This window comes from Schistocerca serialis, chromosome 5 (assembly GCF_023864345.2).
Source record: "Schistocerca serialis cubense isolate TAMUIC-IGC-003099 chromosome 5, iqSchSeri2.2, whole genome shotgun sequence".
NCBI lineage: Eukaryota > Metazoa > Arthropoda > Insecta > Orthoptera > Acrididae > Schistocerca > Schistocerca serialis.
The window spans coordinates 453,381,144-453,669,501 of NC_064642.1; the positions used below are offsets into that span (position 1 = coordinate 453,381,144).

Here is a 288,358-nt window from a genome sequence, read left to right on the forward strand (position 1 = left end):
TCTAGGTGGCAATAGTTAGTGACTCACCCTGTAGGTAAGGAACAGCAAAGGCCTTTAACACAACCTTGGGAAACGCCAGAAATCACATCTGTTTTACTTGATGACTTTCTGTCAGTTACTACGAGCTGTGACCTCTCTGACAGGAAATTACGAATCCAGTCACACAACAGACTATATTCCATAACAATGCAATTTCACTTCAAGCCGCTTGTGTGGTACAGTGTCAAAAGCCCTAGAAATACGGAATCAATTTGAAATCCATTGTCAATAGCACTCAAGACTTCGTGTGAATAAAGAACTAGTTGCGTTTCACAATAACGATGTTTCCTAAACCCGTGCTGACAGTGTGTCAGTAGACCGTTCTCTTAAAGCAATGCATAATGTTCGAATACAATATGTGTTCTAAAATACTGCTTCATATCGACGCTAATGATACGGGCGTGTAATTTAGCGTATTATTCCTACTACCTTTGTTGAATACTGGTGTGACCTGTGCAACTTTCCATTCTTTGGTTACGGATCTTTCGTCGAGCGAACGGCTGTATATGATTGTTAAGTACGGAGCTATTGTATCAGCATACTCTGAAATGAACCTAACCGTTACACAGTTTGGACCGGAAGACTAGATTTTGTTAAGTGATTTAAGTTGCTTCGCTACTCCGAGGATATCTGTTTCTACGTTACTCATGTTGGCAGGTGTTCTTGAATATTTACTTCGTCTTCTTCGGTGAAGGAATTTCGGAAGGCTGTGTTTAGTAACTCTGCTTTGGCAGCGCTGTCGTCGATAGTATTTCCATTGTTGTGGCACAGAGAAGCGTCAACTAACATTAAGAGCTTCTGAAGAGTGTAGTTTAGCTTTCCTGCTCAGTAAGAAACAAAAATATGTGCTGAAACAGTAATACTTCAAGCAGCAGGCAATCCCTGCAATCTGTTTTATAGGCCCAAGGCAGTGGTCGTCAAAACTTCTTGCTCAGGAGCCAATATTGACAGTGTGGGGTGGCGGTTGAATCCACTGGGTGCATCATAAACTAAAACTCTCCCTCTCACCCCATAGGGTGGGGTTTGAGAGAGAGGAATTAGAGTTTTACAAATGTTGACCCAAATACTAATTTTTTCGGATAAGTTTTTTTTGTTTCGTGGTCATGAGGCCACACAACTTTTAATTATCAAGCAAATCATCTGACTAGCTAACCAACTAGTTTTAGTTTATCAAAATTTACGAAGTAAATAAGTATTTTTTATTTATCCGTAACCATTTTCCACTCAATGAGAACATAGGTTTTCTTGAATTACATCGCCAACTACCAAGAATCAAAACAAATGTTTAAGGCAAAAATGTACATAGATTCTACATAAAAAACTGATTCTGCAACAAAAAATTGGGGTTCCCATTTGAAATTTCAAAGATGCCTCCCGCCCCACCTTCAGGGGGGGCTGGGGTGGAGGGCTAATTTTAGCACCAACAGATGTCCCCTCGATAATAATCAACTTTGGATTCTACATATTTTTCGTGTGATGCTTATTTTTCGAGTTATTCTGGTTTGTCAACTTAAAATTTATACCCTGTATATTAAATATTTAATGAAGCAATTAAAATGCGTTGCACGAACTGTTTATCCAGTTTCGTCCTGTTTCAAACTATTTGCGTTCGAACAACTTCATTTATGAAGTAACTGTTACTTTTCGCTAGAATGAATGAAAGTGCGCTCAAAAGCGCTTGTTTCGAGCCATAAGTCATGGTCGTGGCATGTCGGAAAAGTCTTCTCGATATTCAACCATAGCCGTTGGTCTGTTATGTACTACAGACACATTACCGGTAAATAGGTACTGCCGATTTATACAGTTATTTTTCAATGAATAGAGCATTTATATGTAGGTCACTCGCTGTTCTGTGATCTTCAACTTGGTACAGCAGAAGCGACGACGAAGCGCCGACAACGTTGTACTCAGCTGTGCTGATTGCTACAGGCCTCGCACTGCACGCTCTGCTCTGGTTAGGGAACGAGAAAAAGAAAACAGATTTTAGTTACATACACTGCCAGTGACATCTTTATTTTGCTTGCATAATTAACTTCGGAGTTGTAACTCAAAATGTGTTACCGGTACACTATAAACGTTTCACTTTTATTTCACTGACCGTTGGCTCATACCTGGCTCCTGCCCTTAAACTCGTACTCACGTCAAAAATGTGTATGAGTAACTGCGATGTGTGAGAGTAATACTTCATGAATAAATGAAAAAGGCTGTTTTGAAAATTCAGGGAGAGTGAAGCGGGGAGGGTGGGGTGAGGGGGAGGCACAGCACTTCAAATTCGACACGGGCCGGCCATATTCCTGGAGCCAGCACTGATTCTGCTCCATCACTTACATGCAAAACACACGGCAGTTGAATTTCTGAAACTTTTTACGTTTATAGTTCGTGAAATTCAGAACTCAAATATCAATTTGCAAAGCAGTTCGATGCAGCTGTCAAAAATTCTAGAGATAATCGACTCTGAAATTTTCCGACCCTCTTTAATATTCTAAACCAACGTCAATTTTTTCGACATATAATATGTCTGTGCTATGCTGCTCAAGAGCCACGTAGGTGTTTGTGTTCGATTCCTGATCGATGCAAATATTTAAATAAAGATGCATATTCTACGAACATTTCAGTGAAGCATAAACTACATAAAGATGGAAAAAGTCAGTAGCGCTCGGGGCTGTATTGCTGTTCCCAGTTACGTTTCGGTCATTATTTCTTTTTTTTTTTATTTTCGTTCAGTTTGGATAGCGACATCATTTAAATGCAAATTCATTAAATATATCCTAATTAACACATATGTAATTTTGGAAAAAACAACATTCCGCTAGCAGAGACGGTGATTGACTTACGGTAAGTTAATATTTTTTATTTTTTACTCAGTCACTTTATTTTCCAATCACATTCGGTTTCGGCCTTCAGAGTCCATCTTCAGATGCTACGCCGCCCATAGCATTTAAAGAGGGCCTTTTGTGGCCGAAGACGATTGAGATTGTGACCTAAAGAAGTGATTGAGTCAAAAATAATAAAAAGAATACCTTACAAATAAAACTCGTTTTTGTGAAAAAATGCTCATCTTATTTCTAATTACAAATTGCACAAAAAAATCCGTTTTCATCGGGAATATCAATTTTTAGTTACCGATCTTTTATAAAAAAAAATAGATAAGATGTTTAAACTTGAAAAAACATTAAAAATTAATTTTTTAGCCTTACATATTTCCCCACTTCACGAAATACATATGGAATATGCACCTCCGTTTAAAAGTTCACTGTAACTGGGAATCGAATCTGGGCCACACCAGTGGCAGAATCATGCCACCTGACGGAAAAATGAATTCGCTTTAGGGTATTCAAGACGCTCGGAAAAATCTCAAAGTCGATTTTGTCGAGAATTTTTGAGAGCTTGTCGTAGATCGTTGGATACACAAAGGGTACCAAGCGGTTGTAAGAAACCGAAGACCATTCTCGTTTTCAAGAAGGTCGCCGTATAATGTACCTAATTTAGGTCATCACTGTTGTCAATCTACTGTAGTTTTAAAGGACATATTTTATGGCCACTGCGTATGAAATTTTTTTGGAGAAGAAATGGCACCCACGTTGATGCAATGTTTCTTCACTTGAGGAAGGCAGTCGATACAGTTTAGTGAACAAAATAGAAGCTCGCTTATCACCAGACCACATTTGTGACTCGATTCAGGATTTGTAGCAGGTAGAACTAAACATGTTGTTCTCAGTGGAATGGAATCGACAAATGTAAAATGCTGTGTACCAAGCAAGAGGCTCGCAACAATTACAGCGACAGGCCGCCACAACACAGGTCCAACCACTCACCTCGCGTCTTTCAGGTCCGTGCAGCAGCCTCCAGATGGTGGTCACAAACCCGGACCTCATCCTGGTTCCGTGCCACTTCCTCCAGCGCATCGTGTACCGGGTGGGGAGGGCGGACGTAGAGCTGAACAACGAGCTGGTCGGTGTACAAGGTGAACCGACGACCATATATGAAATCGTGGAACTTCTTGAAGCCAAATATGATCGCCAACGCTTCCTCCTCGACCTGGCTGTAGTTCCGCTGAACCAGAGAGCGCCTTCGATATGAAAGCCACTAAGCGCTCCAGCCCGTAGATGATGTAAGAAAGCACCGTAGTCAGACGCATCAGCAGCCAATGTGAGAGGCAATGCGAGATCGTACGGAATCAGGCAAGCCGGCGTCAGAAGAGCCTCCTTCAGACGGAGAAACGCCATATCACAAGCCGGAGACCAGTCTCAGACAACGTTCTTCCGAAGGAGACGGTGGAGAGGTTCCGCCAAGGCCGCGGCGTGCGGAATAAAATGGCGGTAGTATTTAAGCTGGCCCAAGACGGACTTGAGCTGGGAGACGTCCCGCGGCGGCAGCTTTTGGATGGCCTCGATATATTTTAGTGTGGGGCGAATGCCGGAGGTGCTGATCGATTCCCGGAATATCCTCTGCCATGGAGAAGAGCAAGCAACTAAACTACGAACCAACTCGTCGCCACTGATATGTCTGCGTAAGCAGAAGAAACTAACGATCAAAGTCCGAAAACAATTTATTGGACTGTTCAATTAAAAAAAAAAAATTTCCTAGTATAACACCAACACAAAACAGTGATCTGTCTTCGAATCACAACTACATACAAGAATAATATAGAAAACAACTGAAATAATTTCCTACTAGTCTCCGCCAGAGACTTCTCCGATATACCAAGCCTAATCCAGAGATCAGCGAGAAGATCCAAGCCGGGCTGCCGGGGCGGCAGCTATCCACGTCTTCTAGCGGTCGATGAACTGCCGATGTACGATTTTTTTTTTCCTTTATTGTAATTTTAAACACCTATACAGGCGGGCTGTCAGCAGCATAGTACGCTGCTCTTCAGCCTTAAGTGGAACAATAAACATGACAGAGAGGTGATATATACAATACAAAAAACGGCGGGCAAAAAATGGAGATACAAAAAAAAAAACAAGAAGCCGTTCACTTTGGAAAAAAAAAAAACACTAACACTTGGATACACGGCGCACAAAACACGGAGAACGGCGACGGCACATGTGAACAGTTGAGTTGTAACTGCACGAAACACAAAACGATGCACACACACTAAACACTGATGGCGATGATCTCCAGCGCGCGAATGTTCACTGAGCGTGTACGAGTCCGGGGACCTGCCAAGAGAGGAGGTGGAGGAGGAGGAAGGGGAAATGGGAGAGGGGAGAGCAGAGATGCCATGGGCAAAGGAGGGAGGGGGAGGGAGGAAGGGGGAGGGGAAGCCCGGGGGAGAGGGGAGGAGGGAGGGGGGAAAGGAAAGAGAAGGGAAGGGAAAGGGGGGGAGGGAGGGTGCCTAAAGGAAAGGACACAGGAGGTGGGGGGGAGGATCAAAGTTGATAGGAGGGGTAGATGCAGGGGAGGAGGACATCATCAGGGAGGGGGAGCTGGCGGAAGCCACCTTGGGATAGGGTAAGGAGGGTGGAGAGATGGAGACCGGGTGGGACATGGGAATACAGGTGCAGCAGCGGGCAGGGGTGGGTGAGGATTGGGGAGACGAGCGGGTGAGGAGGATCAAGTTTACGGGAGGTGTACAGGATCCGTATCCTTTCAAGAAAAAGGAGGAGGTGGGGAAAGGGGATGAGATCATACAGGATCCGCGTGGGGGAGGGGAGACGGATGCAATAGGTGAGGCGGAGAGCATGGCGTTCAAGGATTTGGAGGGATTTATAAAAGGGAGGGGGGGGGGCGGAGATCCAAGCCGGATGGGCATAACAAAGGATAGGGCGGATGAGGGATTTATAGGTGTGGAGGATGGTGGAGGGGTCCAGACCCCACGTACGGCCAGAGAGGAGCTTGAGGAGACTGAGTCGGGAGCGTGCCTTGGCTTGGATTGTCCGGAGGTGGGGAGTCCAGGAGAGGCGACGGTCGAGGGTGACGCCAAGGTACTTAAGGGTGGGAGTGAGGGCGATAGGACGGCCATAGATGGTGATGTAGAAATCAAGGAGGCGGAAGGAAGGGGTGGTTTTGCCTACAATGATCGCCTGGGTTTTGGAGGGATTGACCTTGAGCAACCACTGGTTACACCAAGCGGTGAACCGGTCAAGATGGGATTGGAGAAGGTGTTGGGAGCGCTGTAGGGTGGGGGCAAGGGCAAGGAAGGCGGTGTCATCGGCAAACTGGAGAAGGTGGACGGGGGCTGACGGCGGCGGCATGTCCGCCGTGTACAAAAGGTACAGAAGGGGGGAGAAGACGGAGCCTTGGGGCACACCGGCAGAGGGGAAAAAGGTGTAGGAATCTGTGTTATGGATGGTGACATAGGAAGGACGGCGGGAGAGAAAGGAGCCAATCAGACGGACGTAGTTAATGGGAAGGGCGAAGGTTTGGAGCTTGAAGAGGAGACCGGAATGCCATACACGGTCATATGCACGTTCGAGGTCCAGGGAGAGGAAGATTGCGGAGCGATGGGAATTAAGCTGTTCGGAAAGGAGATGAGTGAGGTGAAGGAGAAGGTCGTCGGAAGAGAAGGACGGCCGAAAGTCACACTGGGTAACGGGAAGGAGGCGGTGCTGGCGGAGATGCTGGTGGATGCGGCGGGTGAGGAGAGATTCCAGGACCTTGCTGAAGACCGAGGTAAGGCTTATGGGACGGTAGGAGGAGACGGCGGACGGCGGTTTGCCAGGTTTAAGGAACATGAGGATACGGGAGGTTTTCCACAGGTCGGGGTAGTAACCGGTGGACAGGACTACATTGTAGAGCCCGGCCAGGGTGGAGAGGAAAGAGACAGGAGCTTCATGAAGGTGACGGTAGGTGACACGATCGAGACCAGGAGCGGTGTTGCGTTTGGTGCGGAGTGTAGCAATGAGATCCTGTGTAGTGATAGGGGCATTGAGTTCCGTGTGTGCAATGTTGCCCAAGTACTGGAAATCAGGAGCGAGGGGAGGGACGGAGGTGTCAGTTCGATCGCGGATGTCCGGGAAGAGGGAGTAATCGAACTGGGGATCATCGGGGATGGAAAATACATCGGAGAGGTAGGAGGCAAAGTGATTGGCCTTACTAAGGGTGTCAGGGAAAGGGTGATCATCATGGAGAAGAGGATAATAGGGGGAAGGTTTAGTTCCGGTAAGGCGATGGAAGGCTGACCAGAACTTGGACGAGTTGATTGGTAGGGTAGCATTTAAACGGGTGCATGTCTGTCGCCAGTCCCGGCGTTTCTTAGCCGCGAGCAAATTACGAATGTGTCGCTGGAGTTGCCGGTGGCGTCGTAGTGTGTCCGGGTCACGCGTGTGGAGGAAGGCACGGTAGAGACGACGGGATTTACGGAGGAGGAGAACGGCCTGCGGGGGTAAGGTAGGACGGTGGGGGTGGATGGCGACAGTAGGGACGTGGGCCTCCACGGCCTCAAACAAGGTCTGCTGGAGAAAGGAGGCGGCATGGGTGACATCGTCAGGGTGGCGGTAGGTGAAGGGGTGGCTATCGACCTGGGTGGAGAGGGTATCCCGGTAGGCATTCCAGTCGGCACGGGAATAGTCATGGACATACTTAGGGGGAGGGTCAGTACGAGGGTCGGGTCGGGGGCGACGTCCGTCTGAAACGGTGATGAGGACAGGGAGATGGTCACTACCAATAGGCTCCAGGACATCCACCGTTATGCGACCAAGGAGGTTGGGGGAGAAGAGAATAACATCGGGGCCGATGTACGACCGAGCGCCGGCCTTTATAGCGCTTCGGCGGATCAGTACCTCGGAACTATTTTCCAGCACGTGGTTTGACATGTGAAAATAGTTCGGGATCCGCAGCGACCTCTTCCCTATGTTTATGTGGGCCGGTAGTGGCCCCTGGTGGCCGCTGGTGTCTTGCTGTGGTGTTGTTGTTGTGGTTGTTGCTGTTGCTGTGGCCGTTCATCAATATTGCCTGTCGGTTGTGTAGTGCTTCAGTGTGCCTGCGAGGTGGGCAACCCGCGGCTGCAGGCCGTCAGTTTGGTTTCTGATACTCTAGGCGGCGAGATGTCTGGTGGAGAAGGCCAGAGCACTTCCGCTGATAGTTTGGACAGCCAGTAAGGAAAGTGACAACCACGGACTACTTTGCTTGCTCATACTGGGGAAGAGGAACATTCTTCCGTCGCCATGCATCAAAACACGACACCCCTTGGACACAGTTCTGTTCTGACAATCATACAGTACCGTTCAGCGCCTGTGTACAGCTCAGTGCGGTACTTTGAAGACTTCCTTCCGACCTAGCAGTCGCTGTTTGCGAAGAATTTGAACCAGCCCAGAGAGTCTGTACAATTACAGTTATAGTGACAATATATGTTTAGGGCATCGAGTGCCACATATCAAACTGTACCAAAGTTAAGTATCATTTTGTAACATATTCTTAACAAAGGGCGTTTGTTATTTCTGATTATGGTTCTACATCTCTGTTATAGTGTCATCCTAGCACACTAATATTTATTTTCAAGCATACAAATCAGCCTCCATTTATGACTGTTAGCAGGAAAACAGTTTTCTGCTAGTGTGGATGTTTGGGATGCATTAATAGTACAATCCAGTTACTGAATTCACAACATAAAGGCAGTGTTATAGGACATTATTGCTTAAAATACACAAGGTGTCGTCGGCTGGGGTGGCCGACCGGTTCTAGGCGCTACAGTCTGGAACCGCGCGACCGCTACGGTCGTAGGTTCGAATCCTGGTTCGGGGATGGATGTGTGTGATGTCCTTAGGTTAGTTAGGTTTAAGTAGTTCTAAGTTCTAGGGGACTGATGACCTCAGAAGTTAACTCCCATAGTGCTCAGAGCCATTTGAACCATTTGAACACAAGGTGTTGTTTTTAACTTGAGATAGCTAAGATCTTGATAATGTCATATCATACGGGAAAAAAAATGTTCTAAGTGAAAAGTTAGTATTAGTAAAGGGGACATCTGTCTGTGTTACAACTGCTAGCACCCAACTAACCCTTCTGTTGGGTGGGGTCAACTTTGCGTTTTCAAATGGGAATTCCCTATTTTTATTGCATATTTAGAGTCTACACCAAAAAAATAGTACTGTTTACCAAAAGTCTTATTTTCCATTCGTTGTAGATGGCACTGTAATCAATAAAATCCTGGTTAAATTCACAAAGCGTACATTCCAAAGCGAGTCCAAGAATATATTACTAATTCTTGCTTATGTCTCACGCAAATGACCACAATTAGGAATTCAGAGAAGTTAGGCCTCATACGGATGTTCACGGCCTTCCCACCCACTATTCACGACTGGAAATGATTATGGTACCAGAAGTGCCCTTTCACCACATGATTTTAGGAGCAGAGATGTCAGTGTGTAGCGGAAAACGAAGTGAGCAGTATAAAGGCGTAAGCTTCCGCGGCCATTGTCAGTCTTATTACAACCGTTCTGGGTTTATTGCCACATCATGTTATAAAATGGGGCAACGGCCTTGCCGCAGGGATCACCGAAGTTAAGCGCTGTCGGGCGTGGCCGGCACTTGGATGGGTGACCATCCAGCCGCCATGCGCTATTGCCATTTTTCGGGGTGCACTCAGTCTCGTGATGCCAACTGAGGAGCTACTCGACCGAATAGTAGCGGCTCCGGTCAAAGAAAACCATCGTAACGACCGGGAGAGCGGTGTGCTGACCACACGCCCCTCCTATCCGAATCCTCAACTGAGGCTGCCACGGTGGTCGGATGGTCCCGATGGGCCACTTGTGGCCTGAAGACGGAGTGCTGTGTTATAAAATACTTCAAATACTAAAACGTATAGACGTTTCGTACGACCTGCAACGACCTTCCTCTCTCTGCCCTATGGAAGGCCGTTGCGATACAGCTGATACGTCAGCACTACTACTACTACCTGATCAGGCCCAGTGGACTGCACGCACCTACACGTTTCCTCCTCCACTGTATTCTGTTCATTGCTGCTATCCGCCATCCGTTCACATCTATTGACACTTGGTTTAAATCTTCATGGAGTCCGTCCCTCCAAACGCTTCTTGGGTCTCCCTGGCGGTCTCTTTCCTGTAGGTGTGAAATCCAGGAGCTTCCGAGGCCATCTGTGATCCTCCATCCGGGCCATATGGCCGGCCCACTGCATTCGTTTGGCTTTGACAATTCCTGCTACAATGGGCTGCTGGTATAGTTTCTCAAGCTCTTGGTTGTATCTGATACTCCATTCCCCTGTATATGCATCCAGAACTGGACCGAAGATCCTCCGAAGCACTTTTCTCTCAAAAACAAGGGGCTTATGGAAGTCCTGTTTCCGGATACTCCATGTCTCACAGCCCTATAGAACAACAGGCTGGATCAGGGTTTTGTACAGTCGAATCTTGAACTGTCTGGAGAGATATCTGGACCGAAGCAGTTGTGCTAGGCTGTGGTATGATCGGTTTCCTGCATGTATTCTGGTATACTGATCTCTGCTTCACACGACGAGTTCTCAGTGAAAAGTGTCCCTAGGTATTTGATTTCTTGCACTCTCTTGTAGGACTGGTCCCCAACCTGCAGTGATTGTAGATGATCAGAAGTCTGACAACGACCACGCGTCATAACGAGGTACTCTGCCTTGGCTTCATTTATGTTTAGCCCAAATTTGCTGGCAGCCTCCTTCAATGCTTTGGTCATTTGCTCCAGCTCCTCTTCCGACCTAGAGAGTAAACAGATGTCGTCTGCATAGGCTAAGTATGCCAGTCTCTTTCCTTTGATTTCAATCCCTTCGTTCTCTTGCAAGGTCTGGCGTACGATCTTCTCGAGGCCAAAGTTGAACAGGATAGGGGACAACCCATCTCCTTACCTGAGTCCTGTCACAATTTCAAACTCCTCAGTTACGCGATTTCCCATCTTCACCTTTGCACATGTTTCGTACGCGATTTCCCATCTTCACCTTTGCACGTGTTTCGTTCAGACAGATCTTTATCAGATGGATGAGTTTCTCTGCTATGCCAAACTATCTTAAACAGTTGAGCAGGCTCTTGCGATGTATGCAATTATAGGCCTTCTTAAAATCAACGTATAAAATAGGAATGCGGGTAAGCTACTACAAACAGCATAGTGAACGCATTATTGTGACCAAGATAGATACGAAGCCCACACCTACTACAGTAGTACAAGTTTATATGCCAACTAGCTCTGCAGATGACGAAGAAATTGAAGAAATGTATGATGAAATAAAAGAAATTATTCAGATAGTGAAGGGAGACGAAAATTTAATAGTCATGGGTGACTGGAATTCGAGTGTAGGAAAAGGGAGAGAAGGAAACGTAGTAGGTGAATATGGATTGGAGCTAAGAAATGAAAGAGGAAGCCGCCTGGTAGAATTTTGCACAGAGCACAACTTAATCATAGCTAACACTTGGTTTAAGAATCATGATAGAAGGTTGTATACGTGGAAGAACCCTGGAGATACTGAAAGGTACCACATAGATTATATAATGGTAAGACAGAGATTTAGGAACCAGGTTTTAAATTGTAAGACATTTCCAGGGGCAGATGTGGACTCTGACCACAATCTATTGGTTATGACCTGTAGATTGAAACTGAAGAAACTGCAAAAAGGTGGGAATTTAAGGAGATGGGACCTGGATAAACTGAAAGAACCAGAGGTTGTACAGAGTTTCAGGGAGAGCATAAGGGAACAATTGAGAGGAATGGGGGAAAGAAATACGGTAGAAGAAGAATGGGTAGCTTTGAGGGATGAAGTAGTGAAGGCAGCAGACGATCAAGTAGGTAAAAAGACGAGGGCTAGTAGAAATCTTTGGGTAACAGAAGAAATATTGAACTTAATTGATGAAAGGAGAAAATATAAAAATGCAGTAAATGAAGCAGGCAAAAAGGAATACAAACGTCTCAAAAATGAGATCGACAGGAAGTGTAAAATGGCTAAGCAGGGATGGCTAGAGGACAAATGTAAGGATGTAGAGGCTTATCTCACTAGGGGTAAGATAGATACTGCCTACAGGAAAATTAAAGAGACCTTTGGAGATAAGAGAACCACTTGTATGAACATCAAGAGCTCAGATGGAAACCCAGTTCTAAGCAAAGAAGGGAAAGCAGAAAGGTGGAAGGAGTATATAGAGGGTCTATACAAGGGCGATGTACTTGAGGACAATATTATGGAAATGGAAGAGGATGTAGATGAAGATGAAATGGGAGATACGATACTGCGTGAAGAGTTTGACAGAGCACTGAAAGACCTGAGTCGAAACAAGGCCCCGGGAGTAGACAACATTCCATTAGAACTACTGACGGCCTTGGGAGAGCCAGTCCTGACAAAACTCTATCATCTGGTGAGCAAGATGTATGAAACAGGCGAAATACCCTCAGACTTCAAGAAGAATATAATAATTCCAATCCCAAAGAAAGCAGGTGTTGACAGATGTGAAAATTACCGAACAATCAGTTTAATAAGCCACAGCTGCAAAATACTAACACGAATTCTTTACAGACGAATGGAAAAACTAGTAGAAGCCGACCTCGGGGAAGATCAGTTTGGATTCCGTAGAAATACTGGAACACGTGAGGCAATACTGGCCTTACGACTTATCTTAGAAGAAAGATTAAGGAAAGGCAAACCTATGTTTCTAGCATTTGTAGACTTAGAGAAAGCTTTTGACAATGTTGACTGGAATACTCTCTTTCAAATTCTAAAGGTGACAGGGGTAAAATACAGGGAGCAAAAGGCTATTTACAATTTGACAGAAACCAGATGGCAGTTATAAGAGTCGAGGGACATGAAAGGGAAGCAGTGGTTGGGAAGGGAGTAAGACAGGGCTGTAGCCTCTCCCCAATGTTATTCAATCTGTATATTGAGCAAGCAGTAAAGGAAACAAAAGAAAAATTCGGAGTAGGTATTAAAATCCATGGAGAAGAAATAAAAACTTTGAGGTTCACCGATGACATTGTAATTCTGTCAGAGACAGCAAAGGACTTGGATGAGCAGTTGAACGGAATGGATGGTGTCTTGAAGGGAGGATATAAGATGAACATCAACAAAAGCAAAACGAGGATAATGGAATGTAGTCGAATTAAGTCGGGTGATGTTGAGGGTATTAGATTAGGAAATAGGATTGGGCAGAAGAGAAGTTTGTGGGACAACTTGACCAGAAGAAGGGATCGGTTGGTAGGACATGTTCTGAGGCATCAAGGGATCACCAATTTAGTATTGGAGGGCAGCGTGGAGGGTAAAAATCGTAGGGGGATACCAAGAGATGAATACACTAAGCAGATTCAGAAGCATGTAGGTTGCAGTAGGTACTGGGAGATGAAGAAGCTTGCACAGGATAGAGTAGCATGGAGGGCTGCATCAAACCAGTCTCAAGACTGAAGACCACAACAACAACATACCATATTCACCCAGTTTCTCAGTGAGCTGTCAGAGGCTGAAGATGTGATCTACTGTTGACCATCCTGGCCGGAAACCTCCCTAGTACTCTCCAGTCACCGATTCTGCCACTATCTGAATTCTATGTATGAGGCAATTGGACAGGATCTTATAGCAGACGTTAAGCAGGGCGATTCCTCGATAGTTGCCACATTTCAGTTTGTCGCCCTTCTTATGTATTGGACAAATCAGAGGTATTTTCCATTCTCCTGGTAGTTCTTCTTTGGTCCATATTGCCTGTGTCAGCCGGTGTATTTTTTCTGAAAGTTTCTCTCCTCCTGCCAGGATCATTTCAGCCTGTATTCCATCTTCACCTGGACTCTTATTCTGTTTAAGGTGTCTGATTCTGGTTTTTATCTCATCCAGGGTAGGTGGAGGATAGTCTGCATCGGCTGTAATTGGGTACTGGAAATCAAACTGCAGTTCGGGTTCATCACAATTTAGCAGCTGTCGAAAGTACTCTTTCCATCTCTCAGCTATGTCCACATCGTTCGTCAGGATCTTATCATGGGAATCTCTGACAAATTTCTGCTTGGCCTGGTAACCTTTGCAGAGGTACTTCATCCTCAGAAACATTTCCCTAGTCTTTTGTCCTCTGAAGTCTGTTTCTGCTTCAATGATGATATCCCTGATATATTTCCTCTTTGCTCTTCTCAGGATTGCTTGTGTAGTCTTTCGGACCTCCTCAATTTGTGCTTTGCCCTGTGCCAGATTTGTCCCCTTCAGCCACTTGCTCCTGGCTTCCTTTCTCCTTTCCAGGGCATCTGCACATTCCTTTCCAAACCAGATCTTCTTGCCCACTGGGTTTCCCATGATAAGTCAGTACATTTTATTATTTAAAGGCTTTTATAAGCAAACCAACACCGACAACGATACTTCAGGTAGACATGCCGACATCGTAAGCTGAAGATGAAGAAATACAGAAAATGTTTGGGTATTGAAAGGATAATACAATCTAATAGTCATGGGAGACTGGAATGCAGTTGTAGGGGAAGGACTAGAAGAAAAGGTTAAGGAGAATATGGGCTTGGGACAAGGAATGAGAGAGGAGAAAGACTAATTGAGTTCTGTAATAAGTTTCGGACAAGGAATGAGAGAGGAGAAAGACTAATTGAGTTCTGTAACAAGTTTCAGCTAATAATAGCTAATACTCTTTTCAAGAATCACAAGAGGAGGAGGTATACTTGGTAAAGGCCGAGTGATACGGGAAGATTTCAGTTAGATTACATCATGGTCAGACAGAGATTCCGAAATCAGATACCAGACCGTAAGGCGTGCCCAGGAGCAGAAATAGACTCAGATCACAATACAGTAGTTATGAAGAGTAGGCTGAAGTTTAAGACATTAGCTGGGAAGAATCAAAACGCCAAGAAGTGGGATACGGAAGTACTAAGAAACGACGAGATACGGTTGAAATTCTCTGAGGCTATAGATACAGCAATAAGAAATAGCTCAGTAGGCAGTACAGTTGAAGAGGAATGGACATCTCTAAAAAGGGCCATCACTGAAGTTAGGGAGGAAAACATAGGTACAAAGAAGGTAACTGCGAAGAAACCATGGGTAACGGAAGAAATACTTCAATTGATCGATGAAAGGAGGAAGTACAAAAATGTTCCGGTAAACTCAGGAATAGAGAAATACAAGTCGCTGAGGAATTAAATAAAATTGAAGTTAAGGGAAGATAAGACGAAATGGCAGCAGAAAAATGTGAGGACATTGAAAAAGAAATGATTGTAGGAAGGACAGACTCGGCATACAGGAAAGTCAGTGACATTAAAAGCAAGAGTGATAACATTAAGAGTGCAACGGGAATTCCACTGTTAAATGCAGAGGAGAGAGCGGATGGGTGGAAAGAATACATTGAAAGCCTCTATGAGGGGGAAGATTTGTTTGATGGGGCAGAAGAAGAAACACGAGTCGATTTAGAAGAGATAGGGGATCCAGTATTAGAATCAGAATTTAAAAGAACTATGGAGGATTAAAGATCAAATAAGGCAGAAGGGATAGATAACCTTCCATCAGAATTTCTAAAACCAGTGGGGGAAGTGGCAACAAAACGACTGTTCACGTTGGTGTGTAGAATGTTTGAATCTGGTGACATACTATCCGACTTTCGGAAAAGCGTCACCTACACAATTCCGGAGACGGCATGAGCTAATAAGTGCGAGAATTACCGCACCATCAGCTTCAAAGCTCATGCATCCAAGTTGCTTACAAGAATAAAATACAGACGATCAGTTTGGCTTTAGGAAAGTTAAAGGCACGAGAGAGGCAATTCTCAAGTTGAGGCGAATAATGGAAGCAAGACTAAAGAAAACTTAAGACACGTACATAGGATATATCGACCTGGAAAAAGCGTTCGACAGTGTAAAATGCTGCAAGATGTTCTAAATTCTGAAAAAAGTAGGGGTAAGCTATTGGGAGAGACGGGTCACATACAATATGTACAAGAGCCAAGAGGGAATAATAAGAGTGGAAGACCAAGAACGAAGTGTTCGTGTTAAAAAAGGTGTGAGGCAAAGATGTAGCCTTTCGCTCCTACTGTTCAATCTTTGTATCGAGGGGGCAATGATGGAAATAAAAGAAAGGTTCAGGAGTGGAATTAAAATTCAAGGTGAAAGGATATCAATGATACGATTCGCTGATGACATTACTATCCTGAGTGAAAGTGAAGAGGAATTAAATGATCTGCTGAACGGAATGAACAGTCTACTGAGATGGATTGAGAGTAAATAGAAGAAAGACGAAGGTAATGAGAAGTAGCAGAAACGAGAACAGCGAGAAACTCAACATCAGGGTTGGTGGTAACGAAGTAGATGAAGTTAAGGAATTCTGCTTCATAGGCAGTAAAATAACCAATGACGGACGGAGCAAGGAGGACATCAAAAGCAGACTAGCACTGGAGAAAAGGGCATTCCTGGCCAAGAGAAGTCTTCTAATACCAAATATCGGCTTTAATTTGAGGAAGAAATTTTTGAGAATGTACGTCTGGAGTACAGCATTTATGACAGTGAAACATGGACTGTAGGAAAACCGGAACAGAAGAGAATCGAAGCATTTGAGATGTGGTGCTACAAACGAATGTTGAATATTAGGTGGCAAGGTAAGGAATGAGGATGTTCTGCGCAGAATCGGAGAGGAAAGGAATAGGCGGAAAACACTGATAAGGAGAAGTGACAGGATGATAGGACATACGTTAAGACTTGAGGGAATGACTTCCACGGTACTAGAGGGAGCTGTAGAGGGCAAAAACGGTAGAGGGAGACAGAGATTGGAATACATCCAGCAAGTAATTGAGGACGTAGGTTTCAAGTGCTACTCTGAGATGAAGAGGTTAGCAAAGGAGAGGAATTCGTAGCGGGCCGCATCAAACCTGTCAGAAGACTGACGACCAAAGGAAAAAAAAAAAGGTGACGCCGAACGCTTGTAATGAGGTGATCGACGTTCAATACATTTTCCTAGCCAATGTAGTTTGCTTCAAAATAGCATCTGAAGAAATATGACAGCCTCTTGTCACAGAATGCAACGGTGTTGCAGATTTTAAAACCACCTCCAGAGATACCAACAAAGTTTCAGTTTCCCGAGAGGATCTAGCGTAGCGTTATGTGCGTGTACATAATTTCCCATTTGAGATAAATAACGGTTTTATTCGAGCATTATTGTCGCATATAGCAAACACAGATACTTTAACGTAGACAATGGTGTGTGCGTAATTCGTATGGATATATACAAGCACATTACTTCATATATTTGGCCATCCGGGGCGCGATTGATACACTCTAAGACAAAAAGGAAAAAGAAATTAAGCGGCGCACCACGAAGGAGTTATGCAAACTGGTCACAAATTGATGTTCATACAACTGTTGACAGAACATGTGAAACTGTAAACTTTGGCGGCCGATGGATGAACATGTTACGCTGCAGCGCAACTTCACCGCGCGGCTGCCAAGTATAGTGAACAGGTGACATGTCAATACCAGCGCATAAAATCTTTGCGAATTTTATTCCGTGTACTCAGTTGGACAGTAACCATGCCTCGCAGACAGACGCATGAACAATATACGCATACGTCAGCATTTGAGACAGGAGGTGTAGGTGGACTGTAAGGAGCCGGCTGGAGTAATCGGGGAATAGCTTGACATTTGTATAGGAGCGGTGCCCCCATTCGACGAGGTTAGCAGGAATGAGTGAACCATGGTCGAACACAGCATCAAGAAGGAAGCGATCGACCTAAGGAAAGACAGAATGTCAGGACCGAGCTATAGTAAGAGAGGCACTCATTGCCCCAGACTCATCATCATTGACCCGATGTAACTGGCGCTTCAGTGACAACAAGGACCGTTGGTAGGAGGTTCACAGAAAAGGGACTGAGTTCACGACGCCCCTTTCGCCGATAACCATTGACTTCTACACAACAACAAGCCCGTTTGCAGGGCTATCGGGCACATTCAGAATGGAATCTCATTGTCTGGAGTAGATCTGTCTTCAGTGATGAGTCCCGCTTCGAATTGAGCCCAAATGAGCAGCGAAGACATGTCTGGAGACGCCCCAGACAGTGGCCGGATACGAGCCCGACTGTCGCCCGCCATACGGCCTAAAAATCTGGAGTAATGGTCTGGGGTGCAATTTCATTACGTACCAGGTTGTCATTCGCGACACCCTTACGGCACAGCGGTAAGTCAACGGTATTCTATGCCTCTTTTGTTTCCCTTCGTGGTCAGCCATTCTGGGCCTACACTTCAGCAAGATAACGCCCACCAGCACAGTGCTAGAGTTTCGGCGGGTTGTCTTCGTGCTTGCCAAACCCTATCTTGGCCAGCGACGCAGCGGCATTTCTCCCCAATTGAGAACGTTTGGAGCATTGCGGGCAGGGCCCTTCAACCAGCTCGGTATTTTGGCTATCTAATGCTCCAGTTGGACAGAATTTGACACCATATCCCTTAGGTGGAGACCCAACAACTCTATCAATCGGTTCCAAGCCGAATAACTGCTTGCATATGTGGCAGAGACGGACCAACGCGTTATTGACTTGCCCAATTTGTGAAGCTGTTTTTTTTTTAATAAATCATCCAATTTTTCTGAAACCGTAATAATTTAATAATTTGCTTGTCTGTAGGTGTGCATAATATCTACCGATAACCGGTCCGTTCAGAAATTTCCTTCATAGCGTGTCATTCTTTTTTTTCCCTCGGAGTCTATACGATGCTAATACGCGCGATTAGTGGACAAACGGCACACCTGCAAGTCCAGTGTCCACAGATAGCGTTGATTGGTTCCAATGGCTCTGAGCACTATGGGACTTAACATCTGAGGTCATTAGTCCTCTAGAACTTAGAACTACTTAAACCTAATTAACCTAAGGACATCACACACATCTATGCCCGAGGCAGGATTCGAACCTGTGTTGGTAGCGGTCGCGCGGTTCCAGACTGAAGCACCTAGAACCGCTCGGCCACACCGGCCGACAGGTAGCGTTGATGCACCAGGTACATACTGGTCAGACAGAATATAATACGCAAACGCTAGTTGGCTCTCCAAATTCTGTACAGATAATATCGGAACAAAGTAACCACCTTCATATGACATCTCCTCGCTATACGGTCATGCAGGAGCACCCTTGCGAATGAAAGCGATAATCCACTGAGCGGAAAATCGCGACTGGTGGATGAAACAAAAAATGCGCTCCAGATTTCCATGCGGTCTGTTCCCGCAATGGTACAGAAAATGCGAACCACCGGCGGAAGAAACTTCAGAAGAGGAAGGAAAAATTACATTTTCTGAGCCAATCAGGGAATTCCGATAGCAATAAAATCACCTTGTTTGTCTATCGAGAGGATACCGCTCCTCCGTGAACAAAACATCCCACGCACACAGTCCTTACAAGATCTCAATCGAGAGCAGGCAGCGAGAAGACACTGAGGATAAAAAACTTGTTTGTAAATTAGTGTGTACCAGAAAATCCCAAGGGGTTAACAGTAAATAAGATAGTGCGACAGAGAACATAGAAACTAAATAACTAAACGTTCGCCACAGCACGTTTCAAATGAAGATACTCGTGGATAAAGCGACCTGATACGTATTTTCCAAGCATTTTCGGCATGCAAGAAAGGAGTTATCTTTTTCGGATGAGCCCATGAATGAAGTTGCCCGATTTGTTGGAGTATCAGCACGAACTGTCCAATATATCTACAAAGAATTGTGTCCCTCTCTCACCCATGTAACACTGTATAAGAACAGTAGTCGTAAAAAAATGCTATCCGACAGGGCCCGCAGACGACTATGGGGAAAGTGAACATCAGAGTTGACCACATGTCTGTCCCCTTAAGCCTCAAAAACAGGTAAGAGGTATTACCCACTGCTGTAAGTACATCTAAGCCAGCGCAATATCTTTCTAAAAGGTCTGGGCAACTTCAGAGTGTGGAAATGCTTGTCATCAGAGGTTCCACTGGGCAATGGATCCCTTTACGGAAATAAGAGGTATGTCAAAAAGGAAGGTCAGAGTCTATTCATATATGTGTGTAGGCCGGCTGTGTTGCAGCATCCTTCGTAAGGGTAGAGACGTGGGAGCTGTGGTCTCAGTGCATCTGTACATTTTTTCCTTGACGATGTCAACAGACCATCGATATCACATTTATTAGATTTTATTGGCCCTAAAACAACATTTGTGCCGGATTCACTAGAATAATTCAATCTTAGAAAGATGTAAAAGGTATTCTGCAGACCAATCGAAAGCCACATAAACTTTATATAAGCAGCGGAGACGCTTGAAGATATGTTGGGCTACATACTTAGAATACAGGAAAGCTACGAAAAACCCTGATATCGGCATTTGCTTCATTCGTGTGAAATGGTATCTCTCCTTTGGGGAGAAGCAACATTCAGTGAACATTTCTCCTGGGCATTCTACGTATGATTAACATAGGCAACAAAGAAGTTAACTTCTTTTATTTCTTTATCTTAGTTCAGTGAAATCCACAATTGTTGTTCTGTTAAACTTTGTCATATTTATTACTCCGTTGTTTCCAGCAGTACTAAAGATTTTCGTGTCTACATTTCTTTCGTCATCAAAGTAGATAGCACTATGATTTCCTTAACTTTAGAGAAGACTTTATTTTTACAGAGGCGTTTCTGTTCCTCAAAAACAAATTAGTTTTTCAAGCATTTAATCTTCAAGAAAATCCTTAACGCGAGGGGATTTCATCAGCAGGAAGCGTTCGTAGAGAAGAATATTCCTTTAGTTTAGACTAACGCCGAAGAAGGCGGTTGCAACGAGTGAAAGGCAGTGTTGATAGGTGGAAAAGGAGGCTCCATACGAAAAAGAATGACTAAGACTACTATCCACGAAAAGTGGGACACATGCACTCGACTACTGGATTGGCAAAAAATTTCATTAGTCACGATATATTCTTTACAGCAGAATTCAGCATTTTATCCTCCCCCACCCACCCAAAGTGACGGACCGTCGTCTTATGGACAGTGCGAGCACAGCGGGGGAAGGATGACGGGGGGGAGGGTGGGGGGGCAGGAGTGTGGGCGCATCGTTGGTCCGGAAGCTGTGGTTGCAGGGGACGTCAAGCTTCCGGCCGTACCCCGCCATCCAGCCTTCGCCGTGGCGGAAACGTCCCCCGGAAAACGACCAGAAGGGCACGCATCCACCTCCTGCTGACAAAACCACATGAAGAAGGCGGCGACTGCTGCGGTGTGGGCGGGTCCAGCTCCATCGGTAGGACGAGAGGACGCGGAGGAGACGAAGGCTCCATCTCCATGGGGTCGTCCCGCGGTGACGTGAGGACACCCTCCGGCTGCTGCTGTGGCCGCGCTGTCCTCTGGATCCGTGAATCTGGGGGAAGAGACACAGAAAGATCATCGTGTACATGACAGAGATGAAGTTGATTTTGATGGCGGCGCTGTAAGCCATCTGGACCCGAAAGAAGATGCATGCAAGCGCCAAGTTGACGGGCGATCCCATCCTCGTCACCAAAATTTGGGGTCTTGTCCACTCGTGTCGTATAGGGTGCCTAAGGGATGCTGCGTTCACGGAATGCTAAACAACAATTCAAGCAAATAACATAGTAGTTTCATTTCAATAAAGCAGATTGGTGATACTTAACTTTGAAATAACAATGGTGTCGCAAGCGATGGGCGACACGCAACATAAATCCGAGCCCTTTGCTATATACAATGTTCATGCAAGTTTGACACACCGTTTGTGGATCACTAACTTCTATCGCAGCACTCTCTGGTAGGCCGTGCTGATACTCTGCGAATACTGTTCACAAACGTCCGGCCGAGGCTGGCAGGAATGGCTCCTATTTTCACTTCGGTTGTATGACGCTCCTATCGTGGTGATGCCCTGGCCAGCGCGCTATTGGCTGACCTCGTCTCACTGCCTTCTCTGGTCTTGCGTTCTTCATCTTCGGCACTTGTGGTTACGCCAGAATATTTTCTAAGCGTATTTCTTTTCACTTCATAATCAGTGATTCATTATAATGAATTCATTACAATTGGTAAATATCCCATGTGGGTGGGTGATTCACTGCCCATCACCATATTCGCTCTTCTGACGATCTCAATCCTAAATGGTAATACACCGCTCTTAGCAGGCCTGATTCAAACTTCCATTTAACAGGAGTAAACATCAGTGGCAATGAAAGAAAGTTCGAATCGGGCCCAGAAGCTCACTCAGGCACCGCAATGATTAGTGTGGCTGCTAGAAAAGAAGCAGGGGGTGTGGGTTCCAGTCCTGATCCGGCACAAACTTTCAGTTGTTACAGCATATTCCTAATCAATTAACTTCAATAACAATGTGAGTAGAGATTCAGTAGGAAGCCACGACACTGGAACCATTAACGAATCTGCACACTCTTACATCAGATCTCTTGGTATCCCAGACAAAAATAAAAATTTTGAATAGCTCAAAGGAAAACGTGAAAACTTACATCATTTGGAGAGTGTGACCATCGTGCCCGTTGTGTCTACCACTCTCTGCAGGTGTCCAGACGGCGGTATCCGTAACTCACTTGAATAAAAGGTTCCCTCAACTTGGTCACAAATAGAGCGCCTGTATCGGCAGAGTATAGTCAGTGACGACATCGCCTCTGGTTGCCTTGTTTTCACTGATCCTGCGTTTCCATTTCTACTTTCGTAGCGTGTGCGGTACTGTTTCAAGTTGTTTTTCAAAGCATTGCATTATTTTATACTTTAAACTGTGACTTCATTAGGGAGTATAACCACCGTTCCTAATGCCCTGAAATATTACCCCTTAATGAAGAACCTGACTCGTATGTGTTCTTAAATTTCATGGAGTAAACGGTATAATTAAATAGGGATTTAATAGGAGTAAACTAAGAAAAAACTGAAACAGTAATCCTTAGAACAAATCTCATGTAGCTACTCGCTATATGCGTGTATAAATTACACCTTAATAGATATAAATTGTGTGACGCAAATGTATTTGTACTCTGTATCATATATCATCTAGTAAATGAAAAAGATGTGAGCTAGTTTGATAGTAGAATATTATCTCGACGTCTCCTTCTCCACAAGCACATGTCTTGAAGTTCCACAGAAACACGAACTTACCTACAGAGCTGAAAATATCGTTTAGAATAAAAATATCATCACTGCTGAAGGCAGTTTCTTCCCTTGCGCCTTTAATTATAGTTGAAGCGAACGTAGAAAGTTTGAGAACTTTTCGGACTCGAATTTTTTTTATGAAAAAAAATTTTATTTTTATGTTAATGATTTTAAATGCAAGATTTATTCAAAAATATGTACCCGTTTCCAAAACATACTTTGCTCACTTGGCTTCATTTTATGGGCTAAAATAACTAATTACGGAGTATTCTCTATCGTAATAAACAGTAAAATGATCATTGAATAATTATCATGCAAAATAGTAATAACAATCGTCAATTATACGGTGGAATGTAGCGAACCAACCACATTCGCGAATTCTGGTGGTCACGTTCTGCTGCGCACCGCTCATTGACTTGCTGATATTTTCATAGCGATGCCAGACGATGGCAGCACTTGTATATAATGAAAAGGTAGAACCTTCACAAATGTATACCTCAGGTTTCCATTGGGAAAAAATATTCTGTGCAGCGAAGACACAATAAACGTTAATAATATACGCAATTGTAGCCAGAGGTTCTGAAAGGCTTAAGTGAACACATGCAGAGACATGGAATACGTGAAACGTTAACCTCAATAAAGATGAGAGAAGTGAAAAATAAGTTTGTAAGAATACACGATCATCCACATACAATACACAAAGAATATCGTCAAATATTAGCATTAACCCCTTAAAGAGCCTGAAGAGAAACAAGAAAAACAGCTTGAAATCTAGCATGACTGAATAAAAATTGGTTGTTGATTCCGACATGTTCTAACGCAGTTGTCAAATGAAACGAAGACTTAAAATTGCCCACACTGAACATGACTGCAAAGTATCTCTCGCAAAGAAATTAAAGTGTTTTATAATCTGCAAAAGATCGAAATGTAAAATCACGTAAATGCAGTGCAGCGTGTGAGGCAGCAACCACGCCATAGATACAAGACGAACTTGAGGATAATGACCTGACACTTTTTTCGTGTGCTGAATAAAAAAAACATTTTTATATGATCGTTTATGTGAATATGTATGTATACTGTTGGGAAATTGTACAGTTACGATTTAATAAAGTAAGCTTTAAAAAATCTGACCATAATTCAGTATACTCACTTCATTATTACACTACAAAGCGTTTATACAAAACAGATCAGCCCGTTGAAATTTGCCTTCAAGTTATTGTAAACTGCATCAAAGGAAAAATCCTCCAGTTAGGCAACATTTAACAATGCGAGTATTTCGAAAGTTTCGCATGCACGTTTTGCCGTTTCACGAAAGCTCATTCCAACAGCCATGGGATTGATTCTCTTTATAATTATTGAGGTCTTAAATAACTGCATTCTTTTTCTTTAATCGCTGGGTGTCCAGGCCAACGTTTTGTGGATGGCTTCCGTCGTTGTTCATTGACTTTTTGACCGTGAGATTTTGATAAAATTCCCACGCCGCGAAAATCTATGAAAAGAAAGAAAATTAAATTATGGACCTTAGTTTCTACAAAATGGGCTCTTTCTTTAATGCAAAATGTTTAAGGAAGAGCCAATGTGAAGTTCCTATCGTTTCGTTATTGGACAATGACGACTGCAATCCTGTTGAAACCGGCCTTCTGTGAAATAATAGCCTACGGGTTTGATTAGTTGAGGATATATAAAAATGTATGCTTCAAATATGTCTACTAAATAGAACACCTCTACGCAATGAATTAATTATTCAAAAAATGTTTTTACCTAAGCGACCCTTACAAATACTACCATTCAGAATAGAGAATCAAGTAACACCGATCTTGTCGGTGATAGAAGACGCACAGTAGTGTTTTTCTTTTGTTCTAAATGATAAGTGGCAAAGGTATGAAACAACATCATAGAACGTGGAACCTAATCTCTGCAGTAAAATCTCTTGACATTACGAAACGGAGTAGTACATGGTGAGTACTCCACACATGTTTATATTTTTTAAACAAAGAAAAATGTCGTGTTATAAGGTCCACTCAGCGGTAAGTAGGAGAACAGAGTGTCCAGACAAGAGTGACCATTTGTCTGCTGGCCACACGACCTTCGCTAATTGATTCTGTCCGCCAAGCTTATCTACTCGGACACTTGGAAAAAGTCATTGGGAAACAGTAAAGTAATCATCCCTGGAAACCCTATTTATCGAATTGTGAGAAAAGCCATAAAACAGTTTTACTGTTGAATGAATGGCCTTACACCAATAGACAACGTTTTCTCCAGTAACTACTGTTACTTGTGTGAAGCAGTAAAAGTATCTCGCTGCAGGTTTTATTACTGACGCTCATAACTTCGCGTCGTGTGAACGCTTCGATAATGTTACTTCTCATTTCGTTGTATGTACATGGGGAGACGATGTGTCCTACAATGCAGCCGAGATGCTAATCAGTTGGAAGGATGCAGACTTCGCATAACGGCATGTGGATGTTGTCAAGCACAGGTGATCTTACGAGGGGCGTTTGAAAAGTCCGAGAGATGGCACCACTAGCGCGTATCGAGGTCATGTTTAGTTAACTTTGAGAAAGGCAAAACGCCTCGGGAGACTAAAGAGAAGCTTGATAAGCACTACAGTGACTCTGCACCTTCGATTAGAACAGTTTATAAGTGGTTTAAAAATTTTTGGAGTGGCTATATGGGCACAAGTGATGCTGAACGTTCTGGACGCCCTGTGGAGGTTACGACTCCAGAAATAATTGATAAAATCCATCATATGGTGATGGATGACAGAAGAGTTAAGGTGCGTGAGATTGCTAGTGCTGTGGGCATCTCGGATGAACGGGTACATAATATTTTGGATAAACATTTGGACATGAGAAAGCTATCCGCAAGACGGGTTCCGTGACTGCACACGCTTGACGGGAAACGGAATCGTGTGAAGTGTTGCAAGGATGGTTTGCAGCTGTTCATGAATAATCGGCGTCGTTTCGTCGCTGTGGATGAAACATGGATACATTACTATACTCCTGAGACCAATCAACAATCCAAACAATCGGTTACCAAGGAAGAATCTGCACCAAAAAGGCGAGAACCATTCCTTCGGCCAGATAGGTCATGGCGATTGTCTTTTAGGATTCGCAAGGGACAATCCTCATCGTCTACCTGGAAAAGGGTAAAACTATTACAGGTGAATATTATTCATCGTTACTGGACCGTTTGGAAACAGAGCCGCAAGAAAAACGCCAGCTATTGGACAGCAAAAAAGTCCTTTTCCATCACGACAATGCACCAGCACACATCTCAGCAGTTGTGGTAGCAAAATTAATGGAAATAGGATTCCAACTCGTTTCACGTCCCCCCTATTCTCCAGACTTGGCTCCCTCAGACTACTATTTGTTCCTCAATTTGAAGAAGTGGCTGGCTGGACAAAGATTTTATTCAAACGAGGAGGCGATTGCAGCAACTAATAGCTATTTTGCAGACTTGGACAGTTCCTATTATTCGGAAGGGATCAACAAATTAGAACAGCATTGGACGAAGTGTATAAGTCTAAAAGGAGACTACGTCGGAAAATAAAAAAGGTTTACCCCAAACACGTAAGTAGTTCTTATTTTTGCACGGACTTTTCAAACGCTCCAAGTAAAATAAAAATGTTGGTATACTTTGCTTACTTTCATTTAGTAGTGCCATAGCGAATCGTTTATAGGATGTAACTCATGAAACAAAGCAATAGTTTCCCAAATCTGAAAGCGTTTCATACGAGTTATTTGTGGTATGAACTCAGGAATGTCCTATAAAGGCTTGCTCAAGGAACTACGATATTAACTACTTCTTTCGAATATATTTATTCCTTAACGAAATTTCTCGTAACTAATATAGCTCTTTTTCAAACCGATACCTCTTTTCGTGTAATCAATACTAGGAATTAGAATAACCTACATAAAAATTTAAAGTCAGTAACTTTGGTCCAGAAAGGAACCCATTACACTTTTTGAATAACTTTCGGGCACCGACAAGAAGGCTAGCTGCCAATAAGGTTCAGTTTAAACTGAGCCTAAGGAATTCCATCTCTGGTCAATATCTCCTACTCTGCTGACGACGAATTTCATAGTAGAACTACACTGTCAAGACACATTAATGTAACCACTGGTCAGAAGCATGAGTGACCACCTTTTGCAGCGCGGGACGCGGAGGAGAGAGTCAATGAGGATCTGGATGGTACCGACATTAATGTGGAACCTTGCTGACCCCACTGTCGTGGCCAGCTGCGCTAGGTTGCTCAGTTCATGCTCCATGGAGCGAACAGACCGACTGAATGTAAATACAGGGAGTACAGTAACCGCATCCTGGTGCTCTGTAAACCACGTTCATAAACTGTGACCTAAGTGACACGTCGCATTGTCCTGCCAGTAAATGCCACCATGCCGAGAAAAAACAGACTGCATGCAAGGGTGGACATGGTTCCCAATGATAGATACATACTTGTGTTGATCCACTGAGCCTTCCAGAATGACAAGATCACACAAGGAATGCCACGAAATTCCCCTGACCGTAACGATCCCTCCTTTTTTGTGTTATTTTACACTTCTAGTTCCTTAGGACCAAACGGAGCAGCAAATCTTCAAGGTCATGGAACGTGTCAGTAGATGAAATTACAACATAGAAGTAATAACACCTTTCTGCACAAGAGTTAAGGAAGTGCAATCTAAATGCAGATTGAATTTCATGCCGAGTATTAACTGAGTGAAAGCTGCTTGTTCTTGGGAATAAGCTGATGTTGTTAACAAGAAACAACAGTACACCTCGTTGTTTTTCAACGTTTCATGCCATACAAGCGAATGGCCTTCTGTCCGATGGAGCGTAATACGTGATTCACCTGAAAAGGTCACTGTCCCCATTCAGTAGAAATCCAGTTGCGATACTGGCATGAAAATTTCAGCCTTCATCGCCAATGCACTGTGGTCAACATGGGTGCATGAACCAGGCGCCTACTGCGGAAGCCCATATTCAGCAACATTCACTGTACAGTCGTTGAGACACTTGGTTCCATCTGGGCGGTCAGTTTCTCAACAAATTCACATCTATTCCCCTGTACACATTTCCACAGCTTCCGTTCACCCATGTACAGCTAAACTGTTGCATCGGCGCCGATTGTGAATAGCGCCATTTTTCCATGCACAGTATACTTTAACGATGCTGGGGCGCGTACAACTTACAGACTTAACCATCACAGAAATGCTTCCACCCCAACCCGAGAGCCAATGTTCGTGCCACGATTCGGATTCTGATTTAGTTGGGATGGGTGTCATAAAGCTGTTGTGTCCTCTCCTAAGATATGCTGGTCGACAGCTATTGGAACTGGTCCTTGACATGTTGGGTACTGGCACTGCCACAGAGTTGACGTCCAAGTTGGTGCCACATTTGATTAGATTAGATTAATACTTGTTCCATAGATCATGAATACGACACTTCGTAATGATGTGGAACGTGTCAGGTTAATAAAAGATGTCTGTACAAGATATTACATTACACAAAATATTGCATGACGCTAATGTTTAAGTTGTTTTTTTTTTTTTCCTTAATTTATATCTAAAAATTCAGCCAATGAGTAGAAGGAGTTGTGATCTAGAAATTCTTTTAATTTATTTTTAGATGTTAGTTGGCTATCTGTCAGGCTTTTGATGCTGTTTGGTAGGTGACCAAAGACTTTTGTGGCAGCATAATTTACCCCTTTCTGTGCCAAAGTCAGATTTAACCCTGCATAGTGAAGATCATCCTTTCTCCTGGTGTTATAGCTATGCACACTGCTATTACTTTTGAACTGGGTTGGATTATTAACAACAAATTTCATAAGTGAATATATATACTGTGAGGTTACTGTGAGGATCCCTAGATCCTTAAATAGATGTCTGCAGGATGACCGTGGGTGGGCTCCAGCAATTATTCTGATTACACGTTTTTGAGCAATGAATACTTTTCTACTCAACGATGAATTGCCCCAGAATATGATGCCATACGAAAGCGCTGAATGAAAGTAGGCATAGTAAGCTAATTTACTGAGATTCTTATCACCAAAATTTGCAATAACCCTAATAGCATACGTAGCTGAACTCAGACATTTCAGCCGACCATTAATGTGTTGCTTCCAGTTTAACCTCTCATCAATAGACACACCTAAAAATTTTGAAAATTCTACCTTAGCTACAGACTTCTGTTCAAAGTCTATATTTATTACTAGAGTTGTGCCATTTACTGTACGGAACTATATATGCAGTGTTTTATCAAAATTTAAAGAGAGTCCGTTTGCTGAGAACCACTTAATAATTTTGTGAAAAACATCATTTACAATTACATCACTTAGTTCATGGTTTTTGGATGTTATTACTATACTTGTATCATCAGCAAAAAGAACTAACTTTGCATCTTCATCAATGTGGAATGGTAAGTCATTAATGTATATCAAGAACAGTAAAGGACCTAAGACCAAACCCTGTGGGACCCTGTACCCTGTACTTGATAGCCCCCCAGTTTGAGGAATCAGCTGTTGTTTTAACATTACGTGAACCACTTATTTCAACTTTCTGCATTCTTCCAGTTAAGTATGAATTAAACTATTTGTGCACTGCCCCACTCAAACCATAATGATTTAGCTTTTCTAAAAGAATTCCATGATTTACACAATCAAAGGCCTTTGAGAGATCACAAAAAAAAATACCAATGGGTGATGTCCAGTTATTCAGAGCATTTAATATTTGATCAGTGAAAGTATATATAGCATTTTCTGTCGAAAAACCTTTCTGAAAACCAAACTGACATTTTGTTAGTACTTTATTTTTACAAATATGGGAGGCTACTCTTGAATACATTACTTTCTCAAAAATTTTTGATAGAACTGTCATAAGAGAGATTGGGCGGTAGTTATTGACATCTGGCGTATCCCCCTTTTTATGCAATGTGGACGCAGTTGGAGATACAGCTGGCCACAGCAGTTCCTCAACACCATGCAGACAGTTTATAGACACTTGCCACGCGAGGACAAGCATTGTCCTGTTGAAAAACGACTCCACAATATTGTCATATGAGATGTAACACACGAGGACACCGGATATCGATGGTGTAGTGTTGCGCCGCCAGAGTTACCTCAATCACTTCCTGAAGTCATACTCGATGGCTCCCCCCACCGTGATGCCGGGAGTAACAACGATGTGCCTCTCTAAAACTTTAGGAGAATGTGACCTCACTCCAGGGTCGCCACCATACTCGCCGATGATGATCATTTGGGGTAATGCAGAATCACGACTTAGCGCTGAACAAACTGCGACGTCATATATCAGCAGTCCATGCTTCTTGGTCACGGCACCAGTCCAAATGCAACCTAAGCATGGGATGGTGCTTCCTTAGCCGAGGTGCTGCTTGTCTCGAACCTATGTTACAGGATGACACAAAATGTTGTTCACAGATGGCAGGTGCAAAAAAAAAAAAAAAAAAAAAAAAAAAAAAAAAAAAAAAAAAAAAAAAAAAAAAAAAAAAAAAAAAGGCTCTGAGCACTATGGGACTTAACATCTAAGGTCATCAGTCCCCTAGAACTTAGAACTACTTAAACCTAACTAACCTAAGGACATCACACACATCCATGCCCGAGGCAGGATTCGAACCTGCGACTGTAGCGGTCGCGCGGTTCCAGACTGAAGCGCCTAGAACCGCTCGGCCACTCCGGCCGGCATGGCAGGTGCAGATGTGAAGGAATTACACTACGCTTGGTACCATATGGCAATCCTTTCTTGTGGTGGCCAGACGTGGTCTGCTGGAACACTGATGAAGAGTACGCCTATCCTTAGGTAACAACATAGCCCAACGTCGGTCCTCTGTACATCTGAATGTCCCACAAATACGTATATTTCACAATTCGACCAGCTGACCAAATGGAGGCCCACAATGAGGCCTCTTACTACTTCTTTCAGTTGTTGATAACACCGTGTCACATGAGTATGTGAGGTCTCCATGTCCTTCACGGTGATCACTCAACATCTGAGGCTGTTGATGATTCTTCTAGACCTTACCAGACCTACAATACTAAACACATAAACCACTAATAAACTCTGGTGGCCACTCTATTTCTCACAGAGAATTTCAGTTCTAAACATTTACACACCGACCAGTAGTACCTGTGTATACAAAGTTACATTGTCATCCAATCATGTCATCTAGGTTCTTCACTATTTTTCCCAGATATTGTGCTTCGGATAGTCTCCAATCTGCTTGTGATGTCGCCCATATGTTGCACGGTCATGATGGTGCTTGTTCTTATTTCTTACTGGTTGCAGACTTTGACTTTCTCAATGACCAGTACCTAATTGGCCAGAATCATGAACTGCTCTCAACATGACTGAACTTGTGTTTTTGCTGCGAACTGTATCTTTGCTTCTGAATTAATAAACATGGTGTACCACCAACAGAAAAGTTGTCTCATTCATTGTCTGTCCATTGGCTCAGATAAGGAATTTAGAGTAAAACTACCCCTCTCAAGAGGTTAGTATGAACATCATAGTGCCTTATCTACCCATACGTCTATTAGAGGTGCTATTCTCTAGCCTTACTTCTACTATCAAGCTGAATTACCCAACCAGTTATAGAATGACCATAGTTTAACCTGATCTGCAAACCATGGTGTGTGATATCTCAATGGACATAAAGATGTGGCTAGTTGTAACAACCTCAAAGGTCACATGAGAGCTGCAGCTGGATATGTACACATGACGCACACGTCACCACAGCTCTTATCCCTCACCTGGCGTTTTCTGAAGTTGAGTCCCTCTCGCAGAAGATCACGCAGCCTCACGGTTCCGTTAATTTGGCTCTGTGAATCTGTTGTAAGAATGTGCAGGTCATCTCCCAGTAATGACTACGTAATTTATAAAGGATTAAGGGATGCCAGGAATTTATTCCATGGTTGCAACACTCGAAGCAGTACTTATCACAGTTTCTGTTACAATCACAATTATATTCCGCTACACTCTTCCAGCATAAAATTCCAGCAACGCATTTACAGTTGAATGACACTGTATCAAAATTACACTTCTGCTTCGGCCGTGAACTTCCTCACTCCATGACTTACGTCTAACGACCGCTCTCAGCAGCAGACGCCACCGAACTTGTCAAGCTGCAGTGGAGCCTCTGTCTCTTAATTCTGACCAATCAGAGGCCAGAAAAGGCAACACAACCATGTAAGACCATGCTACTGTCACCCAATACAAGGCGAGCAACAGTAATTGTGTGGACAGCCACGGCTTAATTCCTGATCACAATGCAACAGGCTAAACCATACTGCACAACATTATAGTTTGCACTAGGCTATTTATCCGTAAGTCTGCAACCTGGAATTTTTTATATACACAAATTATTGCTTGAGGTGAAAGGAAAGTGCAAGATGAAAGTCCTAGAACTAATTGAGGATGAAACTCTAGAACTTTAAATTTGTAATGTAACACTTGCCCATTCAGGTACTGCACCACATGTGGGGCTCTTTGTCCATAAATATGTGCTCAGACAGCTATTTGTGCTAAGTCATCGATGGTGTTTACTCTTCATTTGCCCACTCGTGTAGCATAATGCTCAGCTTGCTAGCTTGTGACACATGAAGGTGAAACGAACCAGCGTCGAATCTGTGCAGCAGATTAAAGCCAGTGGCTATGTTATGGGAAATATTTTGCAAAAACTACTCCATATTCTTATTAATAAATCGTCATTTACATGAGGATACCTGATCCATTTAAACTATTAATGCTGCTTGAAACTATGCATACAATTAAATCTAATGCAAAACGTTGCAAATCTAAGTAGAACTGTTTTCTTTAATTCTGTATGGTGGCAGGTCCATCTAGTGTTTTTCTGCAACTTGGAATGGCTAGGAAGTTATGAAAATGAACAAGAGATATGAGGGGAAGGACAGTGCGTAGACCATAAAAATGTTTCTGTTGAAAGCCCTCAATCATGTAAGCATTGGGAACCGAACATAGTTTTTCGACAGATGCAAAAGCCTCAGATGTTCACCATGAGGACAGCAGAGCAAGACTGCCCATCATATTGCAAACTTTCAGTGACTGAAGAACGTAAAGAATCCCCTGTAGAAAAGATAGGACCTGCAAAGGGAGAAGAAAAACACGGTGCACTCAGTGTCAAACACAGCCATTTGAGTCCGAAGGAAGCTGCACGTGTAGTTGTTTAAATTCAGTAAGGACAATTAATTTCGTAGTGGTGGAGAGACTTGGGAGTGCAGACGCGAAGCCATTTCTATGAACGAAACTCAAAAACGCACATACAGTTGGAGAAGGTGAATGGATTGAGGGAGGGGCGAGGGGATGGCTGAGGGGACGTAAGAGGGCGTCGATTTTCGGCAGTTTGTGGACACCTCTTGAGGAGAAGGCACGTTCAACTACTGCCCCCTCTGCAGTGTTTTCGGACGACGATTTTCGCCAGTATATGTGTTGCATTACGACCTGTACATTGTGAGTGCTGGTTTTTTCACGATAATTTTGAAGTGGACTTAGAACTGTGATCCTTTTTTTCCATCGGTTGTGGTAGCGTATATTGGCTTCAGTCACCTGAGCTGCAGGGTGTTTGCTGAGCAGGTGCCTGTAGCAAATTCTGATGTCAAACAACAATAGATACTGTCCTCAGCTGTATGCTTCCAGGCAATACACTTTTCAAGCTCCACTCTGTCCAACACCAGCATCTCGACAGTTGAACGTATTTCCAGCCTAAAAGAATAAAGATAGTACTTTACACCCCTGCCTTTTTCCCGTCCACTTGTAGGTGGAGGGTAAAGTTTGAATGTGTCTGTCGCTAATTTCGAATGGTATTGCAATATTTTTTCCCAGCAGGATAGAATCAGTTGAATGGTATCGTCAGTTTTTGAGTTGTATAGCGACTTTAAGCCAACCTTGTGTAGCACTATGCATATAGTTGTGAATTAGGCTCAATCTTTGTGATTAATTACGTAATTAGGACATATCTTTACTTCATCCAATTTTAATTTCCCATTAATTCCTGTTCAGGGGGGGAGGGTGTGATGGGATGTCAGCACAGCCCTCAGACAAAGAAATTCTCGCCAAAATTCGAAATTCCAGGCAAAATTCTAAATTCCAGCCAATAGGGTATGCAGGGGAGAGGAGGGTGAGTGGGAGTGTGGGGTCCACATGCAGGCTGAGAAAATTACATGACGTCATCCGGAGGTGGGGAGTGGGCGTTGTTGGGTGTGGAGGTGGGCATCGTCAGGTGGGAGGGTGGAACTAATTGATCAATTTAATTAATTTGCGTACCAATTTGATATCGAAAGTGTCCTCATGCCTCCCCACCTCCCTACTGCTGATGCATCTAGCAATAAATCGGACCAGAATAGTGACCTGTCATTTCATTCAGTAGTTTGATGGTAATCTTTATCAGTATACCTATGCAAGTTATGGTACCCATATTTGATGTTCAACTGGGTCACCACAATTCATTTCAGATATTTAATTAGTTATCCATTGTGCGAGTTCGCTTTTTCATTCCAGGTGATCTTGTGGGGAGCGATATGTTCACTGTGTAGGTCACCAGGTTCTGTTCTCGCGGCATCTCAGGGGTATGCTAAATACTCGACTGACACCTCACAGCTGCAGCACCAGCCAGCCTGAGAGTGATTTTTAAGAGCTCGTTTAGGCAAATGCGTGGCTGTCTTCATTTTCTAGGTCAAAAATACGATACACAATAGTTAAAACAGGGTCACACAGGGAGAAAAGTTTACACAATTGACAGACAGGTGGCATACACGGCTTCTGTCTCTTAGGTGACTGATGACTGTGGCAACAAAAAAAATTGGCAGAACTTAATACAGCGGAGCCTCTATACAGACGGGGCAAATGCTAACGAAAGTAGGAGGATGTTGAAACAGCAAATTTATTTTGCTGTTCAGACATAAGGATCTCAGCTACATCTAAAAGGCAACTTGTAAACTTTATAAATTTGCAGTCTCATTAATTAAAAATATGAGCATACCACAACAGTACACCTAAAAATCAGCATATAACATAGAGAACTATCCGAGCATGTAGAACCTGATCACTACACTGATGTTCTCATTTCTTGCGTGTTTGGGCTTCCCATAAGTTTATATCACATTCTGCGAAGCTTATCGACAAAAAAGTTTAAAGTTACGGAAACATATATGAAGCCGTAGAGTTTCGTGTTAATTTTATGTACGTTCAGAACATACCCTTAATTTCTTTTCCATATCACCACCAATAAACATATTCTTTATCCAAAAGTTTCGCCTACTCTCGCAGTCATTTCATCGCACATCGCAAACGCTGCCTCTTTCGTCGTGTAGTGCATCATTTGAGGAACTCCTTAATTCTCTGTAGGTTCATTTGCCAAACAGCTAAATCACCATCCCTGGTGACCTGTTTTATCGAATAACAAGAAAATCTTTTAGATTAATGGCTGCAAACATTATAGCCCGTAGTTCCTGCATTATCCTCAAGTAACTGCGGGTAGCTGTAGTTTATCTTCTAAGGAAGCCTCTTTCGTGTCGCGTATGATGTCTTTTGTGAAGCGTAAGTAAGCTGGTTGGTTCACGCTAAAAGCTTTCCGTCGACAACGAGACAGAGAAGTGATCCAAGGGAAGCACTAACTTCAAGGCTGAACTTTGAGCCACCGGTCTCGATCGTGTTGATACTACAGTAGAGACACAGATCTGAAGAAAGACTACACTTTACGCATCAGACTGTTGCATTGTCGTTGACAGGCCATAGCTCACGTACGAACAATCCCAGAACAGAATATATGGACTTTTCATATACGAAATATTATTATTGAAATTAACATGTAGCTGCTACTCTTACTTTCTATCTGCTGCATTGATGTCTTCATGACATCGAGAACCTATCATCCAAGTCAAAAATTTTAACATACAGTTACAGATTTCAAGAATTCCATCATTGATACAGTTCACTCATTGAAGTGCACATTTTATTTCATTTTAACCACACATAACGAGATTTTATTGAACTGATGATCCTCTTCATAGAACAGTATGGAAAATAATTGCAAGCAAACCGCTGATATGTATTCAGTTCACGTCCAACATTTTTCCAAAAGCGTTCGAAATAATAACTTTATTTTCGTCCAGGTGAATTGCAAAAAGGCCCTCACTAAATGTCGAATATTCCTTTGAAAATGCTATATTGGTCAGAGAAATATCGGTATCAGCTTTTCTTTTTTTAAGTTGAACAACAGTAATTTCTGCCGCTAGTGTCGTAGATTCAATCCGGATTCAGCCGCATTTTACACTCCGAAATCCTACGAGCTAATTGTTAGAAATATCAAACCAATTGCTGCCTCGTGCAAATTTTCGAGTTATCGTGTGAAACAGTGGCGTCCGATGTAGGGACGATGCAACCTGACACATTTGAGAGAGTCTAATTAAAATTAAATTCTGAATATCTGAGAACAGTAAAATTTATAACTCATTCTATTCACAGATATGGTTGGTTAGGTGCACGAACTGGGATTTAACTACGGTAACAGTTCTGCACTTACTTCTGACAGAACTGAAGGAAAGATGAATGTTACAGAGTGAAGCGATTTGTACAACAGAAAATAAGAGGTATAACGATTGTTAAAAAAAGTCCTCATATGAATAATGAAAACACGAGTTTCATTTCAAGACACGTACTGCTTGACAATTGCTAAGGAACAGAGACATATTTGGACAAAAATAATTACAGGCAATGATGGACGACCCAAAACACAGTACATACATAATACAGATGAAGTGGTATATTTAGAACGAAAAATGGACAGATTTCTAGACATGAGACAACAGGATAACAGACATCATTTTTGACACAGGTCGAGCACCCAACATAAAGGTCGATATCGGGCTCTCAGTTAGGAATACGCACTCCTCGGGCACTAACGCTCATTTTGCACCTGTCATTCAAGCTGGCTACCAAACTGTTGAGGATTTGTTGAGGGATATTGTCCCACTCCCCTCGTAAGGCGATTTTCAGTTCTTGCACGGTTCGGGGAGGGCGTCTTCGTTGAGAAACACGGCTGCCAAGAGCATCCCAGGCGTGCTCTATGCGATTTAGAGCCGGGGAGTACGTAGGCCATGCCGTACGTGCAACAGTGACTTTCCAGTGCGTTCGACACCTCAGCGATCTTCTGCGGGTGGACACTGGGCCCGCTGTGCTGTAACGGTACCTCGCGCAAAGATACGCAGCGGTGTTGGGCATTTGTGCATAATGCAATGTCCACGCCATAACGCCTACACTATATCGATGACGTTCATTAACAGTGTGCAACGCGTTCCCCTCCATCTCCACGCTAACTGGTGGCCAGAATCATTTGCCACAGGGAAGCGGGATTCTCGGAGAACTTCACTAAGGACCACTGTTGTCGAGCCCAACCAACGTGCTCCCTACACCAACAAATTCTTTCCTGTCGATGAAAGGATTAAAGTGAACAGGCTTCCGTGTACGTCAACCATCCTGATTTAATCCCCACGAAATGGTTCTTCTGGCATACCGGTAGCCGTTGCAAGGTCTGCAGCGATCTGCCTAGAAGTGAGTTGTCAGCTCCTTTTCGCCTATAGGGCTACGTATGGGTCCTCTTGGAGTGTGGTGGTCCGACTACAATTACAGGTGTGCTTTCGTAAAGCGAATCCACCTTCAGCGGCCTTTTCAAATCGCGTGATGACCTTTTTGGACACACCCATTACTGTGGCCACTTTCTGAGTGGTTTAGAACCGTCCAACTGCCCATCCAAGATCGTAAGCACTCAAATTATGTCTTGCAGAGATACTGCGGTACCACTCGGAATGTCTCACTAATCGGTTGCACAACAATGTTCGATAGAGACCGTAAAGTATGAACTGTCGAATGCATACAGGACGTTCGTGCACAGGCTTCGCTGGAGTTAATATACTCCGCCCTCTAAGTTTCCTTTTACTACTACTGGTCGGTTGTTCCGTAGCAATTGGCAGTTGTTTCTTAGCAAACGTCAGTTGTTCGTAGCAATTGTCAAGCAGTGTGTATTTTAAGATCGCAACATCAGCAACAGAAACGAAAATCAAATTATAAAATAAAATGATTAGAAACACTTCCATAAAATTCAATTTTTGCAATAAAGTGTTCGAAATGCTCAACGTCAACTGCAGTACACGTTTGCAGTTATGGTGCAACGTCTTCTGGACATACTGGAGAGATTCCTTCGATATCATCTGCAGACACACCAACAGCAAGGTGTTTTAAATCCTTTCGGATCGTCGGAACTTGAGCATGGATTTCGTCTTTGAGCATACATCACAGAAAAAATTCCTGTGGCGAAAAAATAGGAGACCGCACAAGGCCAGATGGTAAGGCTCTTAGAGCCTATCAAACGAATATGAAAGAGCTGGTTGGGCGCTTTCCTAGCCATGAACGTGAACTGAGCCAGGTACCCATCCTACTCGACTATATATTTCCTCTAGAAGAACCGGCAACCGGTAAGAAATTTTGTTAATCGCCCGTCCGTTAAGGTTTATTCAATGAAGTAAGGATCAGTTCAAAAGTCTCCGATAATCAATATTTCTTACATTCAGCTTTCCACAAAATGTAAAAATTACTCCATTGCTAAATAGAATACTTAGAACAACGAACCTATTTTCCTGATGCACATGCGTCCGAAATGAGGGAGGGGGGAGGCAAGAGGAGGCACTGACTGGCTTCCTCCTGGTGTCTGGATACCGCTGCAGGAATTTTTAAATGCAGAATTCACGCAAATGTCTACCAATGATTGTCTACGACTCTGTCAAACGAATATTTATAATTGCCGATCGCCAGGTGAAATAATTTTAGTAGCAGTCACTATACAGGATGAACCGGAGCCCCACCAAAAAACTGTGGACGAAAACAAAAACAAAAAAAGTGTAGTAAACATGGGTTCTAAAAAGCATACATTAAGAGTTGTGAGCACTTGTTCATCTTCGCTACAATGAGTCGCACCTTCCACTAAAAGCTTTTTGCCTTCCATACTTTAAGTGCGTATCTTAAGAGCTAAGAGAACTTCTTTTGGTCCATACTATTACCTCCCAAAATATGGAAAGCAAATTACACGCAGTAGAGGAGATGTGTTTCACAATATCGAAGGTGTTCAAGTGCTCATGTCTGTTAAGGTATGGGTTTTCTTCAGTTTTTTCTTCTTGTGGCACATACTACCATCTCCGAAAATTTGTCGGTGGAGTTCTGGTTCACCCCGTATATCTTGTTAGTAGGAGAAAACGGTCTAGGTTGCAGACAGCAGAAGCTTCATTGACACATTTCGTCTTTTTGAGGCAACCTAGGCCTTTTTTCCCAGTGAAAATGTAGCACGGTTGTTGCATCATGGCCACAGAGTGAAAGGATCTGTAGAACTGTGTGTCTTGGATTTTTTTCTAGTTGTCATGCAGTTCACAGGAAATCAGACGATTCCTTCTTGCATTCTCAGTTTTGGCACTGTTCTGCAGTCAAGATGTATCCTAACCTTTACAGAAAAACACCGAAATGGCGTCCTCAGCCTTTTCTCTGGCATTTGTGACGCTCATATCGAGTTGCAGAAAGGTACCGATCCGACACCCTGACGCGCATTGCCAGCATAACACAAACATGGCAATAGTGTACGTCCCGGTCATCATCCGCAATTCCCTTACGGAACAAAATTAGAGAGAATGAAAATAATGCAATAAATCCAGCAACGCCATTCAATGTGAAGATGTGTAAGACAACAAAGTGTTGAAAGTGACACCTAAGTTAAATAAGTTCTCATTAAGGGTATACGGAATGAGTTTTTCGATGAAAAAATCGCTTTTTGGGTAAATGCATTTTCGAAAAATTTAGACTCTCTCGTTTAATACCATGCATAAAATATTTGGATGACATGAATAGAACTATTTTAAATAATTTTTTAAAATAATTTCGACACACGATGTTCCGCACCTTGTATATGAGACGCGAAATATACCTGATATAGACAGCCTTGCCAGAGATATAACTGAGCACAAGAGAGTTAGCTTTTCTGTTGGCTACACTGCTAGACAGTTGACAATAGATTCTGCACCATTTGTATTGTTTCCTTTGTGAGTACATCCATGTCATTGTTGTGAAAGTCGTATGTGGAGAAGTCATTGAGTTTTCTTTCCTTCAACATGCCAAGACCTAGTCTGAAGGTATTTAGAAAGCGTGTAAATTGGCGCAAGAAAGTAAAGTGTACTAAAAATTCGTCTGATTCATCTTCATCAGTATCTGATGTCCCAGTAGCGACTAACCTCAACACTGGTAGTGATAGATTGAGTGATGCTGCTACCACTACACCGGAAAGTGCTTCAAGAAGAAAACTAGCTGGAAATGAAGAAGAATACAACAAAATAAATGCTGGGACTACAAAATATGAGGTAATTAACGTCTCTTTATTATCAGACGTTTTGGAGAACAATGTGTGCTGCAAACAATGTGGAAAATGTGGTGTTTCATTGAAAACAAACTTACATGTAGGACTTGCTTGTGAATTAGAGTTGATGTGCAGTTATTGCAAACACAGTGTTACTTTCTTCAATTCCTCACATGTTACTGCAGATACAGGTAAACTATACAATATAAACATTAGACTGGTTTATGGATTACGGTGTATAGGAAAGGGCAGGGCTGCAGGTGCCATGTTGTGTGGTGTGATGAACCTCCCTCCTCCACCTTCAAAATTTAACAAACACATACTTGCAATAGGCTCTGCTGTAGAAGATGTGGCACAGGAAAACATGAAAGATGCTGTTGAGGAAGCAGTTGTTGAAAATAATAATAGCAGAGACTTGTCCATAGCTTTTGATGGAAGCTGGCAGAAGAGAGGCCACACATCTCTGAATGGTGTAGTAACAGCTACAAGTGTGGACTCTGGTAAGGTAGTTGATGTGGCAATACTTTCCAAGCATTGCAGATGCAAGGAGAAAATGAAAAATAAACATGAAGAAGAGTGCATGGCAAATTACTATGAGTCAAGTGGTGGTATGGAAGTTGCTGGTGTAAGAAGTATTTATCAACGCTCAGTAAAATGGTACAACGTTAGATACATAAATTATCTTGGAGATGGTGACTCAAAGGCTTTCAAAGAAATTGAGGAACTGAGACCCTATGGTAACGATTTGAAAATTTCCAAACTGGAGTGTGTTGGCCATGTTCAGAAAAGGATGGGGTCAAGACTTCGACGGCTCAAGGCTAGCATGAAAGGCAAGAAATTGAGCGATGGAAAAACTTTAGATGGGAAAAATAGACTAACAGATGCTACAATAGATCATATTCAGAAGTGCTATGGTCTTGCAATAAGACAGAATACAGCAGATGCAGAATTAATGAGAAGAGCAGTCTGGGCTCTGTTTTTTCATACAGCTTCAAACAATTGAGAATCCCCAACATGGGCTATGTCCAAAAGGAGACGATAGTTGGTGCAGTACAACAGAGACAAGGTAACTAAGAAACAATACAATCACCCTCATCACCTGCCACCTGCCATAATGGATGAAATAAAACCAATATTCCGAGACCTCGCAGATATTAGTCTACTAAAGAAATGTCTTCATGGCCGGACTCAAAATCCAAATGAGTGTGTGAACCATGTGATATGAAATAGACTACCTAAAACTGTGTTTGTGGGTACAAACGCACTTTACTGTGGCATTTATGATGCTGTTTCATCATTCAATCAGGGCAATATAACAAAGTGCAAAGTTCTGAAGAAGTTGGGGCTCTGTGTAGGACTACGAACTGCCGCAGCTATGCTTTGTGAGGACAAGGAACGGCTCAGGTCTTCAGATAATGCCATAAAAGTATATTCAAAGATGGCTAGACAGCATAGCACAGCCATCAAGAGGAAGCTGTTGGACGATTCTGATGATACAAGCTATGGAGCAGGCTTGTACTGAAATAAAAACTTTGAAGCTAATTTCCCGTAACTTTAGTTTTTTTGTGTATAAGGTACATTTTCTCAGGGCCTATTTATAGTAGAAAGATGAAACTTTCTGTAGTTGTTCCTTAAGACCTTCTAATATATCTGAATTAAAAGATATGTGGAATTATTTTGTATTAATGGATGTAAATTTTAAAATACTTGTTAAAATGTATAACTTTTTTAACATTTACAAAAAATAAAATATCTGAAAAACTATACATTATTTTTTCAAAATTAATAATTCAGCATAAAAGCAGAACATATCTCTGCGTTCTGTGAAAAAATCAAGAGTATCGTCCAAATAACAAATGAGAAAATGTTCGTAACTTTTAGCTCAATTTAACATTGTAAGCATAGGGCATTCTGTATACCCTTAAGGTTCATCCCCTGTTTCTCCACTTTGTTGGTTACTTCTTTCGATACCCAACAGGATTTTCTCAGTCATTCTGATTTTTTTTCTATTTCAGATTTTTAATGTACAAGACCAATCTAACACCATAGTAATATGAATAAATGTTTTCGTGAATCATTAGATTCACTTCAAAAGTCGGTAAATACTGTGGGTTGTAATTCAAGATTGTTGAGTCAAAAGGATGTCATTCACATTCGTATTACAAAAAAACTTACTTTTTAAGTAATGTTAATTATGGTCTATGGACATTGTTTAGATATCAAAGTAATCTACCTTGACAATACTAAATGGGTTTCAATTGTTATAGAGACAACAAGTTTTCTGTTCTTTTTACTGAAGTTAGTTCTTCACCGAACCAGTTGTATCAGAAGTGATAATTTCACAATATTGCCCCCTCTTGGCAAAATTTCTGTGGACAATCAAGCCCTGATTTGAACCGGGCAATATAATATTTCATGTGTCTTCTGCAAGGCCACTGGTTAATTTACTGGTGAAGTGACACATGAGATGGATCGAAGCTCTTTGTGCAGAAAATGCGAACACATGGCTTTGATTTATTCCAGAGGTACTACGAATATTTCACACATTCGTAGACTTGTTATTCTTATTAGACAGTATCAGAAGACTTTTCTGCATACATCTCAATAATCCTCTTGTTGACCTCGCTGTCGGCAATCTGTACGTGCTACAGGTGAATTACTCAGACAAAATGCAAAGTTATGGTGTATCTTTTTTGTACGGGCCTGGCAGGGTTTGCAACATTCTGTTTCCTAACTATCTGAATGGACATATTTCTTTATTTGAGAATGAAATAATGAACTTTCATACAAGAAAGAGGTCACTTTAGTGTTCAAAAGAGATAAATCCTATGTTCTAAATATTGATTTATGCATACTGACAAGACTAACCTTTCCCCACAGCTTTGCCCCCACATGCATTTGACACATGTATTGAACACACCTCCTCCTCCCCCTCTCTGAGCCCACTTCTTCCTCCTTCTGTTTGTCCACCTCATTCTCGCACTTCTATCTATCTCCTCCTCCCCACTCTGTCTCTTCATCTCCTCCTCATCCTCTCTTTGTCTATTTCCTTCATCCCCCTCTCTCTTCCTGTATCTTCCTCCTCTCTTCCTCTGACATTATCGTCTTCCCCCTCTTTCTTTCGATCACTGTCTACCCATCTTCCTTTTTCACCTGCCCACTACTCCTCTACACCTTCCACCTGTTTCATGCAGCTCCCTCTACTTACCTTTCTCTGTCGATTTCCTCCTCCCCCTAATCTTGTCCATCCCATCCTAACATGTCAGGGGCTTGAAAGTCATTTACTTGTCCCTGTAGTACAGGCCATCATGTAGATCAGGTCGATAAAACACACCAATAATGCTCGAACACAACACACCTGTCACATAGGTCAGTCTACATGTTTGGACTCAGAAAACCATTTCTTTCCCCTTATGTGTTGGCTGCCCTGCAAAGCAGGTTGATTTAGCGGACTAATACTGTTCCCATATAACATGCCTGTTGCTCAGAGTTGCCTACACACCAGGGGCAAAAAAACATATTGTTGCCTGTATCTCTACTCCTATTGGAGCTAGGAGGTTATGAACCCCACAGTGCAGATACTCATTATATCTGCTGTTTCTATGCCAAATTTGGTTGAAATCGATCCAGGGGTTTGGGAGGAGATCTCAGACATACACACGTATAATCTGCTTTATGTATTCCATCAGGTCTTCTCTTCCATCTAACCATCCACATATTTAACACCATGTTCCATTATGAAACCACTGTTACAGATGATCTAAATTTAATAAGGGATACAGCACTTAGACATCTACATCCGTGTCTATACTCTGCATGGAAAGGCAGAAGGTACTTTGTGTAACACTGTCACATTGCCCCTGTTCCAGTTGCTGTGCCATACATTTCACTTTTGAGAGGACCACAGACATAAAAATTCAGAGCCTTCAGGTCTTATGATCTCTGAGATGAAGGTATAGATCCTACTCGGTATATCCATATTGGACCATATTGAAGTGTTATACTGACAGCAGCAAATCTTACTGGTACCCTGTCATTAATGTACTACTTTCTTGAACCATGGTCCATGGATTAAATTTTTGCGTAGATAGATGGGAACTTGATCGAAAAGTTTATGTTTCAAATACATTTTTGTTAACTACGGCAATATTTCATACTGAAGTCAGTGGCGACTCGTAAGCACACATTTGGAGTTATTTCACAAGTGGCTCATTTGTGGGTACATGTTTATTGGAAAGTTTTTGCTTCTGTCGTCATATACCTCCATTTGTGTCAGGTTTCATTACCAATTATGATACACACTGTAGATTATCAACGACGAAACATTTGGTATCATACAGGAGCATGCCTCATTCAGCTGCACTCACTTATAGGAATTACTAGGACATTCATGACGCAATTTTAATATGCGAATTTTTGTATCATCGTTACACAATTTATTACGTTTATTGGTATCTATAAAGGGGGGACACAGGAGTACGGCAAGGGGATGGACTGTCCCCAGTGCTCTTCAATTTTGCTCTTGAAAAAGTTGTTCGAGAATGGAGAAAAGCAGGTGTACCAGCAAACAGACTGGGACTAAAAGGTAAGGGCATAGAATTACTCTGTTTAGCGTTTGCTTACGACATGGCATTGATCGCCCAAGACATTACCGATACACAGAAACTGCTATAATTATTACAAGAGCAGGCAGCAAAAATAGGATTACAAATTTCATTTGAAAAAAAAATTATGACTGACATCAAAGATGCACCTTATGATCTCAAAATTGGTAATAACTACATCTCTCGAGTAAAAGAATTTAAATATTTAGGTGAACTGATTGCGGAAAATTGCAATGAAAAGAAATCTGTCAGATCAAGAGTCCAGAAAATGGAGATGGCGTTTCAGTTAACAAAAAACGTTTACAACAAAAAGAGTCTCTCGTGGAACTGCAAAATACGACACTACACAACAGTAATTAAACCCGAAGCCCTCTACGCATCTGAGACACTAAACCTTCAACACAGAACACTAAAAGGGGAATTAGAAGTCAAAGCACGTAAAATACTGAGGAAAATCCTAGGACCAAGAACTAAAGATGGTGTGCATTATCCAAAACCCAATGCAGAAATATATAAAAATATCTCCAAAATAACAGACACAATGCGTATGAGAAGAATGCAATTCATGGGGCATTTAGAAAGAATGGACTCAAACAGGTTAACGCACAAAATCCATACATTTTTAAAGAACAAATATACAAGACCGAACTGGTACAAACAGACGGAAAAAGACCTGAGAGAATTAGGGTCTCCAAATCTACATGACAGAAATGAAATCAGAAAAATCACAAACACACGGGGTTTTGAGGAAGAAGAGAGAAAAACTAACCGATATACGTGGTCTGCGCAACGAAAGCTAGCCCATTCGTTGCTTATGAAGGAGTACTGGGCAAAAAGGAAGGCCAACAAATGTTGATTACGCGTGGTCCTAAGTGTTCCATCCGCGAAGAAGAAATAGAAAGGAGGGTAAGTCGTAGAAAGCAATTTGGGTGCTCCACACAGAGCAGCTGTTCACCTCTGTTTGAACAGCCTCTACATGGCTTACTTTGAGCAAAGTAAAAATGAAACAAATGAGGGAGTAAAAATACATATTATTTCCCTATGACTTGTCATTAACACACATACCAAGAGCACAAAATCATAGAAGAACGCCACATTTCTTAAAAAATGATAGATATACGCCATAATGCACTCTGGATACTTGCTTGTAAACATTGTAACGTAAGAAAGTAGGTATGAACAGTTTCACGTTACATGTTACACCGTTTATAATTTAGCTTCTAGATCTGGTGTGCATTACGAAGAGGCTGCAATGTCCCCAGGGCCAGCACTGCTTTTATGGCTTTTGTGCCTCCAACCTGTTGGAATCTATAGCATTCGAGCACTCTGTTCAAAGAAGCGAAGGAAAGTCAAAGCTAATATATTTGAAACGAAACGGTGTAAGAGAGAACTTTGGCGTGGTTACGGTACTCTTTGCTTTCTCCTAGAAGGAGTAATTTTCTGTTAGTGACGTTAGCTTGCTCATTCATACGCAGTGAAGTGGCGCACTGTGTTATTTATGCCTTGTAAAGATCTCACTCAACATAAGCGTCGCAGCCTGGGCCATCGCCATAGTGATTCTACGTTGGGTACTGTGGACTTACAGAATTTTACCATTACGTATGCATCTTTTCCGTTCCACAACCTGTCACACGTTTCCTATCACGATTCATCTGTTGCAAGCATTATCCACGACGTTTAACATCTTCCCTCCCTCCCCCCCCCCTCTCTCTCACTGTCTCTGTGTGTGTGTGTGTGTGTGTGTGTGTGTGTGTGTGAGTGAGAGAGAGAGAGAGAGAGAGAGAGAGAGAGAGAGAGACTGAGTAGTTTCCATAAATTACAGACAAACCACAAAAACTGCAAATAACGCGAAAAAACATGAACCGATCGACACGAAAGAAATTGTTTATTGTTACTGAAATAGCGATGCACGAAACTACCACACGCAAATTAGTGGCGCTGCATCTCGCTTGCGTCAAGTGTAGGCCTACGTAGCAGACAACAGCAATTCCTGCAGTAGGATGGCGATAGCTGTGAGTGCGAGAGAAAACTCTGGACAAACCAACTTGTGCGACTGACGCCGAGGCAACATTTTGTGGAAGAAATGCAAGTGCGACTTACGGACTTTGGCAGATAGGACGCAAGTAACGGTCAGAATGAGACCGCCAGATGTTCGCTCTTCTACTGTTCACCTACGTCTGTATCCCATGAGCCGCCTTACGGTATGTGGCAAAGGACACTTCCGCTACCATTATCACTGGATCGACAATTCAATGAACATAAGCTCGCGGAATTTCAGCTGTTCCTGCCACTGATACCTCGGTATCTGCGACAAATTAGGTTTCAAGATAACAATTTGAAAGTAAAAGAGTCGAAATACCCACGCAGTATCAAACGCTTTAATTTCCGTGGAAGCAATAAGGTTTAATTCCACTTTAACAAACCTCATCAAGTCCGATTTATCGACACCCACTCCTCCATCCAACTACTAGCTTTGTCACATAACCTAAAATTGCCGCTAAGAAGTCACACGTGCATCATTCAAATCACGACACACTCTTCGAAAACCATAACAGCTAATAAAGCTGCGCGCTCTTGAAATGGAACGTCATTGCAGTTTCCCGGACTTATTGCTGATTAATGTCAATGGAAGCCGTCGAGTTGGGGAACTGTTAAGCTTCCGAAAATGTTTACTTCCTTTCTGCATGCCTCTGGACATCAAGAACACGCCATCTGTCCTCCGAAATGTCCAAGAACCACTCCCTGATTTTCGAGCTCAGAGCAACTCCAGAGCTTTAACGCATTAATCCACAATTATTCACGTCAGTGTACTCGAAAACTAGCAGATGTGATGAATTGTCACTATTCCACCATCATGTGGCATTTGCATGCATTGGGGAAGGCTTAAATATCGGCTGTATGGGCACCACATGCTCTAAGCCAAAATCTTTTGTGATTTTGGCCATATATGCACTGCCGTTATACACTGACTGACAATGGTCTCAGTAATGGGGACTCTTATCGGTTCTGACGTCTCTACTGCTACTAATAAACCTCCGTTAGGCGCCACCTCTCATACGTTTTAAGCTCCACTGGCATAATCGAAAACAGTCTGGCTATTTGGACAATCCCGAAATTCTTATCTGGATAGTCTCTAAGTCAGCTGGGAAAACCAATCCATCCACTAATGATTCTCGACAAAGGAAGCACCTCATTGTTATAAGTGACTTGAAGCATTCTTCATGTCCACAGCCAGCTGTGGTCTAAAAGACAAATTTCTGCATCAGTGTTGTGGCACTTCCAAGCGCCACAGTTGCTCTGGGTGAAGCCATTTCTCTAATTAATATCCTGGTAGAACAATCGCCAGTTAGAAAGCCCATCCGCAAGCCGGAAGGCCGAGCGGTTCTAGATGCTTTAGTCCGGAACCGCGCGACCGCTACGGTCGCAGGTTCGAATCCTGCCTTGGGCATGGATGTGTGTGATGTCCTTAGGTTGGTTAGGTTTAAGTAGTTCTAAGTTCTAGGGGACTGATGACCTCAGAAGTTAAGTCCCATAGTGCTCAGAGCCATTTGAACCATTTTGAAAGCCCATCCCTTACAGATTAAAAACTGAATTATCACAGATGGTGATGGCTTTTGAGAACAGTACGCAGGGTGTCTGGCTCGTAATGATAATTCCTTTTTGTTCTAGAAACTACATCTACATACATACTTCGCAAGCCACCGTATGGTGGATGGCGGAGGATAGCTTGTACTAGTTATTTTCTTTCCTGGTCCACTCGCAAACAGAGCAACGGAAAATATTCATGTCTTCGTACCAGCCTTAATTTCTCTTATCTTATCTTCATGGTCCTTGCGGCAGTAGAAACGTTCTGCAATCACTTTCAAATGCCGACTTTCGAAATTTTCTCAGTCGTGTTTTACGAAAAGAACGTCGTTTCCGCTCCAGCAATTCCCATTTGAGATCACGAAGCATGACCATATTACTCGTGTGTTGATCGAACTTACCGGTAACAAATCTAGCGGCTCGCCTGTGAATTGCTTCGGTGTCTTCCTTTGATCCGATCTGAGTCCTAAGTGGAGAAATCGGAATATTTCCGACAAATGCTTGTGTTGCAGTTCAATAGAGGGGTGTCACCCGGGTAGGCAGCCAGAAACATTTTCTCCCTGTTTGGAGATAATGCCACTGAACAGCGCACGGCAAGAAAATGGTTTCTCGTATTAAGGAGGATCGTTTTGACATTACTGACTCTCCACGTTCAGGAAGACCTTCATGTTTTGATGAAGAGTATTTAAATGTATATCCATAATGATCCAGGTCAATGTACTGGACAATTGGCGAATGTGATGAACTGTGATCGTTCCACAATCGTGCGACGTTTGCATGCAAAGGGGGACGATCAAAAATCAGATGTATTGGTGCCGCATGCTCTAAGCTATAATCACAAAAATCAGCGGGTGATCGTTTGCGCATCTCTCCTTGCTCGTCATCGACTGGCTCATGAACAATACCAACCATTCCTGTCCTGTATCGTTACTGGTGACGAGAAATAGATTCTTTGTGTTAACTTAAGGAAAAGAAAGAAAGGAATGGCTGAACTCAAACAAAGCAGCAACTCTCAGTGCAAAGACCTGCGCACATCCATAAAAGATAATGTTACGCATCTCGTGGAAATGTGGAACAGCGACGGTGTGGTGTGCTACGAATTGCTTCCCCGAGGTGTAACTATCACCACTGACATTTATTGTCAACAACTGAGACGTCTTACAGAAGCAATCCAAGAACAACGAGCAGGAAAACTGCACATGAAGTGATGCTGCTCCGCGATAACGCCCGCTGGCATTCGGGGTGGCATTCCGCTAGACTGACAAAAAACGCTATAGAGGAGTTGGATTTGCGAGGTCATTCTGCACCCGCCTTATTCATCTGATCTTGCGCCCTCATATTTTCACCTTTTCCGATCTCTACATCTACATCTACATTTATACTCCGCAAGCCACCCAACGATGTGTGGCGGAGGGCACTTTACGTGCCACTGTCATTACCTCACTTTTCTGTTCCAGTCGCGTATGGTTCGCGGGTAGAACGACTGCCGGAAAGCCTCCGTGCGCGCTCGAATCTCTGTAATTTTACATTCGTGATCTCCTCGGGAGGTGTAAGTAGGGGGAAGCAATATATTCGATACCTCATCCAGAAACGCATCCTCTCGAAACCTGGACAGCAAGCTACACCGCGACGCAGAGCGCCTCTCTTGCAGAGTCTGCCAGTTGAGTTTGCCAAACATCTCCGTAACGCTATCACGCTTGCCAAATAACCCTGTAACGAAGCACGCCGCTCTTCTTTGGATCTTCGCTATCTCCTTTGTCAACCCGACCTGGTACGAATCCCACACTGATGAGCAATACTCAAGTATAGGTCGAACGAGTGTTTTGTAAGCCACCTCCTTTGTTGATGGACTACATTTTCTAAGGACTCTCCCAATGAATCTCAATCTGGCATCCGCCTTATCAACAATTAATTTTATATGATCATTCCACTGCAAATCGTTCCGTACGCATGCTCCCAGATATTTTACAGAAGTAACTGCTACCAGTGTTTGTTCCGCTATCATATAATCATACAATAAAGGATCCTTCTTTCTAAGTATTCGCAATACATTACATTTGTCTATGTTAAGAGTCAGTTGCCACTCCCTGCACCAGGTGCCTATCCGCTGCAGATCTTCCTGCATTTCGCTACAATTTTCTAATGCTGCAACTTCTCTGTATACTACAGCATCATCCGCGAAAAGCCGCATGGGACTTCCGACACTATCTACTAGGTCATTTATATATATTGTGAAAAGCAATGGTCCCATAACACTCCCCTGTGGCACGCCAGAGGTTACTTTAACGTCTGTAGACGTCTCTCCATTGAGAACAACATGCTGTGTTCTGTTTGCTAACAACTCTTCAATCCAGCCACACAGCTGGTCTGATATTCCGTAGGCTCTTACTTTGTTTATCAGGCGACAGTGCGGAACTGTATCGAACGCCTTCCGGAAATCAAGGAAAATAGTATCTACCTGGGAGCCTGTATCTAATATTTTCTGGTTCTCATGAACAAATAAAGCGAGTTGGGTCTCACACGATCGCTGTTTCCGGAATCCATGTTGATTCCTACAGAGTAGATTCTGGGTTTCCAGAACCGACATGAAACGCGAGCAAAAAACATGTTCTAAAATTCTACAACAGATCGACGTCAGAGATATAGGTCTATAGTTTTGTGCATCTGCTCGACAACCCTGTGGGACTACCTGTGCTCTTTTCCAATCATTTGGAACCTTCCGTTCCTCTAGAGACTTGCGGTACACGGCTGTTAGAAGGGGGGCACGTTCTTTCGCGTACTCTGTGTAGAATCGAATTGGTATCCCGTCAGGTCCAGTAGACTTTCCTCTGTTGAGTGATTTCAGTTGCTTTTCTATTCCTTGGACACTTATTGCGATGTCAGCCATTTTTTCGTTTGTGCGAGGATCTAGAGAATGAACAGCTTTCAAGCAATTTCCTTCCCGGATGAAAATGCGCTCGAAATATGGCTCGACAAGTTCTTTGCCTCAAAACAACGTGCTTTCTACAATTGCAGAACCAAAAGTTACCCAAGCGTTGGCAGACTGTTGCAAACAGTGAAGGAGAATGTGTAGAGTGTCCAAAAACGTGTTCCCTAATAACGAAGCAATGTAACTCTTTTGGATACAGTAAATAAAACGTGCGTTATACTACATATGCCTCTACTCATTAAGTTTTGAACTTTGCATAAACATTTAATACAGCTAATACACTTCAACATTTAAATCACTTCAGCATGTGCAGCCCTGGTAAAACTCAAAATATCAAGGCGGTATCAATCTCTTGCCACACAATCTGCAACATGTCTAGTGTGATCGCGCAAGTGGCATCTCTGATACGTCGTTGCAACGTCGCAGTATCAGGAACTGCTGTTTTGTACACAGTATCTTTCACATACCCTCAAAGAAAGAAGTCTAAGGCTATAATGTCAGGTGATCTCGGCGACCATGGAAATGTTTCGTCTCTGCTAGTCCGCCTGTTGGGGAACGTTTCTCTAATAAAGTCGTGGACTTCTAGAGCCCAATGAGGTTGATGCCATATTTCTGAAAGATGATACTGTCTTGCATATCCTATAGCTGGGGAATAGCATAATTCACAAACATGTATGGTAAACATAACCACTTATTTTACTTTCAAGGACGAAAAATGGCACAATCACTCTATCACACATTAATCCACACCACCTGGAGAATAGCATAATTCACCAACATGTATGGTAAACATATCCACTTATTTTGCTTACAGGACGAAAAATGGCACAATCACTCCATCACACATTAATCCACACCACACATTAACTTTTGGACTGTACCGAAAGTGTTCTCGTACGACACGAGGATTTTCTGATCCCCAGATCCGGACATTATGGCGCTTAACAGAGCCACAAACATGAAATGTAGCCTCGCCAGAAAAGCACACGCGCTTCAAGAAATCATTGTCCCCTTCAATCTGTTCATAATGTCCATTGTAAATTGTTCACGTTTTGGGGGATCATCTGATTGTATTGCCCGAATAATTTGGACGTTGTAAGCATACAATTTAAGACGTTTGCTAACCACTTTATACGCACTGTACACTTTGGCACTTGCAGCTCCCTCGAAACTTCTGTAACCTATTTCCGTGGTGACAAGAAAGCAGTCTAAACTGCCTGCGCAGTGTCTTCGGAAACAGATGGTCTGCCTCTACTTGTCCGTTTCTGAGTCGACCCTCTTACTAAAAAAGGTTCCATCCATGTTCTGTTTAACTTGAGGTCAGATGTTTTCTTCCCAGTACGGGACACAAACTTTCGTTGCACAGTAATCGATGATTTGGTTTCTAATATCCACGCAACACATTGAGCTTTCTACTGGAAGGAAGCCATTTTTACGATAGAGCTCACACAGCGCTCCTTGTGGCAGAGACAGATATACAGAAACTCCTTGGGTTCCCTAGCAGACCTATAACAAAAAACAAACGTTACAACATAAATATAATTAATAATTAATCTTGAAAATGGGGTAAACTTTTATTGACACACTGTATTATTGACGAATAACGTCTCTATTGTGTGCATCTGTTTTGTTTACGAAATTTATGGAAAAAACTACAACTTATGTACCAACCTAATATAATCTTGTTAGTAGATGACTAACGATCCTGATTCAAGGCTGTTCCTTCGTTTCTGGAATGTCATTAAGTACTTATCATTCTTGTGCTCTAGTGGCCTCCGAATCGAATCACTACAGAAGTCAAAAAATTAAAAGTGGAAATCAATGTTTAAAGTCCCAACGACGACGAGGTCATTAGAGATGAAACATAAGTACTGATAACAGATACAGTGTGCGTCTCCCTGTGGGATCATTGCATCAAATTATTAATTCTTCGTTTTCGCCTAGAATACAAGTTTTAGTCTGGTTTGCTTAGCGTAATCATTCTCATGTGAAGTCGCTGGAAACTACTAACACGAGGGGCGTTCAATAAATAATGCAACAATTTTTTTTTATTTTTGAAAGCAAGTTGGTTTTATTCAGGATTTCGGTACACCGTTTTATTCTCCACTCTTTTGGCTACAATACCCTATTTTTAAATCTAACCCTCGTTCAATTCGACGGCCTTATGCCACGTTACAGGGAGGGCTGTATGCCCGCATGGTACCACTCTACTGGGCGACGTCGGAGCCAGTGTGTTGTTGCATCAGTAGCCTCCCTCGTAACGTGCAAGCAATTCTGCACAGGTAGTCCTTCATTGCTCTTTACGGTCTTCTTTTAGGAGGCGAGGAAGACAGCGGGCACACACCTTTGTGTACTCCAACTGGTGGACGATTGTGTCAGCACTACCAACAGAGACGTCCAGTTGTGCAGCGAGTTGTTTGATGGTGATTCGTCGATCACATCAGCGAGTGTGTCCGCACACTCCAACACAGGAGTCACAGCTGTGTGCGACCGACCGGCACGCGTGAGATCGAACAGGATTGCGCGACCTTGTTGCGCTGATGATGGGTACGAAACTCATCGAAACGCGACAAGACGACGCCACCAATCGGCTGATAACCCGAGAAGAATTCATTATTAATAAAATCGCCAAGCATAAGGAACAGATTTCTGACTAGAAATGGAGGAAAAAAGGTCCTAAGAACATGTGTCCGGAAATGGACAGTGTACGTGGAACGACAACAAATCGTCCCGGAAGACAGTACGTCCATGGGGCTACAGGTGATACGGACAGCAGCGTCTCTCATGCAGGACACACACATAATCGTACTTTGGGTCACACCATGTTGGCGAGTCATTTACCTGGAGCTTGTGATGGTGTTCGTCTCAATATCCTGTAGAACCTGGTTCTCCAAATATGGTGTACTCACAGTCCGCGCCTCCATGCACATTCATCTATCTGAAAGAATCCATCATCACACAAAAGTCCAAAATGGGTTTGAAATGTTGTGTGATGTGGTTGATGTTTGTGAGGGTACGTGTTTTGGTGTAGCCATGCTGCCTCTCGGCCGTTTCCATCTGCTTGGCCGTAGACAAACACCATTTCGGCTTATTCCCGACATGAATATCGGGCCATTCTGCTGCTTACAGTACGCTGCGCCTGAGACGCACAAAGAACACACGGCGCCGGCCGCTATGGGAGAGCGGTTCTAGGCGCTTCAGTCCGGAACCGCGCTGCTGCTACGGTCGCAGGTTCGAATCCTGCCCCGGGCATGGATGTGTGTGATGTCCTTAGGTTAGTTAGGTTTAAGTAGTTCTAAGTCTAGGGGACTGATGACCTTAGATGTTAAGACCCATAGTGCTTGGAGCCACTTGATTTGAACACACGGCACAAAGTCAGAGGAACTGCCATCTGTCAGCGCCATCTACTGTGGCGGTGATGCATTTCCGGACACTTGTTCATAGTACCTTTTTTCCTCCGTTTCCAGTCGGTTTTATTAATGTTCACCCTATATTGGTGCTAAGTTCCTATGCTGATAAGATTTATACATGTTAGTCTGATTAATTTCCTCCAATTTATGCAGTTTCCCAAACCCTTGTGTACGAGTATTTCTGCAGGAAGCATTTTCCTATACAGTGTCATTGTAAATTAATTAATTAGACTGGTTTCGACAATATGAATCAATGCCTCAGAAAACCAAAAAAGTATATATTATCGGCTTTATCTTCTTTTATTTCTCCAAAATTCGAGATTGATTTTGTATTTTTTATTTTTTTGTGCATAGTTTATGTGTTTACTTTTCTGATGAGATGCCGACAAAGTGCTATAGATACTTTACTTTTCTATAAAAAGTAGAAGGGTAAATAAAGAAAAAGTGAGCATAATAATGGATAAGCAAGTGGTGCAAATAGCTTACCGTATTTACTGTAACAGTTGCTTTGGTCTGTCATTACACTTCAGTACTGTCTACAGTGTCATTTTAACATGATTAATTAGTGCAGAGATTCGAAAATACAGATAAGTGTAACAGAAAGCGTAAAAGATATTGTTGGCTGTCGCTTCTTATCCCGTTACCGAAAAAAATGTAAATGAAGTGGAATCTGAGCTATGACAAGTGGCGAAGAAGCACAATACGATTGCTCGTGAAATATTCAAGCCAACTTCAGTTCCTGGTATCAAATTGTTAAGATGTGTGTACGAAGTTTCTATCTGTAGCAACGAAGTAATAAAAAGCAAAATAACGCTAAGCGCTATACGGGCTAAAATTTGCCGTCCCAAAATCACGTGACTTGAGCTGCAGGAGATGTTGCGCATCCGAATGCTCACTCCACAGATATTTATACTCTATGTGCAAGCGACTATCAGTATCTGCTAAGCTCTGGTTTTCCGCCAAAAGAAAAACAATGACATTTCTCTGCTTGGAACGCAACTGCGTTACAGATGCCATTTCGAAGGCTAAATATAGCCCCGCCACTTATCGGAGCTCCATGAAACTACAGGTACTGAAGCGGGAAATTACACTACGCCCCACATCAAATTCCGCTATTTTTCAACCTAAGTTGTCCCGGAAAACAATATGTTGCATTACTTATTGAACCGTACTCATAATAAAAACAATAATAATAATGTGCGAAATTACTGCATCTAGTGCCGAACGAAAATACCTTCCTGTAAATCATCTTCAGCAGTCAGTGGACATTTTTACATCAGTAGGAAGTTATACAGAGGCCACTGAGGTAGCAAATTCGATGAGCATTTTTTGCAACAATTTTACGGTAGCCCACAAGAAAATATCTTTGATCCATCGGAAAGGTAGATGGCACTGTGTTCCTGAATAGGTGCAAAACTACAGTAGAACCCCTCTAATCCGACCTTGGATGGTCCGTCACTCCGATTAGTCCGACCATGCTCAGGCTCGCGAGCCTGTGCCGACTTGTCACTGACTGGACGCCTGTCGGGCCATTGTTGCGTGTCTATCGCTGTGCATATTGTTATACTGTACGTTATTGTGCAAAAAATGGCTCTGAGCACAATGGGACTTAACTTCTGAGGTCATCAGTCCGTCATTGTGCAGTTTTATCCTTTGTTGGGATTTAAAAAAAGTCTTTGTTTGCTTTATTCCGTGTTCTTTACAGCACTTATTACTGAAGATTCATTGTGTGTACAGTTGTCTGTTTTTCAGCATGTCTGGATTCAAACGTAACACGTAACTCTTTCAGTAAATGAAAAATTAGCAGTTCTACAAAGACTGGACGAAGAAGAATCGATCCAAAAAATTGGAAAGGAACTGAATGTAGGTGTTACGACAATTAAGAATTGGAGGAAGAATCGGAAAAAAAAACATTGAATCCTATACAGTTACGATTGATGGTGAAAACACTCTGAAGAATCGCAAAACATTAGAAAAGCCTAAACTTAAACTGGTTGGTAACGCATTGTGGGTGTGATTTTGTCAAGAAAGAAGGAATGTAACTCCAATATCCGGGCTAATTCTCAAAGAAAAAGCGATAGTTTTGCACAAAAAACTGGAAGCAGAAATTAAATTTGCTGCCAGTGAAGGCTGGATTGAACGTTGGGAAACTCGTCATGGTGTCCGATTTGTTTCTTTTTCCGGTGAAAACTATCTGCCGATGCCGCAGCTGCTAAGGAGTTTTCTGTTAAGTTTCAAGAAATTGTGGAAGAAAATGAACTGTTACCCTGCAAGTGTATAACATCGATGAGACAGGGCTGAACTTTAAAATGTTGCCAACAAAAACGCTCGCAGCTTCAAATGAATCTGTAGTAGGAACGAAACGTATAAAAAGATAGAATAACAGTCATTTCTTGTAGCAACGCAGATGGTACCCACAAGCTCCCCTTGTTCGTCATTGGCAAATCTAAGAAGCCAGTGGCATTCAAAAATATAAACTTACCTTCCTTGCCGGTTTGTTACCGCAATCAAAAATCTGCTTGGATGGACTGCAACCTTTTTAAACCATGGTTTTTTTACGAGTTTGTGCCACCGGTCGAAAAAGACTTGAAGCAAAAAAAATCTGCCTGTTCGTGCTCTACTGCTGTTGGATAACGCACCATCACATCCCTCTAAGGAAGATTTAGTGAAAGGGGACATAAAAGCTCTCTTTCTGCCTCCTAATGTGACCTTACTCATCCAAGCAATGGATCAGGGCGTTATCGAATGGTTGAAATGGCGATATCTCAGAAAGTGTATCAGCTCAATCTTGGAAAACTCTGAAGGAGGTCATAACTTATTTGAGGCAATGAAATCCCTGAACATCAAAGATGCTGCAGCATGGGATGAACTGAAACCTGACACGCTGCAGAAATCGTGACGTAAGCTTTGGCCACAAGTTATGACTGAAAATGAGCATACTGAAGATGAGCAAAACAACGACGCACTGGAAATCGTTAAAGATCTACTACCTCTGGAGCCGAACGTCCCTGCCAATGAAGCTGAAGAGTGGATCAACAAATGTAACAAAGACTGTGACACTTTTGAAGAGCTCAATGACGATCAGATAGTTGCCGCTGTTGGCCAGGAAACTGTGAATGAGGTCTCGGACGGCGAAGACGAACCCCCAACCCGGATTTCACACGTCGATGCAAAAAACGCTTTCGACATCGCCCTTCAATACATCGAGCAGAATCCAACTTCAACTGACGTTTTGTGGATAAAGAAATGGAGGTATACTGCAGCTAAATCTCGAATAACATCTGCTAAACAAAAATGTATTACTGACTTTTTTTCCAAGTAATTTCGTTTTTACTGTAAAAACAATGCATACAGTATAATCGTTCCTTAGTTTATACATACAGTAGTTTATTTCTTTGTAAAAAAATTCTTTTTTATAAACAGTGCTATAAACATTTTTAGTTCACAGTATATATCGTTTATACGTTATTAACTGCAGTACAGCACTGTAACTTGTTTGTCGTTTTTCCTTTTAAAACCAATACATATTATAGTGTGTGTAGACGCTTTTTAGTTAATATATTGTTTAACACTGTGTAAAAAACATCTTTTATATTACTGTAGACGTCTTTTAGTTCTTAAATCGTTTAATTTTTTGTACTAAAGGTCTTTTTATTTTTTTGCAATAAATATTAGATTTTTCGGATAATCTGACCTTTTTTTCGTTCCGACCATGGTCCCTGTCCCGAAGGTGACGGATTAGAGGGGTTCTACTGTACTGTCATTGTACAAATCGAGGACGACGACCACCTTTACGCTCTCCTTGACTACGATAAGGCTATCGTACGTTAGTAAAAAATTTCAAATATGATCTGTTGGCTAGTTATTGGACTCTGCATATGCAGGAATGACAACCATTGCATTGGACACGCTTAGCAGCTTGGTATGATCTCTAAAGTAATCATGTGTACCAAAAGTGACTATTTGACAAAAGAATTTCAGTGATTTACTACGAAATTATATCATGCACAATCCTGTAAGTTATCTAGATGAATTTCTGTAACTTTTCAACTTGTTAGGTTACTGTTGAAAGAATCTCGTCAGCATAGAAATACTAACACAGAACCTAAGAAAATGAGTTAAGTACTGGCGTCGCTATAATCGAGTAACGCGCTTGCAGCTCGAGGTTCCTCTCCTCAATCGAGTGTATATTATGCTTTGTACACTGTGCAACACAATTAAAGGGTCACTAATTCGAAACGCTGTAATTGCCTGTCATTGTAACGTAGAAGTTTGAAATTTGGCTCAAAGGTGCTTACAACCTTCCCCTGCAATGGTGCAAAAGCGAGGCTCCCTGTTACGTCACACTCGGGCTTGACCAAGCTTTAAACAGCAAGGTGTCTACGCTTGCGCAACAATGGCCACAGCTCTGAAGTCCATGTCAGCTTTAAAATGGGCTAATGACGTCACATTGGCACCAAATTTCACTACAATTCTGCCCAACACCGCCATCGACGTGTCACAGGACAGGAAGGTCCTCGCACCCATTTTTATCCACATTTTACCCTTTCTTTTGACGTCTCTGCGATGGAGGTCAGAACCACGACGCTCAACATAGAAATAACGCAGTTTTCTTATGGATGGCCCAGGAAAACGTTTCAGACACACTGCCACAGTGGACTGTGCGGCTGGTCCCGGCGGAGTTTCGAGTCCTCCCTCGGGCGTGGGTGTGTGTGTTTGTTTGTCCTTAGGATAATTTAGGTTAAATAGTGTGTAAGCTTAGGGACAGATGACCTTAGCCGGCCTCGGTGGCCGAGCGGTTCTAGGCGCTAGAGTCTGGAACCGCGCGACCGATACAGTCGCAGATTCGAATCCTGCCTCGGGCATGGATGTGTGTGATGTCCTTAGGTTAGTTAGGTTTAAGTAGTTCTGAGTTCTAGGGGACTGATGACCTCAGAAGTTAAGTCCCATAGTGCTCAGAGCCATTTGAACCATTTGATGACCTTAGCAGTTAAGTCCCATAAGATTTCGCACACATCTGAACAACACTGCCACACGCCACACGAAAAGCCCGCAGGCAGTGGTATAAAGGCCTTCAATAACACCACCTCTTTCCTTAGGGCGTTGATTCCCACTCATTTTGCGGTGGAAAACGGCAGATCGCACTGCGTTCTTGACACCTTTTGACACCGATGACACCCTCTGAACGATTCAGCAATTATCTACGGACATTGTAGGCGGCAACCCTATTCAACATGATCGCACCTGTTTGTTTAAATCTTACCGTAATTTACAGCAGAACCCCTAGAGACGGCTTAAAATCATTCGACGAAATTTGAAAGCGGTCCGAAGCAGCAAAGGGTGCTTATGCTTCTTCAGTCTCCCTGTTTCACAGCCTCATGTGGCGTGATCACTAGTGAGTGCAACATCGATACATGCATGAATAAAACAGCAAAGGATATCTCTAAGGCTACCCAGTTCAGCAACGCCCTCGGTGCCACACGCCCACCTTTGTGGAGCTCTTAATAAATGTACCTCCACAGAGACAACCTGTGACGGACTCCTAAGTGCCTGCAGGCAGGTTACGCTGCTGGCATACGGAATCAGAGGTGTGACAAAGGTTTGACATCCTGCATTCGCCCAGGACTAGGTCATGGGTTGTATCTGTAGAGGTGTGTTTTTAAAGTGGTCAACAAACATGCACGAGTGAAACCGAGGGTGTTGCGAAACTAGGGGATCTAAGAGGGACCCAATCCAATTTTATTCATGCATGTGTCAAAGTCTAACACTCCATGATGACGCCATAGGACGGCGCGAAACAGGAGGGATGAGAAAGCATAAGCAGCGTATGTTGATTCGGATCACGTTCAAATTACGTCGAATTGTTTTGAATGCTTCCTACAGTTTCCACCATACACACCAGAGCAAAAAATAGCGATCGCATCCCAGTCCAAAGGGGTACGATCACATTCAATAGGTTTGCAGCCCATAATGTCCTTACAGAATCTTTTAATTAAATTTTTCCTCAAGACATTTGAGTCTCATCATTATCTAAGATAATGACGGAACCTGATAAAAAAATGAATTAAAATTTCTGCTGCAGCCAGGACTCGAACCCATGGCTCCTTGCGTACTGGGAAGGAGTACTAGCCATTACACCGCCGCAGCATAGCTCCACGGACTACCCAAGTCTGACGCCCTCCCCACCACAAACTTCAATTAACATCTTCAGTTTACTTTCCCCTTCTTAGATAGTCACTATTGCCGAGGCTCCACAGCATTAGACGCATTGGGGGAAATCCTATGCCTCAGGTGTCAAGAACGTCGTCCTGTTTCTTTTCGCACTGTGAACTTTCGTTTCCGACCGCGAACTGTGTAGCAATCGATGCCCCAAGGAAACCGATGGTTTCATTGACGGCCTTAATGCCGCCCCTAGGAGATTTTCCTGTCAGTTCTACGTGGTGGTGTGTTTTCCTTGGTCACTTCTGAGGAAAGGGTTTGGCGTCGTGGTTCCGATCTTCACCACAGGGTCGTCTCAAGAACGGGTGAAATGTGGATCAGAAGGCGTGTGACGACCTTCCAGTCGCGTGAGACATCGACGGTGGCGTTGGGCAGAATTGTGGTGAAATTTGGTTCCAATATTAAATCTTTTACCCACATTACGGCTCACGTGAACTTCCGAGCTATGGTCGTTTTTTCGCAAGCGACTGTTAACTGCGATCGTGGTATCGAGACAGGTGTCGCACTGTTTATGACGGCGCACTAACAAAGCCCTGTTGTTTATCTATAATTCCTCTAAATCACTCCACGTTAATACAAGGGTGCTGCCTCCACATGGGTCACAGCAGATTTATTCTTCCACTGACTGTACTCTTTCTCTAATGATTACGATACAAAATGAGACTCCAAACTTTAATCTTTCTTACATAAGTAATTTCGTTATTCTATTTTACGAAGTGTGTTGACTAATCATTAATTCTTCAATTCTTAAGTTAACATTAGTTTCAGAATGGTTCTATTGCGCAGGAGAATTCCGCAATCGCTTAGGGTGCAGAACTTTAGGAGACACCAAATTCCGTACCAATTTCCAGAGTATTTCCGTCATTGCATCTTCAATACATAAATTACCTCCTTTGTTGTTGTGGTCTTCAGTACGAAGGTTGGTTTGATGTAAACCTCCATGTTACTCTCTATCCTAAGGAAGCCTCATCATCTTCGAATAACTACTGCAACCTACATCTGTTGAGTGTGTCCCTCTAAAATTTTAATCACCCAACTTGTGAGTCTTTGAGGTCTCAGGATGTTTCCTATTAACTGATCCTTTGCCTCCTTATCAAGACAATAGACTAGCATTAGCTGCACCCCGCATTTAGTTACTTATAAAAAAAAGTCCGAGTGTGCATTTATTCCAAGCTTCTATTAGTCCATTTCCTCCTTCTACTTCTCTTTGTCGATCTCCTCCACCCCCCTCCCCCTCTCTGTCCATCACCTCCACTCACCACTCTCTGCCATCTTCTTCTCCCCCACTCGTCCCATTTCCTCTTCCCTCCTTTCTACATCTACATCTATATCCTTACTCCGCAAGCCACCTGACGGTGTGTGGCGGAGGGTACTTTGAGTACCTCTATCGGTTCTCCCTTCTATTCCAGTCTAGTATTGTTCGTGGAAAGAAAGATTGTCGGTATGCCTCTGTGTGGTCTCTAATCTCTCTGATTTCATCCTCATGGTCTCTTCGCGAGATATACGTAGGAGGGAGCAATATACTGCTTGACTCCTCGGTGAAGGTATATCGTCGAAACTTCAACAAAAACCCGTACCGAGATACTGAGCGTCTCTCCTGCAGAGTCTTCCACTGGAGTTTATCTATCATCTCCGTAACGCTTTCGCGATTACTAAATGATCCTGTAACTAAGCGCGCTGCTCTCCGTTGCATCTTCTCTATCTCTTCTATAAACCCTATCTGGTACGGATCCCACACTGGCGAGCAATATTCAAGCAGTGGGCGAACAAGTGTACTGTAACCTTCTTCCTTTGTTTTCGGATTGCATTTCCTTAGGATTATTCCAATGAATCTCAGTCTGGCATCTGCTTTACCGACGACCAACATTATATGATCATTCCATTTTAAATCACTCCTAATGTCTACTTCCAGATAATTTATGGAATTAACTGCTTCCAGTTGCTGATCTGCTATATTGTAGTTAAATGATAAAGGATCTTTCTTTCTGTGTATTCGCAGCACATTACACTTGTCTACATTGAGATTCAATTGCCATTCCCTGTACCATGCCTCAATTCGTTGCACATCCTCCTGCATTTCAGTACAATTTTCCATTATTACAACCTCTCGATATACTACAGCATCATCCGCAAAAAGCCTCAGTGAACTTCCGATGTTATCCACAAGGTCATTTATATATATTGTGAATAGCCACGGTCCTACGACACTCCCCTGCGGCACACCTGAAATCACTCTTACTTCGGAAGACTTCTCTCCATTGAGAATGACATTTAGTATTTCGGCCTTTAGTCTGTCATCCTCTGTTTCAGTACCATTTTGGTCACAGAGTGTCTGGACATTTTGTTTTGATCCACCTACCGCTTTGACATAAGACCAAAATTTCTTAGGATTCTCTGTCGATCTCCTCCACTCCCTATCCATCTTCTCCTCTTCCCTTTATTACCCCCTACCCCTCTCTCTGTACATCTCCTCCTTCTCTCTCTCTGTCTGTCCATCTCCTCCTCCTCCCTTTCTCTCTCCACACTCTCACCCCCACTCCAACAGAAGACTGGTGGTTCTTACTCCCCACATTACACTGAGGTGACAAAAGTCGTGGGATAGCGATGTGCACGTATACAGATGACGGTAGTATCGAGTACACAAAGTATAAAAAGACGGTGGATTGGCGGAGTTGTCGTTTATACTCAGGTGATTCATGTGAAAAAGCTTCCGACTTGATTATGGCCGCCAACAGGGATTAACAGACATGGGACATTCCATTTCGGAAATCGCGACGGAATTCAATATTCTGAGATCTACTGTGTCAAGAGTGAGACGAGAATACCGAATTCCAGGCTTTACCTCTTACCACGGACAAAAGAGTGATCTACGGCCTTCACGTAACGATCGAAAGTAGCGTGATTTGCGTAGAGGTGTCAGTGTTAACAGACAAGTAACGCTGTGTGAAATAACTGCAGAAAACAATATGGGACATACGACGAACGTATCCGTTCGCACAGTGCGGCGAAATTTGTCGTTAATGGGATATGGCAGCAGACAACCGACGCGAATACCATTGCTAGCAGCACGACATCGCCTGAAGCGCCTCTCTTGGGCTCAAGACCATATCGGTTGAACCCTAAACGACTGAAAAACCGTGGCCTGGTCAGATGAGTCCCGATTTCGACTGATGGTAGGGTTCGAGTACGGCGCAGACGCCACGAAGCCATGGACCCAAGTTGTCAACAAGGCCCTGTGCAATCTGATGGTGGTTCCATAATGTGGGCTGTGTTTACATGTAATTGATTGTGACCTCTGGTCCTAGAACCGATCATTGACTGTAAATGACTGTGTTCGGCTAGTTGTAGACCGCTCGCAGCCATTCATGGAATTTTTATCATCAAGCCACAATTGTTCGCAGTTGGTTTGAAGAACGTTCTGGACCATTCGAGCGAATGATTTGGCCACACAGACCGCTTGACATGAATCTCATCGAGCATTTATGGAATATAATCGAGAATTCAGTTTGCACACAAAATTCTGCACCGGCAACACTTTCGCAATTATGGACGGATACAGAGGCAGCATGGCTCAATATTCCAACGACTTGTTTAGTACATGCCACGTCGAACTGCTGCACTACGGCAGGAAAAAGGATGTCCGACACGATATTAGCAGGTATCCCGTGACTTTTGTCTACTCAATGTTACCCTCGTGAAAGACACGCTACAAACGCAATGCCACGATGTTATTAATAACATTGCGCGATTGAAATACAATGAAACTACTGGATTGAATCGCCGTCATTCAAATACCTATGCTATCCTGCATTGTGATCTCTTGATGTATCAGGCCCTGGCGGCTACTGAACATCATCATTGCTCATAGGCTCATAGACTAAAAATACTATATTGACTCCCACATAAAACGTAGTAACGTAAAGGCGCCAAATTTCGTTCCCCAGTCTGTTTTTGGCCTCTGAATTCCATATCTTTAACCAATTATTCCCAAAAATTTATGTAACACCACCAACTAAGCCTACACATGGTATTTAGCTCAAAATATATCAGAAACGATTTGTTATCTTTACAGGAAAAACTTCAGAAACAATGTACTTTTACCAAACTGGTCCTATTTTCGTTCCCTACTTATACATCTTGTAAAAGAGGTGTTAACAGTTTAAAAACAAGGTAATAATAATAAAGACATATTGCAATATTTATTTATATTACATACAGGTTACAAACATTCATTTTTGGTACAAAAAATATTGATTATTTTTTACCCTTCCAAACAAGAGCCGCATTTTTTTTTTATTTTTTTTTTTTTATTTTTTATTTTTTTTTTTTTTTTTTTTCCTCCTGAGCACATTTCATGTTTCCACACGGGATATTGAGTGCAATGCACCCATGTTCCCCCATGATTGTCTTGAGAAAAACGTTTTAGGCAAATGGGACACTCCACATCATCTTCATTATCAACACTTCCACTAGAATCTTGGTTTGGGACATCACAGCCATCATCAGAGTTTTCTTGTTTCAAGGTTTTTTTACCTTTCCTGGCAATGTCTTCGGAATTAGATCTAACCGTTTTCTCACAATACAAATGGTTCAAATGGCTCTGAGCACTATGGGACTTAACTTCTGAGGTCATCAATCCCCTAGAACTTAGAACTACTTAAGCCTAACTAACCTAAGGACATCACACACATCCATGCCCGAGGCAGGATTCGAAGCTGCGACCGTAGCGGTCGCGCGGTTCCAGACTGTAGCGCCTAGATCCGCTCGGTCACAGCGGCCGGCTTTCTCACATTACGATTGGCTTTCTGTAGAGGCTGTTGTAGTTTCATCTTGTAAGGTTAGCCTGTAATAAGAGAAGCACTGCCTCGTCGCTTAGATGAAGACGAATGGAAAACAGGCACCCCTACGATATTTCTTGGTCTAACTGCTGTTAACTGTGGCATCTGTGTACTGCTTTAAGGTTGAGTGGCTGGAAAGGCAGGCTGTATAGTTGTGCTTGTTGAGGGTTGACGTTTTGCATGTGGGTCAGCAGCTGGGGAGGCGTCAGCAATCGCCGAAAAGTTTTCTGAGCTAAACATATTTGGATTGTAAGGCAGAGTCCCAGTTTTCTTAAAACCATTTACGGCAGTTTGTACAACTGCTGCCTTTTCATAGGCTTCATTGAATAGCTGTGCAATCTGAAGGTTACCAACAATTCTGCCAGGGTGGTTAGACAGACAATGTTCTATTGCCTGTCCATAAAATGTTTTAAAAGCAAACATGAACAACACATCGAGAGGCTGCAGTTTTGAAGTGGAGTGAGGAGGCAAGCAGACTATGGCACCACCATTACCACGAGCAATGTTAATAACATTCACATTGCGAGAATGTGAATAGTGTCTGTCCAATATCAACACAATGGGATCTTCCATTGATGGATTTACAATTGAAATGAAATGTCGAAACCATTTTTCAAAAAAATCACGTGTAATCCAACCAGACTCATTAGCTGCTCCTATTGACCCAGGTAGAGCTCCATCCATGAGTTCATTCTTCATCATGGGAAAAATCATAAGAGGAGGCACAAATGTACCTGATGCTGACACGCACAAAACAACCGTCACTAGTGCACCTCTCTCTCTCTCTGCAGACGACAGTTTGTGCACAGACTTCTTCCCTTTCATAGCAACAATCTTTCTTACTTTGTGTTGTACCACTGTGATGACGGTTTCATCTATGTTGGACACTTTAAGTGGATTAAATTGTATTTTCTCATACTCGGGCTTCAAAATAGAGAAAAAGAACTTAACATTTTCTTCGTTGAAACCTTGTACCCTAGCTACTGACAAGGATTGCGGCGTTCGTGTAGAAAATGTCGGATGTCTCTGAAGAAACAGACGCAACCACTTCAGTCCAGTTGTTTTTTGCCTGACTGAAAATGGGTGAGCAACATTATTGCGTAAAGCAAGCTGAAAGGCTATTCGCTCAAGATTATTCGGTGTAAGACCATAGAAATTTTTATCCATGTCCTTCCAACTCATGTGAAAAAACTGGTTTGCTACCAGAAGCTTTTTCAATTAACTCGTCAGCACTTTTACCTTCTCCTTTCTTTATATAATCCTTGAGAGTTGCCCTAGGCATACTAAATGTTTTACTCACAGCTTTATGTATTTCCTTGTTTCTCACCGCAGTTATTGCCGATTTCATCGCCTCTCCGTCCCACTTCTTCCTAAGTGGCATCTGGAACAAAATGAAAAAAAATGTTCTAAATTTCGTCCCCTGGACGAATTTAGTAACTGATGGGGGGACGAAAATAGGAACATCCTACTTGCCAATATGGCGGCTTCCTACACAAAGTGAAGTAAACCAAACACTGCGAAATGCAGAGATAACTCACTTTATAGCTTACCCTAAACAGATATGTCAAGCACAACTAAACAAACACCATATAATAATTAGAAAAGAGCATTTACAAATAGTATTTCGACAACTCACCTTTTGACAAATTAGAATACATTTTCTCAAACAGCCACGCACAGGACTGAATGCATGAAACTTTCACATCTAACTCGTGACGATGAGCACAACTAATGAAAAATATTACTGATGGCGCCCATACCGGCAGAACTGAGAATCTTAGGGGGACGAAATTGGACACGGACACGAAATTTGGCACCTTTACCTTAATAGATATTAACACAGACTTCATAAAAATAGATCTACAGGTCGACTTGTGGAGAATATAAAGCTTAAACGACACTACGTGATAATCAATCAGTCTTTGTGCCTCAAACAATGTGGACACAATTTCCTGTTAAGTCTACCTGAAACATATGAGATCTTTAAATAAAATTAATGTGGTAATCACAAAGATTTCTACAATTACTGCACACACCAGTAATTATGGATAAAATGATTATTACTCAATAAATCAGATATGTACAGAGATAACAGCGCGTAACTCCTAATACTTGGAGATCTGAAGCCATAAGAGGAAGTCTTCGATTCCTAAATCGCCATTCTTTAAAAAACGCCTTATGCATACTGTCTGAGTCATAACCAACATTGGTTCTTCAATCCTTGATATTACAAGTACATTTTGTGACATAAGAGTTCATTACAGGTTAATGCTTTCTACATAAAAGTAATAAAAAATAAAACTTTTTTTATATGATACACTTCAAAGGGCCATCTATCCGATGGAGCATAAAACGTGATTCATCTGAAGAGGCCACTCAATGGACATCCTGTTGCGGTATTGGTATGGAAATTCCAGCCTTTGTCGCTGATAATGGGAGTCAGCATGGGTGCATGAACCAGGCGGCTGCTGCAGAGGCCCACAAGCAGAAATGTTTGGTAAACGGTCACTAAAGATACATTATTGGAAGCCCCTACGTTCATCTGGGCAGTAAGCTGCTCAACATTTGCTCATCTATTTGCCTGTACACATTTCCACAGCCGTCGTTCACCACTGTCATCTATGGCCTGTGGTGCACCACAGTTGGCTCTGCGCCAGTTTCGGATAATGTCATTTTGCTGTGCACAGCATACTTTAATCAAGGCAGCATACAGACAGTACACAATCTTAGCTCTTTCTGAAATGCTTCCACCCTTGGTCTGAAAGCCACTGGTCATGTTCTTTTGGACATCAGATAAATCGTTCTGTTTCCGCATTTCTGCACGGTATGCTTTATATACCCTCCACTGCTTGTGCTGTCACTGCCACCTGTCAGTGGTTATTACACATTGATGTCGAACATAGGTGGTGGTCACATTAAGGTGACTGGACATTGGAGCAAGCAATAAACTTTTTCCTTTCATCATTTTGTGGGGGTTGACAGCGAGAAAAAGTTTGGTACCATACGTGTTTGATATTTAGTATAAAGTTTGTCACAACTCACTAAGTGGTGTCATTCTGAAATACTGGATGAATAAAGTATGGGTGCTCACACATCATAGGCTACATTTCGTTTTCGGTTCCACCCCTTTGATATGGGACATACCCGCTGCCATGCGCCTCACGGTGGTTTGTATAGTATAGATATAGATGTAGGTACAGCAGTGGAAATCAGTGTAAAGGCATGGATATTTGTAGGAAAATTAACATTGTTGATTCGAATAGTTGTGCACCGAGATACGCAACAGCATGAGATCCAGTACATCGACAAATGTAGTCAAATGGTATCGGATTTGATGGCAGTTCTACAGTGTGTTACAAGACACTGACCATTCAGTTGGTAGAGGGTGGAACTTGGTATAAAAGCTGTGACTGTGTGTATGTGCCTTTCCTGCAGATAGGAAACATGTACAATTAGTGAGAGTACGTGTTGTGTACATAAACCACGATTGTGACAGTGCCACACGGAGAACAGTCATTATATGAAGAAAAAGTAAAAATTGGTGAGTACAAGGAAAATGAACACTCTAACCGTCAAATCGCCAAGAAGCGAACCGTTCAAGTACAGTGATTGAAATTTTGTTAGACTGGACACACAATGTGGCCAGGATGGAAAATATTGGAAAATTAGAAAATTATCTGAGGCATCGAAACGGTTCTTTTGCACAAAGGAAGATACAAACGATATGGACAGAATGGAAAATATTGGAAAACTAGAAAATTATATGAAACATCGAAACAGTTCTTTTGCATAAAGGAAGGGACACAAACCGTTATTCTTCACAACTTCTAGTTGGTTTACAGTTGCCAGTAACTGCCAGACATATATGACGAATTTTGTCAAATGACAAACATCTAGTATTCAAGAAACGACTGCAGAAACCTGCTCTAAAAATCAAACATAAACACTGGAGTTTACTGAAAAATGTATGTCATGGATTTCATAATGGGACAAAGTGATCTTCAGTGATGAGAAGCTTAATTTAGAAGATCTGAATAGATTTCAATATTATTGGCATAATCTGAGAACAGAACAGCAGGTAGGAATGATCAGAAATTTTGGTGGTGGAAGTGTTACGATTTGGGCAGCCTTCCGCGCTAAGGGTAAATCATGCATTGCTTGTCTAAACACTAGAATGAACTCTAAAATGTACAGTGAGATGCTAGAGATGGAACTGATTAGAATGCATATGGATCTTGGGCATGAAGGTGTAAAGTTTCAAAAAGACAATGCATCTGTCCATGTTTCTGTTGCAACCACAAAGTAATTTGAAGATAAAGATATCGATGTGTTGCCCTGGCATGCGCGTAGCACAGGTTTGAACCCCAAGGAAAATCTTTGGGTCATACTTGCAATGCATGTTTATCGCACTGGAAGGTAATTTGAGGCCATATGTGAGCTGAAAAGACTGATATGAGAAGAATGAGTGACAACTGCACTGCAGGAATTACAACTCAAAACAAAATCAATGGCCATGAGAATTTTTGACGTAATTAGGAAGAATGGAGGTTGAACAAAACACTAACAATGCAGTAACACAACAGAACAATGAGTACCATTATACCATTTTCCACCCAGGAAATGCCAACACCTTATTTTGTTACTCATCTTGTGAAAGAAACTCTGTACATCCATCATGATTGTTTATGTCTTATATACGTTCTACTACTTACATAATAAATTTGATACATATATGCTTTTGACATTGTAGTTCTATTATTTTGGAAGAATCCTATTTTGATACTGATGTCCACTACTGTATACACAAGGGTGATTCAAATGAAAACCTTAAAAGAATTACAATACTTGTAATTGTAACAATGAACAATAAACTTACATGTCATTTTTCAATGCAGTCTCTCTGAAGTTGAATGCCTGTATTCCGCCACTTTGGAAGTGCATAGATGCCAAAATGAAAAATTCTTTGGTCACATGTGTAGCCAGTAACAGACCGCAAGTTTTCACCTCTTAACTGCCTGCCTGCCTCCCACTGATTCTCTGAGTGTACCAAATAAATGAGTCACTAGGAGTGAGGTCTGGTGAATAAAGTGGATGTAATATACATTCAAATTGAATTTCCTAAATACTCTCAACTGTCTTATGGGCTCTATACAGTCAGGCATTGTCATGTTGTAACAATACTCTGGAAGTCTGAAGACCTCGTCATTTATTCCTGATTGCATGGAAAAGATGATTTTTTTAGCATGTCTAAATGAGAAGTACTCGTTACTGTATTTCCCCTATCCATGTAATGCTCCAGTATTACTTATTTGCATCCCACAAGAGAATGAGCGTAACTTTCCCAGCAGACAGCTGAGTGCAGAATTTTTTTGGTTTCAGTGATGAGCTGTGGCGCCATTCCTCGGTTGGCCTTTTTGTTTCTGGTTGATGATAACAGAACCCAGTCTCATAGCCTTAACAGTTTTTCCCGGAAATGCATCACCTTCAATGTGGAAATGATATAAAAGTTCTTCACAGGCATCAACCTGACAGTCTTTCAATTCAGCAGTCAACTAATGTGGCACCCTTTTGTAGACACCTTAGTGAAGTGAAGTATACTGTGATCAATATTCTGCATTGAACCAATACTAACCTTCAAACACGTGGCTATTTCATTCAGAGTTACACAACTGTTCTCCTTTACAAGCGCCTCCACTAAAGCAATGTTCTCATCAGTCACTAAACGGTGAGCCAGCCATGGTCTTTGGGCATCCTCCAGACTTCCTACACCATTCGAACACTTGCTGAGATGGCAGATACGAATCACCATACTATACCATCTTTCTGCAATAAATTTCGATTGGTCCGACACCTTCATTACACAAAAATTGCATCACAGATCGCTGCTCAATCATGGTGCATGTTGACAGTGGGGAGGCCATCTTGTTATGGACACTGCTGCATTGTGGCACAATATTGTCACCTGTCAGTCACATTCTGGACCTCAAGGAACACTACTGTCACTTACCAACTCTATCACACAAATTTTTGAACTTTTTTCCATCCTTGTATTAGGTAGCCTTTGTGTCTGTTCAGAATATAAGCGATTTCCACTCCAAATTTCATCCAAATTCATACGGTCATTTCAGTGTGATGCAACCACAAACAAACAACACACACACACACACACACACACACACACACACACACACACACACACACACATATTCACAATTGTGTATTAGATATTCTTGTGGCCTCACAAGCACCCAACAACGTGTGAATGAAATTTCTTAGTGTTTTTTGATTATTCAATAGCAAGGTTGCTTTGTTACAGTTCTACATACCAGTTGTTTTCTTCAACATTCCTCTCATTTTCTAGCTATGCTCTTTATTTAAGCTTAAATGGGGCATTCTTTATCATCAACATTGTTTAATACTGTTTTTAAGGTCTGCTCCTGATTCTTTCTTCCCACCATTTCTTCAACTACAGTTTTCAGCAACAACTTGTCGTAACATGTGCTCTACCATTCTCTCTCTTGCATCATGTTCTTTATTAGGCATTCTTCCTCATCACAGGCCATTCTCATTACTGTCTGACCTTAAACAATCTCTTGTAACGACACAGTTCAAATTGCTTCTTTCTAATCGTTCATCCTCCTCCTCCTCCCCCCCCCCCCCCCTCCAATTCCCAGATCATGTGTTGTCTATGTTTCACATCAATATAGAGCACTGTCTCAATTATTTCGTGAATCTATTTCTGAACCTCTTCTTTCTTTACATATTACTTCCTCAATAGCAGCATTTGTCCAGCTCATCGAGAGTCTCTTGCCCAACATTTAGCCATTCGAAATGTTCATGTGCTGCACATACAGTCACCTTAGTTTCATTCTGTAAGCACACTGCAGCAATCGGTTAACAGATTACTATTAGAGGGGAAACAGAGCAATTTGGTTTTAGAGCTTTTCTGATTTTGGCCTCTCGTACCATTCCATTGGTGTTGACTACTTCAGTTCTGCTTCCCACAAAGAGAATGGAAATGTTCATTTTTCAAATATATGAATGCAATGTATGATTTGTTGTTTCTCCATCTTCCCGCCACTGTTAAGTGCAGCATTGAAACTGCTTTTCTACTACTCTGCTCCTGCTCCTCCTAAATCCAAAGTGGCTCTCCCTAAATCTACTTTCAGATTTTTCCTTCCATTCTTCTCCATAGCACTCTCATAATATTTTTAAGCATGCCAAATATTAGACTGATTGTGGAGTAATTTTCACTTATATCCAGTATTGCTTTCTTTGGAAAATTATAATTATATTCCCTTCACAACAAATTTCATTTACGACATTGTATAGTTCTTGCTATGCCTGTAAGCACTCCAACTCCAGTGGTTTTTCAATAATACCTGAGTATCTGACCCTTTCCAGTTTATGCATAACTTCCTGAAATTCAGAAATGAATATTGAATCTCCTCTATCCACTTCTCGCATTGTGTCCCCATTTTCAATTAGGCTAATCTCTCTTGAGCAACTAGGCTCACCAGATGTTATTCACTCTGTTATAAGAGCAAATAGGTCACTTTGGAGTGCTGTTGATGGTGCAGAACTGGTATTAGGCACTCATGCAACCCTTTGCTCTGACAGTGAAATGATGATTTCTGTCTGTCGGTTGTTTGGTATCAGCATAGTCAAACGGGGCGACTTGACAGAAAGGAGCTATTTTGTTTGGACATGAATGAAGTTGCATGATGTGTTTTTTTTTTTTTCACTCAGTGTGGACTGTTGAACATGTCTACAAGGAATGGCTACCATCTGTAGCCATGTAACGCGGAGTAAGAACAGTGATCATAGACAGATCCTAACGCGACAGGAACTGGAAATTAGTGTTGCACTTTGTCAATGATAACTGGTTTGAAACCCTACAGGAATCACTGGTCTCTGTGAATGTAGGTTCATCTCTATCAGTTTACAAAAGCTAATTGGAGGGAGATGTATAGTACACTCCAATTTGCGATTTTTGCCTCTTTTCAAATTATGCTAGGTGTAGCACGCACTAGTTTCGTTGAGTGCAGTATTTAACCCGTATTGTGTGGAGGGCGTAGTTCAGGCCACAGGTGATTTGCAGTATTTTGGGGATGTTTCTCATATCTTGACTTATGCTCACATTTTCAGGTTACTGTGAACATGAACCAGGATTTTTTCCGCCCAAATTTCTCAGTTTCTCTTTGTTCTGCATCTTCGCAAGTATTCTGTGTACCCTATCCCGTTCAAAGACAACAGCAATCATACTAAAACAATAATAATATGTCCATCTAAGTAAATGACTGTGATAACATGAATAATACTGACAGACTTCCTGGATATCATTGGACAGAGGCCACTGTCAATGAAGTCTCTGTTTTCACCAAGCTTGCTACTGTTTTGTCAAAATAACTGTGCTAGATAAATACTTTCACTTATCCTACATATGGCTAATCTTGCACCTACTCTCGCCTACAACAGGTGACTTAATATCTATCTACCCACACTCATGGAAAAAAATATTGGACCACCAAGGAGTAGTTGTGCAACATAAAGTTGGTAGATGCATTTCTACATCTGAAATGTTATGTCTATTAAAATTTTGTGCCAGTCTCATAACAGGAGGATGCAAATCAGGTTTGTTTTAAACACATGCGCTAATGTTTGTGAGTGAGACTTAGTTTTGAGATCGGGTGAAGTAACTTGGTGTTAGTCTAAAATGCCTTTAAGGTGACAAAGACACCATTATCGACACCTCAATGAATTTGAATGAGGTTGTGTAATAGGACTTTGAGAAGCTGAATGTTCCTAGTGTGGTACTCCAGAGAGACTTGGCAGGAATGTAGCCACTGTACATGACTGCTGGCTGCAGTGGTCACAAGAATGTACGGACACAAGAAGACCGGAGGTCAAACAGCCATGTGGCACTGCCAAGAGGGAACTCCATTGTGTTTGGCTTATGGCTCTGGCACATCATGCTGCATCTGCAGCAGCAATTTGAGCAGCAGTTGGAACCACAGTGACAACAAACTGTTACAAATTGTTACTTCAAGAACAGCTCAACGTCAGATACCCTGTACACTACACTCCATTGACCCCAAGCAATCACCATTGCGACTTCAGTGGTGTAAAGTGAGAGCTCGTTGGAGAGCAAGATGTTTTTTCTGGTGAAAGCTAGTTCTGCCTCTGTGACAGTCAAGGCCGTTTATTGGTTAGGAGGCCACTTGAGGACCTGCATCCAAACTGTCTGCATGCTAGACACACTGGACCTATGCATGGAGATAGAGTCCAGGTGCAGTTTCATATGACAGCAGGAACACTCTCATGGTTATCTCATGCACCCTGACTGCAAACTTGTACATCAGTCCAGAGATTCGACCTACTCTGCTACCAAAAATGAACAGCATGTGTTTTCCAACAGGATAACACTAGACCACAAACCGCTGCTGCAACCTAAGATGGTCTACAGTGTGTCGAAATGTTGCCTTCGCCTGTTCGATCAGCAGACCTGTCACCAATTTAGCACATATGGGACATCATCAAATGACAACTCCAGCGTGATCCACAAACAGCATGAGTTGTCCCTTTATTGACTGACCAAGTGCAACACGCATGGAACTCCATCCGACAAACTGACATCCGGCATCTGTACAACATAAGCCATGCACATTTGCATGCTTGCAGTCAACATTCTCATAGTTACACTAATTATTAATGTACCAGCATTTCACATTTCCAATGGATTAGCTTGCACTTACGTTAACCTGTGATCTACCAATGCTCATCACTTAAATCTATTATTGATACAAAAGTATTCCAAAAATTTCATTACTCCACAACATTATTTTTTTGGTGTTGCATTTTTTCCCATCAGTTGCATGTGCGCGCGCCCGCGCGCGCGCACACACACACACACACACACACACACACACACACACACATTAACACCATAAGATGATAATATTTGCGTAACTATTTAAATAGCTGTTACATCTTTGTTTTGAATGAATGGTTGTACACCAATGTCAGTATAATGGATTTTCTTGTATAAAATTAATGCTATTTGAACTTTTTTGAACGTATTATATCTATTGAGTTAACTATACCTAAGAGAGGAGGTTGGACAGAAAGTGTACCAGTAGATGACTATCAGACAATTACAACCACAGTGCATGAAATTGTACCAATCAAGTTCAGTTCCATTAATATAATTTGACTTGATGTAATACACAACTTTTTATAAAACAAATTTAAGTTACAATGTAAATAATGGAATTTGAAGTAAATAACAACAGTCTAGTTCATATTTTGCTGTCAAGTAATTAGGGTTTCACTGTTCAAATTAAACAGTGGGACATAACAGTTGACTTCGAGGAAGTTCTGCATTACAGTGTAAACTAGGTTACATTGGGTTTTTGTAATTGCTCTAAGATAACTGATTTCAGTTTCCACATTCTTTACCCTCATCAATCTTTACATGAAGTCTGCTATGTAATGTTTGTTTCCAGTGTAAATACACTAATGTGTCAGAAATAATGGCTACCACCAGAGAAGTGTAACAACTAATATGTATCTCAGCAGCTAACTATTGCAGGAGCTGTTGTATGTCAAATGTTCCACAGTCCATAGGGAGCTGTCTTATTGTGTAAACATCACTGATAAAACCTTTTAAAAACTCTTCAGAAGGGAAATTGGAGTGGGATCCATATGGTTGATACATGGACTCAGTTTCAAGCACAGCAGTGGACACCCATGTGACAATGGATATAGCAATGAGGCATCTATTTATTAATATTTTACTGTCAGCTTTAACACGTGCACTGGTCCTCACAGTAAATTTTACAGTAGTTATCCTGTTCACAGACAACATCCTCAAACATGGAAATAAAATAGTCACTTTTTGTGAACAGAGCTTGAACTTTGGCTGTAATTCACAGTCTCTCGTCTTTTCCTAATCAAAATAACCCCTTTACCTATTTCATACATGGACTCACAGTGTAGGTCTATACTCGGTTTTTTTATGAACTTTCGATGTCTCGATAATCTTCTGTATCCATCTTCTGCTAAATGTTTAGTTTGTGAATCTTGTCTCATTCATTTCCTTTCTCTTACGTCTTCTCTGCTTCATCTACAATTTTGAAAAAAATTGTGGTCTTCTCCTAAATTTTGGTATTTTACTGCAACAAAGCTGCTATGATAATCTGGTGGCTACTGCTTCATCTCATCCCTCTGTGGGCATACTAACTGCTTCCACTGTCTCCACACTATAAGTCTTTTAAATTCCCTATTAGTACAAAAAATGCTTCCTTACCACTGATAAAATGCCACATCCCTGCTTCAACACTTTTTTTTTTTATCACGTTCCTCTCAATAAAAGTTTGCACATATTACATACCTGCTATTGGACCAAAGCATTCTTTTTCATATATAAACTACACACAAAGTTACATAGAACTTTACATATGTACAGAATAAATGGAATTCATTTACATTTATATAAAAAACCTAATGATGCACAAATTATGTTAAATCATTGTTACACATAGCATTTATCATTGAAAATATTCAGGTGAAACACAGCAATCAACATGACTGCAATTTGTTAGCTTTAGGGGATCTAATCAGTGATGGCCCCCCCTGAACCATTGACCTTGCCGTTGGTGGGGAGGCTTGCGTGCCTCAACGATACAGATAGCCGTACCATAGGTGCAACCACAACAAAGGGGTATCTGTTGAGAGGCCAGACAAACATGTGGTTCCTGAAGAGGGGCAGCAGCCTTTTCAGTAGTTGCAGGGCAACAGTCTGGATGATTGACTGATCTGGCCTTGTAACACTAACCAAAATGGCCTTGCTGTTGTGGTACTGCGAGCGGCTGAAAGCAAGGGGAAACTACAGTTGTAATTTTTCCCAAGGGCATGCAGCTTTACTGTACGATTAAATGATGATGGCGTCCTCTTGGGAAAAATAGTCCCCCATTCAGATCTCCGGACGGGGACTAATCAAGAGGACATCGTTATCAGGAGAAAGAAAACTGGCGTTCTACGGGTTGGAGCATGGAATGTCAGATCGATTAATCGGGCAGGTAGGTTAGAAAATTTAAAAAGGGAAATGGATAGGTTAAAGTTAGATATAGTGGGAATTAGTGAAGTTCGGTGGCAGGAGGAACAAGGTTTTTGGTCAGGTGAATACAGGGTTATAAATACAAAATCAAATAGGGGTAACGCAGGAGTAGCTTTAATAATGAATAGGAAAATAGGAGTGCAGGTAAGCTACTACAAACAACATAATGAACACATTATTGTGGCCAAGATAGACATGAAGCCCACACCTACTACAGTAGTACAAGTTTATACGCCAACTAGCTCTGCAGATGATGAAGAAATGGATGAAATGTATGATGAAATAAAAGAAATTATTCAGGTAGTGAAGGGAGACGAAAATTTAATAGTCATGGGTAACTGGAATTCGACAGTAGGAAAACGAAGAGAAGGAAACGTAGCAGGTGAATATCGATTGGGGGTAAGAAATGAGAGAGGAAGCCGCCTGGTAGAATTTTGCACAGAGTACAACTTAATCATAGCTGACACTTCGTTCTAGAATCATAAAAGGAGACTGTATACATGGAAGAAGCCTGGAGATACTGGAAGGTGTCAGATAGATTATATAATGGTAAGACAGAGATTTAGGAACCAGGTTTTAAATTGTAAGACATTTCCAGGGGCAGATGTGGACCCTGACCACAATCTATTGGTTATGAATTGTAGATTTAAACTGAAGAAACTGCAAAAAGGTGGGAATTTAAGGAGATGGGACCTGGATAAACTGAAAGAACCAGAGGTTATACAGAGTTTTAGGGCGAGCATAAGGAAACAATTGACAGGAATGGGGGAAAGAAATACAGTAGATGAAGAATGGGTAGCTTTGATGGATGAAATAGTGAAGGCAGCAGAGGATCAAGTAGGTAAAAAGACAAGGGCTAGTAGAAATCCTTGGGTAACAGAAGAGATAAGGAATTTAACTGATGAAAGGAGACAAAACAAAAATGTAGTAAGTGAAGCAGGCAAAAAGGAATACAAACGTCTCAAAAATGAGATTGACAGGAAGTGCAAAATGGCTAAGCAGGGATGGCTAGAGGACAAATGTAAGGATGTAGAGGCTTATCTCACGAGGGGTAAGATAAATACTGCCTACAGGAAAATTAAAGAGATCTTTGGAGAAAAGAGAACCACTTGCATGAATATCAAAAGCTCAGATGGAAACGCAGTTTTAAGCAAAGAAGGGAAAGCAGAAAGATGGAAGGAGTATATAGAGGGTCTATACAGGGGTGATATTCTTGAGGACAATATTACGGAAATGGAAGAGGATGTAGATGAAGATGAAATGGGAGATATGATACTGCGTGAAGAGTTTGACAGGGCACTGAAAGACCTAAGTCGAAACGAGGCCCCGGGAGTGGACAACATTCCATTAGAACTACAGACGGCCTTGGGAGAGTCAGTCCCGACGAAACTCTACCATCTGGTGAGCAAAACGTATGAGACAGACGAAATTCCCTCAGACTTCAAGAAGAATATAATAATTCCAATCCCAAAGAAAGCAGGTCTAGACAGATGTGAAAATTACCGAACTATCAGTCTAATAAGTCACAGCTGCAAAATACTAATGCGAATTCTTTACAGACGAATGGAAACACTGGTAGAAGCCGACCTCGGGGAAGATCAGTTTGGATTCCATGGAAATGTTGGAACACGTGAGGTAATACTGACCCTATGACTTATCTTAGAAGAAAGGTTAAGGAAAGGGAAACCTACATTTCTAGCATTTGTAGACTTAGAGAAAGCTTTTGACCATGTTGACTGGAATACTCTCTTTCAAATTCTGAAGGTGGCAGGGGTAAAATACAGGGAGCAAAAGGCTATTTACAATTTGTACAGAAAGCAGATGGCAGTTATAAGAGTTGAGGGAAATGAAAGGGAAGCAGAGGTTGGGAAGGGAGTGAGACAGCGTTATAGCCTATTCCTGTTGTTATTCAATCTGTATATTGAGCAAGCAGTAATGGAAACAAAAGAAAAGTTTGGAGTAGCTATTAAATCCATGGGGAAGAAATAAAAACTTTGAGGTTTGCCAATCACATTGTAATTCTGTCAGAGACAGCAAAGGACTTGGAAGAGCAGTTGAACAGAATGGACAGTGTCTTGAAAGGAGGGTATAAGATGAACATCAACAAAAGCAAAACGAGGATAATGGAATGTAGTCAAATTAAGTCGGGTGATGCTGAGGGAATTAGATTAGGAAATGAGACACTTAAAGTAATAAAGGAGTATTGCTATTTGGGGAGCAAAATAACTGATGATGGTCGAAGTAGAGGGGATATAAAAGGTAGACTGGCAATGGTGAGGAAAGCATTTCTGAAGAAGAGAAATTTGTTAACATCGAGTATTGATTTAAGTGTCAGGAAGTCATATCTGAAAGTATTTGTATGCAGTGTAGCCATGTATGGAAGTGAAACCTGGACGATAAATAGTTTGGACAAGAAGAGAATAGAAGCTTTCGAAATGTGGTGCTACAGAAGAATGCTGAAGATTAGATGGGTAGATCACATAACTAATGAGGAGGTATTGAATAGAATTGGGGAGAAGAGGAGTTTGTGGTACAACTTGACTAGAAGAAGGGATCGGTTGGTAGGACATGTTCTGAGAAATCAAGGGATCACCAATTTAGTACTGGAGGGCAGCGTGGAGGGTAAAACTCGTAGAGGGAGACCAAGAGATGAATACACTAAGCAGATTCAAAAGGATGTAGGCTGCAGTAGGTACTGGGAGATGAAGAAGCTTGCACAGGATAGAGTAGCATGGAGAGCTGCATCAAACCAGTCTCTGGACTGAAGACAATAACAACAACAACAACAACAACAATCAATGATGAGTGGCTTCTTCTGAATATTGATCTGAAGCAAGCTGTGGGGACCCTTCCTTGTCAAATTTATGTCAATAATTATCAAGGGTAGAGGTGGTGTTACATGATATTAATTTGACATCCCTGGATGTCTCGTTTATGAAGTTTCTCCAACTAATGTCTCCATCTCCTCACCTTAATCTCTGCTTCCATTGACCAATTCTGCAGTTGTATCTTCATTCATACTCTGCAAACATTGTGAATGTTCTTCCCATTCCATATGTGTATGGAGTCCAGGGGGAATGCGTCTGTGCACTTTGTAATTAATCTTATCTTAGCCAACATTATCTTTGTGGTCCCTATGGGAATCACACATGGAGGACTGCAGTATATTCCTGGATTCCTTACTTAGTACTGCTTCTTGACTTCCCAGTGATATTTGGCATCAATCTTCAAGTGTCTCCCCAATTCAGGTTTTTCAGCATTTCTATGACCCACTTAAAAAAAAAAAAAAAACATTCGACCACTCGTGCTGCATTTCTTTAAATATAAACAGTAAATCATATCTGGTACGGGCTGTCACACATTTCAGAAATGTTCTCAGATGAGACACAAAAGTGTTTTGTAAGCAGTGTCATTTGTAGGCTGCACTTTTCCAGCATGCTACTGATGAACTGCATCACCACCTTGTGTTCCTTGCTGGAAAATATTTCCCAGCTGCATGTAAGTACACCTCACCTGTACATAACAGTGTGTATCTGCAGTAAAATGCCAAGATAATAAGACAGTTACAGTTTAGTCAACTGCTCACCACCCGACAGAAATGATTTGTCACAAGAGAAAAATAAATACGGGACAACCTCAGCTACCTCCCTGCCTGCATCCACAGCAGAGCACACAGATGCAATGGGGGCTGTACACTGATTTGACAGGCAGAGAGAAAGAATTGCAGCAGGTCACTCAAATGGTAGAATCATCTTTTTTAGTTTCTTTTGGCTGTTGCAACAATAAACAGAAATAATGGAAGAAAATGTTCTTTGCACCTTGTTCTTGTAACACAGCTTCCAACTGGGTGGAACATAACGAGAAGGGAAAGGCAAGCATTCATCACAAAAAACAAACTAGGAGTTTGCGGAGATTTCTGTTTGACATTAAATGAAGGGAAATAACATAAGATAAGATTACAGCTCTGAATAAAATATATAAATGTAAAAATTAAGCCACAAATATGAACAAAAGGTACGAACACAAATTCTCTACACACACTGGACACAAGGCAAATCTATCAAATTAATTTAAAAGTGTGATATCTGTAAATAAGTGCGCATATCTACATATTCCTCGCTAACAACATAAAGAAGAAAGTAATTATCTTTACTGAGCTTAACTGTTACAACCAGGAAAAAAATCCATAAAATCGCCAAAAAACAAGGTACACAGTGCACAACTGAAATTATCACGCGATATCTCAAGCATTAGGTGCTAAACAATGAGCCTGTTGGCTCAAAACAGTTGATACATTCAACACAAGATCTCAGCACCACACAAATATGGAACTTTCATTTCCCCACAAATTGCTACACCCAGATTTTGTATTAGTTGACTGACCCTAATTGTGATATTATAGTCATGAGATACTCTGATTTTGTGTTTTATGAAGTACTTAATTCCTGAACATTTAAAACAAGTCACCAATCTTTGCACCACTTTCAGATCTGAACTTACAATTAAATCAATACCATTAGCTGCTGACAGGCTTTGAAACATAAATGGGAACAGTTGAAAATCTGTGCCACGACCGGGATTCGAACCCGAGATCTCCTGCTTACATGGCAGACACTCTATCCATCTGAGCCACCGAAGACACAGAGGATAGTGCGACTGCAGGGACTTATCACCGGCACACTCCCTGTGAGACCCACATTCTCGACTGAATAGTCTACACACTATGTTCGTAGTGCCCCTACCATTACACCCATTACTCAAGGCAGACAATCCACCAGGTCCCGTAAGAGTTCAGGCAATTCGTGTGCATCCGCACTGGAGGTCATCAGATGGTTAGCCTTAATGATATGAAGATGGCATCTGTTCTTTCGGACATGTCTTCATACTTTTAGATCTGGTTAAAATTTCACTTGATGTTTATGTCGTCTTTTTGAGAATAGTTGGCCACTTTATTGCAAGCAACTTTATCATCTGGGGAAAAACAAGACTCAGAGTTTACTATTAATATTGTCTGCCATGTCATTAAAAAACAAGAGGAGAAGTAATGATCTCAGTACCTTTCCATGGCGATCATTTGAAGTTAGTTACACCTCTGTCAAGGACCCTAGATTCAGGAGAGTCTACTGTGTCCTCCACACAAAGAAATCCTCAGTCCAGTCACAAATGATATCCCATATGATCATATTTTCATTATTCAACATTGAGGTGGTACTGAGTCTACTGTTTGTCGGAAGACAGTAAACACTGCATCCACCAGACTGCCTAGAAGAACAGCTTCCAGTAGGTTATACAACAAAAGCGCAACTTGGTTTGCACAGAGCTGATGGTTTCAGAACCCATGCTGGTTGGCATGGAAGGTATTTTAAAGTTTGAGATGCTTCATTATGAGAATGAATTTTTACTTTACAGAAAGAATGCGCACGAATTTGAAACTTTGCGGCAGACTAAAACTGTTTCCTGAACTGGTACTCCAATCTGGAACCTTTGCCTTTTGTGAGAAAATAGTACTGACTTAGCTGCTCAGACACAACTCACAGTTTTACTTGGACCAGTACTTCTGCCCACTTTCCATACTTCACAGTTCTCCTGCATACCTTGCAGGCCCAGGAGAAGTAAAGCTGTAACAGCAATTGAGAGTTGCGCCTAGATACATATCAGTGGAGCACTTGCCAATGACGGCAGACGTTCCCAGTTCGAGTCCCAGTCCTGTACACAATTTTAATTTGCCAGGACGCTTCTCGCCTCATTACGTTTGAGATCGAAATACATCCTAAGATTCTACAACAGACTGATGTCAATGGTATTCGTTGCTAGTTTTGTAAATCACTTCTGTGATCTTTCTTGCAGAACAGTGTGACTCATGCTTTCTTCCAGCTACTAGGTACAGTATTTTGTTCGAGGCATGTACAATACATTATTGTTGATTACACTGGGCCCTTGTTTGATCTGAATAAGCACAGCTGTTTCTCAGTGACAATAATATCTATATCACTTATGTTGTCTAAATAGAGGAAAAATACTGATATTGTTTGACAGCATAATTGGTGACAGTATTCAAATTAGGCAGTTATCAAGTATGGCTTGTCCACAATAACTTGATGATTTTATTGGAGCTGCGAAAATCAGATAAGTACTTCCTTACACATTGTTACGAGTAATGGTGCCAGCACTGCAGCATCTCATTGCCCTCATCACTCCTCTCCCTTCCAACAGTCCTAATGAAGGGGCAAGGGACACCTTCTGCCATTCACTACAACTGTGCCGTGAATCGCCAACTTATCATGGACAAGCTGCATCTAAAATTATCTCTCCTGAGCAACTAAAGGTGAAATGACCATATAGCTGTGAACAAGGTACATGCTGGGTAGACATTCCTAAGCAAATGTAATTATGTAATTCACCTACAAAGAAGAGCAATAATAAAAACACCATTAACCACCTACACAGTATTTTTGAGCAGTCTGGGATATTAGTGTGTGTGTGTGTGTGTGTGTGTGTGTGTGTGTGTGTAAGGGGAGGGGGCATTGTCCTCTTCTGCCTCCATAACTGCGTGGTCAGTGTGACAGACCCCACGAGAGCGCAGGTGGGGGAGGGGGGGGGACCGGATTTGATTCCCAGTACTGCCAGGGATTTTTCTTTGTGAGAGGACTGGACTGGGATGCACTTGTAATGCCAAGCCAACTGATGAGCTACCTAACTGAGAGGGTCCAAACATCAACATCCTGAGCCCATGCTCTTCCATACAGCATCCGATGGTGAATGGCTGATGATGATACGGCAGTCAGTTGACTATTGTATGGTCTTCAGGGCCTGATCGTGAGGTTTGCTTTCTTTTTAAACATACCCTTCAAATAATAAGGGAACATTACAGTTGACTGTCCTATCAATGTCAATTACTCGTATTGGGAAACAAGTGGGAAGGCAACTGGTCATGTCCAAATTCAAATAAACATTCTGACTTTTATGTTAAGCAATTTAAGGAAAGATCTGAAGTCTGGATAGAGAATTAAAACACCAGTCCACCTGAACTTTAGTCCAGATTCTTAACCAGTGTACAACCTCCTTAAGTCTCATTCAATGGTCACAGGGGTAAATTTAAGAGAAGTATGGGTTTATACAGATGGGACTATCAATCTTTCTTCCCACATACCACTTGCAAATAGAACCAGCTAGGGAGAAAATTATTCTGGTCATCACATACCCTCTGTCACAAATCAATGGCTGCTTGGTGGAGTACAGCTGCAAATACAATTTCCAGAAGCAATTACCAACTTGCTAGGAACACTAGTCCATAAGGCTGCATCATATGACAATCAGAAGCCTCTGGGTGTAAATATTCAGTGTGTGACAAAAATATACGGAAAAACCTTTTGAAGGTTGTAGAGAATGCCTTGAGAAACACAATGAGGATAGGAATCCATGTCTGAAAATAACGTCCATTGACAATAAAGACTGCCAAAGTTACAGAGGAAAATGCTTGCTACTTGGCTGCCCAAGCTACTTACAATGGACTTGACAGAAATCAGGGCATAAAATGGTAAATGACACATCCATACCCATCAAAATATTATTACAAGGCAGTATGCATAGGCATCAGCATTACACCTCACATTCGCCTAGCAGCAAGTGCTTTAACCCCTAACTTCAAAGCTCTGTAGCATCCTTGGGTGATATTTTCGAGCACAGGTTCCAATCCTGAAGACATCCTCTACAAATCCTTAAAATCGTCAGTATATATTTTTACACACTGTGTTAACTACAGGTAAACAGTAACAGTTAAGCTAAAATAATGATCCATATGTGATAACTAAAGTGAATGTACCAGCCGCCATGTACCAATTTATCCTGAGCCCACAGAATGCTGAAAATCTTACTAAGATCTTCAGACACGCGGTACACCCCAAACTTAGCTCACAGATTTCACATGCCTTATCCACACACACTCCTAATCCTCTGACTATCTCCAGGAACCAACTGCAAAGAGCACCATCCTCATCACCAGTATTGTATCATCCTGAACTGGAATAACTTAGCCATACCCTTCACCAGGGCTTCGAACACGAGCCATACAGCTGTGGAAGACACAGGTGCAAGACCTGTCTGATACACCCATCCAGCACATCCTACTCCAGTCCCTTATAGGCTTATCTTATCCTATACTATCAGAGGCAATTCAGTTTGTTTCCATCCAAACTGTAAACATGTCATACATACTCAGTACCCATAACAACATATATAGGAATGTGCTACCCACAATCCTTCCTATCCCTCCTAAAGTGAAAAATCCATCACTCACCCAGGAATAAAACAATGTTGAAAATACAGTCAAATAAAAAAAAATAAATAAAAAAATAAATAAAAAAAACATAAATAAAATGAACTTACTTAAAGTTCTACGTGAACAAGTTCCAGATTACATTTCTAGATCTGCTACTGGCAGCCTCTTAAGATTTGGATGATTAGTTTAGATTAGATTGGGTTGGATTCAGTTTTTGTTCCACAGACCCAAAAATGAGATGATTCTCTTGGGTGTGGAACAAGTCAGAAAGTATAACATAAAAAAATTTGAATATAAAATTCATTACCCTGATTGTTTATCAGGAGTCTGTCAAAATATGTGAATACAGTGAACTGGAACTTATTTACAGAATTAATACACTGTCAAACTGAAGCACAGTTATGCACTTTTAATAATCTCTGTTGTGACCAAGTGCTGCCAAAACTGAAATCTAATACACATTTTTATTTAAGTTGGTCCAACAGTCCCTGTTAAGATATTCATCTACAGAGGAGGAGTTGCTAATCAAAAAGTCTTTCAAACTCTGTTTAAGCTGAGCTTAATCTAAAATAAGTTTTTAATGGTTGCTGGCAATTTACTGAAAATGTGTGTTCCTGCCAACTGACTATAAGTATACTTACTGTGGCTGCATTGTTCTACATTGCCCCCACTGGTATGAGCATGTCTCAAATTCCTCAAGTCCATATGGGTGGCCACTGCATATTTTATTTATTTTAATTTTTTACAGTTTCTCTTAGTTACATTTTATTTGTGCCTAACATTCCCTATTATGTGGGAAACACTTCTTGTTAGTCTACTATTTTGTTCACCTCATCTATTGTCATAGTTTTGATATTCTGGGTGGCCACTTAACCTTAAAGACCAAAAATTGAGCAGTTAAATTTTAGATATTTGATGTGCAATCATATTAACTGTTGTCCATAACTTTCAGTCACTTACAATTATTTGCAGATGGCAACCTAATCATTTGTGTTCTCTGCCTACCTAAAAACAGGAACAACTGAAAACAAAATGATCAGTGGAACCTTACTCTCAACCTTCATAGATTGGTGTGCTCCTACATTCAACTTGATGTATGTGTTTAGGATAAGAACCTGTTAATACAGGCTCCATACATCAAGTACATTTGGAGAATTCAGGATCTTGGAGGCTTTTGGGCATCGCAGGCCACCAAAGAGTACTGAATGCACATGCAATGTCAATCACAAGTGCAAATGATACTTTGGAGTCATATTTGCTCCATTCTGAAGAGCCCTATAAACCGCATCATCTACAGATTTGATTTTCCTTTTCTGAATTCAGAGTTACTGGCATAGGCTCAGTTCCAATAGCTCCCTGCCTGCCCGTAACCAATCACAAAGCAGTCTCTCCTGAACCTTGACCAAAACATTTGATAAAGGAAATGGATATGTGCTTTTTGAGATGCCATGTCTTCATTCTTTCTACTACCCTCAATGTTTTCCAATTCACTAGTATCCTACCTATTCACAATCCCTTCTTTACTAATACTGTCTAACATGGCATTATCAATGTACCTAACATCCCCCCCCCCCCCCACACACACACACACACACACACACACACAACTTTTAATTGCTGCTTCACATCCTGTGCCATCTGGATCCTCCTCCTTAACATCGTTTCTCCAACTTACATAGCTGAGAGTTGTTCTTACACTAGATCCTTCACTCTCATAATCCTGCTGACGTCTATCTTCACTAGCCCCCATTTAAAATCACCTCTACCAATGGCCAAGTATCCTACCTTCAGCCAACCTTCAGTCACATCTTCCTCTTTGGTTCTCTCCTCCTCCCAATCCACTCCATCTCATTGTGCACTGCACACAGCTCTCCCTGGCCTGTAGCCAGAATGAGCTCACTAGAGGTACACTCCCATCCTATACAACTGCTGCCTCTCTCTCCCAGACACAAGCCACACTTCCCTAATCATCACCTCACCTGCTATGCTGCACACTTCACCTCAGTTGAACTATAGGCCCAGCACAATGTAGTCACTTGTGATAATTTAGCGGTACAGATGTATGTGTATTCAGGATTCTTCCAGAAGCTAGTACCGTTCTCGGTCATCTCATTTACGTGCTTTTTGACAACTCAGGCTTCAATTACATGACAAGTTGATATGTTTATTCCTTTAAATAATTCATAGTTTTATATTTTTTACTTGACCCGAGCCAAGGAAACATACAGCACCAAGGTTGCTTTAACGTGCATGGTGGAGCAAGAACTCTGGGCCCACTTGTATAGCTATCAGCATCCTGGCATCAGCTAACATCTGGAGAGAGTAGAACTTCCTTTACTGTCTGCTTCGAAGATGTGTGTATCTGATACCAGTGTTGTGATGTTGGAGTCAATTTCTGTTAAAATAAGAAAGCTGGAGTTCCATGTTTTATTCATGACGTCGGCTCAGTACCAGCGAAGAAATTTTAGGACCACTGTCCTAGTGACATCGCTGCAATAAGTGCTGCCCACTAATATCGGTTTTTTTAAATGTGCTAAATAATTTGACAGATAGGTATTTGTTTCAGAGATTTTGGTAACTTTTTAGATCTATGTTGTAACAGACATCACCAAGGTGAAACTGTTATTGCTGATGTTACAAATTGCTAATAGTGTGTGAGTTACACTAAGTGATAAATATATTTTAGCACATATTTTTGGCCTTTTAGCACTAATATGAGGCATGTTCAAAACCACATGTATTGGAACCCTAATGAGCTGTGTTTTCTTTTGAGGGCTGGCAACATTGAATGGTAGAGGGGGACTCCCAGAACAGAGTGAGCGTCACAGCATGTAAACTCAAATTGTAGTGTCCAGTAGCATGAAAGATTTAGGTACAAAATTCCGTCAGAAGTGAGCTACATGCTGTGATCCACTTCCTACTTGTGATAAGAATAACACTTACCGAAATTTTTCATTAATCACAATGGTTTACGGTGAAGGTTTCATGAACAGAACAAGTACATTTAATTGGTGAAGGGAGTTTAGTGGAGGCAGAACGAATGTTCATGACAAACAGAGTAGTGGTAGGCCTTCCAATTTGACTGATGAGTTGCTGCAAAAAAATGCAAGAACCTTTGTGAAAACCATCTATTGAAAGTGGATGAAATTTTTGCAGTTTTTCTACAACTCTCCAGAACTCTCTTACATGGGACACACGCAGAAACACTGGGACACCAGAAATTGTGCAAAGGATGGGTTACAACACAGCCAACAGAGAAGCATAAGAAAAATCAGGTCAACGGCACCTCCAAGTTTCATGACTGACTTGAATTAGAAGGTGAGGATTTTCTGAGCTCTACTGTGACTAGAGCTGAAACGTGGGTGATTCACTACAAGTCTGGAACAAAAAGACAGTTGTCACACCAATTCCCCCATCTGAATTCAAAATCACAAATCATGGCCTCAATGTTCTGGGACTGAAAAGGCATCATTTTCATCAAATTTCTGCCTCAGAGGGATATCATCAATGCACAATGATATTGTGAGACTAGAAAAACTCAGAACGAGCATTCAAAAGAAAAGGATGCGAATGCTGACAAGAGGAGTGTGATAGTTGCTTGACACTGCCCGTTCTCTCCCAGCCTTGGCCAATGTGCTCTTGGATTAATTTGGCTCAGATGTTTCAAATGTTTCAAACCCCCCCCCCCCCCCCCCCAGTATTCCCTCATTTGGTGTCTTCAGATGATCTTTTCAACTCCTCGAAGGCACCCAAGTGGAATTAAATTTTCAACTAATGAGTAGGTGCAGAAGGAGATTCTGAAGTGGGGGAAGGAGCTGGAGAGAGATCTTTGAGGAGGACATAAAGAAGCTTGTGTCTCAGCTCTCCAATGTACTGAACAGGACGGCGATTATGTGAGGAAAAAAGTCAACAATTGTATCTAAAAATAAAATAAAATACACTTACTTTCTGAACATGCCTCATACACGTGCATTTTGGTTACTTTTATTTCACATCAATCCACTTTTTATTCATCACCAATAGGCCACCTTGGGAATTATTGTCATTTTTTATGCCTTGATTATTTTTGAATAGTTCCTTCATCAGGTGCATTTACGGAAACATACTGGAGAAACTGCGTGCACACACACATCCCCCTCTCCCCCCAAACGGCAATGAGGGGAAGAGAGAAATTTACACATTCTCAGTGAGTAACCTTCTGGCACAATAGATATGAATGAAGTGTGGCTTGGTTTCTGGTTGTCCATTTCCTCTAATTGGGTACAGTAGCTCACTTTCCATTTGGCTTTGCACTACTTTTCCCTCTATCGGCCTGTTGGGATGGCAGTTTCAGCTGTGTGCTGCTAATACCTGGTTAAAGTACCTTACTGGACTGTGAGTACAAGACTTCACTTCTGGCAACAGGTAGGGCACACAATGCAAGTATAAAGCCAGACTTTTTTCCAATTTACCATTTAACTACTTCATTGTACTCTTAACATCTGCTGAACTTACTATTTCATACAATTCTTTTACCTTCCTGGCAGCTTCCTGAAAGGGATTCAGGACATTCTGAAGCTCACATATAACTGTGTAGACAGCAGCTAATTTGCAATCTGCAAAGGTTGGCAAAGGTTGCTCCACTGAAAATATCCCAATTGCAATATACTTTTTTGATGGCATCCACATCCTCCTGGCACTCGACAAAACTTTTTGAATCCCATAGTGTGGTAATTTCTCAAAAGACCATCTTCCCATTTCACAAACATAAACATCCCCCAAAGTATTTAATGCACTAATTCCTGCTTTTGAGTAGTTATTCTCTACAAATTATTCAAGGTATTGCTACTACCCAACAATGCACATATTCCACCGACACTGACTCATTTCTGAACTGTCAATTGTGACCCATACTGTTCCCAAAATAATCTTGGTAAATACAAGTCTGTCCAAATACATACTGCCAATTCAAATGGCAAAATGAAATTTATGTTGAGTACAGATATGTTAAATGACAATGACGGAAGAGTCATCACAAGTTTCCCTTGCATTTGTGGAAGTTCATGTGTCTTTCAAACGCTATGTACACTGGCTTCTGCACTATTTAGTGGCAATGTCCATGTTTGCTGGCTTCTGTATATGTAGCAACTGCATGTATTTTAGCTGGAATTATGCATGCTTAAATTCACAACAAGATTCATAGGCCGCCAGGTGCAATTTCATTCTAAAGAAACAAACTGAAATAATTGAAGTTGAATGCGTATCGCTGCAGTAACATATTGCTGCTGGATATCACAGGACGGTCAAAATGCATACAAAATTATTACCACACAAGTGCACAACATAATGTATGTAGAAGGCAATGTAAACTGGAGTTATACAAAAACAGTAATGTACTCACAATATTTTGTTCAAAATAATTTAATTACGTAAGCCGTAACAGCACCAAAATAGGTGAAAGTTAATATATTTCTTTTTGTACATGGCACTTACAGTTTCTTGTACTATACATCATGAAAGTAAAATGCAATAAACAAAACAGAAAGGAGCATTAACTCATTATAACTAGATGAACATTTCAGTTTGAATGAAATATAAATTAATGTAAGAATCTATATTACAATATGTTTACATCTGTTTTAAAATTTACAATCTTAATTTTTGATAAGCACAAAGTTCTTTAAAGAACCTAAGAAAAGTAAGTTTTCTCCAAACATTTGAAATAATGTGACATTTAGAAGGTATATGAAAACATCTAAGAATGCTTAAATATTTAATGTCACTACGAAAGCTGCAAGACAGTTTGAAGCTTCTGTTTGACAACTTTTGAAGTAACAGTCTTACTTTGGCCTGATTCCAGTGAACTTTTTCTACAGTGTCATAGAAACATTACAAGTTAGTTCTTGTACTTGGTTGTAAATACTATTGTTACAAGTTTTTGGTATTCCATATCACATTTAGGACAAATACAGTTAATGTTGAACTATCAACATTATGTCAATACTGGCCTCAGTACGTATTTATGATGATTACGTAAAAATACCTGATCAACATCATAATGATGTTTCTTGCAGAAAGTTCTTGCAAAATGTAGAAGACTCAGTCCCCACATCTTTAACAGGTACAGAGGTAGCTACTTGAACAGCACACAGTTTGTCTGCTGCAAACCTGCTATTTTCCACACTATCATCATCAAGAGAAGATGGTTGACCTCCATTTAGGCAAAACAATAATGATTCACTCAGATTGTTCTCAACACTTTGCAGAATCCTATGTTCTTCTACAGAAGAGTCCAAATCACTCCCACGGCTTATAAAACTCAAGTCAATTGGAGAAGCTGTAAGGACACTACGACTTGACAGATATGATTTAAACGGGCTGCTCAGGGAACCGCCATTGCAACTATCAGCTTCATGGCCATCGGTGTACATGTTGAAAATACTGTTTTCATTTTCCAGGACTATTTTTCTTGAAAAGCTATTTTCTTTATCACAATCACTTATAGTGCAAAAAGCACCAGCAGGTTTTATAGGTGTGTGTATTTCTGTGCCCACACAGTCACCGTTCACAAATGCTTTAATGGCACGGCTCCCACCAATGGGTGAAGGCATCCTATTAGCATCATCTGGAGTGTCCATATTATTAATACTTGTAAGATGGCAGAGATTAGATCCAGATAGAACAACAACTGGTTTTCTGCTTCTTGGAGTCATCATTGTTTCCTATGATGATAAAATAAGTTAAGCTTTCTTTAAGTACATAGCAAGACTAGACAACATATAGTGATACACAGGGTTTCTGGAAAGTAACTAGGTATAAAATGGCTGTACAAGTTTTGATATTAATGGAATCTTAATCCATATTGGCACTGATACAGTTGCAAACATATGGCTCCCATGCCAGACTTGTGTTCCACATTCTGCGTTTGTTCCATCTTCCTCGTACACAACACTTCCCCCTCACCCCCTGCCACTCCCCGTGGTGAGAGCTTGTTTTCTTAAGTAAATATGGTGGCCATGAATGATGATGCATACAATAACTGAAAAGATGGCTGATTGCCTGACTATTCAACAGTGAGCACAGATTATTAGGTGTGGAATTCCATCATCCTGGTGCAGAGACTGTAGCATATTGTGAGTGGAGTGAATTGCACAATTTGTCCCGAAACAATAAATAATTGTAACAAACAGTTAATGGCCACAGGCTCAGTAAAAGATGCACGACAAACTGGCCGTCCATCCATGTCTTGATCTGTTGATAAAAGTGGTGACTGTGCAGGAAATTTTTGTATTCAGCCCTTCGAAATCAACACGTATGGCAGCACATGAAAGTGGGCTCACAAGGTATGCGGTATGTCAAATCACCATAAGGAATCGAATTCTTGAATGTGGAAACTCCATCACCAGGAGACCATGATCATAGAATGTGGAGAGCCCATGTTTGGTTGGCATGACGATTGGCCTCAATTGTTCAATAACATCCTCTAGAGTGATGAACCTGTATTCCATGTGGGATGTTTTATCAATTGACACAGTTACAATTATTGGGCAGAATAGGAGCCTGGTATTACAATGAAGATGATGTTGGCTCACTCAAAAGATACTGTGCGGTATGGAATGTCAGCCACAAATTTTATCGCTCCATTTATCCTGTGCAACACAATGAACGCAGAAAGCTACCTATGGAGGCTCAAAATTATGTCTGGCCCACAGTATCTGCATGGGATAATAGTGACGAGTCTTTTATGCAAGATGGTGCACCACCTCACTTTGTAAATGTTATGTCTGTGTGATTGGATGAGAAGTTTCCAGGACACTGGCTACGAAAACACAGACCACATGAGTGGCCTTCAAGAAGTCTATACCAGATACCATGTGACTTTTTATGGGGATGGGAAAAATACGAGGTGTAAAGGACAAAACCTCGCACACTGGAAGTACATATTCAGGACATTATCAACAACATCGCATGCGACTTCCTCCAGAGGACTGTGGGGCTGATACCCAGCCATTTGAGATGATAAGTGGATGTCATTGGCACCTACAGTGAATTTTAAAGTATGCATCCACATTCTTTTACAACAACGTATGCATGACATTAATTTCAATAAATTAGCATTGTAAATGTAGAATTTATTTGCCTTTTTCAATACCTAGTTACTTTCCAGTTGCCAAGCAAACAAGTGAAAGGTACTGCCTGCAAAAGCAGCATACTATCTTGACATAAAATAAAACAAGGCTTATTGTAGTGCTAAGGTACTATCTGTCAACTTTGGAAGAGTTTTTATTTGCTACGAGAAGTTCTGCCAAAATCAATCAACTCAGTGGCAGTGGACAAACAGTTTGCAACAGGCATACACATGCACTCCATCAAAAAACATTGTGTACTTACCAAATATGTTGAATTAGTTATGGGTGAACACAAACCATTTGAGATCACAAACATTTAATTTTTGTCCTTCAACTGCTAAAAATATTTCTATACATAATTTTCTATAATGCTGTGCAGGAACTTTTGCCTTCTGGTAGAGCACAGGAATACATGTGTAGTAAAATGTTCAGTCTGAGTTGACAGAGAGAGATAATACTTGCCTCAGCATAAGGACACATTTCCAAGGTTGAAATTAGTTACGTACTACAGCAGTGTGCGTGTAAGCAGGTGGCAGTACAATGTGTTTTGTGCACCTAGAGAAAGAGAATACTTTGCAGCATCACCAGTGTGCTCTGTGTCTGTCCCACACCTCACCCTCCAGCCACTTCCTACCCTGGTAACTGGCAATGATGAGGTGACTGCTACACCAGACCACTGGTTCAGCTTCTTCTGAATCTCTCTAGTAGAATTTTCATGTTCAGAAAACTATTACTGTCAGTTCTTAAGGTAAAACTTATCATATTTGCTTTATGCCATCTGTCACTCTGGTCAACAGGGATTTTGGTACAAAAAGTACATATTAAACTTAATTCTATATCATAATGTGACATGAAACGTGAAATCAGAAAGTGTACATCATGTCAGGATTAAAAGTTAGGAGCTCTAAGTGGTAATAGTTGAGAGATTTACTGCATAATTTTTAAGTGATTTTTGTTCGAAAGCAGTACACAAAGAATAAGGACAGTGACTTTTCTGTTACTAACTTTACTGTGAATTATTGTTTGAATGTAACATTGTTTTGTTGTGCTTTAGGATGCAAAAAACAACTGCGGTATATGTGCCCAAGTCAGAACTATATAACATGAACACAGAGAGGAGTTAAGCAACTATACGTCATTCCCAACTGACAGAAGAGAAGATAGCTAAAAGCAGGCATACCGTAAAGGGGCTAAAAAAAGACACCATACAGAAATGGAGGTCTGAAACTAAAAATTAAACGGCCTTCGCCATATTGATTCAGCGGATAAAAAGTAAAACGCGGTCGACAGCACAAGCATCATTTGCTAAAATGCCTGATAAAATCAGACGGCAAACCCAAGCTGGAACATAAATGGTTAAAAAAAGGACAGTCCATCAGGAAGTGGTGCGCAGTTAAAATTTGGGCGCAATATGTACAAAGTGGTGGGGTAGCACCACTTAGCAAATGACGATGGCTAAAAAGGCAGTGCCCAATACGCAGCCGAGTTAAAATAATCTCCTCCCGGTGGGAGGGCCAAGAGGAGGTCGTCCACAGCACTGGGAAAGGCTTAGTAAGCCAAAGCTTATTCCCTTGAAGGGAGGACCATTGGCGATGCCAAAGGGACACCACCTCCTGGCAGACGGCAACGCAGAGATCATCGGAGGGAATACAGGTACTCGAGGGCTGAAGTACGAGGACTGCAGCCTTGGCAGCAGTGTCATCAGTCTTGTTTCCTGGCAGACCAACATGAACGGGAACCCACATAAACATGACACTGGCTCCACCGAGAGTGAGCAAGTGACAGTTCTCCTGGACCTGCTGCACTACGGGATGGACAGTGTACAGCGCACATAGACTTTGAAGGGCAATGAGTGAGTCTGAGCAGAGGACACTATTGAAAAGCCTGTGCCGCTGGATGTACGCTGTGGCCTGATACAGGTTGAAGAGCTAGGCTGTAAATACTGAGGAGTGTGCCGGAAGCCAATATTAAAAGGCACGGGTGCCAATGACAAACGCAAACCCGGCCCCACTAAGTCCAAGAGCCATCAGTGTATACAAAAGTACTATCACAAAGTTCCATGCGAAGGTTGTGAAACTGAAGACGCTAGACCGAGGCTGGAGTAGTCTCTTTAGGAAGCGAATGAAGGCCAAAATTAACACAGGTGGTGAAGGGTTCCCCACCCACCAGGAAAGTTGCAGGTAGTTTGAAGTTAAGCCACCATAAGAACTGCCAAGAGTGGACTCCAGGAGGTAACAGAGAAGAGGGACAAGCCCCGTACTCATGATCAAAGGAATCATCAAAGAAGGAGGCATAGGAAGGGTGGCCCCACACGGCAGACAAATGGGATGCATACTTGCTGAGGAGAAAGTTACGGCAATAGGACAGTGGTAGTTCAGCAGCTTCAGCATACAGACTCTCAACCAGGTTAGTGTAAAAGGCACCCGTGGATAGTGTTGAGACAGCGTAAGAGGTATGGACGTGCAGACGCATAAATAAAGCAACCATAGTCAATTTTCGAACCGACAAAAGACCGGTACAAACGGAACGTAGGACATTGAGGGACCGCAGAGAGCCGGCTGCCAGGTAAAACACATGGGAGGACCAAGAGCGTTGCCTATCAAGCATGAGCCCCAGAAATTTCGCAGTTTCAACAAACAGAAAGGCAACAGGCCCAAGATGTAAAGATGGTGGGAGAAACCTTTTGCACCACCAGAAATTCATACAGATGGTTGTCTTAGTGTAAAAGTGAAAGCCATTGTCGATGCTCCAGGAGTAAAGACAATCAAGACATCGGTGAAGCCACCGCTCAGTGAGACAGGTCCATGGAGAACTGCAATAAATGGAAAAATTGTCAACAAAAAGGGAGCCGGAGACGCCCAGTGGGAGACAGGCCATTATAGGGTTAATGGCGATAGCAGAGAGGTCGATGCTCAGGACAGAACCCTGAGGCGCACAATTTTCCTGGATAGAGGTGTCCGACAAGGCAGGACCCACATGCACCTCGAAAACTCAGTCATGTAAAAATGCCCGAAGAAAACAGGGCAGGCTCCACTGGAAGCCCCACTTATAAAGAGTATGGAGGGTACCAGTTCTCCAGCAGGTGTCGTAGGCCTTCTCCAAATCGAAAAACACAGCAACAGTCTGGGATTTCCGCAGAAAACCATTCATGACACGGGTGGACAAAGTAACGAGATGGTCAACTGCAGAACACCGCGCTCTAAATCCACACTGTGCATTGGTTAGATTAGTTAGTAAATGGCAAGACTCGAGCCACCACACCAGCCGGGCATGAATCATACGTTCCATCACCTTGCAAACGCAGCTGATAAGAGAGATTGGGCGGCAGCTAGAAGGAAAGTTTTTGCCCTTACCAGGCTTAGGTATGTGTATGACGGTGGCTTCACGCCAGCGTCCAGGACATGTGTCCTCTGCCTAGATGCAGTTGTACGTGTTAAGCAGAAAGCACTTGACACAAGAAAAAGGTGCTGCAACATCTGAATATGGATGGCATCTGGCCCTGGGACGGAAGATCAGGATGAACTGAGAGCATGCTCTAGCTCCCTCATAGTAAAGGCAGCATTGTAGCACTCCCAATTCTGAGAAGAGAAGCCTCCGCTCGTTTCCGATGGAGGAAGGCAGGGTGATAGTGGGAAGAGCTCGAAACTTATGCAAAATGGTGGCCCCAAGTGTTGGAGATAGCAATAGGCCCCACATTGACATCGTCAGCTACTGTCAGGCCGGAAATTGGGGAATTGATCTTGGTTCCAGAGAGCTGTCGGAAGTTGACCCACATGACAGAGGAAGGTGTATGCATCTGTTTATAACGAATGCAGTTTGCTTGTGTAGGGTGGCAGTGAAAACTGCGGAGAGCATGTCTCCGAGCGCGAATCACGCCGCGGCACGCCTCAGTCCACCAAGGGACTGGGACTCAACGTGATAAAGAGGTAATGGGGGAGAGGGAACATTGTGCAGCAGTAAGGATAAAGTTTGTGAGATATTCCACCTGATCATCACAACTGGGAAATCTCTTTCTTCAAAGGTCATCAGGGAGGAGTAAAGCTGACAGCCAGCCTTAGGAAGCTGCCATTTAGGCGTGCATGCAGATGGGACAGGAGTCGGAAAACGGATAGCACAGGGGAAATGGTTGCTCGAGTAGGTGTCATAAAAAACGGACCACTCAAGACAATGGGTGGTGCAGAAGGATAGGTCCAGATGTGAGTACGTGTGTGAGGAGTCTGAAGGGAAAGTGGGTGCCCCAGTGTTAAGGTAGAGGAGGTTAAGTTGGTTAAGAATGTCAGACAAGAAGGGACCTCTCTGACAGATCCTGGGAGAACCCCAAAGGAGATGATGTGCATTAAAGTCACGAGTAGCAAAAAGGGGGCAAGTAGCTGCCCAATAAGTTGAAGGAAGTCTGCCCTGGTGACAGCGAATGATGGAGGGACATATATGGTACAGAGGGAGAACATATGACAGAGGGACCAATCGGCAATTTGGGAAGGTTGCAGCTCAGGCAATCACCCCTCCCTGGGCCTGATCCGTACCAGGGGTATGTGTGAACCCTACCTGTCGACCCGGGGCTGGGAATTATGCGTTAGCCAGTCACCTGTTACACATCAGACACATGTGCCGGCCTTCAGGTGCGCACAGGGAGGAAGAAGACAAAAAGAGGATCCTCAAACACCGAAGCGGAGGAATGAGAGGAGAAGGGAAACAAAGGAAGGAAAAGGGAACAAAGGAAGGAAAAGGGAGCAAAAAACAAAGGTGAGACTGTTATGTCAGCAACAGAATGCAGAACATTTCCAATAATACCCCAGACATGTTCCCTAAGGGAGGGGAAAAAGAATAGCAGTTGGACAGACATGCAGCACGGAAGGGAAAAAATGCTGCAAAGGCTGGGGCACAGTGGTAGCCAAGCACCAACCCGCCAAAGAGTGGCGAGCCCCCTGCATGGATCTGAATGTAACGTATACCACTTCTGTACTCCCTATCATGTACTTGTTCACATCAGCCAAGAAGTATTATATGTTCATTTACTTAATTTATTACCTGCAGTCTAATAACTTTTGTTTTGTTTTTTGGGAATTAATTTGGTTGTCATGCAATTTACTAATAGTGAAAAGTGGTTTGTATGCATAGAACATACGTTGAAGGAATCAAAACTTGCTTGTAAAAACCACCCAGAAACCTTTTGTTACATATGATGAATTCATAACTAGGAAATAAAGATGACTAATTTCTAGCTCACTGATGGCACTGTATCATTTGCATTTCAAATGGCAATTGGATGATCCAGATAAAAATTGGGCACCTCACATAACACGCTCACGATGTAATTCTAAACTAACACATTGGCTAAAATGTAAAAAAAAAAAGAGCACTTATCATTTGGCATATCAATTATCTGACACGTGCCTTGAAACCATGCCAATTGCTACTCATGCTTGACAAATATAACAAACTTTCCGTCGAAGAATAAGAAGTAAACTGAGTATCCTAACCTACACTTGGAGACTTGTCCCCCATGGTGAAGACTTAACAGCACCAGCTCCTTCATCCTTATGGGAAAAAGTTCCTGATTCTGACCATGCATCTACAAACTCAGTGGAAGCACAGTGTCACTTTCCAGAACAAAGGCCACATTTAATAACCCAAGTAGACCTGAATAGTTTTGTTCGTGAATTATGCTTATCCAAGAAGTTTGCAGAATTTTTGTCTCACATCCAAAGGAATGGAACTAACTTCATGAAGAAACAAAAATTATTCACTTTGGACAACATAACAAATATCTGATGTCATATTACTGCATGGTGGACAACATTTGTGCTTCTATTTATGCAGTAGGTTTAATAAAATAGCTAAACACACCGTACCATGCTACAGAGTGGCACTTTTTTATAGACAAGCCTGAAGGCTGAACTATTACACAATTGCAATAGTTTTCCACCTGTACCTGTAAGGTGTTGAGTGATGAAAGAGAATTACATAAATTTATCAGAGCTAACTGAAGATATTAACTATACAAAAGAAATCTGAAAATATGTGGCAATCTGAAGATAACTGGTTTATTAACTGGTCTCCAGAATGGTTTTACAAAGTACTGTTGTTTCTTTTGTCTTTGGGACAGCCATGCAACAGAAACATTATACAATTATACTGTGGACACCACAAAAGGAATTCGCCCCATGGAAAGAAAATGTGAATCCTTTGGTGGATTCTCAAACTGTTTCATTTACCTGCCATATGTCAAGAATTTGGTGAAGCGGACAGACAAAAGTGGTAACGGTTTCATGCAGGAGTGATCTCTCAGTTAAGTTATGTGAAACTGAAAGAAGGGATTTTTATAGAGCCAAAGATTAGAAAGTTAATAAATATGCTGTAAGAACTTTGAAGAAAAATTAATTCAATCAGAGCTTGCAGCCTTGTTTTATTTTAAAATGTCAGTTTCCTAACAGAGCAGAAAACAGTGACATGTTAATAGGAATCTTGTAGAGAACTATAAAAACTTTGGATGCCGAATGTCTCTAAAAATGCTCTTCCTTCATTTAATTTCTTTCTTGCCTATTTGGCAACAGTAACGAGCATGGGGGAAGGTTCCATCAGGACAAATTGCAGACGGAGACAAGTACAGGCCTGAAGGTGATTACCGTTGGTTTCTAAAATATGAAGGATCTACATCCCACAGAAGGAAGTTATCAACAAGAGGATTCAACCAATCATCATCATCATCATCATCATCATCATCATCATCGTCCAGGATATGAATGTTGCATGTTTGACTGTAAAAATCTACATTAGGCCTAGGGCAGCAGAGTAACTTAATTTTATGACAAACTATGTTATAATTGTACAAATTTAATGTAGTAGATACACAGACCACTGCAGCCTCTGTTTTTAGACACTGGTATTTTAAAACTTCAATAACATCAAACTGCAGACTGATGACAAAAACCTAACAGCAACTTCATTTTCAGATCAGCAGGTTCAAATTAGTTACGTCCATCACATTTTCTCTCGGAACCTGAATTGTACTGAAACTTCCTGGCAGATTAAAACTGTGTGCCCGACCGAGACTCGAACTCGGGACCTTTGCCTTTCGCGGGCCAGTGCTCTACCATTTGAGCTACCGAAGCACGACTCACGCCCGGTCCTCACAGCTTTACTTCTGCCAGTATCTCGTCTGCTACCTTTCAAACTATACAGAAGCTCTCCTGCGAACTTTGCAGAACTAGCACTCCTGAAAGAAAGGATACTGCGGAGACATGGCTTAGCCACAGCCAGGGGATTGTTTCCAAAATGAAATATTCACTCTGCAGCGGAGTGTGCACTGATATGATACTGGCAGAAGTAAAGCTGTGAGGACCGGGCGTGAGTCGTGCTTCGGTAGCTCAGATGGTAGAGAACTTGCCCGTGAAAGGCAAAGGTCCCGAGTTCGAGTCTCGGTCGGGCACACAGTTTTAATCAGCCAGGAAGTTTCATATCAGCGCACACTCCGCTGCAGAGTGAAAATTTCATGCTGAATTGTACTGTTGTTGTTGATCAGTGCAATGAACACTAAAGTGGCTACGTAACCTCATCATATCTAAAGTAACATGAAAATCAAGGCAAAATGATCTATGCATCCCCCAAAGCGCTTGCTTGCTGCAGGCAGACATGGCAGAATGAAGCTACTGGCTGGAGCATTACATGGTATACTGCTCCTTGCCACATGCATGTCCACCAACTACCTTTTTATGTGCACACCACTATAACACGCCTCAGCAAGTAGTTTATTAGCTGTAACAGCAGTTGCAATTCTTTGGAAAGTTATATACTGTAACTTCTTTTTTTCTTCTTCTTTTGGAGAAATGAAGTAACCTGTGTACTACAGGGTGTACAACTTCGCTTTCGCCTTTTCCCCCCCAACATTTGAGGCTTTAATGTAACAAAGTGGTTACACATGTATCATTCAAAGTATTTTCCATTGCTGGCCACTACTTTCTCCCATCTTTTGGGCAGTGTATGAATCCCGCGTCGCAAAAATTGTTCATCTTTTGAAGTGATCCACAAATCAATCCAATTTGTGACTTCTTCATGAGATCGGAAGTGTTGGTCAGCCAGGCCAAGTGCCAGTGATCTAAACAGGTGATAGTTAGAGGGAGCAATGTCTGGAGAATACGGCGGGTGGGATAGGACTTCCCATTTTAACGTTTCCAAGTATGTTTTGACCTCTTTTGCAACGTGGGGTCAAGCGTTGTGCTGCAAAACCATCTTATCATGCCTCTCATGTATTGCGGCCATTTGTCTTTTAATGCTTTGCTCAAACACATTAATTGCATTCAATAAGCAGCACCTGTGATTGTTTCACTTGGTTTTAACACCTTATAGTACACGACGAGCTGGTCCCACCAAATGCAGAGCATTATCTTGGAGCTGTGAATATTCAGTTTGGCTATCGACGTGGAAGCATGGCCGGGATATCCCCATGATTTTCTGCGTTTAGGGTTATTGTAATGAATCAATTTTTTGTCCCCAGTCACAATGCTGTGCAGAAATCCCTTCAGTTTTTGCCTCTGAAGCAACTGTTCACAAACACACAAACGCCGTTCAACGTCTCTTGGTTTCAGCTCACATGGGATCCAAGTTCCTTCTTTTGAATCATGCCCATAGCCTTGAGATGTTTTGAAATGGCTTGCTCCCACTAATTGTGCAAATTCTTCTCAAGTTTCACTTGAGTCTTCACTCAGCAATGTCTCCAATTCTGCACCTTCGAAAACTTTCTCTCTTCCACCACCAAGCCAGTCTACGACGTTAAAATCACCGTTCTCCAAGCATTGAAACCACTCGTGACACATTCTTTCACTAATAGCATCCTTACCAAACATACTTGAGAGCATTTGATGAGACTCAGCCACTGTTTTCTTCATACTGAAACAAAACAGTAACACTTCCCGCAAAAGACGAGAATTACGCTCGTAAATTGACATCTTTAATCAAGAACAACTTTATGATGCAGACACAAATTGACTAATGTTTGAATGAGGTTATGTTGACCGATGTCCAAACTAACTGCCTGACGTCTGCGATCTGTTTCTTTCGACCGCTACTTACTGTTGTCGCCACCTATCAGCAAACGGCGGAAGCAAAGTTGTACACCTTTTAACTGAGTGAAGTTAAAGTGACACTTGTTATTACTTACGCAATAGATAAAGTTTAAACTTTTCCTCCACACTGCTCTTCCCCAAATCCAAATCCACTAATACACTTTTCAGTTTAGCAATATTCACTTCTAAATCATATGCTTGATTTTCAATGAATGTAATATTAAATGTCCCTCATCTCTGCAAAACGGTGTTCATTTACAAAACAAAATAACTTTTCGTGTTTACAAATGTTACTTGCTACCCACCCAGGCTCTGTCTCTTCTCTGCCTATATGTTATATAAGTAATTAGTTATATATATATCTCTCTCTCTCTCTCTCTCTCTCTCTCTCTCTCTCTCTCACACACACACACACACACACAACACACACACACACACACACACACACACTCAGGATGCTCTAGATGTGGCACAGCATTTCACCTGCACCTGAGGTGCAAGAGCATACCCAGGATATGAGCTTTGGAAGAGTGGAGGAAACTTATTAATTTCACAGTCAATGGAGAAATACTTTTTGACATTTCACAAATGGTTCTGGGCACATTTGTTTCCAGTCAGTATCTAGCTTGTGGCTTTTAAAGAATTGGGAGGGGAGGGGGGGGGGGGGGGTGATGTACATATTCTCTGGTTGTTTCAAATTGAAGCACTATTCCAATATTTTCACCATTCTCTACATGACAAGGCATGTAGCAGTGTGCTCATTAGTGCCCAATTTTTATTATTGTTTTGTTGTTTACTCCACTACTGACTGCAGAAATGGATTAATTTCAGAGCACTGAGAGAACTATTATTTGTATATTTTTGTCAACACGGTACAACGTAATTATACAGATCACTGAATACTCTCAGAACAGCAAACCGCAGTTCAAAACGTTAATCAAATGTTTTAAATGTACCGTAAGTACTTACAAGTAACCATGTAGCTCCCACATAGAAAATACAATCACTAAAACAACAAAATAGTTCTGGAAGACTGAAAACAAAAACACTAAAAAACAATATTCATAACAAAAATCAAAACATAATTCACAGCTACTACCGATTTAAAAATACACACACATGTACTAATGTTCACTAATGAATAACTACATTCCACCCACACTGCCCATACGTGCATGTACATTTTATCATGGAAAGCTATTATTTTCATTTCATTGTAATCTGCCGATACAACAAAAATGACCTATGTTGTACTGCAACATTTACTAAATACAACATTAGAATTTTAGCTTATGTATACGTTAAGAATGAAATACTCCAAAATAACAGAAAAGGACAGATGACAAAGGGCCAGAAGTGATTCATTTTGGAAAACAGAACAGATACAACAAATACTTCTATCTTAGGTTTGGTGTACTTTGTCAGTACACTAAAAAAACAATTTACAAAATAATTCTTAATAATCTGAAAGGAACAAAAGTAGGTCTACCTATGTAGCATCCTGTCTTCCCATTTCAAGAATGGGAAGCTTCCTCTCTAGTCTAGAGTAAGGGCTTTAAAGGTATAATGCTTTCATCTTAAGGCAAATAATTATGTCATTCCAAATCTGATCTACATTTCTCAAAGAGGTATAAAGAATTGATCACTTGTGGAGATGAGAGCTTAAACTCAAAGTGACACACTGCATTCACTTAAACGGTTCGTGAAGTTCACTTTCATCTTTGGCAACTACCAAAATTTTGGTATGCTGTAATATAAAGGAAGAGTCCAGAACACTACACAGGCAAAGACTGAATGAGGATTGGTAACCACAGTTTAACTTAATAGCAGTATAGTGCGAACAATAAAATTATGGGACTAGAATAAGGAGTAGGGCCCAAGTCTGATCAGGATGGTGCTTGTCCATACTTGGACGCGTAACATATTATTTTGTCATTGCCACCTCGACTATATTTAAAAAAAAAAAACCCCAAGGTCAAATGCTATGTTTTAGAAATGTTATATTTTCTGCACTAAATGAATAACAGAGAATTTAGTTTTATTGTCCAAATATTGCGCAAACTATACTTCACTGAGCAAAAACTGTTTCACACTCATGTAATTTCAGGTTGTCACTGAATATGCCAGTATTTTGAACAATTCACAAACACAGCAACTGTGGCTATAACTACTGGCAAAATTAGTCTGACTACAGCATCTAGTACCATATGCTAGGCTCTCTTCAATGGCCACTGTTTAGTAGTCAATTTTCGATACAATTCTATTTGTATTGTGCAAATACTGAGCTTCGATACTACTTGAATGAGTTATTTCAATAAAAATGACTTATTTTAAGTCAAAATTGTGGTAATTTCACCATCCCAGCCCAACAATTATCCTGAATGCCTTGGTGTGAATTGGAAATCCTTAAAGAAATGTTTTACTATTTTTTGCATTAGATGATAAACTGAGATGCCAAAGGAACAATTTTCAAGTTAATTTAAGACCCAAACAGTGAGCCATGCTTCAACTTTGTAGCCCCCCCCCCCCCCCCCATCCGCAACAGGCTGCACTTCTCCATTCTGATCAAGATACATGCATATTATATGACATGTGAAATCAAACTGCAACTTAGTACCACCAACTGCCACTTAATGACTAACCTCATACAATACCAAGATCTAATGTTCTTGAACTGAGTCTGCAAAGTGTTGCAAAAATTTATGACAAATAACAAAAGCAATACACACTGTCCAGGTTGCAATATGTGTGAAGAGCTAAAAATTATCTGCAGTGCTCAACAGACTGTGAGGAGAGTATATTTCAGATGTGTGTGTCAAGAAATGTATCATTATTTTACTAAAAATTCACACAAACTGACTAATTGCAGCAACCAGTCACCAAGAAAGCTTCCCACTAAAATGAGTGCAATAATTGATAGTTATCTGTGTTATATATACCCAGATGTACTGTCTTATTTGAAGACACAATAATCTTTGTTGTTGAAACAAAACACTGTGCACTTAAATATTTCAATTCTACTTCTTCAACTATTCAGTTGCACATAATGTGCAAAACTGAAGCTACACATAAGAGAACTTAATATTTGCGCCAATCATAAAACTTAACCAGTTCACCAGTGCTTGCTAGTCAGTCCATAATGCTCATCAACCCTATGCCCTCCATGCAAGGACGAGTCTACGCATTTAAGATTTATTGCTTACCTGCATAGCTTTAGGCATTTTCTGAGTAGACCGGGTGATGGGTGATATGGAGCTGCTTTGGTTTAAGCTGATGACCTGCAGGGCAGGTGTACTTGCAGCCCAGATTGGGGTAGATGGAAGAACAGAAGGAGACTGGTCTCTTTGTAAAGCTTGTGTACGTTCTGTGTCCAATTCACTTAACCATACACTGCAATTTCTATCACTTGAGTTATGTAAAGGTGCTGCCACTGGATAGGCTGAATGAAGGTTGACATGGAAGGCAGGGGAATTACTGTGATCACCTTCTGCTTCAAAAGTCACAGACTTTGCATGAAACAATCTCCCATTACTCAGGCTTTCAGGTACACCAATTAATTTCATATTTCTAACTGTAAGGGGAATGTTACCATTTATAAGATGTCTGTCACAGTAATCATTTACTAATAATTCATTATGAGTATCAACAGTAGATTGTTGGCACTGCACTGAACTAAAAGCAATATTCATTTGAGACTTATTGCTCACTGAATTTTTATGTAAGCCATCCCATTTGCTGGAATGGGATCCACTACTAGAGTCACAGTTATTATGCCTAAGTGACTTCAGCATAACACTGTTTTCTTCACACATGCTATTCTCAGAATCAACACAAATCAGCCGCCGTCTCAACAACAGTGGTTTGGCAGTTTTCCTTGAGTATCTTAGGCGTACTACAGTTGAATTAGAGTCACACAATGATTTTCTCAAAGTAGGGAATTCACAGAGGGGAGTGAATCCACCACTCCCATGTTCCTGGAATAATTTAATACGATCGCCTGTTCTTGTTGGTGTCTGAAAATGAAGGAAATTCCAAATAGCCACAGAAATTGAAAAGACAGAAAAAACACACATACAGAAAGAAAAAGGACGAAAGAAGTGTCCAAATAAGTCCATTCTGTGGGACCCAACTCAAAGTGTTAATCATGTACTAACAAGAATAATATTAAGTTAGTCAAATCCCTTTTTTTCTTCTTCAAAGAGTGTATATTGTTATGGTAAATACTTCATTTTACACATAAACAACTGGAAGTAAATTCGAATCTAGACATACAAATGGAAAGATTCATTTCCTGTTTTCTACATTTTTAAGACTACTTTCATACAGGAGACACAAAGAGGTTAATTTTTTGTTCACAAACTATAAAAGGAAGAGGGACTACATGTTTTAGGTGGCCCCTTTGTATGCAGAAATTATTAAAATTAGGAAGTTCGCTAAATTCAGCTCTTCTTACCTTGAAACTGAACGCTCTAGGCAGAGACCAAAATGAAACAACTGAAAATTCAAAAATAACTATTCATTATGAGTATCAACAGTAGATTGTTGGCACTGCACTGAACTAAAAGCAATATTCATTTGAGACTTATTGCTCACTGAATTTTTATGTAAGCCATCCCCATTTGCTGGAATGGGATCCACTACTAGAGTCACAGTTATTATGCCTAAGTGACTTCAGCATAACACTGTTTTCTTCACACATGCTATTCTCAGAATCAACACAAATCAGCCGCCGTCTCAACAACAGTGGTTTGGCAGTTTTCTTTGAGTATCTTAGGCGTACTACAGTTGAATTAGAGTGGCCCCTTTGTATACAGAAATTATTAAAATTAGGAAGTTCACTAAATTCAGCTCTTCTTACCTTGAAACTGAACGCTCTAGGCAGAGACCAAAATGAAACAACTGAAAATTCAAAAATAACTATTTCATTGAGCCTTATGAAGTATGACCAGACACTGAAACCAACTGATTTACACATAAGATTGAGGGGGGGGGGGGGGGGGGGGGGGGGGGGAATCAATGTCAAATGTCATGATAGGTCAATTCCAGAACTGGTGGATTCATCAGACCACTCAAAACCAAGGAAATCTTATTACTACTTATCAGGCCTGCATACTAATAGTTTCCAAGAAATTTAAAAATATTTGATTTTGATTAGTTTGAGATATATGTCAGAAGGAAAGTCCTGGTCAAATGTGAATGTCATGAAGAAAAATAAGGCCTGCATTCAAATCATGCTCAACACTGGGTAGACGTGTTTGAATCTTACTTTTTGCAATATTTTTTACTCTTTCACAGAGAATGCAAGTTTTTGTGAAATCTATATACAGGGTTACCTTTTTTACAAACAAAAATAAATAAAAACATGTTTTGAAATGAAACATTTTATTGTTTCTCACACATTTGCCTTTGCAATTAATTAACTTTTATACACCTTTGCATCAATCCAGAAATATCCCCCCCCCCCCATTTTGATGTTGGTATCTCAAAAACATGGTTTTAGAAGGACTGAAAGGCTTATTGAAGTGATGAAAATAGGAGTCCGTGAATTTTTACTTTGATGTCAGAGTTGTTAGCCAACAGACCAAGTGAATATGGGCAATGAGACATTAATCCAGTGTTCCTCTCCATCAGCTAATACATTGTAAATAAGGAGTACGACACTCTGCATTATCACAATGAAGAATAAAACAGTAAGAGATACTGCAAAAAGTGTAATATGAACCCATGTACACAGTTTTGAATTTGGAGAAGTGTTATGACATGTGCCACTCTTTCACAGGAATTACTTCTGAGTGGCTGATAATTACTATGCTGAAACTCATCAAAATCTGTGGGTCACAGTGTCTGAGTCTGGCCTCTCCTCCTCAGATTCATTGCCTGATAATAGCTTTACATAATGATTTGCACCTGGGATAGTATTCCACAATAAAACAATATCTACAGGTATAATAAAATTGAAACGTTTCAATTTTCAAGCTACAGCATGTATGCTTGATATCACAAACTGAAATACTGTTATTGTTCTGTCCATGAATAATTAAATCTAGAAGGTAAAACTTTGATTGAATGAGTAGATACATGAATAGTAGGTTTAACTGTGTAAGAGATAAGCATGGAGGGGGTTGGGGGCATTGCTGGAATAAACACCGAAATTAAATGTATATCAGAATCAAATGAGCGAACTGACAGAAGCAGATGCAACTAAAAGTCATGCTCATGAAGTGAAGACAGTGCAAAAAATGATGCACAAGGTTCAAGTTCAAACAATTAAGAAATTTGTGTCACATAAGTAACATATGTGATATGATCATTTGCATGTAATTTATTTCATATACCATGCAGGTTCTTACTTCTGCCTATGACCCTTTACAGTGCTGAAAAGTCTGCGGAGAAATACAGTACTTTTCAAAGGTTATGAAACAAACAACTAAGCAAATGTCCCTGTGCTGCAAATCATCAGAATTTGTATGCTAATTACCATACCAGTCATATAATTGAATAATTACAGGAATGTTACTAGCAAATTTCTTTGGCATGTTCAGATAAAACATTGTATATAACATGCCGCGGCTGACTGGCATGTGCCTAACACCAGTAATAATGAAATAAAATGAAACTCTACCGGGAAGATTATGTCAACAATATTAATATTTTCAATATCTGGAAGGGGCACAGCACCACATGTACAAGACTTTCTTCTCACATTAGTGTTTATCTGAAGATATAGTAAAAGGGCAAAAAATATGATCACTGATTATCAAACAGAAAAAAACATGCTCTCATAATACTGATATTCTGCCAAGTTGCAATTACTTTCAATTCCTTAAATTACAATGTTAACTAAGTATCTGCTTCAATGACACCAGTACAGAAACAAACTGGTTAAGATAAGTGACCAGCAGTTGTGTAGCTACTGGAGTATTGACGTAATAAACAAGTACCTAGCAATCACTGCTATACTATCTTTTCTTTTAAATAAAGGGCCATAGTCTTACTGAGAGATTCTGACAAAGGAATATCAATTACGTTCACACACTGTGAAACATGATACCATAGATCAAAAACAAATTAACAAGCTTACAAGTACCAATGACAAATGTATGGATAGCCTCTTCTCAACCTTTGCACTAAATTTGCCAAACTAACGAAAACTATAAATTAGAACAGAGCAACCTAGTCAGTTTGCAGTACAATTATTTTTAAGGCTTACGTAGCACAAAAATAGTGGAATTCAAATTTCAAAGCACTTTCTAATTGGAAATCAGACTCGCTCAAAGATGGTAGATAAAATATATCAACACAACAGGGCGTGATAAAATGATAATGCTGTGGAGCAAAGGAATCCGAAACAAAGTGTGGCAACAGCAACAGATTGTAAATATAAACTGTGGAATACAATAGGAAAATTATGTAACTTCTTGTTATGCAATGAGTAAATGTATTAAAATAATTACTTACACTTATGTCTTCTTGACTCAAAGACCTAACCACACTGCACCGCCGCCCCAAAGAATCCTCACACTTGTCCATCTTTGTTCCACCTTTGAAAATATGTCTCTGAAAACAATTAATATGCACACTTATTGAATGGGTGTGCGATTACTGGGAAAATATTCTTAATTACTGCAAGAAGTATAAAAAAAATGTTCAAATGTGTGTGACATCCTAAGGGACCAAATTGCTGAGGTCATGTCCCTAGACTTACACACTACTTAAACTAACTTATGCACACCCATGCCCAAAGGATGACTCAAACCTCCAACGGGAAGGCCCGAGCAATCCGTGACATGGCACCCCTAACCGCGCAGCCAAGAAGTATAAATGATGACACTTGTGTACCAACAGTGAAGTGGTTTTATCAAGCTTTCAATCTGTACTATACTTATTTCACTCATTTCTCTAATTATTTCCAACTTTGTTAATTTTACAGTAAATCTCTATTACATTTAGGTAACTAGTCCAAGAAATTTTTACATGTGCCCCATGCAGTCCTTTCCTCAATGTTGTTTCTCCTCTGTAAATTCTTGCAGTTTTTCTATGTCTACATTTTGTAATAAGACATTATAACTGTGATTTTCTCTTTACATCCTAAATTAACTGCTACAAATTATGTACACCATTTAAATATATTTGACATTATACAAAGTTGTAGTACAGTCAAGACTGTGCAACTGTGGTCTAAATAGTATGCAAAAACATACAAGTGTCAATCAATCAACTACATGCTAATAATCAAACTCAACAGATGTACAGTAACTGTTTTCTCTACATTACCTAGAACTTACGTATTTCTGCGGAGCACTATTTATAGCTAGTTTTCTTATATAAGGTTACACCATTATTGCAATGAAATCACTCCACTGAATACTTTCATAATAAAGCAAATAATCATACGATATATGTAAGTCTATCATGCAATGACTGCATTCAGCAATTGCAGCACAAATTAGAAACACAAGTAGATGTATTTGATATCAACTAATAATGATGGATCCTCTCCGGAGGACACAACCTTGACGAAGCACTGTCCGTGCGGGTGGAGAGGCTTGCATATCTGCGGGAAGCTGAGGGCTATGCTGAAGGTAGAGGACCTACTGCCGGAAAGGACTCAGCCAATGGATCAGACTAATAGTGTCCCACAACATCCCATCTTCCCTATCCACTCCTAGTCCTACCCTATTCCCTGACCCAACCCAAGGTGTGATGCGATCCGTGCTGAGGAGTGCGTGGCACATGGGAAGATGTGTCACAAACGGAGCCTCAGGGATAGTGGGCGACCTCCCTGAGTAATTAGCTGTACACCGCGCAGGGTATTTGTGGTGTGGACCTTCTAGATCCCCAAATCTCGTGGGACCAACATGGGCATGACTATAGAAAATAAAGAAAAAGAAACTGAGGGGCAAATTGAGACCTCAGATACTCAAACATCAGAGACAGGACCGATGAAAGGCATTTCCACTACTGAATCAGGGTCTAGACCTGGGAACTGTAACCGAGAAGCTAGACCAGATTAAGATCAAAGCCTTGTCTGGGGCCCAGAGGAGGAAGCTACTCAAGGAACAGAGGAAAAAGGAAGGAAAAGAATCGCTTCCTAAAAACAAGTGGAGGGAAGTAAAGGTACTAGAACCCGAGATCCCCAGGAAAAAACTGTCTCAGGTTGAAGGGGACACACAGACCCCAACAACGTCACAGACAGGTAGTGAGCGGATAAGGGAGGAATCAAAGACTCCCTCCTCCCTGGATACGCGAGTCCAGAAAAAACCGAGGCAAGAAATAGGGAAACAGACCTATAGTACTGCAGTCTCGGTTTTTAGGATGGCAGTTATCCAGGAAGGTTATCCACTGGTGGCCATCACCTCACACCTGGAGGAACTAGTACAGATGGCCCTCTTTGAAAAGATTGCTGGGGATGCTGGCCCAGGTCCCAACTTCAGGAGGGTCTATCTAGATCATGGTGCACTGATATTTGTCTGTGAGGGGGTGCACACAGTAGAATGGCTCAAGGACAAGGTGCCCATGGTATCCCATTGGGAAGATGAGAAGCTGCTGGTCAAGACGGTAGCGGAGCTTCTTAAGACTGCAAAGATATCATTATGGGTACCAAAGATCCTTGAGGAAGTCTCTCCCAGGACTCTGTTCAGGAAAATAGGGGCCCAGAACCCAAAAGTCCCGACAGAAGACTGGAGAGTGATTAACCAGAAGGTTGCTCTGGAAGGACGAACCCTGGTGGTGGAGGTTGGTGAGAAGTCCCTGAAAGCGATGCAGGAGCAGGACCTGAAACTGTTTTTAGGGTTCTCGCAGGTCACCATCAGGATTCTCAAAGAACTCAAAAATGGCAGTTAAGACGGAGCCTGTAGGTGCTACAGATTAATCTGCAGCACAGTAAAGGGGCCTCTGCTGCCCTGAGCTGCTACCTGGGGAGACAGGAAGTGGACATGGCCTTGATACAAGAACCCTATTTATATAAAGGGGGTGTATCGGGCCTCAGAGGCACTGGAGGTAAGCTGATCTACACTACGAATCTAAGAAACTCTCAAGAACATGCATATATGTTAGAAATGGCATTTCTTTCATGCCAATGATGGATTTCTGCTCTAGGGACTTAGCGACCATCAAAATGCAGCAATGTGAGGAAGGTATCAAGAAGGAAATTATTTTGGCCTCAGCATACCTTCCTTATGAAGACAGTTCTCCCCTCCCTTGGAGGTGAGGAGACTGGGAGAGATTTGCCATCGGCAAGGTGACCAACTGCTGGTGGGATGCGATGCCAATGCCCACAACCTAGTGTGGAGAAGCAAGGATACCAACAGTAGAGGTGAGTACCTTCTTGAATTTCTCTTAGCTAACAACTTAGAGGTCCTCAATAGGGGCAATGAACCTACATTCAGGAATAGCAGAAGGGAAGAAGTAATTGACATAACACTTGGTTCCATGACGATGGGTAAGTATGTCAAACAATGGCATGTGGTGTTGGAGCCATCCTCATCAGACCACATGTACATTAAATTCAAGATTGAAATGGGAATTAGACAGACCATGACTTACAGGAATCCCAGGAAAACAGACTGGGAGATATATAGGAGGGACCTTGACTTAGGTTTATCAGAAATTAAAACCACGATAAGGAAGCCAGTAGAATTTGAGGAAGTAGCAGAGGCTGTTACCTCTGCCATAGTGACCTCATATCAGGACAACTGCACAATCACCAGAAAGTGCACAAATAGGAGTGTTCCTTGGCGGAATAACAAACTGGAAACGCAAAGAAAACGGGTACAGAGACTGTTTAACATTGCGAGACGTAAAGGACAATGGGCTAAATATCGTGAGGCCCTTGTCAATTACAATCTTGCAATAAGACAAGCAAAGGAAGCATCCTGGAAGGCATTCTGTGAGGAAGTGGAGGGCACGGCTGCACAAGCGAGACTTCACAAGATTCTCACTAGAGTACCAACCAATCCAGGAGGTATGTTGAGGAAGGAGGATGGGGAATTTACAAAGACAGTACACGAGACTGTGGAATTGCTCCTCAAAACTCAGTTTCCTCAATATGCTCTGCCGGATAACACAGACCAGTATGTGACCCCAGAGAGACAACGGTTCTCAGGCACTCAAAGGGAGGACTGGGAATCGGACAAGGAGTGTGTGAACTTCAACAAAATCTAGTGGGCGGTGGGAACATTCCAACCATTCAAATCACCTGGCCCAGGTGGAATTTTTCCAGCTCTCCTGCAACAGGCAGGAGGAAAGCTTATAAGAGTCCTATGCAGGCTATTCTGGGTTAGTTTAGCAGTAGGAATCATTCCCAATGCTTGGAGGACAGTGAAGGTTGTCTTCATCCCAAAGCCAGGGAGAATTGATCATACCAAGGCCAATGATATGAGACCAATCAGTCTGTCCTCCTCCATTCTCAAAACATTGGAAAACTGGTTAATGTTTACGTTGGGGAGAGGGGGTTAAGGAGAGTCGCTCTACACCTGAACCAACACGCATACCAACCAGGTAAGTCATGTGAGACAGCTCTCCACCCACTCGTTGGGAAGGTGGAAAAAGCACTTCACTTCCAAGAAATAGCCCTCTGAATCTTCCTGGATATCGAGGGGGCCTTCAGTAACACAACCTTCGATTCCGTGGTAAGGGCAGCAGAGGTGCATGACCTAGGGACCACTATATGTAGGTGGACCAGGGCCATGCTTAGTGGAAGGAAGGTAGGAGGTATCATGATGAATAAAAAGATGGTAATTAAGACCACTAGAGGCTGCCCACAAGGAGGAGTTTTGTCTCCTCTATTGTGGAATCTAGTGGTTAACGAACTCATTGAGGAACTAAATTCCAGACAATGCTTCTGCCAAGGATACGCAGATGACCTTGTCATAGTAATACTCGGCATATTCACTGACACAGTCAGGAATATGGCACAAGGAGGGTTGGATATTGTGCAAAAATGGTGCATTAAACAGGATCTGAGAGTTAATCCTAAGAAGACTGTTGTGGTGCCATTTACGAAGAGACATATTCAGCATGCAAGTTGGAATCGAAAGCTCTTCGATGAAACTCTACCTGTGAAGGGGACAGTGAAATATTTAGGGGTAACCTTGGATGAGAAGCTAACTTGGACCCCTCATATTAAGAGTATCTGCTCCAAGGCAAAAAGTACTTTAGTGAGTACTAGGGGGGGATTGTGGCAAAAACTGGGCCCTAAGCCCCAGGGGTATGCATTGGATATACACCACAGTGGTTAGACTTAGGATTTCCTATGGGGCCATAGTGTGGTGGAAGAAGGTAGTACAGCGGGTTGCTGCTAAAGAGCTTGCTAAGGTGCAGAGATTGGCCTGTTTAGCCATAACGGACAGAATTAGCAGCACACCAACTGCTGGAATGGAATCCATGCTGGATATGCCTCCACTTCACCTTTGGGTTAAGATGGAGGCAGCAGCTGGGGTATACAGAATTAAAACTGGCCAAAACTGCGTCTCATTTGGATATCCAGAATCACACACTAACATAGTGAGTGCGGTAAATATAGGTATGGCTGGGGAAATGCCTGCCGACTATATAACAACTCCCAACTGCTTCAACAAGCCTTACAACATAATAATTGGAAGTAGGGAGCAGTGGGAGAAAACAGTTCAACATCATACGGGGGACATCGTTTGGTTCACTGATGAATCAAAAACAGACCAAGGCGTTGGGGCAGGGCTGTATGGGGTTCAGCCAAGACTGGAGAGCATCATCTCTCTAGGGAAACTGACCTCTGTATTCTAAGCTGAAATTACTGCAATTAGGGCATGTGTGGAGGAGAATATGCGTAGGTGCTACAATGACCGTAGCATCTACATCTATTCAGACAGCCCTGAAATCATTGGTAGCTCCGGCAACAAGACCTAAGATTGTTGCAGATTGCCACAGGGCTCTGGTGGAGCTGGGGGGAAGCAATAGGGTGAACCTAGTGTGGGTCCCTGGCCATTTGGAGATCTGTGGCAATGAACAAGTCGATAGATTGGCTAGGATGGGGGCAACAACCCCATTTATTGGACGGGAACCTGTCTTGACAATCACCAAGGCTATGATCAAATTAGAACTACAGAACTGGCTTAGGAAACAGCACGTAGGATGTTGGACCAAGGTCCATAAACAAAAACATGGTAAGGTAATGATGCCCAAGCCATGTTTTAAAAGAAGCTCTGTAATCCTGGGATTGAACAGGAAAGAGATCAAACTCATAACTGGACTGATGACCGGCCAGGGGAACTTCAAAAAACACCTACACACAATGGGTATAACGGAAGAGGACCCTAAATGTAGGATCTGTGATGAGGGTGAAGAAACTGCATCACACCTAATCTTCGAATGCATGGCATTGGAGAGGAAAAGATACAGAATCTTCCGGACAACCAGACCTGAAGAAATTGTGCCTAACAAAAAACTGGTTGAGGGACTCCTTGCACTATATAAGGGCACTGGTTGGCTTTAGTAGATATGCAGGGAGTGATACCGCAAAATAAACCTAGTTTCGGTGTGGGCAGTGGCGGGTAAGACCTAAGGTGTTTTAGCTCTCCTGTTAAAATCAATCAATCAATAATGATGGATACTGGATACTGTAAATTTTCACAGAAAATGTGAGTGATCTTAAAATAGAGATGGGTTAGGGTTCAATGCTACATTTAGATATTCTTCATTAAAGCTACAATGAAGACCAAAGAGAAACTCACTCACTCACTCACTCACTCACTCTCTCTCTCTCTCTTCATCAGGGCACTAAAGAGTCATTCTGCTGGCTATGACTGTTTCTAGCAGATTATTAAAATCTTGTGCTGAATTGGTAGGGTTATGCTTAAGCTATTTTTGTAATAAATCAATGACTTTGGATATCAATATGTTGTAGTAATACAATACTACAAAATTTGAGATAAGCAAGCCACTTCCAATTACATACCTACATCATTCTTTCCAATCTTTTTGAAAGTGTTTGAGAAAGTGGCCTACAATAGAATACTGACTCATGTAACTAAGCAGAACTTATTAATCACCTCTCCGTTTGGCCTTTGTAAAGAGTCTGCAACTGTACTACCATCAACACAACCACTGAGGGAAGTAGCAACATGTACATGCTCTGCATCACAAAAAGCTGCTCAGGAAATGGAGGGGGAGCAATTTCTAAGCACAGAGGTTGCTACCCCAGAGGTTAAACTACCTGCAACAGATGATATAGTCAATGAACTGGCCCAGGAATTGGGGCTAAGAAACTGCCCCTGGCCTGTGTGCAAAAACTGAAATGCAGATTAATCACATTCACTCTCACCCAGTCACAACTGGAAGGGAAAGTCCAGGCACTAAATAATGAGAATGCCGGACTGCATGCACTTTTAGAGGTACACATTGGGGCAGAGCACAACAGGAGGTACAGTCCTTTGGATGCATTAAGTCGAGAAAATCTACAGGGACATATGGACATCCTAGAAACAGAAACACCAAACTTAAGGACCAGATCACAGTTCTAGAGGTTAATAATATCCTCAGTGCGAGGGAAAAGATAGAGAAGCTGCAAGAAGAGAACATTAGGTTGAGATTAGAAAATGAACATCCAAAAAAGATAGGGGGGAATAAACTACCACCCCTGACTTATGCTGCAGTTGCAGCCATTGCAACAGAGAAGGCAAGTTTTAGTGTTAAAAGCAGAAGAGACCAAAGCAAAACAGAATACAACTATCTTCATTAAATTATCCAAAAACAGAGACACAAATAAAGTATTAAATAAACTGATGACATGCACAGATCCAACAAAAGAAATGCTGAGGATAAGAGCAATCAGGAAAACACAATCTGTTGTCATTGTGGAAACACAGACACATGAAGACTGTGAAAGATTTTTGGAGAAAAGTCTTAGCATTTCAGAAATGTTGTGTGAAGAGAGAGAGAGAGAGAGAGAGAGAGAGAGAGAGAGAGAGAGAGAGAGAGAGAAGACTGCTAGTGGTAATTATCAGGTGCCAACAACTTACTAGGAAGATTAGTTTCTGGATGAACTATGCAAATTAAATTTATCAGAACACATATCCAGAGAGGAATTTACAAATGAAGTGAAACAGATTTAAATCCAGGCCACAAGATTAAGGTTTCCAGGCGCAAAATGTTTCAAGTTTTGTGATCTGGGAGACACTGAAGGGTTGCAGAGCCCCTCAAATAATTTCTGGCACATGCGGTGAAGAAGGGCATAAAAAAGCTAAATGTCTACGACTGGAGCATAAAATAGGATCCAATGCCTGTAAGAAATGAGGCAAGACCTGCACCAAGGGCAGAAAAACTGAGCGTCTTAACTTACAAACTCTTGTACAACAGACAAATTGAGAAGACTGACTATAGCCTCTAACTGGAATACGAATTCCAGCCTCCATACACAGTAGTTCTAAATCCAGAATCGGACAATTTTACAAAAGACGAAAAAACGATCTACATACACAAGAAGCAGAAGCTGGAGCCACACTGTGGCATGGCGATGGCAGCATGTTTACTGCAGTAGGACACATTAAACAGTAAAAATGAAATGACATCATGCCCATGGTCTAGGGGCAGCGTCTTTGATTAGAGCGGGCATCATGTAACTTGGCGGGTGAGGACTGGATGCACAGTAGCACGGAAGTCACGTGACCTGCCGACCAATAGGAGCCAGTCAGCCGTAGCGAGCGCCCGATTTAATGTCATTCTGTGTGTAGCAAGTTTACAGCTGCTTTTAGCATTGTGTGTCGTGCTTTTTCGGAAGTTATTGCAAGGTATTGTGGTAATATGAGTGGCAACAGCAAATCTCACCCAGTACTACACAGGCAGGCGAGAGAAATAATATTTCGCATGTATCAGTTCTTTAGACGGGAGCTGGAAGCGGCAGCCACAGCTGACAAAAAAGTGTCGCCCAGTCTTGCCAAGTGCCAAGAATGAACAGCTGAGTTGTGTGATATCGGTTTGAGAACTGTAAAACGAATCGCCAGCGAAGCCAAAGCATCTACTGAAGAGAACGGATCACCTATTTTTAAGTCACTTGGTAAGTGCCGAAATCTAAAGAAATTCGTAAGTGAGCTCAACGATTTCAGCAAGAATGTGTTACGGATCAAAATATTCAACATGTATAGCCAAGGTGAATATCCTACAGCAGCTAAATTATGTTCCTACATGAAAGAAGCTGAAAGATTCAACGGCAGCAAATCTACCATGCTCAGAATATTAAGGGAGATGGGATTTAAATGCAGAAAGAGCAATGATGGAAGAAAACTGCTCTTAGAGAGAAGTGACATTGTAGCAGCAAGAACTGTGTTCTTGAGAGAAATGCACGAGATAAAACAAGCAGGAAAAGCACGTATTTATTATCTCAATGAAACATTACGTTCACCAGAACCATTCAAGACCAATGTGCTGGAAGACAAGTGACGATGTTGGTGGGCTGAAGGTTCCTGTAGGAAAAGGGAGACGACTTATTGTGCTTCACGCTGGTTCTGCAGAGACAGGCTTCATACCAGATAATATTTAAAGCATTGAAGATGAAGGAATCGGATGACTATAACTCTGAAATGACCTATGCTGTCTTCAAGCGGTGGTTTGTGCAACAGCTACTTCCATACATGGCAGAGAATTCTGTTATTGTCATGGACAACGCAAGCGTGCACTCTGTACAAGTGAATAAGGCTCCTATTTCAAATACCAAGAAGGATGAAATTATTTCATGGTTGTCGTCTAATGGAATTCCTCACTCAGTGTCACAGACCAGGGCAGAGTTACTCACGCTCGTAAATGCATACAAGCCTAAATACCGCACTTAGGAGATAGATGAACTGGCAAGACAGCATAGTCACCGAGTGATCAGGTTGCCACCATATCACTGCCACTACAATCCTATTGAGCTGGTATGGGCGTAAGTTAAAGCCCATATCTCAGAAAGAAACAGCACGTTCCGAATTGTTGACATGGAAAGACTCACACATGAAGCAGTGGACAACGTAAGCATATTTGCATGGGCAAACTGCGTCAGACATTCGGAAACACTACAGGAAGAAGATTTTAAAAAGGAAATTGACAGAGACTCGGTGATGGAGCCCTTCATAATTAATCTTCACTATGTTTTGGGATACCTGTGACAGTATTGCAATGATGCAGTAAGGATTTAAACATATATTGTAAATCGTAAGCCTATATTATATAACTTGAGTCTAGGTTTGCCTGGCTGGTAAAGTAATTATAAAAATATTTTAGTTTCTTACACAATTTCATTGCGGACTTTGTTTAAAGCTTATCTTCAGTGATTACACTCTTTGATTTCCTTACTGAATTATCCGTCAAAATATGTAAAATTTCATTTGTGTTTATGCTAGTTGGACTGCTGTCTTCATTTCTGAAAAAGTAATTGTTCTTGCTTTCCCGAAAATTAATCCCAACAAACAGCACGTGGAAACTTGTTTTATATTGTGTATGACAATAACTGTGTACAATAGAGACAACATCAACAGCTATAAATTATTTGTTGTAAGTGAGGTGTCTAGAAACAGGAAGTGCCTTTGGTTCTTTTAATAACAACAACTTAATAACGATTTTTAATGTATGACGGCTCTTTTTATATTTTCTGAAATATGATTCTTTCAGCTATGTGCCGAAAAGATGCTCTGCATGTAGACTGCTCAGACGTTTGCTCAGGTCACTTAAAAAACTGGTATGTAAAAATTTCACATGTGCAAATATTTCACCTGCAATCCAAATAAATAATTTTGATTACAGATGGTAAGCCATCACAGAATGAACATATTCTCTGGGTTTGAAAGGGAGACAGAATACCCCTATATGTGCCATGATTTTTCCCAGTACTCATACGTATTGCAAAACATTTTATGTGTATTATAAAAATCGTTTGAGTATCAATAAGTAATCATTTTTTCACGAGGTTTCTTCTACTTTTCAAATTTTATTTTTCAAGGCAGCACAAGAAGACTGTATTTTCTGAGTTAGAGTAGGAAAGATAAATAAATGTGCAGCAGTTTTCCCAGTTACTCAGCATGGTATTCTTGTGTTGATAAACAGACACAATAAACAATGCAAGTTTGTCTATTATTCTTGCCAATGTTCATAGCTTCCCCCCCCCCCCCCCCCCACACACACACACACATATTTTATACAACTCCATATTTTAAAGGCAGACAATTCGATGACAACGTCTTTCTCACGAAGACGTATACAGTAGGTATTACTGCGCTCGTCTCCTTTCCTGCATGTGCGCGTACTGCAATGCGCGGCGGTCAGTAGCCGACAGTCGAATGGAGCAGAAACACATAGTGTGGCTACACTGACTGCCACGGCTGGCAGCTGGCTCCCCCCACCACTAACTGCTGGCTGCACAGAACTCCCCCACCACCCGCCATGATACGTGACGCCCACTCTAGTAATCAAAAAGATACCAGTTGCAGGTTCGAAAGGTGACCGAAGACTTCTGGCATAAAAAGTCACCCTCATTCTGCCAAAAGCCTTGTGAAATATCGCGGAGGAATGGAGGGAGGTTCAGTGCACTCTCTTGTCCTTGGGGTGGGAAACTGCCCCTAAAGATGGAAGTATTAGCAATTATCAAGGGCATAAGGATGCAGAAGGCAATGGAAACCACCATGAGGAAAAAGACTGAATAGCCAACAAAAGGATAATGTTCTACAAGTTGGGGCATGGAATGTCAAAAGCTTGAATATGACAGGGAAGCTAGAAAATCTGAAAAGGGAAATGCAAAGGCTCAATTTAGATATAGAAGGGTGAATGAAGTGAAGAAGACAAGGATTTCTGGTCAGGTGAGTATAGGGTAATATCAACAGCAGCAGAAAATGGAGTAACGGAAGTAGGATTTGTTATGAATAGGAAGGTAGGGTAGAGAGTGAGTTTTTCTTATCAGAATTGACAGCAAACCAACACTGACAATGGTAGTTCAGGTATACATGTCAACATCGCAAGCTGAAGATGAATAGAGAGAAAAAATATGCGAGGATATTGAAAGTGTAATACAGTACATAAAGGGAGACGAAAATCTAATAGTTATGGGGGACTGGAATGTCGTCTAGGGGAAGGAGTTAAGGAAAGGTTACAGGGGAATATGGGCTTGGGACAAGGAATGAGAGAAGAGAAAGACTAACTGAATTCTGTGATAAATTTTAGATAGTAATAGTGAATACTCTGTTCAAGAATCACAAGAGGAGGTGGTATACTTGGAAAATGCGGGCTGATGCAGGAAGATTTCGGAATAAGATACTGGATTGTAAGGCGCAACCAGGAGCAGATACAACTCAGATCACAATGTAGTAGTGACGAAGAGTAGGCTGAACTAAGAGATTAGTCAGGAAGTGGGACACGAAAGTACTAAGGAATGACGAGACACACTTTAAGTTCTTTAAGGCAATAGAGACAGCAATACGGAATAGCTCAGTAGGCAGTACAATGGAAGAGGAATGAACAACTCAAAAAAGGGCAATCAGAGAAGATGGAAAGAAAAATATAAGGACAAAGAAGGTAACTGTCAAGAAACCATGAGTAACAGAAGAATTACTTCAGTTGATCGATGAAAGAACAAGTACAAAAATATGCGGGTAAATTCGGGAATACAGAAATACAAGTCGTTGAGGAATGACATAAATAGGAAGTCCACGAAAGCTAAAACAAAATGGCAGCTTGGAAAATGTCAAGAAATTGAAAAAGAAAGGATTGGCAGAAGGACTGATTCTGACTCAGCATGTAGAAAGTCAAAACAACTTTCAGTGAAATAAAAAAACAAGGGTGGTAACATTAAGAATTCAACAGGAATGCACTGTGAAATGCAGAAGAAAGAGCAGATAGGTGGGAAGAGTACACTGAAGGCCTCTAATAGGGGGAAGATCTGTCTGATGTGATAGAAAAAGAAACAGGAGTTGATTTAGAAGATTTAGGGGATCCAGTATTAGAATCAGAATTTAAAAGAGCTTTGTAAGATTAAGGGCAAATACGGCAGTAGGGCTAGGTAACATTCCATCAGAATTTCTAAAATTATTGGGGGAAGTGGCAACAAAACGTCTATTCACATTGTTATGCAAAATGTACTAGTCTGGTGACATACCATCTGACTTTCGGAAAAATATCATCCACGCAATTCCAAGAACTGCAAGAGCTGACAAGTGTGAGAATTATCACATAGTCAGCTTAACAGCTATTGCATCCAAGTTCCTGAGAAGAATAATATACAGAAGAATGGAAAAGAAAATTGAGGATGCATTGGATTACGATCAGTTTGGCTTTAGGAAAGGTAAAGGCATAAGAGAGGCAATTCTGCCATTGCAGTTGATAATGGAAGCACGACTAAAGAAAATCGAGATACATTCATAGGATTTGTTAACCTGGAAAAAGCATTCGACAATGTACAATTGTGTCAGATGCTCAAAATTCTGAGAAAAATAGGAGTAAGATACCAGGAGAGATGGGTAATACACAAGAGCCAAGAGGGAATAATAAGAGTGGACAACTAAGAATGAAGTGGACGGATTAAAAAGGGTGTAGCACAGAGACGATGTCTTTCGCCCCCACTGTTCAATCTGTACAATGAAAAAGCAATGATGGAAATAAAAGAAAGGTTCAGGAGTGGAATTAAAATTCAAAGTGAAAGGATATCAGTGATATAATTCACTGATGACATTGCTATGCTGACTGAAAGTGAAGAATTACATGATCTGCTGAATGGAATGAACAGTCTAAATTTTTTTTTTTTTTTTTTTTTTTTTTTTTTTTTTTTTTTGTGTTGGTCCGTGACTTAGGAAACAATAAAAAACCGGAAATGGAAACCAGCAGCAATGGGAACGAAAGTCATAAAATTTGAGAAACTAAAAGCAGAAGGAAGGCTTAAAAATCCACTACAGAAAGAGGTTGGTTGTCCCCAAAAAAAGCTTCAAATGACTGACGTCATTTCACTGGCACTAATAAATTCGAGAACGCGATCGGCTGAGCGCGTGTCATCTGCTAAAATCGACGATATATCAGGCAATAGCTGTAGACGGGAGTGTAACGGATTAAAATAGGGGCACTCAATTAAAAGGTGTCTTACCGTCCACAGCTGAGAGCAGTGGGGACAGAGTGGGGGAGGATCGCCACTTAAAAGATGTCGATGGCTAAAAAGACAGTGCCCTATCTGAAGTCTAGTTAAAATTATCTCCTCCCGACGATGCGTTCGGGAGGAAGAGGTCCAAGCACAAGGAAGAGCTTTGACGTCCCGCAATTTATTATGGGGAAGTGTCGACCAATGCGCGTGCCATAAACGAACAACTCTGCGACATAAAACGCTCCGTAGAGCGGTGAAGGGAATCGACTGAATAGCTGGCCGAGGAAGAGAGACTGCAGCCTTGGCCGCTATATCGGCCGCCTCATTCCCACAGATACCAGCGTGTCCCGGGAGCAAGAGGAACGCCACCGAGACGCCCCCCAGGTGGAGCAAGCGCAGACAGTCCTGAATCCGGTGGACCAGAGGGTGCACAGGGTAAAGGGCTTGGAGACTGAGGAGAGAGATGAGAGAATCTGAGCAGATAACGTACTGTATCCGCTGATGGCGGCGGATGTAGTGGACAGCCTGGAGAACAGCGTAAAGCTCCGCAGTATAAACCGAACACTGGTCGGGAAGCCGAAAGTGATTTGGTGTGTCGCCAACAATATAGGCACTCCCTAAACCTAACGATGTTTTCGAGCCGTCGGTGTAGATAAATGTGGCGTCCGTCATTTGTGCACATAGAGCAGCAAATACCCGACGATAAACAAGTGAAGGGGTACCATTCTTGGGAAATCGACAAAGGTCTCGGAGCAGGCAGATCCGGGCACGGAGCCAAGGCGGTGCTGTACCCCAAGTTGTCAAGAAGGTTTTAGCAAAGCGGAAGGAAAGAGAATGGAGCAGTTGATGGAAGCGGACTCCCGGTGGTAGTAGGGAGGAGAGGCGGCCTGCATACCCTACATCAAAGGAGGCGTCGAAAAAAATGTCATGGGCTGGATTAGCAGGCATGGAAGACAGATGGCTAGCATAACGACTCAGAAGAACTGCTCGCCGATTGGACAGCGGAGGTTCAGCAGTCTCAGCATAAAGGCTTTACACAGGGCTGGTGTAAAAAGCTCCAGACACTAAACGTAATCCACGATGGTGGATAGAGTCGAGACGCCGAAGAATAGACGGCCGAGCAGAGGAGTAGACTATGCTTCCATAGTCCAATTTCGAGCGCACTAAGGCGCGATAAAGGCGGAGAAGGACCACTCGGTCCGCTCCCCAGGATGTACCATTCAAGACACGGAGGGTGTTGAGGGATCGCAGACAGCGAGCCGAAAGATAGGAAACGTGGGAGGACCAGCACAGTTTTCTGTCAAACATAAGACCCAAGAATTTAGCGACGTCTAAAAACGGAAGGATGACAGGTCCTAGATGTAAGGAGGGTGGAAGAAACTCCTTTCATCGCCAAAAATTTACACGAACGGTCTTACTGGGAGAAAAACGGAAGCCGGTTTCGCTGCTCCAAGAGTGGAGGCGATCGAGACATCCTTGAAGACGTCGTTCAAGAAGGCTTGTCCGTTGAGAGCTGTAGTAGATCGCAAAATCGTCCACAAAGAGGGAGCCCGAGACATCAGGAAGGAGACAATCCATAATTGGATTTACGGCGATGGCAAAAAGTACAACACTCAGCACGGAGCCCTGGGGTACCCCGTTTTCTTGGGAGAAAGTACGAGAGAGAGTAGTGTTCACCCGCACCCTAAATGTGCGCTCTGCCATAAATTCGCGAAGAAAAAGGGGCAGCCGGCCTCGAAAGCCCCAAGAGAACAGTGTGCGGAGGATGCCTGGCCTCCAACAGGTATCGTATGCTCTCTCCAGATCAAAAAATATTGCTACCGTTTGGCGTTTCCGGAGAAAATTGTTCATGATATAAGTGGAGAGAGAAACAAGATGGTCAACTGCAGAATGATGCTTTCAGAAACCGCATTGGGCAGGTGTTAAAAGACTGCGGGATTCCAGCCACCAAGCTAAACGGTAATTCACCATACGCTCCAAAACCTTACAGACACTACTCGTGAGAGAAATGGGGCGATGTTTGTCCTTTCCAGGTTTCGGAACGGGAACGACGATAGCTTCCCGCCATTGTCTGGGAAAAGTACTGTCGGTCCAAATTCGATTATAAAGGCGAAGGAGGAAATGCAGTCTATGGGTGGATAAATGCAGCAACATTTGGACATGGATACCATCCGGTACTGGGGCGGAGGAGCGAGAAGAAGAGAGGGCATGTTGGAGTTCCCGCATGTAGAAAACAGTATTGTAGCTTTCGCGATTTTGAGAGGAGAAAGCAAGATGTCGCACTTCCGCTGCACGTTTCTTCGGGAGAAATCCTGGCGGGTAATTGGAAGAGCTCGAAATCTCAGCAAAGTGCTGACCCAATGAGTTAGAAATTGCGACGGGGTCCACTAAGGTATCATGCGTGACAGTGAGCCCAGAGACCGGGGAGAAACTAGGCGCGCCTGAGAACCGTCAAAGCCGACTCCAAACTTCCGAGGAGGGAGTGAAGGTGTTAAATGAGCTAATAAAGAATTTCCAGCTTGCCTTCTTGCTATCGTGGATGACGCGACGGCATCGCGCACGGAGCTGCTTATGGCGGATACAGTTGGCCAAAGTAGGATGGTGGCGGAAAATGCGAAGAGCACGTCGCCGCTCACGTATTGCGTCACGGCATGCCTCGTTCCACCAAGGAACTGGGGGGCGCCGGGGCAATTCGGAGGTGCGTGGTATTGAACATTCCGCAGCTGTAAGAATAACGTCGGTAATATGTGTGATCTCATCGTCGACGGTGGGAAAGCGACGGTCATCGAATGTCGCTAGAGACGAAAAAAGTGTCCAATCGGCTTGGGCAAACTTCCAGCATCGCGGGCGCATATATGGCAGTTGAGGCTACAGTCTAAGGACACATGGAAAGTGGTCACTCGAGTGTGTATCATCAAGGGCGAACCATTCGAAGCGCCGAGCTAGCGGAACAGTACCGACGGCAAGATCCAAATGAGATAAATTTGTCGTGGAGGCAGACAAAAATGTGGGGACCCCAGTGTTGAGGCAAACTAGATCCGCTTGGTGGAAGACGTCTAGCAATATGGAGCCACGTGGACAAGGATGTGGAGATCCCCAAAGCGGGTGGTGGGCATTGAAGTCCCCAACCAGCAAATAGGGGGGTGGAAGCTGACCAAGAAGATGAAGGAGATCAGCTCGTGCCATTGGTGTGGACGATGGAATGTATACAGTACAAAGAGAGAACGTGTATCCAGAAAGAGAAAGACGGACGGCGACAGCTTGGAAGGAACTGTTTAAGGGGATTGGGTGATAATGTAGAGTATCATGGAGAAGAATCATGAGTCCTCCATGGGCTGGAGTGCCTTCAACAGAGGGGAGGTCATATCGGACGGACTGAATATGAGGGAGAACAAAGCGGTCATGGGGACGCAGCTTTGTTTCCTGAAGACAGAAGATGACCGGCGAGTAGGATCTTAAGAGGATCGACAATTCATCCCGATTGGCTCGAATGCTGCGGATATTCCAGTGGATAATGGACATAGGGTGAACAGAAAATTGAGGACTGTGACCAAGGTCGCTGTCAACTCAACAACTGCTCAGAGCTTGCGACCGACAGCATGGAATGGCATTCAGCCGAAGGCAGAAGATCCTGATCCATAGGTTGGTCAGCAGCAGCTCCTGCCACCAGCGCTCGGCCGGTTGACCGGCGACACAGAAGATGGCCGAGGGCGATTTCCGCCAGGTGGTGCTGTAGATGGGACACGCCTTGGCGGAGAAGGAGAGGAACTGGGTTTCTTTGTAGCCTTCTTGGAAGTATGATGTTTAGATGAAGGAAGAACCGATGGTTGTGAAGTTGCGGTACGTAAAAACTCTTCACGAGTATGCTCTTTTTTTGAAGACTTCGTGTCTGACTTTTGGGCTCGAGATTTAGCAGAACCCGACGAAGGGTGAGCCATAGAGTGGGCAGGCGAAAGTGGTGAGGTTGAACGGGCGATCTTTGCGCTGGCCGATCTGACGACTGTGGCACTAAAGGTGAGGTCGCAAGTCTGCGTGGCCGCCTCCTTTGTTGGCCGAGGAGAAGCAAGGACAGTGCTGTATTTTCCTGTCTGAGGCACGGTGGGCTGTCGACTGGCGAATAATTTTCGAGCAGCAAAGGTCGACACCTTTTCCTTCACTCTGATTTCCTGGATGAGCTTTTCGTCCTTAAAAACGGGGCAATCTCGAGAGGAAGCAGCGTGGTCACCCATACAGTTGGTGCAGTGAGGCGATGGAGGTGGACAAGCACCCTCATGGGCATCCTTGCCACACGTAACACATTTGGCCGGATTGGAACAGGACTGGCTGGTGTGATTGAACCGCTGACATCGATAGCAACGCGTGGGGTTTGGGACGTAAGGCCGAACGGAAATTATCTCATAGCCTGCTTTGGTTTTCGATGGGAGTTGAACTTTGTCAAATGCCAAGAAAACAGTGCGGGTTGGAATGATGTTCGTGTCAACCCTTTTCATAACCCTATGAACAGCCGTTACGCCCTGGTCAGACAGGTAGTGCTGAATTTCTTCGTCAGACAATCCATCGAGGAAGCGTGTATAAACGACTCCACGTGAGGAATTTAAGGTACAATGCGGTTCCACCCGGACAGGGAAGGTGTGGAGCAGAGATGTATGCAGCAATTTTTGTGCCTGGAGGGCACTGACTGTTTCTAACAACAAAGTGCCATTCCGTAATCTGGAACAAGACTTTACAGGACCTGCAACTGCGTCGACACCTTTCTGAATAATGAAAGGGTTGACCGTGGAGAAGTCGTGAGCTTCGTCAGACCGAGAAACAACAAGGAATTGTGGCAACGATGGAAGAACTGTCTGTGGCTGAGACTCAGTGAACTTACGCTTGTGAGCAGACATAGTGGAAGGTGAGGAAACCATTGCGGAAGAATCCCCCATGATTACCGGCGTCTCCGATGGCGCGCTCCTCCCTTGTGTGGGCCCTCACTGAGGGCACTCCCGCCTTAGGTGATTGTTCACACCTCAGGTCACACCTCCCGACAAACGGACGGAGGGACCAATCGGCACTTTCGGAAGGTATCAGCTCGGGTAATCACCCCTCCCTGGGCCTGGCCGTTACCAGGGGGTACGTACGTGTCCTACCTGTCTACCCGGGGTGGGGAATTACGCGTTACCCCGTCACCGGCTACGCATGGAAGTGCATGGGTCGGCCTTCAGACACGCACAGGGAGGAAGAAAGAGACAGGGAAAGGAAAGAAGAGAGGTCTCAAACGCCGCAGCGGAGAAAAGGGTAAAGAGAAGAGGTAAGGAAAAGAGAAGGACGAAGAAAGATGAAGACATACAAGCAAGGAAGGCGAAGAATGCGGTACATTTACAAGCGTCCGTCTCCGGACGTAGGCACAAACCATGCTCCCAGAGGGGGAGAAAGGAAGTAAAGAGCCAGAGGTGGAGGGGGGGGGGGGGGGGGCGAAGATGGGGGATGGGGAAGGATGCGGAAAGAGAAGGTATGCAGCCCGGAAAGGAAGGAAGGCCACATTAGCTCGGGGTCCCGTGCTCGCTACGCACGTATCCACAAAAGAGTTGTGGATCCCCTGGGGGGGAACAGTCTAATGAGTACACAGTATGGTTTGAGAGTAAATCGGAGAAAGACGAAAGTAATGAGAAGTAGCAGAAATGTGAACAGTGACAAACTTCACTTCACAGTCATAAAGTAGATGAAGTTAAGGAATTCTGCTACCTAGGGAGCAAAATAACCAATGACAAGACACAGCAAGGATGACATCAAAAGCAGGCTAGTGCTGGCAAAAGGGGGCATTCCTGGCCACGAGAATATACGTTTGGAGGACATCATTGTATGTTAATGAAACATGGACACTGGGAAGCTGAAACAGAAGAGTAACAAAGTATTTGAGATGTGGTATTACAGACGAATTTTGAAAATTACGTGGACTGATATGGTAAGAAATGAGGAGGTTTTGCGCAAAATCGTGGACGAGAGGAATATGTGGGAAACACTGACAATGTGAAGGGACAGGATTATAGGACATGGGTTGAGGCCTCAGGAAGTAACAGCCATGGCACTAGAGGGAGCTGTAGAGGGTAAAAAATGTAGAGGAAGACTGAAGACAGATTGGAATACATCCTGGAAATAAGTGAAGACATAGGTTGCAGGTGTTACACTCAGATGAAGAGGTTGGCACAGGAGAGGAATTTGTGGAGGGCCACATCAAACCAGTCAGTGCACGATGTTTTAGTAGTAATCTCTGTCTTGCATATCACCCTGTCTTCCACCTTCCAGCTCTCAGGTTTTCAAATCTCGTCTGATGCAGTCCCCAACAATCAGTCTTTCCTAAGGTACGTCTCCCCTAACCCACGGTTCTGTGAGACTTTCCCAAGATTTACCCCTTTTCCTAGACCTCTACAGTTCTTTTCTTTCATCCTTCTTCCTTCCCCTTCAACTCTCATACCTGAAGGAGGAGCGACTAACTCCGACATCTTGCCAAATACAACAGTATTATGTGTGTGTTCTGCTGCCGCTTGGTGAGTAGATTTTTTTTTTATCTAATATTTTTTAAAAGAGTCAGTAATATTCATGTAAGCCACCCAAGACACATGTATCCATAATACAGATTATCTGGACAAAATGCGTGCTGTAGGTAAGGTAGGTCCAATAGTTACACATACAGTAAAACCTGAACTCTTGCAATGGACTATGTTTCAGACTGCATTGATTTTAATGGTGGAAGAACTGGAACATGAACTAATTGAAAGAGGATCAAAACATTCCACATACGCAGTTCAGTCACAAAATAGAGGGTGTCAAAATGCATCTCACGACGACATCTACAAAACATAAAACTATCAATTATATCTCAAACAAATCCTGAATATGCAGATAGATATGACACAACAAACTGTAAACAATAGATAAAACCTGTTAAGTTTATCTCAGGAGGATACTACAACCCAGGGGAAACCCCTTTTGCTATCAATGAGAGGCCTTCGCATCCACCCATAGCAATGCCCACAAAACAGATCAATAACAATAGTGTATTGGGTAAGAAAAGAAAAACGTAGTGAATGATTGTGAATGGATACCACATTTAATCCCAATAACGTGGCATGTGAGAACGAGGGAAACCTCCACCAATCCCTGAAGATGTGACTTGTGACGAAATAGGGGTATCACTACCAATTCCCAAAGATGTGCTGTGTGATGAACGAACAACCCCAATAACCCTCATTGATATGACGTGTGATGATATATTAACAACCACATCAACCACAAATAATGAAAACATAAATAGGGAGAGTAAGGGCAAAACCACTGTAGGAGTGACAAGGTCAGCAAGGCACACAAATTTATGACAAAATATACAGCCACGAAAACCAAATGCAGGAACAAAGTAGTGAAAATGAGTGATACAGGAATGGAACATATGACCAAAAAGGAAGGACGTTAAGTTTTAATGTCCCACTGACAGCAAGGTCAATAGGAGACAGAAGGAACTAATGAACAGAACGGAATCATGAAGTAGTGGCTGGATAACGTCCTGCTGAAACATGACTTGCAGCTTTTAGTACCTAGTGCTCTCACCCCCCCCCCCCCCTCCCCCCTTCTGATGGCAGTGTGCATGAGTGATTTCCGACTGTAGAAATAAATATTATATTGCATTCTTCGTGGTCATGAAATGGCATTTGTCCTCCGTAACACTTAGCTATACAGACTGGCTGCTGGACCACATTGAGTCGTATAAATAAAAATAAGAACATTCTCCAGAGTATATACTCTGAGCAAAAGCACATTCTCACAGAAAGTTCACAATTTCTGTATGAATGAAAACTACGAAGCATAACCTATGATCTGGGAGTAATTTCTCACTACGCCCCCCCCTCCCCCTCCCCCTTATTGAGTAAGCTGTCAGCAAAGAGATTAAAATCCAACAACTTTGATTCTCAGTATGTTTTCATTTGTGTGTGTGTTTTACCAAAAGTTTTTCTTATGTTATTTCTGTGCTGAAATGAAGATTTTGAATTAACCTGGATGATAATTATAAAAGATTATCCTGCTATTATCAGCAAATCACAAACTCTGGCCGCAAGAAAGGAGAAGGCAGAGAGTATAAAGGAAATACAACATCATTACAGGGCTAGTTCAGGAAAAGACATTTCAGTTGGGCAGATTATGAAAAAACTGCACAATATGAAGTCACGTATCAAGTCTACGATGGATGCAAATAAGATAAGCAATATTAAGATCTCACTAAAAACTGGAAACAAATGTTTCTGAAGTTTTTAGACGGAGATGATTACAACCCAACTATCAACAGAATCCCTGGTAAGTCCTATTCTTTTCATATCTTTTTATTACGGGGATTAATGCTTTGAAATTGTGAATCAGCAAAATATTTATTTTTAACATGTGAAAATGAAACAATATTTGGTGAAATTCGTCTGATATTTGAGCACTTTTCTGTAAAATTATCACAATGTACTATGCATGAAATCGGACAAACTCACCCCACAGTTCTGCATAAACCTGCTGCTATATGGACTAACTAGAAACTGAATCATGACACACAATATCAGAACCACAATCAGTTTTGCAGCCACTGCAAATTGTCACAGCAGACACTACAGATCTGATGGGTCCAGAAATAGTTATACCTCCACAATCGCCTGTTTTGGGATCTGAGAGTGTGCCGAAACGACGCAGACTAAGTGTGGGAATGGACGAGACGATGAATTTGTCTTATTCAGAGCTGCAACGACTAGCGTTATTGTACCAATTAGATACCCTGAAGAGGAAGCAGCAGAAATTGATGCGTCAAGAACAAGAAAAGCAATAGAATGAATTGTATAATGTCACAGTACAACACCATTTTTTATTAATAAAAACATGTTTTTTAAGTGAAAGTTCGTTTAATTCTTCATTTACCAAATTCCATATCCTCTTAAAGAAATAATTCAGTAAAAATTTCTTTTCAGTGCAACAATAAGAGTAACATAATCCAATTTGGAATGTTAATAAATGTGTGCACTTATTTACTGTATTGTCAGGCAAATACATTCATCACATCCTTTTAACAATTTTTGGGAAAATGGAACAAAAACCGTAACTTGTATCTATTGTAAATGTTACAGGTTAGACAGTTTGTGCACTTATTTTCTTGAGTATTCGAAAATTCTGTTCCAGATTGAATTGTTAAACAATTGTTAAACAATTTTTGATGAAACTACAATCAATGAGAGAGAAGGAAGAAAAACATCAGAGCACTTTTTTTATATTCTTCAAAATATTATTTCGTTGTACCTGAAGAAGAAATTATTTTAATTACAAAAAATTCATGAATTAGGTTTCATTATGTAATGTTTTGACAGACTCCCTTACACTACAGTTTGCGTATTACATTAATAATTTCCCGTCTTCTATATGTTGCACATACACGTTTGCTGCTTCCTCTTCTCCCAATAATGGAAGATTGTTGTCAGCGTCACTAGGTGCCTCAAAATCCTCATCCCCTATATCTTCTGCCACATTGTGCAAAACAAAACAGACTATTATCACACGGTAGGCTTTTGTTTGGGCAAGCCTCACTTTAATTTCATTCGTTGGAAAGGGTGCCTCCTTTTCTTTTGCAATTTTTCGGGAAGAACGTGATTCACCAGCCAAATAATGTTTCCACTGTTAAATCTATATAAACTTCTACAGTTTATTTCTTCTATGTTCCTTCATACTACATATATCTTTTTTGCCTTTGGAGAACCATAAATCCTGCCATTTTCACTAAAAACACTCGGTAACACTTACCCCACAACACAGCTCAACGTATGCTACGGAGCTAACTCACAGAAACAGAGAATGTTCTCCCCTTGTGAGAAACTTCTCTGGTTTTATTCGTATGAAATCAGAGAATATTCTTTGTTTTGAGCAACTTCCCCCATCCTTCAATTCACGTTGAGAACATACTTGGGTGAAGTATATTCTCAGACTCACTTTACTCATGCAAACCAGAGAAATTTCTCCAAACTTTTGAGTATAAAGTATATTCTTAGGTTTATTCATATAACCCATTATGTGACCACAGGATAAAATGACTGCCACTTTGTACATATAGCCGTAACAAAGTTATCAGCAGTGAGTGTTGGCCAGAGCTGTAGCACTACAATAGGTATGAATGTGCCTGTGTCCACAGTTTGTCACTATATGCTGGCACAATTTTGTCACTATGTACTGGAATGGACTGAAGCATCTATGATATTGCATTGGCTCCCTTTACCCAGAAACCGCAAATATCTTAGATTGCACTGTCTACATGAAAAAAATTCATGTGCTGATTGGAAGTTTGCAGGTTTTAGTTAGTTATCCTCCCCTACAGCACTGCCCTCATACACATTACAATGTCACTGTACTGTTGAGTGATACAGACCACAAATGCCAATTCATTGTCACCAATGAATGCAAACATAAAATCTTCACTTCCACATACAGGAAAGACTCTGAACAGGACGCACATTGCAATTGGAAAAGGGGAGGGGAGGGGAGGGCAGTTAGAGCACTAGGTGTTTAACTTCCTTCAGATAAGTTCACATGTCATTCCTTAGCAGGACACTGCACAATCATGTATGATGATAAATATAATCCTCTTGAAGAGTAACCAAGCCATCTCTTACAGTGCTTTCACATTCGATCATCATCTTCACCATCAAACATGTTTATGGTAGTGTTGGTTAGCAACTTGTTTGGTTCTTGCAATTCTCCAGCAAGCAATGTCAATATTCTAGGAACTCTTACTCAAACAGCATGGAGAAAGATTCCCTAGAACATACCCTGGACTTCTATTGGTGGACATCCTTCAACACAGACTGACATGTTTTGATCAGAACGCTACTGAAAAATGCCTCTATTAATCTAAATAATATGGCAAAGCAAGAAAAGTAAACACCACTCACAGATTAGGTCTTAGGCCTGCTCTGACTGGCTGGCTGCTGCCTTACAGGGCAGAGTGAGATGCGATCTACGATCGTGGGACTTGTAATCAGCATGTTGTCAACCCCTCCAGCCATTATTGCCACCAGATAAGTCCTGATTATGCCACTTCTTCTTATCTATGCAGCTCCTCATTTGGTACCACAAGGGCTGAGATGTCCCCATACCAGACCTCACTACCTCAGGAAAAGTCTGAAGAGGTACTGGCAATCGTACCCAGGTTCTTCCATGCTGAAGACAGGGACACTAAGCATTCAGCTGAAGGTGGTCAACAAAAATGGCTAAATACAAAATTCTTCTTGTAAAAATGACAAGCTGCTGTTGCTGCCAACTGTCGTATATGCATAGCATCACATCACCATCACCCCTCTTACAATGTCACCACATAGGCATTTAATCACAGAAGCACCCTGTCTATTCTATTAGAAACTCAGCAGGTCTCACGAGGATAAACACAACACACTTATCCCAACAGTGGCAATGCCTGTTTAAGCTTCTCAAGAGGACATTTTGTTTCAATATTTGCCAAAACTTGTTAAAACAGTGGAAATGTTACTGCTACGTATTTAGTGTTAGCCTTCAAATAATGACAAAAATGTAGTAATGAACAGCAGTCTATTTATACAACATATAACAGTGAAGCACTTGGGGTACCACCAATCAGTATTGGGTAATCATCACAAAAGTAAACATGGAATGCAGGATGTCAAGAGGGGAGGAAGGGGGGGGGGGGGGGGGGGGGAGACGGGGGGGAGAGGGGGGGGGGAGACGGGGGGGAGAGAGAGGGAGGGAGAGAGAGGGAGGGAGGGAGGGAGAGAGAGAGAGAGAGAGAGAGAGAGAGAGAGAGAGAGAGAGAGAGAGAGAGAGAGAGAGAGAACAATTTATGTGCAAAAATATGATCTCAGAGTTACTGTTACAACAAAACCAATTTGATTAAAAATGACATACCTTAATAGAATCACCCAAACTACGGCTTCGGCCGTGTGGTTTGAAACGTAACGGTGTACCATGACCATTTTCTCGATTAAACTGTTTCACAAGACGTCGTTTCTGTTGAGACTCTGGCAGTGTCTGAATGTGGGCATAGAGTTGGGCCAGAGCTACCTCAGTAGGATCTCCCACCTGTTTATGAACTTCTGCCGAGCGTTCACGATCGACAAATGAGAACACTGTACTTGCTGTTAAACCATCAGTGCTTACTCTACATACCTGTAAATAGATAAAGATAACTATTTAAGGAACCTTACTTTTCAGTCAAGATAAATGAGATGATGACCTAAGAACACACAGGATACGCGGAACGTCTCATTTAACTTTTTAAATAGTGTGTCATGTATAGATTTTTAGCTTGTGGTGTGTAACAAGAGAAAACAAGTTGTGTCAGAACCACCAATTTTTGGTTTTAACAGCACAGAACTTTCTAAGGCATGATCTTAATGAAGGAAATAACCTTTTGCATTTACCCCTGTCAGTTATGAGCATAGCTACAGCTCAAAGTGAAATATGAATCATATTGAAATCTTCTATTTTTATTAACAAACAACTCCTGTCCCCTGTCCCACGCACATCTACTTAACTCATCTTGCACTCACACCATGTTCCCCACGTCTACCCTTCCTGTGTTCTGGCACCCCATCTCAATCATCGCCCCCATATCACTCTCATGACTGGACATACTACGAATTTACTGGTGCCGGTGCCTGTTGTATTCCTATTCTGTGCACCTGTTTCCTCCTTTCAAGCCATTAGTGACCCTTTCCTCAACCTCCCCACCCTTACCCTCCACACCACCTTTCTTCCCCTCTTCCATTCTACCAGTCAAAACCTGACCCCATTCAAGCTGGAGAACTGCAGTCCCAGCATTGTACATTCAGACAGTGTTATACTGGAGCCAAGGTAGCCCCTGAGGGCCGATAACCTATATAATACCACAGAGGACGAGGTTGTCTATACCCAAGGCGTACCCAAAAGCACCATGGTAAACACCGGCTATTTACATACAAGATAATGGAAAAAGACATGCCAAGCACTACTTCCTGCAGGGGGAGCTCGAGCCATGGCCTGCAGGAAGTATCACTACGCCAAAACCTCATTGGCTGGAGACAGCTATTTAGGGGCTAGAACCAGGCCCGAAGTTCAGCTCACGCCGGATGCCGACCTCGTGTACTGCGACCATTGAAGATTATGTCTTTGTCTCGGAATTGGACTGTTACTCGTGTGTGAGTGTGTTACCAAGAACCTTTGTGGAAACTTGGAAGTGAACTTTTGTTTGCCTCAATTAGTAAAGTTTTTTCATTATTGTTACCTTTCGTTTGTATGTTCAGTCATCAACATTGTGAACTTACATCAATAAAAGTGTTTGTGAAACATTGCGAATTGTCAGTCACAACAGCCGGCACAATGTAACTGTACAGGTTTTGTGAAAACACACAAAGCACAGTCAGTATACCTTCGCACAACTGGGAAATGTCATGCATGTGCCCATTTCTGAACACAGTATGTGATTTAACGCAAATTGTTCCCAGTTTAAATATGGAATATGATTATCACTATCCCACTGGCAATCTATTCTTGACAGTAAGAACTCCACTATAAATCGAACTTCTACAAAAGAATACATCGTATCTTGGATGTTTCCTTTTTTACCCCACGCGTTATTGACTACTATAATGCTTTGTGTCATGGATCAAATAGTAAGGAATAAATTTAAAAAAGGAAGTTTAGCATCAGACCAGATATAGAGGATGTCCCAAGTAAAACTGGTACACCTCATGTACTGGTTAATCACCTCTACACTCCGTTCATCACAAAGATAAACCTGATGTAAACAAACAAAAATGCGCTGATTGGTCAGCAGCCGTAGCACACATACACCAGTGTTGTTACGCTCCTGAAAGTAGGTCCTTATTATATATATCTTACTGCTGTGTTACTGTAAAAGATAATTTATCATCATCTACTGTATTAACAACCATCTACGTTTTTCTTAGTCATGCACTAGCTATGTATTTTGTATTTCCAAAATCGTGTACAGTCGCAGTGTGTGTACTGTTGTGCACTGATTGTCATGCTGTTAATACATAGTGTGAAAATGACCAAGGCTGTTTCTGCCTCCGTCGTGAAACGTGCATGGAACACGATTAAAAAGTGGTGAGAAACAGATTGTTCTGAATGTTTTTAACAATTTACAGACAAGTATCTGTCGCTAGTGATATGGCAGATTGCAGAAGTGACTTCTGAATTTACTGGTATCTCTGTGTCAAGTGTTCTGAGTGTGTCGAAAGAAAACCAGAATACCGGCAAACTTTCCACACCAGGGAAGATGTGGAAACATCAATCATATGTCTTGCAAAAGAGTGATGATTTTGTGAAAAGTGCTGTGCAATCAAAGGTGCACGTATTTTTCCTCAGAAACTAGGCACGAAGCACCCACAATAGATAAGGCACGTAAACTGGTGAATGACAATGATGACTTGCCCAGTTTTAAAAGGACAACTTTTTAAAAACTAATGCGAGGCATTGGTTCCCAGTTTGGGGGGGGGGGAAAGAATAGTATAGTACCAGACAGAGATGATATTTCTTTGTGGAGGAGGCATTATCTTCATGAGATTCATGAATTTAGATGTGAGAAACAATATTTATTACCTTGATGAGACTTGCGTTAATGTGGGACATGTCAGACAAAAAGTATGGGCTGGAAACAGTTACTGATAAGAGGCAATCTTTTGTTGCAGGTCTGTTACAAATGATAAAAAACCCGACGGGAAAATGAATTATTGTGCATATAGGTAACAACTGTGGTTTTGTGGAAGGTGGTGATTTAATTTTTGAATCTAAGAAAACAGGAGACTATCACAAAGAAATTAATGGTGAAGTACTTCTTAAGTAGTTTAGAGATGTTCTGCCCAAATTAGAGCCCTCCAGCATTCTTGTAATGGACAACGCATCTTATCACAGTGTCCATTTCTTTTACAGATCTCAAATAGTGTTGGTCACGGGGAATTTCCTAGCAGGAGACTTTGCTTGAAACATTCCTTTACATTTCTTGATGAAGTGTGTCTTTATGTAACTCTCGACAATGTGTTTTTATGTAACACTCGACAATGTAAATTTTTGTTTTAATGCAAACTCCCCTGTTTCTGTAACAACTCAACAAATATGAGCTTCTCACAATAACTGATGCATGAACACACAGCTGCACTCAACTTTCCGATAAAATGTAACGTAACCACCTTTTGAGACGATGTCCTTCCTTCTCCTTGAAGTTTGTCAGTTTCTTGTCTTAGCCTCTTGCCAGTGAACAGAATTATGACTGTTATTGTACTGGCTTAGCTTATTGACTGTACAGTGTATGACAGGTCAAGTACTGAAAACAATGTACATCAATAATACAATAAGTTCTCAGACTGAACAATGAATACGACCTTCTGTGTTCATAGCTGTTGTATCCAACTTGCTCCGAACTGGCAATGGACTCCTTACTGGCTTGCATTCAGTCATGTAAAAACTTCTCTGATATAACCACTCTGATATAATGTAATTACGTCAATAGATTGATTTAATTCAATGGCCAGATAACATCTTACAGCACCACGAGCCTCGATGTGAAATCTCATCAGTAAACCATTCTTGATTTGCTTTGTCCTTTCTTTGTCTGCTGAAGCAATTGTAGTGTCACCTACATAAATGAGTAGGAAAACTGGAAGTTTCTTACGTTGTTTATAAACACACAGATTTGAATCTGTAGACTGCAATATAATTGATTTTAAGGTTGCATTCAACTTAAAATGGCTCTTCTAAGTTTGTGAACTTTATCACAGAATTTCGGTGTTTGGAGCATGTCATTTGCCTTCTTGACTATATGATTATCTTTCTCTTCATCTTTCATCTTTAGACCAAGAATATGACCAGTGAATTTTTACTGTGTTAATTACACCACTGTGAAATGCAGTGGTGATTTCCAGCTGCAAGACAAGCAATTCAGATTTGACTAACAGAGCCTTGGGTAGCCTAAATGATTTGTCAATTATTGCAAATATTTTCACAAAGTCAACTCCAGGCCAATGATTGAATACTCATGCAACCATTCTCGGTTATCTTCTCAGTGAAGATATATCACTTCTGAATTTATTCCTCAAAACAGTCCTACAGTCAATTACCCTTTAATTTGTTGATTTGTCTACAATGGCCCCAGAGATCACGTTTCAATAACGACCTGATATAATCATATATAGCTTCATAACACTCTCGATGATCTGGTCCACACAATGCATCACTGTCACTGACCTTTGTCGCATTTGCAATGAAGTCAGTATCATGATGGAAATATCAGATAAGTCTTTGGCACAAACTCTTGAGCAGGTGTGATGCTTGAAGAATTATTGTCTTCACAATTTAACAAGTCATTGTAGGGAATGAATTCTTGGCCTGTATTGATTGGAAGTCAGTCTCCTTCAGAGGTTCATTGCCTGATGATGTCTCTGATTCAGTGTTTGTATCATTATTGAAATCTCCTCCAATGGAATTAACGCTGATGCCTTGTCTTTGGTGGTGATGTCATTCAGCTTCATTAAATTTCTTATCAGCTTGTTTGGGCTAGAAACTGATCGAAGGACATCACATTTCAACATGGAATCCTGTTATCTCTTGATACCTATGCACAGTATGAATAGCCAACAAAAATCCCTTCAGCACCAATCACACCTTTTTTTCCCAGTACAACGTCCTTTTGACCAAATGTATGAATCAGAATGATGGAAATCCATCAGACAATCTTTGTATCCACAGTATCAAGGGTGGGCATAAATTGGTAATTAGATCCTTCTACTGTACACCAGACTCATATCCTGATGTAATCAAAAACTTAGAGAGAGAATCTCAATTCACTTGTACGTAAGTTCTCCAATTGTTTTGTAATCATAGATGAAGAATTTAATCATCCAATTAACTGAGAAAATTACATTTTTGTTAGTGCTGGGCATGATAAGATATGCTATGAAACAGTACTAAATGTCTTCTCTGGAAACTATCTAGAACAGATAGTTCAGAACCCCATTCATGATGGAAATATATTAGATCTAATGACAGACCTGATCTCTTTGAGGATGTCCACAGTGAAATTGGTACTAAGTGACCATGATGTGGTTGTAACAACAATGATTACCAAAGTACAACAAGCAACTAAAACAAGCAGAAAGATAAATATTTTCAGTAAACTATATAAAAAATCAGTAGCATCGTATCTGAATGAGGAACATGAAACCTTTAGCACATTGCAGGAGCATGTGGAGGAATTATGGCTCCAGTTTAAGAGGACAGTTGACCATGCAGTGGATAGATAAGCCCAGTAGAGCAGTTCATAAAGGGAGGGAACTTCGATAGTATACAGTCACTGTAAAGACACTTCTCAAGAAACAGTGATAACTGCATATTTGACATAAAAATAATGCATATGGCTAGAGAGAGAGAGAGATGTTGAATGAAACACATTTCCCTGTAAAGAGAGCAATGGTGAACCCTTTAATGAATACTGTAGCACAATATTGTCAAATGATCTCCCCCAAAGGCCAAAGAAATAAAGAAATTCTGGTCATGTGTACAGACTGTTATTGGCACCAAAGTTAGTGTCCAGTATGTCGCAAATGAGACAGGAACTGAAATTGAGGGTAGTAAAGCAAACGCTGAAATACTTAACTCCATTTTCAAATGCTCCTTTACAAAGGGAAACCCAGGAGAACTGCCCCAGTTTCATTCTCCTACCATTGAAAAGATGACTGAAATCAGTATTAGTGTCAGCAGTGTTGAAAACCAGATGAAATCATTAAATCTAAACAAAGCTCCACCCGATCAAAACTCTATATATTCTAAACCAGTATTTCAGCTGAGATAGCCCCTCTTCAGTCTATAATCTACCATAGATTGCTCGTACAGAAAACTGTGCCCAGTAGTTGGAAGAAAGCACAGGTCACAACAGTTTACAAGATGGCTAGTAGAATCTTTGCCAATGAAATGTGATTGGTTCAGAGTTCTGGCACATATAAAGAGTTTTTCAGCATTATGCAGTTGGTGCCACTACCTTCGCTTATGATACATATGTTACCTTCAGCTATTACTGGCGTGGCATTTGTCTGCAAGCATTAAATTCGCCTGCGTTTCTGTTGTGTGAATTTTCGATAATTGCACATGTGTGATGTGCAACCACTGACTATGCACTAACTAATATTGAAACCACCAAACTAGAGAGAGGGCTCATTCACAGAGGAACAACACTGAGTTTGAGTCTTTGCAACTTGCACACTTAGTTTCTTCTTGAAAAACTCTTATCTTCTTTGTGTCCCCTCTAATTACAAAAGCTGCATTTGTATGATGATTTTTTCCTTTCTTGTTTTAATTTTGATTTTTGTTCCAATGTGTCACTGTCACTCATAGCACTTCTTGACTTGTTCATGAAACATTGATCCACTTTAATAAACATTATGGCACACTCATTTTCACTGCCTTTCTGAATTTTTGCGTTTTTCTTCCAACATTTTTACTTTTAAAATCTCGACATCTGGTAGACTGTCATGGGCTTCAAAAGGTGTAGACATCTTGAAGATTGTAGTGCAGAATTATTGACAACTGATCACCCTTTGCTTGTAACTTGTCAAGAACACTGAAGAATTCAGTGCTATATTGTGTCACATCATAGCTATGTTGCATTTTGTAAAGAGTGAGGCATTTGAGTGGTGTTGCTTCGCAAGCAAGTCCTTTGGACTCCTAGATTTAAGCCACACCTGATGTGATACGCAGTTCCCTACTTGTTTCAGCTCAATGGGACTGATGGATAAAAATCATGCATGCTTTTCCTTTTCCGTCTGCTGCTGACCATGCTTCGTATGCAGCTTCTGCAGCAGCCAGCACTTCACCTCCACCAGTCACTACAGGTTGCTATAGGTCGATAGGCAGAAACTGCCAAATTGTCCAGTCTTTTGCCAACAACTGCATCTATATTAACACTGCAAAACATCCCATAGTACCAGTCATTACGGTTTCTTCTCGTTCTGTTTGTATATGGCACAAAGGAAGAATGATTGATTGAATGCCTCTGTGTATGCTGTAGGTATTCTAATATTGTTCTCATGATATGTATGAGGTTGTAGTAGGTTCATGGAGCCAACATTTAAAACTGCTCCTTGAAACTGCATTAGCAGACTTTCTCAGGAGAGTTTACGTGTATTTTCAAGAGACTACCAGTTCAGTTTATTCAGCATCACTGCAACACTCTCCCATGTGTCAGACAAGCCTGTCACCATTCGTGCTGCCCTTTTCTGTATATGTTCAATATCCCCTGTTAGTCCTATTTGGTACAGGTCTCACACACTTGAGTGATATTCTAGAATGAGATGCACAACTGATTTTTAAGTAAATTCCTTTGGAGATTGAGTGCACTTCCTCAATATTCTAGTAATCAACCAAGGCTACCACCTGCCTTACCCATGACCAAGCCTATGTTGTTATTCCGTTTCATCTCCCTACAAAGGGTTACATCCAGATATTTGTACAAGTTGGCTGATTCCAACTGACTCACTGGTATTATAGCCATAGAATATTTTTTTGCGACATGCACAATTTTACATTTCTAAACATTTAGAGCAAGTTGCCAATCTCTGCACCACTTTGAAATCTTATAAAGATCTGACTGAATATTTATGCAGTCTCATTGATTCAGCACTTCATTACAGACAACTGCATCATCTGCAAACAGCCTGAGGTTACTATTAATATTATCTGCAAAGTCATTAATATACAACATGAACAAGAGTCCCAACACGCTTCCCTGGGGCACACCTGAAGTTACTTTTACATCTAATGATGACTCTCCATCCAAGGTAACACACTGCGACCTCTCTGCCATAAAGTAGTCAATCCAGTCACAGATTTCAGTTGATACACCATATGATCAAAATTTTTACAAGCGTAGGTGTAAAATTATAAAGAATGTAGCAACCAGTCGCAGAAACATAATTTATTTATCTTGTTACAAATCAATTTTGACTGATATCAGTCATCATCAGTGCATTTTTCTAACCGATACATGCCATAAGTAGAAGTACTGTCCTTGGAAGATTTCTATCATGAAGCCAAAGACAGTACTTCTACTTATGGCATGTATCATTTAGAATAATGTACCAATGATGGCTGATATCAGTCGAAATATACTTGCAACAAGATAGATAAATTACGTTTCCGCGACTGGTTGCTACATTCTTTATAATTTTATATTCCATGGCCGCTGCACAGAAAGGGAACCTTATGGAGCCCAACATTCAAAAGTGTAGGTGTGGTACTGAGTCAAATGCTTTCCAGAAATCAATAAATGCTGCATCAATGGAACTCCAAAAAAGGATGTGCACAAATTTGAATTTGCTGACTGGAACATTTTCACTTAACCACAATTCCAGCTAATCCTATTTAGACAATCAATTCTCTACTGAACTTAATAAGCCAACAGAAATAATGTACATAACTCCCAAAAGTTGAGAGCCTTGAGTTCTCGAAAAATGGTTCAAATGGCTCTGAGCACTATGGGACTTAACTTCTGAGGTCATCAGTTCCCTACAACTTAGAACTACTTAAACCTAACTAACCTAAGGACATCACACACATCCATGCCCGAGGCAGGATTCGAACCTGCGACCGTAGGGGTCGCGCGGTTCCAGACTGTAGCGCCTAGAACCGCTCGGCCATTCCAGCCGGCCTTGAGTTCTCTTCTTTAGTACATATTTACTAAAATAATAAACTGAAACAGTAATAATAAAAGTTTTTGATAACTTATGTACAAAATTTGTTCATTCAGACATTGGAGCACTTTGATACAACTGTGAAAAAAGATTAAGGAAAATGATATTTGTCGAACCTTCGGTGTTATTCTTGATTTATTATGCTCAATCCAGAAAGCACGAACATCTGTAGCCAATTTTGGTGGAATATTGAACAAGTTCTTTTCCTGCTTGATCATGAAAGCAATTACACCACACATTTTCTGAGAATTGTCATGCAAAGCTTCTGGTGTCAGCTATAATAACAAACAACATGGAGTTAGATATTTTCACAATGACAACAGGCTGATCATTTACATGATTGTCTTACATTAGCCTTAATCCATTATTATTATTATTATTATTTTGAGTTTTGTGTACAGTGATTTATAAACAAGAATGTTCAATAACACACACACACACACACACACACACACACACACACACACACACACACACACACAATATATTACATTTTCAAAAATTATTCCTTGGAGTATCTACATACGCATCGATATTCTCCAAAGCATCTTATGGAATGTAGAGAAAGTCATCATGTACCATCGTCACTTCCTCAGTTCCAACACCAGGCATGAGTAGCATGCAGAAAGAATGACTTTTGTTAATCCTCCGCATGAGCTTCAATCTCCTGTATTTTATCCTCATAATCTTTTTGTGGGAGAAAGCAAAAGACTGGGCAACTCTTTCAGGAATGTGCACTCTCGGAATTGTGACAAACTTCTCCACACTGTACGACACCTCTCTTGTCGCAACTGGCACTGGACTTACTAAGCAAACCAGAAATGAAAAGCAATACTCTATTTGAATAAAGCTTCTTTATTCTCTCTATTAATTTTACCTGGTAAGGGCAATGTACTCGGCAACAATATTCAAGTGCCAGTTGAATGAGTTTTGTAAGTTCTCTCACAGGTGGACTATACTTATTGAGGATTCCTGCAATGAATCGGTCTGGCCTCTGTCTTTCCCATTTTTGTATCTGAAGATTTCTATCAGTTAAGAATGGCGTACTGTGTTCTGTTTGCAACAAACTCTTCAATCCAACTACAAAGCTAGTCTGATATCCTGTACACCTGCATTTGGCTCATCGGGTGACAGAGTAAACCTGTATTGAGTGCTTTCCACAAGTCAAGGAAATAGAGCCCTGCAAACATGTGGTTTATCCACATGGTCTGCACATGCCTGCTGTTTGAGAGAGCACAAATACACTTCGAGAATGTTGGCGGAACTTGACGAATATGACTGATGCTTCCTTGCCTAACAACATAAGCGAGTGAGCATTTGGATGCAGCCATGCGGATGTCACATACTTCCCCACAACCACGTGAATATCACGGGCTCACAGTAACTTCCACATCGGCCATGCATTTGCAGTGTGCAATGCATTTTGTTCACCACCAGAGTTGGACAACATTTCTTCAAATGATGACTGACACATACAGGTTCAAAATCAATATTCGTTACTCACGAATAACGAATAAAAATATTTACTGAAAACATTATTCACTTACATGCCATCTGTGAATGTAAGACATTGTGAAAATTAAATAAATTTGAAATCAAATGAGATTTATTGTTCCAATTCTTTGCCATTTATTAGATGTACTTTATGTTGCTTTTAAATGAGTTTTCAAAACAACTCTCTTTTTCAAACATCTCACCAGAAAGTTTATTTCATTTTCAAAGATTTGTCATTACGACGCACTAGAGAAAATATGTTTTACTCATGTAAAGAGGATATCAGTATGATACATTTCCTGAAATTTTCTTTATTTCAGGACAGCGGTACAAGACTTTCAAATCACAATACCTTCATCAAAAACTGAGAAATCATCAATTCTGCTGTAATCTTTTTGCAAAATTAGTTGTAATTCAATCTTAGCTCCTCCACGCACATCACGTTTAAAATAAAATTATCTTTTTATGATGCATTATCATTTGAAACTAGTGGCCTAATTCTTTCTTTTTTTTTTTATATATGTATGTGGTCTGTCGTAGGCCTCCCTTGGTCACAGGTAGCAATGCAGGTGAACTATTTATTTTTAAATCGTGGATGATAAGCAATTACTGCAGTTTGTGTAGATAGTTGGAAAAAGTATTTCCACTGTCTCTTGGCACTTTCTCAATCAGAAACATTGCCAGTGTGCTGCAATATTATGAACACACATAGTGGACCAAAAAACTGTTCCTATTCTAACGGAAAGCTTACTCAGAGTTAATCCTAAAATATTTTCGAATGACCCAGGATGTTCAGCAGCATTTCATAAAAGTATTACGAGACTTTACATTAAATGTTTGTCAATGCTAGTCATTAGTAACCACCAAGTTCGTGCTTGGTTTGCTCATTTTGTAGCATCATAAACATGAGCGAATTACATAATTATATCAAGCAGACACCCACAACCAATAGTATTAACAACCTAAGGAAGGTGCTGCAGATTAAGAGTTTTTGTCAGCTGCATACTCACCTTTGGCGCCTTAATTAGCGTATTCATGCACATTAGTATGGGAAGGGAGAAGGTACCAACAGGTGCAGAGACAGTTGAATTGGACTCTGTAAGTAATGTAACTGCTAAGGTCATCCGCCCATTAATATTTTCATGTTGCACTTGTAAAGCAAGTAAAGCTCAACCTGAAGGTTGACCTTAACACTGTAGTGCTCTACTAGGCATAGTGGTGTGCCCTTTATGTTCTCCCACGTATGAACTGCCTAATATAGCCAGTTGGAGTCGGACTTACATTTCATCATGCACTCCGAAACATAGTGCAACTTGAATTGGAATTTATGTCATTGTTAGGGGTGGAAGAAGTGATAAGTAACAGATAAAATTGTAGGACCAACAGGGGATTGAACCCCAAACTTTTAGTTTTGTAGCCTGGAACGTAACCCACTGAGCCATATTTCTGTAAAAATCATAGATAAATTAGTTATGAAACAGAAACTGCACTGAGCCAGGAGAATGAACAGCAGTTCTATAATTCTGTACAAGAAGTAAACAAGAACACCAGCATTCTAGATGATTTATTATTTAAACTATGAATACTTATTCACAATGAATATGAAAAGGATAGTTGCTACTCACCAAACAGCGGAGGTGTCGAGTCACAAATAGGCACAACAAAAAAAGACTGTCAGAAAGTGAGCTTTAGGCCAACAAGGCCTTCGCCAAAAATACACACACTCACTCACTCACTCACTCACTCACTGTCTGTCTGTCAGACAGACAGAGTGTGTGTGTGTGTGTGTGTGTGTGTGTGTGTGTGTGTGTGTGTGTGTGTGTGTGCGCGAGACAAAGGCTCTGTTGGCCAAAAGCTCATTTTATGACAGTCTTCTTCTTGTGCCTATCTGCAACTCAGCACCTCCATTATATGGTGAGTAGCAATTATCCTTTTCATAACAACGTTACATTCAATCTTGGATTTTCCACTGTTTTATTCATCAATTGTTTTGCATCATTTACATCTTGCTGTGACCTGCAGAATGCAGCTGCCTCCATGTCAATATGATTGTTTCCCACAGCTTTGTACTTGTAAATGAAAATTTGTTTAATTTAACTTACACGATCTAAATTTTGCAGGCCTTCAGATCGAGATTTCACGTCTTATCACTCTCCAATCTTTATCATGGTTTCTTACTTCACCGACCTACCAGTACACCTCTCTATATTCCTCTTGTATTACATTTGTTGGCCTTTCTTATAGAAGTTTCTTTAATGAAAACTTAGTCAGCAGGTAAGTAACTGTGTCCTCATAGTAATAATTATTAATACAGGGTTATTACAAATGATTGAAGCGATTTCACAGCTCTACAATAACTTTATTATTTGAGATATTTTCACAATGCTTTGCACACACATACAAAAACTCAAAAAGTTTTTTGAGGCATTCCCAAATGTTTGATATGTGCCCCTTTAGTGATTCGGCAGACATCAAGCCGATAATCAAGTTCCTCCCACACTCGGCGCAGCATGTCCCCATCAATGAGTTCGAAAGCATCGTTGATGCGAGCTCGCAGTTCTGGCACGTTTCTTGGTAGAGGAGGTTTAAACACTGAATCTTTCACATAACCCCACAGAAAGAAATCGCATGGGGTTAAGTCGGGAGAGCGTGGAGGCCATGAAATGAATTGCTGATCATGATCTCCACCACGACCGATCCATCGGTTTTCCAATCTCCTATTTAAGAAGTGCCGAACATCATGATGGAAGTGCGGTGGAGCATCATCCTGTTGAAAGATGAAAACAGCTCCCTGCTTGCTTTATTCGTCGACTTCCGCGGGCTACGCGTGAAACTTGCCCACACGCATTCAACAGTTTCTTCGCTCACTGCAGTCCGACCCGTTGATTTCCCCTTACAGAGGCATCCAGAAGCTTTAAACTGCGCATCCCATCGCCGAATGGAGTTAGCAGTTGGTGGATCTTTGTTGAACTTCGTCCTGAAGTGTCGTTGCACTGTTATGACTGACTAATGTGAGTGCATTTCAAGCATGACATACGCTTTCTCGGCTCCTGTCGCCATTTTGTCTCACTGCGCTCTCGAGCGCTCTGGTGGCAGAAACCTGAAGTGCGGCTTCAGCCGAACAAAACTTTATGAGTTTTTCTACGTATCTGTAGTGTGTCGTGACCATATGTCAATGAATGGAGCTACAGTGAATTTATGAAATCGCTTCAATCATTTGTAATAGCCCTGTATTAGCCCTATGCAATATTATTATGACAAACTAATGCTAACAGCTGCTCAGCATGGGAACGTCTTGCCATGACTGGAATGGAAATCACATGACTGGAATGGAAATCACATGACTGGAATGGAAATCACATGACTGGAATGGAAATCACATGACTGGAATCAGCGTCTCCTATTGGCCATAATGGACTAGTTCCTCTTTGCACTTATGTTGGGTGCTTCGTGTCTATTGTACTGTGAACGGGGTTGCCATCACTGCAAGAAAAGCTCAGAATACTGTTGTTGTGCTGTTCTTCGGTAACATTACATGAAACCATACACAAAGTAATTAACAACCAACTTTTCATCAGTAAACCTATCCATAGAGCTGTGTAACACTGTTAATTTACAACTAATATTGCCATGAAAACAAACCCACGAGAGAAAAGTGCAGTACTTAAAGCAAGCTTGAAGGCAGAGAGTAAAATGTATACTACTGTTGACAATAGCACGTACTGTGAGCGAATACAAACTAGACGCACATACTGTCAACATCTGCACTGTTGTGCACCATTTTCAGTGAAATACGGAAACAAATATAATTGGGGCACGAGACCAAACAAAATGCTATAACTCTGTAATGAGGCCCAGGGACTCTGGAACCTGTATACGACTCAATGGACAAATTTTTATTTGAAAACTAGTTGTTTTTAAGTGTAGTTACATGGGTGGGACTAAAAAATAATGTGTTCATTAACATTAACACTAATCACATACACATATCCTATGAATCAACTCACTACTGATCATTTCGATAAGACAACTGTTCAAATGATGTACCGTACTTTACAGCTTATTAGACACTACCAACTGTGAACTGCACCTTCATTTTTAGGCAATTTTTAAAAAAAGAACACTTTTACCATTTTTATTATTAGTTTGCACAGCCAGGCTAAAAAAATTCTTAGTTTACAAAACCTAATTGATGTTTAAAATCCTTGAAAATCATCATCTGAACTTCTTCTTCTTCTTCTTCTTCTTCATCATCACTGTCCTCTTTATATATAAGATGTTTTTCACTGGAATCTACAGCGTTACTTATGCCGCAATTTTCGAAAAACTTAACAATAACGTCTTACCTCACCCTAGACTATGACTCTTATCCATTGACACTTGTTTGAGTGCAGGTTGTTTAAAAGCTCCGTTTGGGGTGAATTCATGTTGGGCTTCATCCATGATCCATTTGTTCCATTACTCCCTCACATACACTTTAAACGGTTTATTTATCGAGACATCAAGAGGCTGCAATTGTGAAGTAAGTCCTCTCGGAATAACAGCAAAATCTGTATTTCCCAGTCTCAATTACTCTTTCATAGAATTTTTCAAATGTGTACTAAGCTGATGTAGCACCAGAAGATAACTCTTCTTTAAGAAAGCACCATTCCTTCTCTCCCACTCTGTTAATCCATAATTTCACACCAGCTTCATCCATCCAACCCTTGTCATGTATGCAAACACTACCACCTTGGTATATTTCAGAAGGTTCTGGCACTGTTTAGCACTTTAAAATGATCATTGGATTAAGTTTAGTTCCATCAGCATGACATGAAAGGAAAACAGTGTAGTGCATTTTTTCATGTCCACTTGTTTTTCTAGTTACAGTTTTAGCACCTTTCATGGCAATAGTTCTGTTACTCAGCATATCAAATGTGGAAGGAGTTTCATCCACGTTCGCTATTTCGCTTAGTTCCACACTGGTTTTCTTTCAATGTTGAATAATAAAGTGATGGAAAGATAGTATTCTCTCTTCATACTCTTGTGGCATTTTCTGAGAGATTTTGGTTTTCGTTCGTGTGCCAAGTCCATGATGCTTCATGAACCTGCATTTGAATAATTTTTGTATTTACTCCAATGCCATTGTTATGGTGTCCTTGACTCCATTTCAATATGTCATCATCTAGTTTTGGCCATTTTTGCATTCGGTACTATATTTACATATTTAGTCTTGCTCAACTTTTTCAGTTCTTCATAGTAAGCCTGCGCAATCGCAAATGGTTTTTTCTGTTGGGTGGAGGGCTGAAAAGCCGCTCAGCTGCTCTGTTTCCATGTCCTTTTGCATATGCTATTACTTTCAGTTTATAGCCCACATAATATGAATACCTTTTATTTTTATACATTACAAAACTAGCTACTAACAGAAATATTTTACTGTCACCAATCACATAAATCGCTTTCAATTCAAGTTCACTGGCACTGTAGACTGTAATGATGCATCATAGGTTAGACAGTGTTATGGGTTTTTGATGGCAGAGCAGGAGGTAAACAGTGTTAGCAAGTCTGTGGATCCTCGCAACTCTCATTTTTCGTATCAGTGCACAGCTGCTGCCAGTTGAATCCAATGTTACCCGATAGAGACAGGTTTCCCCCTGGCATCGAATATATGGCCATTTTTAAGACTGGCAGGAATCTTAAATCAAACACTGGATTTTTTATATTAATGTCGAGGATAAGATGCACTTGAATTTTGGAGGCAATTTTTTGAAGAAAAAAGTGTGTCTTATAGTGCTTAAAATACAGTATGAATATGTAACAAATGTACGACAATAAGTGCTTATTTTGCACAGGCTACCATTTGTAAATTCCCTGCTTGCACTACATAACTAGTATTTGCACTACTAGTTTAAACATTATTCACCTGACTTACGAATTTTATGTGTGACTACCATTTATGTACTTATTTGAAATAAACCTTTGGTCGAGTTCTAAACAACTTGGGTTAGGCAATGTAATTATTCTACAAGATCTGATTTAAATATTCCATTCTCATTCCAATTATCTATTTGTTAGATATTTCATTGTTTTTTATAAGTTTGTCCGTATTAATAGAAGGTTTGAGGAATCTTAGCTGTGTCAGGATTTGGACTTGAAAGTGACAGTGCATGGTCACCCCCTGTATAGTTCAGCAAGCCATGCAAAAGACTTAGCACACTGGAATTGAGTTTGCTCTTCTGGGAAAGTGATTGCGAGTGGAACTGCAATCCTTGCATTTAGCTTGAAACCAGAGCATTCCAATAGGTCCAGGAAACATTGCTGCAAAAATCCAGTCTTCAGCAAATCAACGGGTTATGTGTAGGCAGCAGAGATCATTCCTTTCAGTTTACAATTCGCTACAACCAGTGCACTTAAGAGCTGCTTGCAGAGCTGCCTCCACATCTGGGCCGAGACTTTGTGGCAAGCATATGGAGTGGACACTGACCTTTCTTTGTAACCTGAGTAGACTCCATAAACCACCTAACACTGGAGTTCCCAATGACCACCACACACTCAATGCGATTGTCTGAACCTTTATGGAGTTCAGCTGCAGTCCAGACAGACCATGGATTCTGTACTGGCAAATATGTAGTCTTAGCAATGAGCAAGACCTTGTGTCTGATTTTGAGGCATAAAGGGACAGACACGAAGCTGGCAACCACTTTCACCTTTCATCAAAAACTGTGAACCTGCCATTGTTCCCCATTCACCTGCAGATGAGTATGAACCACTCATATCAGCTGTATCACAAAGAGTAGGGACATTAAGATTTTGAAGACAAGACTAGGGGCATCATAGGTGATACATCTAGTGTTGCAGGTACTTGAGTGCCACCTCAGTCCACTGCAGCAGTCTGAAACCTGTTGGCTATGGTCAATACAGGTTCCAACAGGTCTCACTTCCTCGTGCATCTCTTCACTAGAGGCACGCCCGTACCCATCTTTTACCTGTGTTCCATTATACAATACTAGATATTTTAAGTCTTGCTTCAGCTGCCAGATACTGTGGTTATTGTGTGTGTGTGTGGGGGGGGGGGTGTCCATTTTCAACTAAGGCCTTGTTGTCGAAAGTTCACTTTCTGACAATCTTTCTGTTGTGCCTATCTCCGACTCAGCATCTCCGCTAATGATGAGCAGCAACTATCCTTTTCATAATACTGTTTAGATGCTATAAAGTTTATTTCCAATAATGCCCACAACATCGTTTAGTGGCTAGCACAGTCTGAATAAGGGAAAATAATAATGCAGATGTGAACAATACATTAAATATATTACTAACTCAGGCAATAGAAAATACCGTTTAGGTACTGCCACTACACACTCTGGCTACTACTACCCCAGTTAATCACCTCAAATGACATTTAAGGTCATCTAATACACAAACACTCATAAAAAAAATTAATAAACGCTGCTCAACAGATAAATAGATAGTGTCTTTACTTCCTCCTCACAGAAGCACTTAAGAAAAGACTATACTAATTACTGTGTACAAGGTAGGTTCTGCTGTTCTTTCCTCTGCAAACTGAAGCACTTCAGGCTAGAAGAATATATTTGATTTTTCACAGACTTCAGTAAGTGTCTAAAGATTTTATTGCTGAATACCCCACTCCTTACACTCCTTTCTCTCTCCCACTAATTCTGCATTAGAGATAATGTTCCACTTCTTCTTCTTCATCAAATGTATATTTGGAGAGCACTGCTTATTGCATTTCTTCAGACATCAAAGGAATTTATAGTACTTAGAGTGATAACTACACATTATTGTTGCTACAATTCTTTACATTTCAATGTAAAACTTCACTGTTAATTTTCCCACAACATATATACAATTACTTCATAACATACTTCAACAAACAACTGAATTTGAGAACTCAAATACACTTTAAAGAGCAAATATTTCTTAAACATGTTTAACTAAAAAGGACTCTTGCAGCAGTATTAATTTCCACTTTTCAGCTGAAAGTTTTGAGTGCTATAATTACCTAACCATCTAGACATTACCAGTCAAAATTAAACTTAAAAACATAACTGTAAACTTCCTGGCTGCAGTTCTCATAATAGCTCCCCTCCCTCCTAAACACAAAAAGATTTTTAATATACAGGGTATAAACAATTACTATTTACAACAACACGTCATCTTATTTAAAGACACACACACACACACACACACACACACACACACACACACACACACACACACACACACACACACACACAGTAATCTACACAGAATAAAAATAATGGAAATTCCTGGTTGGTAAAATACGTAATATAAGTCAAATGGAACCACAAACCTATAGAGGTCTGTGGTGTGGCACACAGAAACACATAATAGAAATCATTTAACACTAGCTTTTCAAGTTCGTGCTCTTTCTCTTGTAAGAGTACACACAATCAGCACACTCAATAGCTGCTGGTTGTGTTTGTGTATGTGTGTGTACTCTGACTAGAAGAGCAAGAGTTTGAAAGCTAGTGTTAATTATCTTCTATTACGTGTTTCTGTAAGCCACGTACCAGTCCTCTATAGATAAGTGGTTGTCTCCTTATCTTACATATACAGACTAAAAATTTTTTTGTATTAATGGTGACAAATCTCAATAAGCTATCATCATCTGCATTTACAATGATAATATTTAGAGAGATATTACAATATAACCAAAAGATAGAAACACTATAAATATAAGTCATGGTTTTACTTTGAATTTAATGTTTATTAAGCAGATGGCTCATTTATCTTACATCATCTGCTAATTAACTTTCATATATTAGTTGCATGCTCTCAGTAAAGTGAAATCACCACCATGTCACAACCTTTCTTGGGCAGATAAGATGTGGTGTGAACAGTGTTGCAAGGTTGTCTGCCGACATCTTATTTTTAGCCTCATGACAAGCTGTTTTATGCAGTAGCTGCAGCAGATCTCTCAGAAGCAAACGGTTTTCAACTGGTAACAGAAGAAGAAGTAGCTGAAGTGCTCTGAGTAAACGTTTCTCATTTCCACGTCCTGATGCTACCTCTTTACATAAATCTATAAAAATAAAAATAAACATTAATTACTGAAATAATAAATATGAACTTCAATCAAGGTTACTGTAATATGTACCACATGCTGACATAATAACATCTGTAGTATCATAAACAGTTTAAAAAATGTCTATTTTGAGCTCCATTGTCTTGCTGTTGCAATATGTAACACCTGAAATATGCACGGCACAGTAAAATTGTTGCCACAGTCCTCAAAATGACCTAATGTCTATAATATTCCTATTAGATCTTATAACACTGATAATTAGTCAATTACTCCCATACTCTTCTTGATCATGTTTAGCACTAGAGCTGAGTTGACACTAATTTTAATGATTAATGAAAACCACTTTAGCTGTATTACTACTAATTTATTGTTTTTGTTTGGCTTTGTTCTTAGAACTTCTTCAGGTTAGCACTACTTGGCAACCTGTTAATCTAACTTTGGCTCACAATGGGTAAATTAGGCTGCCACAGAAGTCTTTGGTCACTTACCTAATAGCATCAAAAGTCTGACAGATTGCCATATACCATTTAAAAGAAAATTAAAAGAATTTCTTAATGGCAACTACTCCTACTCATTAGACAAATTTTTGGATATAGTAAGTGGGTTAATTTCCTCAACGCCCACAAAAAAATTATTAAGTGTCATATAATATTTTGTGTAATGTAATATCTTGTATGGACACCTTTTATTAACCTGACACGTTCCACATCATTACGAAGTGTCGTATTCATGATCTATGGAACAAGTACTAATCTAATCTAATCTAACCCAACCTGAAAACCATCAGCTGCAGGCAACCATAGTAACGAGCAGATGTGCAGCAGCAGTTTCTCATCCAGTGGCGTGGCCGCTATGTGTACACAAAACATGAGAGTCATTATTTCATAGCTGCCCTAACAATGTTCTGTAAGTAATGTGGAACTTAAATTGGAGAGATTGTATTCAGTGCATCATTGAACAGATGTTCTCATGCTTCTCATGCTCAGTGTTCTCATGCTTCTGACATTCAAAAACAGGATCTTGAGGAACTTAAGATGGCGCATGATGATGATGATATTTGTTTCCAACTGGATTTCATTTTAACACTTTTTATTAGACTGAAAAATTCTGAATTATGCGAAAAAGTTATAACTTCCACAGTGTAACTGGGCCAGTCACTACTCCCAGCAGATGAAAAGCTATGCTGCTGCATTCTTGCACCATGTTTTACCTGGCATGACTTGCGTGCCAGCTAACACGAACCCTATTGCTGTTGCTGTTGCTCTGCTGCCTGTGCTGGCAGTTGGACTTAGCCCTATTGAGGACTTAGCCCTATTGAAGACCGTAATCACAGGTCAGAAAAAAATACAGCGAGGGAGGATGTGAAAGAAGTGGTTGACACTCCTGGACCCACTGAAAGCACCCTCAATGCAATTTCTGGCAAAACACGCAGTATAACTTCAGTTGTAAATAATGGCAACACTGTACTTACCACCAGAAGCTCCATTCGACATTCCAGGGATGAAACACAACCTAAAGAGTGGCATAACAAGGACATGAATTGCAAAGAGAAAAGGAGACTAAATATTTCTATAACCCAAGTTGAAAAAATTTGCACTGCATGTTCCAGGGACCAAAAGAAAGCTGAACAAATAAATTCTACTCCACAGGAAATGGTCACGTCCATTAATGGATCTGCAACCGCTTTGGAATCTAAACCTAATGTCACTGCTGGAACTACAATGATGGAAGTAGACCTACCCACGATGCTCGAAACATTGCCCAGGGGGTTAGAAGTGGAGATGGGAATGCCATCTTCAGCTATAATGCAGCTACAACTATCTGAAGCAGGGCCAAACCAATAACATCACTAAAATCATATTAACCAAACGACTTGCGGCCATAAGATCCATGCTCTTGTGGACTTTGTTTATGGAACTGGGGTGTATATTGCTATTCTTCAGGAAGTTACCAGTATCGATACTATTGTTGTAGATTATACTGCAATTTTTAACCTGAGTTATGAATATTCTACTGTCACCGCACTCATGATGCGTGGTGGCATTCCCTTCAATAATGACCAGTGTCTTCTTACGAGTCAAGCCATCTCGTGTACCGTCAAGAGGAGAGAGATAAACCTCTATGCTCCATCAGGCTCCACAAAACAACAACACAATTCCCCATTTATAGTATTATTATTATCTTTCCTTTTTCAGACGTGATGTCTGGTTAAAAATGGAAAGTGACACGGACCTTGATCATGCGTGACTTCCTTTTAACTGTACACTATGTTACATTGCATTTAGGAGAGGGGGGAGAGAGAGGGGGAGGCGAGAGAGGGGGGAGAGAGAGGGGGAGGCGAGAGAGGGGGGAGAGAGAGGGGGAGGCGAGAGAGGGGGGAGAGAGAGGGGGAGGCGAGAGAGGGGGGAGAGAGGGGGAGGCGAGAGAGGGGGGAGAGAGAGGGGGAGGCGAGAGAGGGGGGAGAGAGAGGGGGAGGCGAGAGAGGGGGGAGAGAGAGGGGGAGGTGAGAGAGGGGGGAGAGAGAGGGGGGAGGCGAGAGAGGGGGGAGAAGAGTGGGGGGAGAGGGAGAGAGAGGGGGGGAGAGAGGGAGAGAGGGGGGAAAAAGAGAGGGGGGAAAAGAGAGGGGGGGAAAAGAGAGGGGGGAAAAGAGAGGGGGGAAAAGAGAGGGGGGGAAAAGAGAGGGGGGAAAAGAGAGGGGGGAAAAGAGAGGGGGGGAAAAGAGAGGGGGGGAAAAGAGAGGGGGGGGAAAAGAGAGGGGGGGGAAAAGAGAGGGGGGGAAAAGAGAGGGGGGGGAAAGAGAGGGGGGGGAAAGAGAGGGGGGGAAAAGAGAGGGGGGGAAAAGAGAGGGGGGGGAAAAGAGAGGGGGGGGGAAAAGAGAGGGGGGGAAAAGAGAGGGGGGGGGAAAAGAGAGAGGGGGAAAAGAGAGGGGGGGGAAAAGAGAGGGGGGGAAAAGAGAGGGGGGAAAAAGAGAGGGGGGAAAAAGAGAGGGGGGAAAAAGAGAGGGGGGAAAAAGAGAGGGGGGAAAAAGAGAGGGGGGGAAAAAGAGAGGGGGGGAAAAAGAGAGGGGGGGAAAAGAGAGGGGGGGAAAAGAGAGGGGGGGAAAAGAGAGGGGGGGAAAAGAGAGGGGGGGAAAAGAGAGGGGGGGAAAAGAGAGGGGGGGAAAAGAGAGGGGGGGAAAAGAGAGGGGGGGAAGAGAGAGGGGGGGAAGAGAGAGGGGGGGAAGAGAGCGGGGGGAAAGAGAGCGGGGGGAAAGAGAGCGGGGGGAAAGAGAGCGGGGGGAAAGAGAGCGGGGGGAAAGAGAGCGGGGGGAAAGAGAGCGGGGGGAAAGAGAGCGGGGGGAAAGAGAGCGGGGGGAAAGAGAGCGGGGGGAAAGAGAGCGGGGGGAAAGAGAGCGGGGGGAAAGAGAGCGGGGGGAAAGAGAGCGGGGGGAAAGAGAGCGGGGGGAAAGAGAGCGGGGGGAAAGAGAGCGGGGGGAAAGAGAGCGGGGGGAAAGAGAGAGGGGGGAAAGAGAGAGGGGGGAAAGAGAGAGGGGGGAAAGAGAGAGGGGGGAAAGAGAGAGGGGGGAAAGAGAGAGGGGGGAAAGAGAGAGGGGGGAAAGAGAGAGGGGGGAAAGAGAGAGGGGGGAAAGAGAGAGGGGGGGAAAGAGAGAGGGGGGAAAGAGAGAGGGGGGAAAGAGAGAGGGGGGAAAGAGAGAGGGGGGAAAGAGAGAGGGGGGAAAGAGAGAGGGGGGAAAGAGAGAGGGGGGAAAGAGAGAGGGGGGAAAGAGAGAGGGGGAAAGAGAGAGGGGGGAAAGAGAGAGGGGGGAAAGAGAGAGGGGGGAAAGAGAGAGGGGGGAAAGAGAGAGGGGGGAAAGAGAGGGGGGAAAGAGAGGGGGGAAAGAGAGGGGGGAAAGAGAGGGGGGAAAGAGAGGGGGGAAAGAGAGGGGGGAAAGAGAGGGGGGAAAGAGAGGGGGGAAAGAGAGGGGGGAAAGAGAGGGGGGAAAGAGAGGGGGGGAAAGAGAGGGGAAGAGGGGGGGAAGAGGGGGGGAAGAGGGGTGGAAAGAGGGGGGAAAGAGGGGGGAAAGAGGGGGGAAAAGAGGGGGGGAAAGAGGGGGGAAAGAGGGGGTGAAAGGGGGGAAAGAGGGGGGGAAAGAGGGGGTGAAAGAGGGGGTGAAAGAGGGGGGGAAAGAGGGGGAAAGAGGGGGAAAGAGGGGGAAAGAGGGGGAACGAGGGGGGGAACGAGGGGGGGAACGAGGGGGGGAACGAGGGGGGGAACGAGGGGGGGAACGAGGGGGGAACGAGGGGGGAACGAGGGGGGGAAAGAGGGGGGAAAGAGGGGGGAAAGAGGGGGGAAAGAGGGGGGAAAGAGGGGGGGAAAGAGGGGGGGAAAGAGGGGGGGAAAGAGGGGGGAAAGAGGGGGGAAAGAGGGGGGAAAGAGGGGGAAAGAGGGGGGAAAGAGGGGGGGAAAGGGGGTGAAGAGAGGGGGGAGATGTGGGAGAGGGGGGAGATGTGGGAGAGGGGGAGGGAGGGGGAGAGGGGGAAGGAGGGGGAGAGAGGGGGAAGGAGAAGAAGAATGGCCATAACACAACAAACATATGCTGAGTTGGTTTTCATTAATCATTCAAATTATCCCCAGAGTGTTCCCTCCCATACAAGTAAAAATGGAAAATCCTAACCTATACGCCCAGCAAAGATACTGAAACAATAATACATCAAGTTCAACATCCGAGTGTACGAATGCCCTGCACAATGAGTCCAATATTTTACCCTCTTTTGATCCACTATATAATTATTGAAGGAGAGACTAGGCAGTATAAACAGAAGACTATTTCTTGTAGAGTGTGTACATTTTTTGTTGTCAGTCAGACCTTAGTTATTGCCTATTGTTATACGCAACAAAACTAAAAATTTATTCTCATTTCCAAGTTCTTCCTTTTTATACTACTTGATTTAATTGGCAGTGTGTGCACTTCTCTGGATCAAGATGGAGCATTTAATGCTTATCTAATTTGTAAATACTTTAGGATTAAAGTGGGCACTAGTGTTGAGTACACATACGCACGTGCGCGCATGCAGGCACGCACGCGCGTAGCTGCCACGATATAGGGGCAGAGGAGGGCACACACGCATGCGTATGCATGTGTGTGTTTTACTCTAGTTCATCAAAGGATGTTTCCAAAAGCTAGCAAGTTTTCTTTCTTTCCTATGTACTTATCAATAACTCAATGCTCTTTCTTTTCAGTGAATGGTCTCCTTTAATCATAAAGTATTTACATTCTACAAGAACTATCCTACAACATTTACCTTCAACTTTGTTTCAAGCAAGTTAGATTTTTGGCTGCGCAAATACTTACTCACATATAGGATCATTGCATAATTATGTTGAGTAAATGGCATGAACAAAAGATTTCTTTTGCTGCAAAAAATAATTTGTTTGAAACAAACATGTAGTTTGTCATAAAATGCAGCAATTTCCTTGGGAGGAACACACAGATCAATCACGGAAATGTTTGTGAAAATTACAACATCTCAGAAGGGATTCTGTGAATGAGTCAAAACTCAAAGGATGAATAGGACTATGTAGCAATAGTAACTGATTAAGACTACCAGAGATGGCACTGTTTTAGGCCCATTGATGCATTAATTTGAATGATCAGAAAAAGTCACTGATTGCCAAAGTATGTCAGTGCAGCAGAACCAATGAGGAAACATAATAAAGTACCAGTACACCTCACTGACATCAATGTGTACCATATCAGCATATCAATGACCGAAATGAGCAGAAAAATCACTCACAGTCAGTCTTGAGGAAACATGGTTTGTAATACAGAGACTCACAGCGTACAATGCATCCTGCTATGTGACGATTTTTGGAGTGGGTGTGTGTGGGCTTGCACGCGCGTTCATGCGCAACTGTCCCTACAATGTGACCACTGCATGGTACATCCCTCATATTGTCTGCATGACCATATTTGAATATGCAGATTCGTCAACACTGTTGGCTTGACACTGCTGCAGTTGTGGACCAATATATGCCAACAGACGCAGGAAAGATCTGCAGTACACTTGTGGCAGCTTACATTGTCTATGTGTACCAAATTCTTCTCACTGAAATGAACACATGTACGAGTTCTGTTCATAAAGTTCCAGAACTTTGTCCACAAAATTTTTCCATGCTTACCTTTTACTTATTGGGCATGGTCTCCTCTGTACTCTCCTCCACAATTGATACACCGCTCCCAACACTGATACCACTTCTGGAAGTGGTCTTGGTACGCCTTTTGCTGGATCGTGTGAAGCGCAATCAGCGAATTTTCTTTCATCTCGTCTACCACTGCAAATCTTCATTCTTTCAACGGGTTTTTCATCTTTGGAAATTAACAAAAAAGGTCCTCAGTGGCCAGGTCTGCAGAGTACGGAGGATGAGGCAGCACAGTGATTTCATTTTCTGTGCAATAATTACGCACCAACAGGGATGAACCGGTGCATTATTGTGATGCAAGAGCCGTGAATTGTGTCTTCACATTTTCTCCCAAGCGTCTCAACACATCCTGATAGTACCATTGATTAACGGTTTATCCCCGTGGCACGAATTCTTGATGAACTAATTGTTCCAAGTCAAAGAAAACTATCAGTCTGGTTTTGCCATTTGACTGACCTAATGAGGTTTTTTTGGTGCTTAAGAACCTTTCCCGACCCACTTTGAAAATTGAACCTTGGTCTCGAGATCATAACCATCGACCCACGTCTCATCACCAGTTTAGATTCCCTTAGGGAACATCTCATTCTCATTTGTGCGATCCACATGCTCTTAATTGATGAGCCATGGGATGAACTTGCTGTGTTAGAATTTCATGACATTATCTAACTGAAGTGTTACGTTCTTCAGCAATCTCTCGGACAGTCAGTCTTCGATTGGTACACATAATTTCGTTGACGTTGCTGACATGAGCATTGTCGGCAGACATCAAAGGGTGTCCTGAACAAGGGTCATCTTTAACTTTCACCTGGCCATTTTTAAACCACGTGAACCATTCATTCATAGCTCGAAGTGTGGCTGAAGCACTCATCACAGTAGGTTTCTCGCATCATTTGATGTGTGTGTGTAGAGTTTTCTTGAGTTTCATGCAAAATTTAATGCACACACATTGTTCATCTAACTCTGCCATCTCAAAATTTGCAAACTGTGTGTGACAACATTCTATGCAATACAGCACTAAACAGTAATTAACAGACATACAACAATGAAACTTCTGGCAGCTATACATTAAATACAAGCGTGTGTAGGGATGCCAACATCATTTTGCTCCAACACACTGTTAGTATGAAATTATGAATGTTCTGGAGTTTTTTGAACAGACCTTGTATGTTATTACTGGCATTCTTAGTGACAAAACAGAATGTCTGCAGTCAAATGTTGCTTCAACTGCCTTCCTGTAGCTATGCATGTATGTTACGACACTAACATGTTGATTGCTATATAGTAGCCAGCATTACTGCTAGGCGTAGTGGACAAATGTGAAGTGAGACATTTTAGGATGACTTTAACTAAACTGTGTGATGTTTACTCCAATACAGTGGTCACATCTCAACAGCATATGTAGCACCAGGGAAGTCTCCAGAGTCTGATGCACTGCTTCTCCTTTACGCAACTCCAAATGTCTTATTTCAGCAACAGAATGTTCAGTTACATTGGACGATGAAAGTGCAAAGCTGGCTTTGGCGTCACCGCTTCCCGAATTTGCTCCGTCTTCTAATATAATGTACCTCGAACATGTCTGAGACATGGTGGTCATTAACTTTCTCATCCACCAGCAGTGTGCGTGTACATTTTTTTTAAGTTAGTTAGTTAGTTTCAAGGAAAGGCATCTGTCTGAAAGCTCTGCAAAAATTTCAATCTTGTCTGTGAGACTGCTTAACAGCTTAACTATATGGTAAGTGGTTAATTTTACTCCTCCCTTCATTGTAATACACATTATACTAATGTAAGAAAATATTTTGTACAACTGTACAACTAAAAATACTACATGTATATGTTTGTTCAATTTTTCTTCAGTACAACCATAATAGTGGTGTCTCAGCTCTTTCATTGTAAAAGTATGGGAATCATCCATAACTCACGCTTTATGGTAGGTATAAAACTGGTGGTGCCTTGAAAAAGCATGTAACCCTTTTAACATCTGCAACAGTTGCTGTGAGAGTCAACTTCTGTATCACTGTTGGATGATGCATCACAAAATCTATTTATTTCAAAATAAAGGACTTATTCCAATAGATAATCAACGCAACACAATTAAGAAAAATATGTGATTAACATGCAAAGTGAATTTTTGATTATTTCATAATTTCAGTCAGCAAGAAAAATCTATTCTCAACAATTTCTGGCAAACTCAGATAAAAATTATATCACACAGGTTGCGTACTACAAAAATGAAGTACACATAGATTAATTCAAAGATTTACTCTTCATGGTATTATTAATCATTAGTAACAACAAATACAAGTAACATAAGCTTTCAGAGAGAGGAAGTGTCCAAAGATAGTAGCAAGGCCTATTTTCAAACAGTGAACAACTACTAAACAAATCATATTTTAGCTGACTGTACCTGATATTTGGTAGTACGCTGGAAAATGTGCATCAGTTAACAATGGCTCTGGTAATTCTGCCAGGAAGTTCTTCAATACTGAAGCACAGTCATGCACAGAGAAGTTCCCTTCTCCCAACTTTAGAGGCACTCCCTGGTTCATCAACATCTTCAGCTCATTCTGACGAGTCATTTTTCCACTTCGGCGAAATATACCTTCTTGAATAATATCTGCAATTTCATAGTTTTTGTTAAGCCATAAAAATTACAAAGAACTGATTCAATTTGGAATTATTCTAAAAATTGTATGTAAAAACAATAAACCATGTCTAATAATGTCCAACATTTACAATACACAGAATAAAGCATGTTACAACACAAATAAGGCGCATATTTGCACTCTGAGCTGCCTTTTCCAGTGTCTCCATCCATGGTGCAAAACTATCTATTAACAGCCTGTAGCCTGTTACAAGGGGAAAAAAATCCTATTTTAGTTTAAGTACATATAAACCTTGTGATTGCTTATACTTTTTTTTTAGAGTAATTACATGAAATGTCTTGAGCATCTTAAAAGTAAATTCCTCTGGTCAATTGGAACTATTCAGACTACTGTGTGAAAGAAGCAAGACATTCCGCTTCGTTATGCATCTACTGCCACTACCAAAGGTTTTCAAGGAGTGTGTAGTTTGCTAAAAAGAGTTCCGAGCATGACATGATCTTCAGTATTTGGAAAACTTGCTTGTATGCTGAAACCATTTGAATAATATACTTTTGAATCTTAATAAATTCAGGAGCCTAGATGTGTGTGTTGTTCCTGATATAAACACTGTATATAAATTAATTTTTATCAAAGAATGCTTGTGATGATTTAATGTTTAGAAGAGTGAGGAAGGGCAACAATTGCCGAATATTGTTCAGCTGCTGCAATGCCAGAATTGCTAAGCTACTGCCTAAAATACATGAATTCATTATGGAAAACTTGCAATCTCAACAAAGTGTACTTTAAGTCTGCATTCAGGCCAATGGTCTGGATGTGGGCTTGTGCCAAAGACTGAGTTTTTTCCAGTCATGTTCAACATTCGTTGTACACTTACTGCTTCACTTACTACTGGAAACACTTGCTAAGCGACAATCTTTATGAGAATGTTTATTATAATAACTGCACATGGCTATTAAAAATCTGGCATGTCATGACTTTTGTTAAGTGCCTAATAATGATGCAGAGCTAATTTACATCAGACTGTTTGTGTTTGCCTCTGTGTTTTCTGGTATCCTCTTATTTGTGTTGTTTGCATCATACAGATGAGTGTAACACTCCAAAACATAGGAATGTCCTGAAATAATATTCACACTATCTCTAATACAGAAATGTTACTTTCACTCTAAGATAAAGTTGGATTTTCTATGTTTTTTAAGAATTCGTTCATTAATACTTGCCCCATTTTTGCATGACATGCAAAGCATTGTCAAGTTGTTGCAACTTGATATGTGGCGGCAGTTTCCTGTGTGGGGCCAGAGGAATTTGTCGATCGCTAACAGAAGCGACCATTTAAAAGTGCAGACATTAAATCAAATGCAGTACTTTCCACAAAGAACTGATACTGTTATGTCAAGACATTGCCCAGAAAGAGTTTCTCACTATCATTATAGTTAATGACAAATTATAATGTGTGGGAGAGAAATTGGCACACACATCTGCAGCTTTTCTAGCATTTGTAGACTTAGAGAAAGCTTTTGACAATGTTGACTGGAATACTCTCTTTCAAATTCTAAAGGTGGCAGGGGTAAAATACAGGGAGCGAAAGGCTGTTTACAATTTGTACAGAAACCAGATGGCAGTTATAAGAGTCGAGGGACATGAAAGGGAAGCAGTGGTTGGGAAGGGAGTAAGACAGGGTTGTAGCCTCTCCCCGATGTTGTTCAATCTGTATATTGAGCAAGCAGTAAAGGAAACAAAAGAAAAATTCGGAGTAGGTATTAAAATTCATGGAGAAGAAATAAAAACTTTGAGGTTCGCTGATGACATTGTAATTCTGTCAGAGACAGCAAAGGACTTGGAAGAGCAATTGAATGGAATGGACAGTGTCTTGAAAGGAGGATATAAGATGAACATCAACAAAAGCAAAACAAGGATAATGGAATGTAGTCTAAGTCGGGTGATGCTGAGGGAATTAGATTAGGAAATGAGGCACTTAAAGTAGTAAAGGAGTTTTGCTATTTGGGGAGCAAAATAACTGATGATGGTCGAAGTAGAGAGGATATAAAATGTAGGCTGGCAATGGCAAGGAAAGCGTTTCTGAAGAAGAGAAATTTGTTAACATCCAGTATTGATTTAAGTGTCAGGAAGACATTTCTGAAAGTATTCGTATGGAGTGTAGCCATGTATGGAAGTGAAACATGGACGATAAATAGTTTGGACAAGAAGAGAATAGAAGCTTTCGAAATGTGGTGCTACAGAAGAATGCTAAAGATTAGATGGGTAGATCACATAACTAATGAGGAAGTATTGAATAGGATTGGGGAGAAGAGAAGTTTGTGTTACAACTTGACCAGAAGAAGGGATCGGTTGGTAGGACATGTTCTGAGGCATCAAGGGATCACCAATTTAGTATTGGAGGGCAGCGTGGAGGGTAAAAATCGTAGAGGGAGACCAAGAGATGAATACACTAAGCAGATTCAGAAGGATGTAGGTTGCAGTAAGTACTGGGAGATGAAAAAGCTTGCACAGGATAGAGTAGCATGGAGAGCTGCATCAAACCAGTCTCAGGACTGAAGACCACAACAACAACATCTGCAGCTTAGATCTGCTACTCATGCATACCAAGACTGTAAATTTTAGAATTGGATAACATGAGAGAGAAATGCTGACCAACTCGAAGAAGCTGTTACCTGCAATGACAAGTGAACCCTTGGGCTTCACTCTCCACAGTCGATCAGCAAAAAGATTTTCTGTGCCATGTCCACATATGTCCTTTAAGATTAGAGCCCCTAGTATGGTCACTGGGCGACTGATAGATGATTTTGAACCATTTACTGACTACCGTATTTACTCAAATCTAAGCCACACTCGAATCTAAGCCGCACATGAAAAATGAGACTCGAAATCAAGGAATAAAAATTTTTCCTGAATCTAAGCCGCACCTGAAATTTGAGACTCGAAATTCAAGGGGAGAGAAAAGTTTTAGGCCGCACCTCCAAATGGAAACAACGTTGGTCCACTTTAATATGAGACACAATTTAGGTCAAATGAATGATGATACAGCTACAGTAGTTTGGTTCGAGTCGTAAGCTTAGCAGTTAAGCTTTACCAGGTAGCCATTGCTATGCGTCAGGCGGTCTGCCTGCATTTATACAGGTACCCTTCCTTTTTCACGTGCTTCGTCTAGTTTGAATTGATTGCTTATTTTTCTTTGATCTGATAAGTGCTTTTCTCTTTGTTATAGATGTTTACGCCACTCTAAGCTGAAAATGCATTACTGTACTGTGTCATGCATTGTTTGTGGCATTCTGATGATGAGTGTTTGCGACTATCGCCGCTCGCGGCACGGCTTGCTTTTGTGCACGCTACCGCCGCTTACAATAAATAAATAAATAAATAAATAAATAAAAAAAAGAGAGAGAGAGAGAGAGAGAGAGAGAGGAATCGTCTCATTAGCGAAACAATGGCAAGAGACTGCTATTTGTTGTTACTTATACTGCTGCTTTCTTTGATAATGATCAACAAGAACCAAATAATATACTGCGTATGATAGAAGATGTTCTGAATGAGAATTCAGCGAAAATTTTTCTCCATTTGAAAATCTTTGCAGACACCTCTTTAGTACATTACATTCTGCACAGAAATTAGAGTCATCTTAGATTTAAAAATCTAGTCAACTGCCGTGCTTCATTTCTGACTGTATCACTATTAGGCATAAGAATAATATGAATATAAACATGACATGATGTGTATATTCTTCCGTGTTTGCTGTTGTCTCACTCTAGTTTCGTAGTTTATTAGGCAGACAGTATTTAAATGAGATAGCAGCAAACATGAAAGAATACATGGCAAAATGTTTATATTTGTATTATTCTTATGGTGAAGAGAATACTGCATGTGATTCACAATTCATAAAAGTTCCTATTAGCAACCATCTCTTCTCGCAGGTAGGAAAAAATTCAGAACATAGAGTTGGCCATATTGACACAAATCCCAAACAGTCTTGCCAGTCGGATTTTCGTAGTACATTGAAATGCTGCTACATTCGAAGATGGATAATACAGAATTTGTATTTACTTCGTTGGATAATGTATTAAAATGCAGTGGTCGAAACTCGGGGCGGAGAAAAAAGAGCTCGCCTTGGTTTTTGCACCAGTATTTATCTTTTTGCCTGCAAAGCATGCCTGTGTAGCGCTACATATATTCGATGGCAGAAGTTAGTTGTGGCACCACCTACCAACATTTTTCAGAACTTCCACTTACTTTGCACTCGATTCTAAGCCGCAGGCGGTTTTTTGGATTACAAAAACCGGAAAAAAAGTGCGGCTTAGATTCCAGTAAATACAGTATGCATAAGTCAGATTGTTGGCAAAATTTTACTCCTGAATTCATTAAATGTTTATTGCATTGCTCTCCTCGCACTCCGTTGGCTTCATTTCGATATTATCAATTAGGCTTTGCATTCACTTAAATCAGTACTGAAGTTCTCTCTGATTTCAATGGAACTTTCTAACACCACTGTTTAACTAGGACTACCATTTGCAAGACCAATATCAATACTATCTATACTTAGCTCATAAAACTTCATCAGCTTTTACTTAATGCGACCATACTCTGATGTAACATCTATGTAAATGTTTTATTCATGTCAACATAATTAATCTATGGATGTAATCTTAAAAGTAATGTTCTGCAAAAGAATGAAAATGTACAACTTTACTAGTAACAATGGTTCATGCATAGGGTATTTAGGTTTGTAATTATGTAAAACGTGGAGCAAAGACCCTCTGCAACAAAACCCACATGGTGGGAATAAAAAAAGTGGATTTGGCAGTTGAACTGCAAAGCTCCTTTTAGAGTTATTTGATGGATTTTACAGTTGAACTACAAAGCTCCTTTAAGACTTAGTTGATGGCCAGCATGCAAAATGTTAGCATCTCATGTGCTGAACACGGTAGGAAGAGCAGCAAAATTATTTAATATATCCTCTGCTGTTGAAGAAATTTCACGCATTATTCATAGCATACATTGGTTATCTCTGTATTACGAAAATCTGATGTTAAGAAGAGTATTTTCAGGGCTTGTGACATAGCAAGAGACATGCATACTTTTGCTGCCTTTTTTAGTAGCCACCAGTGATCACCACAGCCACCACCTTATCTCTAATAACCAGTTGAGTACTGCAAAATTTCATGCACCAGTTATTTGATTTCTTATTCAAATAATAATGCTGTTTCATTTAAACTTTGTAGTGAAGACCCATATTTTATCCTTAGTCATTTACCTAGACAGGGTCCCATTGTAAGTGCTGTGATATTCCCAAGTATCTTATTTTACTGAACTGAAAAGTAAAAATATTTCTACAACAACATTTAATAACTTTCGTAGAGTAGTAGATTTCTTTACCATCAGTGAGTCTTGTTTCTGAAGGACTCCTCATGTTTTTTATAGAAAGATAAAGTTTCACTGAAGTGTAACTGCCAACAAAAGATCTAAAGTGCTTTATTGAAAGTCATTCTTATTGAAATATCAGTACAGTACAAAGTTACTTGCCTACAACTGCAATGAGAGTAGTTACTGTCTAGTAAACTTGAAAAATAGGCTTAAGGAATAATTAATGTTTAGGTTTGTAATTATGTATATATTTCATGTGTTTGCAATTAATAGTGTTTTTCGTACTTTTTTTTAATGAAACTAATCAGCCTTGAACTTAGTCACTAATACATACGTTTCTGACTCCTCCCACATGAACTCTTGAGTCACTTTTGCTTTCCGAACTACAGTTACTATACTAAATAAGTGCAGCTACCAATTTTATAACATTTGCTTGCTATAATAAATAATTGGCTACCACTCATCAAACAACTACAGATTCAGGAACCACATGTCTTATGTTAGCTTTGTTTAGCACACAGACAAAACAAACAATAACCTGCATAAATAAAGATTTGGATACCATTTCAATGACAGTATTTCCCAATAATTAAACTGATAAAAAAATACTCAAGTCCCAATTACTAGTGCTCTAACATTAATAATCAATTACCTGTAATGATCTTTAGCTTTCTGATTTAATTTACAGATACTAAGTGTTACTGAAAGCCAGTTTTAATACTCCTGTGTTATTCATAACAAACCATTGGTATACTGCTTGCTTAAGTGTACTACTGTCTCATGTTCTGTAAGCAAAAATAGTATTTCAGTATCAAGTAAAGTAGATACCAATTGTTAACTTTCTCTATTACTCAGTACAACTTTGCTAATTAGGCTGCCAACCATTTCCTTTTGCATAACTGCAGTTTACATTATTACTACCAGAATCATGGTTTGAGTCCCTATTTTTTATTTACTTACTTCTACTGACAGTTTCCAATAATATAACAACGAGAGCAAGCAACAATGTTACATGTACTCCTTAATTATAACTGCTGCTTTCTAAATTTCCTCATTCCATTTCTCGACGTTTAAAGAATCAAGGTTAAACTATTGGTTTTACATATAACTTACTCTGTTCTTTTCCTAGAAATTCAATAAGCTGATACACTTGACAAATTCCTTCTTGTGTTAAAGGAGCACCTTCCATGACACCTTTTGATGGACACTTTGCTTTTCTGGAGAAAGCAACAGACACCCATTTTGACGGCTTGAACTTGTTCTTTTCATGAGCAACTTCAGATCTGAAAAAAAGGACATCTCAGGACATTTAATACAAAAAGTACAAACGGCTATACAGTAGGTCCTCCTCAACCTAGAGTCTGTATCACTTTGCCCTCCTTCCTCATCCTTTCTAACCCACCTCACTTTCCTCCTTGAGGAAGGAGCAACAGTTCCAAAAGCTAGGAATAATTATTTCTGTTTTAAAATAATATACTTTGCGACAACAGCAGTATTTTGTCTCCTGTAGGCAAGCACTGGGTAGCAACTCAATCTGACTGTATTTTTACAGAATTATCATTTCTCTAATCTGCCTGCTCAGCTAAGTGGTCAACACGTTCTGATGGGTGATGCAGGGGACCCAACATACGTGAGAGTATTTTGATTCATACTGTAACGCTTTGGCAGATTTGCATGAGATCTGGAATGGAGATAGCTTACATTCTGAACTAGCACACAGGCTATCTTTTAAACCCCCACCTGGGGGTAAAAAATAAGTGCAGCCCACAACACACCAATAATCTTACTTTATTCACCCAGTATTTAAGACTGACGACACTTTTTGACTTTCAACAAACTCTACATACAAATCAAACCTTTAAGAAACGTTTTCTCTCTTCAACCCCCACAAATTGATGACAAGAAAAAAAAAGTTTATAACTGACTGTATTTCGCTGTTCACACAGTAAAACTATCGCAGATGCACGTTCTAATTCATTACTTCTTCACTAGTGGCTGTATTCACGACATTCTGCACACAGTATTCACATATACCGCAGGATGCGCCAGCAAAATTATGTCATATGACATCATCATCATCATCATCATCAAGCTGTGTGAAACCTAAACTGCAGGGTGGAATTCACTAGAGATACAGGTACAATAGGAGTACAGATAGAAAGCTCATCCCACACCCCTTTATCTATTTCAACCAAATCTGGTACACACATTAATTATGATCTGGAAAGACATATTGTGGGTGTAAGAACCACCAGCCCCCTACTGGAGTGAGGGTAATAATATGGACAGGCAAGGGGGGACGAGGCGATGGACGCAGGTAGGGGGAGAAGGAGGTGGAAAGAGCAATGGGGGGAAGGGATGGGAAGAGAAAGGAGGCTGGAGGTGGTGGACTAATGGAAGATTTATAAAAATACATACTGGCTTATCAGTGGGTGATACTGCGGCATGGAGCTAGTATCTGAACATTTATCAGATTAGTGTTACTTTAATTTTGTAATATTGTAACTTACACTTAAAAAGATTCTTATTTCCATCCCTTAATCAAGATCAGACCTGTGCCTGATCGTCCAAGTGTGTGAGAGTGATTGTTGCTTTCTTGTACCTCCCAACACCTAACTTACATGTTACACTACAGAAGTTACTGAACTAAAGAAAGTTAGGAATAAAATATTTAAAGACAAGGGTGTCCCATAAAGAGTGCCAACTTTTCAGTGCATAATAACATGCAAGTTACTTGATGGAACTGAATAATATGTAAATTACTTCAGTGTGTGTTATCTGTAATTATGTATTAAATATGGTATTATTCAAATGCCCTTCACGATTCTGCACGCACAACTACTACTTTCGATGAAATTGCCCATATCTTTCTAGCATACCTGCACCTCGATTCTGAAATCACATGCTAAATGTTGGCCTTGAGCTCTGCAAGTGATCGTGGTATGTTGGTGTATGTATACACTAGATTTCAAGTACCTCTGCAGGAAGAAATCACTTGGTGTCAAATCACAAGATCTGAGAGGTAAAGTCACCGTTGAAAGTAATCATCAGCCGGGGAACCTCTCTAAAAAGTCCATTGTTGCAATCAAAGTGTGACATGTTGCACCATCTTCTTGAAATTAAACCTCTTCGGCATTCACATGATCCAGTTGAAACCACAAAAGCTCTTAACATATTGCAGTAGCACTTTCTGTCCACTGTTGATGCAGACGGTGTGGATGTAATTGTTTTTCCATAACAACTTGAGGGTTTCCTGTGCCCCTATTCCTGCAATTTTGCTTGTTCACAAAGCTATTCTACAAAAAGTGCCCCACCAATACGCATTATTTTCTTGATGAAACTGTTGTGTCTTCTTTGTTTCACGATTGTTTAGCTTCAGTTCTTGTTTAAGTTGGAATTTTTTAGGCAAGCCCAAAGGTGCAGAACTTTCAGAATTCACTGCATGCTGATTCTGGGAATATCCACTTGTTGTCAAGATTGGCAAACATATTTCATTGGACTTACAGCAACACTATCACTCATCCACAACAGCGATGTTTTGCAAAGAATGACTACCACAAGAGCGTCATTACACTCAATTTACTTAGCGTATTTTTTTTGACCAAATGTTCCACAGAAATTGCGAACAGTATCTGCACAACATTAACCAGATTTGTAAATATTGCCCACTACAGCAACACAGTGTTCCATCAAAACATTCCATTACTAACCACAAAGAATATGGATGAAAACTGTGCTGTCAAATTACTAGAACAGAAAAGGGGACATTTCAAAAGTTTTGCTCCTACAGGACATGTTTTAGGTAAAAGCAAAAATGTATGAAGGCAGACAAGCACATTTATTAATTACGGATGGCTGATACTACTAAAGTAAATCAGTAGCTAGAAACTGTGTTCCTGCATGAAACCAATAAAAGCAACCAATTTTTAACCTATTCCAAATTCTTTATTGGTCATGATCTACAACATAGATGGTCTAAAACATAGTGAAATATCTCGAGTTCAACATAAGGGGGGGGGGGGGGGGGGGACCAACAACAACTGTGAAACGCACAAGTCAGTGGTCAATATGTGATGGCATTATATCATAAATATACCTGATTTCAACAATCCCACTCAAATGATGTTACTGTTGTAGTTTGTATAACACATTTTATTTTAATGAAAACTTACTCATCTGTATTAAGATCCAGAATGAATGACAGATGCATCCTCACTAGTGTATAAAACTGTTCTGGATATTCCCTTCTTAATTTCTCCACCAGCTTAATATCAGAATGGTCCATTGCTGTTCTGAAAGAAATACCATTATTCTTTATTATAAGATAACAATATTTTTGTTGCTGGATGTTATGTAAATGACAATGTCTTAAAATACAAATTATTGAAAGAGATGACAAAGATTGAGTAATAAAACGTGAAATTATACAATGCTAAATTGGAAATAATAATAATAATAATAATAATAATAATAATCCCGTGGAGGCCCGGGAAAAGAATGTTCTGCCAGTCGTAAAAGGCGATGAAAAGAACAAACCACTAATAGGGCTAACCCCCCTTTTAGTGTGATTAGTTGGTTCAGGACAGAACTAGTGAAGCCTCGGACAAGCGCTGTCATGGTCGGAGACGACGCTTGAACCCTATGCCCGTCCACAATGGTAACGGCACTGCTAGCCACACGGAAAATGATTTAAATCCAAACAGAGGTGTTTTGCAGGATATGCTTCCTGCAACCACTCTAGAAGGAAAACAAAGACAGAGGATGAGATGGTCAGATGAAGTTAACTGACACCTCATGTTCCGTTATTACCAAGCAACAAACTTAGGAACCAACACAACTGGATACACGTCACAAGTATACACAACATTTATTACCAGATACCCAGAATTAAAATTTTTAACCGAACAACGACTAGCTGATCAGATCCATGTAATAATAAAAAATAACAGGATACCCCAGTCAGAATTAGAAAACATCAAACAACAAGTACAACAAATACTAGAACAAAATAATGTGCAATCAGAAGAGGAAGAAGAAAATACAGTAATGGACTCACACATCCCAGAGCAAACAAACAAAGAACAACACGCATCAATTAAACAAGCAGAGGAAAACGAAATCTTAAGACAGCCACCAGAACAAGCACAAATAGAACACAAAGTGACACATGTGTTAGATATAGAAGAAATATTTCAGCTGACATATATAGAATACAAAAAACACAAATACAGACATTAGACCATTCTTGCATAGGCCACCAAATAACCCACAAGTCGAAACAACAGTAACAACTATCAACACAAACAAACACAACAAAATAAATGAATATACAACTATGGAAGAGTTACAACTACTGATTTATATAGGAGCACTCACTACACTAAACATACACACTAGGCAGAGATCAGAACCAACCAACACACAGAAGAAACCCACAAAACTAGCATGGCAACACAGGCTACAGATCACAATAGAAAAACTGAGAAAAGACATCGGACAGCTAACACAATTCATAAGAAATGAAATACCAGACAAAAAACGAAAAAGGTTAGGTAAAATTTCACAACAAGAAGTGATAGAGCAATTAGATGAAAAGAAGCAGAAATTACAAGCATTGGCCAAACGACTTAGAAGATACAAAAAAAGTGAAAATAGAAGGAAACAAAACCCAACATTCAATACAAACCAAAAGAAATTTTACCAGACGATAGATAACACACACATTAAAATAGACAATCCACCAAACATAAAAGACACGGAACACTTCTGGAGCAACATATGGTCAAACCCGGTACAACATAACATGCATGCATGGTGGATACAAGCAGAAACAGACACATACAAGATGATACCACAAATGCTTGAAGTGATAATTTTGCAACATGAAGTCACCCAAGCAATTAATTCTACTCACAATTGGAAAGCCCCTGGAAAGATAAAATAGCAAATTTCTGGCTAAAGAAGTTCACCTCTACACATTCACATCTAACTAAATTCCACTGCAGACCCATACACATTCCCTGATACACTTACACATGGAATAACTTATCTGAAACCTAAAGAACAAGCAGACACAGCAAACCTAGCTAAGTATCGCCCCATAACATGCCTACCAACAATATACATAATATTAACTTCAGTCATTACACAGAAATTAATGACACATACAACACAGAACAAAATTATAAATGAAGAACAAAAAGGCTGTTGCAAAGGAGCATGAGGATGTAAAGAGCAACTGATAATAGATGCAGAGGTGACATATCAAGCTAAAACCAAACGAAGGTCACTACACTACGCATACATTGATTACCAAAAAGCTTTGGATAGTGTACCGCACTCATGGTTACTACAAATATTGGAAATATACAAAGTAGATCCTAAGTTGATACAGTTCCTAAAAATAGTAATGAAAAATTGGAAAACCACACTTAATATCCAAACAAATTCAAATAATATCACATCACAGGCAATACAGATTAAGCATGGAATATACCAAGGAGACTCATTAAGTCCTTTTTGGTTCTGTCTTGCTCTGAACCCACTATCCAACATGCTAAATACTACAAATTATGGCTATAATATTACTGGAACATACCCACACAAAATCACACATCTGCTATACATGGATGATCTAAAATTACTGGCAGCAACAAATCAACAACTCAACCAATTACTAAAGATAACAGAAGTATTCAGCAATGATATAAATATGGCTTTTGGAACAGACAAATGTAAGAAAAATAGCATAGTCAAGGGAAAACACACTAAACAAGAAGATTACATGTTGGATAACCACAGCGACTGCATAGAAGCGATGGAAAAAACAGATGTCTATAAATATCTAGGATACAGACAAAAAATAGGAATAGATAATACAAATATTAAAGAAGAACTAAAAGAAAAATATAGACAAAGACTAACAAAAATACTGAAAACAGAATTGACAGCAAGAAACAAGACAAAAGCTATAAATACCTATGCTATACCAATATTGACCTACTCATTTGGAGTAGTGAAATGGAGTAACACAGACCTAGAAGCACTCAATACATTTACACGATCACAATGCCACAAATATAATACATCACATACATTCAGCAACAGAAAGATTCACATTAAGCAGAAATGAAGGAGGAAGGGGATTTATTGAGATACAAAAAACCTACATTATGGACAGGTAGACAATTTAAGAAAATTCTTTATAGAACGAGCAGAAATTAGCAAAATACACAAAGCAATCACTCATATAAATACATCTGCTACACCACTGCAATTTCATAACCATTTCTACAACCCTTTAGATCACATAACATCAACAGATACGAAGAAAGTAAATTGGAAAAAGAAAACACTACATGGCAAGCACCCGTATCATCTAACACAACCACACATCGATCAAGACGCATCCAACACATGGCTAAGAAGAGGCAATATATACAGTGAGCCGGAAGGATTCATGATTGCAATACAAGATCAAACAATAAATACCAGATATTACAGCAAGCATATTATTAAAGATCTCAATACCACAACAGATAAATGTAGACTTTGCAAACAACAAATAGAAACAGTAGATCACATCACAGGCAGATGTACAATACTAGCAAATACAGAATACCTCAGAAGACATGACAATGTAGCAAAAATAATACAACAACTTCCCATACAACATAAACTAATAAAACAACACGTTCCCACATACAAGTATGCACCACAAAATGTACTGGAGAATGATGAATACAAATTATAACAGATAAAACAACACCACATAACAAACCTGACATCATACTCACCAATAAAAATAAGAAATTAACACAACTAATCGAAATATCCATACCCAATACAACAAATATACAAAAGAAAACAGGGGAAAAAATTGAAAAATACATCCAACTGGCTGAGGAAGTCAAGGACATGTGGCATCAGGATAAAGTTGACATACCAATTATACTATCAACTACAGGAGTCATACCACACAATATCCACCTGTACATCAACGCTATACAGCTACATCCAAACTTATATATACAACTACAGAAATCTGTAATTATTGATACATGTTCAATTACCCGAAAGTTCCTAAATGCAATGTAACATATACCGTACAGTTAAAAGGAAGTCGCACTTTATCAAGGTCCACGTCACTTTCCATTTTTAACCTGACATAACGTCTGAGAAAGGAAATAATAATAACAACAATAACAATAATAACAACAATAACAATAATAACAACAATAACAATAATAAGAAGAAGAATGTATAATACATTACAAGAAAGTAATTGAAGAATGTAGATCATAAGCAGTGAGAGTTGCGTTTTCATAACACTATACATAATTGAATAGTTGCCATCCACACCATTGATGGAAGATAGCAATTATTCAACTATGCAGACTGCTCACACCCACGTCTATACTCTGCAAGTCCACTTTCAGTGTTTGGCACAATGTAGTTCACGTGTCAGTCATTCCCTCACCTCAGCTGCTTCCCCCTCCACCTTTACCTGCTCTAACTGAGAATGACAAGTTGCGAATGATGGACATGAAGAGGATTTCAGAATGAGATTTTCACTCTGCAGTGGAGTGTGCACCGATATGAAACTTCCTGGCAGATTAAAACTGTGTGTTGCACAGAGATTGGTAGAGCTCTTGACTGCTAAAGGCAAAGGTCCCAAGTTAGAGTCTTGGTTCGACACGCAGTTTAATCTGCCAGGAAGTTTCATGAAGATGATTGTTGGTAGCTGCCATGCAGGTCCAAATATCTCTAATTTTAACTTTATTGTGTTTCCCCAAGAGTATATAAGAGCAGGCAAAATTTTGGTAAAGTGTTATCCAAATTTCGTTCATGTTTGCCATGTTATTGGCCAAGAACATCAGTGAGCATATTACTTTCTCACTATAAAGATTACTGCAGTCAATGATCACAAAATTCAGTGGTTATACCAATTTAAAATGTATCGGTCATTATCAATATGACATAAATATTGCTAGGTCAATGGCTGTGTCAAAGCATGCAGGGAGTCAACATTTCATTGAAATTCTTATTCTAGTCCTCGAATAGGATGTATTGATGCCATCATCAACCAAGCTAAATTTTTTTTTTTAAGGGCGCAAAACTGCTATGGTCATTAGCGCCCGGTCCGTGACTTAGGAAACAGTGAAAACTGAAAATGGAAACCAGCAGCAATGGGAACGAAACTCAAAAAATTGGAGAAACTAAAAGCAGAAGGAAGGCTTAAAAATCCACTACAGAAACGGGTTGGTTGTCCCCCCAAAAAAAGCTTCAAATGACTGACGTCATTTCACTGGCACTAATAAACTCGAGAACGCGATCGGCCGAGCGCGTGTCATCTGCTAAAATTGACGATATATCAGGCGACAGCTGTAGACAGGCGTGTAACGGAGTAAAATAGGGGCACTCAATTAAAAGGTGTCTTACCGTCCACAGCTGAGAGCAGTGGGGACAGAGTGGGGGAGGATCGCCGCTTAAAAGATGTCGATGGCTAAAAAGACAGTGCCCTAGCCGGAGTCTAGTTAAAATTACCTCCTCCCAACGATGCGTTCGGGAGGAAGAGGTCCAAGCACAAGCAAGAGCTTTCACGTCCCGCAACTTATTATAGGGAAGTGTCGACCAATGTGCGTGCCATAAAAGAACAACACGACAACATAAAACGCTCCGTAGATCGGCGAAGGGAATCGATTGAATAACTGGCTGAAGAAGAGAGACTGCAGCCTTGGCCGCAATATCGGCCGCCTCATTTCCACAGATACCAACGTGTCCCGGGAGCCAGAGGAACGCCACCGAGACGACCTCCAGGTGGAGCAAGCGCAGACAGTCCTGAATCCGGTGGACCAGAGGGTGCACAGGGTAAAGAGCTTGGAGACTGAGGACAGAGCTGAGAGAATCTGAGCAGATAACATACTATATCCGCTGATGACAGCGGATGTACTGGACAGCCTGGAGAACAGTGTAAAGCTCCGCAGTATAAACCGAACACTGGTCGGGAAGCCAAAATTGATTTGGGGTGTCGCCAACAATATAGGCACTCCCTACACCTAACGATGTTTTCGAGCCATCAGTGTAAATAAATGTGGCTTCCTTCATTTGTGCACATAGAGCAGCAAATGCCCGACGATAAACAAGTGAAGGGGTACCATCCTTGGGAAACTGACAAAGGTCACGGAGCAGGCAGATCCAGGGACGGAGCCAAGGCGGTGCTGTACCCCAAGTTGTCATGAAGATTTTAGGAAAGCGGAAGGAAAGAGAATGGAGCAGTTAATGGAAGTGGGCTGGTGTAAAAAGCTCCAGACACTAAACGTAATCCACGGTGGTGGATAGAGTCGAGACGACGAAGAATAGACAGCCGAGCAGAGGAGTAAACTATGCTTCCATAGTCCAATTTCGAGCGCACTAAGGCGCGATAGAGGCGGAGAAGGACCACTCGGTCCGCTCCCCAGGAGGTACCATTCAGGACACGGAGGGTGTTGAACGATCACAGACAGCGAGCCGAAAGATTGGAAACGTGGGAGGACCAGCACAGTTTTCTGTCAAACATAAGACCCAAGAATTTAGCGACGTCCGAAAACGGAAGGTTGACAGGTCCTAGATGTAAGGAGGGTGGAAGAAACTCCTTACGTCACCAAAAATTAACACGAACAGTCTTACTGGGAGAAAAACGGAAGCCGGTTTCTGTGCTCCAAGAATAGAGGCGATCGAGACATCCCCGAAGACGTCGTTCAAGAAGGCTGGTCCGTTGAGAGCTGTAGTAGATCGCAAAATCGTCCACAAAGAGGGAGCCCGAGACATCAGGAAGGAGACAATCCATAATTGGATTTATGGCAATAGCAAACAGTACAACACTTAGCACGGAGCCCTGGGGTACCCCATTTTCTTGGGAGAAAGTACGGGAGAGAGTAGTGTTCACCCGCACTCTAAATGTGCGCTCTGCCATAAATTCGCGAAGAAAAAGGGGCAGCCGACCTCGAAAGCCCCAAGAGAACAGTGTGCGGAGGATGCCTGTCCTCCAACAGGTATCGTATGCTCTCTCCAGATAAAAAAATATTGCTACTGTTTGGCGTTTCCGGAGAAAATTGTTCATGATATAAGTGGAGAGAGAAACAAGATGGTCAACTGCAGAATGATGCTTTCGGAAACCGCATTGGGCAGGTGTTAAAAGACCACGGGACTCCAGCCACCAAGCTAAACGGCAATTGACCATACGCTCCAAAACCTTACATACACTACTCGTGAGAGAAATGGGACGATAGCTAGAGGGGAGATGTTTCTCCTTTCCAGGTTTCGGAACAGGAACGACGATAGCTTCCCGCCATCGTCTGGGAAAAGTACTGTCGGTCCAAATTCGATTATAAATGCGAAGGAGGTAACGCAGACTATGGGTTGATAAATGCAGCAACATTTGGATGTGGATATCATCCGGTCCTGGGGCAGAGGAGCGAGAAGAATAGAGTGCATGTTGGAGTTCCCGCATGGAGAAAACAGTATTATAGCTTTCGCGATTTTGAGAGAAGAAAGCAAGAGGTTGCACTTCCGCTGCACGTTTCTTCGGGAGAAACGCGGGCGGGTAATTTGAAGAGCTCGAAATCTCAGCAAAGTGTTTACCCAAGGAGTTAGAAATTGCGACGTGGTCCACTAACGTATCATGCGCGACAGTGAGCCCAGAGACCAGGGAGAAACTAGGCGCGCCCGATAACCGTAGAATCCGACCCCAAACTTCCGAGGAGGGAGTGAAGGTGTTAAATGAGCTAATAAAGAATTTCCAGCTTGTCTTCTTGCTATCGCGGATGACGCGACGGCATCGCGCATGGAACTGCTTATAACGGATACAGTTGGCCAAAGTAGGATGGTGGCGGAAAACGCGAAGAGCATGTCGGCGCTCACATATTGCGTCACGGCATGCCTCGTTCCACCAAGGAACTGTGGGGCGCCGGGGCAATTCGGAGGTGCGTGGTATTGAACATTCCGCAGCTGTAAGAATAACGTCGGTAATATGTGTGACCTCATCGTCGACGCTAGGAAAGTGACGGTCTTCGAATGTCGCTAGAGACGAAAAAAGTGTCCAATCAGCTTGGGCAAACTTCCAGCGTCGCGGGTGCATATATGGCAGTTGAGGCTACAGTCTAAGGACACATGGAAAGTGATCACTCGAGTGTGTATCATCAAGGGCAAACCATTCAAAGCGCCAAGCTAGCGGAACAGTACCGACGGCAAGATCCAAATGAGATAAATTTGTCGTGGAGGCAGACAAAAATGTGGGGACCCCAGTGTTGAGGCAAACTAGATCCGCTTGGTGGAAGACGTCTAGCAATAGTGAGTCACGTGGACAAGGATGTGGAGATCCCCAAAGCGGGTGGTGGGCATTGAAGTCCCCAACCAGCAAATAGGGGGGTGGAAGCTGACCAAGAAGATGAATGAGATCAGCTCGTGCCATTGGTGTGGACGATGGAATGTATACAGTACAAAGAGAAAAGGTATATCCAGAAACGGAAAGACGGACAGCGACAGCTTGGAAGGAAGTGTTTAAGTGGATTGGGTGATAATGGAGAGTATCATGGAGAAGAATCATGAGTCCTCCATGCGCTGGAGTGCCTTCAACAGAGGGGAGATCAAATCGGACGGACTGAAAATGGGGGAGAACAAAGCGGTCATGGGGACGCAGCTTTGTTTCCTGAAGACAGAAGATGACCGGCGAGTAGGATCTTAAGAGGATCGACAATTCATCCCGATTGGCTCGAATGCCGCGGATATTCCAGTGGATAATGGACATAGGGTGAACAGAAAATGAGGAATGTGACCAAGGTTGCCGTCAACTCAATAACTGCTCAGAGCTTGCGACCGACAGCATGGAATGGCAGAAGATCCTGATCCATAGGTTGTTCAGGAGCAGCTCCTGCCACCAGCGATCGGCCAGTTGATCGGCCACCAGCAGTGCGCCTCAGGGACACAGAAGACGGCCGAGGGCGATTTCCGCCAGGTTGTGCTGTAGATGAGACACGCCTTGGCGGAGAAGGAGATGAACTGGGTTTCTTATTAGCCTTCTTGGAAATATGATGTTTAGATGAAGGAGGAACCGATGATTGTGAAGTTGGGGTACGTAAAAAATCTTCACGAGTATGCTCTTTTTTCGAAGTCTTGGTGTCTGACTTTTGGGCTCGAGATTTAGCAGAACCTGATGAAGGGTGAGCTGTAGAGTGGGCAGGCGAAAGTGGTGAGGTTGAACGGGCGATCTTTGCGCTGGCCGATGTGACGACTGTGGCACTAAAGGTGAGGTCGCAAGTCTGCGTGGCCGCCTCCTTTGTTGGCCGAGGAGAAGCAAGGACAGTGCTGTATTTTCCTGTCTGAGGCACGGTGGGCTGTCGACTGGCGAATAATTTTCGAGCAGCAAAGGTCGACACCTTTTCCTTCACTCTGATTTCCTGGATGAGCTTTTCGTATTTAAAAATGGGGCAATCTCGAGAGGAAGCAGCATGGTCACCCATACAGTTGATGCAGCGAGGCGATGGAGGTGGACAAGCACCCTCATGGGCATCCTTGCCACATGTAACATATTTGGCCGGATTGGAACAGGACTGGCTGGTGTGATTGAACCGCTGACACCGATAGCAATGCGTAGGGTTTGGGACATAAGGGCGAACGGAAATTATCTCATAGCCTGCTTTGATTTTGGATGGGAGTTGAAATTTGTCAAATGTCAAGAAGACAGTGCGGGTTGGAATGACGTTCGTGTCAACCCTTTTCATAACCCTATGAACAGCCGTTACGCCCTGGTCAGACAGGTAGTGCTGAATTTCGTCGTCAGACAATCAATCGAGGGAGCGTGTATGAACGACTCCATGCGAGGAATTTAAAGTACGGTGCGGTTCCACCCGGACAGGGAAGGTGTGGAGAAGTGAAGTACGCAGCAATTTTTGTGCCTGGAGGGCACTGACTGTTTCTAACAACAAAGTGCCATTCCGTAATCTGGAACAAGACTTTACAGGACCTGCAACTGCGTCGACACCTTTCTGAATAATGAAAGGGTTGACCGTGGAGAAGCCGTGACCTTCATCAGACCGAGAAACAACAAGGAACCGTTGCAACGATGGAAGAACTGTCTGTGGCTGAGACTCAGTGAACTTACGCTTGTGAGCAGACATAGTGGAAGGTGAGGAAACCATTGCGGAAGAATCCCCCATGATTACCAGCGTCTCCGATGACGCGCTCCTCCCTTGTGGGGACCCTCTCTGAGGGCACCCCCGCCTTAGGTGATTGTTCACACCTCAGGTCACACCTCCCGACAAACGGACGGAGGGACCAATCGGCACTTTCGGAAGGTATCAGCTCGGGTAATAACCCCTCCCTGGGCCTGGCCGTCACCAGGGGGTACGTACGTGTCCTACCTGTCTACCTGGGGCGGGTAATTACGCGTTACCCCGCCACCGGCTACGCACGAAAATGCGTGGGTCGGCCTTCAGACACGCACAGGGAGGAAGAAAGAAAGCGAAAGAACTTGCCCCCCTTCTAACAGCCGTGTACCGCAAGTCTCTAGAGGAACGGAAGGTTCCAAATGATTGGAAAAGAGCACAGGTAGTCCCCGTCTTCAAGAAGGGTCGTCGAGCAGATGCGCAAAACCATAGACCTATATCTCTGACGTCAATCTGTTGTAGAATTTTAGAACATGTTTTTTGCTCGAGTATCATGTCGTTTTTGGAAACCCAGAATCTACTATGTAGGAATCAACATGGATTCCGGAAACAGCGATCGTGAGAGACCCAACTCGCTTTATTTGTTCATGAGACCCAGAAAATATTAGATACAGGCTCCCAGGTAGATGCTATTTTTCTTGACTTCCGTAAGGCATTCGATACAGTTCTGCACTGTCGCCTGATAAACAAAGTAAGAGCCTACGGAGTGTCAGACCAGCTGTGTGACTGGATTGAAGAGTTTTTAGCAAACAGAACACAGCATGTTGTTATCAATGGAGAGACGTCTACAGACGTTAAAGTAACCTCTGGCGTGCCACAGGGGAGTGTTATGGGACCATTGCTTTTCACAATATATATGAATGACCTAGTAGATAGTGTCGGAAGTTCCATGCGGCTTTTCGCGGATGATGCTGTAGTATACAGAGAAGTTGCAGCATTAGAAAATTGTAGCGAAATGCAGTAAGATCTGCAGCGGATAGGCACTTGGTGCAGGGAGTGGCAACTGACCCTTAACATAGACAAATGTAATGTATTGCGAATACATAGAAAGAAGGATGCTTTATTGTATGATTATATGATAGCGGAACAAACACTGGTAGCAGTTACTTCTGTAAAATATCTGGGAGTATGCGTGCGGAACGATTTGAAGTGGAATGATCATATAAAATTAATTGTTGGTAAGGCGGGTACCAGGTTGAGATTCATTGGGAGAGTCCTTAGAAAATGTAGTCCATCAACAAAGAAGGTGGCTTACAGAACACTCGTTCGACCTGTACTTGAGTATTGCTCATCGGTGTGGGATCCGTACCAGATCGGGTTGACGGAGGAGATAGAGAAGATCCAAAGAAGAGCGGCGCGTTTTGTCACAGGGTTATTTGGTAACCGTGATAGCGTTACGGAGATGTTTGGCAAACTCAACTGGCCGACTCTGCAAGAGAGGCGCTCTGCATCGCGGTGTAGCTTGCTCGCCAGGTTTCGAAAGGGTGCATTTCTGGATGAGGTATCGAATATATTGCTTCCCCCTACTTATACCTCCCGAGGAGATCACGAATGTAAAATTAGAGACATTAGAGTGCGCATGGAGGCTTTCAGACAGTCGTTCTTCCCGCGAACCATACGCGACTGGAACAGGAAAGGGAGGTAATGACAGTGGCACGTAAAGTGCCCTCCGCCACACACCGTTGGGTGGCTTGCGGAGTATAAATGTAGATGTATTATAGATGTAGAGAAGGCGAAGAATGCATTACATTTACGAGCATCCGTCTCCGGGCGTAGGCACAAACCATACTCCCAGAGGGGGAGAAAGGGAAGGAAAGAGCCAGAGGTGAGGGGGAGGGGGCGAAGATCGGGGATAGGGAAGGATGCGGAAAAGGAAGGTATGTAGCCCGGAAAGGAAGGAGGGCCACATTAGCTCAGGGTCCTGTGCTCGCTACGCACGCATCCACGAAAGAGTTGTGGACCCCCTGGGGGGCAAGCTAAATTTATAGGCTATTCAGATTACTTTATAGTATAAGCCTACAGCCACTACATATTCTGTACGCACTGGTTGCAATTAACTTCACAGTCTTCTGGGAATGTTTACTTTAGGAACTTTAGTAATTCACACTATGATTACTATATGCCTCTCTTACAGTGTTTGCTATAGGAATTGGTTAAGCACTCCCGTAAGGTTTTCACATTTACTAAAAGAACCTGTTATGAAATGCATCACTCTCCTTTCATTCTTCGCTATGTTCCCTATCAGTTGTAAATAGTAAAGGTCTGAGGGACAGTTTTCAAATATGAATCAGCTCACGATTTTCTAAACTATCTCTTTCCTGAGTGGACTACATTTCATGGGGATTCTTCTGATGAGCCTTTTTCTGGTATCTATCTTTCCTAAGATTAGTTGTACGTGGTTATTCCACTTTGATTGCTCCATTCCCACACTCCCAGGTATTTAATGGATTGAACTGTTTCCAGTGATTGTTCAGCAATTGTGTGGTCAATTAAAAAGACTTTCCAACCATTTATGAACAGCATATTACATATTTGTATGTTGTGTGAGTCAGCTGGCAGTCACTGCACCAAATGTTAATCTCCTCTGCTGCTCTTGCATTTCACTAAACCTTCTAGCAATATAACTTTGTACACTATAGCATTATCCGCAAACAGCCTCATGGGCCTCTGGAATTTTTCATTAGAATATTAGTGTGGACTGTAATGATCCTAAATACTACTTTGTGGTATGCCTAAAGCTACTATTGCATCATAAGATTTTTCTATGCTAATTCTATACACTTCAACCCAAATCATTCACTCATATTTTGTTCATTAGGTAACACTGCAAAATGTTGTCAAACACCTTCCGGTAATCATGCAACAGAGCAGTGACCTGGGCACCAGTATCTGCTTGTCATGATATACAAGAATAAACATGTTCCAAAATTATACAGAGTTAGATGTCACCAGTACAGACTGTGAGCAAAAAAGAGAGAAGAGAGAGAGGATATTTGTATTTTTCACCTCATTTTGAACACTTTTGTTCCTCCAGCAAACTATGAGACATTGTTGCTACAGGACTAGCAGTTCTTTTGCATACTCAATATATAATAATCAAATAGGTATACCATCTGGTGCAGTCACTGCTGACACAAGCGTAATGTTAGGGATACAGACTAAATCATCTTCACCACATTATTCAAAAATGTAAGCTTGTTTCATCATTACTGTAATTATACCAGCAACATAAAGCACAAGTTACCAAGGTGTTAAGAACTTAACGAATTTGTGAAGGAACTACCATTTTCTCCATGTTTGAAAAATGGATAGGTACATCTGATTTATCTATATCAATGATAAAACAGTTGGCAACAGCATGGAAACCAATATTTACGATTATGGCTGCAAAGCAAAGTAAAATGGAATAAAGATATGTCTATAAAATATTTAAATGCAAACTAGAGCAAAACCTGCTACCTTCCTTGCTCCATAACACCCTACTTTAGTGGGTGGGTGGGTGGGGGGGAATAAAAAAAAGGTCAATGGGGAAAATCTTGACTAATTTCATTCTGATCTGAAATATGCAGACATATTTCTAATCTGAAATATGGAGACATATTTCGAGAAACCTGAAAGCTGCCACCAGCACATTCAAATGAGAAAAATGAGCCGTTAGAATCATATCTGGATGCAAACTCATGTAAATTACTGTTTAAGCTCTCTGGTATTTCTCCTTTAACATGTATCTACACTGTTATGTCTGTCCCTGGTAGCTGAGTGGTCAGTGTGATGGAATGTCATACCTAACGGCCCGGGTTCGATTCCCAACATGGTCGGAGATTCTCTCGGCTCAGGGACTGGGTGTTGTGTTGTCCTTATCATCATCATTTCATCCCCATTGACACTCAAGTCGCCAAAGTGGTGTCAACTCTAAAGACTTGCACCAGGCAACAGTCTACCTGACTGGAGGCCCTAGCCACATGGAATTTCCATGTTGTCATCATCACTGTTGTTGCCTTCAGTCTGATGACTGGTTTGATGAAGCTCTCCATGCTTGACTATCCTGTGCAAGCCTCCTCTCTCCAAATAACTACTGCAAACTATAGCCATATGAAACTGCTTACTATAGTTATCCCTTGGTCTCCTTTGACAAATTTTACCTCCACACCTCCTTCAAATATCAAAACAATTTCTCCATGTTTCAGAATACGTCCTGTTAACAAATTTCTTCTTTTAGTCAAGTTCTGCCATAAATTTCTTTTCTATCTGATTCAGTTCAGTACATTCTCAGTAATTACATGATCTACACATCTGATCTTCAGCATTTCTCTACAGGACATTTCAAAAGCTTCTATTCTGTTCTTGTCTGACAAGGCTGCACTCAGCACACACGGCCCAAACAGCAAAACGCATCAGCTACTTTACTAATTCTCTCACAGCAAGCCTGATTTAACTACTTTCCATTACCCTTGTTTTGCTTCTGCTGTTGCTCATCTTACAGCTACATTCTCCTTTCAATATGCAGCCCATTACATTCAACTGCTCTTCCAAATCCTTTGCTGTCTCTGAAATAATTACACTGTCATCAGCAAACCTCAAACTTTTTACTTCTTCTCTCTGAACTTTAAATCCATTTCTCAATTTTCCTTCAGTTTCCTTTACTACTTCCTTAACGTATAGAGTGAATAGCACAGAGATAGTATACCACCTTGCCTCACTCTCTTAACTACTGCTTCCCTTTCATGCTCTTTCAACTCTTGAATTTGTTGCCTGGTTTCTGTAAAAACTGTATATAACCTTTTCTTCCCTGCATTTTACCCCAGCTGTCTTCAGAATTTCAAAAATTGTATTCCAGTTAACATTGTCAAAAGCTTTCTTCCAGACTACAAATGCTATAAATGTAAGTCCACCTTTCTTCAACCTACCTAAGATAAGTCACAATATTAAGTATTGTCTAGCGTGTTCTCATGTTTCTACGGAATCCAAACATCTTCCACAAGGTCAGCTTCTACCAGTTTTCCTACCCTTTTGTAAATAATTTGTGTCACTATTTTGCAACAATGACTTATTGAACTGATGGTTCAGTAGTTTTAGCTCCCTTTGGCACTTGCCTTCTTTTGAGCTGGAATTGTTACATTCTACATGTAGCCCGGAGGTATTTTGCCCATCGCATAGATCTTGCACGTCAAGTGGAATAGTTTTGTCACTGCTTGCTCTGCCAAGAATCTCAATAATACTGAGGGAGTGTCATTAACTCCATGGGTCTTGTTTCGACTTAGGTCTTTCAGTACCATATCTCTCATCTCTATTTTATCTACTTCCCTTTTGCCAGCTGCATTTTTATATTTTCTTCTTTCATCAATTAAATTCAATAACTCTCATGTTATCCAATTATTTCTGCAAGGCCTTGTCTTTTTACCTACTTGATTCTCTGCTGTCTTTCCAATTTCATCTCTTCACAGTTATTCATTTGCCTTCTACTGTATTCCCTTCCCCGTATCAAATATTGCCTAATGCTCCCCAAGAAACTTTCAACAGCCTCTGGTTCTTTCAACTTATCTGGGTCCCAGCTCCTTAATTTACTCCCTTTTTGCAATTTGTTTAATTTTAACTTACAGTTCATAACCAATAAAGATGGTCAAATTCTATAACTGCTAGTAAAGTAGGTTACAGTTAAACCTGGTTCAAAAGCTCATTTCCAGGTCTCTTCCACATATACAACTTTTTTATGTGGTTCTTAAACCAAGGGTTAGCAATGATAAAATTATGCTCTGTGCAAAATTCTACCAGGTGGCTTCCTCTTCCATTCTTCCACCAGTCCATGGTCTCCTATTTTTCCTTCTCTTTCTTTTCTTAACTCCAGTCTCCCATCAAAATTATGTTTTTCTCTCTTAACTATATGAATAATTTCTTGTTTCTCATTGTCACACATTTTTTCAAAACCATCATCTCTGGAGCTAGTTGGCATTCAAGCTTGTACTACTGTCTATCTTAGCTACAACAAAGCATTCACTATGCAGTTCATTGTAACACTCCCACAGTCCTACTTCCTTGTTTACTATTAGACTACTACTCCATTACTGATTTCATTATGTATTTACAAACCTGTATTTATCTGACCAGAATTTCTATTCCTCCTGCCACTAATACCCACTATATCTAACTTCAACCTACATATTTTCCTTTCAAAATTTTTTAACCTTTCTACCCAATTAGGGATCTAACATTCCACACTCCAATCCACAGAATGCCAGCTTTGTTTTTCCTGTTGACATATCCTCCTGAGTAGTCTCCAACTGCAGACCCGAATGGGGGACTACTTTACTTCCACAACACGTTACTCAACAGGGTGCCACCATCATTTAACCACACAGAAGAGCTCCAAGCCCTCAGGAAAAATTTCCCCTTGCTTTCAGCCATTCAGTCACAGCACAACAAGACCACGTTGGCTAATGTCAAAAGGCCAGATCCAGCAATCATACAGATTTTTACTCAACTGCAACTACTGAAAAGGCTGCAGTCCCTCTTCAGGACCCCCATGTTTCTCTGGTCTTTCCACAGATAACCCTCCATTGTGTGCAAATACATTAGGTACCTGTATTGTTGTGGTAGTCTAGCCATCCCTTCTCAGCAAGGTACATAGTTCATAGGGGAGGTGGGTAGGAAGTATCTACACACCTCAACAAATGTTTGGAATATAAAAGAGTTCACTACAATGAGTTCTTGTAATACACCCATTGAAGTTTGTAGAATACTTTATTAACAAAATAAACATAGTTCCTTCTGGAAATAAGAATAATTTGGGTTGGTTACAAAAAATCACTACAGAACAAAGCAGGCTCTCTTCAAAGTGTACTTCTTGAAAACAAAAACAGTGAAAATTTTTATCTCATGACGATGATTATCAGTCTTTAGTAGCGAATATGTCCTCGCCGCACACCATGCTCCGGATGAGACCATCAAGTCTATCTGGGGGGACGAGGTCCCACTCCTCAATGGCAGCTTCAGTGAGGTCCTGTGGATTGAGACACTATGCAAAGACCATCTTCAACAGGTATCATGTATGTTCAATTACATTCATGTCTAGGGACTGTACTGGCCAATGCATTCAGTTGACGTTGCAGCTCTGAAGATATTGAGACACTGCTAGAGCACTGTCCAGCCCTCCATTGACATCTAATAGGATGAATATGAATTTGTCACCGACTTCACATCTGTAGGGCCTTAAAATTGTTTGTAGGATCTCTTGAAGGCATCAGGGACCAGTCAAATTGCCATACACAAGAATCAGAGAGGTCTGCTATCCCATCATTATTGCCACCCAGAATATTACAGTTCCACCTGTAAATAGTTGGTCTTCCTGAACATATCGGCATTCCTGTTGTCGTCTAACACTACCAATCCTGGTATCATCAGCAAACATGACATTACTCCATTCTGCAGTGGTCCAATGTTAAAGTGCAAGAACCTAGGTCCTTTGATTGCATTGGTTCCACTGGTTCACTGCAAAACTTTTCATAGGTCTTCTAAAGTGAAGACCACCTTCATGTAAACTTCTATGCAATGTTTCGGCTGAGATACGAATCCTTGTTGTTCGAGAGAAGTCACTTCTTATATTTCTGGCAGTTGATGTTGGGCGCCTGAAGCCTACACAGTTGGAGAAAATGATCCTGCTTTGGTGTTTTCGTACGAGGATGACCACTGCGAGATCTACTGTTCGCACTTCCCATCTCTCTGTACTTTCTCCATACCTTAGGCACACCACTGTGTGTGATAAGTAACCAATCAGGAACATCTTGCTGTGTATGACTTGCTGAAAGTAAGTCACTTTCCTGACTGTAAAAGTGTTGTATGGCTCTACATGGCAAATTACTGCAGTGCTGAACAGAAACTAAATGAAGCTGTTGTTGATAGTGGACTGCTCACAGTGTGCCACTGTGGCAGCAGTATGTTGACATGACTGGGAAATGGGCACAAAGCATGCCAGTAGTAAACAAGATCCAGTATATGAACTCTAAGTGGATAATGTATGATGGGCTCAGGTCAATGACACCTCTAGTAACATGGACTATACTTTACAATAGTAGTCCAAACTTTTCTTGAGCAGTATAGGAAACTACAATACTTTAAAATAAACATAACAGAAGAGAGCAGTAGCTTTCAAAGAAAAAAATTGTGATACTCGTTATCACTACACTAGACAAATCAGAAACTTACACTTTACCCAAATCAACATTTCTGTGTGTCAAAAAGTTACTTTCCACATGAGAGTTAAACTTCGAAACAAACTTCTTGAAAACAAAAGATGTTCTGTGGAGTAGCAGTTAGTGTCACTGGCTGGCATGCTGTGGGTCACCAGTTCAGATACAATCACCAGGAAATCAGCAGTCAGGCCTCAGATCCTAGAGAGTTGTGCCCATGCAAATTTGTGTGTTTTTCTATTACAAAAAAAGGATTTTGTTCCTAGGCTTAAAAATCTTCCAGTCTGTTTCATTGTGCCTGTCTACAACTCAATGTCTTCCCTATGTGGTGAGCAGCATTCTACCATTTTCATATTGTAGTTATTTCTAGAACATTCTTGCAGTTTCTAATGTTTGTAACTTTCCATACTTCGTAATATTTTATATTTATGTAAATAGCAGCACACACTCTCCAAGGCGCAGTTCTGTTCCGTCTATACATTTGTATCTGCAACAAATGCATTTTCAGTGCTATGTTGTACTTCACTGCCAATCCTGCTTTGGAATTTACATTACTGAGGTTACAACATGATACTGTTTGGTGGAGATGCCAGATAGTTCAATACATCTGCATCACCATGGCTCCAATTAGTTAGTGTAAAAGGCATACCTACATGGACAAGAACCAGAATGCAAGCAGTGCATTGTTCCCAATGAGGTCTGTTTATTCAGAAGACTAATAGATTCCAAAACTTGCACACTGGACAGCCATCAGTGTTTACTGGAGACAATGGTCTGGCCCCAACAGAACTGCTGAAAGAATTCCAATGAGTCCCCCAAATACAACAGGTGGGCTGACATGAGATGTACTTTCACTTGGACAGCACAGCCCCCGTGGTGGTTTGAGAACTATCAATAGTTGGAGATAAATTCCAGCTGAACTGAAGAAATCATTTGGTGGCAATCAGCATAAAAGCCACTGAGCAGAAAAACAAGGAAAGGCACTGTCTTACATACAGACTGTCTTGGCTCTATATCACATCAAGAATCCAAATACAACAGAAACCAACAATATCTCGTACTTGATGAAAGGAGTCGCAGAAGTCACGTACCTAGCTTGTCTAGTATAGGAGCAATTCATCAAGTGGTACCCGCACATCAAGGAAATGTGAGAGAAAAAGAGTCTGTTAAAAGAGGTACGATCGACTCCTGACTATATTCTGTATGGCAGTTTTGGAAGACCACCATGACCTTGCTTCTCTCATATGCAAGGTAGTAAGAGAAGAGCAGCCAGCAATGTTGGACCAAGTAAACAAGACATAGTAGCCATAAATGTCAACCCCATGTGTCAGAAGGTAATATACGAAGCAGAGAGAATGGACTCTGCCATCTCGGTATTATGCCACAAGCCCAGCAAACAACCAATGCAGGTGCAATCAACTTCTCTGCCAAGCACAATGCCCTGCAGAAAGAGAGACGTTCGGAGGATGGAGGACAATGTACCAGTATGTTTCCACTGCGGATGCCCTGGGCACACTATCTTCTACTGCGAAGAAAGTTGACGAGTGTTTGACTACTATTGAGCTCCAAGACATCTACCACACCAGTCCCATTCATGCCAATCAAATGCAGATCAAGTGAACCTGCCAGGCAAAGTCCATCACTGTACCTGCACAAGATCACTCCCCAACATGTCATAGACATTCCCTGCCACTATACTAAGGTACCAACCACTTGCCTAGCTGTCAAATTCAGGAAAACTAAATGATGAGATGACCATATATGTAGGTGAGGTCATCATAAATGAAAATCTTCATTGGACGACAATCACCAACATGTCAGGAAACATCTTCGATGTCATCACCGTCACACAAAATTGTTCTTCATTTGCTATAATGTCAGATGCTTATTCTCGCTGGCTCAAGAAGAATATCTTCAGTGATACAAAACCAACTGAAATGAAGTTTGTGAATGGGAAGTTTGTACAGTCAACACAAACACAAATTTTAAGAATAATTATCAATGATAGAATATAGCACTTCGGATTTGCTGTTTTAACAGAATGTACTTATAATGATGGGTCATTCCATGCCAAATGGTCTGGAGGTTCCTGTATGACTATACGAATTTTGACGAAATTTCGTATGAACCACCGCACGTGTTCCCAATGAATATCAGTAAAGTTTCAAGACCATTAATTCAATACTTCTGGAGATAGAGTCATTTGTTTGAACCCTTAGCACAGCTATCAACAGTGCACTTGCGGGTTTTCGGCAACTTTGAGACATAATACCTTCAGCAATATTTTCTTGAAAGAAACAAAGCTACGTCATCTGGCACAGCTTGTTGCATTTTCTTAAGTGAAATGACAAAAAAAATTCCTGAGCGGTTCCCATACGGATAATTTAAAGCATAGACAGCAGAAAAATAGATTCTAAAACAAAAGTGCAGTTTAGCTATTTGTAGATCCTGAAGTAATTATGGGATAAAGAGTTCAAACTTTGCATGTAATGACTTACCAATGTAAGGTCTTGGCATATAATATTTCATTCTCCCACTGTTTTCAATAGTTTACAAATTGGGGGCAAAGTTGACGATTTTTCTAAAAAATGCCAAAAATGGCTGTTTTTGATGACTTTAAAAAAAAAAAAAAATAATAATTGTCTCCCACAAACTCAAAACATTTTCATTAGAAAGACAATGTTCTAAATCACCTAAAGAGGTGGGGAGGGGGGGGGGGGGGGGGGGGCAAACAGTGAGGTCGTCAGTCCCTTGTTCCCAGTATAGAACAATTAACCAAGGGAAAGAAGAAAAAGATGATGTATGGCCCAATAACAGGAGAATGGAAGAACCAGAAGAACGACAGAAGGACACTACAATGGACAAACCAGGACAAGAAAACCACAGAGAGATGCAAGAAACAGGGAGAAGAGATTAAAAACAAGAAAGCAGATGATGAAGGCTGGCTGACCATGAGAATAAAAAAGGAGAAGCCAGCCACTCTGCAACACATTAAAACCTCCACCCTAAAAGCCCTAGGGTGGAGGACACAGAGGGACAAAGGACATGCACTTAAACTCAGATCAAATGATAAACCCCACCCTTACGATTAAAAAGTAAAACTAAAGCTTCTGTTGAGGCATTGTCACCCAATGCCAAAGGTAGGGTGCTGGGAAAGTTAAAAGTCCGCCACAGAGCAGCTAAAATGGGCAGTCTAGCAAAAGGTGGACAACTGTCAGTTGGGAGACACAGCGACACTGAAGTGGCTCCTCGCGACGGAGGAGGTAACCATGTGTGGGCAAAGCAGAGTCGACAAAGGACAACTGATTCCCTGTGAGAAGCCCGCAGAGAAGACTTCCACACATTCACAATCTCCTTAAAGACATGCAGTTTGTTGTGCATACTGTTATGCCACTCCATCTCCCAAAGCCGAAAAAACCTTGCAGCATAAGACAGAACGCAGGTCAGTTTCAGAGATGCCCATCTCCAGGAGCGGTTTTCGCGTAGCCTGTTTGACCAGCCTGTCAGTAAGTTTGTTGCCTGGGATTCCGACATGTCCTGAAGTCCACACAAAGACCACTGAACGACTGGACCGTTCAAGGGCAGAGATGGACTCCTGGATGATCGCTACCAAAGGGTGGCGAGGCTAGCACTGGTAGACAGTTTGCAAGGTGCTCAGAGAGACAGAACAGAAAAGAAACGAATCACCAGAACAGGAACAGATGTACTGAAATGTACGAGATATGGCCACAAGCTCTGCAGTAAATACACTGCAGCCAGCAGGCAAGGAATGCTGTGCAATATGGCCTCTGTGGACTTAGGCAAAGCCAACATTACCATCCAGCCATTGAGCCCTGGAACACGTCAAGAATCAAGAGGAAGTGACAGTGGAGAGCAGCAGGGCTAACGGAGTCCTTAGGGCCATACAAAAGGTCCAGACAAAGCTTCGGCCAAGGTGTACATCATGGAGGTGTACGTGAATGGACCTCAAGTAGAGGTGGTAAAGGGAAGGACTCCAGTTTGGAGAGAATGGATCGCACGCGAACCACAATCGTGAGCCCTGACCTGGGCCACTGATGCGGGAGTTGAACTGCCACATGTGGGAAAAGGAGATGGTAATTCAGATGCCCAGGAGAACTACAAATGTGTGCAACATCAATGGCGAGCAGTTGCGCACATCAGATCTGCAAGGGAGGGACTCTGGCCTCCACCAGAACACCGGTCACCAGATCATTCTAAAAGTTCCTGTCGCAAGGTGAATGCCACAGTGGTGCAATGTTAAACGCAACCCTGAGGGCTCCGCCGAACTGTAAACCAGACTCCCATAGTTAAGGCGGGATTGAACAGGGGCTCTGTAGAGCTGCAGCAACGTAGAGCGATCTGCACCCCAGTTAGTGTTACTTAGGCAGCGGAGAGCACTGAGGTGCTGCCAGCACTCCCACTTAATCTGATGAACGTGAGAGAGTCAAGTCAATCAGGCATCGAAAACCAGTCCTAAGAATCGATATGTCACCACTACAGTGAGTAGATCGTCATTAAGATTAAGTTCAGGTACCAAATGAATGGTACAATACCAACTGAAGTGCACGACACACGACTTCGCGGATGAAAACTGGAAACCGTGGGCTAGAGCCCATGACTGGGCCTTGTGAACGGGTCCCCTGTGGGTGCCTCTCAGCAACTCCAGTACTGGAGGAGCAATTCGAAATGCAGAAGTCATTTGCATACTGAGAAGGGGAGGAGACCAATGGCCCTTCTGTTGCTGCTAGGCCGTTAATGGCACTCAATACGGAGCCCTGCGGAATGCCATTCTGCTGAATATGGAGGGGGGGGGGGGGGGGTGCTATGGGAGTCACAAGCTTGGACACAAAGTATGGAGCGACAAGGAGTTTTGGATAAAAATCGGGAGCGGGCCCCAGGGACCTCACTCACACAATGTGGCAAGGATATGATGTCGCCAGGTCGTGTTGTACACTTTACGTCAAAAAAGATTGCAACCAAGTGGTGGCATCTGGGAAAGGTTGTTCGGATGGCAGACTCTTAGGACAAAAGATTATCAGTGGTAGAACACCCCCTGGCAGAAGCCGCCCTGACATGGAGCCAGCAGGCCACGTGACTCCAGGAACCGACCCCAACCCAACCGCCCCAACACATCCTATGTTCCAGCAGCTTACAGAGGATGTTGGTGAGGCTGATGAGCCGATAGCTATCCACATCAAGCGGATTTTTACCAGGTTTTAGCACTGGAATGATGGTGTTTCTCCTGCCGTTGTGATGGAGAGATGCCATCGCACCAGATCCGGTTGAAGATGATGAGGAAATATCGCTTGTAGTCAGACGAGAGATGTTTAATCATCTGACTGGGCAATGTGCAAGGGTGCTGAGGAGCTCCCCACTCTGCAAATGGGGCATTACAGGGTTCACTTGTGGCGTGTAGGGAACGAAAGGACTTTCCCCTCCATGCGCCATTTGAGGATGTGAAAGGGTGGGAGGGGGGGGGGGGGGGGTGAGGGGGGGGAGGGGGGGGGGTAGTTCTCAAACGCAGAGGCTCGAGCTTAGTGCTTACTAAAGTGTTCAGCAATCGCGTTGGCATCTTGCATCTGTAGAGAGCACGCTATTTGATGTTAACGCAAGTGACACCTGTTGGGGTCTGGTACCCAAAAAGACGTCTGATCTTTTGATCTTTATCCAGACTTGGGAAAGTGACGTATGGCACCCAATGGGTGACACATGCCTGTCCCAACACTCCTGCTTCTGTTGTTTTATAAGCAGGTGAACACTGGCACGGGGCCACTTAAAGGACTATTAGGTGCTCTAGGGTAGGGTGCCACTAATGTCACTGTAGAGCTCGCCGATGCTCTTAATTGCTTCAGTGACTTCCGGCGACCAACAAGTGACATCCTAGATAACGAGGGATCCCATTTTCCACCGCATAAATTATCGTTGTAGTGATCTGCTCAATCACAACATCAATGGCACCACGTGGGGGAGATTCAACGGTGACAGCAGAGGTGAAGGCTACCCATTCTGCCTTGTTTAAAGCCCATCGGGTAGGTGTCTGTGGGCATGTGCCACAGGGGTGACAGGAAGATGGGGAAGTGGTCACTACAACAAAGGTCATCATGTGCTCTCCTGTGGATAGATGGGAGAAGTCCTCGGCTGCAAACTGATAAATCAATGGCTGAGTAACTACCATGAGTCACACTGAAATGTGTGGCAGCCCCCAGTATTTAAGAGGCAGAGGTCGAGTTGGGACAGTAAATTTTCGACATCTCTGCCACGGAGAGTAAGCATGGTGCTACCCCACAAGGGGTTATGGGTGTTAAAATCTCCCCGGAAGTAGGAAAGGTTTAGGGAGTTGACCAATCAGTGCAGCCAATACATTCAGGGGTACTGCACCATCTGGAGGAAGATACACATTGCAGACAGCCACAGCTTCAAGAGGAGATTGAAGGGGCACAGGTTCACTACATACCGAGTTCAGGACATAAATGCAAACTCCACCTGACACACGATTATATGTGCTATGGTTCTTGTAATATCCCCTGTAGCCGCAAAGTGCAGGGGTCTGCGTTGCCGGGAACCAGGTTTCCTGGAAGGCAATGCAGAAAGCATGTGTACAAACAGTTGCTGTAGCTAAGCCAGGTGGCGGAAAAAACCGCCACAATTCCACAGGAGGATAATGTGATTGTGAGACTGGGAAGTCATGAAACACTCAATGAGGCAGTCTACGCCTCAGGGTCACCTGCTACCACAGACTTATTTCCTGAACAGGCTATATCCATTGTATCTGAGGGTCTGGCGAGATCTAGATCCTCAGAAGACACCAGAATCTTCACCTCATCCTCAGACGCAGAGCTTGTACTCAGAGGTGGTGTTGGTGCCCCTTTGTCTTGGGGGGGTCTACGTTCTGGATTTCTCTCGCAGATTCTTGGGTTTCTCTGGCTGGGGGGGGGGGGGGGGGATTCACTGATTCAGTCTCTGTGACTGACGATGATCATGAAGCCCTACGACCAGCAGCTTTTGGGCACTTCAGCGACTGGCAGAGTGGGTGGCATCAGGGTGGATGACGCGTGATGAAGCGTATGACATCATCACTTGCTGATGATCAAATGCCAGCAGTCTCTAAGCGTTCCAAGTCTCAGCACAATGCAAAGAAGTACGATCCTAAATTGTTCCCCTCCCTTACCACGCCATGGGAAGAACGCCAGGCTAAGGATGTCTGCGAACCTTATTCACCCCGGTACTTCATATGTACGAGAGTTGATGAGGAATCTTTAATGTCAATGAAACCTCAGTGTAAGTCAGCCGGTCCTGGGTCTTGTATTCCACGATTTTCCTTTCTCGCTGTAAAATCCTGCAGTCTGGTGAACAAGGGGAATATTGCTCTCCGCAGTTGACACAGATGGGAGGCAGGGCACATGGAGTACTGCAATGGGATCGACATCCACAATCTCGACATGTGATGCTGAAAGTACAGCGGGAAGACATATGGCCGAACTTCCAGCACATAAAACACCGCATTGGGGGAGGGATATATATCCCTGACATCACATACATCCTTGACATCACAGCAGTAGAGCATCACCTTGATCTTCTCAGGTATGTGTCACCCTCGAAGGCCAAGATAAACGCACCGGTGGGAACCTGATTGTCCCTCGGACCCTGATGGACGAAATGAACTCCTCGTCGCTCTAAGTTGGTGTGCAGCTCATTGTCAGACTGCAAAAGAAGGTCCCTGTGGAATGTAATACCCTGGACCACATTTAAGCTCTTATGAGGCATGATTGTAACAGAAACATCCCCCAGCTTGTCACAAGTGAGTAATGCCCATGACTGGGCAGAGGATGTCGTTTTTATCAAGACTCACCCTGACCGCATTTTGGACAAGCCCTCCACTTCCCCAAACTTGTCCTCTTAATGCTCCACAAAAAACTGAGGTTTCATTGACAATAAAGATTCTGCATCAACTCTCGTACATACGAGGTGCCAGGGTGAATAAGCTTTGCTGCCATCCTTGGCCTGGCATTCATCCCGTGGAGTGGCCAGGGAGGGGGAAGATTTGGGGGTTGTATTTCTTAGCACTGAAGTTAAGACCTTGACCATTTAGAGACTGCTGGTGTTTGACCACCAGCAAGAGATGACATACTACACTTCATGGCTTGTCATCTGCCCTGATGCCACCCACTCCGACCAGCGGCCCTCCCAACGGGCGCCATCCAGCCACAGCAAAGGCCACCTGGCAGAATGGCCATTGACGGGAGTCCTGATGCCCCAGGATGATGGGCATCTACTCCTTAGAATACATGGGGAGTTAATGCCGCAGGCATCAGTAGAGCGATCCCTGTGTAGTCAGGGGGCTCCAACCAACAGGGTACATGGTGGCCCCACCACAACGGACTGGCTACCGTGCTGGATATGAAGTGCAAAGAATTCCACGGTCATCGTCGGCGCAGAAAATGACACTGCATAGTGGGTGGAGGAAATCGCACCTGGGAAGGTGTCCTCGCCCAAGAGATGGATTATAAGCGGGACTGCAATGCCACAACGAGAAAGTGGGCTAAATATCTCAATGCACGATGGACACGATGCACGATGTAAGGCACCCTTCCCCAATTGGCTCGCTCTTCAGGAAAATTTTGAAAAATGCAGGTCAAAGCCTACAAGGGACCATCACATAAAGGCTGAAAGGTGTGAGACTCCATTTAGTCACCTCTTATGGCGGACAGGAATACCTCAGGCCTATTCTAACCCCCAGTCCTGCAGCAGGTATATCTCTGATTTTGCATTGTGATAATATAAGACTAAAAAACGACAAGGTGGAGGCACATTGAAATTGGGCCAATATTCCAATGGTACTTAAATTAAATCTGACATATTTTATTATATTTTACAGTTGTTTAGTACTCTATGAGGAGAGCAATATCAAAAGTCTTGATGACTAGGAAGTGCGAAAGTCTGAATAACGCGAAAAACTTCAAAAAGGTGACGTCTTGTACGACTCATCATGACATATTTCAGTCATGTTTTTCTGCTAGAACTACAGAGCGAAAGTAATTATAAACATCACAGTTTAACTGTGCATTACCAAGGCACTGGAGATCATTTTAGTAAAACTGATGCATAACAGCTGCAGCACACATTGGGGAAATGGCCTTCAGGTTTAAGACCATTGTCCCCGTGTGTGTATTATGGTGTAGTTCATTGCAGTTTTCCAGACTTTTTTGGAACGTATTCAAGTTGTACAGGACTATTAGTATGTCATTTTCTTAAGCAATGCTACTGATATGCTAGTTCAATTCTGGTTTAACATACAGTGCATGATGTGTTGGTAAAGTTTGCAGTTAAGTTTTTCTTTACACAGGATCACAAGTTGAAGATACACTTTAAGTGTCAGAGGCCAAAGCTAGAAGAGGTCTCTTTTAGGATCCTAAGCTTATGTTTAATTCAAGTTATCTGAATTTTTTATAGGCTTCATTAATGTTCTGTAGAGTACCATGAGAGAAATTATACTGCTGGCCAGATGATGTCACTGATGGGATTGTTTGGGAAAAAATTTTGACGAGACTGAACCCAAAAAATTACATTTTTCAAACGTGATTACCTCAGATTATTAGAGCCACAAGTAATGGAAAGCTTTCATTTTATTGGATTCCTTATTCTGCTTCACTTTTCATAAAAAGGATTTTATAGAGCTGAATGCGGTAAAGATATATAAAAAGGAAAATACTACTACTTACTTGCAGCTTTTTTTATTCAAGCTCAGTTTCTAGTAATCAGGACTTCTGATATATTCCACAGAGAGTGCTAAACACTGCAGACATAATAAAAGATGTCAGATTTAATGTATCAGCGGAATACGGGCCCCATTTTCAATGCATCTCTAACCTGTTCTTTTTAAGGGCCTTGTCTGCTTGTATTGCAAAACCAAATATAGTTTTTTCGGTGGCTTAGAACAAGGTCTTTCTAAACAAAACAATTGAAAAGAGTTTGCAGAACATTTTCTGTAAAAGTGGGCCAAAAATAGCTATTTCTGGAGTTTTTAGAACTGTCAACTTCGCCCTCTATTTATAAACTAATGGAAAGTAGTAGGAGAATGAAATTTTATATTCTAAGACCTTGTATTGGCAAGATATTACATGCAAGGTTTCAGGTGCATTGCCCATTACTTTCTGAGGTATTAAAAGCTAGGACTTGACAGTTACTTGAGCATCAATTTTGTTTTGTCAACTTTGTTCAACTTTTCCATATGCAAAACACATGCAGCAAATACCTTCATGGCATCCGATACCAATTCTGCTTTCAGCAGCTTCATTCTACCCTAGTAAAATCAACATCTTGTGCAGGTTCCCGAGGTCTACAAATGGGACTTTATGAATAATAGTCAGCACTGAGCACCTCATCTGCTACGCTTTCATCAAAGCTGTGCCATTTCCAGAAGCTCCAGAAACTGCAAGGTGTTTATAGAAGACATCATTTTGAAGCACGGAGCACCCCGAGTGATAATCTTGGATCACAGGAAAGTTTTCCAGTGGCGACCAGAATTAGAGGTAATTTCACATGACATAAACCAGAAGATGACAACTACCAATCATCAACAGGTGAACGGTATCACAGAAAGCTTTAATAAAATGTTGGCAGATGTGCTCTCAATGTTCCTCAATGTTGGACAGAATGATTAGTAGGATACAATACTATCCACAGTGACAAATGGTTCAAATGGCTCTAAGCACTATGGGACTTAACATATGAGGTCATGAGTCCAATAAACTTAGAACTACTTAAATCTAACTAACCTAAGGACATCGCACACATTCATGACCGAGGCAGGATTCGAACCTGCAACCGTAGCAGCAGTGTGGTTTCGGACTGATGCGCCTAGAACCACTCAGCCACAGTGGCCGGCCCATGGTGACATACACACGTAAGACAACAAAGCAAGACACTATATGCTCGAGACTGGTCTTTCTGCACCGCAGTTGCATAGCTGAAACAACAATGAATACAATGTTCCCATTTCAAGCAGATGATACTCAGGATGACTATGTAAAACACTGCATCACTAGGACCAAAGAGCAAGACAGCTGGCCTGCATATGGACACTCACGAGAAGAGCTGAGCGCGCTGATACGTCAAGTACCGGTGAATGATATACAACCCAGGATACTCAGTAACGACTTTCATGCCTGCGCAAAAGTTGAGACTACTGGAATAGTTACTAAAATGCTACTTTGGGCTGCGTCTTATACTTCATTGTTTGCTGGTCATCACATTCAATGTTGAGGATTATGACTCTTCATCATGAAAACAATTAAGTGTGGAGATATTGTCCATATCCTCTGTAGGAAGCCTTACTGCAGTACTGGGGCACAGATAGACAATGGGGGCTTCTTATTCTAGGAAATTAATGACCCACTTGATGGCCGCAAAGCTTCAATGGGGTGGTGGGACCTATCTTCAAAGGTCATCACAGAGAAGAGGATGTGACAACATGAATCTAACAAGAGGATCCTCAAGTGCTGCCATGCAAAGGACCACTGACAATCTAGACCTTGGATAGTGTAGATGGTTCCAGTGAGAATTTCTGAAGGAGAGGGAGCAATGCCATAAGCTGAGCTGCATGCACTGTTATGTAGCAGTTATCGTCAAATACGATTACCAGCAAATATTTATTTATTTTTAATTATCATTTCTACAAGGATCTCTAAATTTCTGAAGTTTGTAACGTTTTCATATTCTCAAATATTCACCGTTTGTAAAAATAGCAGCACACACTGTCTGGAAACTGTTCTGTCTGCACATTTGTGTCCACAATAAACATGCTTTTGGTGCTAACTACCTTACTTCACTGATAACCCTGATTTCAGACTTGGGCTTAATTGTGGTCGCGATGTGACAGGAGTTAAATAGTTGTTTCAATAATGCAGAGTGGTGTCAGGGCTTTTTTATTAATTGTAATAAAAAATTTTACTCACTGAACAACAGAATCTGCTGAAACTACCAAGGAGGTTAGAATCTATGGAGGTGCTCTAAGGCAGAAAACAAAGAGACTTTTACATTCCACCACAGTAGTGAGGTCAAAACACTGTCAGAGAAGTGTTTGTGCAGTAGTGTTATTCACCAAGACAAAAATGCAAATTTGTGTAAAAAGATGCCTTATGCTGTCTATGGTTGCATAAACGGAAGTGGAAAGTCAGTTGTGACTATCTACGGATAAATTCTTTAGCTGAACTAATACTTTTTGTTTAGATACGGACTATTCATTTCGATGTTTGCAAGTACTGGCTTCAAATTTTTATGTTTACAAATGTAACTTCATGAAGGACAGCACAAGGAAGAGGGTGTGGATCAAGGAATTGTTGAAAAATATAACATATCAATAGTACATAGCACAAAATGTTCTGAGTGTTTCTGTGAGGCTGATATTAATTTAACTTCAACATCACATGTTCACGCCAAAGCCTTGCAGTATGTAAGTTGTGCTTGATGTTTCATTTATGATTCTCATTTTTCAGAGTAGGACACCTATTTATTCGACAATTTGATGTTGAACTTTCTTTCCTTTGCTGTTGGTAACTGGTTTGCCTCCAGCTGTCCATACATTGTACTATTTCTTTACATCTGAGATAATCTAGTGAGTGAATGTTATGATCAAGGACAAATCATTCATTTAAAATTTTGAATATATGAATTATTTCACGTGCATATATAATTACTGTGTTTTGTATAATTTCTATGCCACAAGGACTTGACATATGCTGATTTTGTAATGTTATGGATATGTTTGTTTTGTAGTGTCACCAAAAGATGCTCCCTCACTCACAGACAAACCATCTCATTGCACTGTTGTTCATATCAAGAGAAAGTTGTACCTGTGTGTGAAGTACATATGCAATACAGCAAGAAAGGCAAGCTTCTTTAGAAGAAAAAATTGTCCACTCAGACAAGGAAATAATATATGAATGATACGATAAAGTTGTTTTTACCTCCATCTATTTGCAAATGGAACAGGAAATGAAACAACTTTAAATGGTACAAAGTACTCTCCACTATGAACCACACAGTGGCTTAGTATGTAGATTTAGGGTGGGCTGGCAGGTATAACAGGCTAGCACAACTGTAGCTGCCAGTGGGAAGTGGCACACACTGAAGCCAGTGCAGGGACATGAATGGGAGGGGGAGGAGGGGGGGGGGGAGGTGATAGGATGGAGGAAGAGGAAGCTGTTGGGTGGAGGGTGAAGGGACAGTGGGTAACCTGAGATTGAGGCTAAGATGATTACACGAGGAGAGGATGTGTTGTAAGGATAACTGCCATTTGCGTAGTTCAGAGAAGCTGGTGTTAGGGAGGTGGCTTGGTGTGAAGCAGCCACTGAAACTGAGCATGTTGTGCTCATCTGCATGTTATGCCACTGTGTGGTCAGCTTTGTTTCTTGACAACAGTTTGATGGTGGCCATTCAATCTGGTGAACAGCTGGTTGGTAGTCATTCCAACATCAAAAGGCTGTGCAATTTTTGCAGTAGAGTCGATATATGACATGGGTGCTTTCACTGGTGGCCTGACCTCTGATGAGGTACGATAAGCCTGCGACAGGATAGGAGTAGGGGGTGCTAGGTAGGTGGAATGTGCAGGTCTTGCACCTTGGTCTGCCATAGGGATTTGATCCCAGTGGCAAGTGGATGGGAGTGGGAGTGATATAGGGATGGACTAAGATGTTGTGTAGGTTTACTGGGTGACAGAATGCCACCCTAGGAGTGGTTCTATTGCCTACTCAACCTACATAACATCCCAGTCCATCCCTAAACCATTCCACTCCCAACCCCTTGCCACAGGGGACTTATCGCTGTGACCCATCAGGGTGCAACAGCTGTCCTATCCACCCACCCAGCACTTCCTACTCCAGCCAGTCCTGTCAAAGGCTTATCCTACTCCATCAGAGCCCGGACCACATGTGAAAGTAGCCATGTCATATACCAACACCGCTGTGAACACTGCACAACCTTTTGGGCTGGTATGACTACCAACCAGCTGTTCACCAGAATGAATGACCACTGTCAAACTGTTGTCAAGAACAAAGTTGAATACCCAGTGGCTCAACATGCAGCTGGGCACTACATGCTCTATTTCAATGGCAGCTTCAAAACTCTGGCAGTCTGTATCCTTCCGCCCACCACCAGCTTCTCTAACTATGCAGATGGGACTTTCCTCACAACACATCCCCTGCACCTTTAATAGTCCTGGCCTCAATCTCAGGTAACCCACTACCTCCGCACTCTCCGCCGAACAATTCCTCCTTCCTCCATCCTGTCACCCCCTCCCAGTTCACATCACCTTTCTCGTGTACCACTTCTCACTGGCCACTACAATCTTGCCAGCCCATTATACCTACCCCCCCCCCCCCTGCTCTCTCTCTCTCTCTCTCTCTCTCTCTCTCTCTCTCTCTCTCTCTCTCTCTCTCTCTCTCTCACACACACACACACACACACACACACACACACACACACACACACAGATGGCAAACCAGCTACCTCTCCTGCCTCCCTCTCCCCTTCCGCAACTCCCCTGATATTACACTCACTACAACCCTTTGTGTGTGTGTGTGTGTGTGTGTGTGTGTGTGTGTGTGTGGGCGCGCGCGCATGCATGCGTTTGGATTTGATGGGCACCCAACAGCGAGGTCATCAGTGCCTTTACACTTATAAAAACAAATGAATGTGGAGATGAACTAAAAGTATTGTACATGCATGCACTAGAAATGACCACACAATCACTCTGTATCACATGCATTAATACCAATTAGGAGGGAAGAGAGCTAATCAAGAAATTAAAACACAGAGAAACAAAACACACAAGAACTACAGGGAAATGTGACTAGCTGACCACTTACAAAAATTTAGGGTGAGCCAGCCACCCTTCAACAAATTAAGAACATCTCCCTAAAATGTTGCTAAAAACGTTGGACAATTCATAAAACTTTAAAGCACTAACTACATTTGTTTGATCATTCCACAAAATAGACAACAGATCTGCTGGCAAATCCACCACAGTCTGCTGGTCGGCGAATAAAATGCAGTCCAATAAAATGTGGCGCACTGTGATCTGCACACTACAAGCACCACACATTGGAGGGTCCTCTCGCCGAAGTTAAAATGCTGGTCATAGGGCTGTGGCCTATGTGAAGATGATTTAAGAAGGACCTCGTCCCGCAGACGTGGCTGGAAGGAAGTACTCCACAGCTTGTTATCGGTCACTGCCAGCCACTCGTATTCCATCGACACATGACTTAGTACCTCAACAGCGAGGTGATAGCATGCAGAGGGGTAGTACATCTAAATACCAGAGGATCACGACATGCTTCCTTGGCTGCTCAATCCGCCCTTTCATTCCCTGCAATTCCAGTGTGTACAGGTACCCAGCAGAAAGACACCTCCTTCCCCAGTCGTCGTAATTGTAGGAGGGCATCCTGGATATTCTGGGTTACTGTATCTGCTGGCTACAAACGTTGGAGAGAGGAAAGGGCACTCAGAGAATCTGAGCCAGCAAGAAATCTAACATCGGGAGAATGTCTCATCTGCTCCAGTGCTCACAAGATCGCATATAATTCTATGTCGAAGACGGTAAATTCTGTAGGCAGTCTGACCTTGAGGACAAATTCCCGGAAAAAGACTGAGCAACCAACGGAGTTCCCCTGCTTGGACCTCATCTGTAAAACAGCTATATGGTCGCGGTACTCAGATGAAATATCAGACAATATTGCATTAAAAACAGAAGGAGTGCTATCTCTCTGTACTGCACCAAATCTAAAATCACTCTGGGCTTCCCCAGTAACCAGGGTGGCAGGCGGTTAAAACCCTGGACTTGGGGTCGTACTGGCTCCACACCGAGTGACTCCAGCAAATGCTGCATGTGGATCCCAAAGGCATCGTGGCTCATGTACAGTTGGAGAAAAGGCATTCCAGAGGTGGATCAGCAACAGTGTGGTGTATGGGTGAAGTTGGAGCTGCAAGGAACTTAACACGCCTGATGCACCACGTGGAGCTGGCTCCGGATGGCAAGTGGCGGTTCCCCCTGCATCAGTACAGACGCTAGGTATGGGACTGGTCTGATGAGCACCTGTGGCCAGCCGAATCCTCTCATGATGTGTCAATGATACCAAGTAAGAGGACCTCACTGACCCATACACAGTGCAACCACAGCCCAGCCGCAAACACAAAAAAGCTCTATAAAACTGAAGGAGACGAGCCATGTCCGCTCCCCAAGACCTGTGGCTGAGGCACTTGATAATGTTCAGTGCCTTCAGGGTTCTGTCTTGCAGGTGTGGCAACCATGACGATCGGGAGTCAAAAATGAGGCCCAGAAACCGCACTGTGTATCTAAAATGTCGGATGGTGTCCCTCCCATATTCACGGAGGCAAATTAAAAAGACGACAAGAATGATTAAAATGAAAACACACACACACACACACACACACACACACACACACACACACTTATCTGCAGAAAACTGAAAACCCATTGTCTTTGCAGCCCACTCCTCTAACCACCGCACTGTAAGTCGCAATTGACGGCTCGCGTTGCAACAGTAGAGGAGGAACAGAAAACAGCAAAATCATCTATGAATAAGGCGCACTGTGCAGGACTACTTACCACAGGTGTGATACTGTTGGCAAACAGGGTAACACTTAAACACTGCCCTGAGCAACACACTTCTCCTGATCAAATCGATTGGACAGCGTATAACCAACTCGGGTCCTAAAAAACCGCTGGGACTGGAAAGACCGTAAGAAGGTGGGGAGATGGCCACGAAACCCCCATTGATGCAGTTGTGTGAGAATACAATGTCTCCAAGTAGTATTGTATGCCTTACTAATATCTAAGAATATGCCGATAAAGTAATGCTTACGCAGGAAAGCTAATGAATAACCGCCTCTAGGATGGTCAGACTGTCGACAGTGGACCAAAATCTGCAGAACCCACACTGAGAGCAGCTAAGGAGATGCCTGGTCTCTAGCAACCAGACCAGACAACAGTTAACCATTTGCTCCAGGGTCTTTCCTGCACAGCTCGTTAAGGTGATACTCCGATAACTATTGGGACATGTGCAGTCCTTTCCTGGTTTGAGGAGAGGGATCAGAATTGCCTCCCTGCATGAGTTGGGGAAGTTGCCTGTGTGCCATATTAGATTAAAACATTCGAGGAGGATTTCCTTTGATGCCGCTGGCAAATGTCAAAGCTTGCAGTACCGGATTTGGTCGCGACTGGGTGCAGTGTCACAAGTCTCAGTCAGTGCTGTATCGAGGTCCCACATGGAGAAAGATGAGTTGTAGGCCTCAGAACTGTTGGACCTGATGTCCCTCTCTATAGTCGCACGATAGCGACGAAACGCCGGATCCTGGCTTGCATTGACAGTAGTTTGTGCAAAATGTTCAGCCAGTGCCTGAGCAATGTCTCTGGGTGTTGTTTGGAGACACCCCTGTTTCAGCGCTGCTGCTATCAGTAAACGGCTGTGTTTGCCGGAAATCCTCTGGATGGCTTCCCATACTTACATAAAAATTGATGGAGTCCAGGAATGCTTGCCATGACCTTTTCTTACTTTCCCTAATGACAGGTCGAGCCTTGGTCTTCACGACTTGAAAGGCCCTAAGGTGGTCTGATGTTGGTCGGCATTTAAAATGTAGAATCGCCGCTCGCCTTTCCCAGATCGTGGAACGGCACTCATCTGTTCACCAAGGTACTGATCGCCTCCTAAGATGACCTGACGACTGTGGGATGGAGAAGTCAGCGGCACAATGGATCTCTCATGTGATGTGGTCAACCCGTCCTTGGACACTGTCGCAGTGTTAGAACACAGCCAGCTGGCCAAAATGCATCTAGTTAACCCTGCTGACCATCAATTTTGGGGGCTTAACCTCAGGTGGTAGGTGAAAGCAGATCGGGAAATGGTCACTGGAATGAAGGTCGCCAATGACCTCCCACTGAAGTCGGTGAGGGCAGAACAGAAAGAGAGGTCGATGGCTTAGAATGACCCTGTAGCAGTAGAGAAATGTGTGCGAGTACCTGTGTTGAGGATGCACAGCTCGTGAAACATCATGAGGCCCTCCAAAACCAGAGTCTGAGGACAAGTATTGGTCGAGCCCCACAGGACGTGATGGGCACTGAAGTCTCCCAGGAGAAGGAATGGTCGCAGGAGTTGTGCAATAATATCCCTGAGAGCTTCAGAGTCTAGTGCATCTTGCAGAGGTAAATACAGTGAACAAACAGTGATCCTTCGACACACATGAATTTGAACTGTAACTGCTTGCAGGTCAGTAGCCAAGAGGAGAGCAGAAGAGTGATGCGCAATAGTGACAAACACTGCGACACCTCCCTTGTCCCTTTCCCTCCGATAGGTCATCCTTGCGGTATAGCATATATCCCTGTTGCACAGGGACATCTGCATCTTTAAAATGCATTTTTTGTAAACGGAAGCACAATAGACATGCCTGTGCTAGAAGTTTCAGTTTCTCCACACGAGTCCTGAACCCATTTACGTTCCAATGTTATATGGAAGCCATGTCATCGGTGCAGTTTAATTTACCCCTATCTCTGAACCGCGGAGGTAAAGCACTTGAAGAGTGAGGGGAAGTGGAGGGGCTGCCTAGATCCAAGGCATCAAATTCCACGATATCCTCCTCACCAGTCAGACGGTAAAGAATGACATCTGATGGCGCTCGGGACAGCTTTTGACCCAAAAATCGTGAGCCTTTCCCTGCACTCTGTCCCTCTGAGGATGAGGGAGAAAGGAGGCATTGAGAGGCACTCTGCTTTTCTTGTATCTTCTGGATGCTTGTTGCGGAACTGATGTTGGTCTTTCCTGGTGCAGCTGCCGAAACTGCTTTGTCCTTAATCTTTTTCCCTTGATATGTACATGCGCAAGTACACGTGTTTGTTGTGGATACAAGAACACTCGGTGTCATCTGTGTCGAAGTGTCTGCGTCGGTAATAGGTTTCTGCACCATGGAAGAAAACGAGGTGGCAAAGACAGGGTATTTCGTCACCATATATTCTTTTACAGCTTCGGCATAGTGGATCCGCTTGGTCACTTTATCTCCTGTATTCAGCAGAAACAGGGCAGTCTCAGCTCCAGACTGGATGGTTCCCAGAGCAATTGATGCAGATCACTGGAGACGGGCAGCCAGTCCCAGCATCACGAGTTGCTTTTCTGCAGTTCCCACAGATCGCTTCACCTCCACAACTCATGGTTGTATGACCGAAACACTGGTATTTATAGCACCGCATAGGGTTTGGAAAGGAGTCCTGTCATAAGATGTTGGTTGGTTTAGGGAGGGGGGAGGGGGCGGGATGCACCAAACTGCGAGGTCATCGGTCCCTTGTTCCCAGTAAAATAATTACACAACGGAAAGAAGAAAAGAAAGGAGACGTACAGCACAACAACAAGAGATAGGAAGAACTAAAAGAACGACGGAAGGACAACCAACACTACTATAGACAAAAACAGGAAAAAAAACCATAGAGAGAAGCAAGAAACAGGTACAAGCGGTAAAAACAAGAGAACAGAGGACCGTGGCTGGACGACCACGAGATTAAAAAGGAAAAGCCAGTCACTCTGCGGCACATTAAAACATCACCCTAAAAGCATTAGAGTGAAAAACACAAATGGACAAAGGACATGCGCTAAAACTTATATAATATAATAAAACCCAACATCGCGTATAAAACGTAAAACTAAATTAGGCGATGAGGCGTTGTCAGGTAAAATTAATGGCAATAAGTCCTGTAACTGAAGAGTCCGTCGCAGGGCAACCAAAGAAGGACAGCTCACCAAGATATGGGCCACTATCAGCCGGGCACTGCACCGACACTGAGGTGGGTAACACAGCACAGGAGGTAGCCATGTGTCATCAAGCGTGGCCAATGCGGAGCTGGCAGAGAACCACAGAGTCCTGCGAGAGGCCCGCATGGAGGACTGCCATACATTCATAGTCTCCTTAATGGAACACAGATGTGCGTGCTGAGGCTATGCCATTTCGTCTCCCAAAGCCGCAAAACCTTGTGGCTTAGTACTGAACATAGGTCACTTGCAGAGAAGCCGATCTCCATAAGTAGTTTCCGCGTGGCCTTTTTGACCAGCCTGTCGGCAAGTTCATTGCCTGGTATTCCGGCATGACCTGGGGTCCAGAAAAACACCACTGAACAACTGGACTGTTCCAGGGCATAGATGGACTCCTGGATGGTTGCTATCAAAGGATGTAGATGGTAGCACTGGTCAAGAGCTTGTAGGCTGCTCAAAGAGTCAGTACACAGAGGAAACGCCTCCCCAGGGCATGAACGGATGTGCTCAAGAGCATGAGATATAGCCACCAGCTCGGCAGTGAAAACACTGCAGCCATTGGGCAAGGAATGCTGTTCAATATGTCCTCCATGGAAATACGCGAAGCCGACATGAGCATGAGCCATCGGTGTAAACCACTCCGTGGCCTCGGTACTTGTCAAGAATCGAGAGGAAGTGTCAGCGGAGAGCCGCAGGTTTTGGTCCAGACAAAGCTGCGGCCTAGGTGTACAACACGGAGGTGTACATGAATGGACCTCAAGTATAGGTGGTAAAAGCAAGGACTCCAGAACCAAGGGATCAGACATGAACTACAATTGGAAGCCTTGACCTAGGCCACCTACGCGGGAGGACAACTACAAATGCGAAGAGGAACTGCAAATGTGTGCTATGTAACTGGCCAGCTGTTGTGCACGCCTAACCTGCAATGGAGTCACACTCATCCTAAAAGCTCCTGTCGCTAGGCGAACACCACAGTGATGCACTGGGTCAGTAAATGCAACCCTGAGGGCACCATCGAACCATAAACCAGACGCCCATAGTCAAGGCGGGTTTGAACAAGGGCTCTGTAGAGCTGCAGCAGCGTAGAGCGATCTGCCCCCAGTTGGTGTTGCTCAGGCAGTGGAGAGTATTGAGGTGCTGCCAGCACTTCCGCTTAATGTGAGATCAGACCCCCTATGCTGTCAATGCTAAATTCTTTCAACTTTTAACCCATTATTTCTAAAACTATTGACGATATGACCACCAAATTTTTACCAATTGATTATCTGAATGTATTTAGTTCACCGATAAGAATGGAAAAAGTACACTTAGTGGAAATAGAGATACAATTTTTTATAAATATGCCTCTTTATTTGAATAAATTATTGTGTTTTATACAACACAGCATCAATTATATAACTGTCAAAACACTGATTGGAGACTCATATAATCACCTCCTCTATATAAACAATCCCCATAAATTTTATGTTTTTATGTTAATTGGTTCCTGAGAAAATGGGTCTTTTGCATGAAAATTTACAGTTTTGATAAAATTCAAGTTTAAATAAGAAGACTATAGAAACACACGTTTCTTCTTAAAAAACAGGCTAAAAGCAGCCTGCTCCATAATCTGATTCTTCATTCTTCTCTTCTTTCTTGCCTTCTTGGTCATTTGCTGAGCAGAAATTTCAACTTTACGCACTCCTAATCAGTCCATAGCTTCCATTGTAGTTGCCATACTCTGCCCTATATTTATTCCCAGCTGATCCAGGACTTTCAATCTCCCATAATCCCCATTATTGAAAGAAATAACTGCATCTCACACACCTAGTCTTCAAGTTTTTATTCTTATAAACACATTTTTTTGGATTCTGTGTCCACACAATATTGTTAAATGCCTCATTAGCATTCTGTGTCTTCCCATGGAGGCATTTCTTTAGCTAGTCTGGATGTGCTAACTCTCTGAATATAGGCTTAAAGGCCTCCATTACTGCTTCAGGTATTGAATGTTTATGTTTAAATACATTTAATTTTCCTGCTGTCACTGCTTTTCTATACTTGCATCATGTATCTGGTGCAGGCAGGCACAAGCTATGTACAGGGTTAGTGTCTGTGGATAGCCTGTGAAAGCATGTTGCCCACACCGCTCTTTTCATGTGGGTTTTCTCTTATGGCTTTGCCATTGTATTCCTGAAATTCGGCAGAAGTTAGAAATGATTTTTCAACACCACAATTCTTGCATATAATTTTAAGTTTACACACTATTCCGTCCCTAGCAATGACATTTTCTGAAAGCACTATATCTCCACCACGTAACTTGCATGCTTAAGTCTCTTTCAACACTGCTGTTAAAATATTCAAATCTCTAATTATATTCACACCATTGCATTCGTGGAAAGATAATGCATCTCCTTCACACTGAGCTTGCAATTTTCTTTACGCTGCACTGGGAAGAGTGCCAACAGTCTTCTAGCCTTTACAGCTATTATTTTGATTCAATTCATATTATCCACAATTGGTGAAGTTCTACAGTACCTATTTCCTTTGTTTTGGCATCTCTCGAAGATACATTTTGGTTTTATCATTTTAATAAGAGCAACTATTCACATTTTCACTATAAACACAGAAAACTACCGAACATGTAAACATTTCCCTTGTTTTCAAAGATATGCAAGTGTATGGGCAAGGAATATTAAATAATCAGCACAGCCAACCCATGGTGTAAACAATGAAACAGAGAGAGAAGAAAACCACAGCCTTCTACAGCATGTATTTCTGAGATTTGAATATAAATGTGAGAGGATGACAAAATCAATGTAGACATCACCATGTGCCAATTAAAAGTTAAAAGACATTAAAAATACATTTAAATGCAATTTTTTCAAAAAATTATGTTCCAACATCTCCAGGAAAGTCCAAATATTTATATAGCAGAAAAAAAACTAAATTGGCCTTTTTTTTTAAATTTGGGGTCTGATCTCACCTTAAGCTGACAAAGGTGAGGTAGCCAAGTCAATCGGGTGTCGAAAACCAGTTCTAAGAATCGATAATCCCCACTACAGTGAGTGGATCATCATTAAGGTAGAGTTCAGGTTCTGGATGAACGGTAGGTGCCGACAAAAGTGCATAACACACGACTTTGCAGCAGAAAACTGGAAACTGTGGGCTGGAGTCGATGACTGTGCCATGTGGGTGGCTCCCTGTAGACGCCGCTCAGCAACACCAGTAATGGTGGAGCAGCATGAAATGCAGAAGTCGTCTGCATACAGAGAAGGTGAGATGGATGGCCCTACAGCTGCTGCTAGACCATTAATGGCCACTAAAAACAGAGACACTCACTGCAGAGCCCAGTGGGACCCCATTCTTCTGGGTATAGGAGGCACCAACTTGGACATGGAAAGTACGAAGTGACAGGAAATTCTGAATAAAAATCGGCGGTGGGCCTCGGAGACCCTACTCGTCTAATGTGGCAAGGATATTATGTCGCCACGTCGTGGCATACGCTTTACGCAAATCAAGAAAGACGGCAACTAGGTGTTGGCATCTGGAAAAGGCTGTTTGGATGGCAGACTCTAGGGGCACAAGATTATCAGTGGTAAAGCACACCTGGTGAAAGCCACCCTGACATGGAGCCAGTAGGCCACGTGACTCCAGGACCCATCCCAACCGCTGACACACCACACATTTCAGCAGCTTACAAAGAACGTTGGTGAGGCTGATGGGCCGAGAGCTATCCACATCAAGTAGGTTTTTACCGGGTTTGAGCACCGGAATGATGGTGCTCTCCTGCCATTGTGATGGAACGACGCCATCGCACCAGATCCGGTTGAAGATGACGAGAAGATGTTACTTGTAGTCAGACGAGAGACGTTTAATCATCTGGCTGTGGATCCGATCTGGTCCAGGAGCTGTGTCAGGATAACGTGCAAGGACACTGAAGAGCTCCCACTCTGTAAATGGGGTGTTACAAGATTCACTGTGGCGTGTAGTAAATGAGAGGATTTTCCCTTCCAGCTGCTGTGTGAGTACAAAAGGCTGGGAGGTAAGTCTACGACGCAGAGGCTCGAGCATAGTGCTCAGCAAAGTCTGGACCCTGAAAACACGTTTGATATTCGCCCAGACTTGGGAAGGTGATGTACGAGGTGTGGCTAGAAAAAAACCGGACTAGTACTGGTGAAACAATAAAACGAATGCAATAAGGCTGAAAGTCACGTGGCCTGTCACGTGACTCTCACTCCGCCTACTGCTCGAGTTTCATCTGCCTCCTGCACTCAGTCTGCCCGTGGCGTCTGTTTTAAGTAGTTGACGTTTTGTCTGTGCGTCGGAAAATGTTGAGTGTACAGAAAGAACAGCGTGTTAACATCAAATTTTGTTTCAAACTAGGAAAATCTGCAAGTGAAACGTTTGTAATGTTACAACAAGTGTACGGCGATGATTGTTTATCGCGAACACAAGTGTTTGAGTGGTTTAAACGATTTAAAGATGGCCGCGAAGACACCAGTGATGACACTCGCACTGGCAGACCATTGTCAGCAATAACTGATGCAAACATTGAAAAAAAAATCGGTAAACTTGTTCGACAAGATCGCCGTTTAACAATAAGAGCAGTGTCCGAGTTAACAGGAGTTGACAAGGAAAGTGTTAGGCAGATTCTTCATGAAAGTTTCAACATGAACAAAGTGTGTTCAAAAATGGTTCCAAAGTGTCTCACAATTGAATAGAAGTAACACCGAAGAATGATTTGTTCTGACATCCTGGAAAACATTGAAAGTGATCCCACCTTCTTACAAAATGTTATTACTTGTGATGAATCGTGGTTTTTTACTTACGATCCCGAAATTAAACGCCAATCGATGCATTGGAAAACTCCTGGTTCTCCACGACAAAAAAAAGCACGAATGTCAAAATCGAAATTCAAGGCAATGATGATTGTTTTTTTTGACATCAAAGGGATTGTGCACATTGATTGGGTACCAGAGGGACAAACAGTGAATCAGCATTACTACATTAGCGTCCTGGCTAGCCTACATGAGCGAGTACGGAGAAAACGGAACGATTTGTGGAGAAAAAAGTCATGGATCCTTCACCAAGACAATGCCCCAGCTCACAGTGCGTTGTCAGTGAAGACGTTTTTGGCAAAACACAACATTCACCTGATTTGGCCCCCTGTGACTTTTTTCTTTTCCCTAAAGCCAAGTCAGCTTTGAAAGGAACTAGATTTGAGACTGCTGAAGCAGTAAAAGAAAAAGCGACGGAAGTAATGTATGGACTTACCGAAAATGATCTGCAGCATTGCTATGAACAGTGGAAAATTCGTATGGAGCGGTGTAGAGACCGAGGAGGAGAGTACATTGAATGAGATAACATGAAATTGTAAATAATTGTAAATAAATGTTTTTTCCAGCATCAGTCCAGTTTTTTTCTAGCCGCACCTCGTATGGCACCCAATGGATGAGACATATCTCTCCAAACACTCCTGCTTCCGTTGTTTGACATGTTGGCAAACGCAAGCACAGACCATTTAAAGACTATGAGGTCGTCCAGGGAAGGGTACCGCTTATGCCACTGTAGAGCTCGCCGACGCTCCTTAATTGCTTCAGCGACTTCCGGCAACCACCGAAGGACTTTCTTTCACCGGGGCCACCCTAAAGAGTGAGTGACCACCTTTTCTGTCACAGAAACGATTGTTATAGTCGCCTGCTCAACCATCGCATTGATGTTCCCATGTGGTGGAGATTCAATGATCACCGCAGAGGTGTGGCAGATTCCCAAGACATTGCCCACTAATGACTGTCCCACCTCAACAGCCAGGCATCCCATCAGCGCACAGCACACCTTGAGATTAAGGGTTATTTTTACAGAGGTTTATCTTGTCCTCACAATGCGGATGGTCAAGTCAATATCCCTGTTCCCTGAGATACACAACATTCCACCGCCGCTCCGCACGGTGGTTGCTGAAGCATGCCCAGAGATTACAGACACAGGGGACTGGCAGTGCTTACCTGAACCAACCTCTGGAACCCCTGGGTCGCCAAGCCTGTATCCAGTAAATCAATGCTGAGACCCTGAAGGCAAATGCCGAGATATGCAAACGTTACAATTCCTCCTACCTGACAGGAGAGCCCTTTCTGATAACCAAAAAAAGCAGAGGCTTACCTTCCTTACAGGACAGAGAACTTAGATGGAATGAAAATTCATTAAGTGGACTTTGTCTATTGAAACAGTAAAACATTTTAGAAATGCTGTATTTCATGTACTAAAAAATTTAGCTACTATACAAATATTCTTAGGTTTATGATGTATATAATGCAGGCTACATTAGTAGTGAGTGATGGATAATTTAAATCATTTCTCCTCCTAGTATTATACAAGGTCTTTCAAACAGATGGACCCAATTTAATTAATTTGCAATGCACAATACGTAAATGGAACATGAACAGTCTACATACCTAGCGAATGTTATTCTTCTCGTTTGTATTTCCCATATCTCAGTTGATAGGGATAGGAGGGTTAATAAGTAAGTAAATCAATAAGGAATGATAATAACAAGGTAGGCAAACTAATTTCCCAAACGCCGTGAGTTAGTAAAGTATTAAACTTTTAAGCCTTGTTACATGAAAACAACTCCGAGTAAAAGGGCTGTGACTTCCTCACGAGGGATCACAGATAGCCAACCGTGCGACGCTTGTTTACAGTGAGGCACGGGTAGAATGAATGCGGGGAGAGTTATGTTGTCCCGGTTGCCTCTTAGTCATATCATAGGGAAGGAACAGTGTAGCTTCCGAAAGATTGCATTCATTAGATGCTCTTCGTGCCGTGAGTACATTTGTTTCGAATGTTTATATGACAAGTACTATCCATCTAGTTGTTCAAAGAAAAGTGAGGACACGTAACAGTGACTGGAAGAGGCATTGTAAAGTGATCTGGAGTAACATTTTAGTTGTTTACTATCCCAAGAGGTTTGAGAAATTTATTTGCCTACCTTATTATCATTCTTTGTTGATTTACTTACTTTATTAAACCTCCTATCCCTATCAATTGAGATATGGAAAAATACAAACCAAAAGAATAACATCCACTGCGTTTCTTCGAGATTCCCAGCCAGTTACCTTGGCCGTTGCGCTATCGGCAATAGGCGTCAACCATGTGGGTAGAGACGCGGCAGTTGAAAAAGTTTCTTACCTCAATTTCTGGAAAAGTATGCGTTTTAAGACCCCATACCTGGTGACGAAAAATGCTCTATTTACAATTATCTGTCGATTCCGCCAATTCTGAGTCGATCGTTCATCATAACCTTTTGGGGTGATTTTCTCAAAAACGCAGGGGTGTTGACCCAAAATATCTTAGAGTCCTTCGTTTTAGGTTGTACACAAGCGATCTGCCAAATCTGAGCTGAATCGGTTGGCCGTGTCTGAGGCCTTCCCCTTGTTAGTGGAAAAGTGAATAGACACAGTGTTTGAATATGGAGACAGCAGAATCCCCATACAACATTGCAGCATGAAAGAGAGACGCAGCAAAGCTAAAAGTGTTTGTGCCTTATCATGGACAAAAGTTTATGGACTGTTCTTTTTCGCAGACAGCACTGTAAGTGGAATAATGTACTTGGACACATTGGCACAATGTTTTTTCCTAAACTTACCAGAGATTCAAAGATTTGATTTTCCAGCAGGATGGCCCTCTGCCCCACTGGCACCATCATGACAGAAGATTTTTAAATCAATTTAATCCTCAGCAATGGATAGGTCACATGGGAAATCAAGATCTGGCTCTACACTTCTGGCCATCAAGATCTCCTGATCTCGTATCCTATGACTATTTCTTCTCAGGCTCTGTTAAGGAGGCTGTTAATGTCCCATCTCTACCAATAACTGTGGTTAACCTGCTGAATCACGTCGCTGCTGCTGTGAACACCGTAACAAAAGACGTGCTTCATGTGTGGAACAAGTTTGACTACCACTTTCATGTTTGCCATGCAGCAAAAGCAGGGACACCCTAACCCTGTATTTATGACTGGTGCTATTATTTTCGAAGTAATGTAAATAATGTACAGGATTCACGAAACAAGACTGAGGGAAAAAGTGGACATTCAGTTCAAAGATGAGCAGGATGGCTTTCATCACGGTAGAACAACCCAATCTTTGGTGTGGGACAGTTGATTGAAAGGCACAGAGTATGAGAAAGATGTGGTAATGACAGTTCTTGAAAGGCATAAAATTGTGCCACAGACAAAAAGATATCAGAAATCTTGGGAGAAAAAGGGAGACGAAAACAAACGATTGAAATTCTTCATGCAAGGTATGACAAAAGATTTAGTTGTGTCCATACCCAAGCTGGAAGAACTTCTTGGTTTGAAAATGTTATGGGGCTGACAAGAAAACGCCAACCCAGTCTCATATTTTAAGGAGAAAGAAAGCGCACTTGCAAGATATTAGCTCCAACGATCGATCGTGTACAAAAATTTGGGCCATAATTCTGAAAGTACACAGTTATAACCTTCTGAATGCACAGCTTTTAAACATCACACATGCCTACTGTTTGGCACTACCTCCACCCCACCACAGCCGCCTAACGCTGAAGCACAAAGTACTGTACAGTAGAATGAGTAAGAGGTTAGTGGTCACAATATCGATGAAAAAAAGGAACTGTGCTTTTCTCCTAGTGTCAAGCTGTGCAATTTCTAACCTGTAGTCAGGACCAGAGATCTCTCTGCTTTGAACACTTTCACGTTGTGAGTCACAATGCAATGTAAATTAGTGAAACGAATGAATGTGTCATTACAGAAATACTGTGCAGTTATTTAATTATTAACATCGCTGTTGTGCATTATTTTCTTTAGACTGGAAAGTTGACACTATTAACTCCAAGCCTGAGCATAGCTTGAACCACAACTTTATGTTAAAAGGTCCATGCCTGAGTATAGGTCAGGTCAAGATTTTTGCAATGCACCACCCAGAAACAAGGTTCATTTCATACGAGAACAACATATGAACATCTCATGATGTGCCCCTTGATTGGTGCTGCCTTCTGTTGTCAATTTCCAGAATTATTTCGAAAGAAACATTAGCAAACGTAACAGCTGCTGTTGTGAATGGCTTATAGTACTGACATAATTTCAAGTGTGTAATCTTTAGGTTTTAGGTTTCAAAGTTGCTCTAATTCTACAACAACATCCTTGAGTGAGCATGAAATTTAGGGAGTTTAAGAGGAAGAAATTGCTCAATAATTCAGCTCACACTTTTTTCTTGGGAGGATATGTGCACTTTCTACCATCATCATTTCAAAATTTGGAATCTATCATAGAACTAAAGAAAATACAAAAAACAAATCTTTAAGATTGGCCATTTTAGTACTATTGCTCTTGAAGATACATCAACAACATACGTGCCAGTGACACTTTTAAAAAATGGTGTAAATGGCTGGAATCCCAGGCCATGTATGTGCATGAGGTTGACATATCAGGTAGTCTTTCCATCTCTAACAAGATTTCGAAACATGTTCAGCAGAAGTAACTCTCTCACCCATGCAGTTCCCTCATCATAAACATCCCGTGAATAAGACTGATCTGGTTGTCATCATGCTGTACAGTACTTCATACTCAGGCATTTAGCGGCTGCCCGAAGGCACAGCGAGTGAAATAGAAGTATATGCGAGGTTTAAAAGCTGTACATTCTAAAGGTCATACCTGCCTACTATCAAAATTATGGCAAAAATTTTTGAGCAGTATTAACAACCAGGGCTGATATCTTGCAAGTGTGTTTTGCAACAATATGCCTAGATGTTCAAGTGACATTACTGTCAAGCAGCACACACTAATAATGTATTTGAACATTACATGTTTGTTTTTCCTACTCATCTGCATTAACTTACATTTTTCTTCATTTAGTCAGTTACCATTCATCACACAACTAGAAATTTTGTCTAAGTCATCTTGCACCCACCTAACATCGCCTAACAACACTTCCCCATACACTACAGCATCATCAGTAAACAGCCACAGATTGCTGCCCACCCTGTTCACCAAATCATTATGTAGACTGATAAGCCAGAATGCTATGGCCACCGACCTATTATCAACATAAAACAGTCCAGACAATAGCAGCATCACCTGGAGAGGAATGACTGCTAGTCACATGCATGCACACGGCTTTTAATGTCAGGAAGTGTGATGTCCATGTGAAGTGTGGGAAGTCATAGGTTGGGCAGATTGGTAAAACAGGACAGGCGGCAAACTGTGGCAGAACTAACACCAGACTTTAATACTGGACAGAGTACAGAGTGTCTGAACAACACTGTGCACCAAACATTCTTCATGATGGGCCTCTGCAGCCATCAACCCATGCATGTGCCAATGCTAACACAACAACATTGGCAACTATGACTGAAATGGGTATCCCTGTACTGCAGGACAGGGACAATCACTGGGGAACATTTACGTGGGCATCCATGGGTCTAGTGGAGTTTGTACAAGGCAACACAATAGCTAGGGAGTATCATACACTAGCTACAGACACACACACCACTTCATGACAATCATGTTTCCTGATGGCAGATGCATTTTTCAACAAGATAATGCACCTTGTCACAAAGCCAGGAATGTGATGGAGTGCTCTGAGGAACACACAGTGGCGAGTTCCAATATGCAGGGAGAGTCAAGAGGAAAGGTACATGCTTTGAGGGGTGATACTGAACAAAAAACTTAACATGGATGTATTCCGAGTGGTTTCCAAGATAGAACAATTAATATCACTTTTGGACATTTTTCTTGAATAACTCAAAAACCGCACCTTCCGCACGTGTCACAGTACAAAATTAAACTGTATTAAATTTCCTACAAAAAAAGGTGACTCATTTTTTCTCTAGAACTAATAGTTTTTGCGAGGAGAGCACGAGAATGTTGAAAAACTCACTCAACGCACGTGCACTGTAGCTTACGTAGTTTTTGTAAGCCAATTTGAGGTAGTTTCCCAACTTGATAGACCGCAAGTATCCTGTATCAAACTGCTTGTCTCAACTTGCTACCTCAATATGCTACCACAAATTGGCCTACAAAAACTAAGTAAGCTACAGCACATGTGCAGCGAGACAGTTTTTCAACATTCTCGCGCTCTCTTCGCACAAACCATTAGTTCTAGAAAAAAAAAATGAATAGCACCTTTTTTTTGTAAATTTAATTTTGTACTGCGACACTTTTCACTGGAGGGTGCGGTTTTTAAGTTATTCAAGAAAAATGTACAAAAGAGATATTAAATGTGTTCGGTCTTGGAAACCATTCGGAACAATGCATATGTCCATATGAAGTTTTTTGTTTAGAATCACTAATACTATCACCCCTCCTGACTCACCTCTATATAGAAAATAATAGTGGTTCTACCACACTTTCCTGGGGATATATGACACATACAACCTTTTATATATACTTAGGCGTAACATGCATCAAAGATCTTATGAAATTAAGAGTAACGTCTTACAATGCAGGGTACTATGATACACACACAATTCATAAACTCATGAGTACATCACAAATACAAATATGAATAATAATTAAAAGAAGTATTTTGCTGTTGATGTCAAATGAATCAGGATGTGGAAATAAGGTATCACTGCAGTCTTAGTGTAATTTATGTCAACTTCCTTCAGAAATAGTCCTGTTATGTATTCGCAGAAATAGTGTCTAGCGGTAATGATGCAACTACAAGTTTACTCCTACAGTGATGGCACATTGATGTAAAGATTACAATTGATAAAAAAGAAAATAAAAGGAGTATTTTATATGTACTTTTATTAAAAATGTTTTATACATGAATTGCATTTTATCTTGGTATCCTGTATTATGTAGGGCTTGTTTTACAGTTCCCTTTAACATAATTGTTAACTGTGATCCTCTGCTTGTGACGAAACGGACTAATAAGCTCAAATACTATTTCATAATTCTGTAAATGTCAACTATGTATCTTTCCCCTAAAGCAAATTCTATTGCATATATTATATGGCATAAATTTGTTAATCTATGTTATGTGTTATGTCATTGTTACATTACAAAATGTTTCCCATTTTTATCTAATGGTATGGTGCATCTCTTTTTTGTGTAACCCTTACCATTATGATTACTCGGTGCATACCACTTTGATGATACATCTCTTCTGCTAAATCTAAGTTTAAACAAAAGTGCGTGTCTCTTACATCAGTTGTAATTGACATCATGCAGTGCAGATGGCAGTACCTCTCAGCACTAGCTTCCATTATATACGTTAGAGAAGTGGTATTCATAATTATATTTTGACTTTGGATTGTGACTGTATATATTACAGGATTTTGTGAGTTGTTATTTTACAGCATACTGTACAGGCCTAATGTGCAGAGTGGTGTTAGCACTGTATGATGTAACTATCTCTACATGATTTTATGGGTATGTAATTTTTGTTAGCTAGCTGGGGTCGACAGAAGCGTCCGATCCCACGCGTCAGCTTTGACCCATGACGTAAGGGTGTTGTCGTGTGTGACGTCATGACGGCGCGGAGTTTGGTTTGAGTGTGGCTGTCTCCAGTTCTGTTTTACCTTATTTTATTTACTTTTCTGATCTGTTCGTTCTATCTCGTGAGATTTTTTTTTTTATTTAAAAACACTTATTACTTATTTTAATTATCTGTTTCCTCGAATTTCTGTTTTAGTTTATTATATTTATCTTTCTGATCTGTTCGTTCTATCCCGTAAGATTTTTTTTTTTTAAAGACAAAAAACACTAATCAGCTACTGAAGCATCTTTATCTTCTATGGGTTGCAGGGGTTACGACCCCTGGGGAGGTGGGTGGGTATTCATGCATGGCTGTTTTCACTTACTCGTTGCAGCTACGCAAGGCATCCAAATTTGTTTATATTTAGTTTGCCCCCCACCCAAAACACCCCATTTCCCGCGCTTGTCCCGTTAGTGTCATTAGGCTTCTTGTGGAAAGTGTGTGTGTTTGTTTTTGTTTCCGCCATATTTGTGACGTCATGGGTCAAAGCAGACAGGTGGGATCGGACCTTCCGTATTTCCGCTAGCTGTTGTGTATCCCCTACCACATTTTTATATGTCTGTAAGCTTGTAACCTCTGCACATTTTCTTTTTATAGATCTGAAGACAGTAATACATATTGTCGAAAGTAGTAATCCACTAACTGTGTTAACATAGTGCGATCTTTGCAAATATATTGGTTTCCACAAGAAGACTACAGGACAAACGTGAGCAAATTATTCATCAACTAACTGGGCGCAATGATCATCTTTTCCCATTTTTTTTCACATTAGTTATGTTGCTTACAGTGTGAATTATTGTGTGTTACATCAATTACATCCAAAGTCAACTCTGAAACACACAACTGCTCCTCACTCTGTACTATCCAGCTGGTTATTTTTATCCAACAAGTCAAGCAAAACATTTATAAAACTATACACAGACCTGTATCAGCTACCAAAGTAAGGCTCTATCTTATACAAATACCAGATTTATGCGGAATTTTTGTTCTTACGTCCAAGCAGTCTGATAAATAGTAGGAGTGGCTAATGAGGTATTCTTTTAATTTGTTTTTAAATATTTGGGTATTCTGAACAAGCTGCCTGATCTCATTTTCACTAACGACCTGTTTACAGACTTCTGGACCACAATACAAAACCCCATTTTGAACCCGGGAAAGGAATGCACAACCAATCTGTAAATTATTTCTACTTGTAATACTGTGGTAGTCAATTGCTTACTTCACCCCAAGTGTACTCTTGTTATTAACAACAAATACCAGTAGGAGATATACCCACGGACTTGTAAGTTTAAAATTCCTTCCTGCCCATATGAGGTTTCTACAAGATACCTACAGGCATATCTAGGCACATTCAATAAAGTAAATTAAAGGCCACAGAATAAATGCGGATTAAGCGTTACAAATATTTTCTTAAGCAATTCACAAAGCAGAAACAAATAAATAAGTCCACAGTGAGAATCATCTTTAGCAACTGTACGTATAGGCAGTATAATTCAGATGTAGAGAAATGTTCAGTATGAGTGTCAACTTTAATAGCAACATAGCAAACATGCAATTAATGCCCTAAACAATAACTATAACATGATGCTACTGGCGATTTTTTCAAATGGACTAAACTATATATCAGTCTGTAACCAGAAGTACTATTTTTTTAGTAACACAACTGATTGGATTTGCCAACTCACAACCAAACTGTTACCCTTAAACCTAACCTATACCTCGGGCTATGATACAGATCAATCTCTCACCACAATCAGGTCTGCTTTCACTTTTGTTGGATTCACCAACTAACGAGAAAACTGAATACACACGTATACACCAAAAGGTGACATGACAGCTGCCATTAACATTCATCACTGACCAAAGCTGAAGACTTATTGAACATTCCTCTTGACTCCAAATTCTTATAAATGCGAACAGAGCAATAGAATTTATCACCTGGACTAAAGAGGGCAAAAACATACATGTAAACAGACACATGATCTTTTCAGACAAGGTGTTCTGAAATGAAACAGTCAGTTGAAGGAGACCATCGGTGTAAGTGAAGACATTTCTACCACAATGACTGTGTATGGAGTTAGAAAGAATGGGGTAGGTTATGACAGTCGAGCAGCTCCTCATAAACCACACATTTCTGTAGCCAATAGTAAGCAACACTTGAGGTGGCGTACAGAACAACACCGATGACAATGGTAATGATGATTTGGTGAGATGAATCTAACTGTACCCTGTGTCAATCCGATGCAAGGGTTTGGGTTTGGCAAATGCCTGGAGAACGTTACCTGCCATCATATGCAGTGCAAGCAGTGGAGTACAGAGGCTGTGTTGTTACTTTATGCAAGTGTTTTTCTTGGTTCGGGTGCAGTCCCTTTATTGGAGTCAAAGAAACATTCAATGTGGGAGGATAAGAACACATTTTCTACAGCATTACAACACTGTGTACTGCTTATGGCAGAGGAACAGTTCGGAGACAACTGCATCAGCACAACAGTGCACTGTCATAAAACACTTTCTGTGAGGACAATAAAATCTCCCAAGCTGAGCCCACTGAAACAGCTTTGGGATAGTTTGAACACATACTTCACTCCGGATCCCAAACATCTTACCTTCTCTGGTTACAGCTCTTGAGAAATAATGAGTTGCCATTCCTCATCCCAGACATTCAGATACCTCATTGAAAGTGATCCTGACAGAGTTCAAGGAGTCACAAATGTTATGGATGGGCACACGCCACATTAATGTCTGCCAATTGGTATCCAGATATTTTTGAACAGATAGTGTAATAAGACTGATATGTAGGACATGTAACCACAAAAATCTTATAAATTATGGAAACAAATCTAGAAATGGCAAAAAATATATCAAGACACTTGGATAAGGTTTGCAGCATCAGAACATTAACACAGTGCTAGTTAAATAAAATGGAAGGAAGAACACCATTGTTTCATACTTTGACTCTGAGATCATAACAACTTGTCTGATGAAGACTGTAGGAAGTCCACCGAGACCTTGCTGAAGAAATTGTTCTAGCAGTTACACAAAATGAATCAAGAAAACCCCACAACAGTACGGCCATGGGAAGCACTGTGGGAAGCACTGAACACAGCTTCTCTTTAATATTAGTGAAGTATCTACACTGCAGCTTCTCCCCCCCCCCCCCCCCCCTCTCTCTCTCTCTCTCTCTCTCTCTCTCTCTCTCTCTCACACACACACACACACACACACACACACACACACACAGAGAGAGAGAGAGAGAGAGAGAGAGACAATTTACAATGTATTTTCACGTTGAGTGGCACACTAGAGTGTGTGTTCATTGATCGAGTTCTTTTAAAATGATCAGTAATACGAATTACTGCGGATGCGTTAAGAATTTGCAATTAAATAAATGTCTCAAACTCATGGCACGACTTCCTTTATATGTAACAGACATTCAAAAAGCTTTCATACTGTAACCTGTTAGTTAAGGATATCATGGTTTTCACATTACTTGTCCGTAGTTTAAAATTTGGTAGGCTAATGGTTGTCAACGATAAAATACCTACTGACTAGAATATCGCAAAGCACGGATAAATAGTGAAAAATTTCATTGGTTGTGGTGTGAAACTGGGTATTCAAATATACCTTTGAAGTCCAACAGTCAGTCTGATAAGCAGACATAAAGAAATTTTTACAAAGCATCATCTGTTGTGATACACGCCTACAAAATAACTTCACGGGCTGCGAGATGCTGTCAGACGCACGATACAACTTTCAAGCTTAAAATCTGTTTGTAATTTTGAGCCTAATTCTACGGGCACGCTGGTATCTGAGCAATTTTAAGGTGAACTTCCATACATTTAAAACCGCTTGATTATAAGGGCAGTTAGCAAATGCGGCTCAATTGTTTACACGAGCGCGTACAAAGCAACGCCTGACATTACATTTGTCGCTGCCTAAGACAATAGTTAATTAAAATGCACAACCAAAAATTTACTTCTAAACCACTAGTAGGTCTTAATTCCGAAAATTACCTCCAGTTGCTGCTTGCTGCGGTCTACGTACTCAATTCATTTTCTCACCTCCGCTACGATCACGATACTCCCTTATATAGCATGATTATGAAGTTCGTCGGCATAGTACTACTAGATCTGAACTGATTCGGAGATATCCAGAATTCTTGAAATACTCAGATATCCACATTGCACTTATCGTTCAGTTAACCGTTTTCAAACTTCCATGCACGCTACCCAAACCTGCGTACCACAGCTAACCCAATCGCTGATTGGTCCTCACTAGCAGAACATATGACGCTCGCCATGGAGATCTTCGGCTGCTATATTACAGCGGAAATAAAAACATGGTACAACACAATCCTCCTGGCGCTTCACAAATAATGTAGAAACACAAAAGGGAGTGTTGGATAATGTTGCATTACAGTGACAAATCCTTCCCGCAAAACCCACCTTGATGTAGATAAACCTATGACGAATAATTACACTGCCACCGGCACTAACCCAGTTGTGGTTTGTTTATTTAGACCTACCTACCTCCCACGTTGCTCGTTATTTGCTGGTCTTCTCTACGCGTTATCCGACTCCAAAATTTTGATGTTACTTGAATAATAATTTTCCAATGTGTGATTACATAACTTAAATTTTACTTTTCTCTACCCTACACAAAACTTATTAACGTTCTCTATCAGCCTCAATCTCCTCTGCAAAAAGTGTTTTACGACCATAGCATGGGTCCGTGACCGATTTATTACCGCCATCAATTCTTACAACTGATCTTTACAAATGTCTTTCTACAATCTACGAAAAGGAATAGAATTTCTAATGTGCTAACATCAAATTGCCATCACTAAAACGCCCACAAAATAGCAGTCCAACAGCAAAGGTGAACAATGCATATTAACAGGCTACAGATTATGGCTGTAGATGATTCCTAGAATTTAATGTAAATAATAATATTGTGTCAATAAGTCAGACCTGATATGATTTCATCGTGAAGCAAATGATTGTAAATATTTTCTGTCCTCATAACTGAAATTTTAAACTCTTCCCCGCAATACAATAGTAGCCCCAGGAAAATCTGAACTTTTTATGTTCCACAGTTTTCTGGAGAATGTGGTTTCATCTAATTCGTATATCGTACAGAAGCGTAGGCTGCAGCATGTCGAATTTATTGTCAATGATAATACAGAGCACTGCGTAAAGTTACAATGTTTTGTTGCTTCTTTTGTATTTGTACGATAAATATGAGTTTCATCAGAAATAACGTTCCACTGAAGTTTTAAATGGATGCCTGTGCATGGAATTTTCATGTGGTAAATATTTTTAAAAAGTTCTCCTTTCAGCCATTAATCATAATCTTTGGTCGGTAATGAAACAAGACAAGAGAATTGATTAATGATTATTGAGAGGTAGATGTCTTGCACGAAGTCAAAGTATTAGAGCAATTTGGAATATTTCTGCATGATGATGACCTCCAGGAACTTATCATCTGCCACTGAGTATCCTCCAGACAAATACTGCCTGGTAGTATATGGTCTGCAGCTGGTTCCTTATTGCAATAATCGGAATGTTCGATAAGGCTTTGTCTAGTGACGTAGGATACATATGACAAATGCCGTAGGGCGTAGACAATATGGTGACTAGCGAGGATAATGTGATGTTGTTGGCGACTTCTTTTGAACGGTTTTTTAGCATCACATTCTTTGGCTTCGCCAACTCACAACCAAATTTCTCGCTTGCAACCTGATCTACACCTTGGGCCAACTGCAGATCCGTGTGTCATCACAACCGTTTTTTCTTACAAATTCGTTGGCATCGCCGACTCCTGTCCATTTCGAACATGGGATGTTGGAAGAATGATTGCTTCAGTGCATCTCTGTATGCGGTAATTAATCTAACCGCGTATTTGTTGTTCCTGCAGGAGAGACATATGGAAGGCAATAGTGTATTTCCAGACTCATCGTTTCGTATTGGTTCTTGACACTTATTAAGTAGATTTTCACAATATTATTGGTGTCCATATTCAAGAATCTACCCGTTCAGGTTTCTCAGCATATCCATGACACTTTCCTTTGAGTTAAGTACACCTATCACCATTCATGTTGTGCTTTGTGTGTGTTCAGTATCATCTGTTAGACCCTATATGGCATGCGTCTCATACATTTGAGCAATATTCTAGGAAGGGTCAAATGAATGTTAAGCTCCTGTGTCATCCATGAGTGTCTGGATTTCAGCTTGTGCCACTGACTGCCTTTACATCCAGAGAGGGAGAGACATACAGACTGAACATAGTTAAACCTAAATTACTGTACGCATGAAAAAAGTACACAACTTAAGAAAATATATAAGTGGTCAGCATGTTGCCATATTTCACTGAGAAAGTGTACTATACAACCTCTGACAATAAAGTTCGGCGAATAGTTGTGTAACATTAACGTGGATGAACTATGAAGTACAGTTACCTTACTGTCCTCTGAAATAGTCACCTCCCATAACTATGCACTGCTGAGCTCTGTGATACATGTCCTGGAAACTTTGCATGAAGTCTTCCTTTGGGATGGTTTTCAAAAGCCGCATCACATTTTGTTGGATGTCAGGAATATTGACATATCTCTTTCCTTTCAAAGTGAGTTTTAGTGAAGGGAATAGGAAGATTTCTGGAGGATTGAGATATGGTGAGTATGGTGGATGTCGAAGTTGCACCACCCCCTTTTTTGCCAGGAACTGTTTGATGATATTGACTGTGTGTGAGCAAGTGGTGTTGTGAATAAAAAGCGAGGAACTTGTTGTGCATACTGCATAGATGTTGTGTGAAATGGGTCAAAATTTCAATGTACCATGCAGCGTTCAGCATCGTTCCCTCAGGTAGAAATTCTTTGCGGTTAATGCCTCGAATATCGAAAAAGATGATGAGCATCGTTTTGATGTGTGATTTTTCGTCTCTGATCTTTTTCCAACGAGGTGATGGAGAATGGCATTCCATGCTTTGCTGTTTCGTTTCAGGGTCGTACTGGAGACACCAGGTTTCATCCTCAGTGACAATACAGTTTAATAAATTGGGTGTTGCATCCACCATTTCTACAAAATCCTGTGAAGCCCCTAAATGTGCCTGCTTCTGATTGTCAGTCACGTGATGTGGCATAAGATGACAACACGTTTCCCTCTTCTCTAACTTTTGGGTAAAGATTTGTTGCACGGATTCATGGTTCATCTGCTATCATGTGCACAGTTAATCGACAATTGTTCATAAATAATTTCCTCACATTCTCAATGTTTTCGTCACTGACAGAAGTTGCTGCTCTGCTGCTGTGGGGATTGTTGGAAACACTTTCCCGGCCTCCTCGAAAACGGGCGAACCACTTGTACATACACTTTATGAATAGTGCTTGATCCTCATAAACACATACCAGCATTGCATGTGTTTCTTTCGGTGTCTTGCCAAGCTTTAAACAAAACTTCAGATTGATCCTTGTCCTGTTCTCAGTTTAGAACCAATGACCTAAAAAGCTATTTGTCCAACAGGTCTAACACTGAACACACGATGCTCAACTGAACTACGATGGGGGCAGGTTGTCAACACCGGCCGCTATACAGGTGCAGCATTGTGAGTCGTCAGTGTTGCCCAATCGACTGTTCCGACTTAATTCATTGTGCTTTATTGTCAGAGGTTGTATTATAAAACTGACTCGTTCAGCATCGTAACAAGAGGCCACAATTGTGATCCACGGAGTGTTCAAATAAATAACTCTGGGACATAAATATTACTCAACCATCAACAAGTACTGTAAATTGAAGCAAAGAAGACACTTAAAGCAATACAGTCCTCGCAAATGCTTGTAGTTAACATAGCAACCATTTTGAGGATGACTGCTAGCACATAGAGGGCATGAAATGCTGTTGGCACAAACTCTTGCAGTGGTAAATGTATCACTATCACTAAACAAACCTGTAGCTGTGTGGAACACAGAACAGTTTATACTTAGATAATCGTGTCACCTAGGCAACTGAAGAAATTATTCTCACACTATTCAGTCTGATCTGAGATACATGGTCTCCGGCCATCCTGATTTAGGTTTCCCGTGATTTCCCTAAATCGCTTCAGGCAAATGCCGGGATGGTTCCTTTGAAAGGACACGGCCGATTTCCTTCCCCATCCTTCCCTCACCCGAGCTTGCGCTCCGTCTCTAATGACCTCGTTGTCGACGGGACGTTAAACACTAATATCCTCCTCCTCCTCCTGAGATACATGACACTTTCCCAAATCATGGAAGGACGCAATCTAAATACGACTATGGAAGAAGAGAAAATACGGATATGCTCAAGCAGTTATCATACTGCTGAAATGTGTATCATTAGAGGGTTTACATTATTTTGTGAAAGGAAAAGGGACTGTATCTGTTGGCAAGAACAAGTAAATAAAGATCCCGCAGTAGCTGCAAACTACAAAAATTTCTCAAAATCGCTAAGAATAGTTACTTAAAAATCAAGGAGTGGGCACATTATGTCAGAAATAAATAATTCTGACAACAGACTAAAGTCTATATGGATGAAGACAGAACACCACACCACAGAACAGGATAACATCACTATTGATTTAAATGTATTATGTTGCTACCCAGTCTCTGAGCAAAAGTAATTAGCAAAAGTAATAAGAAGTAGTGAGAAGGCTGCTGTGAAGTATGGCATTAGCAGCCGCAGGAAGGCAGCCACAGTAATGGATCAGAATAACATCCATACAAGGAGACTGCAAGACGAGGCTAGCTGCACTCGGCAGAAAAGTGCGCTGCACGGCGTTAATGACCGTAGCGGTTGAGTCAATGTCACCACACCGGGGCAAGTTTCTTGTTATGGGCAATGTGACTAGGTGCCAAGTTTCACTCAAACAAATGTATGCCAGAGGCATATAAATAAGTCTAAATTTTGAGGAAGAGTACAATCCTTATAACTGAGGTGCAGCAACACCACTACAACGCCAGGGCTACACCAGAAGTAAGACGATTGGGTATTGCCAGCAGCAGCCATGGATTCGATACTGGGCTATGCCAGCTGCCATCAGCGCTAAGTTCTTCATAGGACTTGGTGCCAAAGGGATTTGGTGCTTCAGCATGAGCCGCCATCCAATTCCTGCCAGAGTACAGTGAGTTGAGTCCTCCTCACAGCTGTCTCCATGCACCACTGCAGTGATGCATAAGGAACCAGGGGGCCACAACGGTTCCATGCCTCCGAGGGAAGTAGGATGCCACTGACATCAACGATCGTGGCCTCCAGACGCTGCTAAGCTACAAAGGGCCCACCATCAGCACCGCAGGGCGCCTGCTCACCATCCACGGTGGAAGTCACTACTCGTATATCAGGGCTGGCCAGGGACAATGGAGGGAAGCATGTTTGCCTTCCTGACCTATGACACATACTTCTTTCTTTTTTTTTTCCTTTCTTTCTTTTAGCACCACTTCTCAAATGCTTCGATTCTCTTCTGTTCCAGTTTTCTCAATGTCCATGTTTCACTACCAAACAATGCTGTACGCTGCCATACGTACATTCTCAGAAATTTCTTCCTCAAATTAATGTCTATGTTTGATACTAGAAGATTTCTCTTGGCCAGGAATGCCCTTTTTGCCATTGCTAGTCTGCTTTTGATGTCGTCCTTGCTCCATCTGGCATTGGTAATTTTACCGTCTAGGTAGCAGAATTCCTCAACTTCATCTACTTCTTGGCCATCAATCCTGATGTTAAGTTTTTTGCTGTTCTCATTTCTACTACTTCTCATTACTTCCATCTTTCTTCAATTTACTCTCAATCCACATTCTGTACTCATTAGGTTGGTCATTTCATTCATCAGATCGTGTAATTCTTCTTCATTTTCACTAAGCATAACAATGTCATCAGCAAATCGTATCACTGATATCGTTTCACCTTGAATTTTAATTCCATTCCTGGACCTTTCTTTTATTTCCACCGTTGCTTCTTTGATGTACAGATTGAACAGTAGTGGCGAAAGACTACATCCCTGTCTTACACCCTTATTAATCCGTGCACTTCATTTTTGGTCATCCACTCTTATTATTCCCTCTTGGCTCTTGTACATATTGCATATTACCCATCTCTCCCTACAGCTTACCCCTATTTTCCTAAGAATTTTGAATATCGTACACCATTTGAAGCTGTCATACGCATTTTCCAGATTGACAAATTCTTTGAACGTGTCTTGATTTTTCTTTAGTCTTGCTTCCATTATCAATATCAGAATTGCCTCACTCATGTATTTATCTTTTCTAAAACCAAACTGATCATCATCTAGCACATCCTCAATTTTCTTTTCCATTCTTCTGTATATTATTCTTGTCAACAACTTCAATGTATGAGCTGTTAAGCTGACTGTGTGATAATTCTCACACTTGTCAGCTCTTGCAGTCCTCAGAATTGTGTGGATTATATTTTTCCTAAAGTCAGATGGTATGTCACCAGACTCATACATTTATTTTAGAAATTCTGATGGAATGTTATTGATCCCTTCTGCCTAACTTGATCTTAAACCATCCAAAGCTCTTTTAAACTCTGGCTTAATACTGGATCCCCTATATCTTCTAAATCAACTCCTGTTTCATCTTCTATCACATCGGACAGATCTTCCCCCTCGTAGAGGGTATCCACTCTCATCTCTGCATTTAACTGTGGAATTCCCATTGCACTCTTAATGTTGCCACCCTAGCTTTTAAGCCACTGGTTGTTTTGACTTTCCTGTATGCCGAGTCTGTACTTCTGACAATTTTGTTTCAATTTTTCACATTGTACTTCTAACAAATATTTCTCTTTCAGTTTTTCACATTTTCCATGCAGCCATTTTGTCTTAGCTTCCTTGCACTTTCTATTTATTTCATTCCTCAGCGACTTGTATATCTGTATTCCTAAGTTTCCTGGAATATTTTTGTACTTCCTCCTTTTATCGGTCAAGTGAAATATTTCGCCTGTTACCCATAGTTTCTTTGCAGTTACTTTCTTTGTACCTATGTTTTTCTTTCCAACTAATGTGATGGCCCTTTTTAGAGATGTCCATTCCTCTTCAACTTTGTTGCCTATTGAGCTATTCCTTATTGCTGTATCTATAGACTTAGAGAACTTTAAGAGTATCTTATCTTTCCTTAGTACTTCCGTATCCCACTTCTTGGCATATTGATTCTTCCTGACTAATGTCTTAAACTTCAGCCTACTCTTCATCACTACTATATTGTGATCTGAGTCTATATCTGCTCCTGGGTATGCCTTACAATCCAGTATCTGATTTCAGAATCTCTGTCTGACCATGATATAATCTAACTAAAATCTTTCTGTGTCATCTGTCCTTTTCCAAGTATACCTCCTCCTCTTGTGATTCTTGAAAGAGTATTCACTATTACTAGCTGAAATTTATTACAGAACTCATTTAGTCTTTCTCCTCTCTCATTCCTTGTCCCAAGCTCATATTCTCCTGTAACCTTTTCTTCTCCTCCTTTCCCTACAACTACATTCCAGTCCCCCATAACTATTAGATTTTCATCTCCCTTTACATACTATATTAATCTTTCAATATCGTCATGTACTTTTTCTCTCTCTTCATCTTCGGCTTGTGACGTCGGCATGTATACCTCAATTGTTGTTGTCAGTGTTGGTCTGCTGTTGATTCTGATAAGAACAACCCTATCACTGAACTGTTCACGGTAACACAGTCTCTGCCCTATCTTCCTATTCATAACGAATCCTTCTCTCATTATACCATTTTCTGCTGCTGTTGATACTACCCTATACTCATCTGACCATAAATCCTTGTCTTCTTTCCATTTCACTTCTTTGACGCCTACTATATCTAGATTGAGCCTTTGCATTTCCCTTTTCGGATTCTCTAGCTTCACTAATACATTCAAGCTTCTGACATTCCCCAACCTGACTCGTAGAACGTTATCCTTTTGTTGATTATTCAATCTTTTTCTCATGGTTGTCCACCGCTTGGCAGTCCCCTCCCAGAGATCTGAATGAGGGACTATTCCAGAATCTTTTGCCAATGGAGAGATCATTTTTCAATTACATGCCACATGTCCAGTGGATACACATTACGTACCTCTAATGCAGTGGTTTCCATTGCCTTCTGCATTCTCAAGCCAATGATCATCATTGATTCTTCTGCCTTTTGGGGCAGTTTCCCACCCCTAGGAGAAGAGAGTGCCCTGTACATCTGCCCACTCCTCCACCCTCTTTGATAAGGCTGTGACGGTGACTTCATATGCCAGAAGTCTTCTGCCGCCAATGCTGATTATTAACCAAAATTTAAGCAGTGGTGGGTTTCAAAACCAGGACCAAAGACATTTTGATTACTAATCAGAGATACTATCCCTAGACCATGGGTGCATATCACACATCATGTGTGCAACCTCACGCACCATGTATTGAAGTTAAATGAAGTCATTCTTTACTGTCAACAGTGTGTCCACTGGGCCCTCCAACCCATCACCATCACCATGCACCTCTCTGAATGCAACTGCACACTCCAGAGTGGTGTCCAAGTGCTCATCACCACTGGGCACTCGTCAGGTGTGCTGACGTCCCCATAATCAGCAGCAGAGGATGTGGCACCTCCAACAGCCTGACATCTACACCACAGCCAACAGTATTGTCATTCAGGAAGAGCAAGACTATTTTCTTCTTTTGTGGCGACAATCATGGGGTCAAATATTAAAAGGCATGATGATAGTTGGGTTACTTTTGTAAAACCAGAGGAATCAGCTGACTAATCATGGTTTAAGGGGAACTCTAGAGATGAATGGTTAGTACCTGTGCATTGTACACAGTGCAATTTGCTGGGCATTCTGCCCCTTGCCACGGGTCTGTAGCAGTTGTTTGCTTTACCTGTTATTGTTTTGGCCACATGGCTAGATAGTGTAGAGTCCAGGTGGCTCATGATTAGACAAAAGAAGTAGGTAAGGTAGCTGTTCTTCCTGGGTTATTCGTGGATTATAATTAATGTGTTGTTTTGGTGTATTAATTCTGACTCATGAAGAGAAGTAACAGTGAGGCACTGGAAAAATCAGAGACACAAGGTGTCACCAGTGAGGAGGCTATACAGTCATTGGTGAATCAGGTAGCTCAGGCCGGTGAAATGGTTTCAGACAATAAACTAGTGGTGGAAAATGAGGAAATGGAGGTGTTAAGGTCACAGGGTCTAGGAGTGTACCCAGCTATTGCTAACCTTGTTTCTACCATTTCTAGTTGGTCACCTGAGAATGTGTTATGTTTAACAGGAGAAGCAAAGTCATGTGTATGTCGTGTGTATGGTGCAATGCAGAGACATTTGATCAACTCAGGCCAGGATTAGAGCTAAAGTGTAGGAAACAGAACAGTGCATGGTTTTTCCATGGGCAGTTGAGTGTGATTTCCAAAAGATATAATAAAGCAGTTGACAATTTTGTGGATAGGATTAGGAAGTTGAATGTACATACTTATGAGATAATGCAGAGTGTAGAGGTGAATAAAGTATTGTCACAGGAAGCTGAGCATCATGGGCTTAGGCTTTTCTGAGAGGTCTGGCACCAGAGATATTTAGGGGGAAGCATCTAAAGATCTTCATGCAGCAATTAGATTAACACTAGGGTATGAGGAAATTGATGTGTCAAGGGATCGAAGAAGTGTATTTGTATCAAATGTAAAATGTTTTAATTGTGGGCATGTGGGCCAAGTGCAGAGGCAATGCTACTAGCCACAGAGAGGTAACAGGTATGACATGGTCTCCCAGTGATTTAATGCAAACAGCGGTAGGGTTAGTACGAATCACAACAGCGATATAGGGGTAAAGGGAGAGGTGGTTGGTGGGGGGGGGTAAGAAATACCCATTAAACTCTGCAGGGAACCGCAGAGCCTCCATAAGGAGTTCCCAAAAAAAATAAATGCATTAAAAAGAATGCAGAGGCAAAATGTGCTATGGTGGGTGTTGTAGGTGGTAGAGAATATAAAGTTTTGTTGTTCAGAGAGGCGCATTTTTCAGTGGCCCCATGAGAGTTAGTGCACTGGAGGATTGGAGCCCATCATGTTACAAGTTGCATGGAGTAGGGGATAATAATATATTGCCATTGGGGCTGGTACTGCTGAAGTTTTCATTGGAGTCAAGCAAGTCTAGACAACTTGTGCAAGTAGTGTGTGCAAAGGTTATAGCATGATCCCAGGGTTAGACCTTCTGTATCAACACCATGTCACAACTGACCTTCGGCGGCATATAGTGCAGCTTAGTGGGAACACATTCTGGCTACAGAAAGCTGTTGATCTGTTGTGAGGAGCAATCCAGCTAGACTGTGAGCAATGACATTAAGTCTTAATTTGCATGATTTTATGTTGAGTGGCACCGGAAAGTCGCTATAGTTGAATGTGAGGCCTGTCTTACCAAGTTATATGTTTTGTGTAGTTGAACTACTGGAGGATAATGAGGTATTGGATGCAGCTTGCAATTGGGCAAAACATACTGTTTTATACGTACAAAAGAAGGGCAGAGGTGAGGTAGTACCCATCAATGTGGATAATCTTGGCACCAAGGAGATGAAGTTGTTGAAGGGAACATTGTTGGCTACATCGGAGATTCCAGATGAGAAAGATTGCCACACAGGGAGTGTAGGCTATAAGAAGGCACAGGATGCAGCTAGGACTGCATTTCATGAGAATTTGAAGCATGTAAAGGGGATTCCCCCCCTCCCCCCACAAGGGCCTTTGACTGCTACACCAGCAACACAACACAGGGCTCCGACAGGGAACAAAGAACCAGTGTATCGAAGACTGTACAGAATACCATGATCACTGCAAACTAGTTTTAGAGGAATTTATAAATCAACAAGTGGTTGATGGGATAATAGAAGAAATTAGTAATCCCTGTTGTTGTTGTTGTTGTTGTTGTTGGGACTGAGACAAACCTTCAGTTTGAGAAAGAAACCAAAAAACATAATTCTAGCTTATTACATCAGCATAAACAGCTATTGGTTAAGAATTTTCAACAGTCAGCAGATATTTCAACTCTACCCAATTTTACCCCCCCATGAACCATGGACCTTGCCGTTGGTGGGGAGGCTTGCGTGCCTCAGCGATACAGATAGCCGTACCGTAGGTGCAACCAAAACGGAGGGGTATCTGTTGAGAGGCCAGACAAACGTGTGGTTCCTGAAGAGGGGCAGCAGCCTTTTCAGTAGTTGCAAGGGCAACAGTCTGGATGATTGACTGATCTGGCCTTGTAACAATAACCAAAACGGCCTTGCTGTGCTGGTACTGCGAACGGCTGAAAGCAAGGGGAAACTACAGCCGTAATTTTTCCCGAGGGCATGCAGCTTTACTGTATGATTACATGATGATGGCGTCCTCTTGGGTAAAATATTCCGGAGGTAAAATAGTCCCCCATTCGGATCTCCGGGCGGGGACTACTCAAGAGGATGTCGTTATAAGGAGAAAGAAAACTGGCGTTCTACGGATCGGAGCGTGGAATGTCAGATCCCTTAATCGGGCAGGTAGGTTAGAAAATTTAAAAAGGGAAATGGATAGGTTGAAGTTAGATATAGTGGGAATTAGTGAAGTTCGGTGGCAGGAGGAACAAGACTTCTGGTCAGGTGACTACAGGGTTATAAACACAAAATCAAATAGGGGTAATGCAGGAGTAGGTTTAATAATGAATAGGAAAATAGGAATGCGGGTAAGCTACTACAAACAGCATAGTGAACGCATTATTGTGGCCAAGATAGATACGAAGCCCACGCCTACTACAGTAGTACAAGTTTATATGCCAACTAGCTCTGCAGATGACGAAGAAATTGAAGAAATGTATGATGAAATAAAAGAAATTATTCAGATTGTGAAGGGAGACGAAAATTTAATAGTCATGGGTGACTGGAATTCGAGTGTAGGAAAAGGGAGAGAAGGAAACATAGTAGGTGAATATGGATTGGGGGACAGAAATGAAAGAGGAAGCCGCCTGGTCGAATTTTGCACAGAGCACAACATAATCATAACTAACACTTGGTTTAAGAATCATGAAAGAAGGTTGTATACATGGAAGAACCCTGGAGATACTAAAAGGTATCAGATAGATTATATAATGGTAAGACAGAGATTTAGGAACCAGGTTTTAAATTGTAAGACATTTCCAGGGGCAGATGTGGACTCTGACCACAATCTATTGGTTATGACCTGTAGATTAAAACTGAAGAAACTGCAAAAAGGTGGGAATTTAAGGAGATGGGACCTGGATAAACTAAAAGAACCAGAGGTTGTACAGAGATTCAGGGAGAGCATAAGGGAGCAATTGACAGGAATGGGGGAAATAAATACAGTAGAAGAAGAATGGGTAGCTTTGAGGGATGAAGTAGTGAAGGCAGCAGAGGATCAAGTAGGTAAAAAGACGAGGGCTAGTAGAAATCCTTGGGTAACAGAAGAAATATTGAATTTAATTGATGAAAGGAGAAAATATAAAAATGCAGTAAGTGAAACAGGCAAAAAGGAATACAAACGCCTCAAAAATGAGATCGACAGGAAATGCAAAATGGCTAAGCAGGGATGGCTAGAGGACAAATGTAAGGATGTAGAGGCCTATCTCACTAGGGGCAAGATAGATACCGCCTACAGGAAAATTAAAGAGACCTTTGGAGATAAAAGAACGACTTGTGTGAATATCAAGAGCTCAGATGGAAACCCAGTTCTAAGCAAAGAAGGGAAAGCAGAAAGGTGGAAGGAGTATATAGAGGGTCTATACAAGGGCGATGTACTTGAGGACAATATTATGGAAATGGAAGAGGATGTAGATGAAGATGAAATGGGAGATATGATACTGCATGAAGAGTTTGACAGAGCACTGAAAGACCTGAGTCGAAACAAGGCCCCCGGAGTAGACAATATTCCATTGGAACTACTGACGGCCGTGGGAGAGCCAGTCCTGACAAAACTCTACCATCTGGTGAACAAGATGTATGAAACAGGCGAAATACCCTCAGACTTCAAGAAGAATATAATAATTCCAATCCCAAAGAAAGCAGGTGTTGACAGATGTGAAAATTACCGAACTATCAGCTTAATAAGTCACAGCTGCAAAATACTAACACGAATTCTTTACAGACGAATGGAAAAACTAGTAGAAGCCAACCTCGGGGAAGATCAGTTTGGATTCCGTAGAAACACTGGAACACGTGAGGCAATACTGACCTTACGACTTATCTTAGAAGAAAGATTAAGGAAAGGCAAACCTACATTTCTAGCATTTGTAGACTTAGAGAAAGCTTTTGACAATGTTGACTGGAATACTCTCTTTCAAATTCTAAAGGTGGCAGGGGTAAAATACAGGGAGCGAAAGGCTATTTACAATTTGTACAGAAACCAGATGGCAGTTATAAGGGTCGAGGGACATGAAAGGGAAGCAGTGGTTGGGAAGGGAGTAAGACAGGGTTGTAGCCTCTCCCCGATGTTGTTCAATCTGTATATTGAGCAAGCAGTAAAGGAAACAAAAGAAAAATTCGGAGTAGGTATTAAAATTCATGGAGAAGAAATAAAAACTTTGAGGTTCGCCGATGACATTGTAATTTTGTCAGAGACAGCAAAGGACTTGGAAGAGCAGTTGAATGGAATGGACAGTGTCTTGAAAGGAGGATATAAGATGAACATCAACAAAAGCAAAACAAGGATAATGGAATGTAGTCTAATTAAGTCGGGTGATGCTGAGGGAATTAGATTAGGAAATGAGGCACTTAAAGTAGTAAAGGAGTTTTGCTATTTGGGGAGCAAAATAACTGATGATGGTCGAAGTAGAGAGGATATAAAATGTAGGATGGCAATGGCAAGGAAAGCGTTTCTGAAGAAGAGAAATTTGTTAACATCCAGTATTGATTTAAGTGTCAGGAAGTCATTTCTGAAAGTATTCGTATGGAGTGTAGCCATGTATGGAAGTGAAACATGGACGATAAATAGTTTGGACAAGAAGAGAATAGAAGCTTTCGAAATGTGGTGCTACAGAAGAATGCTGAAGATTAGATGGGTAGATCACATAACTAATGAGGAAGTATTGAATAGGATTGGGGAGAAGAGAAGTTTGTGGTACAACTTGACCAGAAGAAGGGATCGGTTGGTAGGACATGTTCTGAGGCATCAAGGGATCACCAATTTAGTATTGGAGGGCAGCGTGGAGGGTAAAAATCGTAGAGGGAGACCAAGAGATGAATACACTAAGCAGATTCAGAAGGATGTAGGTTGCAGTAGGTACTGGGAGATGAAAAAGCTTGCACAGGATAGAGTAGCATGGAGAGCTGCATCAAACCAGTCTCAGGACTGAAGACCACAACAACAACAACCCAATTTTAACTCGGGCAATGTGAAATGTCAGCTATCTTTATTGCATCAAAATTTCGAGGACTGAGAAATAAAATTAATGAATTAATTATCTGCATAGATGAATTAGAGTCTTCAAACCCAGCTGACATAATCTCCCTCTCTGAACATCATGTGACCACTGGTTGTTGTTGTTGTTGTTGTTGTGGTCTTCAGTCCCGAGACTGGTTTGATGCAGCTCTCCATGCTACTCTATCCTGTGCAAGCTTCTTCATCTCCCAGTACCTACTGCAACCTACATCCTTCTGAATCTGCTTAGTGTATTGATCTCTTGGTCTCCCTCTACGATTTTTACCCTCCACGCTGCCCTCCAATGCTAAATTTGTGATCCATTGATGCCTCAAAACATGTCCTACCAACCGATCCCTTCTTCTAGTCAAGTTGTGCCACAAACTTCTCTTCTCCCCAATCCTATTCAATACCTCCTCATTAGTTACGTGATCTACCCACCTAAACTTCAACATTCTTCTGTAGCACCACATTTCAAAAGCTTTTATTCTCTTCTTGTCTGAACTATTTATCGTCCATGTTTCACTTCCATACATGGCTACACTCCATACAAATACTTTCAAAAACGACTTCCTGACACTTAAATCTGTACTCGATGTTAACAAATTTCTCTTCTTCAAAAACACTTTCCTTGCCATTGCCAGTCTACATTTATATCCTCTCTACTTTGACCATCATCAGTTATTTTGCTCCCCAAATAGCGAAACTCCTTTACCACCTTAAGTGTCTCATTTCCTAATCTAATTCCCTCAGTGTCACCCGACTTAATTCGACTACATTCCATTATCCTTGTTTTGCTTTTGTTGATGTTCATCTTATACCCTCCTTTCAAGACACTGTCCATTCCGTTCAACTGCTCTTCCAAGTCCTTTGCTGTCTCCGACAGAATTACAATGTCATCGGTGAACCTCAAAGTTTTTATTTCTTCTACAAGGATTTTAATACCTGCTCCTATCTTTTCTTTTGTTTCCTTTATTGATTGCTCAATATACAGATTGAATAACATTGGGGAGAAGCTACAACCCTGTCTCACTCCCTTCCCAACCACTGCATCCCTTTCATACCCCTCGACTCTTATGACTGCCATCTGCTTTCTTTACAAATTGTAAATAGCCTTTCGCTCCCTGTATTTTACCCCTGCCACCTTCAGAATTTGAAAGAGAGTATTCCAATCAACATTGTCAAAAGCTTTCTCTAAGTCTACAAATGCTAGAAACGTAGGTTTGCCTTTCCTTAATCTTTCTTCTAAGATAAGTCATAAGGTCAGTATTGCCTCACGTGTTCCAACATTTCTGTGGAATCCAAACTGATCTTCCCCGAGGTCGGCTTCTATCAGTTTTTCCGTTCGTCTGTAAAGAATTCACGTTAGTATTTTGCAGCTGTGACTTATTAAACTGATAGTTCGGTAATTTTCACATCTGTCAACGCCTGCTCTCTTTGGGATTGGAATTATTATATTCTTCTTGACGTCTGAGGGTATTTCGCCTGTCTCGTACATCTTGCTTACCAAATGGTAGAGTTTTGTCAGGACTGGCTCTCCCAAGGTTGTCAGTAGTTCTAATGGAATACTGCACTGAAATACCTGAGTCGAAACAAGGCCCCCGGAGTAGTCCGGGGGCCTTGTTTCGACTCAGGTATTTCAGTGCTATGGGATGGGAATTGTAATCGTGCCCAGCAAGACTACGGATGGCTCAAAGAAGTATCACTCTTGTTGAAATTACCACCATTTGCACAGTAAAGCTGCTACAGATGCCACCCAATTCCCAACATCACAGAGACTATAAATAATGTAGGGAAATGCCAGTACGCCTTGATAGTGGACATGAAGAGTGGATACCATCAATTAGAAGCTGCGCTGGAGGATAGACCAAAAATGGAGTTTTCAGCACCTTGGTGACGCTATTAATGTAGAAGAGAGTCATTTGGTGTAAAAAATACACCAGCAATATTCCAGTATTTATTGGATGGAGTGCTGAAGGGATTAAAACCGCATCAGTGTTTGGTGTATCCTGATGACATAATTTGCTTTTCTTCAAGGTATATGCATGAGCATATGCAATGGCTGAGGGAAGTTTCAAGAGGTTACAAGCAGCTCATTTGACCGTAAGTACAGAGAAGCACACTAGAAGAAGTTAACTGTTTAGGTCATTTGATCAGTAAGGATGGTGTAAGAACTAATCCTAGATTAGTGCAAGCAGTTAAAGATTTACCGGTAAGGAACTACCAAGGAAATGCAATCTTTTCTGGGTCTCACTAATTATTACAGTAAGTTCATGTAGGATTTGTGGATAAAACATGACCACTTACATAGTAGCTGAAGGGTGTTAAGTTTGTGTGGTCATAAGAATATCAAGGAGTATTTATTGAATTAAAAAAAGTGTTAACGTTGAGTCTGGTGTTGGTGTTTCCAGACTTTCAGGAGTTCGTATTGTCATGTAATACATTGAATCATGCTCTTGGATGCGTTTGCTAATGGTCGAGAGGACTGTTTTGCTTTTGCATAAAGACAGCTTAACTCAGCAGAGAGGAATTGTTCTACAATGGAGGGGGAAGTGCTTGGCTTTTGTACAGAGTAATGTATTTCCGGTGTTGTCTAGATGGAAGGAAGTTCAGGGTAGTGACAGACCATGTTTCTCTGAAGTAGCTGCTAGGTTTGAAGTACTCATCCAGTAGACTGATGAGTTGGCCATTAAAACTCGGTGAATCTGAGTATGAAGTAAACCACAAAACTGAGAAGAAGCACATAAATGTGTACGGGCAAATCAGAAAAATAACAATAGTACAAGCACTAGGTCATAACCTTGGGGAGTGGTAAACAGCTCAGAGCACTGATCAGGAGTGTAGACAGTACAGCAAGCAACAGTGGTTTAGCGTGCATGATGGATTATTGTGTAGAGAAATGAAATTAGGACCATGTGTGTTTGTGCCACAGAGTTGAAACAAGAAGTAGTACATGAAATGTACTATCATGTCTTAGCAATCATGGGGGATGCAGGGCAATGAATCAGAGAGTGGCGGATAAGTACTGGCAGAAGAGGGGGGGGGGGGGGGGGGGATGTTGTCTGTCAGTAAATGAGAAAATGTGTGGGGTGTGCACAGCATGTGGATTGGAATCTGAAGCAGTACTTTTGCAGAGATTGCTAGATGCAATGGGAACATTTAGTTTGATTGCGGTAGACGTGCTAGGACCATTTAACCAAACCCAGCAGGTAATCATTTTGTACTGACCATAATATATCATTTTTCTTGTTACAATGAGATGGCACTGATGCTAGACCAGCAGGCAGTCACAGCCATGCAAGCATTGGTTAATGGATGAATATTGAAGTTTGGAATGATGGAGACTATAATTACAGATCAAGGGACAAACTTCATATCAGACCTGATGAAAGAGTTATGTTACTTATTAAACAGAAAAAAACTGAAAACTAGTCCACTTCATCTGCCAGCTAATGGAAGGACCGAGAAAGTTCATTGGATGACTGGAAGAATGCTTAGTTATGATGTTAATGCACACCATTTGTATTGGAACACATATTTACCTTTCATAGTGGATGCGAACATTTCTAAAGTGCACACTAGCGTTGGTTGTTGCCATTCAAGGTGGTTATGGAGAGAAGATGCTGTTGCTATATGACATGATTACAGAAAGGAGGCAGGAATGAAGACTTGTCTGAAAATTTGCAGGAACATCGAAGAAAGTGTGCAGGGAGACCCGGTGAGCAAATACTAAGGCATTGGAGAAAGCGGAAGAGGCAGTAAAGTGAGTGGGAACATTACTTCAGTATAAAATAGGCCAATGAGCAATGTTATCAAGCCCATAAATTTGAGAGGGAAAAATGAAGAAGTTAGTAACATGGTATGGGGCTTGTACCAAGTAAATGAAACCATATCACCAGAAAATGTAAAGCTGCAGCTGCCAAGAAGGTCACAATAGGGCATGTTGAGCATCTATGACCATTCAAGAGTGCACTGGAAGCAGTTTCATGAGAGGTATTAATGAAAGCAAGGAAGGAGGCAAAGAAGAAGAAGCAGAAGGATGAGCAAGAAGAGGAGGAGGTCCAAACACCTCGTGCTCAGTATCCACTGATACTAGAGGATAATTACAGTAATATGTATTGTGTTTTCTAATTTTTCAGAATTTTTTATTTGTGTGTAGTGTAGGGCATTTATGCTGTTGAAGATAAGGTTGTATGTTTGTGTTAGTAGGGTTTATCATTAGTATGTTAAGATGTGCTGCTCAGAGACAGTAGGCATTTGAAGGGAGGGGAGGTGATGTGATGTGATATTGATCAATGTCTTCAGGTTACCATAGAGCAGATTTGGAAGTGCTGAACCTCTTCACTGAGGAGTGGAGTGGTGGCGCTGCGAGATCCTCACCTGATGGAGGAGTTTTCTTTTTTCAGGCAACCAGATGTAGTGTTATCCAGTCACAGATGGTCATTAAATTTTAATGCGTGGGAATTGCAGAACAAACTTGAGACTGGAGGACCTGTTTTCAGAGGTACAACAATTAGCAGATCTGAAAACCACTGTGAGGTGCATGGTGAGGTTATTAGGGTTTCACTTATGGAGCAAAGGAAGAATGATTGTTTGAATGTTTCTATGCATGCAATAATTTTCTAATCTTATCCTCATAATCCCTATGTTAGCGATATGTAGGGGGCTGTAGTATATCCCTAGAGTCATCATTTAAAGCCAGTTCTTGGAACTTTGGTAATAGACTTTCCTGGAATACTTTACATCTGTCTTTAAGAGTCTGCCAGTTCAGTTCCTTCAGTATCTCTGTGACGCTCTCCCACATATTAAACAAACCTGTGATCATTTGTGCTGCCCTTCTCTGTATATGTTCAATATCCCCCATTAGTCCTATCTGGTAAGGGCCCCACACACTTTAACAGTATTCTGGACCTGGTTGCTCAAAAGATTTGTAAGCAACCTCTTTTGTAGACTGTTTGCACTCCTCAGTATTTTACTGTAGACTGTTTGCACTCTTCACTATTTTACCAATAAACCAAAGCCCACCATCTGCTTTACTCACAACTCAATCATTCAATTTCGTATCCCTACAAAGTATTATACCCAGGTATTTCAAACAATGGAAACTCCAAAGGCACATCAAGTTATAGACAGTTTATCATATTTTAATTTATTTATTTATTTATTTAAGAAATTTTGTTTAAGAAAATTCTGTACTAAATCCTGTACTTCTTATTTATTTTTGGTACTTTTAGTTATGATTTCCAGTGGTTTTATTTAGGATTTAGCTTCAGTCTTTTAAAAGCTAAAGAATGTAAGTCTTTGGTTTTAATTACCACAGGAGGGCTAGATATGTGTCCAGCAGCGTCGATCTCGACGATACTCCTCGTTGGAACTGCTCCACCTGAAATCTCTAAAATGTTTATTTTGCTATGAAGTTCATTCAGCACAACTAGGTGCTATGTTGTATGATGTGTCTAACTTTTTTATCAACAAAAAGTTTATTGCTTCTGAGATATTCTCTCGAAGAATATTGACCATGAAAAGATGCAGGCTCGCACCTCCGATCGATCTACGTCATGTGATATCTGAAAAATGTTTGTCAAATCTTTTATAAATTGATAAATACACACCTTGAATGCATATTATTTTCTTGAAAATGTTTATTGTGCCATCGACTAACTAAACATTCACAATGGAGCTTAATAATGTAGCACAACAATAGAAAAATCTCTCTAACATAAAACACGTCTGGTATCTGTAATCGCTTCACACTCAGTACTCAAATATACACCTTTGGTTATTTATTCCAGAGAGATGTGTCCATAGCATGGAACATCCAATTCTCACAGGCAGTTTATACTACTCTCGGCATTAATAATTCGCCGCACCTGAGTCAAAGTTTTTCACTATTTACGATCCATTACAACAAGCACAATTAAAAGACACTTATGTAAAGCTTTCAGCCACAGCCTTCATCGGCAAAAGAGAGTCTCACACACACACACACACACACACACACACACACACACACACACACACACACACCGAGCGAGGTGGCGCAGTGGTTAGACACTGGACTCGCATTCGGGAGGACGACGGTTCAATCCCTTGTCCGGCCATCCTGATTTAGGTTTTCCATGATTTCCCTAAATCAATCCAGGCAAATGCCGGGATGATTCCTCTGAAAGGGCACGGCCGACTTCCTTCCCCATCCTTCCCTAATCCGATGAGGCCAATGACCACGCTGTCTGGTCTCCTTCCCCCAAAACAACCAACCAACCCCAAACACACACACACACACACACACACACACACACACACACACATTCTGGCCCGAGATGCTGGAGTTGGCGGTCGTGTGCATGAGGTGTGCTTGCTTTTGTGTGTGAACGGTGTGTGTTTCTCTTTTACTGATTAGGGCTGTGGCCGAAAGCTTTACATATGTGTCTTTTAATTATGCCTGTCTGCAACCTGACATGTTTCTTTATAGTACGTTGCAATCCGTCTTTTCCTACATTGTTAATACATCCAGGTACTTGTGCGAGTTGGCCAATCCCAACAGTGACTCATTGGTATTGTAGTCATAGGATACTATGTTTTTTTTTTTTTTTTTTTTTCGTTTTGTGAAGTTCAAAATTTTACATTTCTGAACATTTAGAGCAAGTTGCCAATCTCTGCACCACATCGAAATCGTATCAAGATCTGACTGAATATTTACACAACTTCTTTCATACAGCGCTTCATTACAGGTAATTGTATCATCTGTAAAAAGCCTGATTTTCTTATTAATATTGTCTGCAAGGTCATTAATACGCAACATGAACAGGAAGGATCCCAACACACTTCCCTGGGCCACACCCATAATACTTCTGCATCTGCTGATGACTCTCCATCCAAGACAACATGCTGTATTCTCCCTACCAAGAAGTCCTCAATCCAGTCACAAATTTCTCTTGACACCACATATGGTCATACTTTTGACAGTAAATGTAGGTGTGGTACTGAGTCGAATGCTTATCGGAAATCAAAAAACATTGCATCCGACTGGTTGCCTTGATCCAAAGTTTTCAGTATGTCATGTGAGAAAAGTGCAAGTTGGGTTTCATGTGATCGATATTTTCGAAATTCATTCTGGTTGGCATGTAGGAGGTCATTCTGTCCAAGATAGCTCATTATGTTTGTGCTTCGAATATGTTCTAAGATTCTACAACAAATCGATGTCAAGGATATTGGACGGTAGTTTTGTAGATCACTTCTACTACTCTTCTTGTAGATGGGCATGACCATGCCTTATTTCAAGAACTGGGGATGGTTTTTTGTTCAAGGGATCTACGATAGATTATAGTCAGAAGAGGGGCTAACTCAGGTGCAAATTCAGTATAGAATCTCACAGAGATTCTTTTGGGCCCTGGAGCTTTGTTCAATTTTAACAATTTCAGCTGTTTCTCAACGCCACTGACACTAATACTTGTTTCATTCATCTTTTCAGTGGTATGAGGATTAAATTGGGGTAATTCTCTTTGGTTTTCCTTAGTAAAAGAACATTTGAAAATGCAGTTAAGCGTTTAAGCTTTTGTTTGCTACCCTCAGTTTCAGTTCCTGTTTCATTCGCTAGGAACTGGACACTAACTCTGGTGCCACTAACAGCCTGCACATATGTTCAGAATTTCTTTGGGATCTGCAAAAGATCACTTGCTAATATTCTACTACTTTAGTCACTGAAGCCATCATGCATTGCTCTCTTGACAGCTAAATGTGTTTCATTCAACATCTCTCTATCTGTAGCTCTACAATTTGTTTTACATCTGTTATGCAAAAATCTCTGTTTCTTTAGAAGTTTCTTTACAATGACTGTGTACTATGAATTATTCTACTGGGTACCTATCTATCCAGTGTGTGGTCAACTATTCTTTTAAACTTGAGCCAGAGTGCCTCTACGTGTTTCTTACCTGTGCTGAAAGTTTCAGGTTCCTCAATGAGATATGACACTACTGATTTTTTATCTGGTTTTACTAAACACATGTATCTTTCTGCTTATTTTAACTCACTGATACCAGTTTTGATGTGGAGATCCTCACAGATGTCGGATCTATTTGTTGCCATTAGATCCAATATATTTCCATAATGAGTAGGGTTCCTAACTATCTATTCTAGGCAGTTTTTAGAGAAGTTATTTAGTAAAGTTTTGAAGGATGTCTTGTCACACCCACCACTAACAAAACTGTAATTTTCCCAGTTAATTGTTGGATAATAAGTCTCCACCACTAATTATAGTATATATGAATACCAAACATGTATAATACCATGTCAAATAACTGTTTTTAAAGTCATTTCAGCCTCGTGTTACACTTTCCACCTTCTAATACCATGCCAAATAACTGTTTTTAAAGTCTTTCCTGATGAAGCAACCGAGGGTTGCGAAAGCTTCAATTTTGTGTGTGTATTTGTGTTTGTTAGTGTCTCTATCAACATACCAATGCTTTCGTTTGGTAAGTTACATCATCTTTGTTTTTAGATATATTTTTCCCACATGGAATGTTTCCCTCAATTATATTCATATGTATATACTTACGTATAAGTGAACTGAGGTTTTGTCTAACATATCTGGTTACATCACGAGATGGGTCTGGTGGGTGATAAAAGGATCCAATTATCATTTTATACCCACCACAGATACTGACTCTTGCCCAAACAATCTCACATGCAGCTTCAATCCTATCTTGATGGATTTGAGTTTCTTATCTACTGCAATAAATACACCACTTCCATTTACCATTTGCCTATCCTTTCAATACACACATAAATTTTCCCAAAAAATCTCAGTACTATCAATTTCAGGTTTCAACCAGCTTTCTGTTCCTAGTATTATATGAGCTTCACTGCTTTTCGTGAACATTCAAACTCTGGAAATTTGTTGCTTAGGTAGTTTACCATCAGGATTTTCATACTCTCACCTGTGGGAGATATTTCTTTCGATCATACATCAATGCTTTTGGGTTTCCTACAGCAGCCATTATCTGGATCGGATGGAGAGTTGCCTAATCTGAAAAACCCTTGTTGTGCACCCCAGACACAGTCAGCTACCTGAGTAGCTGCCTCTGATGTTAGTGTACACCTGACCTATTTATGGGGACCCTATAGTTTTTAGCCCTATGGCGTAAGTCCAGGAAGTAGCCGCCTAGCTTGTCACACAACTTTTGAAGTCCCTGGTTTAATCCTTCCACTCGACTCAGAACAAAAGGCCCACAATCAATTCTGAGAACAATAGTTCAAATTGTGAGCTTTGTTGAAACGCCATGTGCAGGGCTGGTCTTCTCAACCTTCTCTGCCAGTATAAGGTAGTAGCAGAAGGCAGTGAGGTCTCAAAGGAGCACATGAAATTGCTTAGGGCATATTTGTGATTAAAGGAGCAGATGCAGGAAGTGATTGGAGTGGTGCCACACTAGTGCAGGAGTGTACAAACAGGGGGGGGATAGGTGCTGGGCTTAGGATACTAAAGACCATCTTCGGGGCAGCAGACACAAACTGTGTTAGCAAATTGAACAAAACAGCGAAGGACATAAAGGGGTTGCCAGAGGCAAATAAAGCAACTAGGGGTGGCATTCCACATAGATTGTGGACCCAGTGAGCAGTGTTTTGAACAACACACTGATGCTTCAACAGCGTACTAAGGAAATCATGGACTGTGCCAGAGCCTCGCCTAGCAATCTAAACTGGTATTTGGAAGCAGCAAAAATATGGATGCAAGTACAAGATGCAAGACTAATGATGACAACACTATTGCAGTCATTAGGGGATAGTGTCTGGGACACATGAGTGGAGTTAACGAACTTACAGGAAGCTGTTCGTCAAGCATTACATGGACAGTTAAATGCAGTCTTGCTGTCACCTGAGCAGTATCCAGGAGGAACAAGAAAGGTACAAGGAGAATTACCACCAGAATTACAGTTTGTAGTGGAACCGAGCAGTCAGAACGTGCTGCTCTACTACCAAGGTGCTATGGTGGGTGTAACAATGGATAATGAACGGTTGTACACATCAGTAAGGATATTGGCAGCAAGCAAGCCTGCAGTGTTTGGATTTTATATGGTGCTCACTTACCTGGTGAAGTTAGCAGCAGTAAGAAAGTTTGCGTAAGTGAGAGAAGAAGGTGTGTTACTATTGGCATAAGATTGGTATCAACATGTGGTGCTGACTGAGGGTGAGCTTCAGAAGTGTCGAGTGGGTCAGTCATTATATGCCCAACTTTCAAGACTGCAATAGATGCATGTGCATCATACAATTTTTCAGAGGTAAAACAGAGGGAAATTCTTGCCAAAAACAGTATTTTCAGAGAGCAGATTTACATTGGATATACTCAGCATACAGTAACATAGTAGCAGTTGCTAGTTACTATGAGAAAGGGAATCTCATGGGGCAAGACATTTAGAGTTGTGAGGTAGTGAACTGTTAATGGGCCTATGTATGATATTACCGGACTCACCTTCCTTTTACCAGCTACTGTGACAAGAGGAATTCTGATGAATTTGACACAGCCATGCCTGTACTGGACAGACAAACCTCCAGAGGTGTTGTCCAAACAATACCTTACCCTCCTTAAAGGCACCTGGGAACTAGGCCTGGAATGTTCACTTGTTGTTGTTGTTGTGGTTGTGGTCTTCAGTCCTGAGACTGGTTTGATGCAGCTCTCCATGCTACCCTATCCTGTGCAAGTTTCTTCATCTCCCAGTACCTACTGCAACCTACATCCTTCTGACTCTGCTTAGTGTATTCATCTCTTGGTCTCCCTCTACGATTTTTACCCTCCACGCTGCCCTCCAATGCTAAATTTGTGATCCCTTGATGCCTCAGAACATGTCCTACCAACCGATCCCTTCTTCTAGTCAAGATGTGCCACAAACTCCTCTTCTCCCCAATCCTATTAAAAACCTCCTCATTAGTTATGTGATCTACCCATCTAATCTTCAGCATTCTTCTGTAGCACCACATTTCGAAAGCTTCTATTCTCTTCCTGTCCAAACTATTTATCGTCCATGTTTCACTTCCATACATGGCTACACTCCATACAAATACTTTCAGAAACGAGTTCCTCACACTTAAATCTATACTCGATGTTAACAAATTTCTCTTCTTCAGAAACGCTTTCCTTGCCATTGCCAGTCTACATTTTATATCTTCTCTACTTCGACCATCATCAGTTATTTTGCTCCCCAAATAGCAAAACTCCTTTACTACTTTAAGTGTCTCATTTCCTAATCTAATTCCCTCAGCATCACCCGATTTAATTCGACTACATTCCATTATCCTCGTTTTGCTTTTGTTGATGTTCATCTTATATCCTCCTTTCAAGACACTGTCCATTCCGTTCAACTGCTCTTCCAAGTCCTTTGCTGTCTCTGACAGCATTACAATGGAATTGGCGAACCTGAAAGTTTTTATTTCCCCTCCATGGATTTTAAAACCTACGCCAAATTTTTCTTTTGTTTCCTTTGCTGCTTGCTCAATGTACAGATTGAATAACATTGGGGAGAAGCTACAACCCTGTCTCACTCCCTTCCCAACCACTGCTTCCCTTTCATGCCCCTCGACTCTAATAACTGCCATCTGGTTTCTGTACAAATTGTAAATAGCCTTTCGCTCCCTGTATTTTACCCCTGCCACCTTTAGAATTTGGAAGAGAGTATTCCAGTCAACATTGTCAAAAGCTTTCTCTAAGTTTACAAATGCTAGAAATGTAGATTTGCCTTTCCTTAATCTTTCTTCTAAGATAAGTCGTAAGGTCAGTATTGCCTCACGTGTTCCAATATTTCTACAGAATCCAAACTGATCTTCCCCGATGTCAGCTTCTACCAGTTTTTCCATTCGTCTGTAAAGAATTCGCGTTAGTATTTTGCAGCTGTGGCTTATTAAACTGATAGTTCGGTAATTTTAACATCTGTTAACACCTGCTTTCTTTGGAATTGGAATTATTTTATTTTTCTTGAAGTCTGAGGGTACTTCACCTGTCTCATACATCTTCCTCACCAGATGGTAGAGTTTTGTCAGGACTGGCTCTCCCATGGCCGTCAGTAGTTCTAATGGAATGTTGTCTACTTCGGGGGCCTTGTTTCGGCTCAGGTCTTTCAGTGCTCTGTCAAACTCTTCACGCAGTATCGTATCTCCCATTTCATCTTCATCTACATTCTCTTCCATTTCCATAATATTGTCCTCAAGTACATCGCCCTTGTATAGACCCTCTATATACTCCTTCCATCTTTCTGCTTTTCCTTCTTTGGTTAGATCTGGGATTCCATCTGAGCTCTTGATATTCATACAAGTGGTTATCTTTTCTCCAAAGGTCTCTTTAATTTTCCTGTAGGCAGTATCTATCTTACCCCTAGTGAGATAAGCCTCTACATCCTTACATTTGTCCTCTGGCCATCCCTGCTTAGCCATTATGTACTTCCTGTCAATCTCATTTTTGAGACGTTTGTATTCCTTTTTGCCTGCTTCATTTACTGCATTTTTATATTTTCTCTTTTCATCAATTAAATTCATTATTTCTTCTGTTACCCAATGATTTCTACTAGCCCTCGTCTGTTTACCTACTTGATCCTCTGCTGCCTTCACTACTTCATCCCTCAGAGCTACCCATTCTTCTTCTACTGTACTTCTTTCCCCCACTGCTGTCAATTGTTCCCTTAAGCTCTTCCTGAAACTCTGTACAACCTCTGGTTTAGTCAGTTTATCCAGATCCCATCTCCTTAAATTCCCACCTTTTTGCAGTTTCTTCAGTTTTAACCTGCAGTTCATAACCAATAGATTGTGGTCACAGTCCACATCTGCCCCTGGAAATGTCTTAAAATTTAAAACCTGGTTCCTAAATCTCTGTCTCACCATTGTATAATCTATCTGATACCTTTTAGTATCTCTGGGATTCTTCCATGTATACAACCTTCTTTTATGATTCTTGAACCAAGTGTTAGCTATGATTAAGTTATGCTCTGTGCAAAATTCTACCAGACAGCTTCCTCTTTCATTTCTTAGCCCCAATCCATATTCATCTACTACGTTTTCTTCTCTCCCTTTTCCTACACTCTAATTCCAGTCACCCATGACTATTAAATTTTCGTCTCCCTTCACTATCTGAATAATTTCTTTTATCTCATCATACATTTCATCAATTTCTTCATCATCTGCAGAGCTAGTTGGCATATAAACTTGTACTACTGTAGTAGGTGTGGGCTTCGTGTCTACCTTGGCCACAATAATGCGTTCACTATGCTGTTTGTAGTAGCTTACCTGCACGCCTATTTTTTTATTCATTATTAAACCTACTCCTGCATTACCTCTATTTGATTTTGTATTTATAACCCTGTATTCACCTGACCAAAAGTCTTGTTCCTCCTGCCACCGAACTTCACTAATTCCGACTATATATAACTTTAACCTATCCATTTCCCTTTTTAAATGTTCACTAAGTGAGGCAATAGCAGCACAGGAGGGGTAGATTACTACAGAGCAATTGTGGAACAGTAATCAGATGGTAGACATCAGATAATAATGACATTGAGTGTCACAAATTCATAGTGCATAGTGACTCCAATCTTGCTCTGCCTAGCTTTTAAGCTCTTATGTATTTGAAACAAGGAGCTGTGCAGAAACCCAATTCAGGGGTATTTCAAGTTCCCATAGACTGGATTCCCTGAGCAAGGGATGAAAAACAGATTTATGAAGTTGGAGATTAAAATAGTAATTGCACAGTAGAGAGTAGCCAATTTAGTAGTATGTACTTGTTTTACAGAGTAAGTGAAAATGTAATTGCAATAGAGAATCAGGTCTTAGGAAGACCCAGGGGTCAGGTCTTCTCTGTAGAGGGGTGCAGTGTAATGTCACTGCCCAGTCCTTGATCTAAAGTAAAAAGTCTTTAGCAAAAATAATGACAAGTAGTGAGAAGGTTGCTATGAAGTATTGTATTAGCATCTGCAAGCAGGCAGCAATATGTGGGTCAGAATAGCATACAAGTAAGGAGATTGCAAGACGAGGCTAGCCGCACTCAGCGAAAAACTGCACCCCACAACAGTATTGACCCTAATGGGCAGGTCGATGTCACCAATCCAGGTAAGTCCCTTCTTAAGGGTATGTAACTAGGTACCCTGTTTCATTGAAACAAATGCATGCCAGAGGTATATAAACCAGTCTGAATTTTGAGAAAGGGGGTAATTTTTTTCACTGCAGTCCAGCACCACTACCAAAATGCCAGGGCTATGCCAAACAGTGAGACAACTGGGCATCACCAGCAGCAGCCATGGGTTCAAGGCTGCGCTGCACCATCCACCATCGGCACTAAGTTTTTCACAGGACTTGGTGCTGCAGCACCACTAACCTGCCACCCGTGCCTGTAGGTGCCGACAATGATTTCCTAATGGGGCTCAGTGCCTCAGTGCCAGCCACCATCTGGCTCCTGCTAGAGGGCAGTGAGTCGAATCCCGTGCACAGCCATCTACACGTACTGCTGCGGTGATGCATGAAGAGCTGAGGGGCCACCAGGGCTCCGCACAGCTGACGGAAATAGGTTGCCACTGACATGATGACCATGGCTTCTAGAGGCTGCTGGTCTGCCACTGGCCTGCCACCAGTATCACAGGGCACCAGCTCAGCATCCATGGCTCATATGTAGTGCCAGCCAGGGACAATAAAAAGAGGCATATTTGTCTTGCTGGGTCGTGACAAATCGTGTATTGTAGTTGCATAAAGTCATTCCTTACTGCCAACAGTATTTCCACTGGGCCCTTCCCACCACCACTCAGTCCTCCAAGTGCAACTGCACTCTCCGGAGTGGTGCCCGAGTGGTCGCTGTGGTATCATCAGTAATCGATACCACAGAGGACAACACTCTGCTACAGGAATTTGGCAGTAGTGGTTGTGCAGAGAGGTAGACATGACCAATGGCTTTCTCCAACTGTTGGCTGCATGAGGGACTTGCCCTCTTGGATTGTTGCCACCAACACTACACACCACACTGATAAAAGGTTGCCACAAGGAGTCTCCAGTGTTTGGGCTCCAGCATTCTGGCTACAGTGTTCAAGTCCCCAGGCTTTTCAGTTTTCGGTGTACATCAGAAAGTCAGCTTAATTGACATGAAGTTATGAGTACAAGTGCAACAGACTCAGGTATCTGCCTGTTATCAGACACTGATTAAAGTACAAGTAGAACTTCTTGTTAGTAGCAATACCTGTAGATACTTCATCTGGATTTCTATCAGGACATTCAGTGGACTCATTTAACCAAGTTAAGTACACAGTTATGTTAAATGTTTACCATTTTATATGTTTTTCAATCAATACTTTTTGCCATAGAACTCAACACCATCCCACTTGAATATAACAGCTGTCATCTGCAGACACTCTTCAACTGGAAGGGCAATAAATGATCAATAACAAGTGGCAGGTATGCTTAATAATCCTTTCGTAAATGAAGTATAAAATATAGGGACAAACTGTTCAATATAAGAATCAAAGCCGAATTCTGAAAAAACAACTCGCATAAAATTCAGTCATATGGATGTCTCACTCATGTCTCCTGAAATTAAGAAAATTATACATTCTCTCAAAAATAAAAGCTCTCTGGATTTGACATTGTTTCTGACAGAGTACAAAAGACTTGTTTCCACATAATAAATACAGTCTTTACTGAAATATGTAATGCATCATTAACTCAGAGCATTTTTCCAGAGAGATTGAAATATGCCGTTGTTAAATCCCTATATAAGAAAGGTGATAAGAGAAATGCCAATAACAACCGACTGGTTTTCTCTACTGACATCATTTTCCAAAATTTTTGATGACATGAGGTATCCTAGAATAATATCCCACCTGAACAACAATTAACTCCATATTCTGGTCCAGACAGGTCAATCAGGACTGACCAACAGACATGTCAGCCTCTGCCAACGGCATAACTCTGATGTCACATGGAGGGGCATGAGGTCAGCACACCGCTCTCCCTGCCGTTGTCAGCTTTCTTGATGTTGGAGCCACTACTTCCCATTCAACTAGCTACTCAACTGGCATCGTGAGGCTAAGTTTGGCCCTTCCAATCCTCCCAACAAATGGAAAATCCTTGACCGTACTGGGAATTGAACCTGTATTCTCCGCATAGCAGCAAGACATGCTTACCACTGAGCTATGGAGGCATATATGGGCAACAGTAATATCCTCCACAATTCAGAATAATTCTCAACTGAGAATGCCATTTACACATTCATTCAGTGAATTTTACAAGCACTAAATAACAAACCAGCACCAGTCAGTATTTTCTGTGGCCCATCTAAGACATTTGACTGTGTAGATCACTATATTCTCCTAGATAAACTGAGGTTTTATGTAACTGATGGTGTAGACAACCAATGCATAATTTCACATCTTATCAAAAGAATGCAGAAAGTTGTTCTTAATGATTTAATCAGTTGTCTCATATTTAGAAAATGGGACACCGCAAGGCAAAGAACAGAAGCCAGAATGAATAAGTTTGCTAGAGAGTACAAAGAAAAAACTACCAGTAGAGCACAGTTGGGCATAGCAGGAAATCAATGTATAGCTCACATGAGCTCAAGTGAAGAAGCCTTGAGACATTACAAGGCTTTAGCAGAGACCATATATGGTCACACAAGAGGCCTTGCACAGCAGTGGCCAGAAACACCAACATGGAAGGAGCTATGCACAGTATAAAGGCGGAGGAAGCGGTGCTCAAAACAGAATTCCAGTTCAGACAGTAGTCCCAGAGGGACACCCATATGGGTCAGGACTAGGGCCTGAACTTGGGTAATATTCACTCTGGCTCTGCTCACATTCATGCTTAGCCAGGTACCTCCCTCCAGGAGATGCTGATAGAATAGTACAATTTCTTTGAGTCTTTCATTCACTTTCTGCTCAGACAAGCATTAAATATGGCTGTTTTGAAGTTATTGAACCAGAGTATCATATACTCTGTTAAAACTTGTAAAAACTAAAATAGTTATGTCAGCACATACAGGTTGTTAAAGACCTAAGCACCACTTGTTGAGATGTGTCTTCACACTAACTGGAAACGGTGCCAGCAAAAGGATACTTGTTTCTATGCATTTCAGAGGTTTGAAAGTCACCAAGAATGTGGGGAAAGCATAGAACAGTGGGACTCAAGGTTGGATACAATGCAGCACCACTTCAGGAAAGCCATCACAGGTACTGAGTAAGAATCAGGCTCAGAATGTAGCCTTGCTCTCATTCAGAAGTTAAGCAGGGTAGTGTACATCCAATAGATTTATGATGACAGGATAAAGGCCATAGCATGTGCACTCAGTGAGTAGTTAACATTAGCAGTGGTGACAGAGCTCACTCAGACAGAGGAGACAATAATAGCCGTGATCAAGAAAAGATGATCATCCAAAGTGGTGGTGTGGTGCCACAGAATGAAGGAAAGCCCATGAAGTACTTCACATGTGCGAAACCAGTTCACATGACCAACATTGTCACATAGATAAAATAATAAGGTGGTCAGTGTCATTTGTAGCTGGAAATTGTAGGGAAATGGACCATAGTGATTAGTGAGATGCTCACAGTGTAACTGGCCAAATCACAGAGGTCTACATGTACAGATGATGGCAATGATGTGTTTTAAATGTAACTGTACCAGTCACTAAGCGAGGGACTACCTAGAGAGCACTTGCCATTTTGGGAAATCAAGGACAGGGATAAATGTAACCATGGGCTTACAAATGGGAAGCAGAATGCAAGTGAGGCGCTGCTTCCATGTAATTGGGGAAGATACGGATTTTCCATTTGATAGGCTGGTGGGCCAAGACTTCTTCAAGGAAAATGGAGTTGTAATTTATTAGGGCACAAGACACCTATGGATCCAAAGGGAATGGGTCAAAATGAAGACAGAGCAAGAGAATGAGTTATATACAGTGCAGTTAGGTATCGGAAGTCAGAAGCTTGCTAATACAGATGCACAAGTACAGGAAAGAGAAGGCCCTTTCAGGAAAAGCTCAGATGCAGAGCAAAAAGTGCATAGAGAAATGCAGACAGAGTGAGGATGAATTCTGCACAGTACATTCAAACGAAAGAGAAGGCTTTGTTAAGAAAGGCTTAAGCACGAAGTGAGAAACGCGTGGAAAAACAAGTGAAAGTAAGGCGGAGGCAAGCAACAGGGATTGCTGGAGAGAAGCAAACAAAATAAAATAAGGCTAACAATATGAATGGTTATGTTGAATAAAAACAGAAGCAAACAGAATGAGAGGCTATCGTTCCAAAACAGATCACCAAGGGCAAGGGCATGTATCTACCTGAGGTGTTAGTAAAGGTAGAATTGAGAGAATGCCCTAACAAGTGTGCTGAACAGTACAGATGAGAGTGTCTCTGTAGAATGCCCCCAGTTAGTAGCAGAAGCATCCCCGGAGCAGGCATTGTTTTGGAAATTGTTCAGAGTGAATTGTGCCAGTAAAAACAAATCACTGTTGAAAGTGAGACTAAGTACGCTAAAAGAGAATATCTGGGTGAGTCATTTGAATGTGGAAGATAAAGCAACAGTAATAGAGCTATGCAGCATGTACAGTGATATTTACCATTTGCCAGGAGATGAATTATACAGATTATATTGATTACGAAGTTGAAAAGTTGTTATTTACTTGGATGACATGGTGATATTTGGCTCTTCCTTAGAGAAACACAGTGTACACTGATGGAAGTATTTGAAAGACTTTAAAGCTATAGGTGGACAACTGCAATTTTCTGTGAAAATGGGGTGTGTTTTTGAGTCACATCCTGTCGGCAAAGGGCTTGAAGCCAGACCTGTAGAAGTTCAAAGCGAAAAAGGACTGTCCACAGCCCAAAACAACAAAGCAACTAATAGCATATCTAGGTCTTGTGGGATACTCCAGGTGTTTTATAAGTAACTTCAGCAAAATCACAAAGCTGCTACATGAATTATTAAAAAAAAGGGAGTGCCTTACACCTGGAGTGTTGAGCAGGAAAATGCTTCTTAGTATTTAAAAGAGAAGCTGATCAGCTCACTGAAACTGCAGTATCCAGATTCTGAAAAGGACTTCATAATCACCACAGGCACTAGCCAGACATCTGTTGGGGCAGTTTTGAGGCTTCAGGATGCTGAATAAGATGGAAAGAGGGTACAGCATGATTGAAAGGGAGATGTTAGCCATTTACTGGGCAGTAAAATACTTTCGACTGTATGTATTTGCCAGAAAGTCTGCGATATTTACTGACTATAAACCCTCAATATGGGTAGGTACTAGATCAGATCTGTCATCCAGATTGATGAAGTTTAGGTTAAAGCTGAGGGAATATGACTATGAAATCAAGTATAAAAGTGTCAAATGAAATTAAGTATGCTGACACACCCTTGCAAGTGAGTGAGCTTAGGGTAGATGGTGTGTGACCCAAATACAACAGTAGTCTATGTCAGAAGACGAAGTCATAGCATGGGTCACAGACCCACAAGAAGTCAGGGACAGCAGAGCTGTTGACACACAGCAGCAGACAGCAGGTGCAATCATCAAAGACACGGCACATGAGGCAGCTGAGTTGAGATTAATACAAGATTATATTTGGAAATGTGAAAGCTGTGTCAAGGATAAGGAGAATTTATGGAGAGACATGATCAGGTGAGTCAAGAACAGCAGAAGCAATAAAAGAAAATGAAGAAGCTGCAGTGTTAAAACAGTTTCACAACTCTCCCACTGGAGGAAACTAGGATGATTAAATAAAAAATACTGAGTATGGAAATGTATGAAGAAGGATATGGAAAAATAAATTCAGAAATGTAAGAGCTACCAATAGAACAAACTCACAAGGAAAAGTGATGTAGCTGGTCAGTTGAACCAGACAGATTAAGGCAAGAAGTATATACTTACATTTCATGATGCACTGATGTACTGAATGGTAAGATGCCGACACAGCAATACAGATGTTAACTAAGGAAATTATACTGAGGTATGGAATACCATCGGTATTGTTAAGTGACATGGGAAGTAATTTCATGAGTCAAACCATGAAAATAGTGTGTAAACTGTTGCATATTGAGAAGACACAGATTACCAGCTACCACTCTCAAACAAACGGAGCATCAGAGAAGTTGCATTCAACAGAGAAGTTGCAATACTATCTAAACAGACTGGGAAAGTTGAGTCCCATTTGTGGTTTTCGTGTATAATATGACACCTCACAATGTTACACCAGATGAATTTTCCTTTGGAAGAACATGCAACATTCCAGGGATATTACAGAAAGATCCAGCTGGACTGAGATATAATTCTGATGATTATGTGGCATAGCAAAAGAGCACATGGAAGAAATTTACCTATGTGCAAGAGAACAGAATGCACAATATAAAATAAATAATACTATGATAGAACACAGAATCAAAAACGGTTACTTTATGGGGATAAGGTTCTGTTGTATGATCAGAGCATACAACGAGGCAGACTGTTAAGTTTGCTGCACAGTGATGAGGTCAATAAACAATAGTATGAACAAAGGGCTGAGTGTTGTACTCTGAAAAGAAACAAATACCTTATGGTTCATGCCAACAGACTGAAAGAATTTTTCTAGTCAAAGTTGTCCTGTATGCTTAACAACCATACATGACTTTTACTGTGTATTATACAAAAGTGAAAATTTACTGTATAACATTGAGAGCTGTGAGTTATTTCAATTTGATGGAATTGAAAGAGAAATTTGACAACACTGATGTTGTGGGACAAGCAATTGGATATTGTAAAGGTAGGTCAGCATTATTGATTATGACTGCAGCAGACAGTATAAGTGAAGAACTTGTGTGGCATTGGCATGTAGGTAAAACTGAAAAACTGCAGGGTCTAATTGGACAATTGGTATGACTTGTATTCATATAAAAGAGCAAGGGATGTTAAATTTTCTGAAAGAATCATTAAGATTTTGTTGGAACATGATGGTGCCACATACTTCGAGCCAAAGATAGCTGTCTTAGAAGGAGAACAGAAACAGCTACTCAGGCTTTTGAAGGAACAAGTGACCATAGTTAAAGTAAGCTTGACTAGTTTTAATCAAACAGCAAGTTCAATAGCAAAAAATTAAGAGATTATCACACAGAGAATGGAACATTAGAGCTGGCACATAGGAGACTATGAGAACAGCACAGACTGATGATTGCAAAGGGCAGCAATTTTGATCAATGTTAACAAAAAACAAATCTAACTCATAGGCATTTTCTGAGAGTTAGAATAGGTATACAATATGTTGATATCAGCAATTGTCAGTACCCAGAAGGGTATTTTGGAGCAGTATATAATCAATCTAACTCAGATTCTAAAGTATTTAGAACTGATAAAAGATGACTTCAAGGACAAGTAGTCCCCTATCATCCTTATGACAGACAGTGGTTACCAATTGAGCAGAATTATTGATCTGGATATTTTTATTGGTGGGAACATCTTAAGTTATGCGTTCAATATCCCACTAGTGGAAGACAATGTGCACAACCTGTATAGAATATTACCATTGCCCTCTGAACAGGATGGAATGAGGCATTTATTTATGTATATTTCCCCCAAAAAGGAGCTGCTGCTAACTGATGTGAAAGAGCAGTGTGCAAAGTTAATTATTGAGCAGCTACAATGTAAAAAAGTAGAGCAGAGCTCCAGAACATGCAAATAAGACTTATACTTTGTTCACATTTGAACCTGAGGGATGTGAGGCTAAGATGCTGCAACCAGTGCAACAACTCCAGAAGGACACCATTGAGTAATAATGAATGGCTGTTTGTCATCCCAGTAGATAGGGGTACTACCGTCATTCATCATGAAGGGAGATCCATAGATATCATGCTTCAAGGCATGAGGAAGTTAAGGTTTTTAGGTAACTGTTATAGATTTGTGGCTCAAGTGGTGATACAATCTGAGCACGTAAGATGAACAAATGTCCCTAGTAATGACATTATGCTGAACTTGAAAATGGAAATAGACTTCTGTGTAGTAGGTGAGAGATGCCTGTGTTGCACTGAGAGATGCCTGTGTTGCACTGACTCATAATTTTACCATGGCTATAAAATTTACCTGTTGTACTAACTGACATTTAGAGAGATCAGTATGAACTTCGTCCTTGTTGGAGCTGTGGGAAATGGAGTTATGAGCAGTGTGACAGCAGAATAGTGATACAGCATAGGAATACAATTTCCACACTATTTATTAGTAAGCCCATATATGTAACAGACATAAGCATTATGAGTGTACAGAGCATACTAACTCCTAATGCCTCATGGGGCAGCAATCCTCATTTACAGAGTTAGTGATGTTTCACTGCCACCCCAGAGCTTGCCACCCCTCCCTCCTACCCCCTCCCCCACACCCCTCAAGAGTGGGACACATGAGAAGCTGTGGCAGGATGTCATCTGTCTTAAGTGATATGGGTGACTGTGTGAAGGTGAATGTGATGGAAGACAAGTTGTAGTCAGCAATGTTCACTGGGGGGATGCAGGGCACGTCCAAAGCATGATGTTGATGGTGCAACTAATAGATTCCTGCTGGCGGTGTTAGGAGATAAGGAAGTAGTCTCAATGGTGTCTTTAGTTGTTGCTGGCTCAGCAGTGGCATTTGAAGACGGAGATATGTTGGCAGCATTGCGTTGCATTTTTGCATCCACAGGAGGCATTACAGGTCCATGGAAGTCAGAGCAGTGATGGTAAGTGTACCGTCTGCCAAAAAACATGAGGTGAGTCCTGCCTTGTCAATTTTTGGTGGAATAGGAGTGATGTGCATGAAACTATGTGTGACAGTGTTTGCATCCGACTGCCTGTCCATGTAGGTAGTGGTAATCATGAAGTTGATAATCACATAATGTGACAGGTATGTCATCAGGCAGAAAATCGTGGAGATTTACATGTACTTGGAAATTGACTAACAGGTGCATAGGAGGTGGAGGAATGGGGCATGTCTGTTGTGGCAAGTCTGCTAAAGCCCACGCTGTTTTAAACTGATTCACCAACACTGTTATTCATTACAATATCAAAAGTGTTTGTATCACATTTCAACACTCGGTATGGTCCTGTAAATGGTCATTGTAATGGCGTTTCACTGTGTCTGTATGTAGGATCACAGGAGAACATGTGACCAGGTCTTTATGAATAAAAATTCCTTGTGACACATGATTGGAAGGGGTGGCACGTGGATGTTTGTGAATGCGTGCAGACACATATGACTAAGTCTGGTAAGTTGTGGTCGGAGGGGACTATTTCATGCACTAAAAATTCAGCAGATAGAATGAGGGAATCACCATATAGTGTTTTGGCAAACAATGCGTTGAGGTCACCTTTATGTGCTGTGCCCAGTAGAACCCATGGAAGATCCACCCACGATTTTGAGCAACACATGATAGCAGCTTTCATTATCTGGCACCACCATTCCATGAGGCCTTTGGATTGGTGGTGGTCGGTGGTTGTGTGGAACTGGTAACATCCACATAGGTGGCATAAGTCATTGAACAGTTAGGATTCAAAATGCCGACCCTGGTCTGATGTTAAAAGAGCAAGGCAGCTGATTCTGGCAATCCAACTGTTGATGAAAGTTTTTGCTACTGTCTATGCTGATATGTCGGGAAATGGCTGTCTCTACTGGTATGTCAGTGAAGGGTGTGGCCTCCACCCATCGTGTCATGGGATCTATCACTGACAGAATGTAAAAGTAACCTTGGAATTCAGGGAGTGGCCCTGTTACGCCAGTGTGAATGTCCTGGAACAACCCCTTTGGAAGCAGGAATTTACCAAAGGTGTGCTGTGTGTGGTGGCCAATTTTTGCTTGCTGACACAGAATACAGGTCCTGGTCCATGTGCCACAATCCTTTTTAATGCTTGACCAGACAAACTATTCTGTGATGAGGCGTATAGTAGGGTGCACGCCCGAATTTGCAAGGTTGTGGAGAAGGCCAAAATTGTCCTGCCATACAGCTCTGGGATGACTGGTTGGACCAGTCCATTTGAAATGTCACACCAAACTTGTTTGGTGGTGCTGGGCAGCGTACATTGTTGCGATTGGAGCCCAGTGTCTAGTTTGTTAAACAAACTGCAGAGATTGGAATTTGTCACTTGTGCAGTTGCGATCCTCTCAAAGTCCAGCTGGGTGTAGTTGCTATACGGGAAGGATAATCTGCCCCAATATTTTGACACTTTAATATATCACTCATCAGTTGTGAACTGTGCTACAAAATCTAGGTAGCGGAATCTCCTAGGTGCAGAATTTGGTTCAAGTTGAAAAGAATAGTTGACCGTGCACTGGATAGTTATGTACCCAGTAGAACAGTGCACAATGAGAGGGAGCCTCCATGTTATACAGTCACTGTAAAGAAACTTCTAAAGAAACAGATATTATTGCATAATAGGTGTAAAATAAAGTGCAGGGTTATACATAGAGAGGTGCTGAATGAAACGTGTTTGGCTGCAAGAGAGCAGTGCATGATGCCTTCAGTAGCAGAATACTGGCAAGTGATCTTTCGCAGAACTCAAAGGCATTCTGATCATATGTAAATGCTGTCAGTGACATCAAAGTTAGTGTCCAATCGTTAGTGAATGAGACAAGAACTGAAACTGAGGATAGCAAAGCAAAATCTGAATTGAACTGCATTTTCAAATGTTCCGTTGCAAAGGAAAACCCAAGAGTATTACCCCAATTTAATCTTCATACCACTGAAAAGATGAATGAAACAAATATTAGTGTCAGTGGTGTTGAGAAACAATTGAAATTGTTAAAACTGAGCAAAGCTCAAAGGCCCTATACTGAATTTGCGACTGAGTTAGCCTCTCGTCTAACTATAATCTATCGTAGATCCCTTGAACAAAAAACCATGCCCAGTTCTTGGAAAAAGGCACAAGAAGAGTAGTAGAAGTGATCTACAAAACTACCGTCCAATATCCTTGACATCAATTTGTTGTAGAATCTTAGAACATATTCAGAGCTCAAACATAATAGGTACCTTGAACAGAATTAGCTCTTCAAGGCCAACCAGCATAGATTTCAAACACATTGATCATGTGGAACCCAACTCACACTTTTATCCCATGACACACTGAAAGCTTTGGATCAAGGCAGTATTTCTTGATTTCTGAAAAGTATTTGACTCTACCACACCTACGCTTATTGCCAAAAGTATGATCATATGGGATAACAAGTGAAATTTGTGACTGGTCTGAGGACTTTTTGGTAGGGAGGATACAGCATGTTATCTTGGCTGGAGAGTCATCGTCAGATGTATAAGTAACTTCAGGTATGCTCCAGGGAAGTGTGTTGGAACGCCTGCTGCTTTTATTCTATATTAATGACCTTGAGGACAATATTAATATTAAAATCAGTCTTTTTGCTGGTTTGTTTAATCCATGAGAAAGTGTCACAGAGATTCTGAAGGAACTGAATTGGAAAACTCTTGAAGATAGATGTAAACTATCCTGAGAAACTCTATTAACAAAATTTCAAGAAGCAGCTTTAAATGATTACTCTAGGAATGTAGTAAAATCCCCTATGTATTACTCACATATGGGTCCTGAGGATAATATTACAGTAATTGCTGCATATGCAGTTGCATTCACATGATTATTTTTCCTGCACTCCAAATGTGAATGGAACAGGAAGAAACCCTAATAACTGGTACAATGGAACATACCCTCTGCCATGTATCTCACGGTGGTTTGCAGTGTATAGATGAAGAGTTAGATATTTTGAAACTCATAAACTCACTCATCAGAATCTTAGAGTACTTCCTGTTGGCATAGAGTCATGATATCTTGCAAGAAGCAAGGTTCACAGTACAACGGTACAAGTAAAGAAAATATCAAACTGTTAATTCATAATTATATCCCATGAATTTATTGTTGTTGTTGTTGTTGTTGTTGTTGTTGTTAACCAATGGAAAATCCAGGCTGGAATATAACAATCCGGAACCTATCCAACTATATAAAAGATACCAACCATTTCCTCCACCGAATCTCCACAATTCCTGTTCCTTTACCGCACGGTGACCTGCTGGTCACTATTGATGGCACCTCCCTTTACACTAAAATACCTAATGCCCATGGCCTTACCGCTTTTGAGCGCTTCCTTTTCCAACATCTGATGGATTCCAAGCAATCCACCACCTTTCTAGTCGCCATGACCAACTACATACCCACCTGCAATTACTTATCCTTTGAAAGCATTAACTACCAACAAATCCAGGGTACGGGTATGGGCACATGCATGGCACCATCCTATGCCAACCTATTCATGAGCCGTCTAGGGGAATCCTTCCTAAACACCCAGAATCCTAAACCTCTCACCTGATTCAGATTCACTGATGACATCTTTGCAAACTGGATCAAGGATGAGGACGCCCTATCCACATTCCTCCAAATCTCAGTAGCTTCTCCTCCATTCGCTTCACCTGGTCCTACTCAACCCAACAAGCTATCTCCCTAGATGTTGACCTCCACTTCAAAGATAGCTACATCAGTACCTCTGTCTATATCAAACCTACTAACCACCAGCAATAACTCCATTTCACCAGCTGCTACACATACCATACCAAGAAGTCCCTTCCATACAGCCTAGCCACCCGTGTCTGTCACATCTGCAGTGACAAGTGATCTCTCCCGAAATATACCTTTACAGATCATAATTATCCTCCCAACTTTGTACAAAAACAAATCTCCTGTGCCTTATCTTTCAGTCACCCACCATCTCCCAAAGACTCACCATCTGGCCACAAAGGAGTATTCCTCTCGTAGCTCAGTAGCACACAGGACTGGAGCAACTGAATTACATTCTCTGCCAGGGTTTTCACCTCTCGCCATGCCCGAAAATGAGAAATGTCCTGCCCATTATCTTTCCCACCCCTCCCACAAAGGTATTCCACTGGTCCACCAAACCTAAGCAAGATACTCATCCATCCCTACACAAGACCCACTCCCAACCCCTTACCTCATGGCTCATGTCTCTGTAGTAAATCTAAATGCAAGACCTGTTCCATATGTCCTCTCATCACCCCTTCCCCAATCTGGTCACAAACATCACCTATCCTATCAAAGGCAGGGCTACCTGTGAAACCAGTCATGTGATCTACAAGCTAAGCTGCAAACACTGTGCTGCATTCTATGTGGGCATGACAACCAACAAGCTGTCTGTCTGCATGAATTGCCACCAACAAACTGTAGCCAAGAAACAAGTGGACCGCCCTGTTGCTGAGCATGCCACCTAGTATAATGCTCTTCATTTCAATGACTGCTTCACAGCATGGATCCTTCCCACCACCACCAGATTTTCTGAATTGTGCAGGTGGGAACTATCCCTTTAATGTATCCTATGTTCATGTAACCCTCCTGGCCTCAGCCTTCGTTAGTCAAAAGCTTATGATACAACAGTCTTTTTGTTGTGCCTATCTGTGACTCAGCATCTCTGCTGTATTATTATTACTATCCCTATTATTATTACTACTAATTATTACTATCCCTATTATTATTACTACTATTACTATATGACTGTCTCCCTGTCTATCCACCTGTTAAGACACTGGTCAGATGTATCAAGTTGGTATTTATGTCACATACTATGGTCTGTTGTCCATTGGTGGTGTAAAAAAGTTAAGTTTCTATGTCAATGGAACCAAAAGATAAGGCCATTTATGTCACATATTTTGATACTTGCTAACTCACTCATCAAAAGCTGTAGTATGCTTTGTATTGACCTAGAATCATGAAATTTGGAACAAAGCAAGGTCTCACAGTACAAGTAAAGGAAAAAAAAATCAGAAAATTGTAAATTTGGAATTGTTGTTGTTGTTGTTGTCTTCAGTCCTGAGACTGGTTTGATGCAGCTCTCCATGCTACTCTATCCTGTGCAAGCTTCTTCATCTCCCAGTACTTACTGCAACCTACATCCTTCTGAATCTGCTTGGTGTATTCATCTCTTGGTCTCCATCTACGATTTTTACCTTCCAAACTGCCCTCCAATGCTAAATTTGTGATCCCTTGATGCCTCAGAAGATGTCCTAGCAACTGGTCTCTTCTTCTTGTCAAGTTGTGCCACAAACTCCTTTTATCCCCAGTTCTGTTCAATACCTCCTCATTAGTTATGTGATCTACCCATCTAATCTTCAGCATTCTTCTGTAGCACCACATTTCAATAGCTTTTATTCTCTTCTTGTCCAAACTATTTGTCATCCATGTTTCACTTCCATACATGGCTACACTCCATACAAATACTTTCAGAAACGACATCCTGACACTTAAATCTATACTCCATGTTAACAAATTTCTCTTCTTCAAAAACGCTTTCCTTGCCATTGCCAGTCTACATTTTATATCTTCTCTACTTCGACCATCATCAGTTATTTTGCTCCCCAAGTAGCAAAGCTCCTTTACTACTTTAAGTGTCTCATTTCCTAATCTAATTCCCTCAGCATCACCCGATTTAATTCGACTACATTCCATTATCCTCGTTTTGCTATTGTTGATGTTCATCTTATATCCTCCTTTCAAGACACTGTCCATTCCGTTCAACTGCTCTTCCAAGTCCTTTGCTGTCTCTGACAGAGTTACAATGTAACTGGCGAACCTCAAAGTTTTTATTTCTTCTCCATGGATTTTTATACCCACTCCCAATTTTTCTTTTGTTTCCTTTACTGCTTGCTCAATATACAGATTGAATAACATCGGGGACAGGCTACAACCCTGTCTCACTACCTTACCAACCGCTGCTTCCCTTTCATGCCCCTCGACTCTTATAACTGCCATCTGGTTTCTGTACAAATTGTAAATAGCCTTTTGCTCCCTGTTATTTTTATATTTGGAATTATGTCACACAAAAGATATTTCTTTTGTCATTTTTTTATCCAACTTGAAACTTAAAATTAAGACATTCTCAAAAATCTTGAAATTCTTGGGACAAATGTCTCATCAGTATCAATGTTGATAACAGACAAAAACTGTCAAGATTCTCCATTCATGGATGAACTGTCTATATACATAATTATATTTGTATGGAATCCTCAGTATGAGTGTTACTTGCACCTTGCCTTTTTTCTTATTTGATGTCACTTCAGCAACTTGGACATCAATGATGATGAAACAGTGATGAGAACAATGCATATACCCACTTCTGAGTGCAGAAAATCCCTGACCCAGCCAGGAATCAAACCTGGTGCTGCATGAATGAGGATCAGCAACACTATGCATAAGACTACAGGCTGCTGAAAATTATCCAGTAATTTATAACTTTGATTTTAATGCTGGGCTAAACATGGTTCACGTCTGTGGTTAGTGCTGACCAATGGAGGTCTCGGCAGAGCATGAGTTACAACCTTTGACCAATAGAAGGGTAGGAAACTATTATGCGAGGTCTCGGTTGTGGGTAGCCACGGCAGAGATGGCTCACCCTCTCGGCTGCTGGCTTCCAGTCCACTAACATGTTCCTCCCCTGTTCTCCTATCTTCCGTTTGCAACTTTGGCTGTAATGGCCACCTCTGAATGGATGACAGATTCCCTGTGTGTGCCATCTGTATTCCCTTGTGATGAATAAATGCCCTAAGAGTTTTTACCAGATTTTGCTGGTTTTCATTCAGTGATGCAACTGTCCCAAATGTCCACTTGAGAACCCATCCTTTACTCTAGAATCAAGGCACACTATTCTCATTCCTCTACAGCCTGAACGCATTCTCTCCCATATGATTCGCATGATCCTATATAGTAGCACCTCCTTTCCAACTCCTCCATAATACTCTCCGTCCATATCAAATTCACCAAACACCAACAGTATTTCCATTTTGATAGCTGCCCTCCCCATCACACTAAAAAGTCTTTCCCATGAAGTCTAGTCACATGCAGACAATTTATCCGTAATAACAAGCAATCCCTTGGCCAGTCCACCCTGTGGTAGAACACATGGATGAGCACAAAATACTGAACATAAATTGCTGCTTCAGAATTCATATTGCCTGTAGACCACCCTGCCCCCACTCCCAATACCAGCCATGATGGTTTGTCATGAAGTTTTAATTATATTGCACAATTAATTTTTTTGTTTGTTTCTATGTACATGTCTACAGACCTGGTATACATTGAAACCCCACACCACAGTACCAAAGCTAACTATCCGAGGATCCAAAACAAAACTGCACAGCGCAGTGAAGAAGTGGAGTGTTGTGCAGTAATTCATTTTCCACATCTGAATGGGACCAAAACTGCAACATGCAAAGTTGATGGACATGTATGGCAACAATGCTCCATTATACACTTAGGTGACAAAAGTCTTGGGCTAGTGATAAGCACATATGCAGATGGCAGTAGTATTGTGTACATAAGGTGTAAAAAGGCAGTGCACTGGCAGAGCTGTCATTTGTAGTATTATGGCCACACAACAGGAATTAGGAGACTTTGAATATGGAATGGTAGTTGAAGCTAGATGAATGGAGCATTCCATTTTGGAAATTGTTATGGAATTCACTGTTCCAAGATCCGTAGTGTCGAGAGGCTGCTAAGAATACCAGATTTTAGGCATTACCTCTCACCATGGACAATTCTGTGGCTGATGGTCTCCCTTAATGACCGAGAACAGTGGTGTTTGCATTCAGTTGTGAGCATTAACAGACAAACAGCACTGTGTGAAATAATTGCAGAAATCAATGTGGGATGTACGACGGACATATCCATTAGGACCATGTGGTAAAATTGGGTGTTAATGGGCTATGCCAGCAGAGGATTGATGCAAGTGCCTTTGTTAATTGCACAACATGGCCTGCAGCACCTCTCCTGGGCTAGTGATCATATCAGTTGGACCATACACAAATGGAAAACCATGACCTGGTCAAATGAGCCCCGATTTCAGTTGTTAAGAGTTGATGGTAGGGTTTGAGTGTTGCACAGACCTCTTGAACTTATGGACAAAAATTGCCAACGATTTACTGTGGAAGCTGGTGGTGCCTCCTTAACACTTTCACTGCGGCATTGGTGCAGGCGCGCAACTCTCCAGTGCGGCCCGGCAACATGCGAGTGCGGGCCGGTAACTCTCTGAAATGGCATGTACCGCTCGTAACGAACGCTCCTAAGCACACCTGAGATACAGGATGACGTCAAGACCTTGTAAGATCTGTAGGATCATGTTCTATACTGACTTAATTATGACACCTTAGATGCATTACTTCAAATAAGCTTCGAGTGTATTGTGGTCATGTTTTGAAGTCTGTTTGCTGTCTGACACCTATAGGGGTCACACAGGCGTCATTCAAATGTTCATTAGCCACCATTACAAATAATATACGTTCAATAATTGACCACATAAAACAAAAGTTTACACGCTTTGATGCTAGCTTAGACACTGCATCTAGACTGAGTAATCCGATAGTGAGCGCGGACGCTTTTAAGCATCAGCCGCACTGGCTCATGGCTTGTTGTGACACTTATAAGCGTCAGCCGCAGCGAAAGTGTTAAAGGTGTGGGTTGTGTATACACAGATTGGACTGGATCCTCTTGTCCAACTGAACTGATCATTGACTGGAAATGGTCATGATCAGTTACTTGGAGACCACTTGCAGCCATTCATGGACTTCATATGCCCAAACAATCATGGAATTTTTTGGATGACAGTGCACCATAGCACCAGCCCACAGTATTTAGTGACTGGTTTGAAGAGCTTCTGGAGTATTCGAATGAATAAGTTGGCCACCCATATCACCCAACCTCATTTCCATCAAACATTTGTGGCACATAATCGAGAGGTCATTTTGTGTACGAAATTCTGCACCAGCAACATTTTCACTATTATGAATGGCTATAGAGGCAGCATGTTTCAGTATTTATGCAGAAGAGTCCAACGACTTATTGAGTCCATGCCCTGTCGAGTTGTTGCACTATGCCAGGCAAAAGGTGGTCCGCTATGATTTTAGGAGGTATCCCATGGCTCTTATGTCAGAGTGTGACAGTTTTTAAATGGTGCAGACACACTGTGTCATTAAACAAAACTGAATGACAAATGAAGTGGCAGACCATTTCTTTGTGAAGAATTGGATATTACGAAAGAAGTGGCAGCCCTTGTGGTCAAAGACTGGCATATCACTATCAAGGCAATAGGGGAAAAAATGAAAATCAATCATGGATCGGATTTCAGTAACTTCTACACCATGTTGAGCATGACATAGTGCACTGCCTACTGGATTCTGTGAATGATCATTCCCATTCAAAAAGCCTATCAAAATGAGGCATCAGTGGAAATGTTGCAGTTTTGAAAGGCCAACCCAAATGACTTCCTTATCTGCCTAATGTATGAGTGCACAATCAGTCACTAAGCTAATTCTTACTGAAAGCTACTACATAACTAATTTCGATACACATTTAATTGGGCCCTCCTTTAAGGAATTCTGGCACTGGAAATGTATTCTGTACTGGATATAACTGTCAATTTTGTGCATAGGAAATGATATCTGGGGCAGGCCAGTCAGATTTGGTGCTAGGTAATGATTCCAGACAGTACTCCATTGTTTCACACAATTTCAGCATTGCCAGTGCAAATAGGTTGAGAGGATAAATTCATTATATTTGATCTTGCTTTAGCAGCAGTAGTAGTAGTTTTTGCATATTCCTGCTTCAAGTCTGTTGTACTCTCATGATTTAAGAATTCTGTCACTGAATAGAAGCATTGGTCTAATAGACAACATGAGAAATGAGGATCCCAGCACATTTCCCTGGGGCATATCAGTTGATGGCACTTTATCCAAGATAACATTGTGCCATCCTTACCAATAAATTTTCAGTCCAGCCACAAGTTGTCTCAAAGTTCAGCTGTATTATTAGCAGCAAAAAACCTTAAGTAGTAAATGTACTGGGAAATGAGTAAGAATTCGAAGGTCATTAGACTTCTGCAAGATGTAATGTTATCTGCTGTACACAATATTCTTACTGCTCACTTCTGCTGAATAAACGTTTTACTTACTTTAGGTGCATTGCCCAATGAGATAACCCCACAGTACACAAGGAAGTAAGAAGATATGCAAAATGAGCTAACACTCCATCTTTATGTCAACACAAAGAGCTTTTCTAAGGGCAAAACTCACTTAAATGTGCTTCTTGATTACTTTAACAATGTGTTGGCTCCATTTTATTATCCATTGTATAGTAAGGAATTTTGTAGTCTGTGTTTCATTTTGTGTATGAGCTATAATATCTGTCTGGTACTAAGAACATTCTCACTAGATTAGAGCCACATAACAGATTTTACACAAATTTTGCAGCTGAACTACCCCCTCTTTTAACCATAATGTGCTGTAGATCCCTTGAACAAAAAGCTGTGCTCAGTAATGCTTTTCTCTTGGATGAAGAATCATTGACTGGTGTAGAAATAACTCCAAGTGTTCTCCTGGGGAAGTATGTTGTATGCTACCAACTCTGCAGACAATATTAACAGTAACCTCAAGCCTATCTTAGCTGGTGCAGTTATCTACAAGTACTATCTGAAAAAAGCTGTGCAGCTGTTCAGTCAGGCCTTGACAGGATTTCAGTGTGGTGCAAAGTCTAGCATTTGCTTTTAATGTTCAGAATAGAATAGAAATGTGAAATTGGGAGATTCATTAAACAAAGAAAATGGACTCTCCCATGACTTAACAATGGAAACTTTTACAGTGGAAATGGTCAACACACAGAAATACTGGGGTGTAACAGTTTGTAGAGATATGAAATGGAATGATCACATAGGCTCACATAAATCAGATTCCAGACTTAAATTCATTGGTAGAATACTAGGGAAATGCAATGAGTTTACAGATGGGATTGCTTACAAAACACTTGTGTGAGCCATCATAGAATATTGCTCAAATGTAAGGGACGCATACCAAACCAGACCAACAGTTGATAAAGAACATATACAGAAAAGGGCAGCGCAGATGGTCATGTATTTGTCTGACCCATGGGAGAGTGTCACAGAGATGCTTGAAGACAGATGCAAATTATACTGAGAAAGCCTACTTGCAAAGTTACAGGAAACATGGTGAATCTATGATGTCTCTTCAGCAGAGGTGATATAGTTTGCAGGTGGAATGGCAAACAACATGCCTCTTGGCTGCTGTATCTGCCAGTTCATTTCTCTTCATTTCCTTTTAGTAAAAAATTTGGAGGATTTTACGTTACTGATGACAGTAGAGTTTCAGCTGTTGCTTACAACTTGTTGTCCACATTAGATAAAGCTCTTTCTCCCTAGCACAAGATACTTTAATCCCATAAGTTTTCCATTCTTACCCTTGTTCTTCTGCTCAATTTTATTCTTGTTAGTTTTAGAGGAAAACGAAGACTCAAAGTACTGTAGAAATATGTTTAAGGAAGAAATTTCCATCTGTACCATCTGCTTAATGACTTGTTCCCCAGAGTTCTTTTCACAATTTCTCTCTAAACACCATTATGATGTCATTGTTTATGATTCTATGATACAATGCTTTTCTTCCATGATCTGTATTACTCAACCTCAATATTGTAGCACTTGGCCTCCTGTGCCTGTTATTGGAAACATACAGTGATTTTACTGTAAACAAGCACAGTGGTGATTAAGGAAATTGCATTGCACTGTGAATGCTTTCAGGACACATGTGCATACACTATCAAGTGCCAACCAGCATGGATTCTGAAAACACCAGTCATATGAAACCCAACTTGCACTTGTTGCACATGACGTACTGAAAGCCTTGGATCAAGGCAGTCAGTTATAGGCTGTATTTCTTGATTTATAAAAAGCATTTGACTTAGTATCACACCTATACTTATTGTCAAAAGTACGATCATATGGGGTATCAAGTGAAATCCGTGACCTGATGAGGACTTTTTGGTAGGGACAACATGTTGTCTTGGATGGAGAGCAACCGTCAGATGTAAATGTAACTTCAGTTGTACCCCAGGGGAAGCTCTTCGGACCCTTGCTGTTCATGATGTACTGGGTGATCAAAAAGTCAGTATAATTTTGAAAACTTAATAAACCACGGAATAATGTAGAGAGAGATGTAAAAATTGACACAGTGCGTATGACATGGGGTTTTACTATAAGAAAAAATAATAATAATAAATAAATAAATATGTCCGACAGATGGCACTGGACAGCAAAACATCAGTGACTGCACATGACAATCCTGTATAAAAGGAGCTGTAATGAGAGAGAGAATTAGATGCGCCAGCAGTCGCAGCATGTTGACGTTACCTGAAAAGGTGCTTTTAGTGAAGCTGTGTTATCAGAATGGGGAATGTGCTAGGTCAGCGTTAAGATCCTATCGCCAGAGGAAGGGGATTCGAACAGGTAAAGGTCTGTTGACAAATGCAGCTGTGGTGAGAATGATTTCGAAGTTCGAAGCCTCGGGTTGTTTAGATGATAGACCCCATAGTGGCCGACCGAGCACAAGGCGTAATGCTGCTGAGACAGTTCAGGAAGAAATGGAGACTGTAGCGGGTTAGTCTATGCACAGGGAAGTTGGCACTCGTGCAGTCGCACTTCGCACCGGCATTCCATACACTACTGTTTGGTTGGCACTGAGGCGTACCCTCCGATGCTATCTGTACAAAATCCATCAGCATCATGAACTGTTACCTGGCGATTTAGTGAAGTGGAGGGCACTTGTGGTGTGGGTGTTTCAAAAGATGGCAGATGACTACGATTGGTTGAGTAATGCGTTGTGGAGCGACGAAGCTCATTTCACGCTCCGAGGGTCTGTCAACGCCCACAACTGCAGAATTTGGGCTACTGAAAATCCTAGAACTGTCGTGGAAACTCGATTGCACAACGAGAAAGTCATGTTATGGGTTGGATTTACCTCATCTACCGTTATCGGGCCTTTTTTCTTCGAGGAAATACGTGATTCTGGTTTTGTAACCGCTACCGTGACGGGTGAGAGGTACGCCACATGTTACAGAATCACATCATCCCCAGCCTGGCTGATAAACACCTGCTGGAACGTACGATGTTTATGCAGGATGGCATTCCACCCCATATTGCTAGAAGCATGATAGATCTCTTGCGCGCGTCGTTTGGTGATGATCATGTGCTCAGCCGCCACTTTCGTCATGCTTGGCCTCCCAGGTCCCCAGACTTCAGTCTGTGCGATTATTGGCTTTGGGGTTACCTGAAGACGCAAGTGTATCATGATCGACCGACATCTCTAGGGATGCTGAAAGACAACATCCGACGCCAGTGCCTCACCCTAACTCCGGACATGCTTTACGGTGCTGTTCACAACATTATTCCTCGACTACAGCTATTGTTGAGGAATGATGGTGGAGATATTGAGCATTTCCTGTAAAGATCATCATCATTGCTTTGTCTTACTTTGTTATGCTAATTATTGCTATTCTGATCAGATGAAGCGCCATCTATCGAACATTTTTTGAACTTTTGTATTTTTTTGGTTCTAATAAAACCCCATGTCATTCCAAGCACGTGTCAATTTGTACCTCTCTATCTACATTATTCTGCGATTTATTCAGTTTTCAGATTTATACTGACTTTTTGATCACCCGGTATATTAATGACCTAGAGGAGAATATCAATTGTAACCTGAGACTGTTTGCAGGTGATGCAGAGCTCTATAATGAGGTACTATCTGAAAGAAGTTGCAAAAATATTGAGTCAGATCTTGATAAGATTTCACAGTGACTCAAAGATTGGCAACCTACTTTAAGTGTTCAGAAACGTAAAATTGGCACTTCAGCACTTCACAAAATGAAAAACATAGTTACCTACGATTGTAACATCATTGAGTCACTGTTTGAATCGGCCAACTCATAAATACATGGGTGTAACACACTGTACAGATATGAAATGGAATGATCACATAGGCTCAGTCATGGGTAAAGCAGGTTATAGGCTTCATTTTATTGGTAGAATACTGGAGAAGTGCAGTCAGTCTATAAAGGAGATTGCTTACAAATCACTCCAGCAATCAATTCTAGAATACTGGTCAAGTATGTGAAACCTGTACCAAATAGTACTAACAAGGGATTTTGAACATATACAGAAAAGGGACATCACAAATGGTCACAGGTTTGTTTAATCCATGGGAGAGTGTCACAGAGATATTGAAGGAACTGAACTGGAAGACTCTTAAAGACAGATGTAAAGTATTCCAGGGAAGTCCGTTAACAAAGTTTCCAAGAACCAGCTTGAAATTGTGACTATAGGATTATAGTACAATCCCCTCACATGGGGATCGTGAGAATAAGATTAGAATAGTTACTACGGTGCCTCTGCCATGTGCCTCACAGTTCTTTGCAAAGTAATGACATACATGGGAAAGAGGGGGGGGGGGGGGGGGGGGGGGGGGGGGGGCGGGGGCAGGTGGGGGGGGGGGGGGGGGGGGGGGGGGGGGGGTGGGGAGGGGGAAAGAGAGAGAGAGAGAGAGAGAGAGAGAGAGAGAGAGAGAGAGAGAGGACTGAAGGGCTAAGAATCTAAGAATTCCACTGCAACTAATGCAAATAAATAATTGAAGTGCAGAATAAAATAAGCATACTGATCACATTTTTCATGTCTATTGAATACCTACAGCATTAACAATGAACCTTGAGACAGAAGTGCTACCCTGAAGGTAATTCAGGCTGCACATTTCATTACTGATGACAGAACATATGAAAGTGATGACAGTATCCTGTCTTCCAGAATTCTTGGTTCCTTCCTCATGTAGGAGAGAGTTATAGGTTGGGGAAGTTAACACCAGTCAAGTCAAACTGTTTTCTGTCCTTTTTATGAAATTTATGATTTCTGGATATTGAAGGAATCATGATTACAGAGTAAATAATTCTTGTTATAATCTGTACTGTTTAAAAATATCAAAAAGTTTTTATTTATTTACATCTAAAAATGTAGGGACAGATAATGTTTTTGTCACTTTTACATGAATGACTTCATAATCACCATCTTAAACTGTCACAATATGTTAAAACTTTTGCATATTACATCACATTTACATCTTAAAATATTAAAGCTGATCATATTTGTGTGGTTCATTGTGAATCTGAAGGAAATAGGAGAAAAAAATACAGAAATGAGATCTAATCTTTCACAGAGTGGACATAATTATACTTAAAGACACCAGATGTAATACATACTTCATTACACTTACAAATGTTGAAAGTGTATGTCAGAATCTGATGAGCTAATGTACACAACGAAGAAAGAAATTTAGCTATTATAAATAATTGCTGTTAAACAAAGAAACACAGCATTGTTCATATTTCATAAGTATACGTCTATATTAGACTGAATGCATAGAAAATAAATAATCAACATCTCACTTTAATACACTGCTAAAAAACAGGCATCCTGAGTTTCTTTCATCCACTCTTCAAATCTTCACATTAAACAGTCTTATGTACACACATTATAAAAAAAAAAAAAATATCATGGAATACGGCAAGAGAGCTCCAAGTCTTTGTTGCACAGTCAGAGCACCAAACTGTTGCAGCAATTTTTGAGTGTTTCCTGCGCACTTCTTAGTCTTTTCATATTTATGAGCATCTCTCTGCTCTATTTTAAACACAATATTAGCAATTTCCTTTTTCTCACTAATGGTCATTATTCTTGCTTAAGTAACATCTGTAAAGGGTTTTCTCCTTTTACTCTTCTGAAACTTGATGTCTGCGAAGTCCTTGCTGAAAAAATAAGAAAAATTGTGTAAACGCAAATGGAGAGTAGAAGTGGAAAATAATGAATTACACGTTTCGGTTGTTAAATTTGCACTCTCATTCAGCTTTAGTGTAACAATGTGTAGCTTTAGTGTCTTATTAATGATAGAATCTATGGAACAAAATGAAGATAATCATAATCCTGCTACAAACATCAATAACAAAGTAATCATTTAAAGGTAACAGTGCAAATAATGGACAGATTTGGCTTTTGCTTCCTTTTACTGCAGCAGGCATGGAAAAAACACCTTGCAGTCAACTAATTGATTTCACAGCCATGCTAATGGTAGGTCATGAGAACACAGTAACAGCTTACAATGGGGGTGTGGTGTGACTCACTGTGTACAGCTGGAGTAAATAAAGCAAACATTTCAGTCTGCAAAATATTGCAACTGTATTTTTCTTGGAATTGTCAACACCCATTCTTCAGTTATAAATGAAACACAATTTTCAACTATGTTGTTTACATAGTCCTATCTCTGTTTTCCTTGCATAAGATTTGTAAAGCTCTTTTACACATTCAAAAACTTTCAAACTTCCATTGTGTTAAATGTTGTATGTGGATCTCTGGCACCTCTAATACATGTATAATCCATTTTTCTCTCTGTCATTATCTTTATTTATGACACTGTTTTAGAGAGTAACACCACACTGAATTTTTCTAAGGTATATTACTGAATTAGAAAACAAGTAATACATATACAGAGTATACAGATAAAATTCCTAAGAAGTGCCAATGGATCTAAAAGAACAAACAGAATCTGTAATGGACTAAATATATACAACATAAAAAAGTTAGATGAAAATAAGATGATAAAGAAACACCTACAAAGAATGTATCCTGAAAGAGTACCAGTAAAAATAAATAATTAAAAAGCAAATGGAAAACATGCGAGCTGTTACAGGTGGTAAACAGCATAAAAAGGCAAGAGGAGGAGGAGATGAAGAAGAAGACAAAATACTAAAGGTATATAATTTCTCTATATAATGAAAATCAGTTCCAACATATTTGTCATATCATTGTATAACCTTTGTTATTCCCCAAATAATTTTTTTCGCTCCGCAGCAAATTGTGTATCAGTTTAAAACTTCCTGGCCAATTAAAACATTATGTCAGACCAGAACTTGAACCTGGAACCTTTGCTTTTCATGGACAAGTGCTCAACTGGCTGTGCTATCCAAGCATGACTCAAACTTACCAGATGCCAAGCTCGTTTTGTTTGCCGATGATACAAATATTGCAATAAATATCAAATTAAGTGCAGTCTTAGAAAGATCAGCTAATAAAATATTTGTGGACATTAATCACTGGTTCCTAGCCAATTCTTTGTCACTAAACTTTGAAAAAAGACACTACATGCTGTTCAGAACTTGTAAGGGGTGTCCCACAAGTATATGCCTAACATACGATGACAAGCAGATAGAAGAAGTGGACGGTGTTAAATTCTTGGGATTACAGCTTGATAATAAATTCAACTGGGAGCAGCACACCACAGAACTGCTGAAGTGTCTTAACAAATGTCTATTTGCAATGTGAATTGTGTCAGACATAGGGGATATAAAATGAAAAAACTGGCATACTATGCTTACTTTCATTCCATAATGTCACCTGGGATTATTTTTTGGGGTAATTCATCAAGCCAAGCTAAAGTTTTCCGGGCACAAAAATGTGCAGTAAGAGTTATATGTGGCGTGAACTCAAGAACATCCTGCAGAAGCCTGTTTAGGGAACTAGGGATACTAACTACTGCTACCCAATATATTTATGCCTTAATGAAATTTGTCATCAAAAATATATCACTTTTTCAAACCAACAGCTCAATTTATGGAATCAGTACTAGAAATAAGAATAATCTCCACAAGGATTTAAAGTCACTTAGTCTTGTACAAAAAGGTGCGCATTATTCAGGAACACACATTTTCAATAACTTGCCAGCAGCCATAAAAAGCTTAACAACCAATGAAATTCAGTTTAAGAGAAGCCTAAAGGATTTATTGGTGGCCAACTCCTACTCCATTCATGAATTTCTCAGTAAAACCAACTGATTAAACTTCAGCACCATTTCAGTGCAGTAATGTGTTCACTGTAAATAAGTATTATAGTAGTTGTATTACACATTTATTACCTTATAAATAAATAAACTATTTTAAATTCAGTGCATTAGTATTTGTAAAATGACTTTCATATAGTGTTCATTGAAAACTGATGATCATTCCACTTGGGACCTGTGGAATGGTACATTAGCTTATTTGTTTTAGTTGTAAATATTTGTCAAGTATTGTTGTTTTTCTGACATGTTCTACATCCTGGAGGACCACCTCAAAACAGAGCAATTGGAATGAGAGTAAATCTAATCTGATCAAATCTAACCTGCTCTCACAGTTTTATTTATGCATTTATTTGGTCCAAGAATCATTTTTAGTACACTGTTTGTACACATGATACAGGGCAAGGGTAAACATAATTAAGTTATGATTACAGTAGTCATTGTGACTATGTGGTGAACACAATCAAAAGCATGTGGTAATATAAATTGACATACTTCATTGCTTCTACATATGATAGCAGTAGTTCTTAAGGAAACTACATGATCAACACAAAGTAAATTATAGTATGAAGTGACATAACATATAATTAACCATGTTTGGTAAATGACGTTTACTTATTATGATGGCCCAGAAATTCAGAGATAGTAGAAGCAGTGTCAAACAAGAACTGTTTAATGTATTTAATGTCAGTAGCATTTTAAGTACTAAGGCACATAGTTATATTACGTAACTCTAGTATGGTACACTCCTCTTTTGCTTAAGTTTGTACGTACTGTGTTTATGTGTAGGTTGATTCTGCCTAGTTTCATATGCATGTATATCATAGTTATGTTTAAAGATTTTTTTTCAAGATGCTCACTTTTGTATCAAAATGGGTCTACAGGAATCACTGCCTTTAACTTTCTTTATCACTGTAATAATCTTTTTCTGTATTTTAATTAGTTGTGGAATTCCCCCAGAAATTATTCTGCATGTCAGTAGTGAATCTATATTGCCATGGTAAACTGTCATCACTGATAAGCATTTGTAGTTGGAGTGAGAAACCTAATAGCATACATAAGTATATTCCATTTTTTAAATGTTGTAGCAAAGCTCTTATGGAATGTAAGTACTTTACAATTAAAAGAGATAATGTTGATGCCACCTCCCTATACACCAAAATCCCGCCTGCCCAAGGCCTGGCCACTATCAAACACTACCTCTCCCAATATCCTTCAGATGCCAAACGCACCACCTTATTCTTTATACACCTTATCAAGTGTACCCTGACCCACATCTATTCTTTCTAAGAAGGGAAGGTTTACACACAAATATGTGGCACAGCCATGGCCACCAACCTGTTTATAGGCCATCTAGAGGAAACTACCTTAGCCTTCCAGAACTCCTAACCCCCTAGTCTGGTTCAGGTTTATTGATGATATCTTCATGATCTGGACTCTGGGCCAAGACACCCTATCCACAATCCTTCACAACCTGAACATCTTTTCTCCCCTCTGCTTCACCCTGTCTTCCTCCACCCAACAAGTCACCTTGCTGGACGTTTACCTCCTCCTCTGATGACTCCATCCACACATCTGCCCACATTAAACCCACTAACCATCAACAGTACCTGCTTTTCGACAGCTGCTATCCCTTCCACACCAAAAAATCCTTCCCATACAGCCTAACCACCTGTGGATTATGCATTAGCAATGCTGATAACACTCTTGCCCAGCATGTGGAAGGCCTAACAAAGGCCTCCAGACAGGCAATGCCACTCAAACCTAGTCCAAAAATGGATTTCCTGTACCATATCCTTACATACTCCGACTCCTCCCACAACCCTATCAGCTAGAAAGGATTGGCCCTCTGTGATCCAATATCACCTGGGACTAGTACCACTGAACCATATTCTTTGCCATTGATTGTCTCATTTTGCACTGAAATGAGGGGCATCCTATCCAATATCCTTCCTAACCTTCCTAAAGTGGTGTTCCATCACCCTCCCAACCTACACAATATCCTAGTCCATCTCTATGCCACTCCTATTTCCATTCCCAACCCCCTTGTCACAGGCACCTGCCCAATCCACTCATCCAGGACTTCCTACTCCACTCCTTTCACAGGCTTACTGTACCCCATCAGAGGCCAGGTCACCTGTGAAAGCAGCCATGTCATATACCAATTCTGCTGCAAACACTGTACAGGCTTTTATGTTGATATGACAACCAACTAGCCATCCACCACGATAAATGGCCAATGCCAAACTGCTGCCAAGACAGACAAACTGCTGCCAAAACCAAAATGTCAACCCAGTGGCACCACATTCAGCTGAGTACAACATGCTTAATTACAATGACTGCTTTACAACCCAAGCTAAGTGGATCCTTCCCTCCACCATCAGTGTCTCTGAACTACACAGATGGGAGTTATCCTTGCAACACATTCTCCACTCCTGTAATCATTCTGGTCTCAATCTAAGGTAACACACTGTCCCTGCACCCTCCACCCAACAGTTTCCACTTCCTCCATCCTGTCACCTCCTCCCAGTACCTGTACCAATGTCACCTTTAGCATGTGCTGCTTACCACCAGCTCCTACAACCAGGCTAGCCCATGTATCTGCCAGCCCGCCCTTCCGGATTCCTAGCCAGCAAACCGGCCACCTCTCTGAGCTGCTAGCCACTCATCCCCTGTGTCGGCCCCTGCCTATCACCTCATCTCCCTCCACCCAACCCATGCAACACTAGCCCCCCCCCCCCCCCCTCAATAATCATTTCACCTGCTGAAAAATAGAATTAGCACAGTTAGTCTAGCTGACACCATGTAGGAGGTTATCCCAAAATTGTATCTTGTGGAAGTCCATACTGGATTGTTTGGTTATTACTGAAAAAACTAGAATTTGTGTGTGTTTCACTATCATTGCATTTTACAATTGTTGAAGTACAATTCCATAATTACTGAACTTATGCAACAGAATGTCACAATCAGTAACATCAAAGGCTTTACCAGGATAAAGAAATATTCCAGGAAAAAGTGGATGAGCATTGCCCTGAAAAATGGCACCACCATACAACTGCGTGAAAGGTAAAATGATAGGACACAGGAAGTCTGATGTGCCATTGTGCCATCTTAGTTCCCCTAATCACTACCAGCTGTGACCTGAAGTCATACCTGATGGCTCCCCACACCACGACATCAGAAGTAACAATGCAGTGTCTCCAAAACATCTGGACCTCTCCCCAGATCAGTGCCATGCCTGCTGATGGTCACCTGAGTTATTATCGAAATGTAATTCTTTGCTAAACACAAAGTGACATTGTTCATCAACAGTCCATGGTTCCCAGCCATGACACCAGCCCAGATACAGCTGTTTGTCTTATGATGTTAACAGCAGCCTCAGCATGAGCCAGTATTTCACTAGTACAACTGTTGCTAGTCTCCAATCAATGATGTGGGGTGACACAGAGTGTTTCAGTAAGTCCATTGCTTGTTTTCAGATGGCTGGCACAGCTGTGAAGGAATTACAATGTGCTTGGTGCACAATAAAGTGATCCTCCATTGTGGTGGTCAGACACGATTGCTGGGAACCTTCACAACGAGTATGCCTGCCCTCACTTTTCCCTTTTCCATACAGCCCCACTGTCACTTCTGAATGCCCACAAATCTGGATATTACACAATTTGAACAGATGGTCAAATGGAGACTTACAATGATGTCCCTTCCAAAATGTCAGATGCTGATAATGCTGTCCCACATATGTACATGGCATCTTTGTGTCCTTCACAGTGACCACTCGGCATCTTATGCCGCTTATGGCCCTTATATATAGCATCAAGCCTGATAACAGTAGCATTGTCTGGTGGCTGTTATATTTGTCACAGAGGATAACATCTCTAATCACTTACATATTTGCCAAGGGCGCATACATGAATGATGTTACACTGAAAATTGACATTCGACTACGTCTTCTGGATGCTTCATTTCTATTGTCAAGCAGAGAGGCAGAGAGAGGGAGGGAGGGAGGGAGAGAGAGAGAGAGAGAGAGAGAGAGAGAGAGAGAGAGAGAGAGAGAGAGAGAGAGACGAAAGAAGAAAGAAGAAAATATTTATATAGCTACATGCTAACCATTTACCAGGCACTTGAATGCGATTTGCGGAGTATCCATGTAGATAAATACATTTTCCTCCTGCACATTCAACTAGTAATTCATCAGAAAACAGAGATGATAATGACCAACCAAGAGTTTCTTCTGACCACAATGATACTGTAACTTGTGCATATAGATTGCTTTGCTAAATGCAAGTATTGATAATCTTTCAGAGGGAGTACCGTGTGATGATAAGGTTAGCATCAGAATGAAAGGAAAGCTTTACAAGTCTTTGGTGAGACCTGTGATGCTGTATAGTGCAGAAATGTGGCCAAGTACGAAAGCCCAAAAGAAAAAGATGGAAGTGGCAGAAATGAGTATGTTAAGGTGGAGGAGTGGTGCGACACAAAAGGATAGACTAAGGAATGAGTACATCGGTCAACAGTGAAAGTAGGGTCCACAGGGAAGAAGATCAAAG

General features: G+C 41.5%; 2 protein-coding genes across 6 annotated transcripts in view; both read right to left on the reverse strand.

Moving 5' to 3' along the window:
• Positions 1 to 91,789: 91,789 nt before the first annotated feature.
• Positions 91,790 to 228,993, reverse strand: LOC126481294 (rho GTPase-activating protein 19). Of its 3 annotated transcripts, none has more exons than XM_050104939.1 (10): positions 228,760 to 228,993; positions 174,233 to 174,347; positions 171,174 to 171,343; positions 164,489 to 164,698; positions 155,687 to 155,901; positions 145,481 to 145,639; positions 136,531 to 136,791; positions 111,000 to 111,098; positions 106,745 to 107,554; positions 91,790 to 93,072 (listed from the first exon to the last, which is right to left on the reverse strand). In XM_050104939.1, the coding sequence occupies exons 2-10, from the start codon at positions 174,343 to 174,345 to the stop codon at positions 92,404 to 92,406; spliced, it is 2,706 nt and encodes a 901-aa protein (XP_049960896.1). In that variant the 5' UTR covers positions 174,346 to 174,347; positions 228,760 to 228,993; the 3' UTR covers positions 91,790 to 92,403. The 3 variants fall into 3 exon arrangements, with proteins under 3 accessions (XP_049960896.1, XP_049960895.1, XP_049960897.1); XM_050104938.1 differs by having other exon boundaries at positions 174,233 to 174,352; XM_050104940.1 differs by lacking the exon at positions 106,745 to 107,554 and having other exon boundaries at positions 174,233 to 174,352.
• A 52,614-nt stretch (positions 228,994 to 281,607) lies between these two features.
• Positions 281,608 to 288,358, reverse strand: part of LOC126481346 (SPARC-related modular calcium-binding protein 2) — an 831,237-nt gene continuing 824,486 nt past the window's right edge. For all 3 annotated transcript variants that reach the window (XM_050105041.1, XM_050105040.1, XM_050105039.1), the window contains one exon: positions 281,608 to 281,730. In XM_050105041.1, coding sequence (XP_049960998.1) covers positions 281,654 to 281,730 — 77 coding nt within the window. In that variant the 3' untranslated portion in view covers positions 281,608 to 281,653. The remainder of the gene's footprint in view (positions 281,731 to 288,358) is intronic.

What these genes read in the sequence shown, in the direction of transcription:
- LOC126481294 (XM_050104939.1), bottom strand. Translation starts at nt 174,345, where the DNA reads ATGGACCATTCTGATATTAAGCTGGTGGAGAAATTAAGAAGGGAATAT. An exon ending in ATCTTATCTGCCCAAGAAAG is followed by an intron (nt 145,640 to 155,686) that starts GTTGTGACATGG and finishes TTGTTATTATAG; the next exon opens with CTGACACCAGAAGCTTTGCA. An exon ending in AAATGCCTAAAGCTATGCAG is followed by an intron (nt 93,073 to 106,744) that starts GTAAGCAATAAA and finishes TTATCATCATAG; the next exon opens with GAAACAATGATGACTCCAAG.